The 288,358-nt window shown below is 37.9% G+C and overlaps 5 protein-coding genes and 2 long non-coding RNA genes across 41 annotated transcripts; 5 read left to right on the plus strand and 2 right to left on the minus strand.

Moving 5' to 3' along the window:
• Positions 1–6,363: 6,363 nt before the first annotated feature.
• Positions 6,364–43,220, minus strand: LOC308177339. 3 transcript variants are annotated; one of them, XR_013939019.1, is made up of 4 exons: positions 42,963–43,220; positions 39,784–39,859; positions 24,729–24,898; positions 6,364–6,572 (listed from the first exon to the last, which is right to left on the minus strand). It is a non-coding gene; the product is annotated as an uncharacterized lncRNA (long non-coding RNA). The 3 variants fall into 3 exon arrangements; XR_013939020.1 differs by lacking the exons at positions 6,364–6,572; positions 24,729–24,898 and adding an exon at positions 16,717–17,819; XR_013939021.1 differs by lacking the exon at positions 6,364–6,572 and having other exon boundaries at positions 20,738–24,898.
• On the plus strand, positions 19,889–206,165 carry LOC308177325 (connector enhancer of kinase suppressor of ras 2-like). Of its 3 annotated transcripts, none has more exons than XM_080554341.1 (27): positions 19,889–20,807; positions 79,198–79,361; positions 99,795–99,997; positions 101,432–101,519; positions 107,304–107,345; positions 111,434–111,553; positions 119,201–119,260; positions 123,000–123,068; positions 134,750–134,896; positions 140,295–140,428; positions 141,037–141,242; positions 145,662–145,747; positions 147,895–148,149; positions 157,884–157,918; positions 166,732–166,780; positions 169,737–169,785; positions 171,189–171,364; positions 172,810–172,883; positions 179,556–179,627; positions 190,133–190,203; positions 190,937–191,040; positions 192,104–192,611; positions 192,973–193,172; positions 193,572–201,199; positions 203,989–204,040; positions 205,447–205,548; positions 206,130–206,165. In XM_080554341.1, exons 1-24 carry the CDS (start codon positions 20,741–20,743, stop codon positions 193,785–193,787), a joined length of 3,195 nt encoding a protein of 1,064 aa, XP_080410467.1. In that variant the 5' UTR covers positions 19,889–20,740; the 3' UTR covers positions 193,788–201,199; positions 203,989–204,040; positions 205,447–205,548; positions 206,130–206,165. The 3 variants fall into 3 exon arrangements, with proteins under 3 accessions (XP_080410467.1, XP_080410466.1, XP_080410468.1); XM_080554340.1 differs by lacking the exon at positions 19,889–20,807 and adding an exon at positions 58,195–59,028; XM_080554342.1 differs by lacking the exon at positions 19,889–20,807 and adding an exon at positions 58,195–59,028 and having other exon boundaries at positions 190,940–191,040.
• On the plus strand, positions 43,244–57,540 carry LOC308177338. Its single transcript, XR_013939018.1, has 3 exons — positions 43,244–43,793; positions 44,561–44,689; positions 54,021–57,540. It is a non-coding gene; the product is annotated as an uncharacterized lncRNA (long non-coding RNA).
• Positions 206,166–211,083: 4,918 nt separating the features above from the next.
• APOOL (apolipoprotein O like) lies at positions 211,084–217,302 on the plus strand. The gene is made up of 3 exons (XM_080554418.1): positions 211,084–211,203; positions 212,166–212,322; positions 214,047–217,302. Exons 1-3 carry the CDS (start codon positions 211,174–211,176, stop codon positions 214,142–214,144), a joined length of 285 nt encoding a protein of 94 aa, XP_080410544.1. The 5' UTR covers positions 211,084–211,173; the 3' UTR covers positions 214,145–217,302.
• Positions 217,303–217,585: 283 nt separating this feature from the next.
• LOC308177334 (uncharacterized protein) lies at positions 217,586–232,485 on the plus strand. 2 transcript variants are annotated; one of them, XM_080554416.1, is made up of 9 exons: positions 217,586–217,715; positions 218,668–218,742; positions 221,757–221,865; positions 222,639–222,744; positions 223,906–224,079; positions 224,818–224,911; positions 227,554–227,642; positions 228,722–228,842; positions 231,239–232,485. In XM_080554416.1, the coding sequence occupies exons 1-9, from the start codon at positions 217,677–217,679 to the stop codon at positions 231,245–231,247; spliced, it is 816 nt and encodes a 271-aa protein (XP_080410542.1). In that variant the 5' UTR covers positions 217,586–217,676; the 3' UTR covers positions 231,248–232,485. The 2 variants fall into 2 exon arrangements, with proteins under 2 accessions (XP_080410542.1, XP_080410543.1); XM_080554417.1 differs by lacking the exon at positions 231,239–232,485 and adding an exon at positions 229,030–230,923.
• On the plus strand, positions 231,258–272,513 carry ZNF711 (zinc finger protein 711). Of its 30 annotated transcripts, XM_080554363.1 has the most exons (16): positions 237,063–237,225; positions 240,430–240,570; positions 241,486–241,590; positions 243,126–243,656; positions 249,513–249,671; positions 250,404–250,550; positions 251,155–251,292; positions 252,668–252,715; positions 253,285–253,428; positions 253,895–257,547; positions 258,206–258,261; positions 260,120–260,197; positions 261,376–261,448; positions 262,428–262,523; positions 270,475–270,726; positions 272,187–272,513. In XM_080554363.1, exons 3-10 carry the CDS (start codon positions 241,512–241,514, stop codon positions 255,070–255,072), a joined length of 2,424 nt encoding a protein of 807 aa, XP_080410489.1. In that variant the 5' UTR covers positions 237,063–237,225; positions 240,430–240,570; positions 241,486–241,511; the 3' UTR covers positions 255,073–257,547; positions 258,206–258,261; positions 260,120–260,197; positions 261,376–261,448; positions 262,428–262,523; positions 270,475–270,726; positions 272,187–272,513. The 30 variants fall into 30 exon arrangements, with proteins under 30 accessions (XP_080410495.1, XP_080410489.1, XP_080410488.1 ...); XM_080554362.1 differs by having other exon boundaries at positions 258,206–260,215; XM_080554347.1 differs by lacking the exons at positions 270,475–270,726; positions 272,187–272,513 and adding an exon at positions 260,298–260,416 and having other exon boundaries at positions 258,206–259,459; positions 260,120–260,215; positions 262,428–262,545.
• Positions 261,620–278,542, minus strand: POF1B (POF1B actin binding protein). The gene is made up of 15 exons (XM_080554415.1): positions 278,045–278,542; positions 273,628–273,666; positions 273,108–273,209; positions 272,138–272,353; positions 270,520–270,650; positions 269,899–269,926; positions 268,820–268,894; positions 267,726–267,818; positions 266,868–266,981; positions 266,545–266,697; positions 266,317–266,427; positions 265,511–265,639; positions 265,102–265,175; positions 264,620–264,734; positions 261,620–262,783 (listed from the first exon to the last, which is right to left on the minus strand). The coding sequence occupies exons 1-15, from the start codon at positions 278,474–278,476 to the stop codon at positions 262,778–262,780; spliced, it is 1,818 nt and encodes a 605-aa protein (XP_080410541.1). The 5' UTR covers positions 278,477–278,542; the 3' UTR covers positions 261,620–262,777.
• Between the last annotated feature and the right edge of the window lie 9,816 nt (positions 278,543–288,358).

The following is a 288,358-nucleotide window of genomic DNA, read 5'->3' on the forward strand; positions in this document are numbered from 1 at the left end:
CCGCTTTATATAGCAGAAGATGGACCAAGGCAGCTGATGAGCCTCCCAAGAATTCCCCCTGGTACTGCACATCTCCCCTGGGGTAGCTGATGCTGACCGCTCTGCACCTCCTGACCAAGAGCCACGGACACCCTAGCCGCCAGCTGCGGGTGAGGAGCCCACCAGTAGGACCATGAACGGGCTGAGGCACGACGGGGCAGGTCCCCTCAGGCCTGGGTGCTGCCTCTCATTTTCTTCTCACATTATCTGGGGTTTGGGAAAAAAATGGTTAAGACAGTCTCTCAAAAATCCTCTGAAAAAGATAGCGATATTTGGTAAAATGCAGCTTATTAAACTTTTTAAATTCTGAATAGGAGTATGTAATACTTCAAGGGCTCTTGTCTGACTAACAATGGGCTCACAGGTGCTCTTTCTACAGCTTATATCAAAAAGTCATAGAACCATTCTTAAAGGAGACATCGGCTGTGTACTTATGTTATCAAAGAATCTAATATGCAGACGTGGGACCACATAAAAGATTTATGGATCACAGTAACAGGAATTTGTCTTGGTATAAGAGGTAAGACTGAGCTTAAGCAGAAAAGTCTATATTCAGCAAGGAGAAGAGGAAAGGAAAAAAGGATAGTTGAAAAAATACTGTAATGCTAGTGGTAGGAGTGGGGTAGAGGAGGTGCGCTCCATAATACACAGGAATTACTTTAAAATATAGAGGAGTAAACTGAACATACAGGCTAAAAAAAAGGTAGGAGGCAGACAAGCAAGTCGAAGGGTTCCTGCTCTGAAAGTGCTGGGACAGGCTGGAAGCCAGAAGCTGTATCTTGGGGACTTTCGCTCAGATCGTCACGTCAGTGCTTTTAGCAGAAAGCCTTAAAACCACGCGGTGCCTGAGGTGGCTGTTTACGGCAGCTGAGTGACAAGCTCCCAGAGAACTTCACACCAGCTACTTCCTTCCCTGGTAACGCTTCTCAGTGAGACAAACCTTGAGGGAAAAGCTGTGACAGGATGAAATAAAACAAATATTCTTCTATTGCAACCAGATCCACATGCTTTCTCTTTCATTAATAACAGATTTAAATTAACAGAGGCTGGCAAATTGGTCCAGTGGTTTAAACAGTAGCCCGGGACATAAAAGGACTCCGCACACGAGGGAATTAGCATCAAAGAGAGACTCTCTGATGTAGCTACTTTGTATTAGCTCATTAAACTAATTAGCTCAGCTTACTATTAGTTACTTGGCTCAATACGGGTTGCTACTTCCACATGGTGGAGAAAGAATTCCTCAGAAGGACGGCACTGGGCTGAGTCTCCAGGCGCTGTGGCTGCGCATTCCCTGCCTTCAGGGCAGCCGCTGGGCGCTACTCTCACGCTGTTCCCATGAACAGATCAAAAGCCCATGTTGTATTCCACAGCCAGGAACCAAACTGTAAAATCACACCAGTCTTTCCACCCCCCATCCCATGCTCTTCCCCCTTTTCCCAGCAGCTCATGCCACGTTCAGATTCCTAGCAGATCGTGCAGGTCTCTGCAGGGATGCACAAGAAGCATCCCACGCGGAGGGGCCGATGTGTGGCCCCAGCAGCTACACCAGCTGCTCCACACCTGGACACGTGGCCACACGCTTTAGAACAAATGCTGCCACCATTTCTTGGCTTTCTGTTGAATCTGGAAAAGAACAGGAAAGCCAAGTGAAAAGGAACAGTAAAATGTGCCACCACTAATTCGGGTTGCAGTTTGGTATGATGATTCCTGATTGCAAATGAGTAATTTGCCTTTTACCTTGAAGTAAGGCATAAAATCTTGCAGTTACATAGCATGAGCCCAAAAAGGGACCTGATCCTGTCATTAAATTTGTCCTCTTGTCCCCCAAAAAAGTGTCAAACTTGTGCTTGGGAAACTGTATCCAAGAATCAACATTGAAAAGTGCAGTTATCCCAGTGCTTGACAGTCCTTCCCATTAGAAAAAAAAATTGCCAACATTCATCCTGAATTTTCGATTAAGTTAAGTTGAACCCACGGAGCAGATTTATTAAACTTCAGACTGGTCACGGTAAAACACTCATTCACGCCTTTCATTTTGTCAAAAAACTATTCGAACAGTTTTCTGAGCAGTCCTTCAACCAGTTTGGAGGCTTTGTTTCCCCAGCTTCACTGTAAGAACACTGACAATGCCAAAAGCCTGGCTAGAGCCAAGATATATGACATTCACTGCTTCATGTCTCCACAAGGCTCATTACTCTGTCAAAGAGGAGACTTAGATTGTTTTGACATGATTTATTTTGGAGAAATCCAAGTTGCCTGCTATTTATTTACTTGTTTCCATCAAAATGTGCGTGCTGTTCTTTTCGTATCAATGCAATCAGCTTTGCACAGGTGGGAGCTGCTCAGAAAAACAGGCCTTGGGGGTTGGTTGCCTGCTTTCTCATGGATTTCCTTCTTGATGAGCAGTCACTTGAAATGACAACAGCGGTAGCTGTCTGCTTTACAGATACGTTGTAAAGACACACTAAAAATAGGGGGGCATAGGGGTGGAATTAAAGAATTGCTAAATCAGGGGGTTCCTCGTGAAATAGTGATGGAGGAATGATTACAGTGTGTGAAACTGTAAAAATGTTAATGTGGAAAATTCCATACAGCACCTTGTCTGGCATCTACAAACACAGCCAGAAGTAGTGGTCCACCGAGATTTACAAATTTTCCATCGTCTTTGAACTTGGTTTTGCCACATTAATTAAAATTAACTGTTAATCCTCACCCAGTGCATAAACAAAGCTCCCATAAACTGAATCTGCAAATACGTCCCTTATGCTCATATGCAAAAAACAGCTGGTGCTTGAGGAAAAAAAAAACAAAACACAGAGGAGCCTGTCTGGGTATATACTTTACAGATTTGTTCCACTTTTTTACTTCTTGGGATATTTTTTATGAAGATCAAGAATGCGGTTTCTTTTTATTTTTATTACCTTTAAGTATTTTTCTTGCGATGAGCCATGCAAATTATCAACTTGTGGAACACATAAAAATGCTATGCACCAAAAGTGAAGAGGGAGAGAATTATTGAATACTGGCTTCCCACACATTAGTATTAATAGCATAGACGTTTTAATAGCACAGAATTTTAAATAAATAAATAAATAAAATATTTAAAAATAAAAATGAAAACCAAACCAGTAGGGGCAGGAGGAAGAAAAGACCTGGGGAGAGACCCTATTTTTTCTTCCTGCCTTTGATTCCTGTGCAATTGGCCTGTTTTTAAAAGCCTTTACAAACGAATCCCATATTCTTCTGGACTGTGTGGCACAGAATCCACCAGTCTACTTTTTTAGACTTCATTACTACAGACTTCCCAAAAAGACAGGTATTTGTTTTCCAAAGTAATAAAAAATTATACCCCACAACCAGTAAATCTTTTTGAAGCCATTCACTCTCCTTTCGATGCCTCCATTCTTTGCTTTCCAGGCCTGGACGCAGCTGTACGTTTCCAGTTTAAATGAACTCTTCAGAGTCTCCCTGCTTTTCAGAACATTACAGAAACTTGCTCCATTCCAGGTTAACCACACTACCACTCTCACAATTTTTCCTTCCAGTACGTAAAGTATCGTAATTCCAATCTACTGATGCATGGAACAAAATGAAATGGGTTCTTCTCCTATCTTGCTTACACACAAGTTTATTTGTGATATCAATAACAGCGAATGTCAATCTGTACAGGCCCCCTGGCAATCCATACGTTCCCCCTTTTTGGTAATGTAACACCTCACTGCCATCCCCTACACAACTGGGAAGCTGAATCATCTAAAAGCAAAGCAGAAGAAATACTTGTTGCCCATGATTTTTGAAAAAATGAACTGAGGAAATTTTGAAATGCATTCTTCAGAGCATTTATTAGGTTAAGCAGCAGTTTAGTTTTGTTTGATTTATATTTCTCCAGAGATTAAGAAGGTTTTCCTTAATTCAGTTTTTCTTAATTCAGGTCTCCCACACACGTGTTCCTCTCTTGCTTCTTTTCTAACTGTGGACCCACACTTTTGTGTGTCCAGAAAAGCTCACGGCTACCCCCGTTGTCACCAGCTCCTCACCTTTATTCTGTATCCCTGACCAACCTGAAAGGGCCTGCAAAGAGGTTTTCCCCCTAATAACAGGATAAGTACAAGTGTTGTTCTAAGTCCTTGAGAATAAAGGAGATAGCCATCGCCCACCAGTTTATTCAATTATTTCTTCTTGGTTTCGTTATCTTGTTTGAATTAGTGTGCTAACTCTTCGCCCCTGTCATAGCATGCCAAAGTAAGGGAAAGCAACAAAACCACAGAATATAGAGTAGATTTAATTCTAAAAGATAGAGTATCATAAAAGCAAAGATGAAGACAAGAGCCATCAAGTATGCAGATAATACAGCACTACAAAGCGTCTCATGCTCCTCAACAGCTCCACATTTATGTTGAGTAAGGGTGAGGGATTCGGAGGAAATCCTTTGAAGTAGAAATGGTGAACATTTCTACCATAGGCATGGAAAGCATGGAACTGTTAAACAATATAAACACTGCTCTTGCTAAACCCACAGCCTTCACATGACCTTCCTGGGTTTCCAAAAGGACAAGACCAGCTAAACATCCTAGTTCTGTCACCACAGAATCCAAGAAGCTAAAGAAATCACAGACACAGCTTCCATCCATGTTCAGTTGACCCAGCTATCAATTTGCATGTGGAAGTTCAAGAGAAGTCAAAGAGTTGCCATCTTTACTGCATAAACCTGCAATTCTTAGTGTACTTGAAGCAAAACCATCCTACACAGCGGGTATTCTGCACTAAGAAGGAGTGCTACTGTCTAAAAACTTTTAGGCTGCAAACTTAAAGTGTTTAAATTCGTCCTCACCTTTCATTCAGTATCTTTACAAACTCCGCCATATGCCATTTTCAAAGGGCTGGCTGTATGTCACACTGATATGCCTCTTGACATTTTTGGAAGTGGAAAATCAGCTGCGTTCCTGAACTGTTCCTCGGTTTACTGTCTTTTCTTCTTAATTTTTTTAATGTGAGAGTAGCAGGGGCTTGTGTTTTTTGTTTGTTTGTTTGTTTGTTTGTTTTCCTGGTCTACAGTAAAAGACAGTTTCACCCTTAACTATTTCATAAAAAATTATTTTCTTATGTATATTTCTAAAAGCACAGGCTGGTTCCTAAAGTTTGGTGAGACCAAGTATACCTGGTGAAATGTCCTCCTTGGGAGAGAACCTTTGTCTTTTGTAGATAAAATATCCTACTTTGTTTAATCCCATAGCATCGCATACGTTTTGCAAAAAGACTGTAAGATTAAATCTTATCACAAACTGCTATCACTCATTAGAAACTTATCTTCATAAGAAATATGTTTACAAAATAATCTTCCATTTCTGTCTTTGAGATAACAATGACATTGAAGTATTGATGGTCTGATGGCAAATAATTTTCCCCCTTCTACTAACCCTGTGATTTTACTTTATCTACATTAAAAGGAAAGCTTTGCAGGCACTTTCGCATGAATCACTATTTGTTTAAGCAATTTCTTTAAAAGAAGTCCCACTTGTGGTAGGACTACATTCTTGATTCCAATCTGTTTTACTTCATGCGTATAATCTTGTTTAATCTCAGTCCAGATAAAATGGAATGATGGAACACTAAAGGGAAGATTTTTAAGAGGAGGAGGCGGTTATACTTCTCCCAATCGCTGCAGCTATCTACTGGCAATAGAGTTTGTACTCTTGGGTTCCTAATAGATGCTTCTTCTTGAACAACCCTATCTAGAAAGTGCCCTTTTATCTCTCTTTAGTCAAGACAGGATGCCAAATCTTTTTTAGATACTGGCTTAGCCGCTGTCACCAATGCTTGTTATCATAAGGCAATGCTGCTCTGGTGATGCACTTGAAAGCAGCGTTTGGTGCAGAAATAGAGTTGTCTCCTTTTAAAAGAAAGATAAGAATACAGGAGCACAGGACAAATGTGTTGGATAATATCAAAAGCCTTTTTAGCCTAATATCCTGTCTCTGACAATGGCTGACCGTAGATGTTTTGGGTTAAAGAACATGAGTAAGTCACAGGTAGAGTGATCCACTCATTTGTAATTCAAGCAATCAGTGTTTTAGATAATAGAAATACTGTTTTTATCATATTTTTATTGCACCAAAGATGAGCCGTTGGAATTTGAATTTCCTGACAGTATCAACATATTGCTATTTGCCACATGCCTGCTGGCACAGCGGGAACTTCCAGCTATGAAACCTGGGATATTTATGAAACAGGTTTTCTGTTGCTACTTTAGGCTTGTAAAGTGCATCAGTTTCATGCTGTTGGGTCACTTACAGTTTTCTTAATTAATATTAATCATCAGTGTTCATCAGCATCAGTAACTAATTTTGATCCTTCTATTTCCAAAGAAAAAATGGTATTTTATATGCTATCATTTAAAAATAATAATATGCTATACACTCACACGGACATTTTGATCCATTTTGTCTCCAATGTCTTCTGTTGCAGTCAGAAGTTGCTTCATCCAGTACAACATTTCATCACTCATCTTCATTCCACCTTATTTTTATCATGTACTAAATAGAATCAAAGATCAAAACAGCATTGTTAGACTTTAAAAGTAAGTCCCTATTTAAAGGTTCATATTTCAATAATCTCATTCACATGCCCTTTTTATTATCAGATGTATTTTAGGAGTATAATTTATATTACTTGGAATGACTGTAGGTAAAAACAAGCAGCATTACATTAGTGGCTATATCAGTTTCAGCAAAGGTATGAGTTATTCTCTTTTATTCTGTAGGGAATAAAATCAGGGAAAATCTGCATTGCATTAGAGTCTTATTTACCATTGTTCTGAAAGCTGGCTTTTCCTAAATAGATGCAAAACTGCCAAAAAAAAAAAAATCTACACTAATACATAAAGATAATAATACCCGGTGAATGATGTGTAAACTGCTTGCTCTATAGTAGCATACAGGGACGCACACAGTCATGCCACTGTTAAAAATGCAACTGAGACTTGGGGCTTGGAACACGTTGCCCTTCCAGCATACGATCACATGCAACAATTTTGAGTCAGAGTAAGGTCTGCACCACCAACACATGATCTGCTCTTTAGTCAGCTTGTCTCTTGGGTTCCTCGAAGAATCCTGGTAGAAAACTCAAATGTGCATTTATAACCAACCATCCAACAACTTAGGTTACGTTTAAGCAGGTACGGTAAGAGTACATGTACGGGTAGCTGGACAACACTGATTCTTAAGAAAGTCTTAGCTTTCTCTAAGAGAGTCTTAGCTCATCTGGAATGACTCCAAGAATCATTTAAATTAAAAATTTGAACTGGAAAAGGTGCAGTCAGTGGCATCTGGAAGGACAGCCAGACATGCTTGTGTCTTTCTAATGGGATAGTTAAGGTGCCAGTGGCCCAGAGCAGCCTCGCCGGGGGCTCCATGCACCCTCTGTAAGCCCCCCGGAGCGCCTCAGTCCTGGTGTGACACCCTGCCCCATGGGAGCAGCCACCTCTGCTGTGCCCTGCAATTACATGAAGAGTAAAACAATATATATATATTTTTTTGCTGGTATAATATGAAAAAAAAAAAGCTGTTAGTAGTCTATTTCAATAAATACCCCAAAGGAAAACCAGCAGCAACCTGTCACGCTACGCAGTTGATGGATTTGCTTGGCTGACTTAAATCACAGTGATTATCTTGGATTCACAGCTAACAAGAAAGGTGCAGCGTGCTGCAACACATCAAGCTTAAGCTTCCATTAACTAATCAATTTCTAACTGTGGGAATTAGAAAAATGGAGAGTCAAGCAGTGGTCAACACGTCATTCTTGTACAATTTCAGAGGAAGCGTTGCTTCAAAGCTCAGGTTTCTAACAGCCTACTGGAAACGGGACTACAAAGGAGATGCCAAATGCCACTTTGCTTGCTAAGGGAAAACAGCTCCATGAAACAGGCCCGTGAACGGGCCATGAAGAACTAATGTGCTTTTGTAAGTATAAAGTATGGAAATAAATAAATTAATAATATTTTCCATCCGTCGGACGTTGTAGGTACAGCACAGAAAACTGCATGTCTCTGATGCCTTGCGGTAGGAGAGAGATCCTTTGTGTGTCTTAGAGAGGGGAGAGAAAGGTGGCTTTGTGCCATACCACAAACATATTTTTCCCTGAGCTACTTGATACATCTACAGACACGGTTCAGTGTTATGCAGGTATGTCATTGTAGTTTGCTAAAGCAGCAGCATAGCACCGTTCCCAGGTTAATTAGCTATGCCCTTCAGCAAGGATTAGAAAAGATTTGAAAGCATCCAAAGCCAGGGAGGATTCAAGAAAAGCAAATAGCCCAACTTCTGTGGCAGACTCTGTTGTCTAAGATTGTGTGTAAGCAGGATCTGTGTCAGCTGCATCGAGAGGACTTAATGCCAGCCATTTTATTTTAAGTAAACATTTTGCAAATTAACTTTTTGTATTTGTTGCGTCATTTGGGAAAGGAAAAAAAGGAGTATCTTACCAGCAGTGTTGTTATCTGAACCGCACAGAAACATTTAGACCTTTCAAACTAAATGTCAAGTTGTTCCTATTGAGTCAAATCCCTGCAAATTTAAGATAATTAGCATAACTACTTTCCAACCGAAACCAGGCCCTCACGCCTTGCTTAAGTGGTATTAATACATGAATGAATTCTGATTGACACAGCCCATTGTTTTTAGTCCCGTAGGAAGGAAAAGGGAGCTTATAAACCCAAAGGACTTTTTACTCCAGGCAACAAAATTCCTTATGGACATAAATATGTCAGAGAAATTCTGATGAATGTTTCTTTCATAGGAATTTGCTAGTTTAACCAAGAAAATTCAATACAGAGGATATTCTGATGAAAGCCAGCAAACATCCACAAGACTGCTGCAACAGACCCATCAAGGAGCAGACCCAAGTTCTAGAAAATGGAAATTGAATTCTGTGTTGTTTTGTGTACAAACTTCAGTCCTCTCGCTGTCGGATCTGTATATTGCAGAAATGGCCCTGTGAAACGTTCACCTTTGTGCTCTGCATAAAATATTTGCATTTTAGCCACTGGTCACTGAACGGAAAGCTCCCAGAGTTACTAACCCAGGCAGAGGATCAAGCTCAGGCTCTGGGTAAGCAGGTGTGCTGCCAGGAAAGCTTGCCCCGAGTTTGCATCAGCATCACTGTCTCAGTGCTACTCAGTAGCAAAGCATGAAATGTAAGATTAAAATCAAATATTTGAGAGCTATTAACTTGATACTGCTAAAATTGTTCAAAGGGGAATGCTTATAAGAAGCATGAAAAAAATGATTTGCCTGGGGAGCATTTCATTGTCAAAGACATACATTTGTGGTAAGTTAAAGAAAGAATTTGAAAATGCTGTCTCAACAAAGCAAGTCACAGCCTATGCCTGCAGTGCCACATCCTAAATTTAATCACCAATAAAAATCTGGATTTGGTATTAAAAAAAATAAAAATCTAGCATTTAACAATATGAATGGATGCTAAAAGAACCCTCCAATTCAGGAAAGATCCTATAAGACACTCCTTAAGGTTTAAAAAAAGTATGAAATTTATTCATAAAAATATGTATATAAAATTTATATGAGTTTATATAAAATTTATATAAATTTATATAAAATTTATTTACAAAATTAATTGCCATATGAAGTTGTGCTTTTCATAAGGTAACTCCAGCTACTAGCTCTCACATACTTTTTTATTTCTTTTTGTCACAGGATGACTTCATGTAGTGAGGTGATGGGCTGAAGTACCGCCAAGGAGCCTCTCCAGACAAACAGCCAGACTCACCCAACTTCTGGGTTTATAATGATCTGAAATTCAGTTATTAATGTGAAGAGCTCTTTGGGGAAATTTCAACTGTATTTTATTTGGAAATTTTGAGTTTAAACAAAGGTTTCATGTTAGAGGTCTAAACAATTGATTTAAACATTTGAATGAATGTGAAACAAGCCCAGACTAAATATCTCCTAAATATCTCCTAAATTTTTTCCTTGCAGAAAGCCAGATGTGCAAAGAAAATCTGAGCCTATGGAGTCAAAGGTATAGCAAGTGAGAAACCAGGAAGCTGTAAAATCATTAAAGCATCCTTTTTTCTTGAGACCAAAACTGGAAAGATAGCAAAAACACAAGTCACAATTCCTGGAAAGTTCTGATGCCAGTGGCATTTTAATAGCAAAAGAATTAACGTTTTGCTTCGATGTGTATTAAAATTATACAGTCCTACCTGAAAACTTCATCAAAGGTGTATTAGCAATTGGTTCACATGGCTCTTTGCAATAAATTAATATATTTCAAAATCAATCTCTTTTTATGTCACCTCTTCCTGTCTCAAAATGCTGTACGTTATTGTTTACGTGCGTACTAATATAATTTAGAATTTTAGGGAGAAAAGCTTTCCACAAAGTTCAGCCTAAACTGGTTTTTATCTTACCATTTTCTGTGAATAATTAGAAATATGAAAATGAACTGTGCTTTAAAAATACACTAAAATAGCTTTTCCCCCAAGGAAATTATGAATATCTGCATATATGGGCATAACATTTAATTAACATGAAAAATGTTAAGTTTCATGATGATGTAGTGTGAGAAGCAGCAATCCAACAAAATTAGTGAGCTACAAAAAGGTGTAAGAACTTTCTTAGGAAGATACATGATTATAGAAACGTAGACGTTTATTAGAAAGATCGGATGCAGAAGTGCTGAGAACGTGGCACTCCATCAGTAAAACATGCAGCCAGTACTAAGCAAAAGCAACGGTGTTGTGTTTTAGTTTAGAATGCAAAATGAATTTGTAAATAATAGACGTATTCATAGTTTCATAGATAGATGAATGAAATCCATATTATTTCTAACTCTTGCACATGAATTTAGGTCAGGTGCATGGCTACTCCCCTTCACCAAAGAGGTGAGAAAAAGTTACATGGGTAGCTTATAGGATGGAAAGTTACTAACCCGAGATTAGCCTTGGAGGAACGACTACAAAGAGTCAAATAATACTGGAATATATGGCTTAGATTTTTATTTAAACTTGAACTAGGTGCTGCCTGTGTGAGTGACCATGCCTTTAGCCAGCACCTGTTGCTCCTCTGTGCTTGCAAGCTGCAGCACCGTACCCATCCCAAATAGAAGAGGAAACTGGCACCGAGGTCAAAGTGAGGGAGGAGGGAGAAATGAGCTGAGGAATCGAGCAGGAGCAGCCCTCCTCTCAGCTAAACCCAGGGAGAAGTTTTCAGCTACATTTTGGGCATCCTAATTTAATTCCTTTCTAATGAAAAGCAAACCCAAGAAGGCATGAGGACTGGAATCTGAATCTGCTCTGAAAGTAGGGTGAAATCACTAAAATCTGAGCTCTTCCAGACAGAAGGCGCAGGGCCTTCTCTACGGGGACCGATAAATAGGGTCAAGTTCTTACCAGGATTCTTGTTTGTCTCACCTTTTCACAGCACTGGCTCACGGCGCTAACCACCTGCAGAGAGGTTTTAAAGCCAAAAATTGCTGCTGCTGCTACTGCACTGAACTAAAAAACAACAACAAGAAACCAACCCCAATGGCAGGAGATGTTTTCCTTCAGAGAAAACCTTTGTTCTGCAGCTGCTGGACTGAATGCTACTGGGAAATGAACACAAGCCTGAGGAATAAAAATAGCCAAAGTCAGTGACACGGGAAATTGCTGATGGACATGTAGCAGGACTCCAAGGGCAAGGCTAAGTCTCAGGCATATCTGTGTTAAAAGTGTCTTGGCTCCTTTTGTAGGATCAGGTATTTTGATACTTGCCGACATTAGGGTGCCTTTCTAATTATTCTCCTAGGCCAGGGACAAGCTCTGTTAAGAGCAGAGCTTAAAACGGAGGTTTCTGTCACTCTGAAGAGTCTGTGAAAGAGAAGACAAACTCCTTGTGCAGAGCTGAAAAGAGAGTAGCTCTTGCAAGGACGTGGAGGACACAGGTCCTAAGGAACACTCAGCAGTTGGCTATCATCGGAAGCCAGAGAGCATTTCAAGGATTGCTGTAACTACTGGAAACTCCTGAAACAAAGAAAGATGAAAAGACTGCTCCCAGATTTTAACGCCAGGGCTGTGGTTGCTCTTTGTTGGCCAAAGAACACGTCACCGAGACGGTCCCTCTCCGCCAGGGCACACAAGGACTGCTTCGGGCTGGCGAGCTGCCGAGACGCCCGGCAGAAGGGAGGAATCGCCCCAGGTCGGGAGGAGGAAGGGCGAGGAGGAGCTGCAGACAGCCGGGGTCTCCGACACTGCTGTTTGTACAAGCAGGGCTTCTGGAGGGCAGGCCCTTATTGTGGAGCTGAGCTCGTGCATTTGCGGCTACAGGAGAGTGGGAGAGAAATGAAAGCTGACTGAACCACAGCTACCAGCCTCTCAGGTCTCGATAATTAGTTTAAATCCACCTCCTCTTGATTGGAGCACGTATTGTCTCCATCTAAAGGGCTTAAGGTTGTCCAAGTGAATTTTTAAGAGAAAAGGAAAACATGATGTTGTTTGCTCCCCAAGCTCTTTAAAAACAAAGCTACCATTGCACGTAAGGCAGAGCAGGGCTGTGTGAAATGAAAAGAGCAAAGGAAGAGTCCTGACAAATGAATTACGAGGGGAAAAACAAGTTGCTAATGCGAAGGCTCCTGGTTAAGAGCAAGGAGCAGGCTGCTGGGATGTACTAGAAACCACAGCAGGAAATATCACCGTCATCTTCTTGGGCTCTTTCTGCATTAAAGAAATATAATTCGGGAAGACAGGTTGAAGAGCAGAGAGCTTTTCACTCTGCAGCCTTCTTTTGTGCCCGTGTTACTCGTGTTACTACAGAGAGGACCAAGAAATTGTAGCTCTGCATTTAAACCTGATGTTTTATCCACGTCATTCACAGACATGTGAAGACCAGGATAGGAAGCCTCACATGTTAAATTCTCTGAAGCACACATGGTGAAAGCTGAAGGGAGTGTTTGATGGTTGGCTAGTCTGGGAGGTAGCAGCAGCCTGCACAAAGTTGTTTTTTTTTTATTTTTTTTTCAGCTTCCAGATTATTATGTCTCTTTTTTCTGTTCACAGTATTAAGGCAACAAAAAATTGGCTCTAGTCACGTGCTGGGAATATCTCGGTAGTCGCTGCACAGCCAGTCCTCCAGGCAAATATTTAGTCTAACTAAACATCGTGAATGAAGAGGCTATTGGAGTATAAAGTAGGAGCATAATCTCTGAGGTTTTAACCAAGGCATTAGAAAGACCTAATAATAGCAGGGCTTTGCAGAGATGCTAAGATAAAGCAAAAGCCATCTTGAGAATGCCTTCAAGAAAAGCTTTGCCTGTCACCAGTCACTTGGCAACATGAAAGACAAGCCTGGATTGAGATTCACACAGGAAAATGAAGATGACCTAATAATAATTGTTATAATTTTATGAATCTGACATCCTGCTTGCCAGCACATCCTGAGTGACCCCATCAGATATCTCTGCGAGGCAAAAATGACTCTTTTAATATTTAAGCCCATGTTCAAATATTTCTTTAAGGCAAATTTTACCATAGAATGACAGAGAAGAAGATGATGCCGAAAAGCAAAAGAATAAAGTGTCTTTTCTCGGTGCAATACTTCCCCACGTCATTGCCTTGATTGTGCTCCAGTGCTCTCCTGTTCGCTTCAGCTGGAGCTTTTTTCTCCTCTACCACCGGAGCGAGTGGCCCTCGACGGCAAATAAGGCCCACGTGCAATGCTGCTGGACTGTTTTCTTCTAACCACAAAGGGTGCTGAAAATATACAGACCGTGTTCCCTGAAGGCATTAGGAAAATCTTAGGGCAATTTTATTTCAAAGCCTGCTTTCCAGCTTACAAATAATGAATAACAAGGGAATTCCGGTATCAATAGTTTGGAAGTTTTATTACTGTTGTCAACTTTCCTGTTATTACTGTTTTTTTCCAAAGCAATGTACGGTTTACCTAATGTAGTAAGAGGCAGATGTTTTATTGCTTATAAATGGTTCTGAGATTCTGAGATTGCAAAGGAAGTGTAATAAACACTTTTCTGTTTGTAGCAAAGAAATATTTTCCATCTATTTCCTAGAAGAAGGGGAAAGGTAAAAATTGTATACAAATGAATAAGGATATATTGATAGGAAATAAAAAAAAAAACTCTTAGTAATAAATATTCTAATATTCTGTTTTCTTAAAATAAGCTGAGGTTAAAGGCCACTCAATTTAAAAATTCATACATGTAAAGGCTTTAGACCACAAAATAAGAGTTATGTAGTCTGATCTAAATAATACCTATGTAGTAAAGGCTATTGACCATATGTAATAATTTTGGCATCATGCTGTCAATTTGCTTTGAGCTGGAACATTTCTGGAAAGAGATTGTCCAGTTTTGACTTCAGAAATTCTCATGTTGACCCTGTGCCTTTGGTGCTACAAGCCCTATGTTTTGGGCAACTTCGGAGAGTGAATCCATTCTGAGCTTAGAATGGCAGAAAACAGCAGCGGGAAGAACCCTGAGAGGTCCCTTTTCCTACAGCAAGGTACAGGGAGGCTGCCTCTGGAGATTAAGCGTTAGCTGACTCAGAAGAGGACTTCCATTGCCTGTCCCCTTTGCCAACGTAATGCTTCAGACACATGAGGCTGGCAACAAAGCTGGGGTCAATCAGTCAGGGGTCCTTCAGGAAGTTTACAAACACTTTATAATCTATATTTTCACTTGAAAATGCAAATTCCCTATTGCTACATCCCTTCCCTCCTTGCATGCCACTACACCACGCTCACTATTGCGCCTTGGGGGATAGCACAGCACCAGGTCCCTGACCTGCAGGTCCTGAGGGTCTGCCATGTAATTGAGGCATCATGATGTTGGCTTTAGTAAGAAACATCTGTACGGGATGGATCTTAACCAGCTCTGCTGCTGCCCTCTGCATCGTCTACCCCGTGTCTCCCTAATGCAGCCGGATCCCCTCTGAAGGGAGCAAGTTGCGTGTGAGACTCACATAGACTTTGGTGCAAGGTACTCCTGTTTTGGAATTTAGTTACACTATCCAGTCCATTCTGAATTTAGCAAAACTTTGTAGTTACTTCCTGAGGAATTCTGTGCAGAAGCATTACAAGAAAGGATCTTTCTGTACTTGTTCCCTCTTTATGAAACATGACAGCAAGCTGAAGAGATTAATTACGCAGGCTGAAAAGAGAAATTATGCAGATGAGGTGCCTGTATAACCAATGCTCTCTGTTTTCCAGCAGCGGAAAGATTTCCCAAATACCTGTATCCTCATGAAGTTTACTCTTCCACAGGAAGAAATGACTAGTTCCAGTGGTACACGTCTCGGTATAAAAGCCTCATCTTCCCCAGCTAGGTAGATGCAGATTTGACAAATGCACTTCTTCAAGGTACCTTCTTTTTGTGTCTGTGCTTTGAAGATTGTCGCAGTGATTCACAGGTTTGAGTGCCCACTTAGAGGAGCTGTTTAGAAGACTGTAAACATGTTGATATTATCAAGCAGACTAAAAATAAAGCAGACGATCCCGTTTCCTTTAATATGAAAATATTTCAGTATTCTCTGCTCAGAAAACCATTCGCAGTCCTAGTCAAAGCAGCAGCAACTGGTTCATCTTCTACAGGAAAAATGTATTCCTGCTGTAACTTCACAGTGTCTTCACCAAGATCAAGGTATTTACGTTAGCGAGGAACTATATTATTTCTGTTGATATTTTTTGGGTGTATGGTTTTAAATACCTTTGCCATTAACATACTCAGAGTATGTTCAAAACCCTGAATATGCCTGCAAAAAGTGTTTTATTGTTTTCCCCAGAAATGTATAATCTAGGAAATCCATCTTATATAAACCACTACTGATGTCAAGGCATCGTAACATACCTAAAGGGCAATTTCTGAAAAAAATAGATGATGATAAAAGTGATGGCCAGATAGGATGAAGTTTGCACTGCCTCCGTCCATACAATATACCTGTTTGTGGCTAAATAGAGGACTTCAGTCTCAAGAGATGTCAGAGCGGGAGCTTTCATGAACTCTAAAATATATTAAGAAAAAAAGCACTGCACAAAAATGTCAGAAATGTCAAGACCTATTTTAGCGAGTGATTATAAAATACTTTTCCTATAATGCTGAAAAAGTGAGAATTTCTTGCATTTTTGCAATGCTACTCCTGATTTCCAAGCCATTTTAAGGGTGTTTTAATACCAAGTTAATGTAAGGTATCATTTATTATCACTAACACACATTAATAAAAGAGTTATACCATCTAATGGAGCAGGAAAAATATAAATTTCTAATGAAGCTCCATGTAAAAGCTGGAATGCTAACACCATACCTCTGACTGAATGTCAGACTGGAGCAGGTTCCCATAAAAACAGTGAAAAATGCTACAGCAATGAACATTCGTAATCAACAGTAACTGCTTGAATCCCACTTCAGAAGGCAAAAAGATTCCTTGCTGTGGGAGTTCGCAGGAACTTTGTGTTGGTGACGTCTCTACAAGGGGAAGGGGAAGGGGAAGGGGAAGGGGAAGGGGAAGGGGAAGGGGAAGGGGAAGGGGAAGGGGAAGGGGAAGGGGAAGGGAAAGGGGAGGGGGAAGGGGAAGGGGAGGGGGAAGGGGAAGGGGAAGGGGAAGGGGAAGGGGAAGGGGAAGGGGAAGGAAGGGGAAGGGGAGGTCTGGGCCAGCAGAGGGCGCGGCGGAGCAGGCGGCCCAGGCCCCAAACGCCTCCGGGGCGGCTGCCGCGGGCGGGGAGGCGCCGTGCGGGGCCTGGCCCGGGCTCCGTGCTGCGGGGCCGGGGCCTGCCGCCCCCGAGGGGCTGCGGGGCGCTGTCCGCACGCACCCAGGGCCGTTTCCGTGCCCCCCCGTCTTCAAAACGGGAGAGCCTCCAGAGCTCGGGTGCGGAGATTTGTGAAAGAGGCATCAGGGAGAAGCCAGCCCAGAGCTGGGCAAAACGAACCGCTTGGCTGCGTTCTGCCTGGCTTTGTTTGGCTTCTGTAGAAACGTTCATTTCAGCAGAATGTAGCTGCGCGGTACCTGGACGGCACGCGGTGAGAAACGGTAACGACAGCCAGGAGTCCAACAGGCATTCCCACGGAGCTTTTTGCTATGTATGCCCATTGATAACGTAACTTGTAAACGTCCTAAGCTATAAAGCTGCACACCGCTTTTTTAGGGCATTCATGACTTACTTAACCTGAAACTGCAGGCTTACGTTTTCCGTAGTAGCTATCAAATGCTCTGCCAAGGTTTTTGTAAGCTTACTTGCTTATAAAGAGCTTGCTTCACAACATACAGGTTACTGCAACAAAATAAATAAATAAATACGAATAGGAGAAGAATAGTTACCGAGTGAAAAATGTAAGAAATAGAAATGATTGCCCCGTGCGTTCCGCCAACGACGCTGCTGTGTTTGAGCACAGTCATTAACTGGGAAGTCATCAGCGGCCCCGAAATACACAGGGACATGTAACTGCCTCCCCGGTGACCAGGAAGATGCAGAGGATGAGGGTTTAATTGGGGATCCCGGAGATGCCAGGCAATGCCCAAAAGCTCCAGAACGACTGGCGTTACTGTGGTGAAGGCGGAGCGACCTGAAAGCTTCCAGCCAGCCCGTTTGGTCTTAGGCCGTGGCTGTCGGAGCCGAGAGCAGTGCCGGTGACCCGAGATGACCAGATGACTTTATGTAGGCCTCCGACAACAACTGTGCGCCACGCAGGGAGAGGTCTGTCTCCTTCTCCGTTTCAAGTGCTGTACTTTGCTCCAGTGCCTATGCAGACTTCAGTCACGAAGTATTTCTCATTTACATGACCTAGATAGAAGCATAGTGAGAAAGATGTTCCTTGATCTTTTTTCTGTTGGCTTGCTGTACTCAGCCTGGAAGAAAAATGCAATCACGGGAGCGCATTGTTTCTCCTACGCTGCTATTAGGAAGCAACGCAGGAGCGCCTGGGGGAGACGTCCAGGCAGAAGCCTGGCAATAAATGGACAGAAAACCACATGGAATAACTTCAGGGACTGTACAGATCTTGCCAAGGCCTTCCCATGTTCCTGTGACATTCCCATAAGGCAGGGTGTCAGAAATAAATCTTTTTGGAATAAGAAAACAAAAAGCAGAGGAAGTACCCAGGTACAATCTTCCATGGACTGTCACGATGGACATATCCATGAAGTAAGTTGGAGGAGCCTTTTTCTGGGTTTAGAATGGTTACTGACAAGCTACAGCTCCGCGTACTGATCTGTGCAACAGATAATGAAGCCGAATGTATGAATAAATCATCTGCTTAGGAAGTTACTACTTTTCACAACTTTAAATATTTCAGTCCAGTAAGTAGTACAAAAAGTAGATGGTTGCCCAAAAGTTTGCAGAATCCCAAAATACAGAGAAACTGTGGCTAGTAATAAGAAAGAAAAACACAGGAGATGAACTAGCAACAGGGTGGTGAATAACACTGCAAGTAAATGAAAATGCACACCGTCTTTGTGGTGGGGGGCCTCGGGAACAGGACACGAAAAAGTTTTTTAAAGAAATCTCATTCTGAAAATGGAAGTAATGATTCTAAAATAATAGTTTTTGAGCTTCTTTTGTCATCCAAACACAATTAAAATGAATGGAAATATGCCCACTGACACTGATGAGCTTTGAATTCAGGCTCCATCCTCTTGCAAAACTATGTCAAAATATACAAAAAAAGTCTGCCCAGTCAAGCATGGGTGGGAAATGTGAGACAAAAGGACATTGACAGAGCGTCTGTCAAATTACAGAAATTAGGGAAACAGTCCAACCAATCATGAATGAAGATACTTTCCTGTAATTATGCCCAAATACCAAATTCATACACAACATAGTTTATCCCAAATTCTTCTATGCTTGTATTAAACTCAAAAGAATTCAAGGGAGATGATCATTTTGTAAAAATAATTTTAAGAAAGAATAGCCCTAAACCAAACAGCTTGCACAGCTTCCAATAGCTAACAAATATTTATTCTGCATATCTCAATTCCAGTCCACTATTACCTAAAAAGAGAAGTGTTGTGTGTTTGAAATCTTTGTCATTATTATGTCCATTGTAAACAGCTATTTAGACAGAACTAAAGCTACTGAAAGTGGTCTCCCAAAACTCATAGAGGAAGCTGACATGCTGTTCAGCTGGAAACAGCAAACAGCCTTCTTGAAGGAGAATTGATGTGAATCCTTTTGAATAGGAGATCTGTGCTCTGAGCACTCAAAAGACATCACAGAATACTAATCACACTACTTTCCAAAGCAAAAGAAAAATAAAAAAGGACAGAGCGCATCACTGAACTGAGAATGGTACATCTCTGGAGACGTTTCAGGGGGGAAAAGGATGCCTGTCTGCATCCTTGTCTATGTAGACTTAAGGAAGATCCCTGAAACAGCACAGCATAAATATTCCATTTGTATTTTATGTTCCCCCACGTGAGAAAGAGAGGAGAGATCTCAGCCTGGGTAAATTAACAGAGTCCTAGTGGAGTGAGGGAGACATGGTAACAATATCATTTTCTTATTCCAATATGCTGGTGGAACTTGAAACAGTACAGGAAGAAAAGGCACGGATGAAAGATTGCTGGAAAGAAAGGTGGAACTGCTTTGTTCTGCCTTTTTTTTTTTTTCTGGAGTCTGAGTTTTCCCCTGTAAGATAAAATAGGGGGGCTGCATGTCTCAGACAATGGGTTGAACAGAACGCACGCACCTCTCCAACCACATGATGCAGAACACATGCTGCGTGAGGTGCAAAGAATCACCAAAGGGTCCAGAAAGTGCTGCTTAGCACATCTCATTAAAATGCTTCACCTTCCTCTTTTGGAAGGGTAGTAAACTTCAGTATCAGGAATACTTAAAACATTTTTGTCCCTGACAAAAGGGAGAGATTGTCTAATAGTCCCAGTGCCTTGAATCAAAATACTTGCTACACTTGTCTGTGTTAGGGTGCTGTAGCAGGAAAAATTGACTCCAACCTTCTACGCTGCCATTTTTCACCACAAAATGAGAAGCTCTTAGGAGGAAATATACTGACTGTGAATGTGGCCAGGGGAAAAAAAAAAAAAAAAAAAAAAAAAGAGTTTCCTTCCAATAGTTTTATCTTGGGTGAGACTTCTGTGTTTGACATTCTGATTACATGATTATATAGGATAACACTCCAGCAACATTTTGCATTGTAAAGATGGAGATGCTCAGCATTTTGCCAGATGCCAAGCGATATTCTGATATTTCTATCTTCTTTTTAAATTGAATGACAGTCAGCATATTCACAATGAAGCCAAGACAATCTGCTATCAAGTTACAGTAGTGATATTTTCCCTGATGAAGATCCCAGAGCCTGTTGGAATAAAGCTCCTTAAAACTCAGTGCCTGGAATAGCTCCAGCTCGAATTGCTTTCTGTGTAATATAATTTTATATTTGTGCCAGTCTAATAAGTAGATCACTGGGTAGAGGCTTTTGTAAGTAAGTCTATACGTACTGCACCATTTCCTGGCTCCGTGTGCTCCAGTGTGTTGCAGGCTGTGTGCAGTGGGGGAGGTGCCAGAGCTGATCAAGCAGTGTAATTTTATACATTACTGAATCAGTGCAGGAGAAACCTGGAGGGACAAAGCATCATCTTGTCTTTGGACTGCACTGTAAAATCCTCCAGCTCTCTTACCCCAGCCATGCTCTGATACGTTTTTTGCTCTCCTTTTTCTGATTTTGGTGTGAATGATAAAGTGATCCGATGATGGCTCTCGTTATGGAACCTATTAGCAAGTGGACGCCCAAGCAAGTAGTGGATTGGATGAAAGGTACGATCCTTTATTACCATGTATTGTCTGTACTTTGGATCCTTGCAATTTACATGTCTGCTCCTGCGTTCTTTGTTTTGGGACGAGTTTATGCAGTTCTAATCACCCATATGCTGCTTTGCACAGTAGTTTTCAGAGGCACGGCTGAAGAGCGAGGCGGTTTAAGCCGTGCAGCATGTTGTCGGAATTTCTGCCCAGCCCCGAGCAGGGCTCTGATGCATTTGTTGGTAAACGCAGACATAAAGTGTTTGTGTCTCATGACTCCATCATGCCTTGCACAGCGTAGTGTTATTACGTTTGGCTGCTTTAAATTTGCCCTGATTAGGTCTGTTTTGCTCATATCAGGTGATCTGATGCAGTGGCTGTGCAGCACTCGTGTGTAGTTTAGGGTAACGCCAGGAGCGTGAAGTGCCGGTGGCTGGACAGAGGAATTCTGATCCTTCGGTGACAGGTCCCGGTTTGCTCGGGCTTCCCGGCGCCTCCTGCCCGTGCCGCCGCTCTGCCCAACGCCCCCACGGTCCCCGGCACCGCGACCAGTGCAGCCCGGCCGCGCGTGGGGCGTGCGAGGGGGAACGCGCAGGGCTGAGCACAGCCTCGCCGGGGAAACTCTCCCGGATAACTTGGCAGAACGACGATTTCCCGGCACATTTGCAGTTTCACAACACAGCCATAAGCTGTGACATGTTTTGCTTTATAACGCTCAGCTGTGCTACACACCGCTTGCTTCGGAGGGGAGGGCGAGGAATCGCTCACGATGCTAAGTGCTTTAAATTTCTCCTGAGTGGGGGGAAAATGTATTGACACGGTAGAAAGCACTGCTGTTAAATGCTGCTTCTGATGAGCTGTCTGTCTCGGAGACAAATGATTTCTGCTGTAAGGGATCTCCATTATATAAGGAAAATAGGTGCAAATTTGGCTTGTATGTTACTCACAGAAATGATTTCTGTAATGTGATTACTGAACTTATTGGAGGGATGAGCTGGATGCCCACTATAATGTCCTTAAGGCTTTCGGTGCGTTGTCATTAACGAGGGAACGGCTCACATTTCCTTTTGCTGGGGTACAGCTCCATCCTTCACTGGAATTGGGCTGCTGAGGTGCTCATCGGAAACATCGCAATTACGAGCAAACTATTCTTTTGCAAGCACGCAGTATTGGGAAGTGAATGCTATCTGAGGGACTGTATGTGGCTTGTACCTCAGGTGTTTGTCAGCTCGGGTTAATTGGGAGGTCTAAAGCAGGTCGTCAGGATGGATCCGAAAGCCATTAGATGTAGGATTGATTCCCATACTCCAGTGCCATTACTTGAAATTGATACCTAATGTATGGGCAGAGCAGAGTTTGCTGATCCACACCTTTATTTTCAGTATGTAAAAGATTTTAAAAGTAGACAGATTGTTATGGTATTTTAACTTATGAGTTAAATTATAATGTAAATTAAATGTCAAAGTGTGTGTAATACTTGTTGCTAAATTTAAAAATACTCCCTGCTACTTTTTTTTTTATCCTTTTTGGTGTAAACTAATTTCATCTTGGGTAACACTGGCCATAGCATGTGTAGTACCTACCAGAGGAAGCAAGAAGATCATTTAAACTAAAGGGTTTTAAATATATTGACTGGTCTGACAGTTATATTTCTCTACAAAGACTGCATCCTGCACCCATGAGGAAGTCAGGAGCAGACAGGATTGTCAGTTTTTTGCCTCTGGGCTTAAGCACAAATATAATGCAATGAACACAGTTAAGTAGTCACAGGATAGGTATTTTCCTTGGTAACATGAGTGCTACAAATCCACAGCCAGTAAAGTTGCACATCTACCCATTTTCAGCATGCCAGTATTAGAAGCCTCAGTTTTATCCCAATGGTTACTTTAAAACTCATTCTTCAATTGTAGGCAAAGAAAAGACCTAACAAACTCAAATGGAAGTGTGCCTAAATTAGTTTAAAACTATTTGGAAATCCCTAACTTCACAAAAATTGCCCAATTGTGGCCACTGTTTCCCTGTAATTTATGTATGTTCTGTAGGTCAGCTCCATTTGTATTCTGTGTGTCAGCTCCATTAGCTGTAGTCATTCCTCTAAATAGCTACGAATGCATCAGAGAGGTCGAAGTCCTGCCCAGGTAGTAATATCCAAGTGATAATATTGCTTTTGCATATGTCATCTATACTGAAAGGTACACTTCTTTAGCAGGATTAAAAGGTACAGTGAAGACATTTTAGGGAAATTGCCACATTATAAATGTGGCATATGATCTTTACTATAGAAAGCAACATGTTAATAAACAATGCATCTAATATTGCAACCATAATGTACCTTTTTATTCCTTAAAAATATGTAGGCAGTTAGCTTTATAGGTACAAGGTTGCAAATTATATCGTATTTCACTGAAAAATAAAATCTCTTTTTTTTTATTTGCATTTATCAGAATTATTTAAGCTATTATAACTTAGTTTTAAAAGCTGCTAGTACAGTACACAGCTTGAAATTAACTAGTAGTGAGTGCCAGCAGCATCTAGTAACTGGGGAGAAGATGGGAGAAAGACACAGCGATGATGCTAATAGCTTGAGACCTGGCTACCCACAGTGCATCCTGGTCACGGGGTGCTATTATCAGCCCAAGCTTCAACCAAGAGGAGACACCCTTCTGTTCTGTTCCTTAAGGAAATGTTACTTGCCAAAAAAAAGTAAAACTTACTAGGCTCTAAGAAACATTATTATGACAAGCTGGCATCTTGTATTTACCCGTGGTTCCTATCTCAAGAACGCATTCATCTGGAATTAAACTTGGGCACCGCATCTGATGTGCTGGACAACCTGAAAAGGCCATGCGAGTCTTCAGAAATTGATTCTTGAGGCTTATAGAGGATCTGGAAATTAAGGGTCGGGGTACCTTTGTACTAAAGAAATTGTCTTGAGAGTGTACAAAAATATTCTGTACAGATTAGTAAATACACAGCAGAAAGCACTGTGGTAAAAAGGAAGTTTTCAAAGGGGCCGATAACATGACTTGTGAAGTTACTTTTAACAAACATTTTCAGCCTATTCCTTTTTTTTCCCCAAAACTTTAAATTTCTGTAAATGGTTTTCACTTCAGAAAATGTGCCAGTATATCTCCTGGTTTATATCCATTTTTGTACATAACTCAAATGTTTTCCTGGGGATATGTACTATGGCCTCAAAAATTACTTTAAGAGAAAGAACTTTACGTTGCCTTGCTCAAGTTCCATTTTGGCACAGCTGGGAAAACAAGTATTACCTGTAAAGCTTGCAAGTGTATTAATAATCGCAGTATTTTTCAAGCTGGTTCTGTTTTTCCTCTGATTATCATGTGAGTGTGATTAAATGACAAAAAACACATCAATGTCTACATCCGTAATGCTTTGACCTGCAGACTTGGAATACTTGTTGGCCTGTGAACCCCTGCACTTGCTATGAAACCCAAAGACACTCTGCAGTTGCTAGCACATTAGCAGTGAGCACTCCTGAACCAGAGGCCGTCTGTTTTAACATGTATGTGTGCCCTATGGAAGGTAACCCTTCCGAATTTGGGGGGGATGGAGGGGGAGAGGGGAGCTATGCTACCTTGCTCCTGGCTCTCTCTTGCACCTACGGTTACTAAGTGCATGCCGGTTTGGGTTTTCATTGTGAGCAGAATCTACACGGCTTGCTCTGTACGTTTACAAATAACAGCATTTAAAGATTTTGTACTTCCTAAATGAAGCAGTTTACAAGTAGGTCATTTAATGCATGAACTCTTTTACAGTGAAGTGACACCTGTGTGCAAATAAACACTAACTTTCCAAAACAATCCAATGAAACGAAATACGATGCAATGAAATACAGCTGTGACTTTCAGAGAATAGAGTGTTATTAAACAGCTAAAAATTAAAATAGGAAGCCAGTTATTTCTCAAGTACCTGTAAGTATCAATTCCACATGGAGTCCTTTATTCAAAGTCTTGGGGACCGGCTGTGAGGTTTGCCTGCCCAAGCCTCCAAGCCTGCAGTGGAGGTTTCTCATAATGCTTCAGATGCTCATTTCACAACTGCAACCAGTTTTTTCTCCTTAAACCTAGAATTTCTCCACTCTCAACAGGAGATGCAGACATGTAAAAAATAAAAATTAATTCAGTTGGTAAACTGATTAACTGTGCTGCACTGATCCTGTGAGGAATAATTATATGTTTAGCTGAAGGGTTTTCCTTAGCATGTAATTCCCTGATTTCAAGCTGGCTCATAAAAGAGAAAGGAAGAGGGGGGGGAGCTGAAAGCAGGGAAGCTGATGACGTGAGAGGACTTGTTAGCATTCACATCACACAGGGCTCCGGCAAACCCCTTCGCAGTCTCCTTTTGCTTTTCATTAGATCACTACCTGTTCTGTAGCAGTATGTCATGAACAGGGAGTCTCCTCTATTTACAGAGTGTAATATATGAAATCTTAGATTGTACTGGAAGCACAGCTAAATATTATGATCTGCTGCAAAGGCAGCCTTACAGGAACTGAGCTGGATGATACTTAGCTGCCTTGATCCCCCTTCGTGACCTTCGAATCCCGTAATGCAAGAACTCCACTTCACAAGATACAATTTGAAACTTGAGCAGATAACCCAGGTCATACCTTATTTAGAAAAATGTAGGTTTGATAGCATCCTTTTGGTTCTTTCTATAGACAAATAGGATTGGAGGAGAACTGACAGAGAGCCACAAATAGAGATGTCCTCAGAATTAGCACTGAATTTTCAAGCACTGCTAAAGCAAAGGTTTCGTCGTTTCCCTCCTACTCTCACCAATTTCAAAACAGAAACAAACAATCCGCTGCTGTGGCTCCCCCGTGGATTTCTGTGTTCTCCTAGTACCACATCTCCCATTGTCACTAGGAAGTCATCGAATCAGAGCTGTCTGCAATTCTTCTCCAGTTCCTCTTGAAAGTTTCAAACTGTAATACTTTTAGTAATAAAATTTGGCAACAACTACTGTGATGAACGTTTTATGTTGCCAATGAAGAATTATGGTATCTTAAAAAATAAATAAACAGGCAGAGTTGGTGCTAATAAATACCTGACGGACGAGTCGAGCTCCAGGATTCTCAATAATTAGCCACAAAAGCTAACTTCTCCTGCAGTGATGAGGGAGTGGCACAGAAATGGAGAGAGAGAAAGAGAAGAGCGAGGCTGGAAGGCTGGATAGCTGGGACCCTGGGGAGTCGGGGTTTCTTTTCCAGCTGCCGCCCTCCTTCCAGCAGCAGCCACTGCACCACACGTTTTGGGCCCTCTCTAGGGCAGCACCAACAATGTGGGATTCCAGAGCTTTGCGGTGCCCGAAGTGGGGACCTACCTGCCTGCCGCCTGCAGCAGCTTGCTGCCAAAGGCACTGGCTATTTTCCCTCTGCTCCGTCTTAATCCGTGCTCATCAGTGACCTGTGCAGCTAAAATCTCAGCTCTCTGAGACCAGTTATATTTCTGAATGATCTTTGTATTAATCATCAGTGCTTTCTCTTTTTTAGCAGTTCCCTCACAGACTGTTAACTGTAGATGTGTCCTTACACACACATGTGGAGCTGTACGAACAGCAAGTACGAGAATGAACTCGGTCTCTCAGCTTTCTGTTGTGGGAACTGCCACAGAAATGTAATTCCGAGCGAGAGGAAATGCCCATTAGACCACACTGGTATCGTAGCACCTGGTTCAGCCTACTGTACCTTTAGTTTCTGCCATTGACCTGAGTCAATTACCTCACCCAAAACTGAAATAGAATAGGAGTAGCAAATGAGAAGGAACTTCAAAGAAGCTGGGATAAGGTGTGCAGTCGATAACACAGACCCAAAGGGATAATCAACAGCTACTGAGTCAGTGAGCACAGTGTAAAAACAACGCTTCTACCCACGTCGAAAAGACAGCTACGTGCTAAGGTATTTGATCTAAGACGGCCAGCAGAGCGCACCTCTACCTCTACCTATTTCATGGTCTGTACTTTCCGGAATATCCATGGAAGAAGAGTATCCTACCTGCAGACATAGGTAGGTGCCTGGGATGAGTCTGCATTTCAAATACTCTGAGAGGGCCTGTCAATGGGAAGATTGGGTTGGGGAGCAGTTGCACATTGCTTAGGAGAGAACATGAAAAAAATCATACTGCAACTGCCATCTGAAAGTTCAGGATCTCAGCTCGTTGTCTCTCGGAAAGGAAGTCTGGCCAGGTGAGATCATGAAGAACAAGGATGGTATGAGAATACACTGGTGTTATCTTTAGTATCCTTACTTTAATTTTTAAATTTCTCTTTCATTACCTAGATTTTCTTTAAATTCATTTTAATTCTCATTTTCTTCTAAAACTTTGCATACCACTAGGTATTTATAAAAGCCACTGGCAAAAAGACCTGGCAAGCATGGCATGGCTCCATCACCACGTACTGCCTACATGGAATCTGAAGAAAGATGCGGTCAGTACTGACAGAATCAGAATCACAGAATCGTCTAGGTTGGAAGAGACCTCCAAGATCACCCAGTCCAACCTCTGACCTAACACTAACAAGTCCTTCACTAAACCACATCACTAAGCTCAACATCTAAGTGTCTTTTAAAGACCTGCAGGGATGGTGACTCAACCACTTCCCTGGGCAGCCCATTCCAATGCCTAACAACCCTTTCGGTAAAGAAGTTTTTCCTAATATCCAACCTAAACCTCCCCTATACATTGCAACTAAGCAGTCAGTCCATCCATCTGGTTTTAACAGGTTTAATCTTTCTTACATTTCTATTTATAATGAAGGAAAAAAAATCATGAGGCACAATAAATATTACAACACTTTCAAATGCCAGGAAAGTAAAAAGTATGTTACAATTTGTCCTGAGGTGTTTTGAGCAATAGTTTTAACACCTAGAAGGGTTTAAAAGCCAAAAAAAAAAAAAAAAAGGAAAGAAGTTCTGCTGGTGAAGTAAGTGACATTGATGATACTAAATGAAGCACTGCACTACTAAACTGTTAAGTTTAGTAGTTTATGGTATGGAATATTGCTGAACAATGATGTACATTCATTGTCTCCATCCAGCTTAATTTTGTGGATATCTTCTAAATGCTGCTTCTGCATTTTACCTTTTTGAATAAATCTGAAATGTTCCAGTGATACCCTGATGCTATGTACTGATGACAGGAGTTGGAAAGATGGAGCATAGCGAGTTAGCATTGTAAGAGTCAGAGAGAGGAAAAAATTGTAAGGTTGTATTTGTGAAGAGCTCTAGTGATGATTCAAAATGAAATTATTCCTGATTAACTAATGCTCAAACGGCTCCCAACAAGTATCCTTGTTGACCTTCTATAGTGATGCACTCAGAAAAATTCAAGGCCAATGCAAATTTGGTTTTCCCTACTCAAATTCTTCAGCAGCTGTTTTCCAGTAAACATGAATTATAAAAAGGCTGTGGTGCATTTTAGTTATTGCGTGGGTGAGGTTTAAGATAAAAATGTAACAGATGCTAATTTTACAAAACACACTCAGCTCTATACCCTAGAAACATATCCACCATTTTCATTCTAAACATCATGCAAAGGCTACAGCAAATCTACAGATTTTAGGAGGCAGTAATTGTCTCTTCTGTAACCGTACTGAAACTACTACAACTACAGAAAGGATTAATTTGACACATCTGCTTTTTAGTTTATATGGAAAACTACCTGTTTGAGTTCAGACAGACAGTAGTGTCATCAGCCTGACAACTCAGACATAGCAATTATCACTTGAATGAAAAGCATGTTATAGCTCTCTCTCTTCACCAGCTTCCTCTGCTCTCTTTTATTCTCCCTCCCTCCCCCTGTTTATTCATATTATTCTCTAGCAGTATGTTTCTTGCCTCTTTCATAATCAGATGGAGAGTAAGCATCAGATCGTGAAGTACTTCATTCATTTCACACTGAAAAATACTGGCTCTGGGCTTATAGATCTTAGGGAGTAGAGGGCTGCAGTGATCTGGAAGTGAAAAATCCAGAGGAGAGTAACGAAGGGAGAACAAGGGGAGAAAAGAATGGAAGACACAACGTGGGGATGATAAAATCCTTTTCTCCCCTCTCCCCAGTATTCACCAACCTGTGTCTGGACCTGCATGGGAGTTTTTACAGTCCTGTAGGACAGAGTTCTGGCAGTTTACGAAAAAACACAAACCTCAGCTGCTGTGCTCTGCTGCCTGTCCTGAAATGCAAATACTTCTACTCTTCCAAAACAACAGAGACGTGTCCATACTAAGCATTAGCAGATAACAAAAAACAAATGACATCAGCAAGTTTTGATCTCAGGCTTGGCAAAGCAAAGATGGTTCTGTCTATTGCAAATGTGGGCAATTCCATCCAAGTATTCTTTTATAACAGTAGGTCTACCACTTTGACAGCCTCATATTGCTTACAGAAAGTTAAAAACTTCCAACTTGAGTAAGAAAAACCTGCCTAAAGAGCCCTAGTGCAACTGCTGGTAGCCTTAAGGTGGAGCTGGAAGAAATCCTATGTTAAAGTTTCATTAGCTGTACGTTAAAATCCGCGGCGAATGCTAAGGATCTTCTCACTTCTCTTTCAGACTGTGAACTTTTGCGTCCCTGGGAGGTGGTTCCACAACAATACCAACTTCCCAAATTCTCTGCAATGGGTAGAGACATCTCTTGTACGAAGCAGGGATGTGCTGCAGTGGGCACGTTCCTAACACCAGGAAGGACACACGTAGGCAGCTGTTATTGATCACTCAGCATGAACAACGAGCTCATATTGAAAATGTCCTAAATTATAGAACACTAAGGAGAGTTTTTAATTGCCCTTCGTCAAGAGATTTTAATTGTTCATTGCCAAGCCACACTGAGAATTTTCCTTAGTTGTGCAGAAAACAACTTCAAGATTTACAGAGGAAAAAGGCATTCAAAGCAGAGAAGAAACACTTTGAGCCCTGCGTTTGAACCATATAATTGGAAGAAGCTAGTAGATAGATGTATGAGAAATTCAAAACTAATAGAGAAATTTAGAATATTCACTAATTGAATTTCCTATAAAAAGAAATGGATCCACTTAGTGCAGTGGTTCAGAGATGATGCATTTCCAGAAAGAAATTTTGGAGAATGAAGAGAACTAGCGAATAATGCATCAAAAATACAGCCAAGAATTCACTGAAATAATAAAACAGAGAGATTATAACCATAAATAGAGAAAGAGGAAATTTTCATATAGGTAATAAAAAGACACTTAGGGGATTAGTTTAGATCATTTTAATTTTCTTATAAAAATGGAGGAAAACACTTCTTGAGACTTTCAAAAGTGGACTTAAAAACACTAGGAAATGTGCTGAGGAAACCATCATTCATTGAAAGAAAGATGGACTGGGATATCTTATTTGCTATTTCTTGTTTCTCTGATGATCCTCAGGAAAAAATTATCAATAGCTTTTGTGGTGACAGCAGAAGTAATGATTTGCATACCAGCAATGAGGAAATGTTTTAACCAGAAAAGAAATTGCTCAAATGATCATTAAAAAGAGTGGTCTAATTCAATCTCTGAATCATTCCAAAAAGCCATCAAGATTACTTAAAACATGGAAAAAAAGCTTTCCTAACCCCTATTATTGTCAGCTGCTCCCAGATTGTTCTCTCCACTGCTAAGTTCCACAAATTTTATGTATCTAAATGTAGTTCTGTAGTTCTTTCTTTAGTAAGGCTTCCTTTATGAGCTCCTTTAGTAGCAAAATATTTAACGGCTTTATTCTTAAAATATTTTGTACTGTTACATTTCTTTTATGAACAAGTTTTGCAATAAAAGTATGTTGATATATAAGGAAACTTGGCATTTCTTATAAATTAATTCCACATAACCCTTGGCATTTTTGAAGGCATTGGTTTTCAAAGGTATTTAAGTATCTCCTGTATGCCTTTGGCAGGTCTCCAGCTTCCATGTCATATGTCCAGGCAGAAATTCCATGTGAACCAAAACCGTTTGGTTCTTCTGTGTAATGTCAGTCTGTCCTGCTGATTGCAGGGCATATGAAATTATTCACTCCTGTGCCTTCTTTTTTTTTTTTTTCCCCCCATTTAATGCCATACTTAATTTGAATTGCTGGAATTCTCATAAAATTTTTTCTTTCAGATCTCATTAATATCCCATATTTGAGGTGAAACGACGGACAGTATTTCAAATTTTTGTTTGCAAACTGGTAAGCTGTCACATAAAAGGACAATGTCACCAGCAAAATTAAACCTCACAGAACGCCGTTAAGCTATGTAATGCCATCCTGGAAGAGTCTGCATTTGTTCTTATAATGAAGCCATGACAATGGTGAAAGAGCGGAGGCAAATAATCTGCATCTATGGTTAAGCTTAGTAGGCATTCATGCAAGCTTGAGTAACTTTATCTGTGCAAGCCACATCCTGGATTACTGTCTTAATGCTGTTGAGAATGTTTAATGAAAATGATTAAGAGCAGGCCACGATTATATACAAAATTCATAAATTACATAAAATACTGAAATATGCAGTATAACTTCACAGCAGTTCAAGAAACACCAGAATGAATCATGATGGTCTAATCAGACCATCACTAATAAATAGGGAACTGACGGATTTCTGTACTCCACAGCTGCTATCTCCAAAACAGGGTACTGAAGCTCCACATCTAAGCATTGCCTAAATGATAACTGAATCTGCATTTATTAGTTTTGTGCAGATAAAGAACAGAGAAAGTTTCTCAGAAAACAAAAAAAAAAAAACAAAACAAAACAGCAAACAAACAAAACCAATGAATATGCTAAAATATTGGCCAACTTCTTACTCTAAATATGTACATTTTGAAAAGGGAGCTGTGATTCATCGCAGAGTGGAAAATGAACAAGACTTCCAAACTACATCCAAAAAGTACAGAGGAGATTGAGGGTAAACTTATTTTGTGTTGTTTTGATCTGAAGGTCATTTCACCACTTTCTGTAGGCAAGATTATTCAATAAACTTGATTTACAAGTCTAGGTAGCCAGTTGAGCTCCGTGATAAATTCACGACGCCTCAAAATTACTGCAAGCTACCTATGTGTACTTAAGAAAAGCATGTGGTCTTCCTTAAAGTCGATCCCACAGTCTTTTTATCTGTAGAAATCTCAGGAAAGGGGCATTATCTGAGATTTTTACTGAAAAATTAGAAATTCTATTGTATTCACATACTACTGATGCACTGCCATCTGTGTTGCTTTCAGTCCAAATGACTGTCAATAGCACTTGACGACTAAAACAGCATAAGAAGAGAATGCTTTGTTATTAAGTTTTCTGTAGTAGATCATCCTCAAGCTAACTGACATTGAGTTCTGATATGAACTTGCATACAGTGAGACATGGCCCACAAAAAACAGGCTAGTAAATGAGAGACAACTATGCACAATGAAATCGGTTATTACAGCGTAGCGTTCTTTTTACAGTAACGTCGGTATATCTTGCACACTGGCTGCTCTGGGGAAGGTGATAAAACTGATCAAGCAATATAATTAAGAAATGCTCTCAAGGGACACTTTAGTTCACAGTACCATCATGCACTGGTGTATTCTCTTTTCTTATTTAAAAGGTATAGTGATCTGTCAAGAATTCTTCTGATGTATCCAACTAGCAACCAGTAAAGAAGCAATGCTTATTAAAGCCATACCTACTTCCAGTGTTCATTGTCTTCTATTTTGCTCCTGCGCAATTTCCGTTTCCAGCTCGTGTGTTTTAACTCATTGGTTTGACTCTAAAAATCAATAAATGCTAACAGACAAGGAGTATAATGACAAGAGCTGAAAAAAACCCCGTGTAGAAAACCATTTAAAGAAGGTGTAGTAGTCTAGTGCAGCTATGGGCAAGTGCACGTATGACTTTCGATAAAGCACACATCCCCAGTTGCACAATTACAGTGGTTACTGAAAGTCAAAAGTATTGCTTGTGTACAGATGCACTCGCACTGGTTTGCAGATATATCAGATTGGAAATGAATATTCTAGCCTAATAAAGATGATGTTTATGATTCAGAAAATGATCATTTTTCTCAATCCATATTAACCGAAGTCGTCACGGTAGCTTTTGCACATCTATGCTGATGAAAGTACATGCTCACGCGATCTAAACTGAGATTCCAGCAGCCTGAGGTAATAAAAAGCAGTCAAAATGCTTTTGAAAACGGTGTTAAAATGAGAACCTTTGACTACTTCTGTTGAAAACTAGAAGGTAGATTGCGGTGTCTATTCTTACTGTCTGTATTGTGTGGTTCACTTCTGTCCTAAACAGCAATCACAGGTTGGTCCACAGCTGGCATTTCACTTAAGGATAAGATTGTTCCTGTGCAGCTTTTATGACAGAACTTAATGCTTTTGAGAGGAGAGGCACTATGCAAATGTAGGATCATTATTAGCATCCTGCTGCTTGTTAGGTTCTTCTCTTTTTCAGATCGAGTAACCTAGGTCAAGGCAGTATTTACTATCGAAGAGTAATGGTAGCATTATACACAGTGCTGTTTGGGGACTACTAGAGCTTTTTTGGGCTCTGGTATATGCCGTATAGCAGTATTTCACCACAGAACTCTGCTTTTGCATAGTTCGAGACATTTTCAGATTGCTAAAAAATGCCCACAATGACAGGTGGAGTTGGTAGGGACTGAAAGAGATACGAGAAGTTCAAACTAAGTATGATGCAGATAAAGGTTCTGAGCTCGACGGGTAATAAGTATTTCAAGAGCAACAATTCTAAATAGTGACAGGGAGACATGGTGAAATGCAGGGAAATGGCAGGTATTACCGTTAGCCTCTGTAGCACACAAAAGTTATAACATTTTGTTTTGGGTGCTTGTACTTCAGAGCCACGATCATTGCTCCATAGTGCAGGGAAACTGCTTCGGGAAGTAAGACCTGGCCGGCAGCTGCTTCACTGGGGAAAGCACAGCTTCAGGACTGACATGGTTTTCTGCACACATCCAGCCCATTAATCAAGGGAAAAATCTGAAGCATATTGTTCATCATACTTGCTGTGTTTGGACTTGAAGTGATGAGAATTAAAATAATGATCTTGACTATTGTTATTAAGTAATATGAAATGGTTTCTCTGAAGGAAAAAATATGATTGGGTCTGTGAAGGTTCAGACAGCTGGTACAAGCATATGGGTTGGGAATCATTAGCTAATTGTTACAAAAATAAAACAAAAATGTCTTTTTAATGATAGAATTGAGGCTTTCAGGAAGACTAGCTGCATGTGCTTTCTTCTTGAATGAAAGCTCCGTATGATCCCTGTTATGCCTCGCAGCCCTCCAAAAGCATATGAACAACTCAACTACAGTGCTTGTCAAGTTAGAGGTTACTATTTTGAAACATATTCAAAATAGAAAATAACTTACATATCTATTGTCAAAACTAATTTTGAAAAAAGTGTTTTACGCTGCCCTGATTTTTGTGTGGTGAGCTGTCTTCTCTTCTAACTGTGGGCATGTTCTGGGTTTGTATTGCATGGCAATGTGAAGTCTTAGTACAAACGTACCTAGTGCGAATGTATTAATGTAAGACTTGGTACAAGTGTTCAGGTGTGTTATTAGAAGAAGTAAAGGGGTATGTGTCTTAAGGTAAGCTAGGGAAAGCACAACAGCTATATTCTGTACGGCCCAGCAAGAAGCCTGGTGAACTAGGGAAAAGGAAAATGAGGAGACAGTTCTGGCACAGCTCCTGAGTGTCTCTGCTACCTGGAGAGAGTCTCTCCTGTGGCCATTCTCTCCTGTCCTTGTGTGTTTAGAAAGCAACCCATTACGCTAAAGAGATGACCTCTTATTACAGATGTGTGCAGCATGAGCATAAGGAAACTTGATTCAGCAATATCTGCTGATTCTTCACCTAATGATACTGTGCTAAGTTACCTCTAAGTTGTAACGGAGAACCTTTTTCTTGCTGAAGCCCAAAGAACCCTTCCAGACATCTCTGACAGGGCACATACTAATCCATGCCTCAGCATTAAACGGGAATCATACAGAGAAACAAAATCACGTAGTCCGGTCATCATAAGCCAAGTACTTTGTGGACCACCGCCTCTGGGAAAATATATTATTTCTCTGTTCCTTTTTTAATGCCTTTTGATTTCATCTTTGATTCCGTTAAGCTAAAACATCTTCACAATTTATTCAACAAATATGACTTGCTGCAATCTTCTATATTCTAGTAATTTAAGAAAAAAAGCCTTGGGCTGCATAGCATTATTAACATTGAGAATGCCTGCTGTTTCTCAGGTATCTGTCAGCTCAGCATAAGGAAAAAGCTAATTATGTTAAGCAGGTCAGTCAGGAAGAAACCTGGAATTCTACATAGCAGTTACAAATCAGTGTCCATTGACTTCAGCTGAAATTTGCCACTGCGGAGATACATGGCCAAAAAAAGAATACACTGTTTAAAAAAAAAAAAATCTATTTAACAATGTAATCTCATCAGACTTGAAATTTAAGTATTGCATGCAAATCAAGGAGTTGATTTGCATAGGATGAGAAGGATGGTGAGGGGAAAAAAGATGTGAATAAGAGAAAATAAATGGAAAGTACATGGGTAGGTATCTATCCTCTTTCTTGATACAAGGTTTTTCTATTTAGAAGGTGGATAAGAATTAAAGAAAAATTTCCAGATACTGGACAAAAAATCTTCAGTAATTATGCTATGATATATTCTGTATTTTTATAAAATATTTATTAATTTTAAAAGGCTTAAATTACACTTGGGTTTGTCAAATCCCTTGGAATTCAAAAGCATTTAAATACTACAGTCAAATTACTTTAAAAGAAAATTCAGAAAATTCTGTAAAAGTATTAATTTCCTGCATCATGTGGTACCAACACAAATTTTAATGAAGTGAAATATTTTAGTATCCATTTATTGCCATTGTATTTATTTTGAAGGATTCAGCAGGTTAGGTGATTTTACTTTACAGCACTGCTTAGTTTAGAAATGACACAGGATGAATGCTTGAATGCAAAACAAATTTTCCCATTTGAAATAAAAAAACAGAAACCTTGTTTCAATGCACTGAAATGACCTGAGAGTAATAGAAACTTTTGTTTACATAGTTGAGTAGGCTACATGAAAAGTATTCCTAATAGGCTTATATTGTTACTATTTGCATTGCAGATTAGTCCAAAAGACAAAAGTCTGTTTACAGCAACTTCCTCCTGTATTAGTATTTGGGATCCACTTATCCCATTAGTAAATGGCTGCAAGACAGCAAGAGGTTTCTAGAAACTCCTATATGAACTGACTGATTTCTCTATGACCGTTTAGTAGTGAATTTGGTTTTGGACCATCCCTGAATACACACAAATAGAAATAGAGGCGCAACCTTCTGTTACAGTAGTCACTGTAGAAAAGAGCAAAGATACTCGCAAAACAAAGCAGAGCCTCAGATAAAATGTGTAGTAAAGGGAAAACTCCTCCAGTCTATGGCAAAGCACAGCATCAAATTAAATCAGCGGTTTGGATAATATTTTTAGATGCTAATAAGTATATTGCCGTGGACTATTTAGTAACGAGAGTACATATTTATGAAAAAGCACTTACAGGGGTATGATGCCTCACTGTCCTACCCCTGGAAATCACTGGTATATATTTACTGTAAACCATTGCATCAAGCTGCCAATGGATTTCTGCTGCATTGTTTATACAGACTGCTTACAAAAATCTTTGGTTTAGAAACAGAGGGAATCCTTTCTTGTTCAATGTAAAGGAAATTCCACTTCAGTTTCTGATGTCAGATAATTAAAACTGCTTTAATCAACAACATCAACATCACCTGTATTGAATGGACCTTTTAAATCAACGGGATCACCTGCAGCATGTTCTACCATTGAGCATATTACTGTGTCTATGAACAAGCACACTTAACAAATGGACAGTTTGCTGGAAGTGAAGTGCCCCAATGGCGAAGGCACTTTTTATCTTTTCAAAGACGACTTAATGTAGAATTTGTAAACTTACTGAGCCAAGAAAATATTGGCTCTGTGAACCTATAAAGCTCTTGTAGTGATCATTTGTCTGTTCCTGTGTACCTTCAGACACCTATAGGCTTAGCTTGGCTGTAATCCCATAACTAATTCGAGCAGAAATTCCTTGACTCCAGCAAACTCATTTAATAGTGGTTTTACAGTATTACTAATTTGTTTTCAGCTGCATTAGTTCATATTTTCAGTGCTTGAAGAGAAGAATCAGATCTTCAGAGCTAAACTTGCACGTTAAATGATGCATTAGACATACACTTTTTTATTTAAATATATTTTACCTGAACATTTCTATTAGGAAAAATAACCTTGTGTTTATTTTTGGGTGCAAGCAAAGTTTTCCAAATGCAACAACATTCTAAATACGCCTTACATTGCTCCAGTCCCAAAAGAGATGCAGAAACTGCAAAAAAGAAAAGCTAATTCAGTTAATAAAAATGATTAACTGTGCTGCATTGATCGTGGCTGGACTGATTATACATTTAGTTTCAGGTTTTCCCTAGCAGGCAGTCCCCGTATTCAAGCTGCCTTGAAAAAGGAGGGAGAATAGAGAGTGCAGCAGGGAAGCTGATGACGCCAATGGGCTTCTTAACATTCACATCACACAGGGCTCCGGCAAACCCCTTTCAATCTCCGTGCTTTTCATTAAATCACTACCTGCTTTGTAGCCGCTTCTCTCAAGCAGCGATTCTCTTCCATTTACATAACATAAACGCTAGCAATGTGCTAAGTATCTGTGGGATTGACATGCATATGGGCTCCTTTGATGTTATCCTTAAAAAAATTCATGGCAGGAAATTCAGAGAGGAGGAGGAGCAGGCTGAGGAAGACATCAAAAAAGACAGACAATTCTGGAACATTGTGTTTGGACAGCCAACTCTTTTGGAAAGATGTAGCTGGCTCTTTGCAATAGACTTTGTTACCCTGTGGAAAGCATTGGCCTAGAATGCTGATAATTTTCAAAAGGAGAAGATGCAAAGATCAAACAAACATCAAAACAAACAAAGAAAATCTCTCCTCAACCAGTACGTACACTAAGCCAATAATGTAGGCACCACAAAGGAGAACTACAGCAAAATGAAAAATCCTCTGCCACAGAGGACTATACGAAAGTTCTGACTGTCCTCATCTCCAGCAAAACACTTCAGTCTTCTCTGTTTATATACCCTTTTTCACCAGGAAATACGGATTTTTTTTAGGCAGAAAGTTATTCTAACAGCACAGCGCACAAACACACAGAAGTGGAGAATTATATCCTCACAACCAGTCCTATGCGCAAAAATATTTGGTTTAGTAATTTAATAGAGTAAAAAACCTTTGCTTACTTTCCTGCCAATTATGCACTGCATAGGCCTTTAAGAGGTAAAAATAAAAGTATACTCAGTGTAGGCCATTAACTGAGTAGGAAAAGTTTGTCATATCTATCTTGGTACTCTCTGCATTGTAGAGCATTTAATTAGTTTATGAATCTGGAGGAGGCACTCTTTGCATTTCAGTTCAAAACAGGCTACTCAGCGTAACTCTTTTTATTGAACAAGCATGTAAACTATTTTTTTCTTGAATTCAATCTCCTACAGAATTCAGCTGAAGCCGAATCAGCTCTTGTAATCACGAATTTCATACAGGCCTTCAGAAGTACAAAAGGCTGGAGTAAAGTCTGCTCAAAGTCACAATTTTTCCATTTTCTTGGACCATGGGAAGAATCTCATCCAGGGCAAGGTTTGCATGAGAACAGAACCTAATAAATACATGTGATTGCTCGGATAGGTAAATATATAAAATATAAATGGGACCTACACTTTGCAAAAGAGGATTGCTATTACAAGCATCATAAAAGTGATACCACAAAGCTATAGGGAACAACTAGAGAAGAAATCGATATATGCAGCAAGTGGGCTTTTAGGAATCAAGCTGCTAAAAGAAATGACAGAAGGGTCATGACGGGAAGCACAGAACAACTGCTATGCAAAATAACTTATCTGTATTGAGAATCACAAAACTGGATTTCAGCTATCAGAGATCAACACCCCTCAGAACTGTACAGTATCTGGGATCCCGGCACATGATTTCTCTGATGGTTCCTGCAGGCTCTGATGCAGACACCTGCGGTTGTCCCTTCTGACAGATGACAACTACATGGAAGGTCAGTTCAGAAAAGATGACAGAATGTACTTTTCTTTATAGGTTTGATAGATACATCTTTTCCTAAATCTTACAGGCTCCCGACTGACCACATCACTTGTCAATTCCAGAAGAAAAACTGACAGATTTAAAGGTAACCTTCTGTACAATTATAATCCAGCTGTACGCTTTTCTGTGAAACACTGGCTTAGAAAACAGTACTGTTTACTTCAGACACATCTGTGGCACCGTTGTGGTCAGTAGCTCTTACTGTGTATCTACATTGTCTTCACTGTGGTGCTAGTTCAAAGCCAGGCTCATTTAGGAACATTTACAACTCAAAACAGTACTCGGATACCACAGAGGAACTGTGTTACCAGAACCCACTGCATTACTAACGTGACTGTCACCAACTTTCCAGTGCCAAACCTAGTACCAAACCGGGAGCATCTGGTTATCACAGTATTTTCAGCAACTGTGGAATAAGCACGGTTCTTATTTAGTAACACACTTACTACTAAATTTGAATGGTGAGATCCTCAAAGAAGGCTAGGATCATTGAAGAGAACACTTTGCAGAAGGTGTTACAGCTGCAGTCATAATGTAAACTGGATCTTTATTTGTTTCCCGTTTTGATATTTGGTCAAGAACAGTACAAGAATTTGTGGAACTGAGGACTTTCATATATTGTGCAGAGGAATCTGTATCAAATTGACCCATTACTAACAAAAATCATCAAACTTTTTTTCTCCCTAGCAGTTAACTTTTAGCATTTTACAGACTCAATATTTCTTGTTCACATTTAATTCCACAAGTACAATTTGAACAATTTTCAGAATACAGACTATATCTTTTCGATCAAAAGTTACCTTTTCCATGAAGAGGACTTCAGTCTGAAGAAATATCTGTGATACAATGCTCTCTGGTGGCATTTGGCTCATCTGCCTGGAAAATTAAAATTGATTTTGCTTACAATTGCTTAAATTACCACAGTCATCACATTACTAGTTTGGCAGTTATGATAACTTTTACTGAATTCATTTTCATCTCAAAAAGAGTACTTTTTACTTTATTTCCTAACCTGGTTGCTTAGAAAGACTTTTGAATCGGGCTGCTGGCAAAAATGAAGTAATGCTTCAGCCACCAGTATTTATTTTTTGGTTAAATTTATCCTTTAGAAAAACAAACAAACAAACAAAGAAAAGGATGGTACAGCTCACTGCTTAAACACTGTAGGTCTAAATGTTAAGTATGAAAGCTGAAAGACCTCCTTTTCAGTTTTACTCACTTTAAATTTCAAACTTGTTTAGGTGGTTCTTGACCAGTTAATTTGTCTCATCCACTTGCCTTAGATTCCCTTATTTGTGTAAATAACTTCAAAATCATAAAAAGTAGTAAGAAATAGTCTTAAATAAAATAAAATGCTTGTACCTCCCTAAGTGTTGACTTGATGGTCAAAAGGACCATTGACCACAAAGGACCACATAATTATCTTTGCCACAAAAAGTGAGACTAAGTTAAGGGCACAGTAAAACTCTGAGCCAATGATATTTTTATAATTTGCCACTCTGATAAATGGATTAATGAAAATCGTTAAAAGAAATTAGTCCAAAAAAGTCATATTCAATTTAAAAATAATAAGATAATTAAGTCCTCTAACATAACATTCCTTTTCTGAATTCTTTTTTCTTTACAACGAGCTATTTATTCCTACAGTGTTCAAATGTTTTACTTTTTTGCCTTTAAACTAGGCCAATTCAATTACAGACATGCTAGCACAATATGAGTTGACCCAAAAGCAAATACGTTTGTATTTGTCCAAGTTGTCCACCATGGTCTTTAGCATGCAAGAGTAATAACTATTTTCAATTTTTAATTCCCTCTTTCCAGTACAATTCTTCCACTTCAGAGGTGGGATGCTATAGGTGTATATATGGGTGTATAGGTCTCTATCTTATTTGCCTAGCTTTATTTTCTACCTCGTATTACACATTCTTAAGTGCTTAAACTGTATTCCAGAAGTCTAGGAAAAAGAAAATCCATGTTAAGAGTCTGATAACGTTTCTGCACCAGGCTGAGGTAGATTACTGAATGGTACTGCCTACCAGCCATTAAACTTCCATAAATCTATCTATAGTATCTACCTAGTTTGTTGCAATTGTTAGCATTGCACAAAATGTAATTATAAAGGCCTGCTAATTTCATTGGTATTTACTTTTTTCTCAAAAACAGATTTTGATTTGCTCCTTTCAGGTAATTGAACAGGATACGTCTCTGTGCAAATAGCACTATTTTAAATATACAACCAAAATTACCTGGCTCTAAGAAGCTATATTTTAATGATTATGTTTGCAAAATAGGTCCCAAACTAACACTGAACTACACTCAGGAAACAAAAGCAATCTGCTGTTGAGGTATACATCCGATATCCTGAGCATATAGAAACATCTCCGCTGTAAGAGCAGAAGAGATCCTGACGGTTACAAACCAGTGCTCCCTGTAGCCTCCAGAAAGCTGCTCTGAAAAGATTCGGCCTTCCTTTTGCTCTCTAATAAACTGAGAAATCTGTGAGGGGATGGTTCAATAAAACTCTTCTTTTCACTGCCATCTCAAGGTCCTTGTACCAAAGCAACAGCCGTGATCAGCACTGATGATCTTAATGGTATAATTAGCTTACCTGGTGCATATATAAATGAGACTTCAGGAAACCAACTTCAGTTTCAGGTAAGTGCTGCATGTATCAATAAAAACAGTGCCACCTTGTACTACTTTCTTTCTAGTTTTTTTTACAAACTCTGTTTAACAGAAGATGTATTTTGTTCCCAGATAAAGTACATGTTCCGATGCAACCTGCTGCACTTGAAATTACAGATCAATTTCTGCACTTGAAAATGGAAGGAACGGAGATTTCAGCAAAACGGGGACACGAACAAGCTATACAAAGCTGTAGCGCGTTATCTTTGTTTCTTTTGTGCCATTTGCACTTATTTATACCATATAAAAATAACAGACGGTGGGCACGAAACCTGCGGAAGAGCACAGAAATCGCTGCAGCAGGCTTCTCCCTGCCAGTTGTCCCCAGTGCCCGGCTGTGACGGGTGCTGGGACCACAGCCCCAGGCCCTGCTGGAGCACCGGCACCACTGGGATGCCTGAGGCTCCCGTGAGATTACTTCTGTACCCAGGAAAATGTATATGTGAGTTCAGCAGAAATCGCCTGCTTATTTCACCTTGTATGCTTGTCCATAATCACATTCGTTTTTAATAATTATGTAATAAAATCATTGAAGTATGCATGAGTATTGAGTAACTGGGACTAAACTTTTCTATCCCTCCCCTGCTCCTCATGACTGAAGGTGGCAGGGCCTGGAAATTGTGTAAAACACATTCGACAGAAAAAACACACGGACATATGTGATATAAAACACACGTGGACGTTCAGTTAATTGCCCAGATCTCCAGGACAAACAAAAGCTCTTAGGTAAAACTTGGTCCTGATTTTCTTATGGACATCAGGTGCGTGACAGACCAGATGTTTTTGATGGATAAAAAATCTTATTCTTATTAAATAATTTACTATATATACATATAATAGTATTGCACACTAAATAATGCTAATGTTATATTTACAGCAACAAGATCATGTCAGGAAAAGACACTTTGAACTAATGAAACTCATATGAAACCGTATGGCCTGAGCACGATTTTCCTTAAGATTTCTGTTCTTATATAATCTGTTAATAGGCACAACCTCTACATATTTTGTTGTGCTAAAGTATACTGTATTGGATATGCAAAATACAATAGAGAGTATAGTTAAAACATAATATGGTTTAGAAATTGGATCGCTCAGTAAGCAATTCCTGCCTCTACAGTTAATTTCATTTTCCCCATTCGGAGAGAAGGGACTAATGAAGCAATTCCACAGCCAAACACACAGCAATATTTCTGTATTTCATCCAGTTTGGGATGGGAAAAACCAAGGCCGCAGCTTTAACATCTGGACCTCAGGCAGGGAGAGACAGAGGTGAAATTCGGAGCTCCCTCACCTCAGAGCTGTCCCCGAGGGCGTGACATGGCTGTCCCCAGCCACCAAAGCATCGCAGGGACCCAGCAAAGAGCATTACAGCTGCACTTCACCACCTCGAAGGGCACGTTGGAAGCCCAGCAGCGCTTCCCTCCATGAGGAGGCTGAAGGCGGGGCTTCCCCTCAGACCTTCCCCTCAGACCTTCCCCTGAGGTACCTCACCCCAGGGACCCCCGCCCGCTCCTCAGAAGATGGCTACTCAGCATTAGGGTCAAACTGGCTGCTAAAGGTAGGCCTAAGGGGACGCAGGTGGGGCAGTGGTAGGGCAGAGCAGGATGGGGGAACGTGGCCAGGCCTTGGGGGGACTGGTGCCGGGTGGGGAAGGTGAAGGGTGCAGCAACGGCGGAGTAGAGATGGAGGGCTGATGCTGTGGAAGGTAGGTATGTTTTTGGTGATGATGTGGACCCACTGGGCAATAAAGCTAGGAGAAAGGGTAGTGGGATGGTAAAGGAAAACAGGGATGTGAGCAAGAATGGGCCTGGAGGGCTTCGGGGTGAGTGGATAGGGGGCCTCCCATGCTTCTCCATAGCTTACCTGCGGCTTTCCTCCCCATGGTTTGAGGTTTAGGGGAAGAAATTCAGGCTTGTGTCTGAGGAAGAGGATGATAGATAGATACATTAACAGAAAGAATGGCCACGAAGTGTAAGGGCACAAACTGTGCGCAAAATGAAGGGGGAGAGCAGTGTAATGAGCAGCTGCGTGGAGAGGGTTTGGGCCTGGAGCGAGAGGATGAGCCACCGCTGTGAGCAATTTGTCCATCCGCGCCCAGGTACCTGGATCCTGTGCTAAACAGGTTGGTGATAGAGCTGCTTAGGGTGAAATCATTCCAGCAAGTGGCTGTGTGCTATGAATGCTCGCTGAAGGGAGTGGGTGGGAGTAGGACAAACAGGCAACGTGGTGAGACTAAACACGTACTTGTGCAACTATGTGTGAACTAGATACTGTTGTTGTTTTCCAAATATTGATGAGGAGCTACTAAAGACATCGCAGTCAGTCACATCTTTTTGTCTGTTTTGTTTCTTACATTGAGCAAAGAATAGACATTGAGTAAATACCAGCTGTTAAACAAAAAAGAAACCCACGCAAACTCCTAACCTCATGTGCACCTTAATTTCCCGCTATCTTCTTCTTCCAAGTAGCTTTATACTCCTAAAAGGCACGGCTCACTGAAATACTTGTGATTTCTCCATTGGATATTACTGACTTTAAAAATGCCTACATTCAGCCATGGTCTAGTCAGTATGTGTCTGTCTGCTCATATGTAAAGTACCAATAACTCCATAATTATCTAATGTCCTAAGAGAATGCAATGCAATAAAAATCCACATCACATTTTAAATTCAGCGTTTGTTGTAAATTTGTGTGTATATAATTTTCTAGAAAATGATGAGGTATATTCAAGTTAAAATTATATTATTTTTAGCTGTTGAGGAAAGCACTAGTCCATTATTTTCCCTTCCTTTTCTAGTTTCTTACAATCTATATACACTGCAGTTAGGCTTTTGTGATAAATAGCTCTGCAGAGAGTAAAAGCTTGCTCATTTTCTTTGATTTCATCAGCAATCACCTCACAGTTATTCAGGCTGCAGGTGCAGAAACGTGGAGCTGGTTCCCCTTGAGCTGCGTGGGTGTGAAAGCGGCGGAGCTGTACTTGCTGCAGTGCTGCGATACATGGCTTTCGTGACTTAGGTCAGTGCTCGCTGCGGGATCTCTGCCTTCGCAGCCCGCCACGTTCCTGATTCTTCTGTGCTCTCTGCAGCTTAATATGCGTGTGTTTGTGTAACTAATGAGTTTTTGCTTCATTTATGTTACCAGAACTCTCAATTACTTTGGGTAATTGAAAGGTGATTGGTTTTGGTGTTCTGGCAACTTGGTGTGATTTTGGAACAGATTTTACAGTCATGGAAAACTAACGACAGTTCTTGTAAATGTATGAACTATTGTAGGTTTGAGGAAATTGAGCTAGAACCTATGTCAGAAGCAGGTCAGCAGTTGTTTCAACCTGTATTTCAGTTTCATTGTTTAGCTCAGATTAATTTTAATCACATTCAGTCAATGTACATTATCAGTTTTGCTTCACAGATAGGTTCTTGCTTCCAAGACAGTATTTTTTTTTTCCTTAAAAAGAAATTAAATGTATGTTGAACATCAGAATTTAGGAAATAGTCATGTAGAAAAACAAGTGTTTTTAAAAACTGTTTTGGGTATTAATAGTCAGACATGAATCTCATTTTAACTGTAACAAGTAGTGTAAATGTTCCAGGACTGACTCATACTTTGTACGTGTGCCAAGAATGACGTGAGTAAATACATCCCAAAGCCAACTCATTTTCAGTAGACTATTGTTTACTGGCATTTGATATATTATGGCAGAATTTGTCACAACTCTTCAGATAAGGTTCAGTCAGAAGGCCAGTTATGTTTGTTATTTTTCATTTTTTTCATTAGCTTTTTTCAGACTGTCTCATTCAGGTTTGTTTACAAACTGGAACACTTGACATGAAATAAAATAGTGCCACAAAATTTCAGGAGAAAGTGCTTATTATAGGTATCCACTTAAAGTGTATAGGTTTTAATATTTTCCAGCCTCAGTGGTGGTGAGATTTTTGAAGCTCTGAATACCAAAAAAGGTTGAATGTAAGTCCTATTCATATTTAAGATCCAGAATATAATTCAGGAGCACTTGTACTACTGTTCTTACATGTATTTGGCTTCCAGGAGCTAATTCTGGGGTGGGATTTAAAACAAGGTCTGGGTAAGATGTCAGGCTACTGCACCACAGAGACTTTTGGAGAAAAATGAAGTTGTCTATTTTTTGTTCTGGTCATCACATGGAATTAAAATCAAAGCAACACACCTGAATGTTTCAATGTTAGTTAGACACAGTTTCTAAAGGACTTCAGTTACAGATTCAACATTCCTAGCATATTATAGGTAACAAAATGCTCCAGTAATTTTTTTTGAATTGTATGATATCACTAACAAGCATTTGATAACAAAGCAAAATCAAGTCCCTTATGATTCAGGATTGTAATTTTTTTTTCTGCATGTTTAATTTGAAAATAGGCAGTGTTTTTATTTTAAGCAATCATTAATAGTAAAAAAAAAATAAAGGCAACAAAATTCCAATGTGAAAAAAGAATGTTCGAGTATTATATAAAATTATTTAAAATTTCTGTTATTTTTTTCACAAGAGAACGAGATGGTAAATCCTACTGAGCCCTGAAAACCATGATGTCAGTTTCTGACTCCCACAGTTACTACAGCAGGTTTTCAGATCTCCGGGCACCAGACAAGGAGCTCTTCTTTGAATCTCAGTCGAGAGAGCTTTACAACAGAGATGTGCCTTGAAGCTGGAACATTTATTCATGGATCAATGGGTGGCATTGCTTGAGAGAAGCTAGCAGCCTTGCAGTCTTATTCCTGTCAGTATGTTTTGATGTTAGACTGGAGGAGATTTGTCTAACACTTGAAAAGAGTCTTGGGATGGGAAAAAAAAAAAAAGAGAGAGAAAGGAGATCAAACAAAGGCCTGATTATATATTGTTTAAATAGGAGCTTTCAGGGCATAAATAAGTCAATTTTTAAATATTAATCTTATACCAGTTACTTCTCTTTGTAAGTAAAAAGATGATACTTCCGTAATTAAACAAACACACAACGGTCAAACTGAGTTAAGGTGGAGAGGCCTGCTAGGCTAGCTATGATATGCATGTGGGTTACAAAAGGGGCTGGTTTACAAATGCCTTGGGTTTCAAAGGGACATTGGCCCCGTTTACAGGGCCTGTTAGACCTCCGAGTGTTCCTTTTTGGAGGGACAATGTTATCTGGATGTCATTTGTTGTTGTTGTATTGCTATGGAAAGAGGAATATGGAAATCGAGTGTGAGCACTTTTATAGGAAAGTAACCCACTTCAAGGGCTTGTACCATCAGAAATGGTTCCAGCATAAAATCATGCTCTTAGCTGAAATTGGTACATTAAAGCAAAAGCTGTGCCTTTATCAGAGCCCGTGTCAGCAGTCTTGCCAAGATTTATTTTGGGATATTTTTTTTTTAATTGGAGAGAGTGTATAATATTTAGCTGGTCAGATTTTGTTTGTAAATATTCACTGATATTTGGTCTAAATGAGTGTTAAATAGGATTAAATATTGCCCAGAATGTACTTCCAGATTTTGCTGTGGTAAAAATCTTCCAAATGTAACATAAGGCAGTACTCTTACTGAATCCCTAACCATGCTGCTCAAACAGCTCTTACAAAATCATTCTTAAATGGAGTACAAACTCTAAAACTAAGCCAGGCAAATTTAACATTTTAAAATGCTATAAAGGGTGTTGTTAACGCTATCTACTTCTGATTATTTTAGCTTTGAATGTACATTTTTTTTCTGAGAGCAGTGTTGGCATCTTCTTTTAGTTATTTAATTTGTTTATTTTTTTAGCATTCAGAAAGGAGTCAGTGTATTGCAAATAAATGAAAAGTCTGTACTGAAAACTGCAGCATAGTGAACACAAATGCGGAATAACTTCAGATAAACAGGCAGCCAGCAAAGTTAACTGACCCACAACAGCTAAATTGGTTCTGTTCTTCTACTGGGTGTTCTGTTTTTAAGCTCTCTCATTGTATTTCTAGGCTACAATGAGGACATCAGTGCAACAGTTTCCACAAATACATTAACTATGAATGTACAGAGGTAGGGAATTAAGACTGCAGCCTTGATTTCTTTAGTCCTGAAGTACGGTTCTCTACCACCTGGAGTAAAGGAAAGCTTCCTTATCCTACAGTGGTAGAACTTTTCTGTCTTCCCTATGGGTTGATCCCCTGGGAGCAGTTTCAGTTCTTATACTCAGAAAGCCATTGCATTGCTCCTTGGCCAATCTTCGTCTCAGCTCTGAGGGATGACAACCAGCACAGGGAGACCTAGGAGTAATGTTGTTCCAGTCTTACCTCTGTAAAAAAACAACTGTATGTAGTCTCTCATGTGGAATGAAAACCTGCTTCAAACAGCATGTTGGTACCACGTTTCTCTTTCTTATTTGCTTGGCATGCTATGCTTACATTTTGCAGTTGTATTTAACGGTACAAAAAGCAACTTATTCAGAGGTTCAATGAATGCTAAGACTCAAATTTAGGTTTGGAAGCTTGAAACTTATTAAGTACCAAATGCATACAGTGATTAGCATTCGGTTATTAACACTTTGTAAAACTTCCTACTTTTATAGAGTAAGCAGTTACGTCCAATTTATTCCTTCACAGTGAATAAGGGTCACCACCTTGGCTCAGAAATCAAATACATAGAGCTGAGCAAAACTCCTTCCCAAGTAGCAAACAAAACTGTATTCCTGCTGACTGATTCTTGTGTTATTTTGGAGGGTGGGAAGGAGGGGGAAAATCTGCAATGGTCGCAAGCGAAGGGTGATTTACCTGCGTGTAAATACAGGCTTCATGCTGCTTGATCCATAGAGCACCAGTCCCAGATGACAGACCAGTTTTAAAATATGAACTGATAGAAACTTCATCAAGTAGGACTCTGAATGACAGCTGCTGACCTATATATTTTCTAAAAGATCTCTAAAACTTGCTCCCAGTTAGTAGATGGTGGTAATGCCTTAATGGCTTTGTGATTCTAAGAGTTATTCATGCTCCAGTTTTTTCCTCTGTGTTCATGCCAGCAGTGGCACTAGTATTCTCTGAAGGGGGGGTGGGTTGAACAACAAAATGTGTATAAATGTAGGTTTGAAGCAGAGCTCTATTGCAAGACCTTAAACAGGAGAAACTATGTAATCTTTATAGAGTTTTCTGATTTCTCAATAGCTATAAACAAAGTCATCCTGAAATTTAAATTCATTTTTCATGGATTATGGTATTTTCTCTATAAATATATTGAAGTAACAAGGGAAAGGGTTGAGCTTTGAGTAGTTATGCAATTGTTCTATTTGGTATATTTATAGAGATAATTACAGAGACATTCTACATTAAATGCAACTTTTCTCTATTTTTTTTTCTTTTAGCTTCTTATTTGATAACATTTTCAAGCTATGTTAAATTCTGTGATCTGATTGAGGAGAAACTCGATTTTAAAGTATATTGTAAGACACTTCAAATACATGTTGGCTTGAATCTGAAAGGCTAGAAAGGGGAGTGAGAGATGCTCATTTGAATGCATTTTCTGAATGTGGATTTATCCAGAACACAAAATATGAATACAATTTTATTATATATTTTTTTACTGAAGTGTGCAGAACATGAAATAGAATGGATCTACCACTCCATGAATTAAAATAATTCCAGCCATTTCTGGCAAAACCATGGAAGACTACTGAGTTTTTTTGAATAAAGCAAAGTACCTGAGTAGTTGTTGAAGGCAAACTAAACAAGTAGTACTTCTGTTTAAATGCTGCAAGTACTATGGGCATAGTAAGACTTTCTTATATTTTAGTTGATAGCTTCACGTATTTTCAGCATTACATGAGTTCTTGAATAATATGTAATCAGTATAAGGCAAAATTAACTGAGCACCCATTGTATATTTTTGACCCCAAAGGAAAAAATATTCCTGAGCTACATCTATTTGCTCCATTTTTTTCTATATACCTACAGTGTACTTTTACCAACATGAACAAGTATTCATCCTGTGTATTACTCATTTCTCCTGCCTATTGATACAGTATTTAAATATTTTTTCAGAGTTTAGATTGTTTGTCAGGGCTGAATGGAGGACTGTGTATTTACTACTGCTGGAAATAACCGTAGATTTCTTTTTCTGATAATAGTTTTAATTCTAGCCATTTGTCAGTGTCTGCTCCCAATTTGGAAGTGTTGCTAGTTAAAAATGTATGTTTAAGATCTCCTGGCTACTTTCGTTTTAGAAGCTGGGGCAGAAACCTTCTTGCTCTATAAATATGAGACTTGTCTTGCAAGTAGACTCATTTACTATACCTCTTCATTTTTTTAAATAAAATTTCAGGATACAAGATTTATTTTGCACATTTTTATATTGGGGCTGATACAGTTGGAGAATTCTGGCCAGATATAATGAATGGATTTAAGAACAAATAGCTTTTTACAAGGCTAATGGGAAGTTATGAGTGAAAATAACAAAATAGTGTAGGGAACCCGGCCATCTTTTAAAAAGCAGAGAAACACAGGGGTCCTGTGTAATTGATTTTTCATGGCTGCATTAAATACCATTTTGGTGCTGACTTACTGCCTGATTGCATGGCCAGCAGACATCTGCAGACAATTTTGGCAAATTCTACTGACATTTATGTCCCATATCTGAGGAATTCTGCTGGACATTAGTTTTAATGCACGCGCCGTAAAGCATTATACTTTGGAGAATTATATGATTGTGTTTATGCAACATTTCCCTCCAAAATCGGGAGCGCTATGTATAATTTACCAAGTGCCCCATTAGGTATTATATTACTCTTTTCTGTGCTCGTTCAGACATGGAACTGAGCCTTGATTTGTTTTGAACACTGCAAACTCTCTTTCATGTTCCTGCTGAGCTAGTGACTATTTTTGTTTTTTTAAGAAAAAGCTGACATGAAGTTACCTTTGAGGATGTGGCTAGGAGCATTGCAGATGACGAACGCAGAGGGCTGGTTTTAGATCTCCTTGTTAACAGGAAAATGTATTCAGGAAGTGTCAATAATGAGCTTGCTAATAATGTAACGGGAAGCTGATGCGCAGGTTGATGTACCCACTTCTATTAAAAGTTTCAATGTAATTTTTGAAATCCTGTTTAATTATGAAAGATGAAATGCTAATGATAACATCTTCCTATCAGATCTGCTCAAGAAATCTTAGATGGAAGAGAAATGAAGGCTTGACCTTGCTCAGGTGCAGACTTCTGTCTCCATTACGTGATTCTGCCTGATCTCTTTTTTTGAGAGGATAAATTCAGGCAGCTCCCCTCTGAAGGTGTGAAAAGTGTGGTCATTGGTGATCATTGGAACTGCCCAGCTGTACCTGCTCAACTACGAGGATGCTTAGTTAGATTTAGACCAGGGTATGCAGGGATTTGGAGTATCAAGTGCTGAATGCTTATGTTATAGCAATTTTCATTTTTAAGTTGGTTTAAGCACAAAGCTAACTTAGGTGCCAAAAACGCTATTTTGTAAGGCAGTTTAAGAGTTATTTTTTTAAGGTATGCTTTATCAAAATTACCCGTTTCATTTCCAGTACAGTACTACATTGCATACGTGACTATAAGGATAGCACTGTTTAGTTTTAAGGCAATGGTGAATTAATTTTATTTTCAGTGCATACTACATTGAGCTCCTAAACAGGACACCTATGCTACATTTTCTCTGAGCAGAAGCACATAGCTCTTGTGATGTTTAAAAGAAGAAAAGTAGCATGTCTTAGTCTTATATGAGATATTCACTAGAATTTTCCCTTTCAAATGCTTTCAGGAATGTTTGAGAGTCCCAGCTAACAAATAGAGCATTCCAACAAATATTTTGGAAAAACTATGAAAATACCAGTTTAATTTTGGTTGATCAAAACATCAGAGTCAAGTATTTTTACAGCCGGGATGGATTTTGGTCATTTTAATGCAGGGAAGCAATACATAATTCTTTGTAATTGTTTTGTATCTCTTCAGTGGTTTTGACTAGCAACTTTTAGAAGTGTTTTTTCAATATATATTCCTTCATATATTTCTGCCACAGTATATGTTATAATGGAAAAAAATGTTCTGTAATGTTTGAGGTGTGAAGGGGGTAACTGTTCTTGACAACTGTGGTTTAGGCATCTGTATGTTACTGCGTATCCTCCATCGAGTAGTATCCTTAAGTAAAATCTAGTCTTAATAAATATAGATCGTGTTGCTGTTCCAAAACCTCCTAAACTTCAAGGTTTCCATTTAAAAACTGTTCCCTGCTGCTTTGTAGTTCAGTGACAGCAAAACATTAATTAACTTTAACTCATCACTGCTAAGTATGGGCTTGTAAGATCTGTTCTTTTGATATATATGATAACGCTTTGATGTTACTGAAACTTCAGTGTTTGCAGGGAAGATATGTTAAATAGCAACTTATCTTTCTAAGTTCCATTGAAAACATCAGTTTTCAGAGCAGAGTGACTGCTGGTTTAATTAGAAATGGAGACTTCATCGCACCCTGAGCTACGTGCCACTTGCATCAGAACGCCCCTTCGAGCTCAGCAAGCGATAGAGCATCCAGCTCTGTGCAGAGGCCTTTTGCTTCTGTGTGTTAGGTTTTGTTTGTCCTGTAAGAAGATGTAAAGAAGAGGTAAGAGTGTACCTTACAGTCACCTGCCGTGGGAGCCTGCAGGTTCATGCCCCAGTTAGTGGAAACAAAGAAGTACACTGTGGCTGAAATATTAAACACTCGGCTACTGCCCTTCTTGGGTATTTCTCACTATCCTTTTAGAGTGTATGACAGAAGTTTTGTTGTAACTTTGGTTTAAAGTTTTGGATGGAGCTTGTTTTGTGTATGTGTGGATGAAAAGGGAATTAAAGCTCTGCCTGGTGGTGCTTATGAAAAGACATCTCAAAATATCTCGCTAGTCTACCACAGTCTTCTAGCTGTATATGTTCTCTCTGGAGTGCCACAGCTTTTTAATGCATTTCATTATTTGGGAAGTCCCTCTGCAGATCTGGAGCCCAATGCTAACTTCACTGTAGTGTGTGCTGAGTATCCTTGTCCACGTACAGCTTCTGCTGAAGCCTTACACTTCTCACTTCGGAGGTTTAGGGAAGCTGAGGGCTGGGGGTTTAAATGTCGCTGTGACATTGGTGCAACCCGTCCCCCTGGGGTCACTTCGTAAAACCTTTTCCTACTGTTAGCCACTTGAGGAAAAAATTGAAAATCATTGCCTCAGAATAAACTGTTAATTATATGAAAAGCAAAGCAGTCCGATAAAGGGAACATGAACCCGAGGAGGAAGAATCACTGTGTGGAATGATAAGAGCAAGTACGGACGCAGAAATTCCTTCTTATAGGCCTTGTATCTAGATTTAGAGTTTCATAGCTGTGACAGGTCAGTTGGTTTCATATCTTCCACTGTTTTGTTTTTAGGGCTCGATCTAATGCTTGTTTTACTCACTGGCAAATCTTCTTTCTGATCTCAGTGGGGCCAAATTCAGGATATAAAGAGATAAAAGATATTATATTTGATCCCAAACAAAACTGCCTGCAAATATTTACTTTGTGTTTTTTTATTGCATTTTTATCTTGTTCGCAAATACGTACAATTTATTTCTAGCACCAAAGCTAATGAACGTAAGTGACTGAAAAAGAAGATAAAACAGTCAGGCTGTAGGAATATTGAGGCTGTAACTGGAGAGAATTCAGCTTGAGAGAATGAGTGTGGAACTTTTCCTGCTTTTTGTCTTTCATTTAGACAATTTTGATGCTTTTCATTGAAATTTGTTTTTGTATGTTCACTTGTACAACCTAGATAATTGTAGCACTGCTAGTTCTTCCAGCCTTTTCCTGCATCTTACTCGTGACATAATGGGGACTTTTACTGACAGTATTTCAGGTGGAGATAATGTTATTGATGCTTTAATTAGGCAGCTCACATAGTAAATGATTTTATCACATACTAAACATCAGTCAGCCATGTTTTCACACAATATTAATAGATATTATGTAGTTAAATGGAATAGTTAGTCCCATAATCCAAAACAATAAGTTCAGCTGTTGAACAAAAATAATCTCATTTAGTAACAAAGGTGTTGCCATGTTCCATTTTTCTCAAATTTACTACGTACTGTACTGCATTGATTTTACCATGTACGTAAGTGAATCTCTGCTCAAGAGTAAAGATCGTTATTTTACTGCTCAGTGAACACATAAAATAAGTTTTCTCTTATGATTAGATGAATTAAAATTTAGGTTACATGAATTAAATTCAGATTAATTGAATTCAGAAGGTCCCTGTCTCCCTGATTGCACTGGTAACAAGTGTATGTAGAGTTTGCTGTGAATGAAATCATTGAAATTCTGTGCTAAAAATGCCTCTCTGTCCTCCTTTTCTTTATTCAGGGTTCATTTTAAGCTAGATCTTGTCATTAAGCCTGCTTACAGCATGGCTCCACGCACACTGTTACAAGCTCAACAGATGGGGCACAGATCGTGCAAGGAGGGCAAGGACCCTTCTGCATGCTTCCCCTGATGGAGCAGGGGAGGAAGCTACATGCAGTCTCACGTTGGAGGAGATGTACCATGAAATGAAATGCTCTGAAAGATGATAACAGCCGTTAAAAATGAAAAAACAAACAAAAAACCCTTTTTCTTGTTTTGTTCTGTATTTGAGTTGTGGGACTATAAGCAGCTATGTGCAGCTCTGGCTCGTACAGATTCCCAGCTGTTGGGGCAAATGGGTAGCATAGCATAAAGCTATCAGAAAGTCAAGGTAACTGACTCAAATAATAAAATACCTATCAACTTTTGTAAATCCTAAGTTTCTTGTGTGGATAGATTGGTATGGTCTGTACTCCTCTCAGAAATGTTTGCCGTAGAGAAGAATTTGCTCTGATCCCATACCACTGTAATGTTTGCTTCTTTTTGCCAACGACGTGAATTGCCTTGCATAGTTCTGCTTGTCAGCTTGATTCTGCAGAATACCTGCAGCCTTAATTAGAGCACAGTCAACACATTCTAAAAACTCTGAATTCTGTAAAATCTTGTGCTTCATCAGCAAATGAAAATTCAAACCACAGTCTGTTTTTAAAAATCAAGCCACCGTCCTCACCTGGTGGAAAATTCTCTCTGGAAGTGTTGTGGACCTGCATCACTCTAAGTGATGACTGGATTTACAGTGATCCCTTCTTGATTAAAAAAAGAAAAAGAAAATTAATGGAAACAACAACAAAAACTGTTTTCCTCATTCTAGATTCGTGAAACAATTGTTTATCATTTCAGTGACAGGGAAATGTATTTAAGTGGGAGAAAAAATATTCCTAGGATCATAGAATAATCCAGATTGTATTGGAAAGCAATGATGAGAGTGTTAGTTTTATAATACTAGGCAAATCTTATACACACACATACCCCACGCACTTTAACGCTATGATGTTTTATAAAAAATCATTATTGTTATTTTTCCTTTTTCTACTCTTTCATTTTTTTTTCTCCAAAAGCAGATGACAGATGGAGTATACTGAGTTGAAGCTGGATTGTCCTGATTCTTTAGCTAACCTTATAAAACATGCTAACCTGGAATCGCATGTACATGGACACAAAAACCCCACAGTCTGTTTGTATGTGAACAGCATAAATACGTTGCTCAGAGTCCAAATAGCTATTCTGGCATTTGAAAATAATCTGAGCTGGTAGTGATGGATAGGGTGGAGTACCCTGGTCCCTCCGATGCTCCCCTTTTCAAGCCAGGGAGCTGCCTTTTGACATTCAGGGCTCCCGCGGGGTTTACCTGACTACCTGACCATGATGTGTGTTTTGCACAGTTCAGAGGCTACTACCCACGGCGAGACTTTATTTATGTAGAATGGCATTGCTGGAAGTGCAGATCACAATCAACAAAAAGATTGCATAGTAAGTCAGGGAAGAAAAAGTAAAGGTTCTTGATTGGGTGGAGTAGCATTCAGAAAAATAAAACCAGAACCCCGCAGAACCTCCACAGTGCTAGTGAGAGTACAGCAACTGCTGTGTGGCTCTTATACGCCTGGTAAAATCTCCATCTTTTTTTTTTTTTCCCACTCAATATCTTCTAAGGATTTTTTCCTGAGGCTTTCAATAGCTGTCTTCTTCTTCTTGCAAGTCTGCAGTGAGTAAAACTGATAACTCCACGTATTATTTAAAAATAGTAATGGTGGTAATGAAATTATAATTATGTGATCAATAAATTATGAAAAGTAGAGCTGATGGACTAAAAGCTAGAGTAAAGGTATTCCAAGATGACTGGTAAGGCTCGTGTGCTACATAAAATCTTGTACCCATTTACGAAGCACTGTGCGTAGTACCTTACTGTATTAAAGCAGAATTTTCCAGAAAGATACATTTGAAAATATTGAAAAACAAAATATCCATCATTTTTCTAGGGCACCTGTTCTTCTGTTTAGTGATGGCTTTTCTGTGTTCTTCTGGGGTTTTTGTTGGTTTGTTTTTTAAAGAACCTAACTTCCATCTTTTTGTCTGGCTTTAAATTTCAACCGGTTTTTCTCTGCAAAATTAAAGCCCTTCAGTTGCTGATATTTCCTTTCTTTGGACACACACCCATAAATTGTAGGTCTATCTCTTCAGTCTTGTTTTTGAGAAGTTAAATAAAGTGAGGAGATCATCTCATGATTGTCCTCTAACTTCTGTACCATCATTGCCTATTTTCTGCATCCTTTCGGATTTTTTTTTAATGTCCTATTGTTATAAGCATCAAATTTAGAGGCAGTACCACTTTACTAGTGGTAAATCTGGAGGTGGAATCACTTCCCTTTCCTGTCATTACACTCTTACGTATTTATCTAAGGCTCACATTATGTCTTTCCCCATAGGACTGTATCCTGGGGCTCGTATTAAGTTACCGGACCATCTCAAGTCTTGTTCAGAGTATCTGATTTGCCTGATGTGTGCCCCCATTCTGCAGCTATGCCCTACAGTCTTCATTCCCCAATGTGTAAAATGTAGTTGGCTGTTTAAAAAATGCACTTCTTTGAAGGGGTCAAACGTATTACATGATCTAGATTGTGCTGTAAATTGCCTGAACTTCATCATTATTTACAGTTGTACTGATCTTCCTGTAGTCTGTCCATCTTATTTGCAGAGTTCTTATATTTAGTGCCAGCTGAGATTTTTAATGAAGGTCAGAATGAAATTGTGATAATTGCACGTCAAAAATGAACCACCTGCCAATGGATGGGAATAATGAAGATATACAAAAACTTGGTTCAAAAGAAGCAATGAAAAAAAAAAATTGATGATATAATGATGCAAGAAAGGAATTAAATGTGGTTCAGGAATGGCTTGCAAGGTGACAATGAGGCTTTTTACTCTGTTGCAAAAGCAGACAAGGTGTAAATACAGGGTGTTGGAACTGGATAGGAGAGATAGAAGAAACTGCAGAGTTTGTTATGTAGTTAAGAAATCAAAAACCTAAGAAAGAAATAATAAGTGAACTTAGACATCCTTTGGCCTGCTTCTCTGTTAAAGATTAATTTCAATACCACTTCCGTACGTATTTCATGAATTTAAAATACACAGAAAAATATTCTTCAGGGATCAGAGTTTGGATTTTTTTTTGTTGTTGTTGTTTGTTTTGTTTCGTTGTTATTGTTGTTTTTTTTTTCCCAGTGATGTGCACTATTTCCATGCCTTTGTGTAATATAATTCATGTGAGACACTTCTTCCCCCCCATTAGCAGAGGCAGACTCTTGGTGACTGCAGCCTCAGCAGCGCTAGGTTTCAGGGGCTTACAGTCACTGGCTTCCTCTTTTGGTAATTGAATATATAGTGTGTAGGTTCAAAGCGTTTAACATAGGATCCAGTTTTATCTATGGCATTTTGTCAATCATTTTTCCGGATATCCTTTCATTTTAAAAAGAAAAAAAAAGAATCTTCCCTGACTCTTGCTAACAGATTGATTATATTCTCCTCATGACCAAATTAGAAAGCTTTCTGCTTTGTTGGTGAGATGCAATCACAGTTAGACAAGATCGTTTCCTAGAGGTGAAGTTTTGCATAATGTCTCAATAGCATTATTACTCTAACAGGAATCCCCTGGTTTTCCTTCGGAAGTTAATTAGAGGCTGTGCAGGGAATGAGTCAGACTGAATTGTGTGGCTGAGAGTGTGTGGTGATTACAGAACCGAAATCATACTAATGGCTTCTCTTAGTCTGCTGGTAAAAGCAATTACTGGGGGGTATTTTTACAAAAAATCTGAAGCTGTGTAATGTGATTTTAAGAAATACTTTGTCTAAAATAGCATTAAGAAAACAGCATACACAAAGAAAGGGTTGCCTTCCTGCTCTGCCATGTTCAGCTGCACATGTTTTGGAGACATTGACTTCAGGACCTGCACTTGGGCAAGGTTTAAAAAATCCTTTACATGGGGAGTGGTGAACGTGCCTTCTAATATTAGAGATCACAGAAACCAGTTCAAAAACAGAACTTGCAGTGTCAAAACAGAAGGACACACTTCTTAGAGATTCTGACGTGAAGTTGTGTCCTCCACTATTGAGGTAAGGTTCACTTTTTGATTCATGTATTTTGACTCCCATGAAAAAGAGCAAATTCAGGGATAAAGTGAGCCATGAATGAAAAGGATTTTTGTGGTTTCCTTTCTTTCCATCTAAGAAAAGCCAAGCAAAAGAAAGACTTCATAGACTACTGTGTGGCTTTGACTTGCAAAAGTTATCCATAGGAGATGGTGACGGAAAGCTGAATATAGAGGACTTTGTAGCTTTGCTTATGGCATGCAGTGTGTATTGCAGGAAGATGAAGATAATCTTCCTGTGAAGATACCGCTCACGCTACTAATACTTTGAATAATGGTGTGATGGCTTCAGGGTTCTCCGAGATGCTATCAGAGCATTTATTATTCCATTGATACCTGTGTATTTTACTTCCCCATTGTGTGGTGACTTTTCCAATTTGTCAGCTCCTTCCTTTTATATACACATTGCCAGCTGTGGTTCAACAACATGGTGCTTATGACAGCTCAGACACTATGTAGCTTTGAGCACTAAACTTGGGCTGTGCTACAGACAGACAATATTCCTTGTTTCCCAGAGAATGTAGCCCTTGTGCTTAATGACTGATTAAATCTGTATTAGAGGAGAACCAAGATTTAGCCTTCCTGTTTTAAAACAGGAATACCTGATGCAGCACCAGCTGTAACCACTGCCCCCTCGCAGAGGGCTCTGAGGGCGCTAATAAGCTTTAATTGCCCTGACCAGCTCACCTGGGGCTTCCACCACGCACCCACTGCCCAAGAGCCCCATGCGGGCCCAGCCTGGGGATTCAGTCCTGCTATGTGGAGGTGTGCTGGATTTGCTACTCTCCAGCCCGGCTCCGCAGATGGGCCTTGGACCTGGGATGGAGGTAGGCTGTCCTCTGGCTGGAGCTGCTCTGGATGACGTACGTTGGATGATGTATGTTGGATCTTGTCCCCAGTTCTGTCTCTGGCCCTGGTTCTGTTTCTGCCTGGCCTCCCAGCACCCGTTTCCTGACTCACCTCGTCTGTGGCTGCTGGAGCTCCACTGGGTCTGCACCCAGCCACGAGATCTGTGGTACACATCTGGGGGAGGAAGCAGCTCGAGTTCTGTAGCGCTTGTGCAGTTATGGTTTAAAGGCATGAAGAGTACCGAATGGTATTTCAGACGGGCTGTTCAAAGTCATCACAACATAGCAGAAGAGAAATGAATACAACTGACATCCATGTTTTCTTCCCAGTGCCGTGATTCATATAAACGTCAGTCAAAGAGGAAAAGGGCGCTTTAAGTGCTTTCTCCTTTTTAGAAAAGCGTTCTTTTTTTAAACCAGCACTTCAAGGTTTGTCACAGATTCATGTCAGTGGCAGACCGCTCCCTCTGAAGTTTAACTTTCCTAGTCCCTGTGCTGTGTGATGTTGCTGCTGTCTAATCTTTCCGTTTCCTTTAAGGAAGGAAGGATCTTAGTGTGGGGATCTCTTACACCTTTCAAAGTGCCACGCACTGCGGTGTGCCTTCGCTTCTGCTGTGGTTGTTCTTGCAGCAAGTGACGCGGTGTGGTTACGCAGCTGAGATCTTTGAAGGAGATGTGTGATATGGAGAACCTGTGTGTTACTGCTTTGGTCTGTCTGTCTCCTTGGTCTTTCTTGGTTCTGTCATTAGGACAGAGAATTTATAATAAGCTCAGAATAGATGGGGGAACTTCTTGACTTGGTTTCAGACTCTCCTTCTTTTCCTCTATCATTTCATGTTCAAACCTTGCAAGCACCTATCTTTTGCTTGGCCAAGAAGGTTCCCAGCTTCCCTCTTCCCCCATTTTCTACACTCTGACAGCACGCTTTCTGCTAGCCTCTAATTCAGAAATATCCCTGCACCACTAATGCAGAAATATCCCTGAACCGCTAATTCAGAAATTAAGTTGCGTAGCTTAATCCTGAAATTACTTTAGAGATACAAAAACACAAGCAGGTACAAAATAATTGGTGAGTATCTGTTACCCTGAATTAAGTGCTGTGGCAGGAGCTGACAGGTCACGGATGAGCTGTTATTAGATTTTCCTGCTGCCGTCATTTGATCTACTCATTTTTCATCTGCTAACAATAGAGTTGCATTTTGATAACAAGTTTAATTTATCTGCTAATGATTCATTTCACTGCTTGGATATCTACATCCATTTAGAAAGCTTTGGCCTGTGCACGGTGCAGAGAAAAAAAAAGAAAAAAAGAGCATGATTGAGTTTAAGTGCAGTATTCATCACAACTATTTTACAAGTAATTGCCTAATTTGAGCATTATAAGCTCCTCTGTTACACTGTATTTTACATAACATTTGTCTTTTGTCTGCTGAGTTGAAAATATAATGTAAAATAACTCCGTCACTAGAGGAGATCAGAGCTATTCTTTACAGGGAGCGTGTCTGGAGCACAGTCTGAAATGGAAGCGGACAATTTATATAATAAATTGCTAGGTGACAATAAGGAACTGTTGCAAGCTGTTATTACACTGAAATAATTCTAAAAAGCCTACCTGAAAACAAACCAAAACAAACCTAACAAAGCCACCACATAACTTCAAATGTGAGGCAACTGCTATGTAACCTTTTATTGAAATCAGCCTCAGTATGAGAGGGGTAGGAGATTGCAAATAAGATACAAACATTTAAAAGGTTGAAAAGGCAGACAACCCTTGTGCTGTTGCAGTGGTTGTGCTGATTGGGCAGGGAGGATATTTAAAATGAAGATCTGTTTGCTTCTTGGACATCTTCGAAGACCTCCGACTTGGTTTGCTGTTAGATGGTTGGTGCATGCCGCCTATGAATGATTTCGGAAGGTTTTAGAAAAAATGGAAGGATACAGGATGTGTTTAGTAAAGTGCCTCTTTCCCACAGCTGATGGGAGATTGCTATAAAGATGGTATTTTGGATGAAATCAATATGATGTGGCTGCCATAAAATCGGAGGAGCATTTATGAACATTTCCTTTTTGTCCAGCAGGATGTCTTTGCTGCATGATGGTCTCTGCAAGTAGTGCTTTGCAGGCTTCTCAACACTATAGTCCTTTGCTTTGCTCCTTCCAAAATTCCTCTGGATATTCTATCTTAATCTTACAGCTCTAAATATCTGCTATTAAATTAATTTGTGTAAAGGGAGGAAAAAAAAAAACGGGGCAAAAAAAAAAAGTTAAATAATCCAGTAGCCAAATCAACAAGTGTTTGTGGGGCGATTGCTTTTTAATGTGATAGACCTGCTGATTTTTACTAAATTTTTAAATCACTTTTCCATAGATTCTAATATTTGTTGTCTTGATAGAAGCGTTTTTCATCTAATTATTAACATAAACACTCGGTTACTTTCCCCAGTTCTTGTTCTTTACACGCTGGAGACTTAGAGATGTTTTTCCTTGCGTGACAGAGCTGCGTGCCTGAGCGAGTGGTTTTGCGCTTACACACCTGCTTCTGTCAATGCCTTTGTGGTATTTATAGTCTTAATTGTTTTGCACAAAGTTTCACAAAGCATTAAAGTTAACTTCAGCATGAGGCAACAGCAGATAATTTTGTGCATGTAACAAACATTGCAAGTTTGCTGGGGAAATGTGATAACTTTGTTACATTTAACAAATCTCTCAGATTGCCAGCGCTCAATTTTCATGTCACGTTATATTAATGCAGTGTAAAAAAGCCTGGTTAACCCAGAATTTCTGCTAGCAGCTTAGACTAGTAGTTGCATATATGCTAAATTCAGTGGCAGGGAATTGAATACTTCCTAAGGCGCTTGAAACTCGACAAAGCAAGGGATAATTCCCATGAAAGCTTGTAGGAGCAGATGCAGCCAGAAAAGAGCACTGTCCCTGTGGGCTACCTCACTTCTTCTATGTAACTCCACTTTATTATTTTCGTATGTGTAGGTCTGTCATAAAGGAAAACCTGTTGATCAGGAATGCTTGAGATTCTGTCATCGCCTCCTCAGTGCTACTATTTCACCTTTTTTTTCCTCTGAAAGAAGCTTCTTGGATGTAAAGCCAGCAGTTTCTAATCAACCTTGAATTGAATTAGAATTGCAGTGAGTTGAGCAGAAAATGAGAGCACCCCAAAATGCTCATGTAAACTTTGTGAAGTTTTCTTTCTGAAAAGTCCTCACTGAGCACGGCGTAAAGCACCTGGAAGCAGTCCGTGCCGTTTTTGAGTGGTGCTGTGATGCTGTTCTACCGATTTTGAATTTCAAGATCCTCTTTTTGACAAAGAGGATGGAATTTTGCAGTAGTTCAGAAAAATCAATTAGGTGGCGTGGTTCTGTGGCAGCCTGCTCTGTCCTGGGGTGAGCGAGACCCGTTTCTCTGCCAGGATTGTCTTGGGAAAGCAGCTACAGAATAAGCAAAAAAAATGGGGATGTGGACTTGGAGGCTTTGGGGTTTGAGAAAATCCAGTGTGGTATTCCAGGCTTCTAAAACAAAAAGAGAAAATATGAAATATTGAAGAAAACCAGCCTTTAGAGTGTACTGCAAGTTATTTATATTTGTGGTAAAATCTAAGAACCAGGGTCGTGCTTAGCAGCAATAAAGCTTGTCAGTAAGGAGACTTTGACAGATTTACAATAGAAAAGGAGAAATTACCGCATCTTTGACTAATTTTAGTATGAGTAAGTTGAAATGGTGAAAATAGATCTTCCACTGCACTGGAGATTTATATTTGCCTTCCTCGCAGCCCCACCGCATTGCTGTCTGGAAGTCTCTCGGCCACTGGCGTGCTCGGCTCCTTCCCTTCCGTCCTTTCTTTCCCATTACTGATGACTTCCCTCACAGTAGCAGTAATCTGTTAATAGTCCCAGACGGTGTGACCTTTTATATTACTGTATTTCATTCAATTTCCAGTGGTCTCGTTCACAGTCATACAGTTCTTTTCAGACAATATTTCAGTCTCTATTGACAAAGCCTTTTAAGTTTATTGTTAATCTGTTTCGTGAGCATGCTGACTGCCACGACTATGGAAATGAAAGGAGCAGTTTGGACGGAGTGTGAAAGAAGCCAGCTTAAAAAGGCAACAGAAAGGAAATGTGTGCAGGAAGAAGAGAAACTACGCCACGAGACTCGGGAGGTGCCGTGGTGGAGGAGCTACAAAGAGTTTGGAGGTGGATTCCCAGAGAGACTGGATGCTTTGCAAAAGAGGGAAGGAAGAGTGCTTAAGATCAAAAAAAGAACAGAGTAATTAAAGGATAATGAGAGTAAGAGTGAAAGAAAAAAGGTACTCGTGTGTGTGTGAGATAACTAGACTCTACAAAATGGAACTGGGAGATACAGGTAAATTTGAGAGCTACCATAAGTTCATGGAATGTATTGTTTTTATTTTATTAACTTGTTAATAAAGCTTCTGAAGGGGATGAATTTTGACCTAGCAAAGCATGCGGATTTCTTGGGGGAGACGACAAGAATGCCACAAACTTGCCGAGCTGAATTAAAGTTGTTTAGGAGGGAATACAGCGGACTGCAAAAAGAGATGGACTGCAAATTGTAATACGTCTGCACCATTACAGTGCTCTCAGCAGCCACTCAGCTGCACATTACTAGGAGCGGTGATAGAAATTGCAGGCTAGGAAATAGCAGGGAGCACTGACACTGCAGGATGGGAGTAAAATAAACAGGGGAAGGGGAGGCTAAAACCAGAGGTACTGAGATTAAGAAACGGGAGCACAGACAACTGAAACAAGGCAGAGTTGTTCAGGCAGCATTTGCAAAATGAACAAGAGCTGTGTGGGAAAAACAAGCAGAGTTAAAGAGCAAGCACCAGAATGTGTGAAGACATGATGCATAGTCGTTGGGTTTGTTGGCATCAAGAATGTGGTGAAGATGTGATAGACCAAGTGGATGTAACTTTCCGTGTCTCATTCACAATACTTGGCTGAATTTATTTTGCTTATGAACACTTGTGAACTGAAATGCATTAGAGGAAAATGTAGCTTGAGCAGCACTTGTAGCGAATATTGACACGTTTTCAGAAAACAAAGGGCAAAGTGTACGTTACAAGCTTTCCTTTGCTCCAAGACAGCAAAGATTTGGGTGGCTGACGAGGTCCTCTGCCTGCTCCCTTGCACTTCTGGTTAGAGAAAATTCTAATTTTTCCCAGCTAATCAAGCCCTTGCATGAAAACTGTGAAGGGGCATGGTGCCTATTTCTAGTTTTCCCACTGCTCTTCGGTGTGATCTCATGGAAATTGCTTTACATCTCCTTGGTTCGCTTTTCCAACCTGTGAAATGGGGAATTATAATGAGCTGTAAGCTTTGCTACCACGAAGTGCCACAGAAGGATAAGGCGTTATTATTTTAATAATACATATAATATGTGTAATAATAATACTGCAGATAACGGGTTTATACATCTGGGCTCTCGGCGGGTTGGTGTGCTGGGCAGGCAGAGCTCACCTTGGAGCACCTCCGGGAAGCATCCTGCAGCTCCGCACCAGGGGTTCAGGCTCCCCATCAGCTGAAGCTGATCTCACGCCGTGCTGTCACGGATAGCTGTGTTCTTGTCATTATCCTCACAATCTGCCGTCCTGTAACGGGGTGGAAAAAAAATATTTTCATTCCCAGCAGTGAGCTGTTGCAAGTCGGTGCCCAGCTCCACAGGTGTGGGCGCGGATGCAAGAGCTGGGGCCCAGAGCGCCTGTCGGAGGAAGGTGCCTGGCACGGGGGAAGTGCCTTCCACTCGAGGAGCTGAGTTGTCCTGCTCTCTCGAGGTGAATTTGAACTCTCCCAATGCTTTTCGACTGCTGGACAGGCTTCAAAGAAGAGAGTTGTTGTTTCTGCTGGCTTTAACAAGATTAACAAAAGAGCTGTACCTGAAGTTTGGTCAGAATTGTCTTGAAGAAGTTCTGAAGTATTGGGAATACTTTGATTATTATTAAACAATGGATAGAAACAGTTTTCTGAGAAGCTACGTTAGTTAGGTTGCTGGAAGTTCACATGGTGTATACACAGTCATTGTAAGCTTCAACATAAGAAATGGGATCGTTAATAAGGGGTGAGCTCTGAATTCTGGCCGTGAACAGCTTGGTTCATCATGCATTTTTTAAACTAAAATTCTAATATGTTCTCTAAAATAAACTGATGTGTTCTCAAACAGAATTGTACTTCAGTCTGAAAAAACTCCCCATAGCACGCTTAAATGTCTCCATGTAGGAGCAATTGGTGGTTTAGTGTAGCTTTGGAACATGTGCTTGGCCACAGGAGCCGATATTAAATCCCCCAAACTCGAGCAAATTCAGAGATTCACTTTTTTTTTTTCCCCTTTTTCCTTCATAAGCAATGGCTAAATTCAGCTCTTTGGGTTAAAAACGAATAGTGGGAGAACATGGCATATGGCCGTTTGCCTAAGAAACTCTGGCTTGTGTTTGCTGAAAGAAATCGCAATGTGTTGGCGTTCGCGGTAATTCAGCTGAACTGGGAGCCTGCCAGAACCGAAGCAAAATGCGTTCACAGTATACCCAAAATACAGCCGAGGTGCCAAGTCTGTAGTAGCAAGTGTAACAACCTGTTTCAGAACGAAACATGAAAATTTCCCAATATGCAAAATAAACTCATTACACACTGGGTTTGGTCTACTTATCACACCCTTTTATTTTAATAAATTATTTGAGTAGACCTTAAGTGACATAGTAATAGTCCTCAGATGATCACTTCAGCAGAATTGAGAAATGCATTAGGGATTTATAGCGGGAAAGGGGACAAATAAGGGCATTTTTTTCCTCTGATAGGCTACAACATTGGAGAGTTTGTTCAAATGTGTGGTTGCCACTTCCATGGATCTCCCAGGTGACTTTGAGGAGATGAAAATTCCTGATGCGATAAAGCTGATGTTAGAAGACTGTGTGTGTGTGCGCAGTTTTGTTGGCAATAACCCCTGGTGTTCGTAAAAAGGGTGTTTTCCTCGCTCTTGAAGGAGAGGTGGGTATAGTTCCTCACCTCTGTTGGGAAATCTAAATGAGCTTAATAATAAAATGGACAAGAACATTCATTTAAGTCCCATCAGTTATCACTCTGATCTATTCTATTCTTACCTTCTTTTTGTCTCCTGAATTTTTCTTAGTCAACTGAAAAGCTGTGAGTTTGGATTTCTAAAAGGTTACATAGCATTTTCTTGGTCAAATTAGCATTTACACACAACTTTAAAGGGTTTTATAATTAAGTTCTCAAAGTCTTATTAAAAAGATAAGGCAAAGGAAGACAACTTATGAATGATGAGAGAACTTGTTTAGTGCATTTCTCTTTTTCTGAAAGCCAAACCTATCGGTATTTGAAGGAATGTGACCTTCTGCCAGCAGGCATTGTTCAGGTCTGCCGCTGCCTGTCCTGGAGTGGAGAGCACCTCGAGTGGTGCATTGTAAGCATTGGAAGATGTAATTACGCTAACAAAATCCATCTTTACTGAGGAAATTAGGGCGCATACCAGAAGTATCATGGGAAAAGTGAATTCCCGCAGAGGGTTTTTCAAGCTGGAGGAGGATTTAAATGAGGTATAAATTTTCTGTGCGATGTCCTTCCACAGAGACGTGAATTTCAATCCGTGAAGTTGAATGGGACAATCTGCAAACCTTTGGCCATCGCGGGCTCAATCATGCAATGTTCAGCGCTCTCTGGCTCTGCTCCAGCAATGCACTTAAGTTTAATTTGAATCATGTGAATATTTCTGCACAAATCAATTGGAGGATTAGCAATACATACGGAAGTGAGGCAGGCACTTAAGATCTTAGTTGGATCAAGGCCAGGCTCGCAAAATAATCTCTGAAGTGCTTCCTATATTAAATAATGACTGGTAGCAAGAATAGGGCCCTCCGAGATCAGACCAGAATTTTTTTTAAAAAAATGTTCTTCAAATAGCCATGTGTGCCCAGTGATTCTGGGGGGAATCTTCTGGGAAAGTCAGTACTACAATTTCTACAGACCTCAAATATCTATCAAACATCAAACTACAGCTAAGTCCAGTTAATTAGATTGGTATTTTAAAAGGAAATGTGCTTAATTTGTCAAGCTACGTAGTCTAACTGCTGTTGCAATTATTAAATTAAACATAAGATGCATCTTAAGATTTCCTGTAATTGTCAAGGACTTAATTGATCTCTTAGGACAACATATCAAAATTAACTTCCTACCATCTTACGGTCTTGTTGACCTCTTCTTCAGTTTCCTCCTTGATGTATTTATATAAATTGACCACCAGCTCTATTGGAGATGGGTTGGGCTAAAACCAGCCGTGCCTGGTAGAAAAGGGCCCCTTTGTTGCACTCCGTATTGCTCACACATTTTGAAAAATTTGCTGTCATATCTTGTAGCAGCTTTGTCCATCTTAATCATCTTTCAAAAGCTTGCTCACAAGGGGTGGTCGATCAAGGAGCACTCTTTGGGGCTGTCCTGCTGCAAGTGGGGGCTGTTCCTGCCCCTTGCTCTACCCCTGCGCCGCTTGTGCCCCTCGAGCTCTTCTTGCCCTGTCCCCTGCCGAGGCTGGCTCTGGTTTGTGTATCTGTACGGTAAACTGGGTTGGAGCACGTTCACTCGCCAAACAATAACCTTTTCTGCTTGGACTTTTTCCGGGCTATTGTTAAGATGGAGCAGTTCCCCAGTTCAGCTCAACATGCAGCCACCGAGACATCTGGAGGTAGCAGCAAGTGGCGAGAGGCAAAGCGCAGAAAACACCGGCGTTACTGCTCAGTGGTCAAACTGGAGCTCTGTCAGGTGCTGTCGACAAAAATGAGGAAGGGGGAGGAAAAAAAAAAGGCTGAGATTTGCTTCACAGTTTGCATGCTTCACCTTTAGTTTGCTGAAACAAGCTGAGCTGATCCCCTCTGCTGCCAGAAAATGACGAAGGCCAGCGCAGGGGGAGAGGAGAGAGTTGTTTCCTCACTTGGCAGCAGCATCGGCTCAAACTGGCTTAAGTCCATTATGGGACTGCACGTTTAGTGGCATTTTTATACCTGAAAAAGATAAGAAATATATAATCTCTAGAAGTATAGTTGATACATCAGATACTTGAAAAGTAAAAGTTGCCGAGAGGCAGTGAATGAGGTGGTGGCTGAGGGGTAAGGCAGGCATACCGAGTACGAGCCTTGCAGAACAGAGGAACAGGGACTGAACGCAGCACGAACCTATCTTGGCTGACCAGGCGTGGCATTTCTGGTGGAATCAGGAACTTCTTTAGCAAGATTACCACAATACTTAGAGAAAAGTGAAAATAGTAGTTTTAGTATATGGGTTTGGTGTATTTTGGTTTAGAATGTCTTATTAGATTATGAACCACTGTTAATATAGTGTTAGCAGAAAGTTTAAAGAAAAGACTAGTCCTGCATAGGGAGGAATATTCCAAGAACGTATAGAATCAAATTGCATTAACTTCAGCATTTCTAGTAAAAACTATCATATAGCTAGTCCCTGTCCCATTTTTTTGGTTACTTATATTGGAAAGGGAGGCACTGCTTACAGTAGCATCCTTGTTATCTTCTCACTCAGCTAATTGTGATTTCTTTCTAAGCAGGAGCAGTCAGAATAGCAGTAAGCCTTTCTGACCCTCAGAAGTACAGGCACTCAGTGAAACATAACTGAGATGGCTTGTGCAGTCATAGAGATCCTGAAGCCCTCTAGAGGAAATACTTTTTTTTTTTTTGGTCCAGTGTCTGAAAATGACTAAAGTAAATCAAGGACATTTAATTTTTGTAAATCATTTTTAATGTGATTACAGGTAACTGGTTTGATTTTTAAGTTAGAATTTGCAAACTGATAGTAGTGAGCAAATAGCATCACTAGCTGTGCCTTAAAGGACATCATAAATTGAGTTTTCCTGGTTCCAATTATACATTTTTAGGGAAAAGAACCACTGTGAACAGCACTGTCAATTAATCTACATTACCAAGTTACTTATAAACTACATCTAAGAATGTAACTTTATCTTCCTAAAGGACAACCAGGGAAAAATCCTGATTCAGTCATATACAGCTGCTGTGTTTGAGATCAAAATGGCATTATCGTTTCATTTCTGAAAGGCTTTGAATTATTTCTTACAGAGACTGTGAAATAGGGGGATGTGATGGTAGAGATGTCTTATGTAGAAAGTTGATAACTTTAAAGCATTTAAAAGCAAGAATCGCATCTTGCATGTAGAACAAAATAATTGCATGCATTTTCGAACTGAAAATTACCGATAGTTTGTGTTTGTTTCAGTGAAATTATGTGCTTACTATTTAATTTCTAAAAGCTAAAAAATAATTATTTTAAGTAGTGGAAATGAAATAGCGCAATTTGAAATGGTTTCACACAACTGAATCTATTTCCATCTATTTTTTATGTACTTGTTTTGCTCTTTGGACTGAGCTAAGGTTCAAGTTACAAGAATAGTTTCTGCTGGTGTTTTTTTTTTTTTTTTTTTTAATCCATGATGATCCAAATATCTATGGCACCTGGAAAAGCATACAGTTCTAGCACAACTGTAACTAAAACTACTAATCAAATCCTCTTATCCCATAAAAATGCGTCTGCTTTTGGCTGAAACGAAGGCAGAAGTTGCCACCTTTCCCCGTGCAATCCACTTAACGCAGGTGTTCTGGGCTTCCACTTGCAGATGGGTAGGGAGCAAATTGTAACACGCTGTTTGCTAAATCCTCTTACTGATTAAGCAGCCTGAAATTCTGCTGTGGTCTGTAGAATCAGCAACCAAGTTGCGTTTGCTCTTTGCCTTCTTTTGACTGAGTATGCCATGGGCATCTTGTGGCACGAACCGCCCCGAGGAGCCCTGCTCAGCCAGCGCTGGGAGCCTGCAGAAGCTCTGCCCATTTTTAAGTGGCTCTACACCAGCTGGGGGCTGAAATCCCCCGCTGTAAGTGGTGTTATAACTCGTGTAAATGCTTATCAAGTTGAGTTTTTGTTTGTACTATTGCATAAGACGAGGCAAGAGACTGGCCCTCGGAGCCTAGATGGACCGAGCTGTAGCCAGCTGGCTGCGAGCAGCCACGTTGCCCTGAGAAATTGCTGGGTGGCAGCACCAGAAATATGGACGGCACAAGGAGCAGTCATGTCCTATGAACTGAAGTTATCGTTGTTTCAGACCATATTTCTAGATGGTCAGAAAAAATGATGTTTTAGAAAACACGTAATTTAGAGAAAAAACACTGTGTAAACATGAAAGCCGTGTCTTGTTCACTTTTCTCACCTTTTCAGGTCATCTCAGGCTTGCTTCCCTGCTTTTTTCTTGTCGTACCTATTTTATTTTCTACAGAAACCTATAATTCTTTAATTTATTTGCATACTCTCTTCCCAGTAACTGTTTCTGTGGTATCTTTGCATAGCTTGGTCCTGCGTGAGCTTCCCAGCCACTTGTCGGGGTTTGCTCCAAGACACCTCGAGGAGATCAAAGCACGTCTGTCTGTCAGCCTCCTGCCCGCAACTGGGAAAGCGTGGTGACAAGAGCAGGCCTCTTCCTAAGCGTGACTTAAGGAGCTGCCTAACCTCAATCAAGCCCCATTAATCCTCTAATGGCTTTCCCTGTTCGCTTCTCTGGCAGAGCTGGAAAATAGCGCGGTGAGCCAGAGGAGGCTGTTTGAGGATGTCCCTGGGAAATGACTGCTGGAGTACTACAGCAGCCTGCTCCCTGAGAAGCCACGAGGAATGTCCACAGAAATGTTATGTTACGTTGTGCTGCTTTTGCTTACATTAGAATTAATTTCTCCTGCTCTGTTAATGCAGTTCGTTGCTCTGGGTTGTTGGTTTAGTGTTCTTAGCGAGGTAAATGTTTGCCCTTTCACCGGCAGCTGGTTAGAGGTTTTATGGACAGCTCTTGCTACTTACATTACTATTACAGATCTTCTACTCCTTGCCTGATGTTTTAAGTCGGCAGCTGTAACTGTTCTCATGAAGAACACAAAAATAACTAGAAATGGCTTGGAATCTGTTTGAGTTCTCGTTTGTTTCTTTTTGGCAGCCACAGTCTGTAGAGCTGCAGCAGTAGTTAGCTCTAGATGGGAATTTTGCAGTACTTCCGCTCTGATGCTGCTTCGTCAGGTGCTGGTCCTGTCCCGAGTCCCTTTTTTTTTTTTGCATGCTGCCGTATAAAAAAATAAAAAAAAGTAAGCATCCAAAGCATTTGAAAAAGTAGTAGTTAGAATATCCCTGTGTGTGATCTCCTGTGGTTTTTAGCTGTTCTGTAATCACTTGCTTTTGCTTTTGCTTTTTCCTTTTGGTACTGAATTACCAATAACTTTATTCTTTCAGTGAGCAGATGAGAATTTTTTATATGTTGAGCTGTAATCATATTTTATTCATGGCCTTTTGGTGATATATTTCTTTCTAGATATGATAAAATTATTGCCAGTTTCATGTTCACAGAAGTATTTTATTTTGAACAAGCCATGGCCAGATCAAATAGCAAAACATTTAGAATTCAGAATTAAAATACAAAATCACTGATTTAAAATGTAGTAATATTTTTCATCATGTAGTTGAAGCCAGAGACTTAATCTGTCTTAATCTGGTCCTGCATGAAAAGTGGTAGTAAATAAAAATGCCCAGCCCTCATCCTGTTCAAAACCAACCGTAATACATTTGTCTGGCGCTGTCATATAACATAAATAAGTAGAATAAAAATAAGTAAATGCAGGGAAAAAGAAAATGTTTTCTTTAGTAGGATTTATAGTTTGATTTTTTTTTGTGTGTGTGTGTGTGATTTGTTCCCATTTGGCTAGCGTTGCTAGTGTTACACCATGTGTAACAACAACAACATTCCTAGTTTGGGAATTTCCTGACAATTAATTGACAGTTCCTGCCAATTACCTGACTCCTAGCTGAGCTAGTCACTGATTTGGAGCTAATTCCTCCAAAGTGCTTATGAGCCTGATTTAAGGTCACCCGGCTCTTCACTGCCACCAGGACGGCACAACCGAGAGGCCTCGTGCCTTGAGGTGGAGGATGAGAGGCGCGCATGAAAGCCCGGCTCACAAGCAGTTGGCCAACAGATGCTGCCAACAAAGCTGCTGAACATCCCTGAAAAAAAACCCCTCGAGTCCCAGCCTTCTCTTCACCTCCTGCAGCCATCTGAAAGCAGCTTCCCCGTGCTTTTGGCAACTATGGGAAGAGCTTTGGGAGGAATTACCAAGCCCGTGTTATGTTTCTAGGATTTGTACCTTGCAGGTGTTTGAACTACTGCTTGTGAATTAGGTCCTAGAGTCATAGCTGCTGGAGAGATTGTGCAGAGCAGAATCCTAATTTCATTGTGCTTTTTACTATAAATGCATACGCTGGGATTGCCTTTCTTTTGGCATCTAGAAGTTTTAGTGAAATGTGTCAGTGAAGTCAAACCAAGAATTAATATATTTTGGCACTGAGACATCTGTAGCACATCTGATTCTTCCGTGTCAGCTCTCTTATCATCACTTGTGTTGCAAGTGTTAGCATTTGCTGACAAAATGCGATTTGGGGCTTCTGGCTATCCTGTTACAAGTTTACTTTGCTTTGTTGGTAGAGTTTTGTAGCAGTGTATAGGCCTCAAATTTCCAGTTTGTTTTTCCATGCTTTGTCTGAAGTTGTTGTTCTGGAGCCTCCGTGACATTATGTCTGGATGTTTTTGAATATGATGTGAATTTAATGCACAGCCCTATTGCAGGCTTATCGGAGATGCTTTTAGGGCAGGATTCATCACACCCAACCTTAAATGTCTACCCTATCTATTTATGGCCTTCTCAGTTAAGAACTACATAAAAAGACTACATAGAATTAGTTTTTATAGTTTCAATATGTCTGGAATGGCGATCCTACATTTGCTGTCTCATTAAATAGGAATGACAGCAAAGTAAAGAATTGTCTAACGGGGCTTTCTTATGGCGCAGCTTCTGAAAAGCCGGGGTTTTGGCAGCGGTACCAGCTTTAGCAGCTGCCCTTTCACCCAGCGATGTTTGCCACCCCCTTTGTGGCAGCTCCCTAGCTGCTGAGGACGCGGGGTGAGGTTCCTGGGGAGCAGTCTGACCCAGCTCCCTGCGCAGCCCCCATGGAGCTGGGTGAGACGCGGGGAGCCGTGAGCGGCACCGCGCTCTCTGCAGCTGCGCTTCTGCCAGAGGTGGGCAGCAAACCCTGCCCCTTGAAAGCAAAGCCATGTGTTACGTGAGTCCGACGCTGGAAATAGATGCAACTACTTGTCTTGCATTTGGCCAACGCGTTTCTCTTTAATATAAATGTAATGAGACAGGTTCAGCATCCAAGTGTTCTGGGCTTCGACTGCGATATGGAGGCATGCAATCAAGCAAAGAGGAGGTTTGGATGCAAGGCTGCTCCAGCCTTGCTGGCTCTTCCCGGTCCTTCAGCCATGCTGCTTCAAAAATGACCAGAGGCTGCTGTTGTGTCTATGTCAAGGAGAAAAAGCAAAGGCAAACTTGTATTAGCACAGAGTTAGCAAAACTGCTTGGGTGTTTTATCACTTCTATGGGAAGTTCATCAGTGACAGCATTAGTGACATTTCTCGAGTTTAATGTTGCTGTGAAGGAGTGTGGTCTTGCTTTGAAAATGTGATACATTCATGCCTGTCACTTCGTGGGGAAGAAGTAGAATGTCTTCACTTGCTCTTTTCCCTCATAGGTAATGAAGGCAGAACTATATTAAGTCATTTACTTCATATATACAAATGTGAATTTAAGGGTGACAGCATAATGTTAAATCAAATTTTGTAAGTGGAGCAGTTTGTTCATTTGTTCTTAATATTGCCTGACACCTCTGCTTATAAAACCCTCTTTTCAGGTGTTCTGAACCCTTAAAATATTAGTATTCCAGCACTGCTGTTGTCTTGGTACTATAGTTATCTTGGGAAATTGCTGCCAAAAGGAGCAGGCAATTAGAGATGCTGAGATTACGGGAAAGCCTGTTGCTTTGGCCAGGCTTGAAAGAAGAAAAGTTATGGTAGTGATGTATTCCCTGGGATTTGCATATGGGATAGGATTTATGAGGATGCCTTGTGTTGCAGAGTGGTGCCATGTGTGCCCACAGTGACACTGGGGGACATGGGGGGACCAGTCAGTCCCTGGGAGACACACACCCCTTCCGAGTGCCCGTCCCGCTGTGGTTCCTGCTCGTGGCACTCAGGCAGCGGAAGGCTGCCTGGATTTGCAGCGAAAGCACCTGCCTGTGTGAACGGTGCAGTAATGGCACGGAGGAAACGTAACCTGGAAGCACCATTTCAGCATGTTATACGTGCACAGTCAAGCATCTAGAGGTCATATAATCCAGACCTGAGATTTTTTTTAAAGAATATTCATAATTTTCTTTTATGTCTATTCCTGCATTCATGTATTGTGATTTTTAATGCAGTTTTTCTATACAATTTTGTGATCTAAATACTATGTTATAGGTCAGGCTTGTAACAAGTAGGCTTATTAATAGTGTAAAAGGCATGAGACTCTGGTTTTTCGATAGGCTTTAAAGTTTAGGCCTGAAATGTTCCAGGGCTGGTGTTTCAGGGTATCTCAAAGATGTTCCCTTTGTCTCTTTTTGAATTGTGGGGTCATAAAGAACACTTTTCCAGGCACTCTAAACAATTTTTTCCTCCTGGTAGGGCTTAAGAACGAGCAGCTGGTATTTGGGAGTGAGCTTAGCGTCAACATGGTCCTGAGGATTATGCCTTTCCTTTTATTTGGACCGACTAATTCTTACAGAGATTGTAATGTCACGGACAGAAAATACCCACCTGATGGTCTGCATTGTCAGAAGTTACGTAAGGACTGGAAAAGATGCACTGTGCCTCAGCCCAGTGTAATAAATCCCAGGTATTTCTGATCAAGAACCCCCATGAATTGCTGGGTGTTAATAAAGTTACACTTAGCAAGGTGCCTGCGTTCTCCACCTACTTCTCTCTGTTAGCCAACCAGTCCATTTCTTCCAGATCTTTCTAGTTAGCTGCTAAAAGTTGCTTTATGTAGAAAATATCAATTGATTTCAAAAAAAACCAAACAAACCTTTTTGCCTTCTGTAACTGCTGCTGCTTGGGCTGAGCCGTTAGATGCTGTTGGGCCCTGGCTACAATTAAGCAGATCTGCATGTGCTCACTGCAGTTTGTGTGATGCCTTCCCCTGCTAATTAGCTAACTTTCAGCACAGAAACAAGTGTTCCCTTTCTTCCAAATAAAGAACAGCTAATTTTCTGGACTTGTGAGCTGTTTTGCCTTGGAAGAGAAGCCTTTAATGGCAGCAGGCGGGTGGTCTCGGTGCAGTCCTGTTTATCTGGAACGTCTCAAGTCACTCGCAAAAACAGGGAATTGAAAACATGTTTTTTTCCTTACGGCTTCCAACCTGCCCCAGCAGGATCCTCTCAAAGCATGTGCTCCTTCTGGTCCTCTGACTTTTCCTCCTTTCTTTGCAGTTTGTCCTTTGTGATCCGTGTCACCCAAGGAGGCTGAGTCCAGCCCGTGCTCTGCGGAAGGACTGGGTGACCCCGCTGGCGCACGGCTGGCTCCGCAGCCTGCTGGGGGTTGCTGTCCTGTTACAAAAGGGGCCGCCTTTGCAGACAAACCTGGTCACCGCTTGCATTTGCCTTGACTGAAGGACACAGAAGCTTTAATGGATTCCTTCCAGTATCTAGCACAACAGTACTTTAAAGATGAATCTGTCCCTGTTTCCCTTTTTGTTGATTTTTTTTTTTCACAAGCCACCATCCTGTACTGATGGATATGATTGTTTAGTTTTATTAGCCTAGTGAGATACCTTCGTAGGAATATTAATTTGCTCTTTCCAGGTCAAAGGCAGAGCAGAGTGCAATCCCTCTGAAGAAACTGAGATCGTTCCATTGATCCCAGGCTCTGTCCTTTAGAGCCTGATTCCACAAACAGCAGTGTCTGTACTTCACGTCTGCTGTCATATGTAAGCATTTGTGCAGATGTAGTTTCACTGTTCTGCTATGTGCTTTTCACTTGATTTCTTTTTTTTTTTTTTAATTGGGAAAAGTGTTAAATATTGTCAGACCTTTATTCAAAATATTTCTGCTTTCTTTGCCAAACTGGCTGTAACCGTACTTCATAACTTCATTGCATAAACTGGTCACGGAGCTGATCTCTTTCTCTTTCATGCTAGACCCTCAAAGCAGAATGAGCAACCTTGCGTTTTTGTAAGAGAGCGTATCGTTTTGTATACCCTCTTCTGTCAGAAGAATCAGCTCATGAGAGCAGTCATGTCTGTGACAGGCTGAACTGGCAGGGACCTCTCCTGTGTGCCCTGCCTGTAACCCCTCCGTTTCACAGCCAGCGTTTTGTTGTGCCAGCCAGCTGTCTGACATTCTCCCCTGGGAATAATGGTGTAGTATGAACAAAACCATCATTCGGTCAGGAAATTTTAGGATAGATGAGAAAAACAACATAATCTACAGTAAGTAGCAAAAATCCATTAGCATATATGAAAAGGAGAGGAGAATAAATGTAATTTACGGAGACACATGAAAAATTGAAATCCCACATTTTTAACTTAGAAATGACTTTTCTTTTGTGATGGCTCACGCTCGACTAGGTTATTTTTACCACACTTCTCCCCTGTGAGAGCTGCCCTGTCTCCATAATTTGACTTCCTACATAGAAGGCAACAATTTGTGCTTTTCCTCAGCTTAGTTTTGTACTGTTTTTTTCAGTGTCCCTCTCTAAGCCAGAGAGAAAAGGACAGACCTTTACATAACATGCGAACCATGTTTGTGCTTTTAATGTAAAACAACCCTGATGTTTGCTGACATCAATGGGAAGATTCATTTTAATCTCGCTGGGCCTTGATGCCCATAATATGCAGCATCTCTTTTGTAACGTTGGCTTGGAGTTAATACCTAAATCTGATTTGAGCTAGCTCTATGCAGAACTTTTTTTCTTTTAATACATGCTGCCTTGCATTGTTGTTTCAATGATTATTTTTTTTTTTTAATTGTGCAGATCAGGAAATAAATGTTTTAAAGCTCACCGGCTTTTCTTTTCCCCAGCCCTTTCTCCCTACCTTTTTTCCCCTCCTTTGTCTTGACATTTCCTTGATTTAGGCACTCTGCTTGCCTAATTTTCAAAATCACAGTTTGCAGTAAACATGTCAAAGTTTATCCTCTATTTCTTGGATCCAGAGGTCAAGTTTTCCTAGTCCATCTGGATGGAATAAGTTGTCTTTTAATTAAAAATGCAAAGAGACAATGTAACAAATTTCCATTCATGGAGGTTAAATTTCAGCCTTCAATTAAATCATGCACGTTTAAGCCATTTCCCTTGAATTATTGTACTGCACTGTGAAGGATATGTTGGGTATTTACATTTTTGGGGTACGGTTTGTAAGAACGTGCAGAACTGCAAGCCGCTGTGTTCCCTGCCTAACTCTGATGCGATGTAACTTGGGAATAGAGATTTAATTTTATTTACCTACATATAAAACAGGGTTAATGCCCCTTACCACTTTGTAGTTATGAATATTAACTAATGTAAGTCTTATTTGTAAACAGAAATTACATTGAGAAAATTGCATAAAGAGCACTAATGAGGCCTAAGTAGCTTGAGGAAGTAAATACTCCGTTTGGCTCTGGTGAGTCAAAGCGAGCTCATTTTATACTCTTTCTAATTGAATCTTTGCTATTTTTGTGCTAAAAATAATCACGACCATGATCAGAAAGGATGAAAGTACTGTTAGCCGAGTTCTTGCTTTGTAAGGCCTCACCCCGAGCGCAAAGCTCTGTATCGTGAGGCGAGGAGCGATGGGGCCCAACGCATGGCTCCAGGCAGGGCCGGGCACGGTGGGGCCGATGTCTCCTGGTGCAGGTGTTCCTGAGGTGCTGTCACGCTATGAGGCGGCCGTGTCCTTTAAGGTTGTATTTCTGGATTCTGCTGTCAGCTGCCATACTGCTTGCACCATTGAGTCAACGCCTTCGGAAGGTGCTCTGGGGAGCTATTACAGAGCAGTCTGCGTAACACAGTTTTCATATTTTGCTTCTGTCACACGTTGTCTCTGGCGTAAAGGCGCACTTCATACGTCTGGCTACATGCTTTTCATAGCATGTCACGTTCATCTGGTATTTTTTAAATCTTTCTGACTACTACAAATGCTTATTTGTAGCCAACGGCACTTTACAAATTAATTTGCTTCATTTCTATTCAAAACAGTCCAAAGGCTTGGGTGGCTGTTAGAAACAGGCTGCTGGTTTGGGTGCTAAGGTCAGCAACGGCGTAACGAGGAAACCTTTCCTTTTTCTGGACAAAAGACAGCTAGATAATGCACGTCTTATTCATGACCACTGGATAATGATCTCCTGGTTTCCAAAAGATTTCACTCCCCTAGAAAGTGGTTTGGTTATTCTAAGTCATCCTATAACTTTCTTTTTAGAAATTTATCACTGGATGCTAACTAATCCTAGCATTCGATAAGGCTCTGGTGTTGCATATTAGTAGCGTGTTTAGCTCATATTTTCTATTACAATGAAACAGGTTAATTGCATTTTATCTAATTAAATCACTTTATTAGCTAAGGAATATACCTGTAAATAACATAATGGATAGCAATGCATTTCTCAGATATTTTTGGTGAACTTTTTTCATCCTCATAATTCATTTGTCATTCTTGTACTAATTGAGACAAATGTATTTCTGGTTATCATTACCAATATGTATCATCTGGTTACTTAAAAGGACCTGTGTAAGGACCTTAAAATGTACCGTGTGAAGAGTACTACAAGAGGAATATCAACAAAAACATGCTTGCAATCATAAGCTAAATATATACTTAGGTCTTCACAACATCGTAAGAATGTTTTCTATAATGTCCTTCTGAGCATCTTTGTCCTTCCTCTTATCTCCCTAATACCTACCACGCAGGCTATAAATTAGTGTTAAAATGTTTAAGGATGTTGAAAATAACGTGAGTAGCACAAATTTGGGGGTTTAGAAGTCTGAGGTGTGCTACTATGTGAGTTGAATTATATTTTTCTCTTTTCCATAATAGATCCAAACAAGGAATTATACTTGTATTCTGCAGAAATTTCTGTGTTTGTAGATTAAAGAATTATTACTGTTTGTCTTCATTCACTGAATATGCATTGTTGGCGTTGTTTTTTTCAATAGGCCTTGATGATTGCCTCCAACAATACATAAAAAATTTTGAAAGGGAAAAGATCAATGGTGAACAGCTGCTACACATCACTCATCAAGAGCTTGAGGAACTGGGAGTCACTCGCATTGGCCACCAAGAACTGATACTGGAAGCTGTTGATCTGCTATGTGCATTGGTAAGTGATTTCTTGCATCACTCATCTTAATGACCTGGGTTTATAAATTTCCAAGCCAAAATCAAAGTAACGTATACTAAACTCTATTTCTATATCCTTGGACAGAGATAGTGGCTTTGCCAGATTAAAAGGCAGACCTTAGAGGCTTCTTTCAGCTATAAAGAAACTATACGTATCCATTTTATGATTATGTATGATTGTCTTTTATTGCTCTTCCTTTAACGTCCCAGGTCCTGTATTCAAATGCTATTGACTATTACTACTGGCATCCATATGGTTCTGTAATTATATGCCATATGCCCTTGTATTCCACTGACATTTGCCACTCTATCCTAAACCAAGTAGACTTGAATATTTTAACCATGCCAACATTCAAAAAGATTGTACTAAAGAGCCAGAAAGTAATTTTATTTAGACAGGAAGATTGTTCAAAATGAGCTTTAAGACAAGATAGGAATAGTAAAATTGGCTTTATCCAAAGTACAGACAGGTGTCGATTTAAAGGTTTGGTTTTTTTTTTAACAACCTGAAAGAATCCAGATTTTGAAGAAAACTGGATTTTTTTTTCTCATGTAACAAGTTATTATTTGTTAGCCTCTGAACAAAATATTTGATATCAGAAAGTTATCTTTTTTCCTCTTTATTTAACTTCTACCAGCTAATAAAATAGACTTAACTTAATTCTAAGGAGGAAAAAAAAAAAAAACAAAACCCACAAACTTGCCTTTGTTAAAGTGAACAGGATATTGAAAATATAATTAAAAGAGAAAAAAGTAAAATTAAGTAGGTAAATTATATGTGACAGTTCCAGTATTTTACCTCTTTATCAGGAGTCCTGCTTTTGCACAAAGTAGCTTATCTTGTGGAATTTTGATAAGATAAATTGTCTCCAGCAGGGAAACTGTCACTTAGCAATAAAATAGAGAACAATTGCCCCAACAGTGCACTTGATGTTATAGAATTAAAAACAGTATGAAGTACCTTTTATTGTATGTGTGCTTCTTGCAAGTACCTCTAATTACATTATATACTTAATGTAACTTGACATGAAATTCTACGAATTAAATAATTTGTATGTCATAATACATTAAAAAAAAAAACAAACACATGAAAATATCAAAACCAGAAAAATGCTTATGGCCCTGATGCAGACATACCCCTAAACCGGTGTGCACTGCATAGCCCAACATTTTTTTTGTTTGTTTTGGAAGCGTTTGGAATCAAACTTAGAACTTTTTCATCTAAATCATTGCTTTCCACATAAAAGGAACCTAAATACCCCACAGTGTGACATTATTTTATCTAAAGAACAATCCAGTGCTCTTGCCTGTCAGACATAGCAAACCCAAGAAATTTCCTCTGGAAAAAGAAAATTTCAGCCAAATGTACCCATTAGGAGGACCCTAGCTGATTTCTTACCTTTTTTTTCTTTTCTTTTTTTCTTTAAATAACAACAACAACAACAAAACCCACCCCATACCTCCTAAATGCTGGCCCCACTGTGGGTCAGCAGGGCAGCTCTTCTCTTACTGTGCCGCCTCATGACCTTGTTATTTTTTCTTTTAAAGCAGGGATGGGGATTTTCCAGCTCCTGGTATCATTTATTTAGCCTCCTGCCTTTAAGTCCTCATCCTTCCTGCCTTTTACTCTCTAAAACTCCTACTTTTTTTTTTCTATTTTTTTTTCTGCTTCTAAATTTTTATCTTCCTGCCTGTTGTGTGTCTTTCTGCTGAGTGAATCTAAGCTGCCTGTGGTTCTGCTCTTGGGGCTATTCTCTTGCCTCTGACATCTCTTCCTTGCTGCTATGCACAACACGTTCCTCAGTCCTTGCAGCTTCCTACTGAACAAGGATCACAAGTTTTACAGGATTAAGTAATATGTCTATTTTTATTCTATAATAACTTATAAGAATTTAAATCTTAAAAGCATGATGAAGTCTTTTAATTCTTTTAAATGATAGCAATAATTGAATGGCAGGGTATCTGATGTTATTACCACCTGAAATACACGTCTAAAATATTGTAGTAGTGTGCTCCATCTTGAAATGTTCGTGCGTTATTGTAGTAGAATTTGATTGCTGGTTTAGGTGATCAATGAGAATCATGGATTGGAGTTTGTCACTGTAATGGATATTTAATATGCTGGGTAGTCTTGGGGAAAAAAAAAGCAAAACTTATAAAAACTTAAAAAAACACAGGGAGCTGTGTCTTGCTAATGGAACAAGCACTATACAGGAACGAGCATAATTTCTGGAAATTTGGAGACGTTATTTGAATCAAAATGTCTTAAGGAGCCCTAATTTTCTGAGTTAATGGTAAGCAAACTTAAGGTAGCTTAAGTGCAGCCAGGGAAGAGCCCCAGCCAGTGAGATATTAGTGCATTCATGAACTGTGTGTCTGTTTTTATGTATGGACAGTATGTACCAAGTAAGTGTATTTGCAGATTTATATATGCACATCTTCAAAAACTTATTTTTTCAAAACTTATGAAACAATTGAAAGGAAATGTCAATTTAAGCCATCTGGTGTAAAACGCCATGCGCGGAGGGGCGGTTGCAGCAGGAGCAGTAAGCAGCTCGCTCTCTTCTCTCTGCCTCGGCCAGCACCACCCAGCAGGGCCGGCGCTGCCGGCCGCATGCTGGCCGAGCATCCGCAAGGCTGTGCACACTGCTTGCTCCCTGTCTCGCCCACAGATAGCTGCACTCCTGGCTACATCAATACTTGTCAGTACTGCTTTGTGCTCTGCGGATCATCCACTCGCTGGGCCATGTCAATGAGCATTGATTTTTATTTTTTTTCTCTACATGGAATTCTAAATTGATTTCTGTTTGGCAATTGGCAGCGTCCAAGTTACGTGACCTATTTCTTACGGGCAGTAATAGCAGGATGTTCCACTCCATCTTAGCTAGATGGGTTGCATAATGCTTCAAACAGAAGCTACACGTACTGTAGAAATCTCTCAGGTAAGCTTAGGCTCAGCGATGCATCAGAACCTCAGCTGCACGTTGGTCATGAGTTTAGCTGCAGAACAGCTACGTTGCTTCAGGAAGCCAAGAGAAATTTGACTGTCTTGTCTCAGGCTCTTGGAACACGCTGAAAGTGCGTGTTGCGAAGCCGTGTTCCCATATGCACTCCCTAAGGGTCTGGCTGTCAGCCCACTGGCTTTTGGAGAAAGGGGGGGAGTACTTGTTTGGTTGGGGTTCCACATTAAAGAGCAGGACCTCTGCTTCTGTCTGTGTGATGCAAACCATTACACAGCATATACACAACTAAACGCTCATCAGAGCAGGCTCGTCAATAATGAGGGATTCTAAGAGCAAAAGTAAAACAAAAAATAAAGGAGGCACCTCTGTTTTTCTTCCCTGTCCTAAACGCATATTAACTAGACTCAAATGCAAGCTATTGAAGGCAAATAAAATATTGTAAAAATATAAAGTAATATTATGTCTTGGTTAATTGATTCAAACCATATTATTATTTCTGAGTAAAATCAGAAGAGAGGTTAGTAATATATACTAAGTAATATATCAAGGATAGTAATTTTTCTTCTGAAAGCTGAATTCAGAGCTTTCTGTATTCAGACTTCTGAGAATCATGTATACAGAAAATTCTCTTTTGGAAGATGAGCTGCAGAATGAAAGAAGGCAACACAAGAAATGTAAACAGGGAAAAATACAAGTATTTGATACATCCAAATATAGCAGAAGTAACAATATGATGATATCAAAGTATACGTATTTACCTTAAAAATTAAATAATTAAAAATGTTAGAATCTGTTGTTTTTTTGGAAGGGTGACATCGAGGGGCAAAAGATGAGAGCGTCTTTCACTACAGGATGATTACTGGGGATTACTCAGGGTTGAATTTATGTATTAGGGAAGGAAAAGTCATAGGTAAGCCATATTTTCTTTCAATTATTTGACCATTCTAGAAAGATGATTTTGAGTACTGTTTTAATTATGAAGATAATTGGAAATGATGGATGTGGTGAAAAAAATCATCTTAAAGTCCTTTCACACTATTGTGGTCAGAAGCTGCTCTGCAATTATTTATTTGAAGTGCCCTAAATAACTTCTGTGAACTAAAACATGCACGCCATTTGGGATTGGGATTGTAATGGTGTTAACACTGAAATGCTAAATCAGGCTGTGTATTGGAGGACTAGCTGCACAAAGGCATTGGCTACCTGAAGTAGTAGTAGTAGGGCCTGGGGAAAATAATTATTTGAGAGACAGTAAAATATTTTGGAAAGAAGAAAAAGGAGTAATTTGGGGGGTCAACATGGGTTGTTGTTGAAATCTATGCATTTAAATTTAATTAGGACGGTTGGAGTCACCACGTTGTAAAAGGCCATACAAATTAAAATATAAACAGTCTGGTAGGAAGAAATACTTTGATAATGAATGGGAGCAAGATGAATGTGAAAAAGAAGAAAAGCATGCTCAAAGATAGATTGTATCTAAAGTAATTAAAAATGCTCTTAATTCATAGGCATTCAGCTAGTGAAATTACGTGCTGTGGTAATGTTTAAGGAGAAATAAAGATTAGAAAAATTCTCTCTGCAGTTCCTGCAAAGGCTAGCAGCCCAAGCATGACAGTTTTTCTTCTAGAAGGCAAAACACTCACCTGTGCATCAGCATGGCTCTAACAGCTGGCGTAGCTTTAATTTGCTCGTATATTTACTGCTCTTTTAAAACTACGTATGGGATGTAGCTACCAAATCAATATGATTTTTTCTAACAGATTATTAGGCTTATCTGTGACAAAATAACAGCAATACTAGTATTTTATGTTGGTCAGACTGAAAGCGGTTGGCAGGCGTTTATTGTGAGATACACCATGCTGAAGGTGACACAGCCGGCCTTTCATAGCTGTCTCTGCGTCTATCAATGAGGTTTCTTCTGAATTAAAATTACTCAAGTTTTGCTTAAAGTAATGCTACTTTTCAGTGGCCATGTGTACAGCGATCTCTCCTTATATCCTTTTCATCTTTTCTTCAGCTGATATATATATATATATATTTTTAGTTTGTCAATGCTATGAGTATACTGGGAAGCATTTTTTCTTCCTTTGTCTGATGTGTAATCAAATTTCATCTTTAAGTCATTGGATATGTCAGATGCTCATTCTCCCCTCTACCCGCCCCCCAATACTTCAAAGGTTAATACAATTATTCTAGAGTGAATTCTTCATTTTATATATTGATGCTTAAATAGATGGAAATAAGTCATCTTTCTTCTTCCAAGAGAGATGGAGATATCCTCTCTCCTCAGTATAATGAGGAAAATGGCACATACATTATTTCTGTCTATACACACACATACGCATCCAGAAAGCTTTATTAATTTCACTTGGAAGAGAAGTTCAACTTCTGGCAGCCCTGTGGTGTTTGCTATGCTGTGCCAAACTATTGAATTAATGCTATTGAACGAGTTAGCTAAGTATTCCGCATATTAGAAAGGATGTATCATCTTTTGCTTAGTCTAATTAGCTGCTTCATTCTTCTTTAGGCTTTCAAGTCAAGCAGTTTGGGTGATTTTAAGGATTGCATGTTGATTTGTAATTTTTTTTGTCATTTCAAAGTGTGTTGCCAATTCTTGCGTTTCTAAAAAATCTATTGTGATCAAGACGCTGACAAAAGATAATTAAGTTTCTACAGACAGTTCGCAGCAGGCTAAAAATATCTTTGTTCATAGGTATTTTACACATGCACACACGTGCATGCATAGTAGCTTTGTCTTACTGGCAAGAAGAAGGAAAATCAGGGTTTTGCTATCCTGGTGTGCTGGAAAAGGAAAAACCCTGAGTGCAATTGTGTTACTTGTGTTGACTACTCAGCACAAAAAAAAACCCTTTAATTTGAACATCACCCAGTGTTCCTGTACCAGAGGTAAATGCAGCTACACGAATTGATTTAAACAGAGGACAAGGGGGGAGAGCAGTCTTCCTTGTGACTACTCTGCGCTTCCAAGACTACACCTACACCAGTTGTTCCAGAACAGAAACTAGTTGTGCATGGTTTCCAAGACTATCGCTTGCACAGAAAGAATGTTTTGGAGTACTGTAACAGTGCCACCACCAATATCAAATTTTAGTAAGTAAAATTTTCAAGTCCAAACTGAATTAAAATGAAAGGCCCTTGTAATATTTGTGTCCTATGTCATTTCTTGCCTCATGATAAAATACTTTGCTAAATTTCTACAGTGCTTTTAACAATGTTAGCATGTATTTGATTAAAGCTTTCCACAAAAAGAAATCTTTTGAGAGATTTCCATCAATGCTGCCGCAAACATTAATCTGAGATAAAATAGTGCTTTAGACCTTTTTTTTCATTTCTGCATATTTATGGGGGACTTCTTGCTGGGAATGCATTTATGTATTTACACAAGGGCCTGAGGAAATTGTGCATTTAGTTTTTTGTAAATACAGACCGAGTACAGGAATACAAGCCAAGCGTGGGCAAGCTTGAAGGGATGAAGCTCTAATTCAAGTTGCAGTGAGGGAGTTTTTTGGGCTATCCTGTTTAGGTCTCTTGGGTTTTTGTTATGTCGTTTTTTTATGTTACAATACAAGTAGCAATCCTGTCATACGAAACTGGTCAGCTGTCATAGCCTCTGTTTTTTACAAGTTCCTGCTTTTATATAGAACTCCATAGATTACAGAACATAATTTCTTTAGTAAATGTGCTTTCCACAACAGCATTGTGTTATTACGTGGTATTTAACACTTAGCAAGTGTTTCTTTCATTTGTGTACATGGGGGCCTTGATTTGGCATTTTTAGAGCTTTATACACAACATGTACTGATTCATGTAAGTGTATATAGCAAAGGCAAGTAATGTTAAACTTTTCATAAAAGTGGCATAGTTAGCTGAATCTTGGCCAAGGGCACTTTGTGAGTACTCCAGCTCTGGAGAGCTGTGGAAATACCGTTGGTTCTGGACAGCGCAGAAACACCGACTGAATACGGAACTTTAAATCTAGTCAGACGTTTTGTTTTGAGATTGGCTGTGGACTGTATTTAAGGCTTGTTTCTTTTTGGTAGGTGCACTAAATTTTGGACTAATAAAAACTTTTCCGTAGTTGAATATAGTGCAGCTTTGACAGTGGGAGCCCATCATTCTTCTGCTCTTTATTGGCTGATGTAAAACATAATTATTGTTTGGTGATGTGTGTCCACGTTAATTTACTGAGCTCAGATGTCCATATGTGCACTGGCTTATAAAAACAAGACTGATGTCCCTGGCTTCAGATGGTCTTTATCCTTCTTATTTCATTTTATGTGTGAGAGGGAGAAAACTAGCAATAACCAAGGGTCGTTTCAGAACTGGTAGCTTCAGTTTCATGTTCCATTGGCTTGTGTGCTATGCATACCTATTTGACCCTTACAGATATATGCTCAATATTAAATAATGCTTACTACTGACATCATTGTTGCAATAAAAATGGCTGGAAATTGTTGGCCTGTTGCCACTGCAAGACTTCGAAAAGTTCATGCTCCCTTTAGTGAAGTATGAAAGTATGGATCTTGCTGAGTACGCTGTGATTTCATGAAAACGTCACTGAAACTCCCTCCTTATGCACAAAAGAGTTAAACTCTAATTAAGGGGATCAACTGCTGCAGACAGAGGCAAGGCAATCACAGAAACCTCATCTGCTTTGACAATTATGTGCACTTGGGTGTTTCCCACTCCCAAGCTTTGGTAAAGTCTTTCAATGCAATGTGCTAAGTTCACAGTTTCAGCAGGATAATGGATTTAAGTTATCAGAATGTGTTATGAAATAGCATACAATTGTTATGCAGCAATACCAAAAAAATATGCAAATTTCTGACAGAAAGCAAGAAAGCCCTCTATTCTAGAATTCATGATTTTAGAAAAACCATTCATTTCCTTCAACACAACCTATTTAAAAATAGCATTTCTGTGTTTGCAGTGAAGCTCAAAAGAGAAGAGATGCCATCACTGAGCACTCCAGAACCAAGAACTCTAATTAGAGTTTAACTCTTTTGTATGTAAGGATGGAGTATGTAATTGCAGTAACTTACGCTTGTGGTGTGCCAGCACTGAAAACCTTAGAGCTAGAATATGCAGGTGGTGAAAGTCAGTTCATTGACTGTATCCAGCTAATGGAATATCGATTCAGACCTAGGTAATTACATTAAATAGTTGGGAGCAAGTATATTGGATTAAGGGGGTACAGGGTGCTATTTTGGGAGCATAAAGTGAGGATAACACAGACTGTTGCAGGAAGAGATAAACTTTTCCCCATTAAATGAAAAGGATACTATTCCACTAACATAAAATTTAATTTAATTTTCTTTAAAATAGCATAAAAGCTTAGTGATGTGTTCAGAGTCTTAAATGTCAAATAAATTGTTGTCTCAGCATTGGTCCACGTGAAACACATGAATTGGTAATTCTTAGTCTTTTAATGAAAAATAACTGAGCTACTACTTATGTGATGCTTAAAATAATTTTTTAAAAACAGTATTATGAATATTTAAAATTATTTTTATTTTTTTCTAAGGCTGTAGCTTTCTTCATGGGGAAGGATTAGTTCTTATTTATTGCTTATGTATCTCAGTTGCAAAACTTTTTCCCTTGCAGAAAGCAATAGATTTTTTTTTCCTTAGGGTCCTGATTTGAAAGCCATACTGAATGATGCAATGCATGTTACATTGCACAGGTAGCAATATACCACAGAAATTTGCAGTGGGAAGAAAGTACAGGGAATACATGTAAGTCAAGAATGATTGTTTTCCATGATGGGGAAAAAAATGAAAAATTGCTTTTCTCACTCATGAGAAGCAATTTTTTTCACAAATACAGTTTCACAATATTTTTGGTACTAGCCTGTTACAATATGATTTGCAATAAGCTGCCTGAATTCCTGACTAATTTTCTGATCAGTTTTGCATAAATTCATATACATACATGTATATATACATATACATGAAGTTGTTGGGTGGAGTTGCTTGATTGGCCTTCAAATTTCTGACAAAAAAAAATAATTTTTATCATATCATTGACATTAGTTCAAAGGAATCTTGTTACTAATTTAATTTCTTGTATGATTCTCTTTGTCGTATGTAACATAATTTCCTCGATGGATAAAATTTTTGCATGGTACTACCAGTTTTGCAAAAAACTAAGATAAAATCTTTGAAAATACTAAGTGAAATGTTCAGTTCTGAGATTATATTTCCAAAAGACAAACCTATCATTTGTTCTTTGAACTTTGAACATTTCACTGCAGTTCAGAATTGTAAATTTGTGTGATGTACTGCATCTCTTATCCTCTGTAGTCTTGCACTTGTCTTATAATTGATTTTAAGAGATACTTAAAGAATTTTAAGAAACCCAATAACTTCCCATTATTGGGTGGTTGATTCTTCCACAAAACTATGGTTATTGCTAAATAAATACCTAAGGTTAATTGGTCACAAGATTTTAGTGAAAAAATAATAACGGTTTGTGGTTATTGAATAGCATGCTCCACATTTGTGCCTTCATTAGGTTTTGTTGAGCGGGATGGTGAGCACGTATAAGGGTCAGGGAGTGCTGGAAAGGCATGGTATAGTCCTGAAACATTCTGTCCGAGAAATAAAGCCAGTGGAGTTTCATGGATTTGCAACAGGAAATTTAAAGAAGGATTTGGGTGTAGTTTAAATATTCCTAAAAAAAAGATGTAACATATTGGCAGGAACACGCAGCATGGCACGTGCTGGGACACAACCGTTGCAAGCATGGTAACCACTAATGCAGGCAATACTTAGTTCTCATTTCTAAAATCCTTTGGTCTTGTTTATTTACCACTGTATCCCCAGTCATCTTACTGTTCATAGCACATATGGAAGAGGTCAAGCCGTCACAGAGCTCTGGCTTACATATGGTTTTTAATTGAAACCATATGCAGATCAGGCCTTACTTAATACTGAAGTAAAGTAATTGGAGTCAATTTATCTTGCGATGTGAAAACAAGCCACAAAATAGACTAACTTTCCTTCATCCTCTTTGGTCTTGATTTTGTGCATATCAGAAAAGAAGTGCTGCCACAGCTTTATTTTCTTGCTGGTGTATTTTCTGAGAGTCAACATCAAGATGTTAAATATGCACAAATATCAGCTTGACACGGGACAATGATGTATGGATGGTGCAGAACAGTCAGTTTTATGTCAGTGTGTTTATGAGAAAGTTTCATTATTTCGTACTGTTGTAATACTGTTTCGCTCAAAAAATGAGAATATATTAAATGCATTTTAAAATGGAGATTTTTTTTTAAATGCAAATTCACTTCCAGGGAGTTTAGATCCCAGTCTCTTGTGAAGTTAGAGCAGAGCAGAAAATGTGAATTAAAGTACAGCAGAAGAGCAGTGAAGAACTGCTCAGAGGCATGCTGCTGAAGTTCAAAGAAAAAGTAGTAAAAGCATCCTCTCTTTGAGATAAACTAAAGTACTATTTTAAGCATAGGTGAGGTTCAGTCTCTTCTGGTCCTGAAAGTGAAGGTTCATTGCCTGCAGAGGAATAACTCTAGTGATGGTTCAGAAGGAAATGTCCATGCTCCTCTTCTCAACTGAGATGAGAACCTTCTCTCAAGAAGCTTTCTTTTTCAAAGTTTTTGTGGAAGTGTACATTATAGATAAGTAGCAGTTTCAATGTTTTAGAAGATGATTCCAAGCAAGTGATATAATGCAACTGACACTCAATATATCTTTAGTCCTATCCTCGTGTTCCATTTGTAATGCCAAACCATTTCATTGTAACAAATATCCAAGATTTTTTTATCTAGAAAATGAAAAAGTTGGTTTTAACTACATCTTGCTTAACAAAATCTTCAAACACCATTCTTTCCAACTATTGTTCTATAGTCCCTGCTACATACCTCCAGTGAAGGTAATAGTTCTAAATATTTATTAAACAAATATATACATTTATGATAAATAGCAGGGCATAGATCTTTAATTATTGCTAAACAGAAAAAAAAATCAAGTTCTACCTAAATGTGTAATCTAAAGATACAAAATAAAATATAAGAAAAAAATGCATTTTAAAAAAAGGAAAATACTTTTCACACTGATTAGTCTGGTATACTTGTGTATTTTAATTGTATAATGTAGGATATTTTTAAATCTAATGTAACAAACTTCATTTTCTAATGCCTTTCTGTTTCAGATATTTGTACCATAGTAATATATTCTTACCCTCTCCCTGTAGATATGTATATGGATATAAACAGAAAAATTAAGATGTTCCAGTTTATTCAAGCTTATCCAAGTAGAGAGAGTATTTGGATATTACAGAATTAAAATCATGTTGTCTTCATTAGGATTAAGCAGAGCAAGAAGGCTTTATGCAGTTCAGAGATCTGCAGCAAGAGCTACAATGTAAAAGCTACTTTAAAATGTTTAGGCAAGAGATCAGATAAGAACACTGGTTAATTCTTGATCATCCTAACCAGTCCACAATAGAAACAAGTATACCGTGCAGTTTTAACCTGGTATATAGCGAGCCGAGTCTGGGCACAAACAGTGGCCCTTCTGAGATCCACGAAGAACATTTGCATACTGTGTCAATGCTCTTGTCTTGACCGACTCTTTTCCCTACTCACAGCAAGGCGGCCCGTTCTAGCTCTATGCTTTTCATGTCTTCGGAGGAGGTATCCGCAGCAATACACCCTCATCTGCTTTTCTCATGCTTGGTTCCTCCGAGCAGGTGTTCAGCCATTTGATTGTCTTAGCATTTAGATAAAACTTTATCAACTTTATTTAAATTCTGTGTTCTGAATGAATCTGCTTCAGGGGCTGGTCTTACGGTCTTTTTCCAGACAGATTGTTAAAGGAATGACTATCATGCGTTCTAATTCTGGAATCAGCAACGCATGGCGCTCCCAGTAAAACGACTTTTTAAAGGTACCTTAATTACGGTTGATTACATTATACATATCAATGACAATGGAGATACTAAAGCTTCCTCTGGAAGGTAAAAATATAATGCAAACATTGCATTTTTAAATAAGGTTAAAATATGCATATCAATGACAATGGAAATGCTAAAGCTTCCTCTGCAAGTTAAAAATATAATGCAAACATTGCATTTTTAAATAGGGTTAAAATATTTAATCTTAATTAACGTATCTATTACAAGATAATAGGAAGGTACACGAAGTGCTTAGAAGCACTGTGACAAGTTCCAAATTATAGGCTTAGGAGGCAAGAAAGAACTGTGACACAATTTGCTTCGGAAAGGTAGGATAATTATAATGGAAGGGAGCACAAGGGGGAGGAAAGCTTTGCACAGGAAAGAATTGAGGGGTTTCAGATAATATACTCTAATTTGTATTATGATGTTGCATATTTGCATAGTATTACCATAGTTAAATTAATAAATTCCATACTTTTATGAAATATCATTGTGTTCTGTGTACATAAACTAGGTTATAATACTGGAGTTTAACAGCCATAATAAACTGATAGTCAAATATTATTAAAGAAGGTGATAAGGGTTGTTTTTATTATATCGTTGTTAATTTACTGATTTAGAATGAGTTCTTTCAAAGAAAATGCTGAAACATGTTCAGGCAATATTCTTGAACTGCTGTCCCCAGCCATGAATGTGTATTTTTTGAACAGGGGAATTTATTTCTAGTTTGCAAAACAGCAGGTGCTAGGATTTTATGTATTTTCAAAAATACATGAAATTATGGAATATTTTAGTTTAAGTAGCACATACCCAGAGGTGACCTATATTTTTGCTTGCCATAACTCAGAGCAAAGCACACTCTATTTAGTAAGCTAGGTATCTTTTGTAATCCAGGAAAGCGATCCGAATGTAATTTCAGAATAGGTATCATTTTGTGTGCTAATACATTTAGGTGTGCAGTATGGCATCTCCTTGCTATAAAGTAACAGGAAAAGCTATTATAATAGTAATTCCACTAGACATTACTACAGACAGAGAAGTTAAACTGTGCAGAAGTGGAGGTTTGTGATAAGACATTCTGAGAATTAGGTCATGTTGGGTTCAATTGCCTATTATTCAGAAGTCTCATTCCTTTGCTCACCAAGTGTGTGATCATGATCATTACCCAATTAAAATACTACTGTGCAGCGACAAGTCTGACACTGTGTGAACTACATCTGACACAGATTTTCTAACAGGGTGTTTCTTTTATATATATATGTATATTTAACTTTTACTAACTTTCATATTATATATATATTTATTATAAGCATTGCCCCATTTTTGCCATTCAGGAAATGTGTTTTAGGTTCCAGTCTCTAGACCTGAATTTGTATCCTGGCTCACATGGTCACTAATGGATTTTGCCGGCTGGTTTTAGACAGAGGAGTTCTTAGGCCTCATGCTACAAGCTCCCAGGCAGGCAGCTCTGCTCAGCTCTGAGCCTTCAGACTTAAATGGTCACAGGCAATGCAACGCTTGGTTTTCCCCAGATCCCCAGGATCAGGTATACAACATATTTAGTACAGTGCGTCAAAAATGAAGTGGTGGACTCCAGTATGCCCTAAGAACTGGTGATGCCAAAGGAGTAGCTGTCAGCAGGCTGCAAGTCAAGTAGTATTTTTTTCTATCTGCATACAGCTCCAGCAGAATTTTAACACTACCAAGTTTAATATGCTAATTACAGGGTATAATTTATTCTTCCCTTCAGCTTAATTTACATCACCTCTGTTCACATAAAATACCAATCTAGATCTTTTAGCACTATCTGAAATTATAATAAATACTTAAAATAGGCCATATTCTGTGGAATCGAGGTTTTATACATACTTTTAATTTAGTGTTTGAATGCAATAGTAAAACTTGCTTATTTGTTCAGATAATTTTAAGAGAATGTCCTCTGTGATTTACATGAAAAATTTATTTTACCTCCTTTGATTTGCTATTTACATAAAGGAAATTAAGCTTGTAAATTTTTCTTACAGAGGAAAAATGACACGCGTGACTGAAATACAGTGGCCAACAGGCTTTGACCTCGTAATAGTTTGATAACTTCAGTTTTCGTTTGTATCATAAACATATGATTTAAAAAAATAATCTTAACATTGGGTCTACCTGATGACATCAAAGAACTTTTGACAAATACAAGTATTTTAGAATAAGCTCGTACTGTGTATTTAACCTTTAAGAATATACAAACAGAAAGGAAATGGAAAAACAAAACAAAACCACTACGCAAACCCACCTAGTTTTTCATTGTTTTCAACTGTCAGAACTTTATGCTAAAATTATAGCGTGTGGGTTTGGATTTATGCTTTTAAAGAGGCTGGTTTTGCCCGTTTTCCGCAGGTGCTAACTGCATACACGCCCTCGTGGGCGCTGCAGTTTCCATTGCGCGGATGCAGCACGTCGCGCTGCGGCCCGCAGGGAGCCGTGGGATCCCATCTGGCACGTCGCGCCTTCCCAAAGGACTCCAGAAGCCCAGAGCTGCCTTTGGGGACTTCAGTTCCTCATCGGCTCCGAGCCCCACGTGCTGCTACGTGCCCTGGGGAGGCAGGTGGGGCCAGGGCTCGTAGGGGCGGCCGCAGAGCCCCCGGGGAGCAGGGGGCTGGTGGGGGCCAGCAGGCAGCCGGGACGGGACCAGGGCATCCCCGCGGAGCTGCTTCAGAGGTTGCACGTCCACAGCAATTTTAAGTCGATTGTGTAATCTGAGAATGGGTCTGGTCGAAAACCTGTCTGTAGCAGGGAAGATGTGCCTGAAGGTTGAGCTTTTAAATTAAATTCCCCGTCCAGCTCACTGCGGGTCCGTGCTGGGACTCGAGGAGGGCACGGCAATGTCTCGCTGCGGCGGTTCGCAAATACATCACTTCAAAGCAACTGGGAAATGGAGCCCCGAGGAGGAGCAGAGCATGCCATGAGTCCAGATGTGTTGCTGCCAGGGCTGGCAATGTGCTGAGCGTGTTTTCCTGTGTTCGGGCAGGCTGAGACTGACAGGGGCAGAGGCAGAGCTACATGTGGGTGGATTAAGGGCCTGCTGCCCCCTGAAACTCAGACCTGGCACCTACGGCGATCACCGCCGGATTCTGCTGATGAATTGGGTGGCGACTGTGTCACAAAAAAAAACCATGAGCATAGCACAGTATTGAGGCTGTGGCATTTTAAATGCCTGAACATGGTGAGCTTCACAGAAGGTGCTTGATTTTCACTCAGGGTTGTTTCCTTTAACCTCTTCTGTCAGATCTCCTGCTCCGCGCTTTTATTTCTCTACACCTTCTAGTCCCGTGAAAAATGTAACATTCACAAAACATCACCTACAGAAAAAGCTTTATATGCATCCATGAGGTGATGTACACGTTTATCACACCCCCTACTTACTTCCATGAGTGACGACATCAGACAACCCTACTATAATTAAAAATAAATCTGCTTTTAAGTATGTCATAGTCATTACGTATGCAGTATAAACTAGCTAAAATTATATGCTGACAAATTTCAATGTGCATGCTTTTTTAATCTACGTCACTATAGCAAAAAAAACACATTTATTAACAGTATCTTTAAGTACATAATGCCTTTTTTTCAACACAGAAGAACTAAACTCTTATATTGTAGATATTTCTCACTCTGTTTTGATCTCCAGGTATGAGTGATTATGAGAAATTGCTTAACACTTTTTTCTTCCATTGTAGTAGTTATTTGTTATCTTAATGTTTGCTAAAAAAGATTGCGCCATTTTATCCTAGTAGCAAAAATCATCACAGACCATGTTATTAGCGTTACATACTAATTTCTCATGTTTATTCCATATGTGCAATAAGATCTGAAAACACCTGAAGTGTAGCTGAAGTTTTTTTTGTTTCGTTCTACTTTAACGCGTAAACAAATGAGTCACATTGTCAGATGGATGAAGAAAAATCAATTTTCCACTGTTAAAAATGGAACTTTCATACCAGAATGTGTGTACACAACAAGCAGTTTTCAGCTATAATTGTGCTATGGACACAGAGCGGGAGGGTTCCTTGTCACAGTGTACTTAGCCATTCATTCATTTAGGATCTAAAATGTAAAAAGGAAGAAATATGTGTTTGGATACAGATTTCCTATTTTTCCATATAGTTAAAAGGGCATATTGGACACTGAATATTCACCAACTTAGATCTTATTCCTTCTACTCTGCTTTAAAAGGAAATAAAAATAAAATCTCACTGGTAAAAACAACAGTTTATTTCGGGCTGTTCAAACAAACTGGTGTTCTCTCCTGTCTTCTGCTATGCTAAGGCTTCTGACAACAGCCACCTGTTTTTGTTTTTATTATTTTTATTCTGGACTTCAAAAAAACAATCAACTGCAAAACCCCTGGAGGCTATCTGTCCTGTCTCCTCCCTCTTCTCACCCTCCAGAAACCCCAGTCACTGGAAATGATGCTGGAGCAAGTGTCTGGGACTCAACAGGAGTGGGGGGATGGTGAGAAAACCTCATGAATGGTTCAAAAATCAGCGAATTTTCTTAGAGGGTGTAATAGCTAAAACTGAAAAATGTTTTACAGACAGCAAGCAGACTTCAGTCTCAGTTGTACAGCTAGCTGTCAAGCATCACTTTAAGCACAGTTTCATCTTGGCATCATTACTAATTATATTCTTCCATAATAAGCCCGTCTGGCTCTGATCTCACATTTGCATTTAATTTCTACTTCTTGAAATCCTTCTCTCCAACTCCGATCATTGAATTTGGCACCAGGAATTGCTGAGTTCTGATGTAAAATATACTACTGAGTCAGTCTGTCACTGAGCAAACCACATCATCTTCATGTAAGGTAATCATCATCTTATGTGAAGGTACTAACACTGCCATATACTATATTCAGTGGATGTAAAAAATCCTACTGTTTGTACAGTGCTTTTACTTGAAAAACATGAAGTAAACCTCTAGTAGATTTGCCAGTCACACCTCTGTGTTCCAGATTCGCTCTTATTTTAATCCTTTTTTAGAGGTTGTCCTTTCTGCAACGCATCTATCAGGCCTGCTTTGCCTGCTTTTGCCTGCTTTACTGCCATGGTCAAAACTCAAGTTTTTAGGGTAATTTGACAAAGTGCATGGCTGTGTAACTCTTCTAGTCAGACAGTGCTTGGGGTCACTTTAGTAGTCAGTATTTGCTATCTAAACCTGTATGTCCATTGCCACTAATCAAATAAATTGACCAAAAAAAAAAAAAAAAAAGACAACGTAACAACCTTAAGTGTCATGAAATGGAAATGGGGAACCAAGCAAACTTTGTTTTTTTTTTTCCGACTTGTTATTAGGAATAATCCTAGTTATGCTAATGGCACTCTCCTGAACCCTTTCAGATGTTGTGTATATGTTTTTCTGTTGCTCTTCTCTTTTGTTTGGTTGTTTTTTTTAAGCAGGATTTGCATCTAGGATTTACGTGCAAGAAGAAAATCACCTGCAAGAGAAAGAATTTTAGAACAAAATTTCTACATTGTCTTTCACAATAACAGTACATATTTAACACTGAGAGAAGAATATATAGTTGTGAAAACTGAGGTCTGATATGGTAGCCGTGATAATGATTTAGTTTGGCAGGTCTGAGACTATCCGTGAGCATCACGCAGATGAGATGCCTACGGGAATTAGAAGAGATCTGAATACTTGCAGTGTCATATATAGAGAACAGGGCTACCCACCTACTTATTCCTTATCATAAACTGCAACTTCTCCATCCTTGTTTTTAAGTACCTTCACCGAATCATAATGGATGCAGTTCAAAGTTGTGCGTGTAACCACCTGTTTGTTCTTGTCTCCTCTGAGACAATCTCTTTTATATCCCTTCACCTTGGTTAGTGGCTAGGGCAGGTTGAAAGGAGCCCTGGCTTCTTTTGATGGTTTCCTAACACAATGCCACAGTGGGTCTTGTAGGGCTTCACGGCATCAGGCATGCAGACAAACTTGTCACAAAGGAGGTTGGCAGCAGGGAGAGAAACGTGCAGGTGGCACAAGGTGAGCTGTGATGCAGCGAAGGAGGAGGACGTGCTTGGGGAAGGTACTTTCAAGGATTATTTTTAACCGTTCTTTTTCCAATTTTATAGTTGTTTATGGTTGTTTCATTTATTTGAACATCTTAGGTGTTCAGTCTTAAATTTAGTGCAATTTACTTTGTCTTCTACAGAGATGTTGAGTCATTGTCATTTCTGTAGTATTTTATCTTTTCCCCTTTATTGTACCTAAATCTCAGCTAAATCACTACTTTGCATCAGCAATCTTACTTTGCTGAAAAATTTCCTGTAATCTTCTGATTATCTTTATGGACATATTTTATCTACGCTTTGCTATATTTAAAATTTTATGTTGACATTAAATAAGGCTGTCATTGGTATGCTAATTAATAAACTTACGATAAAACAACCTTGTTTATTAGGTGGATTTCCTCAGACACATTTTGTATTTTCTGGTGACTTGAGGAAATCTATAAAATTCAGTCCAGGTGACTGCACTGGTAGTATCTAGCCCTCTTTCTTCAAGACTTAGCCTTTTACTCCGGTGAAAGCATACTGGCTTTTCAGAGATTCACTGGTCAAGCTTTTTCCTTTCCTACGTGCCCTTCCTTGAAAGCAAACTGACAGATTCCCTGAGCTTTTAAGCAGTAATTAATTACTGGGAGAGACATTTTGTGTTTGTTACCACAGGGATAATCAAGGTTGGACTGGGAAATAAAAACAGGAGGATCTGATTTATCATCCTTATAAAATGCTGTTGAGTATGCAAAATCAAACTTTTCCCGAGGGGAAACGGGACGCTGCTTAGTACAGTTTGCTAGCTGGTGAAGACGTTGCAATACACCCACTTACTCATCATCTTGGCATGAGGAGAAGTGACAGAAAAAGGGGAGGGAAATAGCAGAGGGAATTCCTTCAGTGTTTTAATAAAAGAAAGATTAGTTACAAATATCAAACAGATTGTATGCTAATACTAATATCAAATACAGTATTCTTTTTAACTATAGACTTTTCTAAAATAGAGTGCTTTACTTCAGTGAAGCTGTAGTTAACTGTACAATGTTTTGGAAAAAAGATGAAGAGAATTGTTCGTGTCTGTAACTAAGCCAATGTAATTTTCATTTGCTTCCCTGTTCAGTCTTAAATGTGATGCTTCCAAACCTCGTTGACTGACTGGGATGCTCTAGGCATGATACGTATATAATACTGAAATTAATTCTGTTATAATTAATTAATTAAATAATTTAAAAATATTTTTAAAAGTAAGCTCTTTGTAGTGAATTAACTTAGAAGTACCAAAGTGTTTCCATGCCTTGTAGCCTTCCTCAGAGTTGAGGTGGGGGGCTTCCTTCATTTTTCAGGGTGAACTTTGAGAGGGAGAACGGCTGGCAGAGAAGGCAGGGGCCTATGCACTGGCCAGAACCGGTCCAAACTCAGAAAACAACTTTACCTGCTATTTGTTTGTATTTTGTTTGACTTCCATACATTTTTCCCTTTTTGGTGTTGGAAATGTTTAATCTTCACACGTATATCCACGTTAGCATTCAGCAAGATAGCGTACTTGTTTGTTGTTCATTATCCTCAGTTTTGAGGAAGAAGTTGAGGCAGAAAAATTAATATGCAATATTGATGAACAGTCATCCTCTATAACATATGCATAGTTGAAAATAATAGTGGGCAATCAATTCATACTGTGAAAGCTGATTTTGTTTAAGTGCTCATTAAAATCTTTCCCATGCTACATCCTGTTGTGGCAGCAAGAGATCCTGTTTCAATTCAGCCTGAGACTTTCTATGTGAGTCTGAGTTAATTAGTTACTCTGTTTGAGCTGAAGTCCCTTCAGAAAGGGAAAACGTTAAAAGATGTGAAAAGTTGTAAATTAAAAGCAAACAAAAACCATCAGAATGAGAACAGTGGAAGAAAATCCATTAAGAACTATTAAGTATGAAGGCACTGTCATTGCCTGAAGACTCTGAACCACTCGCACGTTGACTACACGCCTGCTCTTTTCTCAGATTTGTCCCTAGGCATTCACTGGCGGCAGGAGTACCACATCTTTGGTCTGACGTGACCTGACCGTTCGCATGTTATGTTACATGTGGTGTGACAGCTGTTCACCAACAGCAGCAGAGTTCAGCAAGGAATTACCCCGTAAAAGCCTGTCTCTCGGACTCCCTGAGGTTTTTTACCTTATTAACGGCACAAGCAGTAGTGGAGCTCTGCTAAGGGGAAGTCGTTACAAGTTAGTAGGGGGACTAATACAAATCTGAGCGAGACCCTGTGTGGTGGGACCGAGAGGCTTGGGGTCTGTAGCACCATGGGTGGGCTTTAAACAAAGCGGCCTGTTCCTGGTCTGACACCAGGAATCCGCAGATCTGTGATCCTTTCAGCCACGTACTGAACATTTCACATCATGGTTCCGTTCACATAGTTTACAACACCCTGCTTCATTTGATTGTCTGCTTTCTTCTTTTCCCACAGAATTATGGTTTGGAGACTGAAAACCTGAGAACTCTCTCTCACAAGCTGAATGCCTCAGCCAAAAATCTTCAGAACTTCATAACGGGTAGAAGGAGGAGTGGCCATTATGATGGCAGGGCCTCCAGACGACTGCCAAATGATTTTCTTACCTCTGTAGTTGACCTGATTGGTGCTGCCAAGAACTTACTAGCCTGGCTGGACAGGTAATTTACTCTTCCTTGATCCTCTACCCATGAGAATAATTCCTCATTTTTATTTTTTAGTTTGTTCTTGTACCCTTTTATCCTAATATTAAAATATCAGTTCTGCTAATTCTAGCTGTAAATTTTGATGTGCAAATTTCAAAAATTTTGCAGGCAAAATGTAGTACCCTTTTCTCTTAGGAGGGTGCTAAATTATTCTCTAGTTATTTGTTCATACTCCTTTCAGTTTGATAGTATTTTCTGCAAAAATTGATATCCTACTGCCATAAATGGTAGCCCGCTATTGGTAATTTCAGAAAGGAGGATGAGGAAGAAAAGATTATAGAATTTGAACTGTCTTTTCATCAAAAAGACACAAAATAAGCCAGAGTTAAGTTAATCAATTAAGAATATTAAAAGTAAATTATCTTACTTGCTTCGTCGGGAAAGAAAAAGTTTCTTATTAGAGTTTTTAGCAAGAATTTGAGAATTTGAACTGATTACCATTAATGCTCCAGATAAATGTAGTTAAAATCTTGGCTGTAGGAAGACAAAAACCAAAACATAAAATGACATCATGGAATTTATGTTTTGTTTCAGTTTTCTAGAGTTATAGTAATGGAGAGATTTATCTGGAATCTGACTGCTCTTGAATGTATAAATGGCACGTTAGAAATCATAGTGAGAGTGAATCACCCTCCTTCACAGGATTTATATAATCCTGGTGACATCTTCCTAACCTGATGCCAGCAGTCATATTCTCTTGGGCTACGACCTTGTCAGTTCTTATAAATTCAAATGAGGTCAGATTCAGCTAGAATTTGGAAAGCCTGCAGAAAATCCTAGTGTGCAGGAAGCTGTTAGTGACTAAGTATGCATTACTTTGCTCTCTGAATTAAGGTGCTAACTGCTGCTGAAGAGTGAGTGATGTCATTCTAGAAATGTTGTCTTTTTAATGAACCATACACAAGAAATCTTGACTACTTACTTTTTTTTTTTTTTTTTTTTTTTTTTTTTTGTTTGGAAGCTCATATTTCACCATCCTTAAGAATGATAACTTCTGGTGTTCTGGCCAAAATCCACTTTACATCCTTCCTGCCAACATTGTTTCTTGTTTCAAAGGCATATTTTAAAAAAGTTGTGTGATTTGCTGCTGGAGATTGTCGTGGTTAGGTGATTCACAATTCTGTGGTGTAGACCTGATCTCAGTATTACATATATCTTCTAAATGCCCACAGAGACTCCAAAGAACAGTAGACTGTACTATTGAAAAATACATTCATTATTTCAAGACTTTTTTGGACTGAACCATAGAACAATTAACTGACCTGATTACATTTGCCTATATGAAAATGAATTTGCTAACCATTAGTCTGTTATACTATATACCATTGCTTATACTGTAAACATGATTTATCCTTAACACTATGTAAACCTATTCTTTCCTTCTCGCAGGTCTCCATTTGTCAGCGTGACAGAATACTCACTGCTGAAAAACAACATTGTTCAACTGTGCCTGGAATTAACAACCATTGTGCAACAGGTAGGAGTGGTTATCTTCCACTATTTCTGAGTTCCATTGCTTAAAAATCGACATAGTAAAAGCATTGCCAAGATTTTTCTTCACCAGAAAAAAATGTTTTAGCCTTATCTTTCCGTTCCTTGTATAGTCTCTTTTTGCAGGAGTGATGGGAAGATTTTAGACTTTAGAGTGTAGGAGGGGGAAGCAAGACGAAAGAAGGGCTCCATTGCCTCCCTCTGTTGTGTGCTGGCAAACTTTTCCATGTAGCCTCACCGTAGAGTAGTCATAGAACTCATTTAGTTACAAAGGCTTCCAGAGGTAGTAGCATTCTGCAGACTATTTTTTTTCGCAGTTTTGTTTTAGTTCCTACAAGAAAAAAAAACAAAAACATGTTTTGCATTTGTATTTTCTAACTAAGGCTGAGAAAAAGATAGCAGTCTGTCTTTTACAATATTATCCTTCATTTCTAATATTCAGCTTTCTTTCCTTTTAAGAATTTTTGTCCTTTATGCATTTTTGCAGTGGAAAACAAAGATCCTTCTTCTGTTTTCCTGGTTTACAAATTCCTATGTAGGCATTTAATTATTTATGTATCTTTATTAAGCTTTCTCTTACAAGGTGTTTATAACACTAGGCTATTTTTGATTTACAGACTAAGCAAAATGAACTTCTCTACAGTACAAAAAGTTTGGATTTTGATTTCACCCTTCAGCTGATATTGCACTTTGTTTGAGTTTGATTTTTCCCTATAGTCTTGGTGGAAATCATATAATTTTGAATTGCTGTCTTCATTTCTGCCATTCGTTTGATTGGTTTTGGCAGATGAAATTCAGTTTTCTGCTAGCAATAGTTTGGGGTTTGTTTTTTCCTTCAATTCTTCTACTCCACTGCAAAAGCTGTCCTTCTTTTGACAACTTAAAAACAATCTGTCTTCTACCGTAAACTCCAATACATTCCAAAATGAAAAATGTTTAGTTACTACTTCAGGTCAGTTACAAGTCAAGTCAAGTTTTGTCTTTTCATTATCTTATTTTCAGATCTTTATTGTTTAATAGCCATCTATTAACTTGTTTTTACAGTATATTAAACTTACCACCAAAAAGTGTAGATAAAGCAGTATCATTTTTAGGGAGACAGTTTTATTGCTACTAAATCTGAGGAAAATTTATCTTAATGTGTGAAAGCAAAGGTGTCTCACCTAAACCAAAACTGTGGTCTTAACTGTAGGATAAAATATGAATTCAAAGGCATAACTAATTGAAAGGCATAACTAATAGAAACCTAGATCTCAGATCCTTTCTAACACTCTTATCCTTTCTAATAGTCCTTTTTTTTTTTAATGAATGAGTTAAGTTTTAGATATCTAATCAGTGTGAAAGCAGCAGCAAAGGCCATGCATTTAGCACATTAAGTGAGTGAAGAATGTTTTCAACCTGAAGATATATTTTGTGCAAAATTAACATGCTTTGTGTGTATTATTTACAGCTGCCCCTCAAGGTGAACGTCCTTTTAAATAGGGGACATTACTGTGTGATCCCAGTTTAATACAGACAATCCTTATGTATTTTCTTGCTAGGATGTACTGTAGGTATCTTAGTGGCATAATCTTAGATGTAAAAAGGAAATAAATTTTCTAGCTGTTAGGTCATAATCTTTGAGTAAGTGTGAAATAAGATCTTCATTCAAAGTTTAAACAAAATACATGCATTGCAACATCGGGTATTATTATTTACATGCCATGTAAATGCTATGATGAGTCATCAGCCATTTGTTCGTCTGTAAATAGTGTCTTCTCATAGTGGCTATAAGAAAATGGATCTTTATTCTCTAGTTTTGCACCTGTCCAGTTTTCTTATCCCTCACAATCCCCCTTTCACTAAAATAAGGAGGAAAAAGAATAGCATTATGTAAAAAACTACATAAACTTTGAGGCATAGATTTTGAGGTCCAATGATCCATTAAAATGTGTTGATAATATTGTACATAAAAGCATGATGAGTATTTTAAAATTTCAGCTCTCCGTAGACTTAGTTTTGAAGTATAACTTCAGTGTTAAAGCAGAATAACTTATTTTTGTTCTGAAAATGAATCCATCAGATTAATTTAACAGAGTTTGGATTTGGTTTTGGTACAGAATTGTGGCTACGTTGGAAGAATGGTAAGTGGAGTAACTGGTGGAGTAACTGATTTTGTTATTAAAATGTAGCCAGTGGTTAATTTTTCCTTGCGTAGAAAGAGTTCACTTGTTCTAGTGGAAGCTGTTTTCAGATTATTTTTTCCTGATTATTTCAAAGATGTTTAAATCTGTGATAGATGCTTCAATAGAAGCAAACATTCTATAAACAAAAAAAAATTCTTACCAAAGAACATCAGCACAACTCGAGCTATTTTTTTTCAATAACAGCCAAACACTTTTTGTTTGTTTTCCACATCAGTCATGTTTAATCAACCTCTCTGAGATAAATTAAGAGATCATATCACAGATTTTTTCCCTGTTTTTAGTCAAATACTTTGTGTTTAGGATGATGCGTATGTTTTAAAAGCTATCTAGTTCACATTGCAATTGATGGAAAATTGGTTTTTAGAAGTTTCCTGTACCTGGTCTAACTTTGAAATTAGCTCTTCTTTGAGCAGGTGGTTGGACTAGATAACCTTCAGAGTCCCTTCCACCTGAGTTATTCTGTGATTCAGCAACTGCCCTTAAAAACATGAGTGTTATTTTCAGTTTGAACTTTACAGACTTGAGCTTTCAGCCCCTCAATCTTGTTATGCTTGTGCTTGCAGAAGAACATTCTGTTACCAAACATCTGTTCACCGTTTTCTAAATGTAGATTATGATAAAGTCTTTACCTTAATTAAACCAGGTAAAATGAGTTACTCTAGTGTCTTTACCAGGCTCTATTTACCTAATTTAAAAGCAGTCTCATTCTTTTTAATGTGTGGATTCCAGAAGTGTTCAATGTTATGTATGCAAGCAACATATTTTAAATATCATTTTGTCATGTCCACCATTCAAAGGCTGCAGTAGGTCTCTACTGAAGTGTGATATTGGGAAGTGGCATTCAATTGGCAAATACAAAGTTTTAAGTTCTTTTCAGACCTGCTCCATCATAGGGTTTCTTTTGTTTTTTGACTTAACTCATGCTGCTTTATTGTGTTAAGATAATGAACTAAATATTTTACATGTATAAGTACTTCTATGTGATAACTGTCCTCAAGACTTGTCATAAAATATTCTTTACAGTATCTGAAAATTTCAGCAGTACTTGCAATCACTTTCAGAATTGTAAACTAAAATTATGAATGTTGTATCCAAGTCCTATTAATCTTTTTTTTTTCTTTATCAGTATTCAGAAACATGCTCTTTTACCTTATCAGAGTTGTGAAGGTGTCCTGTACCTTTGAAAGATAGGATGTTCTGGATAGTGCATAAGCTGGCTTTTATGTAATACTGTTGCTGTGACTATTTTGCAGCTCCTTTATTTTACTGTTTCACGTAAAGAAATAGAATGCAGCTAATAGAGAAATATAATGCAGCTACTATTTTTTAAAAGTTTTAAACTCTAAATAAAATAAAATAAAAATAATATAATAAAAAAAACATTTTTTTAACCTCTTTTTGTTTATACAGGACAGAGAAAGAATATCACTAGAAGTATTATTTATTTTCTAAATATATATATATTTATATATATATATATAAAAATTCTATAAATGTTAGTCCTGGAAGTGTGTGTATATATATATATATATATAAAAATTTTATTTTTTTAAAATGAGATCCCCAGTGCATTGCTATGTATCAAGAAAAAAAAAATAGAAGAATATTGTCCTACATATCATAATATTTTAGTATAATATTGCAAGTGCTTTTAACCTCTCAGTTAAAATAGTCTGATGTATTAAAAAAAAAAAAAAAGTCAATATGCATATAATTTGGAAGGAATCCCAAAACCATTAACATTTTTAATGCTAATGTAATCTTGAATGTGCAACCTAAGTATAGCTAACATTAATTCTGCTCTACAAAACAGTAAAATTTCAGTTTTACTGTACAAGTCTTTGACCTGAACTAATTAAGCTTGTTCAGAATTAAGCTCATATTGTGTTTCTAGCACAGAAATTAAAGGAATAATTTAGATAGGACCATTAGCTCTGAAGTCAAGCTGTAAGCTGTCCTGTGATCATTTGTTTCTCTTGGTACTTGAAGGGTTAAAGGTATGCTGTTTGAAGTGTGTACAAGTTGTAGGGAAAACTGCCTTGGGCAATGCCAACCAAACTGACTAATTGAAATCTTTTTTTGTGCTGAAGAAAATAACAGTATGAATACAGAAGAAACATCAAAGGGATGCTTGACCATGAAATGGTAATATAAATTCTTCTGTGTTCCTTGGCACTCACAATCTGGTTTTAACTTTTATTCCGTGACAGTATTTTGAAAACAGTCTTCACTTAGAAATTAATTTCTCTACAGAAGTGCCAGTCCTCCAAAATGAACTTGATGCTTAGATTTGAGGCTGAGACAGTCGGTTGTGCTCCAGGCCTGCGCACGGGGCTGCGGGGCTCGCTCAGGCTGAAGCTGCCCTGCAGCAGCCTCGGGTGCACCGAGGGACATCTTCCTTGATGTGGTGCCCCACGGGAGCGGGCTAATGAGCTGGACGTGGCCTCAGCACTTAACTGCGTTTATTTTGTTACATAAAAGCACCCCATTGACACAGCAGGTAGGCATCACAGGCGGGCGCCCACCACGCAGGAGCCTGGTGGGCTGCGTGCCTCAGGCACGTGGCGGAAGGTTCTGGAGCTGGGGCCGCCAGGGCCACGGGCTTGGCTTCGGCTGCCCTCAGAGGTGACCAGGTTTGGGGGGAGTTCCAGGCGTTTCTATTTTCTTCTCACACTGCCTGGGCAACTGGTGTTTTCTTTATGCTCCTTTTAATTTTTTACTAAAACATCTCGAGGGCTGGAGTGGCTGTTCAGGGTGCTGACGGGCAGGAGAAAGGTGAATTAGAGCTGCCTCAGAGCACTTGGGCCCTCTTCTGTAGCAAAGGGTTGAATACTGTCTTGCCGTGACTCTGTCTTGCAATATAGGATCTTTCTGAAAAAATCATCAAACATTAAATAACAGTAGAGATGGTAGATCTCTTTTAGGAAAAAGCTTCAAAAAAGCAACTAATGTTCTAGCCACCTGAAATTCTGTTAAATAAAAACGTGAGTTAAGGGACTAATAAGTTGTGGATTGCTAGGATTTATTATCCTTAAAAAAACTTGCAAAGTGGACACACTACGTTTAATAACTTTAACATTGTATTTTTCAATATTTTCTCTTCCTTCCCATGCCTTATAGTAACACAGCCTACCTCGCTGTACTTCTGACATGACTGCATCCCACACAACCTGTACAACAGCTAGCAAGCGTTCTGCCTGGTGAGGCCAGGCAATGTCTCTCTCGCTCTGATTATCAGTGAATTTCCAGCATGCCAGATAAATTATATTCAGTAATTTTTTTCTTGCTGTCACAAATCTGTCCCCCTGGTTTACATGTATATTATTGTTGGTATTGAGCACAGGATTTTCCTTACTATAAATGGAAAAATAGATCCTGGAGCTTAGACAACCACAAGAGAAGTATGGTTACTTTTGTGAAATAATCCTTTGGGCATGACAACTAAAGAGCTCATTTGTCTTTACAGGTAAATCTGTAAGAGAGAGCTATCAGCATAAAGCATGCTTTTCTTTCCTAATAGATTTAAAATAAATTTAATTAATTGTTGTTTTAATTATTTTGTATTTTATTTTATTTTACCACAGGATTGTACAGTGTATGAAACAGAAAATAAAATTCTTCATGTGGTAAGTAATCTATGTATTCTACTATGGTATTCTCTAGTCCCAATATCCTACTGGATACTCCCTCTTAGCCCCCCTCCACACAGTTCCCTGTAGTAATGCTCTCTCTGTCATACCTGCAGTTAATTGCAAATAATTATTGTTCTCAGGTTGTTTTAGAAGTTTCATGGTTCTATGAGATGGTACATTCTTAAAAGTGTAGTACTCTTACTAGGATTGCTGATGTGGAATTCCATCAATGGATCCATCACCTATTGCATTACTAATTTCATTGGTTGTTAGACTAAGAACACTGTAAGAGCCTTCAGCACTCTAAAAATCTAATGAGTCAAGGGAAATGGAAGAATCTCATGCAAAGTTATTGATTGGATTGCCTTTAAGTGCAAATACTTTATATTTTCATGGTACCAGCACAGAAAGCTTATACTGACAGTGAGATAGAGTTAAAATGTATTGTTAAAGGGAAATCTCAGAGGATTTACAAGTTCAGATAAGCTTTTGACAAGCTCTAACCAAGTGCCTGACTTTTTTTTTTTTTTAAAGCCTTTTACACATACTCTGCTTCCAGCAGGGATTAAAATTTGCCATAAAACATTGATGTGCTGTTAAATTCTGAAAGCCTGCAGTGACTGTCAGGAGAAAAAGCTTACTATTGCAAGCCTGATTCTGAAAAGAGCTTCTAAAAGCACCTGAAATCTTCTGGGATTTGGAATGTATATATATATACAAACATCTTTTAACCCATGACTTGTAATTCTAACTGTATACAACTTCTAGAACTCCATTTTATCAGGAATGTTACTTTTGACTTTTCTACCTGTTCTGGATAGAAGCATGAAAAGGTAGAAAAGGAGAGAAAAGTTTCAGTTATAAGTCTTTTCTAGGCTTAGCAATGAAAGTGTGATGAGCCCTAAGGAGCCTGGATCCCAAGACAGTAGAACTCGCCACAGCCTGAGCAAAATCACCTGGAGCTACCCGATGCAGAGCATCCAGGCTCTGAAAATCAAATTCATTATCATAACTCTGAAGTGGAGTGAGAAGAATCACCATCTTTCTCACAGCATCTTAAAAAATAAAATAAAAATTAAGGATACCGAATTAGAGAATGAGCTTTGTAAATTGTTAATTCCCTTTATGGTCTTATTTTATTTCTTAAAAATAATCAATAACATTAAACAAAGGAAAATGCTCCAGAAAAATAATTGTGATACTCTAAAATAAAATTTTACATTTATGAGACAAAGGATCTGTAACTCTACATCACATGGAACTTTGTTTTAAATCTGAAAGATATTATGAAAGATAGAGTAGAGTAGTGAAGGCAGATGTATAAAACAAAGATTCAGGATTGACTTTCTTCATCGGTTACCAGAGAGCTTCAGTGAGGTGTAGATTTGTTTGGAGGAGCTCCAAACTAGGCATGTGTATGCTCAGATGATGTGATTGCACAAGTCATATGAGTAGACTGTATCTACTCTGCAACTGGGGTGTTACAGGAAAAGATAAATTATGAAGGAGTAGTTTTCAGGATCAATTAACAAACAACAGCACATGTCTGAGAGTCAGGTTTCTTTTGTCTGGATGTCTGCTCACCAAAATATGTTTTATAGGACTCTGTCAGTTCTGTATATATATATATACATATATATATACAGTACACCTATGATAATTAAAAATGCCAACCTGCTAGTTGCTCTTTCTCTCTGCAGTAAATGCAGATCATGAACTTAAATTCATTGTACAGACCTAGCAGTAGCTGCCATAGCAAAATATTTTTGTGACATAGAAGTTTCTGTGGTCTGTTAAAGACTTAGTGCTGTCTTAGAGATTCTGTTCTTGTCATGGCACGTTTCAGGAGTGTAATAAATAGTTTTAGACAGCCTGTAGAAATGTATGTAGAGTTCCACTGCATCAGGTACCGAACTTCGTGAAGCACCCATTTTTGTTTGAGATTTTCTTAAGTTCAGTGGTATTGCACAATCTAGAGAGCATGAACATGGTTTCACAGTGTTTTTGGAACTAGCACATAGGATTTCAGTGCTTTCTATTTTTTTATGCTAAAAATACTTTAGCATATGCTAATGTGTTTCCTCACATTGACAGTGTTAGATCAAATGTTAGTTCCCGTCCCTGTGCTGTTATTCATGAATTCTCCTCAGTTGTTCCCATCAATACTGTCTCAGCCTTTGCATTATTTGTAACTGATGTCAGGTCCGTCTTGTATCTGCTGTACTACTTTTACGGCAAACTGGTATTTTTAATTATTCCAATATATTATTGTTGAGTATTTTCCTGCTGCTAATCTCCTACATCAACTTTCAGTAACTTTCAACTTTAAATAACTTTCTGAATTGTAGTGAGATCTTAAAGATTCATAAGATCAAGTTTGTTTGAAAACTTTTTTATTTAGTTCCAAAGTTTATTTACTGAGAAAGTATTTGCAGGTGACAACTGCAAAAATTATAAATTATAAAAAATTATAAAGCATAAGAAAGTAGATTGTGTTGTCTGTGGATTTAGTCTGTATCTCATCTGTGTGTATGATCTTAAAAAGATGTCAAAGCCTAAGAGAGTGCCTTAGTTTGAAATCAAAATAGTATTTTGATATGATAGTAATTCAAAAGCTGGCTGAAAGTATGTACACACAGCCAGACCAGCCATCAGGCGGTATGTAGACTAGCAATAAAATACATTTTTGAGCCATCCAGTTTCCATATCTGTGGTGGGAGAAGACAAGACCTAAAGTTTTGTTTATGGTTTCTGGCCCAAAGCTGAAACTGCTAGAAGTGTTCCTGTTATTTTGGTGACCTTTAGCTGCAGTCATGCATACCTGAATGTGAGGCTTTGCATCTTGCATCTGGTACAAAATGCCATTGCCACATCCGGTACTGCAGAGCTGTACTTAACTTTCCAGATGAGTAACTATACAGTGAGTTGAAATATTATCTATAAATTCAGTCAGTTAATTTATTCATTGTGACAACTTTATTTGTTTAACTTATATGTATAGTGTCAAATGAGATATTAGAAATCCTCAAGGTTTTGCAAATGCCTGAAACAAAACTTCCCTTAAGGGATTTCACTACCATTTGCAATAATTAGTGAAAATGAGAGTATAGCCCCGAAGGAAAATAGATGCATACAGTGTAACTTTGACGGGAAGACCATTCTAGAATTCATCTAAATTAATGCTTTCAAATTAGGTTCAAATATTTTTAGGCATATTCTTTTTGAAGGAACACTTTAAGAAACACTTGCAAACATGGGAATAAATCTTTACACATGAAAATTCTCTGAGAGTCCAGATCAGTTTCTTTCTGATCCACAGACTTGCTGTTTGGCTTTGATGAATAGGTTTAATCTGTCACTATCGCTGTTACCATTGATGCACTATGGTTCCTACTTGGAAGGTGTTTGTGTGGATTTGCATTAAGGTTTTGAGATCTTTAGCTGGAAGGCATTGTAACATAAAATTATTACGTTGTTACATTGACCTAGAATATCAGTTAAAGGATGTGTTCGAAGATGCATAAGAATTTTATTTCAGGCACTGTTTCTGCTAGTGTTATTTTTAACAAAGGAAAGACCCAAGTTGTATAATGCAAAATTCACTGAGTTACCATTGTTCATGGAATTTCTCTGATTATTTGGTAACCAAAATAGGTTATTAAGTTGGTGTATAAGGCATTTATTTTGCCTGTTTCACTCTACTTCCGTTGTATTTGTACTGGTACATCATAATAACAGATGAGTTGAAGTTCATCAGGCTTTTTGTGTTTTTTTTTGTGTTTTTTTTTAAAGTGCATGTAGTCAGGGTGGGGAAGTTAATTCAGGTACTTAGATGTACTCAGTGAATAATAAAATATTTTGGTCAAAAGAGCTGTACATGCATGTATATTTTATTGACATGGATGTTTTCTGTTCACTTAAGCTCTCATTCTTGACTTTCCAGCTCCTTGACAACCTGTAGGTTTCACAATGCTAAGAAATAAATGATCTGTTTATTCTCAGGTAGTTCTCAGAAGAAGAACTTCTTTGCCAGTAGTTGCAGTTGAATATGAGTAATTATATTGACTTGTTTTTCTTCATAGTGTAAAACCTTGTCTGGAATTTGTGACCACATCATTTCACTCTCATCTGATTCTCTGGTGTCACAGTCAGCACATCTTGAGGTAGTTCATCTCACCAGCATTATGCCCAGTGAGGGTTTGGTAAGTAGCAAAGCAGTTTAACTGTTAGAATACAGAATACAAGCATCAGTTCTTGAAAATGATTTCTTTTTTTAATTTGTCAAGAAATCAAAATGTATTTTCTTGCAGTGTCCTACTATTTCTTTTTGTAAGCCGAATCTGATTTCTGAAAGTGGTTTCATTAGCATTAATGTAAATAAAAGGATTGTAATTTAAAAAAAAAAAAACTGTTTTACCTAGGGCTTCATGTGCAACTGGTAAACATATGAGCATATGATTAATTACCATTAGTTAATGTGCTTTGAAAATGAAGGTATGTTTCTTGGTCTTGCATTGAAAGAGTTATATGCCTCCCTTATGATTCAGTTCAAATAAAACTTTAATTAATATCATCCAAGAAACAAAACACATCCCTTACATTCATAAATTATTGTTCACTGAGCAGACTAGGTAGGTATCTTCTGACATCCTGGCTGCCTTGCAGTAGCAATTGATCATACCATTAAAATTTTCTCCTGAGTCGATGATGTAATAATTATTTGGCTACCCTTTGTTAGTACTAATGTACTGTTATATTTGAACAAGGGCTTTTTATGAGGTTCTAGGTGTCAATGGGCAAAGGTTTCCATCTCCTCTCCCTAGTCCCCCACTTCACAATCATTCTGACATCAGTAGGATGTAAGATTCATAGGGATAGTGCCTGGGAACCTAACATCCTGCTAATACTAGAACTTTGGAACAAGATGATCCTTAAGATCCCTTTCAACTCAAACCATTCAATAAAATCTAGAGTGTATGGTAGCACTTCAGGCACTTGGATGTTCTTGCACGGGCTCATCTGCAGAAAATTCTGGTACTGACAATTTAAAATTTGTTTTAGTGTCATTATATGCATTGTGATATGTTTCTTATTTGTAACCGAGAGTGATTTACAGATTTGTTCTAATTCCTGTTAGTTGAGAAGTTTTGTATTATTTCACCATGTTAATCTTTGCACTGACACTGAATAGTAATGAACATCATGTGCAAGTTCCATCAAAGTTACAAGAGCATAATTATTGATGTATGCGTATTAATTTGAGACTGCTGTATTTTAATAACAAGTAATTTTTGTATGACTAGATACATTACTTTAGTCTTTATAGTTAACAAAGAACACTACAGCATCATAAAATGCATTTAATTTTAATTCTGTGGCATCATAGACACTTAGCCCAGTACATAATCCTAAAGACAGACAAATTGCTTGCTGTGCTGCTGCATCCTAATTGCCAGATCTGCTCTACTTGTGGCTTCGTTTCCTCTCTTGGTCCAAGTTCTGGGTTAATGCAGGGATATCCAGGAAATGCCAGATCAGTGTCATTTACACCTTGTCCAGTATAAATATTGTAAAACTCTCAGTGCTTTTGACTTGCATTAAGACTACTGCAGCCTGCCCACTAGCAGTCTGGATCTCTGTGACTTTCCTTTCTATCCAGAAATGTGCAATATTAGGCAGGTGGCGTTCAGGAGTTCTCGGGTATGAATGGTATACTTTCTGAGCAGCTTATCATGCAACCTCAGAGTACGATTTAATCCTTTAAGGCATAGGTGGCGGAGGTAAGACTTGTTGGCTGCACTGTCGTGGCCAGTCATGCGGCCTGCAGTTTCCTCCAGACTGCCCTCTTTTCCAGCAGAACGTCAAGCAGACAGGGCCTGTGCTGTACCACTGCTGTAGGCTGGGCTCCATCACTAAGTGGAAGAGCTGTGGTGTACTTCTCCATCTGCAGCGTACCGATAAGTTTGTAGCCAACACAACTGCAGTAAGTGGGTACTGCTGACAGAGGACATGAGACAAATACTGCAATCAAAATTGCCCATTTAAATTTTTTTTTTAGATGAAGTGAAATCACCGTGAATGACTGAGTTTTCTATGCCTAATTGTGAAGGCACTATAACATGGTAGGTTGGAAAGTTCTTTATAATCAATTTCGCTGACATTATGTTCTGCTTAGAAAAAAAAAAATATGAAAAAAGGACTATAAATGGGAATAAAAGAAAAATCATGTGAATAGGAAAAGAAAACATTAATCAGAATCAAATATAGAACAGAGTAATGAATTACAAATGGCTTTCTCATGATTGTATAGCAGTTTTTTTCCACAGGATCTCTGCTCCATTCAAGAGAAAAATGAATGCTATTCACTGAATGGAAAGTATTCAGAGTTCCATTTTTATCCTTATCATTCAGTGTAGGGTTTGATGTCTTATTTACCACACTTCAGCTAAGCTCTGTGTTCCTTTGAGATACTAATTTCATCATGAGATTTTTTTTTATGGCCTTACTGGGTGCTTCACAGACACTAATTAATTTATCCTCTAAACACACTTGTGAAAATGATACTGCAATTCTAGTTGTATAGATAAGAATCTAATGTACAGAGAAATTTGGGCCAAAATCACCAAAAATCTATTTTTTGGGACTCAACTGGAAGTACATACCATGTGATTTTTCAGAATGCTTGTTACTTTTATAGACTCAATTTAAAACAGTCTCTCTCCTGATTTTAAGTATAGCTGAGGTTTTCAGAGCTATTGAGAACTCTAGCTACAGCTTCATACAGGGTTGGCACCTAGAAAATGAACTCAATTGTTTGCCTTTGGTGAAAAATCTATTGTAAATTATTTGCTCAGATTTATATAAGAATTCAGTTATCTGGAATAATATTCAGTTGCCTTAATTATGAGTCTTTCTCTATTTGCAGAACTTCATTTGCAAAATTGCTTTTATTATATATCTTCTAATTTCTTCAGCAAATGAGCCAGAAATCCTACAGATACTGCATAAACTTACACATAAACTGAATTAATTTCCAGGTCCAAGTCCATGCAGTTACTACACTGAGTCAGTACTCCTGCGGGGGTGTGTCTGTGTGTTTAATTGTTTATATAAATTCTGTATCCTTACATTTTCACAAAGAGATTATTTAATTTGAATGGGTACCTTGAGTTCTAGCATCTTTGAGCTTTCTATACATGCATTTATGAGCTTAATAGTCTTTCTTTCTTGGCCTCTAAAGTGTTGTCTTTTTCAGTCTGCTTTGTCAAAAAACAGTCTCATCTCGCGCATTCCTCAGAAGACACTCTCTGCTGATAGTTTCATGGCTGTTTGTTGGACAAAATAATTTCCATTGGGAAGCACACCTTAGAAACATACTACGTTTTATGTCTCTTTCTATTCCTTCCCAGCCAGTACCAGTCAAATGCCAAAACACTGTCCATATATTCGCTATTACATTTTAAAGTAACTCTCAACATTGTCAAACTCCGTCTCTCTTGAATTGTCTTACTAGACATGGTAATCCAATTTACCATTCTTTCTGCTTAGACAAAGACAGGTTTCCATTCATTTGCATGATAAAGTTCCTTTTGAAGTTACAATAACTTGCAGTAAATGTAACTGCAGTGTGATTTTAATTTCTAAACACTGCACACAACTCAGTACAAGATCAGCATGATCTCTCAGATCAGCATGATTTTTCAGAATATCATATCTGACTGGTATATCAGAATATATGGTATCTGATATGATATCTTATATGTAGAGAGAGAATATCTGCTATGATGCTATCATATCAGAATATCATAACCAGTTATGAAAGAGCAACTGTTTACTTCTATCCCCGAAAAGGCAAAAAAGCCACCTCCCACTGAAAGTCTCCCATCCAGAGGCTAGGATGTGTTTCAGGATTTACAAGTTCCCTCCTCTGAGTGTTTTTTTTTGTTTTTTTTTTTTTTTTTTCTGTGAAATACGCTGGCAAAATATCCATCTTACTTACCTGTAGCCTGCTGGTTTTGTTGTGTTTTTACTTCGACAGTTCATATGGCTGGCATATATGGAACAGTTCACATGCAGTTTGCATAAAGACCTACGAAGTTTAAGCAGCCAATAAAAATATTTTTGTTTCTATCGGATTCTATTACATAAAGTAATAAGATCAAAATAATGGATATTTAGGTCCTATAATAATGTATTAGCTAAGAGTTAATTGAAGATTAAGGCTTCTATAACAATATTAAAGGAAGAATATTAAGAATATTAAAAGAAATTAAAGAAGAATATGACTGTTCTGAATAAGCTGAATCAATACGCATGTTTTAAGTCACAGGTACAATAGAAAATAATGGTAAACAAAATAACTATTTCTAGCAGTTTCAGGAGTGTTTGCAGTTACTACAATCGGATCTACTCAGTTATTCATATCCGGGCTTGGGAAAAGCAGCCTTGATGCTTCATATCAACTGCAGGATTAAGTCAGTATTTGTCTGGAACTCACATTATCTGACTGAATATTTTTCAGAATGTATTTCCATTTCTTTAGGCTTATTAATCATTTAAAAATGCTTATATTAGTAGAAATGGAATGAAGCAGAGATGAACAAAAAGATGGACAATAGCCCATTCAGTTGAAAGCAAAGCCCAGCTCTAACCTAATTCAGGTTGTAAATACTTGTGTGCTTTTTTTTGGTTCACAGAATGAAAGCTGTCTACTTGACTAAATTTTGCAGTTTTGGACATTTATTTATAATGCAGAATGGATTATTTTATTTTTTAACTAGAAGTTTGATGAAAATGATCCCTTTAAAGCCTTTCATTTATATCCATAACATGACTTTGTATACATATATGAGCAACTCAAAAATTTGAAGGCTTCTGCTAAACTGTGCCAGAGTTGCTTACAATATGCCTGGGAGGTTCTAGTTGTGCTTTTCACAAATGATGATTTAAAAAATGAGTACCAAAAGTAGCATTGACATATACTGTCCTTCAGAAACAACATTTTTCTGACTGTGTCTTTTCTTACTGAAGGATAAATTATCCTCTAAAAACCTTCATACCACAGAAGGCAGTTGAGAGCTGGATTCAACTTACACACTGCATTGTCTGTTATGAAGGGTAGGCAAGTGCTGACAGGTGGCATATCAAGGACATGTCTTTTAGGGAAAAACGTTTACAGGGTGGAAAGAGGGATTTGAAGTGTTGTCTTTCAAGCAGGGCACATATCTGGCCTCTAGAACACCCAGCACAGACTAAAGAAAGCAGTTTTCAGAATTGGTATGTGTTTCTCAGGGGGTGCTTTTTAAGAATATTTTCAGTCTTATTTATGTAATTATACTCACAGCTTTCTCCTCTGTGGAAAAATATTTTTGGAGCTATTACTCTATATATGATGGGTATGTGTATATAAGTATTTATGTTATTGTTTGTTTAATATATAAATATTTGATAAATAGGCTGCATTCTGAACTATATAGAGGAATAACTGAGTATAACTTTTTTTATTTTTTAGATAAAATACAGTCTTTCAGAGTTCTCAGGTAATGTATCTCCTCCCGTAAAGGAGATACAGTGCTACCGTAGTGGTCAACGAAAAACAGCTGACATTTTTCTTTAAGGGGATCCAAGGATGAAAGTTTTATCTAGAACAATCTGAATCATTCACAAAAATACTTTATTGTAATGTATTTTGTTGTTAAACTTTAATAGCTGAGGTGAAAGAGCAGATAGCAAACTGTAGGATAATTCTTAGTTGATTAGTCAGTTTTTCTGTCTCTCAGATGGCATATGTTAAAGGACAGAATCAGTGGTGTTTTGTTTTGTTTTGTTTTGTTTTCCCCAAAAAATACATATAACTTAACAAGAGGCTAGGATCTTTATGAAGAAATATGTGATAAAACTTAGTGAGAAGTTACCACTGTGTTTTGTTTTCACCTTAAAAATCTATTAATCTATTGATCCATTAGGTGAGGAATTAATCTTGTCAACAAGTAAAGTGTTAAAATTGTGATGTTAAGTTTGATAATAAAAGTGTGGCTGGAAATGTGACTGAAATCTGCGATGTGTTAAAGTAACAGAGGTCTGTGATGGATGTGGTGATGTTGTTTAACATTCTGGCAAAAAGTTCATTGTGGAAATGCAACATACTAGGTGGATTTTGATCTCTGTGTAAGATTCTTAATGGAGACTCAGTATCCCATTTCTAATGAGGATGTTCAGGGTTTTTCATGATCTCTTGTGTATGTCTTCTAGTTGGCAAAGAGAGAATCAGACGTTTGTCAGTAACAGTTGAAGGTACTATAGAGACAGTAAAATAGCAAACTGATAAAATTAAGCCAACTGTAGAGAAGGAAATAGTGGAAGACTAACCACTAAACTTTCTTCCAACTAACTGTATTTTATGAAAATGATTTCAAAACTGCCAAGACTTAACTTGACCACCTCTGTTATGAACAAATGAAATAACTTATAAAGCAATCTCTTACAAGAACAAGTAGTCAGAGTGTGTAATATATGTAATGGAGTTTCCTAAGAAGCAAGGTTAAGCAATATGATCAGTTTTAGCTAGTCTTTATTTTTAAGATTTAAATAAGGTTTAAACTTGCTGAAATTAAATTAGTTTGCACAAAGGTAGAAGCCCCATTTTGTCATGATGAAAAGTAAAAGCAAATCCATTTAGAGCAGGTTTTTCGGGGCTTCATCCAGTTAATTTTGGTCATCTGCAATGTCAGAGATTCCACAACCTGTCCAGGCAACTAGTTCCAGTTTTTTATCACCATCATTATTTTTAAAAATAATAGTAATAAATAAATAAATAAATAAAAACCTGTCAAGTTCCAACTTGTGTCTGTTGCTTCTCATGTCCCCACTGTGTTCTCCTAAGAAGAGTTTCAGTCTGTCTTCTCTACACCCTTACAATTAAGGTAGTTGTATAAAACAATAGGATCTTACCTCTGTAGAATTTATTTATTTATTTATTTATTTTAGGTTAACAACTAGCCTGCAGATCTTCATTAATGCTCAGGAATCTTGAAGTTGGTTTCTGTGAACAAAATGTTCTTTCTTATTTGCTGGGGGCTCTAAACTTCCATTTTGACAATACAAAGTGATGCAGAATTATTGAAAGGATAATGAATCAGCAGTGCAATGTATCAATTAGATTAATTAGATTTCAAAATTTGATGGATAACCATAGTATATGGAGAGATGACCTTACTCCTGAAGAAGAATGTAGCAATTGAGTCTCACTGACATTCAAGGCTCTGTGTGTTTGTGTGTGTGTGTGTGTACCCACTTAGGTTGTCTCTCTGTATCTCATCAATCACCTCCTTCAAGCACAATTCATGCTGGACTAATTATAAAGCTCCTGTTAGCTCACCAAGATCATTTTTCTCTACAAATTGGCAATATGAGCACTGGCTTACGTACTTTCTAAGTTAGACCATGAACCAGTAACTCTCTGAAGATGGGGCATATAATTTTAAAGACTATTCTTGTTCATTGTTTCAGTTTTGTTGCTTCTTTTATGACATCAGTAATAAAAAGAGATTAAGTTAAATATTTCAAATACTGCATTGTAACAAGCTTTTATGCTGATGCTTGGTGTTGAATTCTTTCAAAAAATTTATACTGGAATTATAAATGCAATAAGTGAGAAAACTATTCTGTTTATCGTGGGTCTTGATACACGTTTGTTTAACTTTTAAAAATTTTGTTCAAGCATGGTTTATGCCAGTTTGTTGAAATAGTATTGTCCTTAAACTGGAATATGCATACTTATTTTATCATCATGCAAACATCATTCGTTCGTTTTCTGCAAGAATTAATTACCCTTCTTGGTCTTTTTTCAGGGGATGTATATCAAATCAACATATGACGGGCTGCATGTAATCACGGGAACAACTGAAAATGTAAGCTTCCTTATCCTAAAAGACTTCTATCATGCATGCAAATATCTTCTGTAGATCTGCAGTGTATTTTGTAATGTCAAAACTTGCTATGAAACAAGCTACTTTTTATCTTTTTTTTTTATATATATATCATTTTACCTTAAAAATTCAGAACCATTAAAAATAGATAGGGAAAAATATCTGTGATGAAGTGACCAACTAATGTTATAATAAAATGAAAATCTTTAACTTCTATCTTCCACTACACCCTTCTAATTATGTATGTTTTCTCTGTCACAAAAGTATTTTGGTTTATATTGAGTATTTTTTTCTTATGCAAGAGCATCATCATTAGTCTTAAATAAAATGTGTTGTATTTAATTTTGTTATCTCCTTCAGATAAACCTCTCGAAACATAAGACAATTCAAGTTCATATTAAAAATAAATAAATAAAGCTTTCAACAGATCAGTAATATAACAGAAAACAATCTGCTTTTTATGGTTATATTGACCAGACTAGTTAAAGCATTGCAGAGTTGGTGATAAGTGTGGTTGTCATTTGACCAACCTTTAATATGTACAGTGAGATTACTTTTTGCAGTGAGTATATTATCATACAATGATGAATACTTTTCTGCTGTTTTTTTTAAATGGACAGTATTGTTTTAAAAGCCTTTTCCTAATTAGTAAATGAATTTTCTTGAAAAGTAGAATGCTAGAAAAATTAAACTCGTGGAGACGATACCTGTCCTAAGATTGCCTCATAGGAAATGAATAGGTTCTGCGTGTCTAAGCAATTCTGTAAAACAGATCGTAAAATAATAAATTCTAAAGCATTTACAGTATCAGCAGTATTGGTGGCTGTAAAAAAGAAATGGGTAACACAGAAAAATAACTTAAAATATTATATTCAGGTTGTAGAATGATCTTTGATAAACCAGAAGGTTTTCAAGCTAGCAGTAATCACTGACAAGACTATCAGTAAGAAGGGAGAAATTGTGAAAAGGAGTAAATGAAAGAGAAGGGGGTGACTTGACAATGTTAGGGGAAAAAAGAAAAGTGAAGAATCTAAATGACTTTTGTCTGAGGACATACAAAAAGTTCTTTTATAAAAATAATTATTCCTGAATGAATTGTATTAGGAGGAGTTCACCATCACTAAATTTTTATAGTTTCCAGTACCTGTAGCAAAGATAGAAGATATCAAGAATGTATTAACCATCCTTTTCATTGTAGTCCCAGAAATTAGGCAATATCTGGATTGAAAGTACACAGAAATGCTTTGGCATGTAAATCAGTATGACTGATTGTTATTCTTGTCACATTGTTTAGTTTTTCTGTGAAGCAGCTTCTTGTTACTTAACTTGCAATTCATAATTACAAATTTGAAAAAAAATAATTTTACTTCAACTGCTGCAATGTAATTATTATGACAGACTTCAAAATAGGACCTATCCCTTCTGTTTTTCAAATAGTCCATGTTTTAGTCACATTGTTTTCATTCTTTTTAAGACAGTATAGCTGGATAAATTACAAGTTCAAATTTTATAAAGCTAATAATGAAACTGTGCAATGCTCACACCCAAGAAACATGAAATTTGCACTGTGCAGCTAGCCAAAAATGTACATACTTACTGGCATACATCAGTGGTATTCTGCACTGTATGGCTGAGCTTCATGTGTGATATTTTGTTCTGCTTGGTTTGTATGTATTGAGATAGTTTTGATCGTTTTTGTCACCCATTTTTAGGTACTACAGACCCAGGGAAAGCCTTATGTTTGGTGTGTAAAAATTTGTGAATCATAAGACAAGTCTAATGCAAGTTAAGCTTGACATTTGTATGCTTACATATATTAACACTACTGGCAGCATTTAGAAGTCTTAATATAACTACATGTACCTGTAAATATAAATATAAAAAACACTTTAATTGAGTCCCAAAACTTATGAACCAACCATCTTATGTTACAACCATAGATTGAATTACCCATGCAATAATTAATATACTTTTTTCACTGTAATTTTAATTTATTTTAGAAATATAATGCAATTTGTAGGGAAAATATATATTTATAACTGAAATTCATGTGAAAAGATATGAAGTTCACCAGCCACTAAAACTTGCATTTTTATTTTGACTGAACTGTACACATCAAAACTTTTTGATAAGACAACATTAAGAAGTTCCTTTTTTTTTTTTTTTTACTTTCTCTTTTCTAAAAGTGTAATCACATGTGCAGATAAAAAAGCTTCAAAGATGTTTAATTTCTGGCATTTCAGCAAATTGATTTTTCATTCCTTTTGAAGGTATAATTGACCTCAGAGCCAGTGTTTAATTTTGAAAGATAATAATTAGCTCAGCCTCATCAAAGTCAGGAAAGGAGCTAAAAAGAGAAAGAGCCAGGCCTGTGCTTTTTCAGCTAATATCAACTGAAGTTAAACCCATTACGAATAGTGGAGTTTACTTCAGTTTCCTGCTTACCCTTCATTCACTGTTTAAAGCAACCAACTTTGTATTCCCACTGCATTCTACAAATGGAAATAGAATATCTTTCTGGTTTATGTTTAGTCCTGTACATAGCTAAAATCCTGTCCTTATCTCAACCCATGTGCTTTTTCATCATATTTTCTCCCTGTTCTGCTGAGGAAGAGGAGTAAGCAACCACCTGTGTGATGCTTGCCTACCTATTGAGGTTAAACTGTAACAGTCTCTTTGGCATTTTGTTTAGGAGCAATTGCAACCATTTTTTGCCCAGTGGCTGTTTGGGCTTTTGTTGTATTGTTTCCTGTTGTCTTTACTCCTTCTATTTGTTTATAATATGCATCCACATAATGGATGGAAATGACAGGTGGGATTGGTAGTTGAAGACGTCTGTCCAGCAGAAGAGCTATTGACAGTTTCCTGGAATTTTTGATTGGTACTCAGTGAGGTCATGAATATAAGCTGCAAGTCACCTTTAGCTCCTGTAAATCTTGTATTCTGACACATTCGTTGACATGCAGTTGACTGTGTACAAGTGGCTTGCAAGGCAATGGGGTTTGATCCATTTCAATGTGATCAGAAGCAGCTATATTTAGAATAAGGAAGGTTTTTGACTCAGGGATCCCAAAATTATGGTGGTGGAATAGTATGTGTGCGTATGTATGTATATATTCTATACCAAATAGCCAGCCTGTCAAGGACTTTATCCTTTTCTAAATTACCACTTTGCGTTCACATGGTTAATCTAGTGCTGTCTTGGAAGTGCTGGAGCTGTAGTATATTTGCAGAGTATCTGCCATGAACTTCAGCAGTAAACCTGCTACGTAAAGGACTGCATACTTTTCTGTTATATGCATTTTTTTTCCAGACCTGACCCCGCACGAGTAGTAAGTTCGGTATTAGTTGGCTTAGCAGCTTTACTGCTAAATGATGTTAATTCACTCAGTGAATTCCCAGCAAGATTGTGACAGCTCATGGCCCAGTACTCCCCTCTGAGAGGTAAAGAAACTAAAATAGCTCAACCAGTCAAAAAGGTTGTTCATCACCACAGGAAGAAGGATTTGAACTCATCTTTGAATTGTCATTGGTTACCAGAATAATATTGTTCCGAATAAATGTGATTTTTTTTTGTAAATATAGTAAGTTATTGTTATTTGATAATAATGCTTCTTTGGGCAGAGCTTTCTTGCCTCTTTCCTCATTTGTAGTTTTCATTCCTGCTCTTCCATTGTGGTCCCCCTAAAATGTAAAGTTAATTGTTATCTCCTGTCCTTAGTCTCCTGCTGACCAGTGTAAGAAAATCCATGCTGGCGATGAGGTGATCCAGGTCAACCATCAGACTGTGGTAAGTACTTCGGAAGTTCTGGTCTGGAGGCTTTGACTGTTCCCACTGCTAAAAAGACAATAATTCTTACTGGGTAACTTTAGCAATCTAGATCACTCTTTATGCCTTTTAAAATATAATCATTGCTTACACTTAATTTGTGCCTTTTTATTTTTTTTTTAATTGTCATTAATTAGCCCAGAAGGATTAAGCCAAACATATTTTTCATAGCTGCTGTTCAACATTATACTCGTTATATAAGGAGATCCCAGAATATTTTATCGACAATTTACAGTGATTGTACTGGTTGTTGTTCTTAGATTTCCTGTTATGGATATGCCAGTAAGTTTAACTTTTTCTCTTAAACAGAAATATGCATTTCTTTAATCTGGGATTTGAATTCAAAATGCAGGAATTCTGCAACAGCCATATATTTCTTTTCATATTTATTTTTAAGCTGATGAACAATTTTATAAAGTTGGTGAAACTGTTAAACATAAGCATGTGTATGGGGAAGTGTATGCTCAGTCTAAGATACTGTGGTACCTGATCTGTGCACATTTAAGTGTGCCATTGTATTTGTCACAGCGTATGCAGTTATTGTTTATGCATACCAACCTACATTTCATTTTATATACAAAACCAGAAAAATAAAGAAACCTCTTTGGCATTTGTGGGAGTTGAAAATTATTAGAGAGCAAATATTTTCTTTTCAAAAGAAGTATAACTTCTTCACTTACAATTTTAATGCAACATGAAGCTCTTACTTACATTACAGAGGATCTGTGAGTTGTCACAGTACAAGCTGAAATATGCATTAGACTGGCTTTCTCCATCAGACATACTCTTCAAGTGACAAACCTGATTTAATCTTTACTCCCAGAGGTGAAACCCCACTCATTCAACTACTCAAGAATTGGCTTTCTGGGTTGCATCTTCCCATGTGTGTTATAACGAGCCCAAAGTGTTTGATGCTTGTAATCCCTCTCTATCTAAGGGCAGGCACACTGCCAACAGCTGAGTCAAGTGGCAGAGAATACCTTTTTCAAAAATCCAAACCTCACTGTTAATTATTCATTCTGAAGTCTATAACAAGCTATGAAAAGGGATAAATGGCAAGCAGTTTCTTTCAGAAACGTATTCTTCCTTTGCAAATGCTGAGCAAGCTTTATTCTGTCTTCCTTGTGACTGTGTAGAGTCAGCCAGTAATTTTTAGTGCTTGTGTTTCAGAGGTGTGTGTCCAACTGTGAACTACACTTTGCTTCTTCACCCAAGCTATCACAAGCTGTGACGAATGATATCATGTTTATAATTACTATTATTTCCATTAGTGGGCTAGAATAATTCAAAGGTTTCCGTTCATTAAATTTCCATATGATCAATGTCTTTATACTAGCAAGGCCAGCTCACAGAATGCGGTGCAACCCACTTGAAATGAACAGTCTGGGGGGCAGTTGGCAAACTGTACAAAACAAGTCTTGCATTTCTGTGGTGGTCTTGCAGGTTTTCCAGAGCTACAGACTATCTTGCTCACCTGGCATTGGAACATGTAGGCACAAAGCACTCCATGCTTTCACAAAATGTATACACAGGACAAAAATGCAAAAAATTATACAATATAAAAATGGAGAAATACACTTTCCTCTGAAATTTGTGTGTTTCAGAGGATTTGCATCACACAATGTTTATCTTTGTTATCCTAACAAAGGCATTTTCTTAAGATTGATGTTCTTTTATATCTTGATAATATAAATCCTGTTTTGAAAAGGTCTGTTCTGAAGATGATTAGATATAGTCATTTTGTTTTACCATCAGTGAAAATACTTTCCTGATTAAAGAAAGTGTAGGTTTTTTTCATTAGATGCTAATCCTGTAGCTGACTATTGGCATCATCTCATCTGATTTAGACTAAAATAGGCCAGTGTATTTTCTGGATAAATTGATGTTTGCTCATTTACTAAGATAATTTGATTTTTTCAAAACACTCAGTGACGTTCCCACAACCTGTTCTGTTAGCTAATTATTCTCATTTCGGGGGGGAGTCTTTTTGTTTGTAGTATGCATTTGTCTGGCATATACTTCCAGTCCTTTGATCTTGATCTATTTTTATCTATTACACTGGAGATCCAGTTTCTCATTTAGGTATTTTCAGGATGTAATCAAACTACCTCTTCACCTTTCCTTTGGTAACCTAAATAATTGGAGCACTGTCAGTTTTTCATCCTAATGCATGACCCTCCTTGACATCCTCTTTATATTCCCAACTGTGATACTTTGCATACTTAACATTGAGCTACAGGGCTGTACAGTGAAAACATATTCATTCATAGGTAAAGCAGTACTCCTGTGCTAATATAGTACAAATAAGACTGTGCTTTTTAAAAGGCTAATGTTCATTTTCATCCTACGTAGGCAAAAATGAATCTAAAAGGATACTGATTTTTTTCCTTAAGTAATAAAAACTAATTTCAATTTCAATTTGAAATTCATGAGGAGGTCCAATTTAAGAGAAGAATCATTACGCATTTCGTAACTGTGAGAGGAGTAAGCTCTTAAACAGGTTTAAGATGTGGAGTTGAAAATAGTTGTACTGTCCCTGCATTCCAGTGCAGTCAGCACAGATAACAGCACTTTTAATCTTGGAGGCATTTCTCTGGGGTTGTAAAGCTATAGCAGAGGATTAAGTATGCTGACAATGTCAGTCCATTGGATTGCTGGATGTGTGGAGTTAAGTATTTTGGTATTGATGGGGCTAGAATATTTTGGCTGTATGTCTTCAAAATAATTGTTATTACTTAAAATTCGTATGCTAATTTTATATAAAGCATAATCTGAATTAAGTAAGAAATGATCAGGTAACTAAAGGTAGCTATATTCATACTCTTACTGAAATCATTTATATTAACAAATATATTAACATTATTAACAAAAAAAAAGAACACATTTTAATTCTTCAGTGTAGTTGAAAGTTTTAAAAAAGGAGTTTTTCTAAAGTATCAAAGGGAAACAGCTTAAAACTTATATAATGCAACAGTTGAAGGAGTTAGAAATAAAAGATTTACTACCTGGAATCTGGTCAAGCCAAGGAGCCCTCTGTTATACAATTATGAACATCAAAGTAAAAATAATAGTACTTTAGGCAATAAATTAATTAAATCAGTTGATTCACCTCTAGCTGTTAAGATCATTTAATCATTATCCAATGTCCTTATTTGCTTTTCTGCTTATCCTTCTTGCTTATTAGATTTTAATAAAACAGCACAAGAAACTTGGTAAATAAGTCACACGTTCTTAAATACCATGACATTAACTCTTTTTTTTTTCCTACCAGTAACAACAGGCACTAGTTCTCGCCTGTCGGCAAGAAATTGAATGCCTTGTGGAGTTTTTCTTTCCTCTCCTATAAAATTAAACAGAAGCGCTGAATATAGCACTGTGCATTCATTAGCTTACAAAAATAATAATTACACCTCAGGTTCTGTGAATAGTATTTTCTGCTGCTTAGTTGAAATAAAAGGAAAGTAAATTTCATTTTGCCTTAACTTTAACTAAAGTTGTTTTACGGATGGGATGTGATTCTTTAGTCAAAGAATTGGGACTGTCATGCAGTGAAAATAGGGTAAAATTAAAGATAAGTTTGTCTGTGGCCAAGAAATATTTGTTTCTTTCGAATTTCCATAATTAGAATAGTATAGAATATAGGACAAAGAGAAGAAAACCAGTCATAACAAATATATAGGTACATCCATTCTCAGGATGGAAGCAAAGCTGATAAATTAAAGCCAAATCATCTGCATATGTTTACTGAAGGGACTGACACTTTCAATTGCAACTCCCTAAGCAAGGATTTTTAATGAGTTGTCTGCTTTAGGATAACATCGTATGCTGTGGAAGCGTAAGGAGACAAACTTACTAGTCAATACTATGCAAGGTTTTACAGGTGATTTAGAGGATTATAAAGGATAACTAAAGACTTTAGGAAAATGGAATGTTAGATGAAATACAGTATAAGTTTATGAAAATAAATTATGTTAATGTTCTACCTTTGATATTTTTTTCAGACAACAGAAATCTTACTGATCCAAACAAGTATTGATCTAGCTGTCTGAACAGATGTAGATATTAGATCTACTTTTGTATACAAAAGTGTTAGATGAACTAGGGAAAATGGTTCAGAAATCTGAAAACCTTTTTTTCTTTTTCTTTTTTTTTTTTTGAGGATTAGAATTTGAAGGTCATTTGATAGGACAGAGAGCAATAATAATGCTTTTAGTAACTCATGTTGAAAGCTAAATGTTACTCAGGAGCAGCTGGCAAGAATCCTGAAGTCAGAATGTAGTAATTAATCCCAAATCGACTCATCACCATGGAGGTGATGTGACTGAAAATGGCAAAGATGAACTTGGAATTAATCAGGAACATGTTTCCAGGAGAAATAGAGTTTTAATGCCATTGTCTTGACATTGGTAATATCTAGTCTGAAATACTGTGTGATGTTCAGGTCATTTGCAGTCATCAAAGGTGAATTTGCGTAAGAACATTTGCAAATGTAACGGGGTAAAAAAGAAAATGTATTGAATGATTTTTTATTTTTTTTAAAGATTTAAATTTTGGTTACCTAGCCAGCTAGGTCTATAGGCTATACAGACCAGGAAGGGAAAGAACTGTTTAAGGAAGAGAACAACACTGTGGAAGAGCAAGCATCCATATGAACATCTGTAAGAAAATCTGTGGTGAAATTTGAAAGAGGTCTGACTAGGATGGTGATTGAAGAACTGATGAAAACAATTAAGTTATAGTTGCCTACAACTGTGTAGAAGGGGTAACAAAAGGATGTAGTAGCCTAGAACAGCTCTTTCAGTTCAAACACATTTGCTTTGTTGTGTAAGGTGTTTGTTGTGTTATGTCTAAATAGCTGTTATTTTAAAATAATGGGGATGCATTTTCATACTTGATAGGTTTATTCTTTGGAATGGAGGATGCTCTGTAAATACATGAGCCACAGCCTAATGCCCTTTCATACTGCTCATTGTCTGTCAAACTGTGTAGTTTGAAATTAGCATGAACACTGTTTGGATTTATAAAAATGTCTAAATCCCTGTTGCTGGTAGGTTGTATTCTGAATCCCATTCATACAAATCTGAGTCTTCTAAAAGAGAAGGTACAACGTCAAGAGCCCTGCAACAATTAATAATTTCCAGCACTAATTTATTAGTGTTAAAATATTTATTGAATTAATATTCCAGATGTATGTGTGTTGAATTGGAAATCTGAGTTTTAATGGGTGCTCACTTTAGATGGAGGTAAATCTGTAACTGTAGTGACAGGTCATACGATCTGTGTTTCAGCACACTGAAACACAGAAATGCAAGTAGGAAAAGGAAAGATAAAAACTGAACAAGAGATGTCATGACAATTACAACTTCTTCCCCCCCAAAAAGTCATTTGGTTTGGAAAGAAATTTCCACATATCACTGAATCTCAGGATTCGGCCTTTCAAAAAGGCTTAGTAATATGTGTCTTCCAGTAGCACATCTTGCATCATCTTGGAATCTTGCTGTATTTCTCTGTTATTCAATGAAAATAACTATGTAAGATAATAGATAACTGTTGGTATTTCCATCATCAATTATTTTTAGTAACACTTAGGATATTAATGAGGAGAGTGAATCAGCTACAGGTGTTAATGATGAGCTTTCCAGTCAGTGACAGAAAGTCTTATGATCTTGCAGCACATTTTTGTTTAATAATAATTTCTGATTTCCATGTTAATGAAACTAATTCCCTTGATAAATTCCCTAGCCTGGGTAGTATTGTAAGGCAAAGTGAATTACAGACAGACTTAACATACAAAAGATGACTGTTTCTTTAACAAAAAGTTGAGTTTGCTCATCTCTCCCTCCTCCCCCCCCCCGTTTTTTGTTTTTGTTTTTTTTTAATGAAAATATGAAGAAAGGTCATACTGTTAAGAATCGAGTAAATATCCAGATGGGTTTGCTTATGTATTGAAAGAGCCTTGAGGGGAAACATCTGTCCTGGTTCATGTAAGGGTTAGGTCCTACTGGAGACAAAGCAAAATTACTTGTTTGCAGGTGGTGTGCAATGTCATATGTTCTAGTTATTTAGTAAATACCATTCTGTACAATTGATTTCCAGATCAAATGCCCAGCAATGCAGTTCTTAAACTCATTTTTAGTTTACGCTCTGTCTCTTTCCATCCTAAGTAAGATTAAAGCTGGGCAAATGATACAGTGAGTTTAATATGCATAACTCCCAGAAACACGTGGAGGTTTAGCCTGCCTTCCGTCTGGCAGGTGCACTATATATTTTTGTATTTCTTGGAAGTTTTTCTTTTTTTCAGAGTCCCACTAAATGTTACGGTTTGATAAAACAGTGAAGGAATTGAAGAATCACATTTATCCTTTATCCCCAGAATTTTCAGGAAAAACAAAGAAAGGAATATACATGTTCTGTCCACTAAGCACTCTAGTTCCACTCTGAGTTGTTTTCTAAATTTGCACCATGACAAATACACATAATGAGTTTTGAGGAAATCAGCACGGAGGTAAATAACTGTGGTGGTGGTTTTAACCACTGGAATCCTTTGATAAGCCTCATTGTGTTCAACAGTCCAGCTGTTTTTTCAGTTCCTTTTATAGATGAATATATCATGGACTTAATGCCTATGCACTCATCCACAAATGCAGTGTTTAGTCTTTTCTTCAGATTTTTTGTTGTTGTTGTGCATAATGTTAGGAATTTTTTATGTTAGTTTATTTTTCATACAGATCATCAGTCAATCATCATCAGCCAGATAGCCTTTATTTTAAAAAAGGAGAAAAGGTGCTTGTCCAGCATGAACATGGTTTGGATGTATAAAAATGCCCAAACCCCTACTGCTGGTGGGATGTGTTCTGAATCACATTCAGACAAATCTAGATCTTCTAAAGGAGAAGGAACAAGTCAATACTGGGAGACTCTAAAGAATATATTGAAGAACAAGAAGACAAACTAGTTTACTGCAGGTTAATGAGCAAGCATTGTTTTTCTGCATATACTACTTAAGCAGTCCCAACTACAAAATCATCAGTTTTAGGTATACAAAATTACTACAGCATTCTGGATATTTATATCAGTATAATTTTAGTCCCTATGGTGCTAAATTTCTTTACCATAAAATTTTTTAGCTATCGTTTTCAAAGTTACCATATATTGCACTTTCCACTAATTAACTTGGTTGTACTTTCTATGAGAAAATTAATCCTTTAAAATAGACTACAATAATACATTTTTCCCCCTGGAGCCCTTTTTTCCACACTGCTGATGTACAAAGCAATAAAAATTATCGATTGAACAATCCTAAATGTAAACCACCAAAAAAAATTAAACTTCTGCCTTCCTCTTACCTTATTCAGTGAGTTATATTCATCTATGTTTCTTCTATGTTTAACATCTAAATTAAAGAGAATTTTCTTTGGACTAACATTAAGTCAACTGTATTTTTAGCCAGCGAGTATCAATTTCCTGTGATTCTCATCTTTTCTCTTTACAAACTGTATATCACTGTGGTGGCAATTTTCATTGCTGGCATCTGACAGTATTTTGCACATTCTTTGGGTTATGAACTAGGAGTACAGCAGCCGTGTGACTTTCCACACTCTACTTTGTAGGTCTGATTTATAAAGAGAGCAAATATATGGAAATAGTGTGTTGTATTACAATATGCAAATATGTTTTCCAGAGAACATGCACCGTGACTAGACCTTTACCGTGCTGTGCAAAGAGAACATAACAATGCCCTGAACTTGTTGATTTGAGTGTAATGGCTATCCTAATTGCTCCAATTTCATTTATTCAGGAAAATAGAGCATCATGCTAGTCTTTTTTTCCTTCATTACTCTAATTTACATGTTAACTTTTATTACCGAGTGAAATGTCTTAACCCATATTGTAGAACCTGATTAACTGAATGGTAAAAAAACTTAAAGGAGCAAAAAACACTTTTGCTGAACACATCTCACCACAGCTAGAAGCTAGTAATTGCAATTATAAACTGTTTAAGAATAAATGTCAAAATCTGTCTGAAGGACTGATTTTCAACTAAGATTTTTAATCCACTGTAATGACTTCTATTTTCATAAAGATATTTTTAGTAATACAATTTATAATAACATGTCCAAATTCCTAAGAGCATTTTATCATAGCCTAGTAGTAATGATTGCAGACTGTTCTTTAATAGATCTTGCTATTTAATGGTTTTGTCATTAAGGTTCTCCTTGGAATAATTTATCATTAACTTAATTATTTATCATTCTTATCTAAAAGGAGCTCACGGAACTCCAAAGGTTTCAGCATTCTGAAAATTACAGCAATCTATAAAAATCAAAAATAGTCCGTCCAATTTTAAATTTAAAATTCCGTAAAATATATGTGTGTATTTATATATAAACATCCTGTCGTTATAAGCAAAGTGCAAACCAGAAGCGTTCGTATGGAATGGAAGTTGAGATATTTGTGTTTAGTTGTGGTCCGTTTGTGACCAGTGCATTTTTAGAAATTTTTCAGTAAACCAGCAACATTAAAAATAGAATAGAACTGTAAAAAGCTATAAAAATGCTTTTTAGCACTATGAGACATACAGTGCTTTCCAAGCCAAATGTTCACACTTGGGATCCTGGCTTCGGCCCACTGTCGAGACCAGGTATAAACTGTAAGTTTCTAGCTAAACTTCTCTCAGGCCCTTGTGAGAGGATTTGAACCTCCACCTTCATGTATAATCGATTATCTTCCTCTAAAAGGAAGTAGTTATAAATGGTACGTGATATAATATGCCGATACATGTAGACTGCACTGATTCTGAACACTTAAATCTTTTTTTTTTTTTAATATTTTATTTTTAATACTAATGGGAATACACATATTGGTCAGAAGAGCAATGATAAAACTGTTACCATGAACTTGCCAGTTAAGCATAGTCAAAGGGCATAGCAAATATAACGGCACCGAAGGCTCGCGTACACTTGTACAGCTCCAGCTCTTGGATTCCCTAAAGCTTTTTATTCGTAATAGCTCACTTCAGGGCTGCCACAATTCTGCCTCGGTAAGGTTGTCATTGCAGAAATGCTGTTCACGCACAGTGCTCTGATTCCTAAGAGCTGTGGTAGTTATAACTAACCATGAGTAACCTACAACAGGTCTTTACTATGGTCCTTTATTACCACAATAAAAATCTGCTGTGTTTGGAACAGAAAATGGTGGGAAGAGTTTAATACAGGCTACTTTTAGAGCTGCTGAGAGCTCAGCTTTTCTGTGAAAGAAAACGACTTTTGCAGGACGTATTCTGTGCAGGATTGGATCCATAACGCTTTGTTTAGCAGAACTGGGGGGAGAAGGTGACCATCAGTGTTTGGGTTAAAGTAACATCCCGCACCTATTCACTTTTCTTCAGTAGCAAATCTAGAAATCAAGTCTGAATTGGAGAAAATGTGAATAAAAAAAGGCTAGGAAAGTCCTCCAGAGTCCTCCCTATAAATATTTCTGCAGGCTCTGCTGTTTCACAGAGCTAAATGCGAACCAGTAACCTCATTGTCACTTACAAGAGGTCATTCTTTCTAGTAACTCCTTTCTATATAGGCTTGCTCTTGTAAAATGAGTTATTTCCTGGTAATAACAAGGTGAGACTAAGTGGAGGAGATAGCTGTACTATAGAAGAGAAACAGGGATGACTTTTCAGATATTTTTTCTGGGTTTTGTGTGTGTGCACCTGTGTGTTTATTGGCATGTCCCCTAGCCACGACCTGTGGCTTTGGGCCAAGCTCTCAGGTTATATGTGAGTAGCTATGAGACTACTTTAGTCATACCATTTTTCTCATGTCAGTGGAAGAGAGACAAATTTCAAAAATTGTGGTGTAAGTGTGATTATCTAGGCAAGGTCACAAGTATATTGACAAAAAATACAAAATTCAGAAGGGAATGTTAACAAATTCTTTAAGCATTGCAATGTTTAAGTAAGTCGGTACTAATTTGGATATTGCTTTGGGTACATTGTTTTGAGTCTAATATTAAAGAAACTTCAATAATACAGTTACTCAAGTTGAATGATAATTCATTGTGAAATGCTAAGTGATAGGAATTTCTTAATTTCTTCCTAGTGAACAAGCTAAAACATCAGTTGCAGATAGGAAGGGCAAAAAGACTGCTGAACTTATAGAGCCAAATTTATTCTCTTATTTAAACTAGTACAATTTTGCTGATTTTAGTGGTGTAATCAGGAAGAAAGATTGGTTAAATTTTAGAAAAATGTGAATTTGCATGAATTTTGCTTTCTGTTCTGAATGTATGTATCTGGCTGTTTTGATAGATATTTTTCCTATTGTATGTTCATGCACATGAGAAAAATGTGTTCAGGAGCACATAAATGTGTAAAACTAGCTTTAGTGTAAACATCATTACATACTCCTTTATATTATTCAGTTTTAAAACCTCTTCAATCATTCAGGATAATAGGATAGTGTGAACATTAATGAATAAAAAAATCCCATAAAATTTTAATTTTTGTTTTCATGTATAACCATTTCATGGCTAATTCATATTCAAATAATCAAGAAGATCTAGAAATGTCTCTAAATAGCTTTTAGTGAAAGACACGTATAAAATCCTTTCAGTGTTATGATGTTCTTTTTTTATGGCTATGGTTTATGGTAACTTGAAGTATTCAGCTCTATCCAGGGTCTGTTTGGATAAATCAAGTAAACAATATTTTATCCTCAGTGCAGATATTAAATATGTTATGTATGTTGATATAGCATAGTCTGTCTTTCTACTCAACAGTGAGGGCTTGAACTAAGGATCCAGACTGAAATTATTCCATGACTGCTAGTCTCCAGCTAACAGAGAATGCAAAGTTTTCTGTCTCCAAGGTCATGAAAAATATTCTTTCCATTTGTCTATAATGGTCACTTTGAAATGTTATGAGATTTATTATAATTTTTTTTCACTGATAGTTGTTAGGAATAAAATCAAATTTATCTCACAAGGTGCTCTGAGAGAAGTGGAACTACAAAATCCTTTAGGGAAGGAGAGATTATACGTTTGGTCTTTGTCCATTGGTTCATCATCGTGTCTTCCTGTAAAATACCTGCCTCCTCCTATTCCTTGTCCTGTCTCCCTGCCCTGTTTTCCATCAATGCTTTCACTACCTGGAAAAAAAAAAAAAAAAAAAGATAATAATAATAATAATGTGTCTGTTCAGGAGCAAAATGCACATGGAATGGCTATCCAGTGAACCAGGATGTATAAAATAGGAGTTTTGCTTGTCTTTCTCTGAGGGTATTAATTTGGGCCTTTGCAAAATCACATGCTGAAATCTGTGTGGCACTTGTTATGCCCTAACTATTTTTGAAACACCAGTTCTACTTGCAAACTTGATTTAAAATTTACGATGACCTCACAGATTATCTAAAGGGAGACAGTGTTCACTTATGCCTTATTTTGTTGAGAAACCTATCTTAAAAATAACAAAAATAACCCAGCTTCTGCAGCATCATTTCAGTCCAACAGAATTAATGAGAAACTCTTTACAAAAACTGCTTATGTTCAGAAAGAGCAGGCTGTAATACACCTTTCCAGCTAATAGAAGACTTCCTTCACATGTAAAGTTAAATGGGAAGCTTACAAAATTCAATTATGGAATTTTTTCTTAGGTTGGCTGGCAGCTGAAGAACCTAGTAAATGCATTGCGGGAAGACCCAAATGGAGTGATTTTAACCTTGAAAAAACGTCCTCAGAATACTCTGGTTTCTGCTCCTGCCCTTCTGAAAAACGTGAGGTGGAAGCCTCTTGCGCTTCAGGTAAGAAGGCTGTTGCAACTCTGGTGTCATGGCAAATTCTTTCCACTAATCAAAGGAAATCTCTAGAATTGTTCCTTCCAATGGAATGAACAGGAACCTCTTCTAAAAGCCCTATTTCCTTTGAAATACAGTGCTAAGTTTGTATGGCAATAATATGTGCCAATACAGTTGTTTTCCTCTGTTTTTCCCTGAAGTTGGGAACCACAGGAATTCACAGAAGAAAAGAACATCCATGAATAATATTGCTGGGAAAGTAAGCAGCCAAAGATTCAATGGTTTTCTTTGGCTAGCATAGGCAACGTTGCCTCTCTTTCTTTCCATTATTTCACAACCTATTACAACTACTTGTTTTCATCAAGAGTAGTAGTCCTTTTGAACTTCAGAAAAAGGCTGCTTCTATCCTACATTCCTCCTCAATTTGTTTTTGGTAGCAATGCTAATAAACCCTCTGATATTTCTGCATAAACATACCTTGAAAACCTGTTGACATTAAAAAAAGAAAAAAAAAGTGAACATCACAGCTGGTTCTTCCTACAACATCAACATATGTTGTAGAAACAACAGTAAAACAGACTGACCTTAAACATGCATAGTCACTAACTTAAAAGCTTGCCTTCAGTAATGACATTTTATCTTTAATACTCTATAATATTCTGTAATAAGTGTATGCACTTTCGTAACATGGAAGCTTTGTTGTTTTGCTTGGTTTGCAAGATATATGGATGTGTTTCTGAATACTTTCTAAATGAATGAAACAAACCAAACCCTACAACCCTAGCAGACAAATTTTCTTACTGCCTGCCACTTCCTGAATCTTTCATTCCTCAAAGTGCCTGCACATCCTACACAGCTGCTTCACTTAAGCCCTTTGTGCAATCTGTGCAGCTCAGGAGTGCTGACACTTTGTTTCACTGCCATCTTTCCTTTCTCTGTGCTGCCTCTTATGGGTGATCTACTTGTGAACTTCATATGAAGTCTCCAGAGATAGCAAAATGGAAATTGCATTTGCAACAGGGCTTCCGTAGAGATCCTCTCCTTTTATTACTACATTAAAGAATTTAAATTCACAAGAATCACAAATTCAGGAAGCTTTATCAGTATGAAACCAGTATCTGTTGTATACATGACTTGGTATTTTCCACAAAACTTGTCATCCTTTGTCATGGTAGACAGATAAATGAAAGTGCACCAAGCTATTTTGTGGAATTATCAACAATTTCTATTTTCGTGATGTGTCCTTTCCTGATGGCCCAGAACTCAAGAGCCTCTGAGGAACAAAGTGTGCTTTAAGTGTGATTCTCACTAGGATGTTTCTTCTATGCCAAAAAAACAGTAGTAAGGGATTTCAATAAACATATAAATCACCTCAGGAAATAAAAAGAACACTGCCAATATTATTTCTTAACATTAGATATTGTAATAAGTTGTAAACTAACTTCAGGGTTTTGGCATCTTGTGGTCTTCTTTAGTCTTCATGCCACAGAAGTGAGCTCAAGTGATAGGACCTAGAAAAAAAATCCAAATGCAGTTCTCGGTTTTATCAGTTTCTTACCTGGATCTGGTATTATTTATTATTGTCATTAATGGCTTGGAACTAGCATGATTAGATTTCAAGATGATACCAAAGCTTGTGTTTCCTGGACAGCTGACCTAACAGCTTGATGCTGCTGAAAAACAGTGATCTCACTTCCCTTGCCCTGTTCTTGGCTGCCAAATGTCCTTGCCTTTGTCTGACTTTGGCATTGTTTAGACTCTCCAGATCAGTTTAATTCATTGAATTGGTAGGGAGGCTTCTGGGTTTGTTTGTTTGTTTTTCTGGAGCTTTCTATCACTAATGGATTAAATTGGCAGTCAGAGCATCAGAGGCTGACAGACTCTCAAAAATAAGTGGAATACACTCCGCGTAGACAGAAAGTTTTTTACTTTAGACAAAAGTAACCAGCTGCATGAATGTAGGATATGGAATGACTGGCTAAGTAACAATCTGTCAAAAAAGTCTGAGTTAAAGTAGATCAAAAACTGAAAATAATTCAGCAAATGTCAGACTGTCACAAAAAAGGGTAACGTAACACACCATGAAATAGAACACTTGCAAAGCAATTTTTCCATCCTGATGTAAGATTGTTAAGGTTTAAACAGCAAACCTCTGACCAGTTTTTGACTACAAGCTTTCTTCTCTTACTGCCAGGTGTCTAATTTTTCTGTATTTTCCTTGTAACTTTACTGCTTAAGATGTAAGAAAAGAAATATAGATATATCGTATCAAGATGAAACAAACCTAAATCTTTTAGAAAAACAGAGAGAAATATTTGCTTTCCTTTTCTTCCCTCCCATGACATACTGTAGAAAGCAGGACCCTACAGGAATCAGGCTGTTAGCTACGTTACCTAGGAAGTGACAGTCCTTTTTCTGAAGTCACAGATGTTGCATAGTCATTGACGGGAGATGTATAAAGTTCTTCTTTAGAATAATTAGAAATAGAAGAATTTTAGAATATATTTATTTAGAAGAAATCATGCAAACACTTTTGTACATAGCTACATGAAGTGTTGTATGTGTACTATTTACAAATATGATGAATTCTTTCACAAAATGCTAAAATGTAACTTTTTTCTCATACAAAACCATTACATAGTTTGGGAAGGAATACAGGCAGTAGGATTTCAGAACTTGAAATTCAGAGGCCTGAAATATTTGTTAGCTCAGGCTGGTATTCAGCAGGAAGTTTTAAAAATAAGTTATGTTTTTTATTATTGCCTAAGGTTCTTGTAAGTGTTATTAATGATTTTTTCCACAATATTTATGTTAAAAAGCATACCAAGTAGTTAATTTATGAATTATTAGTGATACAGAATCTGTGAATGTAATTTTTGGTCTAATCGTAGTATTTCTGTGCTGTATATAGTTTGCCTTGATGGTTAAGTAACAGCAGACTATTAAAATAGGCTGAAGTTCTGTTACAGTTATCTTTCAGTGAGACATGTCAGTCATACCATTTTCTCATTTTGTCTCTAGCTGGCATTATGTGATAATAGAAATCTATTTTCATTTTTAAACTCAATCATGATTGTCTTCCCACTCAACACTTCTTTTATCTGCAATGGCGAATAGTACTCTTGTGTTTTGTTTTTTTAAAACTAAGCACACCAGCAACTTCATTCAATGAAAGTTCATTTATTGTATTTTTTATTTCTAGAAATATTTAATGAGAATATTTCTTCCTGTTACAAGTACTTGACCTGGAACATTAAACTTTTTATTATTTTGCTTGAACTATAGAATCTGCCGTTTGGTGACATGACTAGCAAAACTTGTCAACAGTGACAGTTTTCTAATAATTCTTACATAACAGAAAATGCATGTTATGCCCTGAAACTTTTTAAGTAACTTCAGAATAATTCTACTCAAGTAGCTCATTTCAGATTTAGAAATCTATATACATTTGGAGAGATGTTACTTTATACAATATAAATATTTATGAATTCTATAACATTATAAGAACAGATGCTTGTAGAGCAAAAGAAGGAAAATAACAAATCTGTTTAGATGAACTTGGAAATTAGGGTGCTGCCCATGTACTTTCATGTCTCAGTGGGAAACGTCTTGGGCAAGGAAACTCTTGAAACACTTCACACAAAGAAAATGTGGCAAATAAAGTTGTGTTTTGTTCTCTTAAATCTATTCTTTTAGAGGAAATGATGAACAGTGAATCCCTTTGCTTCTTAGTGCCACTCACGATTTTTCCGTCATATTCATATATGTTTCATTGTATTCTCTTGCTCTGAGGACAAAAAATATTTACACATTAAAAAAGGTGTATATTTCAAGTTTCAAAAGTTTATAATCCAGAAGACTTGAACACACTGTAAATGTACCAGTTCTTTTACAGCACAGCTGTAGCAATTTGCCAGTATGTGAGAAATACTCACGTGCTGTGAGTAATAATATTGACGTTTCTGTTTCTTAGTTGTAAGTAGAGGTATTTTTATTGTTGAACATTCAGCCTTTCTGAATAGCAGCTTGTCCAATAGGCAATTAGCTGTCTGTATCACTAGCATGAATGAATCTGTTCTGACAAAAATGCCACACTGTAGGAATTCATAGGGTGATACGCAGTTACAAAGCCCCATTTTCCCTTACCGCAGGCAATCCATGTAGAAGAGTGACGCCTGTGTATTTTCTGTGAATTCACCCATCAGGGGAATTCTGGGGATTGAGTTTATTCCTTCAAAGGAGAAAGCAGAGACTCAGTACCCCATCCTTAATCTTCATATCCCCTCAAAAGGTAAGGGATGTCCATGTTCAAGCCTATTGTTGCTGTATTAATGGGCTTTAGCAGCTTCCTGTATCTTGTCCTGCTGTTTTTTGCAGGATGCACTGGGGCCATATGTTTGTTGTTTTGAACAGCACTTTTAAATAGATACACTGTTTAGTTATCCCCAATATTTGCAAAACACCCTCAGGATCATAGCAATATATTTTGTTTCCAAAACAGTTTTATTTTTTTTCCATTTGGCAAACAATTGTTTATTTCTGATGAGGGTTGAATTTACCATTTATGTTTCAATTTTATTCTAGTATTGAAGCATTGCTTAATTATTTTCAAGTTTTTCAAGCTTGCTAGCCAAAATTAGGGGAAACAGATAGTATTCGGAATGTTAAAAGTAACTAAAAAGATAAAGAAGAGTGGAAAGGAAAGATCTAATTTTCTGGGAATTATTCACAAGAGACTTGGTATAGGTACTTTCTCTCTGAAATTGAGTTTCTGCTTGTCTGTTGGTGACGGTGATAATTTATGTTTTGACCCATGGGAAACTGGGTATCCAACTGCAGGTAAGTTGGGGATTTACTAGAGTATGTTCTGTTTAGTCTTTTTACTATTACTGCCACTAGAAAATTGTTGAAATCGCCATTGTATACTAAATGCAGTAGTTAATACTGTGTATAATGTAGTAGGCCTTAGTTTCCAGACCAGGTATGAGAAAGCCAGTCATGTATGATGCTTGTCATTGGCAGTGACTTTTTATCTATTTGTACTGATGAAAGAAACCCAAAACACTTGATTAGAGTAAGAGAGGCTTAACAGTAAAGCAGGGAAGACTATAATTTGGACCCCTATGCAGACCGATATTCTCAAGGAAAAATATCCTTTGCTGCTATTTAAAATCGCTTGTACTTGTTGAACCACATAAAAGTATTCTCAACGTTTATCTCTAGAAGACAGAAAGCCTTGCATTTCAAAAAAGATTACAATTGGTCTTCGTAGTCTTCATCCAAAAATGGCTAATCCAAAAAGAGGTCATGATTTGTAAAATGGTGCATGTTGATCTAAGTGTTGCTTGTAGCACAGAAAACGTTAATTTGTTCTTCATGTGCTTGGGTTTTGTTTGTTTTACAGCCTGTAATTCCAACCAGTCCAACAAGCAGTTCTACAACACCAACAAGTACAATGGGCATGTCCTCCAAAATGGAGAACTCAGCACTCCAAGATGTTTACATTCTTTCTCCTATGTCAGGACTTTATGGCCCCAGGTATTTACTTCCTAATGAATGTGAGGTTTTGAAAAAAAAAAAAAAAAAGAAAATTTACATTTTAATTTCACTAGACCAATAAAAGTGAACAAAATAAAAACAACCGAACCTATATATTTAGTAAAATTAAGAGTTAGAATTGCATTAAGCAATGTATCATTGTTTTGAGACATTTTTTACCTTTGATTTAGCTAGATACAGGTTGAGCAAAACCTGGTTTGGGTCCTAAACTAGAAAACCACTTAAAGAAATCTTTACTCATTTACTTTGACTTACTCTTTTGTGACCACTTGTAGCCTATTCTCAGGCATGCATTTTTGCAACGGAAATCCTTGCCATCTCATGTTACACCAATTACTTATGCTCCCTTTCAAATACTAGAAAACTCCTGAATAGCTATGTTTATCTTGCAGTTAAAATGAAATCTAATGATGATTTCATTAATTTATATTTGTTGAAATTGAAACACTTTTATGAAAGTTCTCATATATAGCAATTCAATTACATGACTTTTTTCATTTATAGTGCTTAGGTTAGATTATTGGTACACTTTTGTTTTTTCATAAAATGCTTAATTTTCCCATGATCTTCTGGCTTACAATTTTTAGGGATGAAATTGGAATAATGTCTTGTGATGACATCAGCAAATTTGGGAAATCTGGATTGAAAGGCTCTGAGTCTCCAAGTTATTTTCTGGAACATGAAAGTGGTAAATACTACACCTTAATTGAAGGTGAAGGCCATCCTTTGGGCTCTGAGTATGAGAGAAGCAGAGCTACAGGAGTGCGGAGAAGAGAAAAAACACCCACTCATGGTAGGCTTGGTTTAACATCTTTTGATTGACTGGATTTAGAAATTGTACTGTGAATGCTACAGTGCCCCCAAATATCTGTCATTTTTTGTTAGATCATGATCTGTTGGCTCTGAATATCAGACAAAAGTTTATGTGAAGGAATAATTAATATAAATACAATCTAATGTTCAGGATCAGGACTATAGAAGTTATAAATAAATTTATTGTGCAGTTTTTACTTAAAATTTGGAATTATATTTGAGTTCACAGTACTTGGATAGATAGCATCTTGATTTACCAGTTTTTATTCTGAAGCTCTTGGAGATTATTCTGGTTGCAACAGTCTAGGCTGTTATGCTTTAATGTAGGGCCTGAAAAGACATGGGGTATTAAAGTATCTATAAGATATAAGGTCTACCAAATTCAGCACTGTGTTAAACAGACATACCAGTGTATTCTCCATGTATTTGAGTGGTGTTATTTTTGAGGCAGTAAGTTATTTTTGTAAAGTTTACAGAATTTTAAGGTAAAAGATTTATTATAAAACTGTAATAACGTGTGATTTTGGTGGTGCAAATGGCATTTCTGTGCCTCAGAGAAAGGCATAACGGCTCCTTTTGGTCATAATGTTCTCTAAGACTAGGTTCCGTCTTTTGATCAATTTATATGTTGTCATCAGTAAGCACTTCATTCACCTACTCTGAAGCTAAGGGTTTTTTCCTTTCTCTTGTTTTGTTATATATATATATATATATTTGGTCCTTGATAGCTTGAAAAGGGAAAATATTTCACAAGCTCAGAGTAGTAAAGAAAAATGTGTCTGTGAAGAACACAGGTAATGAAAACATGCTGCAGTTCAACAGAGATAACACCAGAGGCAGTTAATAGTGGAAGATTCAGTAACAGCTGAAATGGAACAGCTGGGGAGGGGATTTTTAAGCACTCTGGACACTGATTCTGTTGGTCTGTCTTAAAACTGGTTTAGGCTGGTGCAGGATTTGATACCATGATGTTATGAAATGTGGGTTCCCTGCTCTTTCAATTGTTACCACTTAGAGACTCTGTGGCTTTTTCTTCCTGTTCTCAGACTGAGGTGTTCTTTCCACCATAAATGTTAGAAGAGAGTGCAACTGAGGGCCACAGGTGCAAGAACAGATTTTAAGTTAAGATGTACAAGTATGTTGTTCCACTGTCAATAAATCTGTTTGCTGAGGTTTTCTTATTACTTTCATATGTATTTTGAATGTATTACATACATACATCTATGGCACAGTTTACTTAATCTATCTGGGTTAAGCTCTAAACTGCATTACCTTTTGGCTAAGATCAACATACGACTGATACTTACATCATTTCACCTGCTGTTCTGGGAGTTGAGAGGGTAGATTCCAGTCTAAGAATGTGGCAGCTGCAGTGATTATTCACTGTAGAGTTCCCTAGCAAATGACATCCAGTTTCCTAAGTGTTGCAGTGTTCTTTTCATTCTAATAGTTTGAAAGCAGTCCTGGCTTGTGCGTGGCCAGGGTCATGTTTATATACATGATCATGTTTATATATATGGTTATACTTCTTCAGAATAGGGAAATTTTAACAGATTTTTGTTACAAGTAAAATATTTTTAGTAACTTGTACAGCCATATACTTGATGCTTGAAAGAGCTGTAACCAGGTTAACACCAAAGAGTAGGACTCCATCTTATGTACAGTAACATTGTCTTTATCTCCTTGATATGCAACATAGTTTTAGAATAAAATTAGAACAAAAGAGAAATATTAACAGTGATGGAAATTAGAGCCAGATGGATGTATTTGGCTTGCTTAAAACCATGCTGCATAATGATTTCAAATTTAAGACATTGGGCTCTGTAACTAATCCCAATAATATGCAAGTGTCTTGTGTTTATGATGGAGAGTTCTGTGTGATTTTCCCTAGGTGACATTGAAAATCTAGAAGGAATTTGATTTACAAATCTGAGAAATACACTTTAGTTGCTTTTAAAACAATAGTTAAACCAGATTTATTTATTTTTTTAACTACAGATTACATTGATCTGATAATTAACAGATTTCCAAATCCAAATTCTGTTCTACTATATTGTACATTTTTACTTTTTGACTTTAAAATGTACATTTGAATCATGAAAGTGACTGTATGTCTCTGGAAATACATGATTTCTGGTGGGTCTAAGAAACACGCATCTGATGCTGGAGCCGGATAGCCATGGGCTAAGTAGGAAAAATAAGAGTTCTGAAGTCTTTCATGGTTGAACAGATGCTATCATTATTGCTAGGACTCACACAAACTGCAGCTCAAAAATTCCTGCCAGGGATTTGCCAGAATTAAAGTGATTATTACAAACCAGTTTCTGTTGCAGCTGGTGGTAAGTGGAAGAATATTCAGGAAAATGAGACCCTCAGTACTGATAATATATGCAAAATCTATGGAGGCAAATAAGCCCATTTTTTCCTAACATTTGTCAAAATTAAGTCATTATTTATCATGGCTGCAGTGCATTTTGTTTTTTTCCAAGGCTTATCATCTCATATTAGTCTTGACTCCAACATGCTCTGGTATTTAGAATTCTTGTGGCAATGCATATCAAATCTCCTCTGTTTGTGTTACAGGCAAAAACATCATAAATCAGTATTTTTTCTTTCAATTTCTGCTATTATACACAATGATTTTCCAGTTCTCTGATTAATATTCAAGCTGCACTGTTAAAAACAGTCTATGTATAGGCTACAGGTATTTGGGAAAGAATTTGCAATTAAAAATAATATGTAAAATCACTTTTTTTCTTTGTTCAACTTCTGTTTCCCATCCAAAATTCCTATCTTTAATGTTGATCATGCTGCGGCATCTCAGATTTATGTGTAACAAATCTCATCAGGGTTTCAGACTTTCCTCCTCTTGAACAAAAATACTGCTAACCTTTTTTGTTGATCTCCATTTGTTATGTGCATTTCTAGTTTCATATTGTTTTGTTGTTGCTTTTTTTTAAAAATTTAAAATCTTTACTTGTCTCTTATTCTTTTTTGTATTACTGAGTCTTACTTTTGTTTGATTTGTTGTTTTTTAATTATTTTTTTGCTTGTCCATATTGTTCTTCTAAAACCAGTTTTTAGATTAAGAGTCGAGTAATAAATTTGTAGTTAAAGGTTGTATCGACTTTTAGGCACATAAGGAAACTACATATATATCCATACACTTAGTTATGTGCTAAATTTTGTGGCAGTAGTGAAAGTATAATATGGGAAAATCTCAGTACTCTAGGTATATGCTATCCCCTCAATTTTCAGAAAATCGTTTTATCCAAAAACATACTTGTCTTATATGACTGTTTGTTCTTAAGTCCTTCTGTTATTTTAGTAACTGAAAATGTTTTTTTGGGGAGATAGATGAATTAAAACTCGTATTAACTCAGGAATAACCCACAGAAAATACTTAGTCATTCTAAGCAACCTGAAGAAATTGACAGTGAGAAAGAAACAGTTGTTGACATTTAAATTCTATAATTATCTCAGAAACAAATCAGTGGCAAGCTACTTGAGGAATCAAGCAATTTATTATTATTATTATTTTAAAGAAGCACTATACATTTAGTCAGCTGGCTCATGGAAAAAGGAATCTTTGGCTTTATGGTTCAAAAAGACCTTAACCCGTAATTGAGAGGTTGTGTGTCTTTGTTTTGTGATACTAATGCACACAGACAAGGACAAAGTGCTTATGCTTTATAGTCGGTTTTGCAGTGTTCCAAGTTTAATGGCCTGCTCTCACTGTTCTGCTGATACAATAGTAGGGAATGAATAATGCACAAGAATATCTCACAACTGCAGTGCCATAGAATCACATTAATTAAAACCCTAATGACCGAATCTTTATTTTGTTGTTGTTGTTGTTGTTAGCAAACTGTACTCCATCTTTTGTTTTTAAGGCAATCGATAACCTTCCTTGAAACTGTAAGATCTCCTTGTTACTCACCATGTGCTTTTCCAGACCAGATAGGTTCTACTGGTTAGCTAATAGATATGTAATGTAGCTGTAGTAATCATCTTTCTAGTTTTACTAAAGCATATTAGTCACTTTAAAAAAAGATTATTTCTTTATTCCAAAACACCTATTTAATAAGCGAGCAAGTTTTGGTTTTTTTTTTGTTTTTTTTTTTTTTCAGAAAATAGTTAAAAACTCCTTTATATTTACAAAAAATTTCACTGAAGCCAGTGGTACTTTCCTTCAGGTTGGTATAATGAAGAGGAGAATCTGGCATATGTGATATTCAATTAATTCTGAATGCGGCTGCTTTCGTAATGTATAGGTGCTAATAAAGAGGATTGCTTTGAAGGGTTATGTCATGCCACTAATTTACGTGCATTACTTACTCTACAGTCTTTTATTTTTAATCTTCAAAAATTTTATTTGTTCTTCTTGAATTGTTTCCAGGTGATTTAAGACCTGTTTCTATGCCTACTGACTACAGTTGGATAGGGGAGTCAAAAGAACAAAACATGTACAAGAGGGGAAGCCGAGGTGAGTTTTTTTTTTTTTCCTCTGCTGTTCTCCAAGATTTCTCTTTCTTTGTCACTTAAGAACCATGAAAATGTCATCATAGGGACCAAATCAAGTTTTCTTGACTGTCACAAAAAATATAAAAGGGTCTTTTTAGTATCTGGGTTGTTTGTATTTCTGAAAATCAGAGTTTGTATCAGTAGCAGTGTTTCACTTTGATTCTAGTATGGAGACAGATAAACACCAAAGGGAAAAAAAAAAAGACTAAAAGATTTAGATATATGCTAATAGCAACAGTTCTTGATCCTTGCAGTTCTGTAAAGCAATAAATGATGTTATAAGTACAAGGTATCAATCAAACTTTTTTTTACATAGAATGATATTATTTCAGTCCTAAGCTTTTTGCAACTGTAAAATTAATTTCAGAAAGAGCTTGAAATATTAACACAGGATATTTTCTAATTAACGATACTTGGTTATCTTTGAATTTAACTGTCTTCTTCTAGAAAGGTTCAAAGAATTTCATTTTTAAAGCAGCTTTGATTTGAACACTTTTAATTATATTGTGGAATCCACCTTTGAAACTTCAAAATCCAAGATAACCATTTTGCTGATTAAAAGCTAATTTTTAGTTAAAACTTCTTCTGTAAATTTTGCTTAGATTAAAGAAGTTGCCTTTACAAATGGCATTGTTGTGGCTGACAGCTGAACATAAATCATGAACAATGCATTGAAAAAGTCCATTCAAATTTTAACACCATGGAAAAGGAAACACATATTTATGCAAGTTATCTGTAGGAGCAAGTAACCTGTAGGAGATGAAAAGCATAGGATATCTAGAAAGATTAAGAAGGTATGAGAATTAGTTTATTAAAAAAAATAATAATAATAAATTGAAGTAAATGTTAAACTATTAGAAGTACAGTCTCCATCTGATGTTACCAGGAGATTGATGCTTCATTCTGCTTTGTGGCTGAATAACTGGGATATATATGAGAACACAGCAGTGGAAACATTGCAAAAGGTTTGTGGAGTTTGTCCAGCACAGGAGACACTTGCTTTTAAATGCAAAACTTTAATTGGAAATGGCACATAAAATTCTGTAAAGATGCATTGACTCAGGAAATAGGTACATAAAGATTAGAATTGTGTATGCTTATAAATTAATAAAAAGGATATGCGACATGCATATGATGCGTCCTGGTAAACATTCCCAATAATCATGCTGTGTGTTTTAAAGATTGCAAAGCATGTAAAAGTACTGTCTTTTTATTAAAAAAGAGTTGAGGATGGCATACATAATTCTATTATAACTCCACTTGCTATATGTGTAAATATCTCTAACTGAATGGGACATTAAACACGCTGTAAATCGTTTTGTGTGTTTAAGTACTGTTGAAGATTTTAATGATAATGGTAAGTTAGATGTTACCTCTGTCTGTGAGTACCAGCCCACATGTACGTTCTAAATTTGGGTGATTAAATACCACATGCAATAAAGACCGGAAGTTTTGTTTGCCTTTTTTTTTTTTTAACCAAATTTAAATGTAAATGGCTCCCCTGTAAACTGTTCCATAATCCTGAATTCACAGTGTTGTTTAGCAACTGTATCACTGAGATGAGAGAATGATTTAAAATCTGAGGAAGTATGCACCAACTGGTCTGTTGGGCAGATTTAGATTTGAATTCCTAGACTCCAAGGTTCTGTTAACAAATTAAAAATAATTTTGTTTTCAAGGTTCATTTCAATGTCTCATTTCTATCTGTTTTTTTTTGGAAAAAAAAAAAAAAGTATTATACATTTGCATTTCCTATTATTGTGGTCTTTTATAGTGTTGGTGGACCACTATATGTTTAATAAGAATTGTTTTTCATGGCAGTCAGTACTTTATATATGTAAAACTGAAAAATCAGCTATGCTGTATTTCCCTTGTGTTCAAGCACACTTCAGATAACATCCAGTCAAAGCAAGCTGTCTGTTTCAAACATCATAGCACATAGTTATCATAAACTTACATAAGATTAAAGTAAACTTGTAATAAAAGAAAACGAGGTTTTCTTTTTAGCTGGTAGTAAGCACTAACATTTATGATTGTAGGAATGAAACACAGATTCTCTGTTTTGTCTTACTGATATTTCTTTTTTCTTTTTGTTCCATCCAACCACTGACTCTGAGAATTCCCTCCTGCGGTATCTGAGTGATGACAAGATATTGGTTATCCAAGAAGAACCTCTGACACAGAAAGACAGCAAAAGAGACACAGGTCATAGGTCAAGGAAAAAGGGCAAAAATGCAAGCAGTCCAAACTACCCCATTAGTTCATCTATGTTGACATCAACTGTTAACGTTAGGCTTGAACCTGGACAGCAAGATATCTTGAATTTCTCACTCCCAGAAAACAATACAGTTCCACTTTATCATGTAAGTACATAACAAAAAATGTTACTACATTTTTATTTATTATGTTATTACATGGAAAGAACATTAAAATCATTTCCTTTTAGGACTGATACAGGTACTAAGGCATATTTTGTACTGTACATTTTAATATCGTATTTTATGGTCCAAGAAATATTCTTAATGTCCCTTTAAAGATAGATTTCACATAAGAATAGTCTAGACAGATGAAAAAATGCAGGGCAAGCACCAGCTGGTATCAGATGCTTTAAGTAAAATAGTGTTGTTAATTAATCGCACCGAGTTTAGTCAAATTCAACCATATTTTTTTTCAAAGATTCCTAAGGATCTCTTGCTCTGATAATAATTATAGATTATTTTAAAATTTATTATATATCTAATTTATTCACTGTGTCTTCTAAAAATATATTTAAGCTTAATGGAGTTACTGTTTATTTATATTGCGGTACCATGGTCACAGTCCAGTAATGTGAATTTGTTCATTCTGATAATGCAGGAAATATTTTGGAGTGAAAACTGTGGAGAAAGTATAATTCAGTGGATTATCACTAACATAGAAGTAAAAAATCTCTAATAATTGTAACTGCCATAGGAACAGGCAGTTCGTGTAACTACCATGAAAAATCACTAGGTTCTCATGACTGTCAGCTGGTACAGAATTTCGCTGTATTGATTTGGATGCCCTGAAATAATGAATAGCCTTCCAGAGATCGATTTTCACTGTTCATGCTTTGATTGTGTATCTTGTCCTCTCAGAGGCCTTCTTAAGTTTTGCTCATTGTCCTACAGCTTAGGAGCAGACTGTTCCATTCTCATGATGTGGAGTAGTATCTTCAAAGTGTTTGGGGCTCAAACATTAGTATCTTCATAATTCCTCTCCGCAGTCAGTATGGAAGCTTTTCAAGGTGTATTTATTTTCTAATCATGCTGAGATTCCTGTTAGAAGTAAAATGTAAATGGCTCCCTTGTAAACAGTTCCATAACAGTTCCATAGAAGATGTAAGAGGAAAAAGCAGAACTTGTAGCGAGTTTCTTCATACTCTTGCATTTGGGGGTTCTACTGAGCGTTTCTCTCCCTGAGCAAAAGCTTCAGAGATGATTGTATTTGCATCAAGTGTTAGAGCTGAGTAAGGTCTGCCTAAGGGGATACATTCAGAACATAGCCTGCCATTCATCTCTGTTTCCTGCAATCTGCCAGCAGTTGGTAGTCTGAAGATCAGATACTTTCCTTCTATCTTCAGGAAAATTTAAATTTTTCTTTCCTATGCCACTAGGACTTAGTATTTTTGGAAAACGTGGAAGGTCTTTTTCCTCAGCCTCAGAGAATGTCAAGTACTTTATCAGTCAAGTTGTGTGACTGCTTAGTTGTGGGTGTTTCTTCCATCCGTAAACTCTTACACAGATTATCAGGATCACAAAGTCAAAGAAAAGGATTTCAAATCCAGAGTGAAAACTATTAGCTACCTTGCTAGGGCGAGTGAAAAAATCATTATGCAAGTCTGAAGAAAAAAATAAAATCATAACTGTGTAGATAAATCAACTGGTTTTCATGAGGTTTTGGAAGAGTGGTGATTGTTGACTCACCTAATTTCTGAAGAATGGGAAATGGGTCATAAAGGATAAAGTGCTAGTTGTGCCATTTAAATAATGATAGTTGTTGGTTAAGTTTCCAGATGCAGGGCTGTTGTCACCAGTATTCTACAGGCTGACATACGGTGGTGTTAATTCTTCTATCGGCAGAAGTGTTCCAAACAGCATTTGAGACAGGACTTTGCAGTCCTTCAAGAGAGAGTCAAAGGAATCAAAATATCTCAAGCACACAGTCAACTGCCTTATAAATATACAAGAGGAACTGAGTTGACAAGTATACGGGAGTTGCTGACACAGGTTTTCTGGGTTCTTGCCAGTATAGGATCATTTGTATTAACGACATCTTTCTACTTTGAATACTGAAAGAATTCTGAAAAGCAAAGCAAAAAAATGTGAAAAACAGCTAGTCAGAATGAAACTTTTAAATATCAAAGAGCATTTAATGTCATTTTGACATCAAAAAGAGAAAGAAAAATTATTTATATTCCTAGGTAGAAATTTTGGTTTTAAGTAGATCATCTCATTCCTTAGGATATATATTATATATATTTGTAAGCAAACAAATACAGCATGATGAAAGGAGAAACTGAGACATGGTGTCATTTAGCCATTGCTTTCACCTTTAAGCAATGAATTTCTTACATAAATACATATTTAAAAGAAAAAAGATTTAGATTTACCAGACACGGATATAAAAAGTTTTACAAAATTGATAATTGCATAGCTTCAGTACTAGATTAATGCTTTGGAAGGAATGTGGATTTGGAACCTAGAATTAAACAATTAGACTGATTTCATAAGTTGAAGTGAGGATGCAGAGTTACTATATAAAATGGATGTTTAGGTAGTGCAATATTGGCAGTTTGCCCAGCATATAAAATGATCCACAAAGCCATGATGCAGTAAAATATTTCGTATAAGAAACACTGCCCATTCAGTATATATTTATGATTAATTTAGTTGATAGGCAATTTTGTGATGCTTGTCACTGAATCTGACATAGAGTGAACTGCAATTAAAAATTCTGTTATAATTAATAGATTGTTTCTTAGAATATAGCTGTGCATGTATACTGATCCTTCTCTTCTGTAGCAACATTTTTAGCTTAAGCCTAAGTATTGAGACATATCTAAATATCACAAAAGTATATACATTATAGTATTGCTGACTATTGACTATGACTATTGCTGACTATTGACTATTGACTGACTGCTGACTATTGCTATACTATTGAAATAGACTATGGACTTAAAAGAACAGAGGTAAAGTATTTTGTATTTTTATAATAATAAAAATAATTTTATTTTGTTTTTGTTTTGTATTATCAGATCTCTTTCTGAAGAAAATTAATTTATCAAGTAGGACCCCTGCACAATACACCAAATATACTTGAGAAAATTTTCCTTCAGTGTTTTTCCCCATAAAAAAACAAAAGGCAAAACGTCTTGAATGGAAAACACTTTCCATCTGTAAAGTTCTGTTCAGGATTTTTAAAATCTCTAGCAAATTTTAGATTTTCTGCTGCTCAGTTTCATTTTGCACCACGTGAACCAGCTTTGGTCTATATTGGAGTTCTTATTCCAGATTCAATTTGAAAATCCACAAAATGTGCAACTTCATGGTTTTAACATCTCAAATTCAGCTTCTGAAGCTCAAATTCAGTCAAGTGGTTATTACATTAAATTCTCAGATAAGGTAACGGTTGCTCATCTGGTGTTACTTGATGATTGATCTTCTGGATTATTATCTACAAAGTAACTGTGTTACTGTGTTGGCTTTTTTTGTTGTTGTTTGGTTCTTTTTGTATTTTTTTTGTAGCATGTATTAAGAAATTGGATTATAAAATTGTTAGATCATCTAATTTTTCTGTGAATTAAAATTCAGTATGTAAAAGAGACTTAATTTTTAATACATATTAAGAAGTATTTGTGTCGTAAACCAAATAACAGCTGCTGTAGGGCACTCAGTGAGAATGCTACAGCAGTAGACCTGTTTGTTTTATTTTAAAGATAATTTGAAGCATTATATTAGTTTAGGGCTATTCATTGTTTCACAGCGATTGCTTAACTTGCTATTTATTTTCTTGCTGCTGATCACACAAGTTGGTAGTACATGCCTGTCAGCACTGAATGATGTAAACGCTATCTAACAGTTCTTGGAGCTGCAGAAGACAGCTCAACAAATGACACACAGTTTAGTGATACATGCTGAGAACTAAAATGTATGCAGGAACAATGTTTTTGTCTTTTTCTATAATGTATGCATGCTGGGGTGTGCCAGATGTTCCAGATGCTTTTTTTAGATGATGATCAATTTGAGTACTACTATGATAAGTATAATAATCGAGGGAATCTGGGAGAATCATATGTATTCAGCTCCATATAACTGAAGGAGGTGTTTTTTATTGCCAGTTTTGTAGGAAAAGTGCTTATATTTTATTTCTTGCATTCTGTTACTGCAGGAAGAAAAAAAAATGCTTAACTGTCAAGCAGAGTTTCTTCAGAGTTTTGTTTCCTTTCTGAATTACTGGATAACTTCTATCTTTTCTTTTTATTTATTTTATTCCCATCTGTAACATGGAAAGCATTCTTTCCGTACCTCCTAGGTATGTTGAGCAATCACTGTGAGAATGATTATGAGAAACCTAGTAGCTCAGAGTAGCTAAAATAAGTTTTTCTAGGTTCTGTAGCTTTGAACTGATTCTGTCTAGTTTTATTGATTGCAAGATAAGATTATTTTGCATTTGTACTGTACCTTAACTGGGTACATCAAAACTTGAGCTGACAAGTATCTGGCTGTGACCTTACAGTATGAATGTCCAAAAATATATTTCTTTGCAGTTCTCTTCAGACATAATTCTGTAAATGACACCGTACATTAATCTATAAACACAGCTCAGAAGAGAATATCCAGGAAAATAAGGGAAATAAATTCTGTCAGGTGGGCTGAAAAGTTTTGCCTTTAAGTTCCACTGCACTAAAGAAGTGAAATTGTCAACGGTCATTGAATCTGAATTTCTGGTACCCTTTGTATTCTATCTGTGCTCCAATGTGAAAACTGTGTGTAGAATTCTCTAAGACCAAATTTAGCTGATGTATATGCACAATGTAAACCAGCATTTGTTTCAGAGATACTTTTTACAGTTCCAGAAGTAGCTTAGAAAAATGGTTGAGCTTTCCCCTGAAATAGTATAGTACATCTGGATCCAAGCTCGGTATCTCCATCTGTCTCCATAGAGCAATGTGCAGTTGTGAAGCTCAGGTGAGGTACAGGCACCTCCACCGTTTGGTGTAGAGCTGCCTTGGGATCCAGCCATGCAGTATTTCGCAAGAGACGTCCTGAAATTTTGCTTTGAACACAACTGCAGTGGTTATAACTGATATATTTGCAGTGGCCTGTGATACCTGCTTCACCAGCTCTACCATAATACAGGCTGTGTGTTACTGCTTGCTTCCAAATGGTTATGCTTCCTTTTTTGTTTTGAACTCTTTAAACTGATAATTATATTATGATGCTTCACAGCAAAGCAAATACGACAGTATGTACAAACATACACCATCTTTCATAAATAATTTTACTGTATTGGCACATATTTAAATTGTTATTCAATTGTTGTTTCTTCAAATAAGCTAGTACTAAGTGTCAATAAAAGGTCGCAAATGAAGCATTCATTAACTTACTTTATTCTCATATTTAAACTGCAATTTGTAAAGCATTCTAGAGTCCTCTGACTCCAGAAAATCACAATAGAGCTAAACTTTACTGTATTATATTATTCTAGAAAATGAATTTAAAGCTTATTTTTATTAATTTTTTTGTAGCCTGAAGAAATATTTCTGATTTTGTTGATACACTCTAAAGATAAATTAAGAGCCATTTGGATTGATCTGATTCAGCATTTGTTAATAAATATTAGCAACAACTGATATTACTGCTACCAGAATTGCAATATTTATCAGCCAGAAGAATGCGCCAAATAGAAATATGCAACTCATCTTCCTTGTAGTACAGATATCATCTCCTGCTGTTACTGACCAAGGGATCAGTGTGCAGAAAGCCAGCTGTAGTACTCTGAAGACAGTCCTCGTAGTCTTCCTCGCTACATACTGACTTGGGTCTTGGCCCCCATCCTTTCCCTCTTTACCTTCTCAGCAGGCTTCCTAGGGAGAGAATGAGCAAGGGGGTTGGGAGGTCGAGAGAAAGCACTGTTGGCATTATAGCAAAGCAGGTCAGTCCTCTATGGGGCAGGGGCTTGGGTAGCCTCTACCTTGAGGAATGGGAAAGATGAGAAAAAGGAAGAGAAAGGAATTGTCTCTCTTCTTGACCTGTATAACTTCTTGAAGCTGCACTGCACCCTTCCCACCTAAGCCACTTTCCTTCTTCCACTTCCCTTACCTTTCCCATAGAATCCTGTGCAGCAAAATCACTGCTGAATTGTGGGCTTTATGTAAATCTTTTTTTTAGTTTCTCTCTCTCTCTTTTTTTTTTTTTTTTTTTTTATTACATGAGAAATTGTTAGTCACAGGGCAGCCTTCTTTTAGATGTTCTTTTAGAACACTTTTTAAATCTCATGCATGATCTGGAATATCTTCTCTTCCCCCTCCTTCCCCTCTCCCCCCAAATGGTTAAAAGAATGCTCTGCTATTACCTACTATTCACTGACTTAATATTGATAACGTAGAAAATAATTAAAAATTCTGAGTGGATATTTTCCTTCTATCCTTAGCTAAGTTTTTCACCTGTCACAGTTTTTTCAGCTTAAAAATTGAGTATGATTTGGAATTGTACACGCATGTAGCTTGCATAAGATTATTTCCTGTGTCTATTATCTCTCCCCTCAACGAGAGTGGAAGAAAAACCTCAAAGGCAGCTTTCATTTTTAGCAGAGCATAATAATTTTGCAAGCGTTACATCTTGAATGGCTTAGGCTTCAGCTCACTGAGCTAGAGAGATAAATAAAGCCCCTGGCAGCAAGGCTACTGTTTCACTTCTGATCAAGCATAGTGTAAAGAAATGCTTAGGATAATGAATATGTGAGTTAAGGAAGCAGCCGAAGAAATATTTTTTGTTGAGCATTAAATATCTAAGTACAGGAAAACAGTATTTATAATAAAGGTAAAAGAAAATCTATTTTGCATCTGAATATATGACATATCCAGATGGAATATATTTCATTTGATCATTGCAATTAGTGACTCTCATTATCAAACTATTCTAGTCTCATTACCAACTGTTCTAGTCTCCCACTTTTAACAAGTAAACAATGACTTTTAAACATCTTTACACTCTCTGCAATTCAGAGTTTTTTTGCTTTCTGTGATTTTATATGATTTACTTAGTTATCGATTATTTATAGAACCTTCAGGTAAATAAGAGTTTCTCCAGATGGGAGAGGATCATCAGATCTGCTTGGTAGAATGTATGAGCTTTATTCTCCTTCTGAATTCCGTGAGTAGAAATGGAAATAGATCCAGTGAAATTGCTGGAGCCACATAAATGTGAAGCTTACTTGAAAGAAGGCTGATAGGTGCCAGTGACCTGAATTTCACCGAATTTGTGCTTTATGGTCTGTGACAGCATAGCAAGACTTGTGCTTCATGAGCCTCCCACGTGTCTACTCGTCATGAACGTGGCATGTAGTAAGATGAAGTAAAGTTTTAGTTTGAGAACTAGGATAAGGCAATTTGTTCTCTACATATCAGGAGCATAACAATGTAAGAAGCAACTGCTCATAAAAATGACACACAAGGTTGCTGAAAGAAGCCTGCTAAATCCTTTAGTTAATTTGATTACATTATTCAATATTTTTGAAAATTAGTGGTCATTAATGCACTATTAAAATAGTGGTGTTGAAAGAAAAGACTATTAGAAAAATACATTTTATGAGCAGAAGCATATTTCACTAATTTCTTTTTCAGTCTAATGTATATGAGTTCACAACATCCAAACAAACGTTTGCAGTTGTACTAATGGAATCTGTTTGATCAAAAGGAATCTTGGAACACCGATCCAAGATGATCACCCATGGTATAGGTGTATTTTGTAGTGGTAGTGAAAGTTTGTAATATAAGTGATGAAAAGAAGTAGGCCAGCAGAGTGTGAACAGGGGGAAGTATCTTAGCTTTTTCCGGGAAGGAGAGTATGGGATGAGTCCCTTTTGGAGAGAAAGTGAATAAACCTTTGTTTGGAAACACTTTAATTGGGGAGCAGTGCTAGAAAAGCAAGACCTCTACCTGTTAAGAATTAGTACACTTAAACTGATGAAATTACTTTCCTAGTCACTAGAGGTAGTAACATGAGAAGGCAGAGGGACATGAGAAGAAAATCCTTGAGCCTTTTAGTATGAATAAACTTTACTTTGGTAACAATAGTATGGGTAGTACTGCTGTCAGAGTTCTTTTACTTGCTTGGCCACACAATATATTTTACTGTGCTGTCCATGGTATTTTCAGGGATGATCGGTTCGTTCATGTTTAATAGTGCGTTAAGAGCAGCAGAAATCTGACATTTATTGTGCCGGATTTTACTGAAGCTCTTCAAACAGTTATTTTGCTATAGATGTATGCTGTTATCTCTCAGGCTCTTTCAAGAAAATTTGATGAATATTTCAGGATGGTATATTTTCATTTTTGTATGTTCTTTATGCTTTAGATTTCAGGTATACTCTAAGAAGGGTTAAGTCATTTATAGCACTCAGGTTAAACAGGAAAGCCTGTTAGAGCTCAGTTACTGTATGGGGAGCTCCTATCATCACCTGAATTCCAAAAGGAATGTGGGAGAACTGCCTGCTTCTAAGCGTGAGGGCACCATTTCAATACTCTTCCTCAGCTGCCTTATTTGAATGGTCTTCCACGTTGTCTGTAATAAATACTTAACTCGGTAAGGAGATCCAACTGCTGTAACTGCTCCTACATCCTGTAGAAACCTGAGGTTTGGTCTGTTGTAAGGTCTATCATAAAATTATTTATTTATTTTTATAATTACAGAGAAAGCAGGAACATGAGGGGCATCATAGGTAACTGGGATACTAGCATGCCCTGGTGATTGACACATGGACTGTCGTACTTTAAGGTTTTCTGGCTGCTTCCAGTGGCAAACCATCTACTGTCCACAGTAGAAACGGCATGGTAAAAGATGATAAATGATTCTTTGCATGGATACACCAGGGGGATATGTGAAGGAAGGAGGTGGAAAAATTAATGCTTGTCCCCTGAACATTTTAAAACTTTACTAGAAATCCTTACGTGTTGGAATATACGTTTTATGGTCTATGTAGTTAAATACAGAACAGGCCGGCTTAAAAATAGAACCAGCAGACTTCCTGTCTTTCACGTGTGAAGTATGCAGTTATGTTTCGTGACTGCTTACTGAGGTCGTGTGTGATTAAATATCTTTACAGTGTACCTAAACTAGTGATGTTAAAACACAAGCACTAGAATTCCAAAAATAAATCTGTTTCCTATTTGGTTATTCAGAAAGGATTTAACGTCTAAGATATTTCAAGCGTCAGTTTCTGTATTTCATGATGAGAAACTGCTTTTTTACTGTGGGAAAATTTCTCCATCAAAAAGTTTGGTTTTAAATAATAAAAGCAGTCTGAAGATTTTATTTTTAATGCTGAATCACTCCTAAAAGACATGTTCATCTCCAAACCTTAGATGAATAACTTCAGTGTAGGAAAACAAATTGTGTAAATCTAGGTAAGTATGATATTGAAGAAGGTTTTGATGACAGGTTCCTCATTGTTCTCAAAATCCTCTACAGTTTTCTTGTGATATCTATATTGCAATATTCGTCCTTTACATCTAACACAATCTGGAGCTCTCTTTCACATTTTAACATTTTTGCAAACGTTGACATGCTAACCTTTTAGCTTCCTTTCTTATTTTGAAGAGCTTTGGTTACAGTGCTACAGCAGCTGAGATTATTTGCAAGTGTAGATGTAAGTTGCCTTATACATGATCTTCATTGTGAAATAACATTTAGCTTGAAATTAAAATTTTCCATTTCCTTTTCCTTAGAGTTACAGAATGACTACTGTGGTTTGCTTCTGTGTCTTTCACTGCAGTTGAAGTTACCACAACCTTGAGTGCAGCAAGGAAGTGTACTTTTTAGTCCTGCTTAATTTTATTTGTTTTTCTCTACAGAGAGCAGGGGACACAGTCAGTGGAGATACTGAAAGGTAATTACTTCTGTTAATTTTGTATTTAAATAGATATATAATCTATCTATGAATTACATGTAATTATTGTAGAAATTTAGTTGCAATATTTGAGGAATAAATTTTCAGGTCTTAGCAAGAAAAACATTAATACCATTTAGTAAATGACACAACTGTTTCACCTGCTAACTACATCAAATATGAAGATAGATTACAAAGGTTGAATTTCCTTCAAAACACATCAGATGTAAAGTTATTAAAAATTATGAGGGTAAAAAAATGATCCTACTACAAAGTAGCAGATGTCTCCCACCCCAGCTTTTTTTTTTTTAAAAAAAACTTATTTTTTCAGAATCAGTTTGAGGATGAAAATGCATGACTCACCTAATTTTTGAAATAACGTGCAGAATTTTCCAATGAACATGTAATTCAGTATGTACAAAAGTTACTGTTTATAATTGTCTCATATTTGATAACTGCTAAGAATGAGAACTTAAGTTTCTCTTACACTTGAATTTAATCAGCTAATTCTAATGAATACTATAGTAATTTTGTCTTCATTTCCTTTGCTGTTACCTGGTGAAGTATGTACCGAATATTTCAGTTGCATCCAATATATCATATTTAAAGAAAAAGTTTGAAGTAACAGATACTTGGGTATCATGGAATGCCATAATTAAGGTTTATTGCAGTGTGTTCATATGGATAATTATTCTTTTTTGATCTTTTCATCATATATGGCCTAAACTTGTTTACAAAGCTAAGCCATGCACTGAATACAAGAAAAAAAAATTCTTTACAACACTTTCATCAATTGAAAGGATTTACAATTGGCAGTTTTCTTCAATATTATAAATTTTACTACATTACAGTTAAAACCCTGAGGTACAACAAAAGTAGTTGTTCGTCACTAAACACAAGTGACCTGGTGCCTGATTTTTCAGGAGTGTCAGCATTTTTATGTCTGTGTATTAAACATTGTAGTTTGCATGTTTAAAACGGCATTCAACTCAACTGAGTAGTAGTATTACCTCAGATGAAGGTGATGTAAAGATAGAGTTAAAATGAGTTTATCTTGAGTAAAATTCTATTTTATCTTATAAGGACAGTCTTGTCTCTCTGTTGACACCATGTAGTAGTCCATTATCTCAACATCTAAGTATAGGTTCTTATTTTTGCAATAAATTAAGTATAGTCTGACTTGGTATTTAGACCCAATTCAGAGCCAAAGCAGCATCCATCTTGTAAAACAGGAATTATTGTATGAGAAGAAAAAATGTGTCTTATTTTTTTAATAGCAATTAGATTTCACCTTTTGCCCTTCTTACATTGGAAATTTCAGAAGTTAAGGGTTTCTGGAAATCTCACCTACTTACTGTTTGGACTTGGTCTTCTAGTCCAACTCTGTCATGCCAGATGATGATATCCTATTCTTCCCTCACATTTGTTTCTTGTTGCTTTTTGTTACTCCCTTTTACATCCTTCCTCATCCCAGTATGGCTGCTCAGATGCCTCCTACCTGACTTTCTGCAGCCCCCTTTTTTTTTCTTCTCCACTCCCACAGTTTCTTGCAGTCACAAGGAAGAGTTGCAAAGAAATTTTGCTCTTCCCAGAGCAAAGCATGCCTAATTACTCTGAGAGGATCGCACATGCTCAGTTTGGCAGGGGCATTACAATCCAGATGGAGCATCCTTGGTGGACAGGACATAAATCTGTACTGGACCTCTGCCATACTTTCCATGGACATATGGCTTAATGAAATTTTGGAAAACTTACATGGGCCTAGCAAATCATGTTCTTTTATAGAGTGACTCCCTTTTCTAATCTTTCTCCCACACATTTTATACTTTAGGTCCAAAACATGATCATTTTGTATCTTCTCAAAACTTTGAAAAATATTTTAAAAGAAGCAGAAAAATATCTTCTTGCTCCTAATCACCTTCTTTTAAGGGCTCAAATAATTTTAAATGAAAATATTTCAGCTTAAAATCAGCTGAGATAACAATACACACATAATAATGTTTTGGGATGCTGGAGACATACACTAGGTAGCTTCATGTATATGGATAAAATAACTGTACAGTCAATGAAAATAAGACTATTTATACAGTTTTCATGATATGATTGCATTATTTGTCTAAAAAGAAGTTGTCAAAAGCTGCAAGAAAGATGCTTTTTCCTTGTAGTAGAATATACATCATTCTGCAGGGAATATTTACCATAAACCTTAGCCAAAAACAAACACTAGCCAAACACCAAAAAACAGATGAGTGAGAAATATGAGACTACAGAATGTTTCTAGCTTATAAAATCTAGCTTATAAAACAATTCAGAGTAGTAGAATGTACAGCTGATGTAGTAGCTTTTCTTAGACTTGAGCAGAAAAAATGGAGATATTTGTACATTAAAACTCTCTTCAGAACATTTCTGGATGTTTTTGGCCCTGCCCTATGCATAGGGCTAGCTAAATTTCCACTGTCCACGCAGAGCATCGACACTCCTCTTTGTAAGATACTGGCCATTCATGCATTAAACTCTACCCCTTTCTGACCAATGTAGAAAATTTGAGCTGTACTTTTAAGCAATATTGTGTACAGAAAAGTAGGTCACCCCTGGAGAATTTGAGACTCACTTCTGAGCAGGTGTCATGATTTAGGAAATTACCCTCTGCAATTGCAGGTAGGATCACTAAATGTGTGAGTGCTCCTAGGTTTTAAGAAGACAAGCTGAATTAAATGGTTCCCAAAGAAGCAGCTAATTTGTTTTCCTTTCTACCAGAAGCAGTTCACCCCGTTTGTTATTGTTTCAGGGCTGAGAAAGTGGTAATAGGCATCTAACATGTAGCTGCTGCTGCAGCTGTTCTGTGCACAGACCTCTGACTGTGCTTAGTGTTCATCGTGTTCTTTGATCTTAATTTTACTTCAGGAAAAAAAAAATCTAGTAATAGGAAGCCTTGACATCTGTGAATTCTAGACGTGCGTCTGTAACGTAACCGTGACATCATTACAGGGACCTTGGGTTTTGAAGATCTTACTAACCTGCTAACCACAGAGGCCTGCCAGGAAAAGAAGGCAAAAAGAATGGTATCATTCATGCATTGCCCAACTGCTAGCTGAATAAATGGTTTTTAAAACTATTACTTTATGACTGCTTGCATGTAGAAGTACTACTCAGCTCCTTTTTCATAACAGGCTATGTCTTTGTAAATATTAATACCTCAAAATGTTTACCATCTCAGTGGCTGTGATATGCCATTTTCTAGTTCTCAGCTGCTGTGGATTAATGGAGGTGCTACTCAAACTCCATGTTTTGGATCCCCATATGCTTCTAGATATCCAGCTGACAGCAGGGACTATCTTCAAATGCTGGCTTCATTGTAGCCCCTAATGCTTAAGCAGCAGCTTCAAAATTCTCTCTTGAATCTTCTGTGCAAGGATCTTGAGATCCTACATTTAGGTAACTTTATGAAACAGGGACTATCTTACAGCAGACTTGCAACAAAAGCTCTGAAAGTAGTCTGTGCATCAAGTCGGACATTCCAGATAGGTCCCCACTCAGAATGATCAGAAAAGGTTATATCGCTGCAGTAGTGAAATGCACTACTTAATAGTTTATACCCTGTTAAGTTACTTCTGTCCCAGGAGTAAGCTCTGCTAAATGCTTGTCTTTTTTTTTTTTTTATTTTAATTTTAATTTAAACATACTGGGAATTTTCACAGATTACAAAATTATTAAACATTTGTATAATCAGAAGACAAATTTGGGTTGCTCTGTTTGGTCAAATATTAAATACAAATCAAAGAAGTGATTAGTATCTAAAATGATTTTCAAATAAATGGAAAATATTATTCGCAGCTTGTTATAATTAGAATCGTTTTATATTGCTTCTAGTTTATAATCTCTTACTGCCAGAGCTCCCTTAATCAGGGGCTTAAGAAAGTAAACAATATAGATTGTAACTATTCTAGATACCAAAGACGAGGTAAAAGGTAAGGAATATTTAAAATAATTATTCCTGTTTCTAGACTGTATTCATGGCCATCATTTGGGGATTTATTATCTGTATCCTATCACCTGTGGAGAAGCCAAAATGATAGCAATCTAGCAAGATACGTCAGTTTGCTCTGATAGAGTTATAACTTTCATTTAATGGTGGATTTAGTGACCCTGAAGGTAATACAAAGAGAATGGGGATATTATAATTAAGAGGACTGATAATGTGTGAGAGTGATTTTATCTGATCTTTTTGAGCATTGCTTATGTGATCAAGGGATACTTCATTTATATGCAGCTGATTTAATCAGTCTTTGCTTTCAGTAGATATTCTATGAATTTTACAAGCAAAAACACTATTCCTTGCTCGAGATTATGGGACACTTGAAGATGTGTTGTTATCTTTATATGGTAGAAAATGAAAACATGTTCCTGGAAGGGAAAATAGGAATGAGTGTCACAGTTGCGCTTTGTTTAGTAATGCTTAATAAATGAAGAAATAACAAGTCACTTCTGTTCACTAAAAGAAGAATGTTTTTTATTATTATTATTATTAGAAAATGCAGGATACTCATAATTTTGGTGATGCTTTTAAATGGCTATAACTGCTCTGATAGCAAATGCGCAGAGAGGCGTACATCTCTTCTGTTGACTTCATGTATTCAGTGTTTGATAGGTGACAATTCTGAGCATTTATTACAAATAATTCAACAGGTGTGCCTGTACTTTCAGATTCTTACAGCTTTTATCAAATACAGTGAACTGGACTATATAGTACTGCTATCCCTCATCCTTTTGCTTTTTTTATTGTAATTCATTATCTCTATTTTCTAACCATACAGCACTATTTCTCATTTGAAATACTGATTACAAATCTTATCAATAGATTGCACTTTGATTTGTATGTCCTTTAAGATGCAAGTCAAAAGTCACAACACTTACTCGAGTCCTCTAAATTTGGTGTTTTGGTTCCACCTATGTCAGTTATTTCAATCTTTTCTTGGCTCATTCTTAGCCTTTCTACTTTAGCTCTATGTTCAGCACCATTCTGATTGAATACTGGGTCAGTATGCCGGTAATACTGAGACTGGAGATAGACGGCATTTAACCTTGAGTTTTTATGTCATATTATGCAATGATTGATTTTGCAAATATCCTAAAATAATTTGTTTGATTTGTTGCTCTTGTATTAGATTGGTACAAGTTACTCATAAGTGATTGGTCCTCCTTTTTCTAGCTTCTGGAGTTTGTTTCAAAAACAGTATTATACGTGGACATGAAAACAAGCATTTACAAGATCAACTGACCTAATTGATTTGGAAAATATCAGTCTAGGCCATTATAGCCATAAAACTCCATATGCCTTTTCCCCCCTCTTCATTCTTTTCCCTTTCACTTCTGTAACAACTGCTTACATAAAAGGAAAGGTGAGGAATAACTCAACCAAGTATGATGCAGACAAATTGAACAGATGACATACTAGGGTTCCTTTATGTATAAATTAATTGGTTCTGTCACTACCATGTAGAGAATTTACTTGTCTGAAGAGAAGGAAAGGTCGGCATGTCTTCTATCATCTGTGGATCTGAATATCTGAGGAATAATTTAATTTTGGAAACAGTATTTGAGAGACACAAAACCTTTTAAAAAAATTTCTTCCAGACTGTTGAAAATGTACCCAAATGAAAAGTTATGCTCATTGTACATTAGACCACATATTCCTGACCTTTCATAAGATAACTTTTGAACAGTTTTCAGAATGCTGAGTGCAGGCTATTTCTATAACTATCAGATTTTTGCTGGTAAGAGTCTATGATTACTGTAAGGAGACGCATTGTTGGGTTTGCATGGAAGCAAATAAAACTTGACCAAGGACTTTTCAGATAAAAAAGCAGATGTATTATTCATATTGTATATTGGCTGAGAGAAAGAATGGAAGCATTGAAACTGACACTTTCCAGATGGGTCAAAGCTGTGATTAAAGAAACAGACCAGAAATCAGGGGGAAAATGCCCAGCAGAATTGAAGTGCATTTATGGCATTCTCATGGGTAGACAGAAATGGAGCATTAATGACAAAATCTGCCTTGCAGCGGTTTGGGCTTCTGTCCGTTCCTTTACCAAATGTTGTAAGTTGAACATTTTTGTTTTTCAGTTGTTTCTTTTAATCCGTGTAACCTACAGGCAGCTCAGAATTTCTAAGAATTACCTATTAACTTTTATAATTTTAATTCAGTGCCAATGTTATGCATCTTCTTATGCATCTATCAGTGTTATCCCATCTTTTCACTGCAGTCTAGAAATTTCCTTTGATTCAGGACCAATAGATGCTTTTAGCTGACAATGCAGTAGTTGTTTATACTGGTAAATTTAATTTCTCTTAATAATGGAAATCATTATATGAAAAAATACCATTTCCTGTCTTGCTGACTGAAGCCAGCCTATTGTTTACTGTCAATTGGCTGACAGATTTTGGGGAACATGTTAAAATGTCTGTAGTCCTTTTAATTCTTTTTAAAAAGATTTCTTTCAGTTTCTTTTCCATTCTTGCACTCTTTTTCTATTTATATGACGTATGGAAAAGCATTCACACTTTTAAGGCTTTCCCACCTCTGTTTTTTCTTACTTTTTAAAGCACAAGGGGAAAAGAAGAGAATAAGAAATTCTGTGATGGATCAGATAAAGTTGACTCAGACTCAGCACCATGTTTCCATCAGTGCCCAATACTTGTGGTTGTATATGGGTAGCTTCTGGTGATGCTTCCCTGCTTTGTTAGCCTTTAGAGAACTCCAGGAGAAAGCTAATAGATAATAATTTAATAATAATAATTAATAAATAATAAATAATTTAAATTAATTAATAAATTTAATTTTAATAATAAAATTAATAATAAATAATAAAAGTTAATAGATAATAATTTTGCACCTAACATCCATATGAATTTTTGGTATCCACGGCATCCTGTAGCAAAATGATATGGAACATTGCTGCAGGATGCCGTGGATACCAAAAATGTTAATTGTGTTCATGAATGAAGGTTCAAAACAAAAGAAGCTAACTGCTGATCTTCTATAACTTAGGGGCTTATATGGCCCCTTTATTGAAGGAGACATTGGCTATCTGTTCCCTCAGAAATCTCTTGAGTTCATAAACCTCCATAACATTCCCCTTAGTTGCCTTGGGAGACAGATGAGTTCCTTTTCAGCTTTCCTCTATCCTCATTGATATTGAGGAATCAGAACTGTATGCTATTTAAAATGTTGGTGCACCACTGCTGTATGTGTACTGACCTAACAGCCTTCATTATTGCATTGTATCAAAGGAATTTAGGAATACAACTGCTGCTAAATATCTAGAGAGAGATTTTTGTGCACATAGTATTTATATGAGAAACTTATGCAGAAGATGTCCCCTTTTCTTAACAAGAGAAAAACTCACAAACAGGGCTGCTGAACTGGGGCTGTCTCGGGCATTTCCCATTCTACCCTGACGTGGCGTGCACTACCATTGTGTCAGGATGCTAATCATTCATCCTCAGAAAACTGAAACTTTCCTGGACCTTCTCCAGGGATAAAGAACTCAAACTGCACTCTGCAGTTGCCTTTCTGAGAAGTAAGCAGCATACCAGTTTCTCTAACAAGCGCAATGTTTCTGTTAACAAGCACGACTAAACTGTAGCAGCAGTTGGGGCCTACATCATGCTTAGTTTGGGACAATTTACTTGGTTGTTCTCTTACTAAGAATCGGTTTCTATTCTTTACATCAAGATTGGTTCTGGGTGCTTGAAAAGTGATCACTAGACTTCCTTCCAGCAGCAAATGGAACTGTTGCATCCCATGTTTGCCAACCAAGAAGGCAATGTTAGGATATCAGTACTGCAAAAATATTACTGTTTTTCTGATTATCTAAATAATCTTTCTTTAGTTAACTGCTAAATTGCTGTGGTCTTCATGAATTTCCTGTTTTGAAGTGCTTCCAGAGCATCAAAGAGGAGGTGGCAGGGAAAGAACTGTATAGACCTCCTTTATGTGCAAACATCTGACAGTCACGTCAGATTTGGCCCAACAATTACATGCTCATTAATGTCTTAGTGCTTATAAATCTGCTTACGTATTGCTAAAGTTAAGATACCCAGAAAATAACTCAAAGGAAGATACATATTTATCAAACCGAGGATAATTCAAATTGCTTCTGTAATGACAAGGGGAAGGAACCAAATCTGCAGTATATGGAACATGTGTAGGTCTTCCTAAATGTCAGACTATCAGTTCAAATACCTTTCCATAAGCTGTTACATTTTAAAATATAAATAACTCCTAAGATGACAGTCCTACATATTTATTTGCATTTCTGTTTGTTTTTTTTTCCTGTTTAAAAATATTTATTCTTTCCTAGTTTATTATGAACTCTAGGTAGAAGTCCGTTATACCTGTGGTAGATGTTGTTGCTGCTGTATGATATGCACAGATGACAGCTAGCCTTGCAACTAAAAACCTGTGATTTATTTCTCCTAAGATTCACTGAATTCTTTTGGTTACTTTTGAATCTTGGCTGATGAAATTTGGTTACTTTTAGGCCAATAATCAAACTAGATATTCTCAGATGAATCTTCTATATCAGAATATTGAGAATGATTTTGTGCTTTTTTTAATAACATTAAAACCATTCATTGAAAACAATGTGTAAAACACCATGTTTTAGGTGCTACATTTTACATAACTTTGAAATGTGTTTATATCTAAAGGCATACATTTGGAAATGCATCTCGTGTTTGTGTGTTTATTATTAATCAGACGATTTTTTTCTGTAGTTATTTGACACCTTTCCCCTTCTCTGTCCCAGATATGCTAGTTCTGCCATTGACCGTCAAGGAAGCACATCCATGAGGAAGGTAATGATTTATAAAAATACTTAAAAAAAAAGTCAGTTAAATTGGCATACTTTAGAAGATACTAGAGATACTCAATTTTTTCTATATTATGAAAAATCTGAAAACAAAAACCTAGCAATAATTTCCATATTCAGAAAAGTATCTACTGCAACCACAGCAGGTCGGTGTGTATGCAGTACTTTTAGTTAAGTTTAGTTGGATCCTTATTATGTGTTCTAAGGTGTGTACTAGTTTGGGGAGGAGGGACATCTGGGGAGAATGTTGCCCGAAAGGAAGAGAAAATTTTAAAAACTCTTAAGATATTTAAATAGCACTCATACTATGTCAGAGATACATACAGGATCTAGATTTTCAATGATACAGGATTTTGATTTTCAAAGAGTTTTATAGTGCCAATTTTGAAGGTCTTTAACGCAAAATATATAGACATTTTTATCATTTCATATTTTGGCAATTACTTCAAAGAAAGGACAAGCAGTGGAAACTTCATTTATAGAAGGCCTGTTTCTTCATTCTGACTTAGTACTTGGTTTGCCTAAGTAGGCACTAAGTAACTTTTGAAAGCTACCAGATGTCGTTCTGCCTCCCAGGGATTTATGCAGTGATGCTAAAGACCAGTGACAGCAGCGGAAGGTGTATGACTATATTTTCTGAAGTCTGTGAAAACCTGTGGTTGTGTTTATTGATATATTGACTCTGCCTGCCAATCCCTACCTTGCCTGCTGCCTCCCCTGGCAAGCACTCGAACCTGTCGCTGTTCCTCAGGATCGTGGTACTGCACATAATATGCTACATGTAATCTGAGGAGATCAGCACTGTGTACCCTCTGATTTGTGTACTCTACTAGTGAGTGCTATGATTGCTGTGTTTTGAACATGTTTATGTTCTTCACTAAAAATTCCCGTCTCAAACTAGCAGAGGTATTTGCAAGCAGCCTTGCATTAATAGGCTTGGTTCCCTTCATCCTGACAGGTAACTGAACCTCTAGTCTCCAGGGCATTTCTTAAACAAAGCCTAACTTTTCACGTGGTGGTTCTGTGACACCTAAACAGCACTCCTACTGCTTCACTGTGATTATGTTGATGTCTCGTTAATTTAGCTTCATGTAGCACAGATTCAGTTCTATCACTTTTTTTTTTTTCTGTGGTGTGCTTCTGTTGGGGGTGAGGTGGGGGTGGGGACATGCATTTTGTTTAATACTCCGCTTTGTGTTGTGGTTTTAAGATGAGAACTTAAATGCTGACAACCACAGTATGTTCTCCTATCATCAATCTGTTTCCCATAGCAACTCCGACTTGTTTTAAGTTGCAAGTTCTGACTGTTTTCCTACAGTTTTTACCACAACGTTAATTATATGGCAGTTGCTTTATCTCTCAGAATACGAGGCTTGAATTCTCTAAGTTAGCAGTGCTAATTAAGCTTTTGTTCCCAAGATATAGCAAACCTCTCACTTTCTCTAGTTTTCTTGCTTTGAATGCGTTTTGTGTATGCATAAACAAAGCATAGTAGGATTATTTAACTTATGTTTTTGGAAGAGCTGATATTTTCAGCTCTCGTTGATTTGTTGTACTTGCATTTTCGTTCCTTTTAAAACTGCTATTCTGAATGATCCATACCGGTTTCTGGTGAGCGTCCTAATGCGTATATCCTCCAGCTGTTCATTTTCTTGCAGCTCTTTAATTAAATTACAGTTTTCGGATGTGATTAAATGTACAGAGTTCTATTTCATCACTGTATTTTTTAGCCTAAATTGTGGAAAAATGTGGTGATCTCTTATTCACAGACACCTGCTGTGTCGTAACGCATTGCTATGCAGAAAGAGGAGCACTGACCAGGTTCTTTCAGCCACGGTCACCACAGAACTCCTCTCGGCACGCTATGGCTAGTTCTACTGCTGCAGCTTATAGTACATCAGTAAAACATCAGTGGTGCTGTGCAACTTTTAACACTTTCTCATAGCTTTAGTTTTGTTCTTTGATTTTCTGACTTTTTTTTACTATGTTTCGTGTAGCAGAGGAACAAACATTAATCTTTGCCTTCTCTGATGCTCAAAACAAGGAGATAAATTTGCAGCTATCAACTCAATGGAGAATATGTACTGTCTTAGCGATACAATGCATGTACACTTACAGAGCTTGTCACCTGTCAGAATTACAGTATTTTTTGTGTGAAGCGTTCATACTGCGACTGACTGGGAGAACAACCTGAGATAAACAGAACACAGGATGGAGTTGAGACAGTTTGTCTATGGATGTGCAAGCTGGCGTTCCCTGAGCCAGCTCTCTCCGGAATAAATTACTGATCTCTGCAAGACAATAGAAAATGTCTGTGGTGTTTGATACTGTAAACTGGCAATTGTTACAGACAGGTTAAAAATAGGCCTGAGCATGTGCAAAACGCTCCTTCCTCCTCCACCTTTATTTTAAACTAAACTTTGCCTCAGCCTCTCAGGTAGCTTGGGTCCTCTTTTCAGATGTTGGCTTTTAATAGTGCTTAAAGTGCTTAGGTTGGAATCCTCCATTATCCTAAATACTAATGCAAAAAAAATCTTAATGTTAATTTTTATTTGAGTAATATTGTATTTATACTCTTACGTAATACATGGTTTCACAGTTGCTAATAAGGACTTCTGTGGTATGCATTTGCTTTTGGGGCATGGCGATTCATGAGTTTATATCTTCAGTTTTCAAATTACTGCATGCCCATTCTTAATGATTTGATTGCAAGAAGTGTAATTAATAAATGAAAAAAAATGAGATTTTAATTTGCATGTTTAGCACTGTGTTGTTTTCTTTATGATGTTTATAATAGTAAAAAGAGAAAAACAACAAAAGTAAGATCCTATGATAACTAACCCTAGGATAACCATGGAGATGGTGGTGAAAACTGTTTCTTGTTTCTACTACTACCTGCATTGTTTTTTCATAGTTCCTTTTTGTTTGTTTGTTTCTTACAGTCATTCCATTACGCTTCCCTCAGGGTAAAATCCAGAAAATGGTCAAAAGGTAACTTATTTGAGTTAACATTTTGAAAGCAGAGAATGAGAGTTCTTTACTGATAGTGGTGGTCAGGATCAAATGACAAAGTTCAACTTAATTCATCTATTTCTAAATTTGATAGTAAATACCAGAGTAGATTACCAAATAAATGTTTTAAAGTAGCACGGATATTATACTGCTAGACTCAGTGGTAAACTTTCCTCTGACTTAGGTAGCAGAAAGGTAGTGCCTACGTATTTTGCCATTTCCTTTTGCTTTGTTTCTTTTTCCTTTTGTGGCCTGTTTGAGACTGTTAAAACAATGAACCTAAGAAAAGTGGTTAGAGCATAATAAATTCATATGAATGTATATGGCTAGCGATCTTTTTTTTTTGTTATTATTATTCTATTATTCTTTCAGTCTCCTAGGAAAATTTCCTTTACTTTTACTATACGTTTTTAATATTTCTAAACCTGACCAGGACACAGCACAGTATGTTATTCTAAAAAGAGCAAAATGTTAAGAGGTTGGTTGAGGAATGTTGCAGAACAAAACATTATGTTTTGAGGTCATCTAAACTACTTCACTGTTTCAAACCTGTAGAACAAATATAATTATTGTAGCAATATAAACTTGATTTTTCATAGAAAAATGTCTGATATTTTAATGGCATTTCCTACAGGCTCTTTTTCAGGAAAAATGATACCATAATTAAGAGCACTGTTTTTATTAATGTTCACAGAGGACACTAAAGTGCTAAGCCTTTTGATTGGGATCTATTGAAATAACTGAAAAAAGAAAAGAAAAGAAAAACTACAACAGCAACAAAAAGACACTATCTTTTCCTGGTGCTGTGCCTTTGAACAGGATTCAAAGAGTTTAAAATGTTATTCTTCAATTAAATTCAGTATAGGAGAGATGTACACATGTGCATTTTAATGGAAATGGATTATTTTTCTTCTTTATTGACAATAAAAATTGACTTCTAAAACTCCCAGAATTTGACAGGCCTACTAGTGATAAAAGTAGCAACAGAAGATAGATGGAAGAAGTAGTGTTTACATCAATATACAGATTATGTTTATGTCATTCTCGGAGTTTCAAACTGAAGGCTAAATGAAATATGTTTTTACTTTGGAATGATGATACAAATCTTAATCAGATAAAAATGCAGCCTTAAAAGGAATGATCCCTCTAGAGACTAAATAAGCCTCTACATAAAAAAGGCCATTCTGTTTCTTATTCATCCAGAAAGCAAAACTGCAGAACATTGTGGAATTTGGAAACTGTTCATTCAATCTCCTCTCTGAAATTGGAGAGGATTTGGCCTGAAGGATTTTGAATTGATTTATCATTAAAAATTAGTAACGTGCTCATATTGAGAAGAATAGCATTCAGAGAGACGTCTTACACTATCGTCACGTCCTCAGGGAGCTCTCTAACGAGTGGGAGCAGAAGACGGATTTCCTGCAAAGACTTGGGGCATGGAGATTGTGAAGGCTGGCTGTGGAAGAAAAAAGATGCCAAAGGTTATTTCACACAGAAATGGAAGAAGTACTGGTTTATTCTCAAGGACTCTTCCTTGTACTGGTACACAAACCAGAATGTAAGTATATTCTGTGTTTGGAGAAAGACAAAATTAAACCTTAAGCTTTAGCATTCTTTTGAATAAAGTCTATTTTTAATATTTGATAAAATATTAGAGAACTGTTACTTTAATTACCAGGTCTCAGTCACTCAAGCTGGAAGTGCCTCACTTGGAAATATTTTTAAAGTCTCCAAAGTTGAAGTCTAAGCCTAATAAAATAACAGAAGTTCATGGTACTCTTAAAGTAATGAATATGTCAATAGTTAATATTTTTCCACAGACAGTGTTTGTTTGGAATAATAGAGTGTTCACATTCAGCTGTCCTTAGTTTCAGTTGTATGGGGGGAAGTGTAAAGTTTTGCCATTCATGTCAGTTAACCATTAAAGCAGGTATGAAAATTGGAATTAGCCAATCTTTCTCTGAAAGTTGTTATTATGTAGATGTTCCTCTTGCTTTTTGCTGAATTATTCTGGAGTCTGAAGTTTGCAACTTCTCATGAGTAACACACTGTGCTTGGTGACATGTTATTGAAAACCAGTGGACCTACACTTGTGCAATCTGGATATCTGTGGGAACGAAATAATTGAGGGAGGGCAGGGCAAAGATCATTAGAAGGGTATTCTCCTGTTTGCATTGAGCCTCACTGCCTACTCTAAGCTGTCTGTGTACAGCCTGCTTTGATTTCCTGGTGTTTAGTCTATATTTTCAATTTTCTTCAAGAGGACAATTAGAATAGCATTGTTATCCTCAGTTTTAGTATTTTCTCTGCAGCTCAAAACAGGATTGTTGCAGGCTGTGAATGACAAAGGCCTTCAGGGTTAGTGTTGTAAGTTTTGTTTGATACTGTTACATGCAAGGTGGTATTTATATGTCCCACTGATTTTCAGTCCATTTATGGCCAAGCTATAATTCATAGTACACTTACTAATACTTTTCCAAAGTCTGACTGGTGTTACTGTATCTCCTTGCTTTTTCTGGCAATTTAATTCAAAAGAAGTAAAAAGTGACAAGAAACATTTTCTAGTTATTACTTTTCCATTTGAACAGTGGTGAGCTCACTGTAGGAACCTCCTCAGCTATGGTCTGCACAATCATGGCTTTAAAAGGAGACATCCACTTGACTGTTTTAAAGTGTAGACTATATGATGAAAAAACTTGCAGTTTTCCTCTGTAGCTGTTAATGACCTGAATGCTATATTAGGTGCTGAAAAGTTTCGTGTAACCTTCTGCAAAGGGAATTAGGATAACTGCAACTCCTTTAAGGAACTTAAATCTTAGAAGTTTCTGACATTCTATGATCGAGTAAACTGAATGCTTAAGTAAAGCCATTATGTAGAAAATATGCTCAGTATTTTAATTGGTTGGATAGTTGTTCTTAGTATAAGACCTAAATGGCTACTGCTTATTTCTCTCTTGAACTGTATGTTCTTCTTCACCATCACTTCCTCTTCTCTTTTGATAGGATGAAAAAGCAGAAGGATTCATTAGCTTACCTGAGTTCAGGATCGATAGAGCAATTGAATGCAGAAAAAAACAGTGAGTAGTATGTCAATTATGTTTATAAATCAAATGATCATTCTTGGAAGTATATTGTACATATAGTACTGAAAACTTGCAGAGAAAACCATGAAATTTGTACATAACACATTATAAGACTGCTTAAGTTTTAGTTTTTCTCTTTACTTCAAAAGATGCTACTTAATGTAAATTCCATAAGCTGTCTTCCAAAGAATTGGATAACCCTTTGGTCAGTCTCTTTGGTCAGTTTTCCAGATAGACCAGTTCCAAATTCAGTTAAATAAGTAAAGCAAAAAAAAAAAAAAAAGCCAACAAATAAAACTTGCTCAGGTGCCTTGTTGTCTTCTAGATAAGAATCAAATGTGCAAGAAACAATTACCATAGGAAATATCTTAAATATCAACAAGGGGTGGTGAATATAATTTTCATTTTCTCATTTATGGGGGAAGTTTATATACCCAATATTGAGTTATTCTCAACTGCTGAAATATTTAGGTTCCAAAGCCAACACTGTGTTTTTAAGTCTGTTTCTTGTGCACATATTGCTGCTACTGCATTACGCTCCCAGTAACAAGCATATGTTAAGTTTTGCCACATATTTAATAACAGACACTCATTGGAAATTGTTTGCAGGCAGTGTTGGAATTGGAAGTCATAGCTGTCAAACAGTAGGTTTAACAATTCTAATGCTTGGAGACTAGCAATTCACCAGTATCTCCTGAATTATTTGCAGGTTTCATCTAGGTTTTTAAAACTTGCTGCCATCAGGAGCTATATAGAACAGCATATAAGATACTGTTACTAAAGCTTTCCTATTTGTAACTAAGCATCCTGAATTTTTGTCATGCTTTTCCAAGGACTAAACTTGGTTTTGCTCTGAGGAATACGTTCCACCACTATGAACATACATACAAGAAAATACTGAAGGTGTGAATTACAGTAGAGACTGCTGATTAGAAAATAAAACCTTTTCAATTGCTTGTTCTTGTCTGAAGGCGTTATTACTGTCTGCCTGAGAAGACAGTGCAATTTATACTTCCATTACTCCTTTCAACTGAGAGTATCACTGCAGAAATTAAACATGAACTGAGCACTATAAATTCCTCTGTGGAACAAGTAGATAGTAATAATGATATTGAACAAAAATACAGGAGAAAATAATATCCTTTTGTTAGAATATAAAACACTTAGCAAATTTCAGTGAATTAATGAAGATCAAACAGCAGGTCATTGTGCACAGCTAGAAATACCTTCCAGAGCTTTGCTCTAAGCATTAGAACACATTTTCTTGGAACACTTCTCACAGGACAATTTCTGCAGGGTATATGCAAAGAAAAACTCTGATTAACTAAAACTTTGCATACTACTGAAAGCTTCAGGCTTTGAATACTTTCAGAAAGAGGCAGGTCCAGGGGTAAAAGTATAATGAAGATGTTAATAGTATTCCCTTTACTCCCTGACCAGAATTTCCCTTTGATTTCTTCCTTCATGGACTATCATTTACGTATTTCCTGCATCATAAAAACTATGCTTTACATTTGCTGCTATTTTACCTGCTCCTCCAAAACTGCAGAGAAAGTAAATCCAGTGTTACGTTCATTTACATTTCAGTATATCAAGCATATGTGAATGGAGGGCCCTGCTTGTGTTACAGCTCTGCTCTACAGCCTCTATAGGTGTGCATATCGATTCTCTTCTACGTTGTCTTACCAAGGACAGGACTGAGCATGACTGATATTGCCTGATTCCACTGAAAGGCTAATGATCTTTGTGAGCCTAGCAACAACTTTCTATGGTCTGATTCTTCCGCATTCCGTTTACAAATAAGGTGGTGGTGACCCATGCTGAACAAACATAGTCTGGAAAAGCTCTAACTCACACTTCATTCTTCTCTCTGCTAGACTACAAGAAACATTTCAGCTAGGATTTTCTTGCCTCATTTTAAAGAGGACTAGTGAAAGACAGATTTTACAGGATCTGTTCTCTCTTCTTTCCACTTTAGGATATATTTGTCATTTAATAGTGGGTTTTCTGCAGGCATTGGAAGTCATTGCAAGCTTGAAATCTGAAAATATTAGTCTGATTGGGTTCTTACTTCTGTATGATTGAGTCCATTTTAACACCAGTGCAAAAGTTAGTAAAGCAGTTATCTTGACAGTTAATAAGGGTGGGGAAAGACGCCTAATGCTTTCTTTTTTTTTTTTTTCTAATTGGTAGGTCCGTATGTTTTTACGTAAATTAAAATTGTCTCAAAGAGCACTTAGTATCTTAGTGCATAAAAGTAGTCCAGCAAAATCACATTAGTTTTCTAATTTTCAGAGCCATCAATGTGAAATGTTCCAAACAGAAGACTTACCTTATTGAACAAAGGAATTTTAAGTCTTACTAGAATGACGTCTTTTATTTTTAGATTTTTAGACTTCTGTTTTCCAGTGTTCTGTCAGATGGGAAATGCTGTTTTATAGTGGGACTGTTACTGATGTTCATAGGATACGTTGACTGAAATAGTGTTAAAAAAGCTTTGACAAGAATTTATAGTCATTGAATGCATTATTCTGTACGGTTTGATGATTTGCTTCATTAATGCATTTAATGAAGGTACCCTGATTATTAAATGAATCATGGCATTATCTCAGACTGGTTTAACTCTCCAGGCTATATTTGGATGTAGAATGACCTTGTCCCTGCTAGAGGCAGTTACTTGCTTTCACACTGCAAAACTTTCCATTGCTTTTAGGAAACGCTTGAATCTTCTTCTGAATGAAGATTTAGGATGTTGTTCTCAGAGTAGCATTCCTAAAAATTGAAATACACTCCTGGTCCCACATTAGCGGCTTAGATGACAGCAAACTGGGGACACACTCAAGGGCAGGGCTGCCATTCAGGAGGATCTACGCAGTCCGGGTGTATGGGCTGACCAAGGGCCTTCTGAAGTTCATCAGGGACAATGCAAAGTTCTGCCCTTGTGAATGAGCCAAGCCCCTGCTTGGAGCTGACTGGCTGGGGAGCAGCTCTTCTGAAATGGGCCTGACAGACTTTGTAGACAGCAAACCAAACAGCATCCAGTTTGGAATGCTCCAAAACAAGTCAAAGGTAAAATTATGTGTATCATTCTTCCGCATTATTCATTTTTATTTACACATATAAAATTATTTCCCTGGAGACTTCTCTGCAGTTCTTAATGCTATTGTATCTAAAAGCTTCTCTATTAATAATCTTTGTGACACTTCTGGAAAGTGAAGATGGATTTATTCTTGCGTTTTGCAGCTCAGAAACAGAACTGCAAAATACTTAAAGGTATCCGCAGATCTGGGATACCCATTTAATAAAAATAAAGACCCGTTTTTCTTCAGAGTACATAAATAAATAACAGTACAATATATTATTGCACATATACTCACCATGTAAGTAAATTTCAATATATCAAGCAAAAAGACCTTAAGGAACATTTATATAGTGACTGATTATTAAGTCTGCTGCTGTGTCTTGGAGTACATGAGAACTCCTTTACATAAGCAGGAAGAACTGCAGCATGTAGCTGATTTATCCTTGAAACAATTCTTGTTCTGTCTCTATTTTATGACACATTCACAATTTCTGTAACAACTAAAACAGGAGTCCTACAGAAAGTAGACTTACCTGTTGTATAATCATGATATAGATTACAAGCAAGTTCATTCTGCACCTTAACTGAGGAAGAGTTCCTGTGAGAATGTAGCATTCAAATACATAATTACAGATTGTATCACAGTATATGAGCATATTAGAGCGCAAATTTAAGGTCTGTTTATCGGACATATTCTGACTATTAAAAGGTGAACTTTGAAACTCTATTACTGGCATCTTAATGCTTTTATGTACGTAAATTTCCTGTCTAGGAAAATAATCCTGTTTACAAGCAGAAACTCCATCATGTGATATTCTAACAGGATTAATCAAGAGGATTAGAATCTCTAGATCCACTACATAGTCCTCTCCAATTCAAGCCAATTCTTAAATCTCAGGGCTGGGAGATGGTTGGTCACATGGAAGACTAGAAGCTGGAGATGTTGCATAGAGTTTCCAACCAACTGAAAAGAGTACTGACATCAGGGAAAATAATATACCCATAAAAGAAGATACGATGCTTAGATCAAAATCTCTTGCATTAAAATCTTAAAATTCAGTACATATAATTAGCAAGTGTATGCCATCTAGTGGGCATCAAAAAAATTTCCTTCCTATTCAGGGATTTCCCCTGTATTCGCTATTTTCATTTGCCAAAATACAAACTGTCTGTTGTTTCAAAATTCTGTATTAGTATTTACAGTACATGCAAGAACATCCAGCCTTTTTTGCTTGCTTATTTCTTGCCAGCTGGTATTAACTAGTGAAGACTGTCTGTTTTGATGACCTTTTTACTTCAATAGAATATCATATTCTTATAATAAAGGTCTTAGGACATGCTTTTAATCAGAAGACGCAGCTAGTAAGATTAAGATCTGCAGTTGAAATTATCAATTTCCAGATGCTAAAACAATACTTAAATGTTTCTTACATCTTCTTTTTATGGATGTAAGATGTTTTATGATGATCCTCAGTGCAAAGGTAAACTTACCCTTTTAATATATGTCTAATTTCATGGAAGCTACAGAGAAACACAACTCTGCTATCTCATTATTCTGTAGAACTTTTGTTAGGAAAGTCTGTTACTGTATGCATTTGTATTACCAATACGTATAAGAAAGTAGGTGTGCCCAAGTGAAGCTTCTTCAGCCTTCATTTCTTGTTTCTGAAAACTGAAATATATCATAGTCATTAAAAAAAATAATAATCATTTGCATTTAAGCTATTAATAGTGGAAAAAATGCATTACATGTTTTTCTTAATGCCACACGTAATGATTCCTAATCTAATTCTTACATCTAGTAATTACTGTATAAATGTCAGTATTTTAACTTAAATTCTACAAATGATACTTGTTGGTTTTTAACAGTTGCCAACTAATAAAATAATACTCTTTATTGGTCTGAGTCTGTAGTTTCTTTGATACTCCTTTTAATTATATTCACACAAAAAAAATCATAAGAAATATGATTACTGTTGTTAGTAGTTTTCAAATAAATGCTCAGCTGAGGGGAGAGAGCTTAGGAATTACACAATATAAAAATGCTTTTCATTAATGCTTTTCTATGAACTGCAATCGCTCATGCTGTAACATGTGAGCTTGATTATCCCATGCATGTACTCCGTTCAGCAATGTAATGGTTTCTGTATATAGCCAGCCTAAAGTGAAAATCAGAATTTATCTCATGAAATCAGCTGTATGGAATTGAATTGCACTGACCAGAGGAGTGGTGAAGGAATTGACCTTTGAGAAAGGAGAAGGTATGTTAGCTGTGCAGAGAACAATGTCAGTCTAACAGCTACTTTCCGTCGTGCTGGTATTCAGTACCACAGGTCAGTGCTGTCAGTAGTGCAGCATACTACTAATACTGTGCTAGTTACACAAGTAAAAGAGTGCATAAATTAATTTAAACCTGTTGCAATATGCTTTTGGAACTACTTCAGTGATTTATAATTTAACTAGCACTTTTCAAAGAACTTCACTCTGTAAATTAACCTCTGCATAGAGTGGAAATCAGCAAATGGCAAAAAAAAAAAAAATCTGTCTTTTAAACCCAAAACTAGCTGTGACAATGGACTGTGCAATAAAAAATCGTGAAATACATATAATTGACCATAAATTATAATGCAACAATAAACATAAGGGTTTAGTCTAAATAATGTCAACTCTGTTGCTAGATGGCAGATGAAGAACTGTTAACTATTATTGACTCATGTTGATCAGAGAAAAAATACAGTAGAGATTAATAGATTAAGATGAAAAGTACCTGGAATACAGTTGATTTTAGAGTAACTTGACAAAGCAATTGCTGGAGTTAGAAGCTACTACTTAGATGAAGACTTTTTAAGGAACTTTTTTATTGTTATCAGCTTCCAAAGTAAACCTGCCACTAATATTCCCTAGAACTTTCAGTTAAGCATAGATTGCATGAAGACTGTAATTAGGAATTTTTAAAAATACATCTAAATTGGGAAATATTCATTTCAGAGGTCTTAGAGTCATATGACTCAGTAAAGAAAATTTGAAAATGCTGCATTTTTAATGCTGTCTCCAGTTGAATGCAATTACCAGCTGGTCATTTATCTTTATATTCCTTCTCTTCCTTCTTTATTAATGTAAAATAAAATTTTGGATAAATTCACATATATCTTCAGTAATAAATCTGAAGTTACAGTAAAGATATGAGAAAGTTAGAGCAAGTTGGCCATCCTTTATATTTCTTTGAGTAGAACACAAACCACAGTCCTACAAATATGTGCGAAGAGGTGGTGGGATCAAACTCTTAGTTCTTTAGAATAGTTTATGTTTGGGATACGACTAATATGTACTTAAATTTATTCATGAAGATTTTCAGATTGACGTAAAAAGTTTTTAATGTATAACATCAGCATCAGTAAACAGATCAGTAGGAATCCATTGGTAAGTTTATTCAGCAAGAGACTCAAACTGAGCATTCAAAATGCCCTTTAGACCTGTAACATGCTGAAGAATTATTAGAGCAGGTCTGTCTGTCAGTCTTTTGTGTCTGTAGACAAGCTGTTTGAAATAAAGATTGTTGTTTCATCTTTGTGTTTATTTTCTAGTGCCTTCAAAGCATGTCACCCCAAAATAAAGAGTTTCTACTTTGCAACAGACTGTCTTGAAGAAATGAATAGGTAAGTTACATGTTCTTTATCACGATACTCCAATAATATAAACTAATATTCAGTCTCACATAGAAATATGCTCCTAAGCATGATGTAATGCTGACAGTGATCTCAATACAGCCCACTCTAGTTCTCCACTGACTTTAGTACATACAGCATTACATTGCGTGGTTTATTTTGTTTGCTGGAATTTTTTTGTCATGTCACATGGCACAATTCCACAAAGGCATGTTAGGGAAGTCAGTTGTGCTGGTCACATCTATGTTCATTATTAATGTCATGGGCTAAGTGTTTCTGGTATATACAAACAATACAGGCATACCAAAGCTCATACTGAGAGTATACCCACATGACGGGATTAGATAGTTTTAAATTGGCTGTAATGGTAATCCACAGGAACATAACACCTAAAACCAATGAAAAGCAATTTGAAATATTTTTTAAACAGAAATGGGACTGAACTAATGAGGTGCATTTGTTTTTCATGACAGAATACTTTTAAATAAATACATAAATGTGATCCATTCTATCACTCTTCTATCAAGGCTAGCAAAGTTCTACTGGTGGTGTTGCTGTGCTTAGTTATATGTCCTTGGTTGTGCTGGGAGGGCATTCAGGGCCCTGAACAACCTGATCCAAAATTAAAGTTGGCCCTGCAGTGGGTAGGCTGTGGGAACAGATGACCTTCTGAGATCTCTTCCAACCTGAATTACTCTGTGCTTCTATTCTGTGATTCAGTGATGAAGACAGAGGTTAGATAAAGGTGGGAAGGTGCCTTAGAGGATCAAATGCAGAGTCAAATGTTCTACCTCCTCCTGTTACTTTAGGAATTTGTTTATTCAAAGCTGTGGTAAAAAGCAAGGACACATGGGACAATGTTGCCCTACTTTGAAGACTTAAATCTTTCATTGCATATACCACCAAAACTTTGAGATTTAGTTAATTCTTTCTGTTTGAAAACTTAGATTGAATCACCTTCAGGATACAGCTGGATTTTTTTCTTTGGAACAATAATGTTGAGAGGCTATTTTTAAACTGTATTGATGTATACGATTAGCTGTATTGAAACAGTTCACACCAGTTCATCATCCACTGACGATGATGATGATGAGGTTCAGTTCTCAGGAGTATCTCTCTGTATCACTGCTAGCTATATCACTTTTAGGATGAAAATTTGCAAAATATTTTTTTTTTACCAATGTTAACATTGTTTTATTGTTCAGTTATGTAATCTAGCTGAGATTTGTTTTGTACAAAACTGAAGTAAGGATCTTCAGCTATTTTTAAATATGCATGGTTTCTACATTAATTTTAGCTACTTTGATAGCTATGATTTGTTGAAATGCCATTGATCCTCTCTCTCTGTTATACCATAAAATGTTCTGACTCAAGGAAAACCAGGAAGTCTTGATGTACATTCAGTAAAACATCCATTGATTTTCTTACACTAGGGAGACAAGGAAACTGTCTTTATGACAGTTTACAGTTGTTGTGGAGCGTAACAGTTGAAAAGGTGCCAGGATCTGTTTTCATATACTGCCACATTAGTTTGGAATTTACTAGCGCAATTTTTCTGACTTTTTGCGTCTGTTTCCCATGAGAGAGGACAAAGAAGGGTAAAGTTCCCCTTGAACTCTTTTCTGCAGTATTTTTCCATCAGAAGTGCTTTTCCTGTGGAGTAATTGTAATTCACTCAGCAACCCAAATGATGGATTACAATGCTACCTCTGTGAAATCCCTCTGCATCCCCTGCAGCCTTCACATACTTCCTGGAATTCCTTGTCCCAGATATATCCTGTCTGAAATTTGAAATGAGCAAGCAAGATTCATCGATGAAAAATGCACCTAAAATACTAATTTCACAAATCACTAAATCGCTACCTTTCCACCAAATTGCTAACCATGTAATCTAAGGAAATATGGCAAATGCTCTCTCTCTGTTGTATCTTATACTTCTGCTGTCACCAAAAAATTTAACTGGATTTTCCACGGTTACACTGAAAAGTAAAGGCAATTTAATATGAAGTTGAGAAAGAGCATTTCTTCATTCATGGTGTGGAGAATGTTTACCCTTTCTTCAACAGTATTTACCACCACCTTTTGTTTTAACAGATGTTTTTATTTAATTTCTGACTTAAGATTCATTGTTTACTAGGTTGGTTTTTTTTACACTCCAGAATATTGTAATGTCTTTAACACTTTAATACACTGCTTTTGAAAGTGCTAGGCACCGATGGGTAGTAATTGATTTGCGTGTAGCAGATAGTGTTATTCTGTTGCTGCTGAATTTTGCCTGCTGTGTAGCATGTTGCAGACAGACTTTGCTTTGCAAAATTAATGCTCATGCTGTTTTCTCAGGTCGACATGAGCATAGCTGTGTTCTTAGAAATGAATTAATAATGAAATTGATGAACTCATATTTTGCTTGCCATGGTCATGTGGTATTCCAAGCTTGTTAAATGCCTTATTTAACAGAAGTGCTTCATCTATTACCAGACCATGTATTATTACCTGTTTATGGCTTTAATACTTCTAAGGAAATTAGCACTGAATTTAATATTCAGTCGTTTTACAATATCTACCTTATTTAAAAATTTCTTGTGATTGAAGTGTGCAGTTCATTTGCAATCTCATCATAGACTCCAAATGTTAAATAAAGAAAAAAAAAAGCTCCTGTTATAGGCTGAATAATTTTATCACGCTTCATTTGAATAACTGGGTTAACTTAATGATTTTAATAATTCCCATAAATCTTTGGCATTCATTCAAATATATAACCAATATCTCCTACCCACTGAAACCTAAAATGATGATAGATTGATTTTGTAGGGGTTGTTTCCAATATTTTCCAGGTAAAGATATGAAAGTTTGTAATATCATATTTCTCATAAAAAGAAACTGCTTGAAGGTTGGAGTATTTTGAATTCAATTGCTATTGAATATAAGCAAATTTCAGGGTTCATATCCTGTTTATTTTTACATTATGTATGTAACAAGCAAGTTAGCCAAGGCTTTCCTAAACCATCCTGTTTATTACTGAAGTACATTCATCTGTTTTACTTAAATTTGGGGCATGTTAGTCTCCTTGACAGATCTTTGCCAGCTCATATAGTAGGTTAGTATTACAGTTTTAAATTACTTTTAATCTTGCCTTATGAGTAAACTAAAACCTAAGAAAAGATCTTGGCAAGTAAAAAATCCAGACATATGCCCCTGTTAGACGCTGCCGTCCTTAAACAAGAGTTGCTGGGCAAGTGAGCAGAAGCCTAACCCGGTCAGATCTGCCTGTCCTAATTTAACAGTTCTTCAGGAAACTGCGCTGAGTATGTTATTAAAGATTATTTACTCTCCAGACTCTAACCGAATGAAAAGCAATAAGAAAGCAAGTCTGGGGAATGTGAAAGGTATTTTTCAAGCAGAAATCCCTGAATTTAAGCCTACAAATATATCATTATAAGTTAACAGGAACAGCGGCTGTTCCCCTTCTTTTTTAAGTTTCCTATAAACTTTTTTCAAACTCAGGAAAGATACAGTCACTCCTAAGGCCACTGCAATCCTCTAACCTATTGTGCTCACATAGAAGCACATAAGTTGCAGCACAAATAAAACATTTTTCTGATGAGAATTAGCTGCAGGCCCCAGGGGCTGGATGAAACCATGATGCATGTGGGAGTGAGCAGTTACAGCTACAGTGCTCAGCCTGGGGAAAATGCTGCACTAGGAAGTGCTGGGACAGAGCTGCAAGTCTTCAAAGTCTCCTTTTTTTTGGCTAGCCACGTAACTCCTCCTTTCAACCATCTACGGACTACTTTCCATAGATTGTTGAACTACCATTTTCCCCTAATACAGTTAGAGAACCATTGGCTTATAGCATTACATTGGAGGATTTTAAAGGTGTTTGCAATACACGATTGCAATTATCCAATACACAATCCAAATTAGCATTCATGTGTGAATTTATTCCTAATGCACAGGAGCTAGGATTTACATTGGCTTTCTGTACTAGCTTAAATTACAGAATTAACTTAATCAAATTCTGCTGGAAATAATACCACTGTGAATTGATATAGTTGTTCAGGGAGTCAAACAGTTCGTCTGCATTTAAAAGAGCAGATTTTTTGAGAACAGCACTGAACCTCTCAGTGGTGAATGAAGATCCATTCCAGTCACATTATAATCTTATATTGGACATACTAAGTTAACACTGCAAAAAATGTTTTTTCTAATAATAGAAATAGTGTTTATAAATACATAAATTGGGCCTTTAACTGTATTGTGTAGCCTGTTTCATCTGATTTCTCTAAGACTGTGTGGGAATAAAATTACACAATTTCAGAAGTAAATTGTCCTTAAAAAAAAAAACTCCACCCCCACCTCCAAACCCTCAGACTCCACCCATGCCTTTTCAGGCCATAAGAAACACAGCTCTCTTGCTCATAAAGGATCCTAGAATGGGTTGGCAGAGACCTTACGGATCATGTAGTGCCAACCCCCTTGCTGTGAGCAGGGATGCCTCCCACTAGACCAGATTGCTCAAAGCCCATCCCTGGCCTTGAAGAATCTTTCCTAAGGAGTGCCCTTCCACTGAGACTCTCCAAAGCTTTTCTGGGCCAGTCATTATTACTAGGATAAAAGCTTGTATAACTGAGTAAAATTGCATAACGTATTAGAAGTCAAGAAATCAGGGCTTGGATTTTTACAGATTTCCATTCCTTACCTGTACTATGGCAAAATTAGAAAGGTAGAATTGAACACAACGTGGCTGCGCATGCTGGAGCATATCCAATGTCATAGTAAAGGAAGTGGCAGATGCAGGCAGCTAATAGTATTTGCCTGTGCATGGATAGCCAGAAACTCTGGTGAATTAGCCAGAGCAATTTGGTAAATCAATAGGACAGGGCTGCATTATGTAGCTGCATTTCACTAATGAAGAAAATATCTTACTGTCTTCTTAATTAATTCCTTTGGGTATCAGTGGGGCAGTCCAACCCTGACTTAGCAATGACTACTCCTTTTGTTTTGCCGAGACAGCGTTAGAGCTGCTACAAATGTGTTTGGAAATGTATTTGCAATTTAGCTAAAGGAGTTCCAGTTGAGTGAGTTTCTGTGACAGTTTTGGTAGATTTCCTTAGGGTTTTATTTGAAATCATAGTCTGTCATAAAGTTATTGTGTGTATATTCTCTGTGTTACACAATTATATTTGTATAAGATGCTATTTCATTTATTACTGGAAGCATAATTTATTTTCTACAGGGGTTGTGAACTTTATTGTCTATCATCCACCAGGAAAAAAACAGCAACAAAACCACCAAAGTTCTTCCCTCCCGCAAACAAAACAAAACAAAAACCAAGCAAACCAAACAACACAGACTTCAGACTACAAAGGCCTAGTTGTGCATTCAGTTGACAGAGTGAAGATTACAAAAAATAAAAAAATAAAACAAATTCCCATTAGGTGCATGAATTAGGTGCACACGCAAAGAGGACATAAATTGCTATGGTTCACTTGTCAAGTCTTAGAGTGTCTAGGGCTTTTTTCATATTTTTTCCAGCCTGACAAATCTAAGAAGACAATGCATGAAACAAGATCAACAGAGTCATGTCAAATTATCAAATAAGAGAGAACTTACAGTTTATCCCTTCAATGATTTTACCTAGCAAATTCCAGCAACTGTGACAAATAAAATAGTAAAAATACAGGCTGCTGAGATTTGACATATTTGGAGAGATGAGCTCATTGAGAAGACTGTTCAGTGTTATATTTTGATGTGAGGCATCGGTTATGTGTTTGGGCTTCATTTTTGTTGAGAAAAATAAAGGAATCATTTTAGCCATACCTATTACAGGAACTTTTAGTCTGTTAAATGAGTGCATTACCCACACAGCCTTAGCAATAGTGAAAATAATGTACCCCATGAACCTAAAAGGGAAACATATTGATTTTTCAGATGTCAATTAAGAAAGGCTGGTCAGGAAGAAGCCAGCATATGAAATACAAAATTGATTTTAAAATATAATTCTATATTGAAAAGAATTTTGCAGTGAACTCTGGAATCCAATTATCTCAGTGATGTAAGAGGTTATAATACAAAGTTTATAACCTGAAATTAAATACAAATTGCACTAAATAAATTGTATGTATGAAATAGATGGTTCAAGGGAATCTATATTTTAATAAACTTAAAGATAACTTGATTAAGTCACATTTAACTTCCATTTCAGTTCTGTTTTTTCTTTTAGCCAAATAACCTGTAGTGTAGATGCAGTCTCAAAAACAAAGATATATTCCTACTCTGAAACATTTACAACAAACCTGGGATGACTTACAAGTATTAATTGATGAAAGAGGTGAGAAATCTAGGAAGTGGGTTTTAAATATATAACTGTGTATTTATTTATTGTGTGCATTAATGTCTTGGTGTTTCATTGGTTTCATTTTAAGGGAATATTTAATAAAAAGAAATAGTTAAAGTGAAGGGACTATTTCTTGAATTTAAATGTTTTCAGGATATATCCATTATTTACTTTTTCACCTGAATTAGTTTCTTGCCTTTGCAAAAAGTGTATACAACATTGCGGGTATTATTTGAACCACAGCAACTCACTACTTCCTGACCTGTTCTCCATAGAATTATGGAGCAGTTTTAACTATAACCCTAAAATTAACTGCCTTGTACACATTTCTTTAAAAAAAAAAAAAAAAGAGAGAGAGAGAGAGATTATCAAAGGCATCTTTTCACTTGTGTCATTTTTTTCTCAACTGTTAGACAGAAATAGCCAAGTGGTTGAAGAGGGGTTCAAAAAACAGATAATTACTCTCCTTTATTGTAAATACAGGCATTAACATTTTGTGCAACTGCGTCATACTGATAGCTCTTTCAGCTTTTTTTAGGAATCTACAAGATTCCTAACTGCATTTGTACAATGAGTGACTGCATGTTGTTGTTGTTTTTTAATATAGTATTCTGGGATGCCGATGCTGTATGAAAACGTTTCCCTGCTTGTTTGGCCCATTTTTTCCAGTGTTTTTTATTAAAGGATCAGTAAGAGAACGTGTTGCTGACTCCTGACAATTCAGGGCATTTCAAGCGTGACTCACTCTTCAGTATCAAGTTTTGATCATTGTCACAGCTACTTAGTTCAAGGCTGCCCTCAGTAAACATCCCTTTCCAGGCCGTAGGGTAGAATCAGACTCGCAGAACAGACCTTGGGCTGTAATCCCCTGGTACTAACCAGAATTATCTCAGTAAATTTAACTTAGCTTCCTACCATGCAGCTCTATTTTATCCTGAAGGAATGCCAACAGTGCCTATTTGTAATCAACAGAATTAATTAAGACAAAATCTGATTTATTTAGAATTTAAGCCATTGAGACAAAATACACAACTTAGCCATGTGTTTACATGACTTTTCCTGAGGCTTACAATTCCCTCCATTTGGTTTGCTAAGGTAAAAAATAAAAATAAATAAATAAATAAATATAAATAATAGGTGTTTCTTTGCTGTAGGTGCTTGACAGGTATAGCACATAGTCTTGCATTGCATGGCCTTCCATTACAACATTGTTATCTATCCCTTAAAGAGTCTACTTTTGCCACGCAGCTCCCTTTGCCTTTCTGAAACCTGACGTTAGCCTACAAGGCATTCAACACAAATTTCTGAACCGGGAGGCTGAGTTCCAAGCTTTCCAGAGAGAACTTTTTTGTAACTTTGCCAGTCTGTTTTCTTTAATAGAAAAGAAAGTAGTTTGCTCATCAGGCAAATTCATCAGGTTTACACAGCTTTCCTTTTGATTTGAGTTTGCATTTCCTCCTGTGATAACTGTCAGAAAAGGATCTGTAATCTCAGCACTTCTATAATTCCTGATTAACCTCAAAAACATTCACCCATGCTTTTCTTAAAAAATACAAAATCTAAGATTGAGATTCTTTTTCTTTTATCAGAAGAGATTTTATCATTATAAGCCAGTGAATGTCATCAGATATCCTTTTCATTGGCTTGACAAAGAGCTAACTCTAAATTGTGGTAAATGAGGTAAGAATGTACTTGTAACTATACTGGGGATCTTCTTGCTTTCTGAAGGGAAAAAGAAAAAGGAAAAAAAAAAAACAAGCAGTCTTGTAGAAGGCAGGTTACCTTCTGCTAATTCCAGATTTGGACATTGAGGCCATACGAGTAAAGCTGATACTCTGTCTAAGAAAAATCCGTGTTCTTTTGAAGGTTAATATCAACAATGAGCAACAACTAACAACGAGCAACAACATAAAATAGGCAAGAAATTTAAGACAACATAAATTTCAGTGCACTGACCACCAAAATGGCTGAGTTTGCTTTGAGTCTGAAGATGGTAGAGTCCTAGTTTATCACTGGTGCTGAAGCAGAACTGTAGTTTAAGTCACTGAGGTATTCTGCTTAATTGCCAAAGGCATATGGGAAAGTATGACTAAAACTATTTTCCTCCAATGCTAATGAGTTTAGAAATTCAGGAATAGCTGTTGAAAAATAGTAAATATCAATGCTTAATACTGAGCAAAGGTATGATGTCGTTTCAATTACTTCAATAAATAGCATGCCTTTAAAAAGGAGCAGATGTCAAGTGATCAGCATGCCCTTTCTTGAACAAAATTATGCTGGTGAGCACTGTAGAAAATTAGCTTTTCAGTAAACCCGTTAATCCATTTGAAATTTACTTCCTTCGTGATAAAGATGAGTTATTGGCATGTTGATGCAAGCAGTATCTCTCTTAGCAGTTCTAAGCCTGTGGTTGATATTTGTGAAAAATAATCACTTTTAATTTTTATGTCCAATTTGAGGACTTCTGTTTTAATGCTGAAAGGCAAATAATATTACAGTACAGTTCTTTGTATTTTCATAGTTTTGTGATTGAGTTAATCCTTATAACAATTCCCTGTAAGAAGTAAATGTTGTTATCCCCTTTGGATACTTCTGTAAGGCGTAAGATATGTAGAACGATTTGCTGAGGGCTGTACGATGAGTCAATGATATATCCAATATTACAGATGAAGACCGTTGCTCTGAGCAGTGGCACAGCATTGCTTAGACCACTAGATGAATCCATGCTGAACTGTGTTCTATTTTCAGTGGAGTTCACTCTTCCTTCATTTTCTGTCTCCTTGACGTGTATACTATCTTTCATATACTATGCTATTAGACAAATAATACATTCACAAATGCCCTTAGAAGCTTATTTTGTGCTAAGTACACTGAATAGCTTTCTTGTTTAAATCTGGGGAAAAAAAAAAAAAAAGAAAAAAAAAAGCCCTTAAGGCAGAGTACGTGTTGTTTACTAACAACTTTCCTGAGAAGTCTGTGAAAGGTGTTTTTGTCATGATACTGATTTAGTGTTGCATTGTTAGAAAGAAAACAGAGCTGCTTCCAGAAATCACTAACGTGAAGTATACTAGAAAATTAATGGCGTAATAAATAATTAGGTAATACTTAAGAATACATCCCTGCCATTACAGATGTCGATAAATAGACCTTTTTTATTTCATTATATTTCTTTGTAAACATCCAGTCATGTTAGGTAAAGAAAAACTTTAAAAGAACTTTCCTAAAAATAAGCTTTAATATTCTTCTAGTGGAAAAAACTTATTTTTGAACAAGTGAATTTATTTGGGGACAAAATAGAAACTAGAACATCCAATGTACAGTACAAATATTGAAGCACCTTCAGTTTACCAAGTCTTGTTTTAGAAACCTAAGATTCTGTATTGAAAAAAAAAAAAAACAAGTAAAAGAATTTTGATTTTGCATGACAAGCCTTAATGTTTATATCACCATTGTCATAAATCTAGATTAGCAAATAGCTAGTGGTATACCGTCATAGTTTGTTTCAGCTTTTTAAGCATGTAAACTTAATACAACTTATTTCCTAGCATAGGTTTTCATACAGTTACCATCATCATTCTAGTTGATTTTATAGTATTTTGGTAGCATTTTCAGGAGAGTTCTTGAAGTAGCTATCAGAATAAATGTAGTATATTCTTTTACACAATGTCTCAGGAAACCATTCCACACAAATAGGTTGCAGATGAAGATTAGAGAGGATTTTATTCTACTTCAGGTGGAGACAGAGTTGGACGTTCTCTGTATTACACAGAAGATTCTATGTACGTGCTCATGTTAAGCCATTGCCAAAGCTAGCATATTAGCATGTATGTTTCACATTTTCCTTATGACTTAATTCTTCAGTTTTCTAGGCAGCAGAATAAAATGTAATGAGTCTGATACTCCACTAGGCAAATTTGCTCCAGCAGATATGAACAGAAGTCCACATCTGCACTGTACATGAACTGTAACAACCTTCACTTGGAATTATTAACCACTGAATACATCTGAATCATGATTTTAACAGCCTGAACAGTGTTCAGTTTTTGGGCTAACAGTTACTTCTGACTTTTCTACAGAATAAGAAATCGGTATGGCTTCATGTTTACACTAGATGTTGCTTTTAAGTATCCCTCTTCCTCATTTTCTTTTGTTCTATTAGGTGGATGAATCGTCTGGGTCTTGCAGCAATTGGTTACACACCTGATGACAAGGACATTCATCCAGATGAAGGTAATGTTTCAGAGATGATAAGCAGGAGAAGAAAGCAGAGAGTACACCTGTTCACTATTTGGTTGAAGCTGGAGATGTCATAACTGACTTCTTTATTAGCATGTGTGCTGTGTCTTTTAAAACACAGATTGTCATAAGAACATCTATCCTTGAAGAACTAGATTTAGTAGTGCCACCAACAAATAAAATCCTGAATAGTAATTTTAAGAAATATTAAAAACAAATTATGTATAGAATTCCAAGTCCAGGCTGATGCATGACCTCCCAGAGCAGAGCCATCAGGTATGCTCGTCACTCTAGAGCAAGTGAAGACATCACGGTCACAGGTCAACAAGTGTTTTAGATCCATTCTTCATCTGCTGAGCTCAGGTGCCAGCCTTGCCTTTTTTGTCATGGCCAGGATTATTAGGCAATGGTGTATTAAATGTTTAGTCTCAGCTGTAGTTTGGCACCTAGAAGGATATCTCCTTCTGTGACCAGAAGCTGCTTTTTTATTGTACACTGGGAGTTAGGTATCTAATCTGCTTTCCGTAACACTATCCTAAAACATTCAAAGGTTCTTCATACCTGTGTATCTAAGTACAAGACGTTTTCACAAAGTCTGCTCTTTAATAACTGCCAAGCCACCTAAGTGACTGAAATGTTTACCCTTGCAAGTTAGTAATGTTTTGAAAACGTGGGAACCGCTTTCTTGTGGAAAAGCACATGACTGAAACCCAGAATGCTTTGTTAGCAGATTACTGGAGTGAAAGCGACCAGGATGATGTTGATGGCTCTTTAACCCTGAAGCAGGAAGGTTCTTCAGCACTGTGTGACTCCTATCACCGAACACCCTCAGTGAGTTATAAATGCTGCATTTGACAGTAGGTCACCAAACAATGTGTGCCTTGATTTGCATTTTGCTTGGTTTAGAAAATTTAGTTATAAAGGCAGAACAAAGACAGATCTCATTGTAAGAATTAAATTAGTGCTGTTCCTTGTGATCTAAGAACTGAATGTTTTCTGGTAGTGTCATAAGATGTTAAGAAGCTGATAAAAAAAATAAAATACTTCTACTATATTGTATAGGGAAAAGTTTCGATAAATGAGATAAAAATATTTTGTATACAAACAGGTTCTAGTATCAAATACCATTTCTAACATACAGAACATAGGCTGTGATATTTAATCTGTTTCTAAGCACAGATAGGACTGTTCTCTATTTTTCTTTCAGATTTTTCTTCAACGTGAATGACACGACCCTCACACAACCAGAACCAAAGAAAGAGTGACTGAGGCAACAGCATCACATGGGTGAAGTTCAGACTGATTTTCACCCATGTGATGCTGTTTTATCAACCAGGATACAGGTTAAGCCTCTCCCTTTCTGTTTTTTCACTTTTTTGCCTTTCTCTTTGTTTTTGAATTAAAATGATACACAGACCCAGCAGAATTAAAATGATTTGATGAGCTCAGCAGTCCCCCAAAATTCAAAAATCTTCCTGGGTGCTGAAGTTTTTTTCTTGTTTGGCTGATGTTTATCACAAAAAAAAAAAAAAAAAAGGAAACCCAATTATGGTTTCTTTTGGGGGCTTTCATGTCTTCACAGCACACTGCTGGACTGAGCGTAAACTGGACTTCTCTTCAGGAAACCTTTGTTTTCCAGCAGTTCCTTCCAGCAGTAGTTGCTCATGGGCAGAGAATGTGCAAAACAAGAATAGGGAGTGGTTAAAACATAGCACTTGCATAAAAGATTTCACTGTTAATTATATTGTTTACAAAGGTTCATATTATGACATATCAAAACACACATATAAGTCCATTTTATTAATATGTATTGTGTAATGTTCTACACTACAGTGATTTTCTTGGGTCTGTTTTAAACCTTGTCTTATAGTCAGATACTTTTGTTTCTTTTCAGGTGACTTCTACAAGTCCATTCCCTGAAACCAAACATGGACGACACTTTTCAAGTGAATCAACATATTCTCATTCCTCTGCCGAAGATTCTCGACAAGATGTAGCAGGAAGCACACACTCGTCAGGATGCAGACCTCCCTACCGAGAAAGACGCTCATGGCAGGATCTGATAGAGACTCCATTAACCAGTTCAGGGCTCCATTTTCTCCAAACTGTTCCTCCTGATCCGGAATACATGAGTGGCCGGCCTGGAATGTCACCAGACAGACGAAAACAAGCAACATTACCAGTACAAAGACGTCATAATTATGAACAGGATGGGCCTTTCCCCTTGGCGGAATGTCAGAGAGGACATAGCTCTCACAGCAGGCCACAGAAGCAACGTAGTCAAAGCCTTCCACGAAACAGAGATGTCAGGGGTAAGGGGCGTCTGAAGTCCATAGAAGGAACAGACGACAAGCTGGAAGAGAAAATTCCTATTAGAAGGCATAATAGTTTTTGCGTAGAAGGTAAGCTTTCGGAGATATTCTGATTCTCCTTACTGCATTGAAAACCAAAGCAATACTGCCATTATTCTCAGCAAGATTTTTGCTTAGCAAAGTTATATTTTGGCAAATTCTTCAGTTGCTACTCAGGACTTTGCATTTAAAATGCTCAGATGTAGTGCTTAAGAATATAGCTTTATGGCTGATCAAAATGTTATTGTTTCATCAAAACGAAAATGGGAAGACCGTGTTATAAGTTATTTTATGCAGTAATTTGCAGAATTATTTGCTGTTTTTATGCACTAATTTGCAGTATTGTTTGCTGTTTTTAGAAGCTTTGTCTGAGTTGCTGGATTTGTTCTTAGGTTTCTTTATTTTCTCTCAGAAAACTTAAAAGAAATTGGAGAAAATTCAGATGGTCTGCAAGAGCTGTACAAGTCTCTGGAACAAGCTAGTCTGTCAGCTTTTGGAGAGCAGCGCCCTTCCACCAAGCAGGAGTTCCGCAAGTCTTTTGTAAAGCGATGTAATGATCCAGTTATCAATGAGAAGCTTCACCACATCAGAGTACTCAAGAGCACTTTAAAAGTAAGGCTTTATCATTCATATTGTGTATGAGCAATATAAACTTGTAAAAGTATCATCTCTTAGTGTTCTCCCATGGATGAGGCTTTCTTTGTAGCTTTAGAACAAACGCTTCTTCAGAGCAAAGGTATTCTGGCCTCAAAACAAAACAAAGCCAAAATAAACCAACCAAACATTACTTGTTGCTCTTTCGAGGCCTGTTATAGAAAGTGCCAAGGAATGAGCTGTCGGACAGTTTAAGCTGTAGTAGTTCCTGAGTATAGGTAAAAAATTCAAGCGTAGTTTGAATAGTAGTTTGCCTAGCACTTTGCATTGAAATGAAAGAAGAAATAAAATGCCAAGATACAAAGAGTGGCATACGTTTCATTTTGACATGTACTGTGTCTTTCTGGAATTTGATAGGCAAAGGAAGGGGACCTCACAGTTATCAACAGCCTGCTGGATGATCCCAACTTAACATCAAAGAAGTTTAAAGATTGGAAACTAAAGAACTATGAGTTTTTCCTGGACATTTGTGAGTACAGTGCTGCTTTGAAATCACAAAATGGAGCCTCTGAACTTGCAACCTCAGCACCAATGCTGACACATACACATTCATTCATTGAAACTCACGTGTGACAGGACTTGTATCATGAATAACTGCTGGGTGCCGTGAAAAATCCAATAAGACAAACACTGTAATATTTATAAGTAATGTACTCAGCAGTACTGTAAATAAGTTGGATAAGAGAATAGTGCCACAGGATGCCTACTACATTGCATGATAAGACAATAATATTCTTTACAAATTTTTTGTTTGCTATTATCAACCGGTGTCCGTATCAAGCTCTGCATTAGAAAGAAGCAGTGCAGAAGTGTAACTGAAAACAAACACCAGTGTATTTAAAGTACTGTACTGAAACTAAGCTTCTAGTATGAGCTCCTACAATCATTTTATATATTTAGATATACATAAACACATATCTATGTATATAAAATGTAACACAGTAGTTGATATTTACTTTCTAAATGCCCTGAAGTTAACATTTTCACACATTTTTCTTGAGAAAAATGCAAAATAAAAACACAAATACATTGGATGCTCTTAGAGATGAACGATTATTTTTCTACATTTCCAGGTAGTGACCATCTTTGCAAATAAAAGGACAGAGTTATCAAAAAGTAAACTCAATCCCTATAGTGTGCCTTAAAATGTACACTGTACATCTAGCAAATAGATCCCAATCTGGCCCTATGGGCATACTGTACATGCCATTAGATACTGTGTTTGTGAAGTACTGTGCCTGCCTTTAAAATGAATGAAAATAAGCGAGCAGGTGTGGCACAGAAGTTAAGATATGAGTAGAACTATGTCGGTTGTTCACTAATGCTGCAACTTATGCTGATTTTAACATAATTTGAAATATTTCATGGTGGAAGAAAAACGTCTGCACTGAATATGGCACATACTGCAGGTTTTCATACTTTCTTCACTGTGAATTTAAGTGACGCATGTGAGTCACAAAATTCAAAAAAGTTCTGATGCTTCAAGGGTGAGAATTTAGTAAAAAAAATCCTGAACTAATCAATTAAGTTCTGTAATTGACTGGCATATAGAGCTAAGTAAATTATTCAAAATTATATCATGTCCGGCAATAATTTTTAACTGTTAGTAGTACATCAGCAAGTGAGTGAAGTTATTCAGTACATCACTAGAAAACCAATCTGTATTGATTGGATTTGAGAAGACACGCACATCACGTCATGTATTTCACTTCCTTGCCTGGATGAAAATGATTTCTAAGAATCAGGTTTTGGAGAAAATACTTGTATTCTTGAAAAAAAAAAAAAAAAAAAAGATTGCTCTGAATGTTACTGAACTTAATTTTCCAACACACATTCACAATTTTCTTTGACTGTTCTTGCTAGAATATTTCTAGAAAGCGCAACAAAGGAGTTGTGAGTTCAGTTAATATCATCTGACTTAAACACAGGTATTCACTGATAATTTTTCACAATATAAACCTAATTGTCTCTCATATGTCAAGAATTGAAAAATTCATACAATTCAATATAATATGGGCAAAAATATTATCTCAAAGTCCTAGTATCCAGGAAGAGATTTAAGTATTCACAAAGCCAAAAACAGACTCAGCTTGTGGAAAATTATTTTTTTGTTGTTGTTGATTAAAAATAGAGAAGGCTAATGAGAAAAAAAGACAAAGCTAAAATCACCCACACTGACTTCCTTCTACCTAGGCTCAACTTCACTCCTTCCTTCCTTCCTGACTCTTGCATCTCTTCCAATTCTGTGCAGCACGGGGATGTGGTCAGTCCGTAACACTCCATCTATGCCACTGCTTCCTCCTCACACTATATTCCCCTGCTCCAGCATGGTGTAACTCCCACAGGATACAGTCCTTAGTGAGCTTCCAGTGTGGGTCCTTCCCACAGGCTGCAGTTCTTCCAGAACTCCTCCAGCACGGGTCCTTTCTATGGGGTGCAGTCCTTCAGGAGCACACCGCTCCAGCACAGGTCCCTCACAGTCCCCAGTTCCTGCCAGACCTCCTGCTCTCAGGCTGCCCCCTCCTTCAGGGCATATCCACCTGCTGCTCCAGTGCGGTCCTCTGCGGGCTGCAGAGGGACAGCCTGCTTCACCATGGTCCTCTCCACGGGCTGCAGGGGAATCTCTGCTCTGGCACCTTGAGAATATCCCCATCCTCCTCCTCCTTTTGTATTGGTGTCTGCAGAGCTGTTTCTCTTATATTTTTCTCACTTCTCTCTCTCACAGCTGCTGCGCAGCAATTTCATTCTTTCTTAAGTACTAACGACAGAGGCAGCGCCAGCTTGGCTGGTGGGTTCATCTTTGATCAAGGGAGGGTCCATTTCTGAGCTGACTAGAAAGGGCTCTCTCTGTCTGACGTGAGGGCAGCCCCTGCTCTGTTCTCATAAAGGTCACCCGTGCAGCCTGTCTGCTGCCAAACTTTGTGATGTAGACCCAATACAGCAGCTGGAGAAACACAACTCAGATTTGGTTTTTATTCTCATTTCCACTGGCATTTATTGGAACCACAGTGGATGCAGTAGTAGCCTATAACAGTAAAAGGCATTAGAGTAAGGATGTATTATTACTTGACAGCTGTTTTGAGTTCTTTACATCACACAAGCAGTTGAGTCACAGCATGATTGTAACAAATACATCACAACGTTTGGATAGAACATACAACATGAAGGCATATTTTACCTGCTTTAGCAAATTGACTATGTAATTAAGAATCACTGAAGACAATGGCTCCTTAAATGCATGCATCAGAGTGGACCAGGATCACATTGTACCTGTTTTGCTTGAATATTAAGCATACACTTAATCTTCTAAGCACCTGAGATAATAAAAAACATACAGGAAATAGAGGACAATTTTCACCACAGGTTTCACCAAGATTGGAGTTGTGTATTCATGCAAAATGTAAAACTCAATTTAAATGTATCTACTATGTGAACATTGTAGTTACTGTACAACTGAATAGCAGAAGCATTAATAGAGGGAATTTGTCCAATTTTTTTTCCCTAGAAGATCTCTAAAAGATGTATTTCACTATTTGTAATGCTATCCTTCATACAGTGTGGGAGAAATATTATGCAGTGAAACAAGCAGAACGGTAAATTATAGAATCCATTTATAAACCAGTTCATACTGTATGTGCAAGCAGTGATAGATAGACACAGAATTAAATGGATTAAATTTTCTATATTCATAAAGAAATTTAAACTTGCCTTTCATTTCAAACCCAGAAGATGATCTGTGCTTTCATATTAAACAGATTTATATAATTTTAAAATAGTTTTCAAAAAGAATTTCAAATGCTACTGTATAGCAACTCAAGAGAAATGGCAATTCCCTGCTGAGCTTGTTCAGTAGTCCTTAGTAAACAATGAAACCAGCTATTTCTTTTCTAAAACGCTACTTATAGATACAGCTGAAAGTGGCAAACATCATTAGGAAGATGTTTTTCAAAAATAACACAAATAGTAAGGAAAACAGATGGAATCTCAATATTAATTTCTCAGTGTTCACTAAAGTAATAAAAAAAACATACTTCTGAAATAGGAGTAAATGACAAAAAATTGAGAGATCATACTGTTGGTCAGATTATTTTTTAAATCTTTCAGTGTCATGGGTTCATCTGTGTTGAAATTCTCATAGTCATGAATTAGTATTTTGCTCTTTGCTGAAGTAACTGAAATGCAAAGTGCAATATAGATATTGTATTTAAAATCCATGCACCAAATTCAAATAAGTCAAATTCTCCTCGTCCAAAAGGTACTCTAACACTGTACAATGCAGCTGAAATTATTAAGGTAGTTCACCAGGTATATAAAACTGAATTAATGCTCCCCCTAAACTACTGATCCCCCTCCTTTTTTAATACACTATTCTGTATTCACTGAATTCTTTGATTGTTAAAAAATATCTTAGTAGCTATCTCTGTATCACTTCCTCAGAAAGCTGAGGCTTTTTTCTTGTTTTCATAGATTTCAGGTGACAGCTTCCAGACACTTACTCTAATTGTTATGAACAAGAAGTAGTCAAAGGAGGAGGAGGAGGTTCTCATCAGTCTGTATGTACAAATCCTTTAATAAAAACAAAGCTGAGAGAATACTGGCTCCATGCTTGGGGGCAGCACAGGTAGGAGTACATTTCCCCTCACAGAAATCAGCCTGCATTAGACCTGGGGTCTTTACCCTCCCCAAAGCAAGCTGCTTTACTTCATTGGCAAAAACTACCCTACTGTTTCATCAGCTTCTGATACAGCTCTGCTTTCTCAAACACGTCATAAGCACTTTACATTTTAGCACCATAAGGAGAAACTAATCAATTGCTACTAAACTATATTGGAGAATGAGATTTGATACCTTTTCCAAGCAGGGAATTCTGAATATGATCAGTCAGTTAATGTTCAGACACAGTCTGCTATCTTTTAAGCTAGAAATCTGCTGCACCACTTGTTTTTTTCAAGGAAAAAAAATGAGTGTCACAGAGAATTGCTAGATGTATGTGGCAACTTAGCTTTATTTTTACTGTCATCAGCAATTACAACTTTCCAGGCCAAATTAATTATTCTTCAATTCAAAGTTTGGTGAAGACTATAGCAAAGGTACCTTCAAAAGGGTTACTTCACAGAGGCAATTGCTAAGCTTCACTAAAATTTGTAGAATTTTACTGTTGACCTTTACTGAGGCTTTACTTTGACTATTAATAGAACAGGCACCTCAGGCACTTTTTTTTTTTTTTTTTTTTTGAGAGAGAGCGCTGATATACTACTGGGACCTAGTCTTAATAAAAGTATAGATTTTTTTCAGGAAGATACTGCCCATCATTGTTTTCAAGAACCATATTCATCTTACTGCAGGCCAGACAAACAAAACATGTTTATTTTTATCACGCTTACAAGTGTTTAACGTGACAATTAGGGATTTTACTGTATGCATTAATGCCGCTGTATGAGCAGTATTTGAAAGAAAGCAATGCTGAAGAAATATGTCAACAAACTGCTGTTTGACCAGAAAGGTCAAACCTGCTGGCTTCTGTCCTCACATTTCTAGAATATTACTCATTCTCAGGCATTGGTGAGGGTATCAATACAGATCTTTTTACTAACTGTAAATGCATCTGTCTGAATGCTGCAGATTAAACAAGTATACCACATTATACATATTTGCTCTATTGCATTTTTTCACTAGCAACCACAAAGCAAATGTCTTAACAAATCTTGTTCACTGGCTAAACTAACAGTAAGACCTTACCAGTTAAGGTACCAGTTAAGACTTCTGTTTTATTGAGAAACAAGGATTTCAACTTAAAAATCTGAAATGGGAACAGGTTAGGATATAGGAGAAATGCACTAGTATTAATAAACTTTTTACATTTGACACATACTGTATTACAAAGAAAATATCCTTGCAAGACCATTAATTGCTGGGCCATAGGTGACTTCTGTCTAGTTTACTAAAGTAGCTAATAAAACTTGTATAGAGAGCCTTTTTTAGATAATGCTTACATGTATGAAAATGTATGACACCCTTGTACTATGGCTTGCACTTTACTTGCATTAAACTGTGAAGTAGGCTGTAGTAATGTCTTTGTATATTCAGGGGTTGAAATACCAAAGCAGTAGATGGTGTTCAACCTGTACTGTTAATTAAATCTGAACTTGCTGATAATGTGTATTTTGAAAACCCCGCTAACTTAAAGTCTTTAGCAAATAATGATATGGGGTCTCCATGGTCTTTGTTTCTTTGTAAATATAAACATTCTTACTGTTTCTGTAGCAATAGGAGGTTATAAACCAAACTTTCACTAGGACTGTTTTCAATAACAAAAAAAAAATCTATAGCGCCTTGTATAAAAATCATGGAGACTCCATGACCTGTGGGCATTTTTTGTTTACAAGCAGTATGTATATATGTATTAGAGGCAGAACTGTTATTTATCACAAAATTATGTTGTGGTTGATTCTTTCTAAAGTAAATATATGTTTTATGTCATTATGAAAAATAAGTATTTTTAGTAAGAGCCATCTTGAAAAGTTTGAAGTGTCAAAACTTCAAATACTAGTAATCTTCCATGTTTCAGCCTTGTTTTTCTAATCAACTGTGAGATGAACTGAGAGGTCACGGTGAACCATCTGTCTATGCCAGGGAAAATGTCTGAGTTATATCACAGTTTCCAACATTCTGCAACTTTTCTCCAATTACCATCTTGCTTAAGCGCTTTTATGAGCAGATGCTCTACCAGTACTGTGGTAAAGTCCCTCAGCTCACTGATGCTACAGAGAGAAAAGTAACTGCTCTAACTGGACTAATACAGGTAAACTAGGTTTCAACCCCTGGATAATACAGTATTTCTTCAGTTTCACAACAGTATTTTTAATTTTATACTCATCTATGTTGAGAGATGATCCAATAGTTTATATAGGCAGTGAATGTTAGGTTTCTTTTTTTCCTCTTTTCAGATGAGTTCTGTGTGAATTACTGTAACTGGCTGCGTTTTTTCTATCACAGAATTAACTTGTTAACTTTTTGTGTGTCTACAATGAAAATTTATGAATGGAAAACTTCACTGTGTGTTGCTCACTGGGCATATACCTCATGGTACATTGCACAGACGTGTAAGTTGTAAGTTGCACTGCAACATTAAAAAAGGAACATATTGCTCTTTTTTCAAAGATATTAACTTATTTAAGAGATATAGTCTGTACATTATTAAAAAGAACATTTATTCTTCCTAAATTCAAACAAAGCTTTTGTTTTGGGGAAAAAAAAGTTGTAAACTTGAGTTGTAAATTTGGACTTCAATAAACTGAATTATCTGCACTTAAATTTTCTGCTTGCGATGTTTTAGTGTGTGTGTTCTGTAATAAGTGTAATTAGAAAAAGAGTAATCAAAGTCAGGCCTCAGGCCTGGGTCCAGCGCGGGCAGCAGCTGATGCACTCCCTCACTTGGGCTCAGGTCTTCCAGCTGTTTGAACGACGAACCGTGGCTACTTCACCTGAACAGTCCTGAGAAAATCGTTTTATGTTTCCTTGGTTAAAGCAAATGCAGTTTCCACGGTTTTTTTTCTCTCATTTTTTAAATGGGGACACTTGGGATTTGTGCTTTGGGACTGCAGCAGTATCAGTGACCATACACCCTGACCCAGAACGTTCCCCGCAGCCAGAGGACGTAACGGTGGCAGAGACACAGCTCGGTTATCAGCTCGCCACAGGCCCGACGCCTGCGCTGCTCGGCTGTCTGGGCGCCCAAGGCGCTACGGGCCCGGCCACGACCCGGCACAGGAGCGCCGCTGAGGGAGCACCGCAGGCGGCAGCAGCCGCGCAGCCTCCATCGCCCCGGCTGCTCGGCACGTCGGCGGCTCGCTCCCGGGCCTCCGCCGCCTCAGGGGCCGCGGTGCCCCGCCCGGCGCGGGAGGAGCCGGGGGCCGCGTCCGAGAGCCCGGCCCGCCCGGCCCGCCCCGCGGCCGCCAGGGGCTGTCGCTAAGATGGCGACCAAGGTGAGTGCCGCCTGGCGGGGGGAGGGCGCCGCCGCGGCGGCTCCCCGGGTCCGGGTCTCCCCGCTTTCCGCCGGGAGGCACCCGCGGCCCGGGGAGAAACTTGAGGGCACCCCGGGGTCTCCTGCGGCCTTCGAGGGCTCCCGGCAGAGCGCTCCCCGCCGGCCCCGCGCCGCTTTCGCCAGCGGCGCCGTTCCCGGCCAGGAGGAGGCGGCCCCAGCCGCAGCCCCGGGACGCGCCGGAGGCTGCACGGGTCGGGCGCCGCTTGGCCGGGGAGGCGCAGGGGGAGGCCGCGGGGTGTGCTGCGGGCAGGCCGCCGTGCCGCTCGTGTGGCCCCATGCGGGCCTTGGCGCTGCCTGCGCGGCTTCTCCTCTCCGGGGGCGGGAGCAGGAGGCTGGGGCGCGGGGCAGCTGAGGTGAAGGGGCAGTGGGAGTCAGGAGGCCTCGGCATCGCGCTTCTCCGTTACGGAACGGGTGCCAGAAAGAGCTGGCTGCAGAGCTGGTGCGTTGTGCCCAGGGAATAAAAGGAGTATTTCTCTTCTGGCCGTTCTCCGTCTACCTATGGCTTTCTGAGATGCCTTCCGCTCCTTATTCAAGAGGTGAAATATCGTCAGGATGCTTGCTTGTTACTAAAATTGTAAGGGTAGTACATCACTGAAGCTTGCTGTTGCAAACTAACTTGGTCCCAAGTACCTAAACTGTTTTTAATTGTGGATAATAGAGTGTGTTTTAACAGGGCAAAATGTGCCTGTAGAGATCAAGGCTTTCTCTCAAATATGTACGCGGGTTTTCCAGTCTTCACAGTCCAGTTGAGGGATAGGGTGCTCACACGTGAATCTTCACACTTCTACAAAGTGTTTACAATGCATGTATGTCTGCAGGGAAAGACGTGATGCAAAGGAGGACAGCCGAGAGAATGGAAACGGAGCCTTTTACCTTAGGCTGTACCTGAAAAAGGAAACCATTTGGCTTCACCATATGGTTGGTGATCCTGAAGTAATATTGTTGAGTACATAGATTTGAATGATTCAGTACCTTAGGATAAGTGACATGAATTTGTGTGTTGTTAATTACTATGAAAAAAATAATAGATTTCCATTGTCGTTGTTTTCCCTCTCCATGGGTTACCCTCTGCCAGACAAAGATCAAAAACAAATCCAGAGTTTAAGTAAGTTGAGTTGAAGTGGAAGGACACTTTGTTGCACCTGTGTGAGTTTTTTGTAGTTGTCTTTAGAGACTTGCAAATAAATACGTATATGAACTAAAGCTTCTTATGATCTTCCTGTCTCGAGTAACTTCTGGGAAAAATAAAAAGGATCAGAGACAGTCTTCTGCTCCAAATCAAGACATCTAAGTGATAGCAAAAAACTATAAGCCCATGCCTATCATTCGTTTAATAACACCTTTCCAATGAAAATGTGGCATGAAGCAGCTGCTAAAATTTTAAACTTGTTTTAATCTGGCTAGTAGATTCTGGTTTTGTGACAGAGAAGGCATACGTAAGATAGACACATGCATCAGGCTTTTGCATATAGCCCACTTCTTTGATTTCCTCTGGAAAAGAAAGTGGAAGTTTGCTCCTACCTTCAGGAGAAGTTCCCTTGTTTGTGCACCAATTCTTGAAGCAGAATTGTGCATTTGTGGAATTTCAGTGAGAAACTACTTATGTCTGGGAGATCAGCATAAATGGAATATGTGGTTTTATTGGCCTTTCATTTGTATTCTGCATCTTTTGAGTTGAAGATAGGGAGTTCTTTATAGTGATGAAGCTTTTTAGCTTTTTTTAATATAAAATGTATTTTTGATCTTTGATAAGATTCTAACACTTTGAAGTAGACTGTTTGAAATGTACAGAGACTTAAAGCCAAAATTATCCAGATACATTTGACAGCTTTATTGCTATATTTTGATCGGTTTTACTCTAGTTCTACTACTAAAATGCATAGCTGTAACAATGTTCTGCTAGAGAGCATATTTTTCATCATAGCATATATTTCATCAGCAAATAATTGCTCTTCAGTCTTCTCATCAAAAACAGTGCCATGTCTGTTAGGTTGTGCACTTCAGTGCTTTGAACCAACTGATGGGCTTTTTATACCTGTGAAGAAACAACTTATTGGTATGTGTTGCAGCATGGTAGGAGGATCACAGGAAATCTTTTGACCATTACCATTCACTTTTTGTTTGTTTGTTTGTTTTTTCCTTTTTTTCCTATCTAGGACATGAAGGCATGTAACTGGTGATATCTGTAATTCTGATGATGTTTAGATCTATCTTCATGTTGAATTTATCTCCAGAAAGTGTCATCTGGGCTCATGGTTTTTATAACTTCTGGTGTTTAGATCTGTTGCCATGAGGGACTGAGTGATTTTCTTCTATTGTTTTCATAGGGCTTAGGTCAGAGCATTAATTCAGATAACAGAAGAACTATTATTAAAATGCAGAGCAGATGTTGAGTTAAACTCTTTCAATTTTGCTTTTTTAAAGGCAAATTCAAATATTTCCCAAGTTTATTAGTGGGAGTTTTTTTTGTTGTTTTGAATCTGTAATTGACAGAAATTCTGGAGTTGTTTTACTGATTGACTGTGCAATTCCAGCATGTTTACAGCCTGCAGACGTTTTTTTTTTCTTTCCTAGCCTTTGATAGGACTACATGATCCTGTAGTTTCTTAGTTCTCTATAATGTCTTGAAGATATCATAGGTAAATTATCTTATTTTAATAAAATATTTTTAAGAAATTCATAATAAATTAAAAATACCTTAGCTAACTTACGTCTTTTTAATATATGTAGTCATTCAACAAAGAAGAGGATAACTCACCGTAGTGAAGCCCAGTGAATATAGGTAAAGTTCTCCTCGTTTCTTTGTGACTTCCATGGAAAAGAGTGAAACCTTCTTGGAGTGGTTGTGCCAACAGAAGCGTTAGGTAGTAGAGCTAATTTTTAAACATTTATGCATTTGTCTTCAGGCACCCAAAAGTAAAGCAATTAGTGTCAGTCAGGAATTGGACTGCGTTCAGCATTCACATTTTGTCTTCCTGTGTTACACTTAGAAAGTCGCAGCAGAGTTTGTAGTGCTAAAACAACTTAATCAGGTTTAAGTGACCAACATAACTTTTTTGTGCTTTCTCACTTTTAAATTGTACTTTCCTTCTTGTATCTACTGAAAATTGGTATGCTGGCTTGGTAGCGCCTTGTACTGAAATAGCTTGTCTGAATTACAGTACATCTGAAATAGTTTAATAATATAAAAGCCAGGCCTTTCCTTGAGGACTGTTGTACCTCCATGGAGCATCTTCTGTAGGCTGTGCTGTTTCGCTCTCTGCAATATTATCTCAAGGACAGTTATTGTGTTAATTGGTTCATGCTGTGACTATTGCCATCCTCTTCCACCTATTTGCTGCATCCTGGGGGTTTCCAGAGCTAGGGTAGCTCCTGAGCACCCCCAGGGCCTCCTGGGGACGTTCTGGGGTTGCCGGGGGTGTGGTGAGATGGCAGCGGTGAGTGCTCCGCAGTCAGCGTATGGCAGCGTGCTTAGTGCACCTCCAATTGGAAAGTTAAGGCAGTGAGGTAAAAAAAAAAAAAAAGTTCATATGAAGCTGTATTTGAATTTAAGCTTTGTGTAACATAAGCTATTTTTTTCCAACTTTAATGTTCTAAGTAGACTTGAAGCTATCGTGACCAAGCTTAATGTCGGTAAATTGCATTGCAAGTGACATGATTTGAAAGGTTAAGCAGACAGTTCTTTATTCCAGTTATTGCATTGTATTTTTGCTTATTGTTGACATGCAGTTTTTCCAAACAGACAATAGTTGAACCGTTCTCTGACTTGGAAAGGAGATGACATATTGGCTGACATCATGGGGAATTCCTGTAAATAAAATTGAGGTGTTTTTTGCTGAAATAAAAAGGTCATTCATTGTCTTGGAGTACTTATACATTGACTAGATTAGAAATTAATTTATCATAATGAACGACGAAAGCATTAAAGTTGCGTTGATCGTAAAATCCTCCCCCGTATTTTAGATAGAACTGTTGTTCTGGGTGATTCCTGGCTTTTTCTTTACCATTGGTATTTCAGAAAGTGTTTGTAATATGGGGAGGTTTTTGAAAGTGTGCCATTTTAAAAAGATTTTGAAAGTGACTAATTTAATCCCATATTTGATCAAGCACAATACTATAGTAAAATTCAGATTGTATTGGAGTGAAGTTTTTATTTCTACATTGACTCCCTTTTTTCATCTGTCTCAGGTGGTAAAGCTGGCAGCTGTTTCTTCTGGTCTACCATTTGCATGTACTGTATACGCAGCAACAGAAAAGGAACCCAAAAGTCAGCTGGTGAAGCCAAATCAAGTAAGAGTTTGTCGTTCTTGAAAAGAATGCTAGACAAATCTACAAATATCTTTCCACTGATTTTTATTACCCAGTAAATAAAATACATACTTGAGTGTTACATGATACTATACATTACCTCCTAAATAATTGGCCTCTACAGCACAAATAAAACATGAAGAGAGTAAGTTAGTGAGGTTTTATCTCATTTTGATTATTACGTTATTTACAGACTGAAGCCAGATAAAGTAAAAGAGTATAATACTTGCTCGTAAGTCTTTTCCTCTTGTACAGTTTCTAGCAATAAATTACATGCATCTTACAACTCTTCTGGCTTATGCTTTTTATGAATAAAATATATTTTTATCATACTCAGTAATTCTACTTCTTGGAACCTGTACAATACTTCCTGTTTTTATTGCTGAAGAATTAACCTGTAGTCACACTTGGGTAATGCAAAAAGAGCATGCTTTAATATGCAGACATTGCTGTAATTGGAAGACTAAAGATTTGTGGTCTTGAAAAACACTATTCAGTGTAAATAAATACTAGTCAGTGTACGAAACAGCCTCCCTGCAGTCCAGTTATGCTTTTCTTTCCAGCTTCCAATTTACAGCTCACCACTTCTGAAATTGAAATACATTGAAGAACAGCCTGGTCACCTGCAGAAGCAATTCTCTTCAGTAAGACAGGCAACTGGCCGCTACATTGGATGGTGTAAGGTAAGAAGTACCTGCATCCAAGGTTTCCTATAATTTCTGACAGCACTGGACTAAAACCTTCAAACAACATCATACTTAACTGTGGTTTTTTTGTGTTTCTTTTTTTTTTTCTCAGTTTCTTGTATTAGGAAAGACCTGTAATTTAGGATGCAAAAATGAACCCTTCTCTCATTGTTCTCTACTGTTCTTTTAAGAGGAAACCTGTGCATTCTCCCTGTTTTCCGAATCAAAAGGCAGGGAGATCAAGTAGGTCCCTTTCAGTCAATACTCAAGTAGATCTAGACCAACCCACAGTGTCAAGTTCCGAAATACCTATTGCTTGACTCTGCAGCAAGAATTACATAGGTTACTTCTTGCCAGCATAACTCTGTTGCATTTGGGATTCTGAAATCCCAGGTAGAGTCTCCATGGAGAGAGATTGCTGCTTTCAAAGGACGGGTTAAAAGACCTGATTCAGGTACTTTAGGAAAGACAGACTGAGTGAATCCAGTATTACAGCTAAAGCAGGGTATTACTAACTGTTCGTCAAAAATATGTCACAACTCTATTACTGAATATTCTAGTCACAGAAGAAGATGTGATACCTGTCACCGTTCTCTTGATTGCTAGTCAATGGCAGCTTCTTACCCTGACTGCTGTTAATATATGAAATGTTATGCTTGTATTTTCCTATTACAAACAAAATAGACCTGAGCAGAAAAAGATAGAAACCAAAATGTGTATGTGTATTTTCTGTCAATTCCACTTCCATTGGTCTCTGAAAATTCTGTTAGTGACTACATAACTGAAACCAGTTAGTTATAAGTCTGCATCAAACTTTTCCATGCTCTTGTGAAGTGTCAGAGGTTGACTAGCAGGGACCTCTGGTGGCACAAATTCAGTGTTACTACAAATACTTTTTCAGTGATAAAACTCATGATTCTTTTTTATTAATCTCATAAAGAACATGTACTTACTTGATTTGTGTAGCAATCTGAGGACAAATATACTAATAATAGGATAAAGAAGAACTTGTAATTAGGTTTACTGATTTGAAAGGAGTAACACAAACTAGTTGAGTGCACTTCTTAAACCAAATGAGTATTGCATATTTTCAGTGAAACTGAGCACCATTTTCACAATCTAAAAGACGAAGTCAGAAAAACTTACCCAATAAAGCAGGGAAAGAGGAGATTGTATTTTATAATTGAATTTTCTTATGTTATACAGGTGGCGTCCAAATGTTTTGCTGCACTACAGTCTTGTTGGTTAAACACAAAGATGTTAATTTTGAAAATGCTCTCATTATATTAAAGAGAAATTGTTTAATTACATATGGATGGAAGTTTTTAAAAAATACAAGTTTGGTAGTCAAACAGAATAGTCTCAATATAACTACTCTAGAAGTTCACTAATCTGTTCTATTGGGTTTTTTGTTTGTTTTTTTTGAAAAGTTACATTATGTTTGTTTATCTCACTGTTTTGAGCCTTATGTACCTACTGGCTAGTTCTGTACTGAAAACGTCTACTTTTGCAAAGTATTGACGTTTATTTTATTTTACTTTTTTGTAGGATGCTTTTTTGTGTGTTAAAAATGGAATAATGGATTCAATTCAGTTTGGGAAAGGTAGGCCTGTCACATAGTTCTGAACTGAACATTTTCTGTTGATTCTTCTAGCAACTTAGAAAATTGGTCAAAACAGTAAAGTGTACTTAAAGAGGAAAAAAAGGGATGGAAGGAGACCGCGCTGGGATATTTTTGAGATTTTGAGAGGTGTAAAAAAAGGTTACTAGAGCCACTGCTAATTCATTATATCACTGTGGAGTTTCACTTCTGTCCTCAAGTGAGAGAATCAACCAACTAAGTAGTATTTCTTATTCCTTTGATTTTTCTTATTCCTTTGTTTTTTTCCATGTTTTTGAGATCTTGTGATATATTATTTTTGCAGATTTAGAATTTTGTGTGGACTGTCAAAACATTAGATTTTGTTGTGATTGTGATGAGAGAAGGTACAGAGAACATCTCCTGTTGCCTTGCTTTCTGCAGAATGTTTTTTGAAGTTTGAGGAAGGGAGTGACTCTTGAGTAGGTAGCACATAGGCTGTGCTAACTCTTATTTTAATTTGTAAACTTTTGAGTATAGAGTTAAATAATTGCGCAAGTCTGAAACTACAGATAAGAGTAATTTTCTGTAACAGTTATATACTGGGAAATTCAAAAATATTTATTGTCTTAATTAATCTGTATTAGCTCACAGTAAAATCCCAACTTAAAGCTGTTTTCCTTTTTGTTTCTTAAGGACTAGCATTTTATAAAACATAAAGTACCTAAGGAGGAAAATTGCTGAGTTTCCTGCTGTGCTTTGAGGACTGGGATTCTGGTCCTGGCTAACACAGACTTCAGATTGTGCATCTGGAAAATAAGGCATCTTCATTCATTAACACAACCTCCAGTGTTGGAATGTTTTCAGTTTTGGATATTTATAATTGTACTTCCACCTTTATTTCCTAAGTTGGAATTAAAAGATAAAGAGTAATGTTGGATTACTGTATTTATTTTTTTTTCCTAAGATGCTTATGTTTACCTGAAGAATCCACCACCAGAATTTCTTCCCAAAGTTGGCATAATTACAATATCAGGCCTAGCTGGTATAGTGCTGGCGAGAAAAGGTAGGATTGGGGTTTTGTTTTTGCTTATTTTCATCATTGATGTGTTGAATATTTAGCATGAACTAATTTTAATGGTCAAAAGATTTTTCTGAAATTGAGGAAAAACCTAACTAGTACTTAAATAAAATCCTTCCTGATAAATTCACAGGACATCATTAAATGTTTCTTTAAGATGCTGACTGAGACCCACTAGAGCAGGATTATATAGCTGGTTTTGATGGTGGAATTGACAGCAATTCACTTGATTTGAGTTTGTTCATTATTGGTTTTCAATATGTGTGTGTATGGGAAGGAATTTGGAGACAAATTAATAAGTAAGATTGTTGAGTATAGTGAAAACAAAGAGAATCTAAAGAGAAGTACGTACTACAGATTGTTGGCATTTGGCTACCAGGTATGAGAGAATATACATCAGGAGGCAAGACTTTAGCAACTTTGAAGTTAAAAGGGGAATTTCAGACTTAAAGCATCCTCTTTTTTCAAGATAAATATTAAAGGAATAATACTTATCCTGCTAGAAAATACTGCTCAGAAAATGTTCATCTATAATATCTGAGTGCACATGTGTTTTCTGAATATTTTGCAAAGCAAATGAGTTCATCAAGATTTTGGCAGATTACTAAAGGGATTCTTATTGTATCCCTATTGCTTTTCAGTGGACGGGCATTTAAAAAAAAAAAAAAAAGGATTTAAGAATCTGCTATCAGGGCTTCTCTTCTTGTCAGCAAACAGAAACTCCTGAGAATGGCCCAGCCATTCTCACGTTGGAATAAAGAGGCCCAAGTTTCCAGGTTCCTGCCTTCTCCAAATTCTACATACAGTCTGCGTCCTTGAGAGAACGTGCATGGAACTACTGAAGAACCACTGCAGCTCCTAACTGACACAGACATTCTTCTCATTTTTCGCGGTTTTGGAAAATCTGGTCTGGGATTGCTTCTCATTCAGGAAACCTACTTTGAGAGTACCAGTTCTTTCTTGCAAACCTGGCAGTTTACTGAACTGTAATCACTTTCTGCATTCCCTCCTTCTGCCATAGTGGGGATAAATTGGATACAAACAATAGTTAGGGGTTAAACAATTATGTTTAATTGATACTACCACTTAGCTTTATGTTACCTTAGTGTCTAATTATTTGAAATATTTGGTTTTACACAGGTTCTAGATTTAAGAAAATTGCTTATCCATTGGGACTTACTACTTTAGGAATTTCAGTTTGCTACCCAGCTCAGTCAGTACTAATTGCTAAGGTAAGTTTCCTCGTGTTTTAATATTGAATATTGAATTAACAGTGAATTTAGTCACAGCATTACAGTTTCACTTGATTTAAGTGTCAGTCTTTGGGCACCCTTATATTACTAAACTGCTAAGAGTTTTCATTTGTTTGTTTGTTTTTCTTATATACAAATCAATGAGGATTACAGTTTCTCAAGAGTCTTTGGGAGACTTCCTTGACTCATTGTTTTAAAACTTACATGTCAGGGTTGGAAGACTCAGAAATGAATAGGAATGCTACACTGTACATCATAACCTAGCTCGGGAAGCTAAGTCCTTGTTTCCTGTCTGCTTACATTATGCTTCAGCACATTTTTTTGTGGTTGCACTGTGAAATACTCTTTATCTACAGAACAATTCTAACATTTCCCTTTATTCAATGCAGTATTATAAATTACTTTTCTAAAATGTGAAAGACTGAAGGATTTGGACATTTTAAAGCAAAGAATTGTTTGCTTCCATGGGCCAGGTCATCTTTTGAAGTTTTTTTCCCTTTTGTATTACTGTCTTTGATCACGTCCAAAATAGTGAGACAAGTCTGGATTCCTTTAAAGCTGGTGTTCCAGTCTATTGTGCTAACATTTACAGAACACTGTTCCGTGACAGGGTTTTGATTTTATTTGGAGTAGATGTATATATCTTTATTTTGAATAGATATGTATATATATGAATGCTTCCTGTGGATTTCTAATAGCGATGTAAATGCTATTTAGGATTTGCTTGACGTAAGAGAAATAGGGACTAGATTTTGAAAAGCAGGTGGTTACAATATGTCTTAACTCAGTATGGTGTTGAGCATGTTCTCATCAAAATAAGATGTGTTGCATTTGAATGGTTAGAGCTGTTTTTAAATTGTGGGTTGTTTTTGTTTTTTTTTAAATAGGTAACAGGGAAAAAGGTGTTTTCTGCAAGCCATCAAATCTATGGGGCGGTACGATCACTGTGGGCAAAAAAGGAGGATGTCTCCAAGGTAGACTTTCTGAAGTAATGACCATAACTCATAAATGCAAAGGGAGAAAAAAGTAAATGAGAAGGTCAAGTACCATTCTGCTGATAAGTATAATCAGTAAGATTACTGATAGCGTTAAGGGAGGCGCAAAAACCCTTCTCATATTTTTGTAATTTCAGTGTTTAGTTGATGTAAGGTTTGTTACACCTTTCAGACCAATAGACACTCAGATCCTCTGTATGCTTCCACAAGCACAGATGCACAAGAGAAGAGTGAGTTTCTCTTAGAGCTCATTTTGAGCTTGGCAAAGTTAACCCATTCTGTTCCAAGGTTTGGTCCTAAGGAGACCACTGAATTTAAGATAGAGAAGATACATAGAATTAGCACAGATATGACTAATTTGCTTTTAAACATATCAGTGAAGGTAATTCCACAGTCCTTTCAGGAAGTCTCTTTAAATTACCCTGTGATTTAAATTGTGTTTGTCTTGGATTGAGCTTATTTTTTTTCTTGTCCTGTTCTTGTTGCAGCCATAGTGAATAAATGGTCATTATCCTCTTTATATTGATCTATTGCATATGGAAAATTTGACATTATCTTCTCCATAGAATAACCTATTACTTTATGTTACTAGGGAGATATTATTTGTCTTTCTATCTTCTGTTAACTAAGGGTAGTAAGTGTTCTGTAAGATCTAAATATTATAATATCTATAAATATTATATAATATCTAAAAAACAGTGACTTCATTGTGAAGTAATTTGAGGGTCTCAAGTATAAACAGTATCAGACTGAAGTATGCACTCATGAAATTGCTTACATGTGAATTTGAAGTTATGGTATCTGAACTGGGGGGAGGTTTTATGCAGGTTTCTTTATGTTTGTTTTTGTTTTACAGCTGTATCCACTGTACGCAACTGACTAATATTACCAGCTGTATGTCATTGTATGATCTCATATCTGAAAATAATTTAATAAAAGATAAGCTTTCAGATAACTTAATTTTGCAGTAATGTATTAAGCATTTTATTCATGTTTGGTTCACAGCTGCAGCAAGAGTCAAAATCAGTTACACAAGAAGATAAGAAAAAGAAAGAAATTTCTAATACAAAACCTGAATCTGCTATTGAGTCAAGATCATTTAATAGAACAGAATCTTCTCCAGTAGAGTCTTGGAGTACTAAAGATCCGGTGCCTTCATCAGGTGAGTTAAAAATTCAAACTGTAATCTCAGTTACAACATGCAAATCCGAGGCAGGTTCCAAATTCCTTGGATTTGTTTTGTAGTTACCCTTGCTTTAAAATGGAACAGGCTGTCATAGTGCATTATTCTTGAAAATATATTAAAGACAGAATCATTTAATAACTATATCACAGCCTCAGGGAGATAATTTTCTCACTGTGGAACCTGTCAGAGTTTGAAAATTATTATATATTTTTTGTTCTTCCTTAGTAATGTTTTCTTTCATTCCATACAGTGTGGACCATATTGCTAGCAATGAGATCATGTCATCAAGTACTTCTCTAAAATACCTACTTTACATTATCTTTCTATGCCAGAATTTAGGGATTATTGCTGGGTTTTTATTTGTGAAAACAACTAATTTGAATTAATGCTCATTTTTCTGTGTTCTTTATCTTCAGATGTTGGTAAAAGAGGAATATGTAAATGACAGATGAAGCACTGGATTTTATTTTGCTAGTTTTCTGCAGTGGTGCTTCCCATGCATCTTGAGTGCCTGGGATAATTGACTAGAACATGTCACAGCATATTTAATGTACAAGTATTTTGATAGGCCAGTTGCTAAGAGTAATAGTAGTAGAATTGCCTATTAGAGTAGAATTGAACTTACTTCAAAATATTGTCAGATTTTGTAAGGGTGGGTTGAAAATTTTACTTGACATGCTTGCTTCTTTCTGTTATGCTCTTTACAAGAATGCTTTTTTTCTGGAAAGCAAAGAGAATATATTTGGATTATTCTTTCCCTTTCTTTTCACCATTAATACAATCACATTTTTCTTTGCTTTGCCGCTTCATTTTTTCTCATTTAGTTTGTGGAATGTTTTGATCTAAAGCTGTTTTAGATCTCTTTCACAGTTGGAATTAGTTCACATCCCTAATACAGACGTTCCCTAAATTAATCTGGTTTGTCAGTGAGCTCTATTTTCATATGTCCAAACAAAGCAAAGTTTTTAGGGGAACATAGCACCGTTTGTTAAACCAACTGATCATGTAGCTGGAAAAGATGTGGAGCAGTGTTAAGTGGCACAGTCCTAGATAAACCTGGCATTATATACACAAAGATCCTCCATAATGACAGTATCAGTAAATGTGTCAGTGTTTGTGCCTTGACATTCAGGTTGAGTGTGAGGGCTACGCATTTTACTAATCTTAGTCTTTTTGAAGTCATAAAGTGAAACTATGTAAGTGTGTTTTTCTTCATTTGGAATCCTTACCCCCTGGCTGTGAGCAGCTGTGCAGCAGCTTCAGGGAAGATTCAGCTGTGCTGGGGGGTCGGCTGTGCTTCTGGGAGCAGTATGGGCAGAAAGAATCAAGACTTCTTCCACGTCTTAAGCTTTCCCTTCCTTTCTATCTGTAGGGCAAAGCATCACTAATTCTTCTCTCACCCTGTGGTGTTCAGGGATTCCATCTGCTGTTGTATGCTAATAATTACAACATTACAGAATCACAGAAAGGCTGAGGTTGGAAGGGGCCTCTGAAGATCATCTAGTCCAACCCCCCTGCCAGCCGTTACTTCATCAGTCTGTGACACTTACACAGTTTTAACCAGAATATGTGTGGTTTTGGTCATTCATAAGAGCTTAATAATTCAGTAATTCTCAAAATGTGTCAATAAGCTTTTTTTCTAGAGCTCAAAAAATTATTTAATATATTTTGTTAATATGTTTCTTTCATGTTTCCAACAGGAACAGGGAAGACGACAAAATTTAAACCTGACCCAAAACTTATGGACCATGGTCAGTCCAGCCCAGAAGATGTGGATATGTACAGTACAAGAAGCTAAGATGTCTGCTTATAAATCTTCGCAAAGTATTACAGATAAGGGGGAGGGAAGAAGGGAAGGAATGATCCTTGTGACTCATGCTCTGTGAGGTATAATTTAATCAGGTATTTTCTTATATCCCAGTTTGTATTATTTACTCACGTGATTCTGTTTAATGAATATTTAGTTTCTCACTTCCAATGAGCAGTGAGAATTCACTCGTATTCAGTGTTACTAGTGTGACACTGAGAAAATGAGATTTGTCAGTGTCTTCTCACAGTGAGGTTTCTCTGTGCCAAACTTGTTAATAAATGACATTTCACAAAGGAGATTTGAAAATGTAAACGTATTTCTATACTTGAGCTCAGATTTTCACTGATAGAAGAATGTGATGGATGGGGTTAGAGAGGCTTCTTTGTTTCTTTTTCACTTTCAGCTCTGGAAAGAAGTGCAACTTCTTATTGGTCTGAGTAGCCTTAAAAAATTAGTTGTTTTATCATATGATTAGCGTTATCTCTAATGGTTGTATAAACAAGTCACTTCTTTTCATTGCAAAGTCGTTTGTTGTTGTTTGCCTCTTTCACAAAGGTAAATGGAAACTGAGCTTCTTGTCTTGCATGCTTGTTTTGTGTTTAAATGTCACTTAAGTTGGGAAGCACACAATTGATCTCTAAAACATCATAGACTACGCATTAGTTTCTGCCTACTTCTAATATTTTGAAGAACTGTATGCAAATTGTTTAATCCATGAGAATGGTACTGCTTCAGTTTATATAGAGTGAATTAGCAATGTTTAGGAAATGGAAACCTGCTATAGTTTGCAGGTTTAAAGTAAGAAATGCATAAGTGGTTAAAAGTGCTGACAAATCTGTAAAAACGATGAAGTAGTAGGCAGTGAGAACAGAAAGTGAGAACACCGCTATGCAGACAGATGGTTTGGTTGGAAGTCTTAAACCCCAAAGAAGCACTGCTCAAATGAACATATTTTCAGCACTGGGGTATGAAGGGATAGTTGTTCCTGTTCTCAATAAGAATAGGTTTCACAACCTGATTTCTTCTTCTCAGGCTGCTACTGCAAAGGCAGGTGATTTAATACAGGCAAACAGTGTTCCTAGTGTTACTGTGGAACTAGCAAAAGTACTGAGGGGATATTGCATGATGGGATGTGCACAAAGCCCAAATGCTGAAGGAGCAAAAGCATAAATAAGGCTTTTGTGGTGGTTCAGAAACAGATAAGTATATCTGTTATTTTGGAATCCAAATTTGGGCCTATACAGAGTCCAACACAAAGTAAAGTCAGTAAATGTGGGGTTTAAAAAAGAAGATTTCAATTAGTTAAACTTGCTTGAGACACCTGGGTTAGAATGTCATGTGTTTTGTTTCTTTAGTCACTTCTTAAGGCCCAGGAAACTGTCAGAGTTCAGGCAGCAATCAGAGGATATTAAGTCAATCTTCACAGAACCGGACAAGATGCATACGGTGTTCCATCACAGAGAGAGCAGTAGAAAAATCAGATGGCTGGTTTCATATGCCATTTTCAGGGAAACATTTGAAAGACATAAGGCAGGAAATGAAAGTGATGAAGAGATGGTCATTTTCAAGTGCAAGACTGGATGGCAGATATTATCTATCTCCATCTCTGGCCTCTTGGTCAGATTCTGGATTAAAAAAAGGCAAAACCATCTGCTCTACACCTAGATTCTATTTAAATTCTAACTTACGTCCTTCAAGTGATGTGCTAACACAAGAAGTCAACAGGAAAGGTAAGAGATGATGCAGATTCGCATTGTTTACTGTGGTGACATTTTTCAGGACGCAGAGGGAACCCTTGCATAGGAATTAGTTTTCTGGGAGCAGGGGAAGAAGCTCCCTTAGATAGCTGTTAAGGAGCAGGCATAGGCAGAGTGCAAAAAGCTTCCCCGTTGATTTTTTTTTTTTTTTTTTTTTCCCCAGGTTCTCTGGGATTTCTCTGTTCCACATTCTCTTCTATGTGAGACAGTGATTTTGTTTGTTTGTTTTCTATCAAGAGTTTTTGTTCAATATCCCACAGTCAAAAGCCTGGGATTAAAATTAGTGGCTTGGGTTTCTGCACTCAAATACAGCCACAGAGGATCTGCAGCCAAAGAAAACAGGACAAAAAAGTGAAAAGCTTTGTATCCTGGCTGGATGTGTTGTCTCCTTTCAGAAACACCATTGGTGTTTCTGTATCCTGGAAAATAGATAGATTAGTAGTGGAATATGTTAGTAAAACCTGGAAAATAATAGATCATAATAGTTATTTACTCACATAAACTTCTGTTGGAGTTACTTGTCTATCTATGAGACACATGAGAAAAATTTCCAGAGGTGGCAAAAAAAAGATGCAGATTATTACAGGGAAATTTGGAATATATTTGCTAGAAGGAAAGCAGCCCAAATCAGATTACTAACTTGGTTTTGTATTGGAATGATGACTGTAAATATTCGTTACTCATTCTTCTGAGAAGTGTTTATTTGTCAACTGTGAAAAGATGTCAACCCTCTTCAGATCTGGAGTTCCACATTTTATATGGCTTGTTCCAGATAACTAGAAGGAATTGTAGCCACGCCTCTGTATTAATTATGGTAAAGGTGCTGCACAATGGCTTTAAAAATGCAAATTCAAATGTATGTTTTGCCATGCTTTTGGGTCCTAATTTCAAATACATGTTCCTCGCAGTCTGCTTGTGGTGTTCATATTCTGTATGAAACCTGTTAAACAATGAAAAATTAACATAGGTACACCTGAAAAGATGTATTGGAAAATATGGTTTTATTACTTTTTACTAAAAACACTTTTAATGATACATAGTAACTTAAACTTACAGCTTAACGTAAAAGTTTGGTAGTTTCTGTCACATTAGAATTAGACAGTACCACAATAGAAGTAAGAATATACATTCTATTTTTTATATGATGTAAATGATATATTTTTGAAAAGTCCGTCTTTTAAAGAACTGAGTCACATGATAATATTTTATAAATATTTTTAAATTAATGCATGCTCTTTTATTTCAGATTTATTTTATTAATTACATAGAGATTTGCAATTTGTTGATTCTTTTTTTTCTTTATTTACATAAAACCAATTGTGGTACTTTACTTTGTGATATCATTGTGAAGCACCTGAAAATAAAAGGTGATAAGATGCTTTTAAACATTAAGTTTAACTTCCATGTGTTTCCTCAATTGTAGAGCAAATATTCTGTTCCTTTTCTTTAAAGTACATTGTAAATGTTAATTGATAAACATGACTAAGTCACACCCGTGTCACCAATGCTCGGAAGAAAATAACTTCATCTGTGAAGTGCTGAAACATGCATTCCTGGGACAAATCGTCAAAGCAACGTGCAGGACATACTAATACACAGTATTCGGTTGTTTGTGCGTGTGTGTTAAATTTTGAGAAGTGCTTCCATCATCTTTTCTTGATAATTTCTTTTCAAGAATGCTGAAGCTCAGAACTGACAAAAAATGGCTTTTATCCATATTGGAGGAGTGGCACATATTGTTTAAGGAATGAGACAGATAGCAAATGTATTTACCTCCGTATGGCTCCATGATAATCTTCCAGGTAAAGCAATTTGCCAATCCAAGGGTTATAACTAATGTTACACGTGGTGTAAACTACAATGTAACGACCTAGACAAATTAAAAATGTGTGAACAAGTAATGCACCTGTTTTAAATGGCAGATTGTCGTTATGACTCTTGAATAACTTAGTAGATATTTTACAGATTAATTCATCGGTACACCTCTATCTTGTAGTGACGGAGTATTTCTGAATAACATTAAATTACATAAATGTATATTCTATATCTAAAAAGAAAGTGCATTACTACAAAGTCTATGCTTTTAAAAAGGAGCATTACTGTGCGCTAGATTGCATGTAGCTTTTATTTTAAATTGCAGGGATTCTAGGAAGAAAAGCTCAGATAGGTGCTGATAGGAAGCTACAGTCAAGCAGATAGAGTATAACCAAAACCGTTTGAGAAGTTAGCATATTATTTATATTGCCACAGTACTGATGACCTCTTTCTGTAGACCAGAGGAAATGTACAAACCAAACAAATGCTAAGGAGAAGGAAATCTAAAAGGTGGAAAATCCTGTTAGTGTACTCCTTTTTTTACATGGAGAAACTTCTTTACATTTTCAAGTCTAATAGCTACATCTAATTCATCTTACAAGAAAGAGTGTATCAGTACATACTAACAAGTTGTAGAAGGAGAAGAGAAAGGGAAATAAAAGTTGTAGCCATGACTTGAAAAGGGTGAAAGGGATGTGCATTTGGGCGTTCGGAGTTTGCTGAGGGGCAGAGTCAGAACCCCGTTATTCAAGATGCAATTCATTCTTTGACTTTTCAGTTATGGGCTGTAGGAGATTGCTTTTACTGATTAGAACAACTCACCTGTGTGAAAATTGCAAATTAAAAAATTCCTTCATCTTCTGTTTTAATCAAATTTGAAAGCCGAGGTGGAGGTGTTTGTTTATCCCACAACGTGAAGTACCTGTGTTTAATGCTTAGCAGTCAGCAGTTGTGAGCTGGAGCCAGGGGGAAAATTTCGTGTCAGCTGAAAGAGCAAAGCATGTGAACCAACAGGTACTTATGCTTTTGTGTTATGTCTAAAGAAAGATGACACGTTTTTTCTTACTGAGGTGTATGTTAATTTCTCTTTTCTTGTTTGAGAAAACAGTATGTTTCTGGTATCTGTTGTGAAACAGTCTTCTGGCAGGGCTGAGAATCGGTCTTACCCCTGCTATAAAACTGTTGGCCTTACAGTCAAAGCAGTATTGTTCTAGGAATTTACAATATGCCAGGCATTGATTTTTACAGATAATTATTTATCCTTTGAAAAATAAAGGTTAAAATGTACCTTTCTGTTACGTAACTGCATTTGGCATGTGTTCATAAGCAACTTTTTCCTGTTAAACAAAGAAATCTGTGTTGGGATCTTGATTTAGAGAGAAATGTCAAGAGCATCACCATAAAAACTGTAATTTGTACTAACTTAATTTCAAAACAGCTTATTTTTTGCAAACTTTGGTTGTATCTCCATTTATTCCTGTGTGTTCTTCACAAGGCGTTCACACAGAGGCCATTACAGATTGAGGATATTACTGTGCAGTGAGTTTTTTTCAGGGAACATTAGATGTGAAGGTAGACCAAAAATGTCCTTGTGTGTGTGTGTGTGTGTGTGTGTTTCAGCCTGCTGTGGAAACTGCAAGGGTAATACTCTATGAACTGAGTACAATGTGACCGAAGTAATCTTTTGCATGAACATAGCAATTTTTCAGAAGTAAAGGTACTAAACAGACAGTGTAATTTTGAAATTGAACTACTTTAAAAATACTTCCTTGTGTGATCTGGGGGAGAAATGCCCTTCCAAATCATCTTTAGTTAATTTCAGTCTCAGAAGGATGGAAAAACACTTTCCCTTTCTCTCCTTTGTAACTTGGTTTGTAAGCTGACTCAGGCTGAAGCTCAGGGCCCACAAAGTGACTGAGGTTATTTCCTCACCCAGGAAGTAATATTTGGAGTTTCTGTTCCTCCTGTGGCCGTTAACCACATTCTTCCAGGGTTTAAAGCTTCCTGCTCATCCCAGTATAATTAAGACTGCTGAAGCACTTGAAAAACAAAGCATTCATTGTGCGAAGTGCATCTTACCAAACCATAGCTTCATAGAAATCACATAGAAAATAAATAATAGAAATTATTTTAATAATGAAAGAGATTAAATGCTAAAGATCTGTTGTTTAGCACTTTTTTCAGATCTCCATTTCTCCCTCCTCTCTTCTCCTGCAGTTTTCCAGTTTCCAGAGACATTGGCATTGGTAGTACTTCAAAGGAGTCAACTTCGGTTAAGTAAGGCACTCAGTGGGCTGTTGCTGAAATCCACTGACACCAGTGGTGTCAACTAGGAATCTTTGTAGTGCACTAAGATTTCTAGCATGAGCTATTATCATCAGTGAATTGGGTGTCACTACTGTGTATTGTAAATGGGAACTCTTGCTAAGATTAGTTTCAGTAAAGCAGGTTTTAGGTCAATTGTTCTTGACTGAACCAAGACTAAAATAACAGAATGTGCATATAAGCATCACATATAAATCATTTTTGGCAGCTAAAAAAAAAACAAGACAATCTAAAAGAGTGCTTAACTAATTTTAGGTAACAGTTATATGCGATGTGCTTCTAATGCCCAGTATTTATATCACTGGGTTGTGTTTATGTATCTTGACATGCAGTTTATAATGTGCAAACTGTACGTGGGGCCGCAGAAAAATGCTAAACATAATACTATGTAGAGTAGCTGCCTGTGAATGTGCGTGCTTGTGCTCTCTGTCCCAGGAGAGCAGTCCTCGGGGCTCTGTCTCGTCACGGGGACCTACCTGTCTTCTATGGTTTCTTTTGGTAGTACTCAAATTCTTTAGATGTAACTGCCTAGTTGCTGTAAAAGAAGATACGCTGCAGAGATTAGCAGGAAGCTGTATCTGGCATAAGTTAATTAGTAATTTTTATAGAGAAGGATGCTGTAAAACAAGCTCAAAATCCGTGATCCTTGACTTGCTACAGTCAATAACAGTAGCAGAAAGTGCGTTCTGCTGTTAGCAAAATCTGGAAGAAACCATCTGTTGTTACCACACTTGGCTTCAGGATGTCCGTTCTTAACATCTTGCTTTTCATTCTGTTGCTGGCCGGTGGTTCGCTGAGTGAACAAACGTCAGAACGTAAGAAATGGTCGCATTTTTGCTTTATAGCTTGTTAGAAGAGTGATGTTTTTATCAAAGAGCTGGCCAACCTTTGGTAGTGCTTCTATGGTATCGTGATTCCAGTGGTATTGTTTCCGAGTAAATTCTCCTTACTGGTTAGGAAGAGATCATTTTTATTTAAGGGAAAACAATGAAAATGTTAAAACCTTTGTGTGATAACTGCTTAACCACATTTGCTGAAGTTTTTCGTAGTTTTTGAGTTCTGTACTGCCAAGCGTATAGCAATACTTTATAGAGACATAGAAGACAAAAATGCTTTCACCTACACCTGTTACCGTGTACTTCTGTACATTATGAAGGTCGCAACCATATGAATTACAACAGAAATATTAGCTTGTCTGGTAGTTTTGAACCATTTTAAGTCAACCTGTCAAATGGGATGTATTTTAAACAAATAAGGCAACTGGGTCCTTTCTCAGTAGGAAGAAGTATTCACTATATGGATTTTAAAAATTTGTACATTAATTTTATGGAAAGTATTTTTAGATTTTTTTTGAGATGAAAAGAGAGAAAATGATCATTAACGAAGCATGATAGCCAGAATGCATTGAAAAAAGGTTATTTTAAATAAGTTAAGTTTTATGGAAGTATCTCTGATTCTGTTGATGTATGTAGGATTGGTCAGGATTTTTTTAATTGGAAGATTTTCTAAATTATTTTTTTTTTACATTTTTAAAGTTATTATCAGTACTGTGAGGGGCTCAGTGGTGTATTCCTTAATGAAATAGAATATTATGGCCTTAATATCGAAGGGCACACTCTAAAAGCACATCTTCTCATTGTGAAAAGCTATGCAAAATAATATTCAGCCATATTGGTTGTGGTTTTTTTGGTTTTTTTTTTTAGAGTATCATAGTGGTGCTTGGCCTTGCAATGTACAGCCTTCCAGTTGTCATTCTCTCCCTCAACTTCTCCAGTGGTGTCTATCAATTGATCACTCGGTTGTACATTACAGGTTAAGTTTTCAGATACATCTCCCTAAATCCTAGACTTCACTGGCTTTGTACCAGAACCTCTGAGTCAGCTTGTACCTTCCTGGTCTGAGTGATGAGTACAGCATTTAGTCTGAGTCCTACATAGGAAAGAAACAGGTAGTGAAGACCACAGGGTGTGAGTTCCAAGTGCGGTAACTTCTAATGTCTGATTAAGGTTTGCTAATGAGGAAATTATTTTTAGACAGCCGTATGTTTCTGTAGTATTGTAAGCAGTCAACTTCTGGAACATAATTTACAGCCCACAATGTTACAGAGTAGAAGAGTTGGAGGAGAACCCATATTAATGCAAAACAAATCCTTTTGTGTAGGAAAATAAGGAATAATCACAATGCAGAACAAAAAGTTTTGCTTGGGATTATAATTAGAGGGTTTGAGTCTCAGATGGGTTTCATTATTTCTAGTCTTTGCCAACAGTCCAGAGATGATACATAGTGCAATTTACACATAGCCATACATAAATAATGCCATAGAAATTATAATAATGTCAGACATACATTTTAGTGGCTAATTGGAATGTTGAGTGCAAATTCAAAGTAACTTGAGCAGGTAAGCCTTCATTTCTCAAATCATTTCAAAAGTTTAAAGGGGCCAGTCATTGGAAAGTAAGATTTAGTACTCTTTACGGAGTACTTCATATGAAGCTTAAATTTCTGATGTAATTAGAAATACAGCCCACTAACAGTATGTTACTGTATAAATGCATTAAAATATTTCGTTTTCTTTTGATTTACAGCCAACTGCACTGCAGTTGAGGACTTTAAAGCCTGCCTGGGTAATACAGACAACTTCTGTCCTACGAATATCTCTTGTCAATGTAAAAATGAAAAACCTTTTTGCAGGTAGGGTGTGGTTTTCTCTTACATGTTTTTTATTTTTTTAACTATATGCCTTGTAAATGCAGCTTGTCAAATGCATTGTTAATGAAGAGCTGAATTTAGACCCTGCAGTGGTAATCCATGACAGTAGATGTAGTTCTTGGTTCACAGTCTGCATAAGATTATAAATCTGCTACAAAACATCATATCTGGGACATGAGTGTAACATTTCCTTTTTTAGAATTTTTTAGAACGATTTCATAGTTTAGATAAGTACTACAATCCTTGAATTCCACATGCTTGCTATTGTCTCAGATATTGTACTTTAGAACTGAAATAAGTCATGACAGTTTTTTCGAGGTTAATCAAAATTTCTTTAAAGTTTTAAAAAAAATCAGATATATAAACATCCTACTCTCCTTTATGTGTTTGCTTTTTTCCTTTTAAAAAAATCATCATATGAATAGAAGATCTTGTTCACATATTTGGCATAATTTTTTTTATACGTATAGTTTGACCCTTAGACTTGTTGCAGGAAATCAACAAGAAAATAACAGGGCAGAATTATGAAGCTTATCTGATTACCTGGTTGAATCAAAGAAATATAGTCATAATATTTGGTTGTTTATTTATATGCAGCCGACCTCCAGTTTTAGCCAATATATACCAGATCAGATAACTGAGTATTCTGTCTAAATGTTAGTGCAAATCCAACAAGTACAATGCTACATTCTTGAAACTATAAATACATATTTTAAATCATATCCAGGTCAATATATGCATCACGTATTAATTGTGGTAAGATATCTGTGTATCTGTTCAGGAGATACTGAAGATTTTACATGCTTACAGTTGGCAAAAAGATCTTTGACCGGAATCATGCTGTGACTGGAGTAATACACCCAGTTCTCAGCAAAGCTTATCATCTCGGTTTTACTGCAATGCTAACCTGGATTTGCAGTTCTTGGTTGACCCAGAGACTGGCAGAGTGCATTTGCATCAGATCTAGAATACGAAGGGTAGACATTTTCTCAGATACGAAACGTCTCTAGGTGAACAGAAAAAAATACTGAATCCTTTGACCCATGCTGTATTCAATAATTAATAATTAAATAGCAAAATATTTTCCTTTTTGTTACTTATTTTTAAATTAAAATAATGTTTCTAAAATGTTTTTGTTTGCAGATGTGATTACTACAGAGAGGGCTGGCAGGAGTATTGGTACATGGGCCCCAAATGCAACCAGCTTTGGAGCACATTGGATTTAATTTTAGTAACCATTCTTCCTGCAGTAGCACTGGTTTTCATAGTTATTGTAATATTTCAGTGTGTCCACTGCTGTAAAAGTAAAAAAGCGGGGTAAGTTACTCGGTATGCAGTTAAAAGGGTTTCTATAATCAAAATGGAAGTAAAGCAAAAGAAGTCTGGTATGCTCATTAATTTTTAACCTCTTGATATTTAAGTCAACAAACTTGCTATCTAGCATCCTCTACCAAAGTATTCTTATTCTTTGTGCAGTCTAAAACTAAAACAAAGCACCTTAACAGTTATTCAACTTTTTACCACTGTGTGCACAACCTCACTCAAAGTCATTGTTTCTCTTCTTTGAGACTAAACAGGCAAGCTTTAAAGATTAATATGTCCATTTACTACTTTAGCTCAAGACTGGCAAATCTTTCTTGTTGATTTATTTGCTAGTAAGGCCTGACTTTCTTTCCACACATTTAAAAATGAAAAGGGAATAAGACCATTAAATATTGGCAAGAGTCTTGCAGATTAAACACTATTCCACTCATTCTTTGGTCCTCAGTATTGGCGATTTGACCTGCTATTTGCTTTTATCACTTGTCTTTTTTTTTCTCTGGAATCTGACCCAAGAACATACTAAAAAAATACATTTTTTCCCTCCTTTCCTTGTGCCCTGTTAGCATATATCACTGGTACTTCCTCTGTCATTGAAGAATGTAATAATACATAGTCATTGTCACAGTAAGTCTAAACTTATGATAGGGTTTTTGAACAAATTTGCAGCACAAAAAGATTGTTTGACCTGCAAAACTTGCTAATGTTCTAAATGCACGTTTTCCCCTCTACCAGGAAACAGACAAATTCTCCATACCGTGAAGCACAGCATAACCCTGCATTTACTCATGAACTGTCTGGTAACCTGGGATATCAGCAGCCACCAAGGGTAAGAGATGTGTGGTGTATATCACGTGTTCCTCATTCTAGTGGAAGTTGGATATGATTTTATGGTTCAGCAGAGTGGTATATTAATAGCATAAAATTATCATCTGGTCAAACTGAAAGTTAATCTGAGTTTAAAATCTTCATTTTATTTGCCCGGTACTTGATTTCCAGGACGCATGGAATAAATTTAGTTTGCATAGGAGAAAACGAAGAACTAGGGATTATTTTAAAACCATACCAAATAAACATTTCCTAAGCTAGTTAGAATACCTGCATTATAAAGAGAGAGAATTGGAATATAAGCTCAAGCTACATGCTCCAGCCTCTTCCCTTGTGTCATCACTGTGCTCTACCAGCTGCCTAGCAAGCTAGTTTCAGCCTTATCAGCTCATGAACTCGGTCACTGCATGTGGTTTACTGGTACTAGTGCCAGTGCAATGAAAGGGCCAGGAGTGCATAGCCAGAGAGGAAGAATTTGGTATTCTCCAGACTTGAACCAGTTTAAACTGCTTGAAGAGCCACACCTGCAGTTTTATTGGACTGTTTACTCATTGTACTCCACCAGAGGAAAGATCATCTATTCGGTTTCAAGTTCTTCTGCTTGAATGAGAGTTATCAGTAAAGTTCCATAGCTATTTGTGACTATTAAAACCTGAGAATTAGATGTATTTCTTTCAAATACATTTCATTCTACTTCCAGTTGATTAAGAATTCACAGACTGGATTCGATTGCAATTATGTGACCCTTCTTTCCTTTTCAGGTTGTGAGTGATGCTTTCCAATGACATTTTTGAAGTCTAGGGGGGATCAGTTTAGACGATCAGAAAGTTGTGGCTGTAACAAATGTGTTGTTGATCTTTGTCCTTTCTCAGTTGCGTAATCTATGAATACATAGTATTCAGTAAATGGTATGTAACTGCTTAATTTATAAGCACAGCTGGCACAGATCTAGCCATATTTATTTAAAATTCACTGCCTACAGCTGTGTTAGGTTTGGGGCTAGAATATTTAACCATTTCCTGTGTGTATATTAGAAAGGAAAAACTCCCTAAATCAAATCTGAGATTAAATTACCTGCACCACCTTTGTAACAGAGTATTTCACTGGGACCTTTGCAACATTCCTGTGAGATAGAGTAGACAGAGTCATTTCCAAGATTACAGCGGTAATCTGTGACTGAGCTGGGATTTGGCCTTTGATCCATGAAGGGATGGATGCTGACTCAGGACTAGGCTAACACTGCCATGCAAGGTTTCTTCATTAGGCAAGGTGATCATCAGTTGAACTAGTGGTTAGCACAAAGAAAAAGTGGTAAATACATTCCAAGATCAGAACAGGAAATCTGAAATAAAAAGAAAGATGAATGGGAGTATGTTTTTGTGTGTCCATTTGCTTCCTCATTCTGCACTTTAAGTGATTATACATAGGATTGTTTACTGTCTGAGAATAAGACTTTATAGGCTGTATGAGAAAAGGTAATCTAGTATGATAGATTATTTTCGGTGAAATATATTTGTAAGGTATTAATGTCTTGGAAATGCTCTGGGGAAAAAAAAATAAGGCATGAGCCTATCTTCACCAGCAGATGGTGCTGTTTATTTTTTAAATAATTCTGGATTTCATATAACTAATGCTGTCACTTTCAAAGTGTAAATGGGATGAAATCCTGCACATTTTATTCAGGAAAGAAATACTATCGTAAAAAAAACCTGCTTTGAATAAGGGCTGCAGTACTTCCTACTTCCTTGTGCTCCGGACGGCAAGCTGTAGCCCAGAGGCACGTGGTATGTTTCTGCCTGCCTCATCTTCTTGCTAGATGTGGTGGTCAGGAAAAAGTGAACTGCTGACAAGGCAGGCAAGTGCACATACTGTCCTGTAGTCTGAGGAGCCTTCGCCAAAGCTGCCTGAGGGAGGCCCAAGAGTAAACTGAAATCTGTATCTGACAGCTTCAGCTCTTGCAGATGAACTACCCTGAATATTGCTCCCTCTCCTGAGGGTACCATGGTTTGAAAATTATCTCAGGTCATTGTATTTCTAAACAAAGATACCTTTAGCAAATGAATGTACTTTACTAGTTTTATGAACAGTATAGAATAGATACTTTGTTTCTTCATGCTTTCCTTCTTCATCTAGCAATATGTCTTGGAAGACAGAAGCCAGTTTAAATTAAACAGCAATATTGAATTGATTTTAACTATCAATCACTGTATTCAGTTTAATTTTGGACTCTGCGTTGCATAAACCTGAGGTAAATCCACTGCTATTTTTGGAATGGTGTCTTTTTTGATATCTTTAATCATAAGAGACCCAAAAGAACTTGCAGGCCTCAATAAGACCCTTAATACCTAGTTCACTTACTTGCACAGGGGCTTACCTGGCCATTTCTTGGTTATGTCTCAGAGGTACATTTTCCACATTACCAAAATACTTAAAGGTCTTTCTTCTACCGAGTCTTTTAGATAAATTGAATTTATACATATTAAAATGTGTCTATAACAAACAATGCATTTTGTAACTGATAAACAAATAGGTTTATACATCTTTTTCCACCAAAAACAATTGCTAACATACTGTACCTGGTGAGCTGTTTTTATTATTTATTGCCATTTTTCACTTTGTAACCACCTAATCCCTTACATACAGGATGCCTGGATTGGACAAATGCCAAAAGCTGTACTGAGAAGACAAGATTTTGATGATTTCCCAACCTCAAGTCAATCAGATAATTATAGGTATGCTGTTATTTTTCTGTCTTTTTTTGTTGTTGTTCATTTTCCGTTATACTTTGGTTTGAAGACTGTGAATTACTTCGTAGTTTTGCCAGTGGCACACAACTGACAAAGATCCAGTAAAGTGGCTAAGTGTTTGACTAGGTTATTCATGTTATTTTGTAGCTAGAGTCTGCGATGGAAAGAAGTTATTTTTTCTGATTTTTTTTTCTTTATTCTCTTCTACCTTGCATCATTCAAACAGTGTTGCTGCAAGATTTCTAGGACTATTTCATATATTACTACTAAGTGTGTACTGGCACACCTGAGTAAATTTATCAGCTTGCAAGTAAGACTTCAACTTACCTTCATTTTATGTAGTGTTTTTAAAGTATGCTGCCTAAAGTCTGTTTTCCTAATGTCACGCAGAAATGAAAAAGTCAGTGTGAATTTCTCTTCTTTCTGAAGCTAAATTCTAAAATACTGATTTATGGAAAGGCTTGTATGGTTTTCCTCTAACAATTACAAATGTATTCATTTTCATTATTTTTTTAGGAAACGGTTTCCTTAGCTTTGCTTCTTTGCTTTAATCCCCCACAATAACACCAGCCAACAACCCACAACTTTTGCAGTGAACTTGTTTAGCATGGAGCAACTAAACGAGAGCAGAACGTTCTCATAAGTAGCAGGGTCCTACTGTAGAAACAGACTGGAGCTTTCTGATATTTAGTCCATCAGGCCTATTTTTTTAAAGTTTATTTTTTAATATAAACATTGAAAATTTGGAAGGTCTACCTCTCACGATTAGCTGATTATATATTATGGCGCTGTTCAGTATAAGTGTTTTTTAAAAGCAAAACAGAGAATATGTTGCATTGTTTAACTCACTTTTATCAGTGTTTGTGAGGTGAATGGTCTGAGGGTAAAAGGAACTTAAAAGACAGAACAATTAGATGTTAGATGTCTTGTGATTGCCTTGATATGTCACGCATACAGTTACTAAGCAGTATTATTTTCATCTTCATGTTACACAAATACTTTATCTAATTGACCTTATATTATTACACCTGTTTTACAACCTCTTTTTTTTTTCTTTTGCATAGTCCTGTGTATTCTCAGCCCTCGAGGAGACCAGACTATGTTTCCAACCAGCGACCTCAACAATATGACAAATTTGGCTATTCAGGCAACAATACACCTTATGCAGAGAGGAGACAGTATCAGGTACGTACAGAAAGTATACTTACATATCATATAATCTTCTGTGTTGGTACTGAGAACAAATCATCATAACTAAAATTGTTAGTATTTGTGTCACCAAGTAAAGATGTGAGCTAATAAAAGGCCTAAAAATGCCTTTCGCTATACAAGTATTTTCCTCTGGGATACATGTCTGCTAATTCCATTCTAGACTGGCTAAATTTTACAACAGAATAGAACGGTTTCTTTAGAAGGCACCTTCAAAGATCACTGAGTCCAACTGCCTGACCGCCTGAGGGCTACCCAAAAGGTAGAACCCATTACTGAGGGCATTACCCAATTGCCTTTCGGATACTGCCTGGCACGGGGCATCAGCCAGCTCGCAAGGAAGCCTCTGCCAGTGTCTGACCGCCCTCATGGTAAAGAAATTTTTCCTAATGTCCAGTCTGAACCTCCTTTGGTGCAGCTTTGTGCTGTTACCTTGTCCTCTATAATAGGTTACCAAAGATTTAATAATTTTCTGAGTCATTTACATCTAGGTGTTACTACTCATAAAGAGGTTTTTCACCAAACCGAGGGATGGTTTCCCAAGACAGACCCTAGAGAACAGAGAGTAGTCAAGATATCCCTGCAGCTCTGACAGAGGAGCTATTGGAATTCTGTGTTATAACTCACTGTACAGTAAAGGAAATGTAAATGTCTGACATGAAAAATAAGTGCCTAAAAGCTGTGTGCCCATTTTACCAATGCTGTTCCTTTTTCATGCCACCAAGTCTTGTGATTTCATTGAAATAATGTGAAAGACCAAGCTGTTAGTTTCCAGCCATGCTGAAAACATGTAATGTAAACTCTGTAATGGCAATATATAAAGGTGCTAATTGTCCTGTAACAATTGTCTTGTTACTTTTACTGACAGTGTAAACATTTTAAAATTAAAAAGGTTTTCTGAACTCTGTACTAAATAAAGTTGTAACTAAATTTCCACTGATGTGTGAAAAATACTAGTGAATAATTCTATTAGTACTTTCCTCTTACAAAGCACCTTTCCTTTGAGACTCCAAAGTTCCTGATCCCATCCTCCCACCACCACTAAATAATTCAAACTTATTGAAGCTTCATGAAAAGTTGCTATTACGTGTTTAATGTACAAGCAGTATGATGTACAGAGAAATGAAGTTCTTTATTCTGGAACTTATGAACTCATTTATATAACTAAGTGTTCTAGTGGGCTTTTTTTCCCTAAAAATTGAATGATTGGTAGACGGATTCATTTATTGTAAGTCATTTCCATGCCTAAAAAAATCCACCTTATCAAAATTGCTAAAAGCATTAGTCAGCTACCAACCTCTTTCTGGCATGGATCTTGATAAAACAGTAGTTTGTGATTAGAATTGATTTAGGTAAATAAACCTTTGAGGTTATTTCTGTACAGGAGGTGTACATATATATTGAACTAAGTTATCAATAAAAAAAATACATATTTTTCTTCCTAATGGAGTTTAAAAAAGACAGTTGGTAAAGGAAAAGCTTATCATAAAAAGAAAAATGTAAACATTTTACAAAAAGAAAACTCAGCAGTTCTGAAAGGCATCTGTTACAACTGCAGAAGAGGGCCTTTAGCGTCAGTGGAAAATGAATTAAAAAGGAGTTGTCACGTCCTTTGACTGTCCTTAATTAAGGTGAGAATATTACCTGCGTATTGTACATGTAAATCAGTAGCCAGTCGTGCATTATATCAGAGACTGTAACCTTGTTTACCCCTCTTGGAATACCCATCTGTGGTGTACTTTTTTTTTCCTATGAAAGTCATGTAATATCTACAGAATTTTTCTACCCCAAAAAATATTGTTGTAAGTGTTCCAAGAAGTGTGTGTGTATGTGTATTTTAGAGTCCTATATTCCTAATTGTTTGCAGTTAATTCAATGGAAAAATGAGGAAGGAAAGAAAATGCAGGACTTTCTTGCTAGAAGAGTAGTGTGAGGCTATGGATTATTTGCAAAGGGTCGGTAGAGGATCAGAAGAAATCAAAGCGGCCATGTCTGGCCACATTTTGTCTTCCACAGTACTCCCGTGACTTCTTTGGCCCTCATAAATGTTGGAGAAACCTTCTTTAGTTTAAAAACAAAATCAAACCACAATAGCAACAAAATGTATTGCTGCTGCTTTTCTGCCTGCTGAAATGTTTTTAAATATTTCAAAAACCTCTTTCAGTATGTGTACACGAAGTGTTTGTGTACACAAATATATTATTTGCATAAAAGTAATCTTCCAAAGCTATTGGTGAGTACACATTTGTAAAAACTGCGTATGTTCAGGTACTAGTAAAAGAAATGTAGGTTGATTAGATACAAAATTTTTAATATCAAGCATAACAGGAAGTGAATGTCATGCTAACAGTTTAATTTTAATCTCTTTCCAGAGATACTAATACCAGTGCTCCCTGCTTCTGAAGTGTCTCAGCGTGGTGTGTGATCAATGAATGGACAATCCAAATGCTGAGAGATCAGTAAGACCTTGTGTGCTCTGTTACACAGAGAAAGTAATAGCTGTTAGAAAGCACTAGAAGTTATTGCAAAAAAAAAAAAATGTATAGAAGACCATTACAAAACAAAACATATTTCTGAAATTACCATCCCATTTGTTTGCTTTATATTTGATGACAGTTTAGCTTTCTGAATACCTGATTTTACAGTTTACACAGCTGTTTCTACATATTGCTTAAATTGTTGCACATCTGTCTGGACCCATGTTCTTATGTGATTAATTGTGTCCTGTGCCTAAACGACAAGAAGTACCTGTCACCTTTCTTCAGAAGAAATTCATGGGAAAAAAGGAAGACTCAAAAATTCAATATGAGAAATGACAAATACGTATGCTAATCATCATTCTTCCTTTATTGCTTCCCAGGAGAGTTTAAATCCATCTCAAAAGGAAAGTGGGGGGAGCTGCATCTTTTCTTACTTTTCAAGACGGTTTGTCAAAGATAGCTTCTTCTGGGCACAGGTTTTGCTTCTTGGTGTCTGTTTGGCTTATCCATTTATTTGTGATGTTTGCCCCACTCTTTCATGATCTCTGTCTGTATGCTGGTGAACAATGGTTTCTAGTCTAATGCTTTTACTAGGACCATGAATTTCTCTGACTAAAATTAGGAAGATTCTCCAGGGCACTGTAGCACACAGAGCCTGCTGTTCCCTGACAGTATTTCTTTGTTTTTCCCCAAAGGAGCCAATATGTAAGGAAGAAAAACAACAAATTACATACAAGTTCGAACCGTGTATTAAAGTCTGTATTCTTGTGTCCTCCAATAACCCAAGGAATTAGGTAGAAGGGAGGGCTCAGTTCTCAGGCACAGCCACCTAGGCCCACTGACACTGGCAGCATTGTGCAAGCGCAACCAAGGCACTTTGCTTCCCAGTGTCTCAAGATGCATCAAATTGACTAACTATTGACTGACGCAGCAAACAGCCTGTGAACCCATTCCGTTCTCCCTTGTTTCTTCATAATTTTGTCTTCCTTAGTCATCTTGTCGATCCAAACAGCTCAAATGTTTTGCCTTTAAAAATGCAGTTTGTCTTTGTAACTTGCTTTGTGAATAATGAAAATAAATGAAGCTATGGAAAATTGACTACCTTACCACTAACTAACAAATAAAAGATACTGAAGTCCTGGATATTTTTCCCATTTTCCAAAAAGTCTCGATCATATTATAATTAATGATTCTTAATGTTAGTTGATATGTGAAACTGTAAGACAAAAACAGAATCTTAAGGTGTTCAGAAACGTGCAAATACTGGCATTTCATATTTATAAAGAGAATTCCCTCCCTGCAAGCAGCTTCGTGGCTTAACTGCACCCTGGCACTTTCCATGCTCTCCACAACTCCCAGCAAGTGCCCAGACTGTATTGGCTTTCCTATGCAAGTATAGTTGTGGAGTCTGAATAGGTTTCTGGCTTCTCTATCATTTTGCTTTTTGTTCCTTGCAAGAATTTAGTGAGTAGGTACAGCTTCCTACTGGGGAAAAAAAAAGGAGGGGTGTCTCCAAAGCTGACAGTTTTTCTTGGCTCTGTAAGGTAGCTGCCATCTTGGCTGGTATTCTTTAAATCTCCAGTCACAACTGCTTTTTTTTATTATTTTACTTCTTTTAAGTTTCTGTTTCTTCTCCAGTGTAACAGCTATCTGAAGTGGGTAAGTTTCACCAATGTTACTTTTGCTACTGCAAGAAACTGGTAGGCATTTAAGTCTGGACCTAAAATGTATTGAGGGCAGATTTGCCAGCTGCTAAATCATGTAATTATAGGGTCATTTTTCATGGTGAGCTGAAAATGCACGCACCAAAATTCATTGAAAAGAAACCAGAGATTTTCTGAATGTGAACTGCTTGTAAACCTGCATTACGGTGTTCTCTGGGGTTGCACACAGCCTTGAACAATGCATTTACACATCAGCATTAACAATTTTGTTGCTGATTAAAGCACAGAAAAAAAAAATATTCATACTAGTAACATCTGTACAGCCACTTTGAAGCAGCATCTTGTCTCACCAAAGGGTGAAACATGGAAGAATGCCATTGCTTTTACTGGTCTCACCCACTTCTTTCGGTAGGCATGTTCAGTGAAAGTATCCTACCGTCACCCAGTTCCTCTTCAGTTTCTATCAGAAATAAGTGAAAATAGTTCTCTGTTATCTTCTGAATCATAACAGAAATTGTGGTGCTAACACATCTGTTTAGATCTTAGGCTATCAGTTTATTATAGCCCCAGAAATCAGGTCTCAATGTGTCTGAATTTTTTGCATGAATGAATTCTTTTCATCACTTCTTAGCCTCCAGTAGTGCCGTAATTTAAAGAACTCATTGTTATTGACCTCTAGCTCCATTCACCAAGCTGTGACTGTAGAATTTAATGTAAGAGTGTCTCGTTTGACATCCCACCCCTCCTTTGAAAAGGAGTAGGGTAAAGAGATTAGGCAGTCCTGTCACATGTACTTGGTGCTGGCAAGAGAGATCTGGAAGGTAGGCACTTGTGCTACTTGAGAATGAAGTTTCACAGAAAACGAAGCTTTCCTGCTCAGACTTCTCTGCTCATTACTCTCAGGCAGATCAAGAGTTGCAGGACATCAGCCAAGGGGACAGGCACTTCTCCTGATACACTTAACCACTTGTGATCAGATCATCAATCTTAACGTCAGGCGGTGGTATGTGAAAGAAAAGTGTGAAGAAACTGCTTGAAATACTCTGGTGTCACTAATAGTAACAATGACAATTTTAAGGAATACCTTTTTGGTTATGTCATCTGTAAAGCATTATGCTTTGGATGTTTGTCTCTTACCTGGAGAGCAGAGAAGCTCTGCAATTCCTTAAAACCTGTGTGTTTGAGCTGAAGGGCAAGGAGCAATTCTGGTCTTTCTGCTAGTTGTCATGGTTATGACGTGCTACTTCCCTGTCAGGTATAAATATTTTAAATGGATGTATGATGTGGTGAGTTGGCCTTTGCGCATTCTTTCTGATTCAGTGCAGTGACTTTTGTTATTTGGATACCTGCAGTCCTGGTACCTCGGGTTGGGTTGGGTTTGGTGTGGTGGTGTTGGTTTTGTTGTGGTTTGTTTCATTCTGTACTTCTGACCACAGCTTTGGATTGCTTTTCTTTGTAATTGCTACCTTGCTCTGCACATTCACATGTTGGGTCTGATGTTGTGTGCTATGTCACACTGTTGGCAGTAGCCTTGTTGTTGATACTTTATGCTCATTCTACTTTTGAGATTTCCCTTGATATTATTCCAGAAGAGAGAATACAGCACAGATGGGATTTTGTTGAAGAAAGATAATTATCTCTCTTTTTCTGCTCTTCTGATTGAATCACCTTGTAAGATTCACTCACTTCCACAAGAATTCAGTCTTGCAAATACCCATTCATTTTTCCCCTCGTTCCTAATTGTGTTGATCAGTTTGAAATAATTTTCTCATCAGAATGTCTACCTTTTACTAGAGCATCTATAAGATCTACAATAATTCTTAATTACTGTGTTTGGTGTGTGGAATGTTATGGCCAGCAGCTTTACTCCATTACTCTGCTGCTTGTGTCTTAAAAGAAAGAAAATGTGGGGGGGAGGAAGCGGGGTGTGTGAAACACAGGAGAAGTCTTCAAGCTGAATACTTAAGTGAAAGTCCATGAATAAGAATTCTGTGAGATTTCCAGAAGAAAAAAAAAAAATAATATAACTCTATGTAACTGCAAAGGATAGTTAATATAGTGCAAAATGAAATTTACTTGCATGATTGAGGTGTCTAAACGTGGGTGAGTTGTACCATTTTTGATGCTCAGCAGCACTGAATCTGGTGTCATGCTGCTGTTATAGAAGATGCGGGACCTTCTGAAGGTTCCTTCGTTGTATCTGCCGTATCCATTTCAGACATCCTGTTAGACATTTAGGTAACTGAATCCCACTGTCCGTGAACAAAATTAATTTGAAATGTAACTGTAAAGGCAAAACTTTATAAAACGAAGGTTCATTTCTGTGAGTTATCTATATTTCAGCCAGGTGAAGAGAAAAGTTGTTTTTGTATCCCTAACGGTGTTTGAAATTCGATCATGCAGTACACAGAACAATTCAACAAAGTTTATGCACCAATTTATAACAAGTCAGTTTCTGAACGAGAGTTGTGTGTGTGCTGGAATATTCCTAGCTTTGCGCAGGTTTAGAAGAATTAACGTGTACAACCCATTGGTTATAGCAGAGAGTAGACCTGATAAGCTTCTCCAGAAGTCCAAGGTTTTATATGTTTACACCTGTAAGTGTAAATTAGCCATTTTTAGGTGGTGAATAATTTTACTACTGTTGTTACTGAGATACATTCATGCTAGTGTGATCCCATGGGTATTCTGAGAATGTTTAGTTTTGCTTCATCTGCTTGCAAAGTGAGTGAATTAAGTCAAAAAAACTAAGAATAGCTACACGAGAGTTGACACCGCATCATTCACGTTGGTGCAGATCTCCACAATGTGGTCGTGGGGAGAAAACGTTTCCCAGTGGTTCTGAGTCAGTGCAGCACGTACTTTGTAGTTACAGGGTGTAAGGTTTGGAGAGACGGGATTACATTACGTTGTATCGAAAATCCGATTTCTTAACTTTTTATTCTTTTTTGAATACTTGATTAAGAGATGAAGTATGAGGGTTTAGCATATACATTATGTGTGTAGGTAATGACTATATCAATCATTAGTAGATTTCATCAATTTAATTGTTAATAGAGAGCTGTAAACGGTAAATACTTAGGACCTGCACTTCGGTAGGGATCAATATTAATGCCCTAGAACAATATTTTTTCTTCTTTGCTGGACCTACCGCTTGAGTACTGCCTGGGCCTACCAACTGAGCACTACAGGCGTAGCGGTGGAGGTGATGGTATTGACGCAGACACACCCAAAGCAATGAGAAAAGCTGCCACCAGTTTCTTTCAATGTAATGTCAGGGTTTTCTTTTGTTAAGAGTATTTTTGGTGGCAGTGGTACTGGCCAGAAGGATTTTAAATACTGTACAAAACAAAAACGTGCCTTTAACGTCTTAGTACTGTGCGACAATGAAGTAAAGGCCCTGAGGGCTGCCTTGGGCTACCTTTGTTTGCTGTGGCTGAGGGCAGCGAGGCCGCAGCAGTGCGCTGGGGCATCCCCGTGCCCTTGTGGGGCGTTGTGCAGCCGTGCTGCCGTCTGTGCCCTCGGACACAACTGGGAGCAGGGGCAGGAGCACGGCTGGGCCTCGCGGGGAGCCCGCTGCTTGGCATTTTGGAAGCGCCTTATTTTGGCCGGGCCTTCCCAAGCGCGCCCTGAGCCAGGGCCCTGCCGGAGCACCCGGGCAGGGAGCCCCGGGCCACCCCGCCAGCCGCGGTACGGCGGTGCCCACGCCCGCCCGGTTGTCCCCGCGGAACGAGGCCGGGGCGGGGGGGGTATTTCCCCGCCGCCCCCGTCCCGCAGCAGGGGCCGGTCCCCCCCCCCCCCTCGCCGAGGCGCGGGGCCGGCGCGGGCCGCTCGGGACGGGTGCGTGCAGGCCGTGGGGGGCCGCCGAGGGCCGCGGGGGCCGCCCCGCGCCCCCCCTCCCCGCCCCGCCCGCGGGGCCGTTGCCCCCCTCCCCGCTCCCCCCGCCGCGCACAGGCGCGCTCGGCGGCGCGGGCAGCGTGAGGGCAGCGGCCTCGGCGCGGCGGGTGCGCCTGCTCGGCGCGCGGGGCCCGCAGCGGCGCGCAGTGACGTGCGGCGGCCGCGGCGAGGCCGGCGGCGAGCGGGCGGGCGGGCGGGCGGCGGGGGGAGGGGAGCAGGCCGCGCGCGCTCGCGCCCCGCCGCCGCCCGGCCCGGCCCGGCCCGGCCCGGCCCGGAGGCCCCCAGCGCCGGTCCCGCGGCGAGGCGACGCCCGCACAGGTGAGCGGGGCCGGGGGACGACGGAAGCGGGGAGGCCCCGCCGCAGGCCGCGCCCGGGGCCCGGCAGCGGCGGCGCCGCAGCCGGGCCCGGCCGCCGCCGCCGCCGCCCCTCAGCGGGCCGCCCGGCCTCGGCTGGTGCCGCGCAGGGCGGGCGGGGGCGGGCGGCGCCGGCGGGCCCCGCGGCCGAGGGGCCTCCGCGGGCGGCCAGAAAATGGCGGAAAACAAAATGTCGGCCGGGGAGGGAGGCGGGGAGGGAAGGAGGGCCGCGGCTGCCCGGGCCGGCGGGACGGGGCCTCCCCCGCCTCTCGGAGCCGCCGGGCGAGGGAGGGAGGAGCGGCGGCGGCGGGGCGGGGGCCCGCAGCGCTCCGGCGGGGCCCTGCGGCGGGCGGCCCCGCGGCCCCTTTGTCCCCGCGCCGCGCCCCACCCCGCGGCCGCCTCTCCCCGCCCTCCGCCGCGGCCGCCCCGCAGCGCGCAGCCCCGGCACGGCCCCGCGGGTGGCCGCCCCGCAGCGCGCAGCCCCGCGGCCGCTCCCGGTCTTTGTCCCTCGGCGGGGCTCCGAGCCCCGGCCCCGCGGGGGCTGCCCGCCGAACGCCGCCGCGGACCGGGGACGGCGCGGGGCTGCCGTTCCCTCCGCCTTGTGTTGGGAACCGGGCCCTCTCTGCGGTTCCTGCCGGAGCGGGGCGCGTCGCGTGGCGTCCCCATGGGTCGCTGGGCTAAAAAATTGGGGAAAACCGCAACCCATGGCTGAAATGTCTTCAAGGGAGGACAGTTCTCTGCTGTTCTTGTTGAACTCGAGTTGTAGGAGATAAAACAGCTGCTCCGAGTTCCTGCACTGCGTACGAGTTTGTAACGTTACATTGGAACGCTTCTGTATCTGAGCGTGGTCCTTTCAGTTTAGTCAAAATGTCATATACAGCCTAAAAATGCCTGCATCTCCGGGCTAAGTATGCTGTTGTGGTTTACTTTATTGTATGTAAATAAGACCTACGTATTGCTTAGAAGAATTTCACTGTTTCATATGAGTACCCAAGGGCTGACCACACAAATCTACTTCACAGGACAATGTCTCACCTGAGCATTCGGGCAGTAATTGTTTATTGAAACTGTGGAGGTACTTCTCATTTGCGGGACCCCTCTGTTCAGGACATACCAAGATGTATTAAATACATACTTTGTATGTGGATTTATTAAGTTACAACTGGTGTTTTGTAGAAATGTCTTGCACACTATAAAATTTCAGATTTATTTCAAATATGACAGCAGTGCCTGGAAGCCATCATATTGATGGGAGCATCATTGTGCCTCTGGGTACAGGGAAGCCACCCTTTTTTCCCTGGGAAGTGTAGAATTGCTGAGGCCTTCCTTTTTTTCCACACCTTAAAATACTTCCCTGTCAGTTTGGGGGTGCTTGCTGAAAGCTTTCTCAAAGAAAACTAAAATGTTAATGCATATTTTATGTTGTTATGGGAAGAGTAAACTCACAGTAAATCAATGTATATACACAGAGCAATGTTTCTAATGGCCTGGGCCTTTACCACTTTTTCAGTTGAGTGTTAGGAGTTAAGTGTGGTCGTCCCAAACTGCCAAGCATTATCTTTGATTTATAAAATACTGTTTACATGGTGTTCCTGCCTCTAGACAGAGAGGTCGTATATTCTCTTTTTCATTGTACAATTTATTGCCTGGTCTCAACTGAGTCCAGTCTGAAGAAGAGCTTGGTAGAAAGAACTGAAATATTTCCGCAGGTTGAAATCAACCTTCTCCCTAAGCTAGTTAGAAAGGTAACTGTAGCCTTCAAAAAAGCAAACCAATATCAAATCCATACACATTTTAACAATTTAGGCTCAAGACACTGCTCTAGGAGTCTCAGATTAGGTTTTCATTCTTTTTATTTTGGAATCTGATGGTAATATACTCCATTTTGTCGCAAGAAAGCGTGCTATAATTAATGAAAATGTTAGCAAAATATTCTAATGTGAAATTATGTTATTGGCTAATGCTAATAAAGCATTTTCACGGCGTTTTCCTTTAAATGCATAGATGAGAGGGGTCAAGAGCAATAACTTGAGGTCTTAATAGTTCGGTGGAAGAGGATTATGAGAGTGTACAGACTTGTGGCTTTCCAGCGTATTTCTCAATGTCCCTTTTCAAAAGCTTTGTTTGGAACACATCTGTAATTGTGTGGGTGTATAACAGTGTACCACAGAAGAAAGCACAGTTAATCACTGCTACCTTTTTTTGCTGCTAATAAGAATGAAATTTGCATGTATATGTAGTGTGTGAGATTAAATCATCTGCACTGCTGAACTTTATGAGGAAAAATAACCAATTGCAGCGGAATTGCAGACCTTCTCTGTCGTTAATTGTTCCAGCATGAGCAACAAAGGGGTTGGTTGCCTGCTGTCGTTGCGTTCTTCTTAAGATCCCAAATTAGATATAAAAAAACAAAACTCTGATTTAATAGTTGATGCTATTTTGTCCTTTGCCTGCACTGAGGGTTTATAAGAGTGCACTTAATAGTGGCTGGATACCGCTTGCATCGACCAGAGCACACCTTCAGCATGTTTGTTGCTAGTGCGTCGTCATTCTTCTCTCTTGTTAGGGAAAATAGGAGACACTCGCAGTACGTGCCCAAAAGGTGCCGTCTTTGGGAATTTTCATAGTCTTGTTAGTTACTGAGAAAATAGTCTTCTTGGCGATGGTTCCCTTTCCTAGCAGAAATTTTAATTGTAATTAAAACAGTAGTCTTACTTTGTACTGCATTTTCTACATAGCACAGTATATAGTATACTTATATTTGAGTATCTAATTATATCATCTGAAAATAAATTAAATAGCTTGTTAAAAAGGAAGAAAACCCTAGCGCATTCTTCCTGTAGTCTGAGACTGATATAATTTAAGATAGTTTTTCATGGTAGCTTATGTTTAGAAAAGGATTATATAAGGATAAAGGCTGTGATCGGAAATTGTAGAGCACTGCATTAATTCTGAAATTGCAGAGTTAAATTAACCATTGGTTAGCTGGTGTTAGAGTGTTGCGTTAAGGTTCTGAAGTTGCTTTATTATTACACTGGTGAACGAATTTGATCTTGAAGCTAAAATTTTAAAACAATGTGAAATCTCAGTGACATTTACAGGGAGAAAGTGTTGCAAGGGTGATGGTGACAAGAGGTGATGCAAGTTCTGTTTCTTTTGTATCCTCAGTTTAGTTGGAACCTCCTCGGGGTGGAACAGTGACTTGTGCCTGAAACTGCCATCGGTGCAGACTGCTTGCTGCTTCCTTCACTTGAGGATTTCAAGTTCCTTCCTTGACAATGAAGATGCAGTAAGCATGGATTGTTTGCAGTAAGCATGGATTGTTTTCCACACTTTTTTTTTCTCCAAGCTTTCTCTATCAAAAGCTTTAAAGGGTCAGTTTCCTATTAGAGGGATACTGCAGATAGCTGTGTAAGACAGGGTTTGTCCTGGCAGCAGAAGTGAGGTGGCACAGAAGGGACAGCGTTGGAAGATCAGACTTCCAGAATAACCCAACAGTTTTGAAATAAAACGTCAACCAGCATGGATAGTAGGCCGCTAGCACTGGGGTGGTGAGTGGAGGCGTCAGCACAGCCGTCCGTTAAGCACTGCCAGTTTTCTGGAAGTTTCAGGCAGTGGGGACGTTGAAATAAGTTGGTCTTCCTTACGCTTAGCTGCTGCCTGCTACCGTGGGTAACTGAGCTGTGCGTGCAAATCTGAGTGCCAGTGAAATTTTCTGCTAGGTCTTTTTGTCAGACTTTTTTTAATGATACAGAGGAGTTCATACAGAGCTCCTGAAAATCGCCTTCAGCACTTCAGAAATCCAGGGCACCGTGCAGTTCTTCAGAACTTATCTATGATTAAACAACAATGAAATTTACACATTGAACATTTGTTTTGAAATAGCTGATAGATACAAAGTTGTGCATGAATCTGAAAAATTGTTACAGTTCTGTGCTTTCCTCAATGCAGTGTACTCTATGCATCTAGGATTGCCAGCCATAATAGATAATGAGTTGAAAGGGTATGCACAGGTTATATATGGCAATATTTGCAGGAGAGTAGGTCAAAAAATATAAAACCATGAGAAGAAAGCAAAGTGAATTGTACGAAGTACTGCATGTTTTTTTCTTGAACTTGTGGATAAATGTTTTTCTGTGGCTGTCAGTGTGACACGTGAGTCCAGTAAAGCTGGTCAACGAAATAGTGCTGTGTTTAACACAAATTTGGATTTTGTTTTTGCAGGTATTTGTGAATGAATTTAGCTGAATATGGATCCAGGTGGTGGAAGTCTTGGGCTGCAAGCGCAAGAATCCAAAATGCCTCACACTATGATTATGCAGGACTTTGGTAAACATTTTATCTATTAAACGTTAATGAATAAAATCAAGACTGCTTTTAGGGTTTTGCTTTATGTTTGTAAACTATTTCAAGATGTTAAGTTGACAAATAAAACAGCGGTATTTGCATGGCTTTTTGGAGAAATTTCAAATGATGAGATATATATATATAAGTGATGTATACTAAGGCTTTGTATACTTTGGTTGCTGATAGACTTCGGTTGCTGATCTTGAAATGGTCACCTATTCCACAAAATTGAAGTAACTTCAAAAAAAAAAAAAAAGTCATCTGTGGCCCAAAGCACTCAAGCTGAGACAGGAGATGTTACAGGGAGTTCAGTGGCTTTGTGGTGTGTGTGCCTCTGCTTGAGGTAACACTGACTGGCCGCTACATCTCCTGTGTGCCAGTACAGGTATTTACGTCTGAGCTTTTGTGCAGTTGCCTTGATCTCTGTCTCCAGTTTAGGAGATGTAAATAAGGTGGGAAATAATGTCTTTGTGTGGCAACAGATAACTTGATACGTAGGAAACAATTTACAAATTTAACTAAAGCTTCACGTTCTATGTGTACTTAGAAGTCTTCACTCAAGAACATCAGTCCAGGGGCTGCACTGTTGTAACAAAACTTATCTGGAAATTATTTTTTTTAATTAGCTGTTTCTTATGATGACAATGGTAAATAACCAGAATAATTTTGAAGGTTTAGAGAAAGGACAGCAAGAAGTCTCCACTCTCTTCGTTTGTGGGTCTCCTTTTCTTGCACTGTGGCAGGAGAAGACCTCAAACACTGAGCTTGTCTTTGCTCTGACACGAATTATTGTCTTTTAGAGCATGCTGAAATAATTGCTTTTGCTGTACAATGTTGAATAATTTTAGTATTTTTTTTCATTGTGATAAGAACCATGTTCTTGGATGTTTTATCCATTAAGATTAAATCTGCTGTCACTCTGTGGTCCCTTTTTATGTATAGAAAAGTACGTTGCAAGTAGGACTGACCAGTCAAGTCTGTTAATGAAAAACTGGTTTCTGCTTCTAGCTATTCCTTGCAACGTGGCACAGTGTTGTAAATTGTACTATAAATATGGCATACAACAGAGTATTTTTATCAAGGCCCATCCAGTGTAAAGGATCAGAGTCCTTTTGTTGTAACAGCAGTTAATGGATTGTTACCACACTTCCAGTAACAACAAAACGTTTATGAGTGCTTAAATTGCTACCGTAATCAAATATTTTCTTACTGGAATAAAAAAAAAAAAAAGGAAATTGCAAACTGATCAACAGTTTTTAACATATCAGCATTGTAAAGCCTGAATTTGGCAAACTCTTCAAGATGTCTTAAAGAAGAGTCGGGTTTTGTTTTTCTTAAAGAATACAGACTACTTTGAATAGTCTTTTTCTGGTGAAATGTCAAATGCGGGTTGCTGACAAGTAGCAGCAGTTTTGCACATCTGTGTTTACCTTATCTATACAATTATTCCGTTCCTCAGATAAACTCTGCTAATGCAATAATCCTAACATTTCTCCTCATTGATAATTGTTTTGTAGTGGCTGGAATGGCCGGCACTGCTCATATTGATGGAGACCATATCGTTGTGTCAGTCCCCGAAGCTGTCCTGGTGTCTGATGTTGTTACTGATGATGGAATAACCCTGGATCATGGCTTAGCAGCTGAAGTTGTCCAAGGACCTGACATCATCACTGAAACTGATGTTGTAACAGAAGGTGTAATTGTTCCCGATTCTGTTTTGGAAACTGATGTTGCTATCGAAGAAGCTTTAGATACCAGCGATCATGTTTTGACTTCTGATCTAATAACAGAAACTGTTAGAGTTCCTGATCAGGTGTTTGTGGCTGATCTTGTTACGGGTCCTGATGGACACTTGGAGCACGTGGTGCAAGACTCTGTGTCAGGAGCCAACTCGCCTACAATGGTTTCGGAGGAAGTCCTTGTAACGAACTCAGATTCTGAGGCAGTCATTCAGGCAGCTGGTACTGTTCCTGGCTCCACGGTGACTATAAAAACGGAAGATGATGATGATGGCAAGAGCACATCTGAAGACTACTTAATGATATCTTGTAAGTTAAACAAAGGTAGATAATGAATAGGAGGTTATCTAAAGTAGAAGTGGTCTAGCGGGGAGAAATTACTATAACTGGACTCTTGATCCACTCTGTACTGGAACTCCCAAAACATATTTAATTTCATAGTTAATTCTTGTCTGGATTTGGGTTTGTGTAATGAAAAATCCATTATCACTGATACAGCAAGAAAAATAATGACTTTCATGCTGTTGAGTATGTATGCTGCTTCTGAAACCAGATATTCCTGAAAATTAAGAAAAACAACATTTCCAAGTTAAATATTCCATATACTTCGAGTATGCAACTTTTTTTAAAATACAGAGTCATATTACTATATTATGGAGGTTCACGTAAAAATTACATATTGGGTTTAATCGGTAGAATACAGCAAAGGAAAAGGCCTTTTAAAGATACCATACTCATTTTTTTTCTCTTATTTGTCAACAAAGTATTTTTGTTAGCTGAATTGAAAATTATAGTAGTCATGTTGTCTTACGTTACGCTGTTGTGGACTGACCTTGACGTTAGGGGGTTGTGTGCATTAACTGATCAGCTTTCCAAAAACGCAAAGTGGCTGCCTGGTTCAGTTTCCACATAGCATTCAGACCCTGTACAAAGTTGGTGAGAAAGCAGTATGGTCGTACGCTATTTGTTGAGCAAGAGCTACCGCAAGCATTAGCAAAATTATACCTTAGGTATATTATGTTTCTTGAGTGGTTAAACTATACTCCTAAGATAACGGTTTTTGTTGTTGTGCACACAAATTTGATGAAATGTATGATCGTTTATTTTAAATTTTTGACTTCTCCAAGTTAGCTACTGAAATGTGAGTAGGTCAAAACAGATTTTATTTAGTCAGAACCAATATGTCTTAAAAAAAAACAAAAGTGCCAAGTGTGTTGAAGTGTCAGTCTCTTCACAGTAAGCACCATTTATTAAAAAATTCAAGGTGTGACTGATCAGTGATTATAATGATTTCAGTATTTCGTACATGGAATATAGCGCTCTTCATAGCAGTTCCACACAACATATTTTTAGTATTTATTTTCCATTCAGTACAGGGTGGACAGCAATGATTTTTTTAATCATTCTATCATTACAATATTGTCATGTATCAGCCATGGAAGTTACAAAGTTCTTTGGAAAAAGAAGCAAAAAAAACTCAGTCTAAACCAAATTAGACATACAACAGAAAAACCCGTGTGTTTGTAAATAAAGGAACGCCACTTTTACAGTCAGTTGTTTCACTGAAAACATTCCTCCTTTCTGACAGAGTACTTACGATGAGTTGTATTCTGTAACTGCGGTATATCCAACTGCACCTTTGTAATTGTAAGTAAAGTCATCTTTGGAATTCCTTCTTAGATCGATGTGTGATTTGATGATTATGATCACTGTGCTTAGACCAGAGCGTGGTAGCCTTCAGTAACGGTTACCTGTGGGCTCAGCTGCGCTCGGTCCATACCTAATGTTGGCAGGTGTTCTCAAGCCTGGTGATGACTTCTGCAACGTTTCAAAGGCAGTTTGAGACCCAGTTTTAAGCAAATCACATCTGTGTGTACTTATAACCATGATACATGTTTGAGTAAACACAGTTGGAAGCTACATTATTGGTCTGGAATTCTGTTCTAAAGTAACCGTTTTTAGGTATACATGAAGGCAGTCTCTTGCCTCTGTTAAGTTTTGAGGCTGTGTTGTGCTGGGTGGGCCAGCTTAACCCAACAAAGCGTGTGGACTGAAAAATCTTGGTTTTGATGCACACATAAGACGTGCCACAGGCTATGCATAATCCTCTTTTTTAAATCTCTGGAATACCCGTTGAAAAGGTACTTGTAAAAAGCAAATTAATACAAAATAAACACATATGGTATGCTCATGTACCCACCCGTCTCCTACTGAGATGTGAAAATTATAAACAGTGTATCCCATATAGCCCGAGAGGGGTTAGCACGCTTGTAGCTTAAAGCATACCCTTTTTTGTTTTTCAGGTTTGCGATATTCAGACCCACAGGGGATTGCCAGCTCCCGATCCGTGTGTTGGCCCTGCATGCACTATGTTGGTGACCTCATACCCACCAAAGAACAACACTGGAGCTGGCCTTTAGGGGTAAGGTACTGTTCCGCCACCGCCGCCTTTGTAGTGTATGACAATACAGTGTTACGTAGTTTGCTGAACATTTTAGTTTTAATACTCCTATATTGTAGCCTATGGGATATAGAGTAAGTATATCAGACATTAGAAAAATAAGAGAAATTGTAAAACCATGGGACTTATCTTGCCCTCGTGTTATCCCTGTGGGCTCCTATGGTGGGTGTGATATCACCAGCATAGTGCATGCTGAGGCATCACATGAATTGGGAGCTGGCAATCCACGGTGAATCTGGACATCACACACCTGAAAACAGCTAAGGTAAGTTTAACATCAGAAGTGTGCTGAGTTTTCCTTTAAACCTTGTCGTTCAGGAGGATTCAGCATATATTTATAAAGGTTCTCTGTTGTGTTTTTTCAGTTAATTTTAAATGACGAGATAATAATATGTAGTGCTTCTGGTGGATGAGTCAGATGTGGAAGACACTTTCTTATTCTTCCCTTGACATAAAGTAAGCATTCCTGCTCCTGGGCACTATCACTGGGAAAAGGCATGAGATAATTTAACGTTGTTGAGTTAGCAGTGTGTGATTGAAATCATATTACTTAGACAATAGAATGTTTTCATGATCTTTTTTTTGAAAAAAATAAAGTCCTAATATTTTGGAACTTTTCAAAGATTACATGTCCTGCTGTGCTGTTTTATTGCTTATCTAAATGTGTTTTAAAAAATAAATTGAAACTATCAAATTTACTTTGTATAAGGTGGCAATTTAAGCATTAGCAATTGCTGAGCCAATGGCTTTTGTTGCTGATATATTTCAAACAAATGGCAACATCTTACAGTAGGTGGTCTATATCAGTAACATTTTCTCAGTCTACTTAATATTTTTCAAATTTTGTTATATTTCACTTTGGTTTCCTAAAAGAAGTGATTTCAGAGGCCCTTGATACACAGGCTTCCTGATCTGGTTCCATAACTTTATCTTGAATTGTAGAGACTGAAGATCTTTGAAAACACACGCGATGGTTGATGGTGTGGGAGTAACCACTAATTTTAAAAATACTGCTGTGAGTTTGCAGTAGCTTTACTGGGTTTTTACTGTTTCGTTGTTGTTGTTTTGTTTTTAAAAGGCATTACAAATTTGAGGGCTTTACTTGAAATGGTAAAATACAGCATTTGAGCGTACATACTATATTCATGTATTTTACTTTAAATTTTAGGCTGAAAATATTTATTTTTGTTTAAAAACTGAAAAATTCCTCTTTTTTTCTCTATGTAATCTTTATTGAATTGGTATTGATGTCCTGGTAAGGCAACTAATCTAAAATTCTGTGTTTATTCTTATACTATTTAACCAGATACACAGTGATGTCCAGTCACTGTCATACAACATTAGTTAAATTGTTGGGAAATTTGTCTGTGAAGGAAATGTTATCACATATAAGTGATTGCTCCACTGTTCAGTAGGAAGTTGCTGTACTACTTCCAGTACTGAAATACTTATTTTCTGTGTTAAATTGATAATACGTTTATAAAATTTTGCAGTTTAGAAAAAGTTGATGTTGCTTGAGTTACAGATTTGAAAATAACTCTGGTACCACCTGCCAATTCTGCAGTTAGAGTAACAGCATACAGTTAGTGATTTCTTCCACCCAGCCTTTCACTTTTCTTTCTGTGTTTTGGCAGCATATCTAGTCATACAGCTACACACACATATATATAATCGCTCCTGCCATGTGTTATTAGTTATCTTTGATGCTTTAAAGACTCGTGTATGCAGTGGGACCATCCATTGTGCTAAAATTAAACGTGTGTATCATATTGAAGAATTTGGATAAGTTGTGGCTTGCTTGCTTGTGGTGTTGGTACTCTTATATTGCTCTGCAAGGTAATTTGAAAGTAATGTACTGCGTGTCAGATTTGAACAGATCAAGGTATTGATGTTGCTGGCATTAATTTTAATAGAGATATGGTTTTTAATTAAAACCATTCTAAAAACTTTTTTCTAGAGGAAGTTTTTATCTATTTCCCCTGATCCGAGTTTGATTCTTTTTGGCTATTCAGTTAAACTGTTGCTCACAAAGAGAAACAGATCAACCATAGGACTTTTTTGCATTCCCTTCAATTTTTTTCGAAACGTGTGATTTAATTTTTGGAGGTTCTAAAATTAAATATTACTTACTTCATATCTAGTTCTGTTCTCAGTAACTTCTGTTCTCTTCTGATGCAGTCCAAGATTTCTGAAATAAGGTTCCTCAGTGTGTAGGTGAAAAATGGTGGATATCTGCTGGGATAGGTGTATCTCTGGAATCCTGTCTGTGTGTGGGAAGAGCTTAGTTTGGGATTGCTGTGGTGGATTCCAGCCCTGCTGCAGGAAAGGCATCTGCTCTTTTTCTAGCAGGTTCTGAACGGCCTCACGTGAATGCCTGGAGTTTTAAGAAAAGCTTAAACTTGTACCTCGGTGTGCCAGGCTGTAGTCTGAGGTAGTTAAAAGCAGCTCTTCAAGAGCAGTCATTGCTGCACGGGGAGCAGGAAACTTAGAGGGGGATTGGGAACCACCGCAGCCGTCCCAAGGTAAGCCACCCCTCCCTCAGTAACCTCAGCGGCCCCGTTGAGCAGGCTCAGGCCTTACTCATGAAACACTGCTGTCACTTAAATATTAATACAAGTGATTGGTTTTTAACCTTGTGTGCACATACTTTGGTGTTACATATGCAATAAATTGCAGTCCATGAACTGTATTCAGTTCAGGTTTTATTTACATTCTGTGGGATTCTTCCGTTTAGAGAGTGCATTCCCTGTGTGTTACTGAGGCTTGGCTTGGCCATCTGCAGAGAAGCCACTGTTAGCCACTGAGAGGAGCGTTGTCAGTACCTGCGTCAGAAAGGTGCTTGGTTCAGCGGCCTCTGTGTTAGCAATTCGGGATATATATCTGTATAAACAGATACCTGTGTGCGTACGTTTTTTACCAAAATAGTTTTCCTTGTAAACTTCTAATGGTTTGAATGTATTTTTGTTGAAAAAATGAGTATTTTGAAAATGTAGACCAAATAAATGCATCAGAGTAAGACGGATACATAAGGAACAAGAAGCCTATTTCAGATTGTATTATTTGGATTTACTTTCACCTCGTCTTTTAATTGGCTATATATTACACAGTAGTCTTTGTAAATTTTTATGTTTTCAGGTGCTAACATGAATAAAATCGTTAGGGTGAAGTTTAGGGTGAAGTTAGGGTGAAATTTCGTTTAGGGTGAAGAGGTAGTCAAATTTTTGATGCACACTTCTATCACTGGAAATGTAGGCAGGAGTCATCACTCGTGATAAGAGTATCTACTACTAAGTGTTGGTCACCAGTATTTTAGGGTAGGGAAGAAGCTTCTTGGAGCTCTTAGACTGTAACAGGCAATTCTGGGCTTGTTTTTAACATTTTTGGATATGTATGTTTAATTTTACTATCTCATACATTTTTGCTTTCTAAGTGTGATAGTTTCAGAAAAAACACTGTGACAACAAACTCTGTAGTGTTCTTAACTCTGTAATTCATTAAATGTTTACAGAGTTGCAACAAAAAAATGAGTACTGAAATTTTGGAATCTCTTTCACGTACCTTAAGATGAACTATTTTGTGAAGTCCATATATGGCAACAAAACTTTATTATGCATGGAGATAGTAGTGGAGAAAATGATGCTACTGATTACTGTGACTTTTAAAAAATGTATTTGAGCCTCATTGTTATTCTCTTATCTTTACAGTGGATGATGTTGGAGAAAAATTGGATCATATAGGAAGCGCTCCCTTGAAAATCAGTACCGAGGTGGCAAATGATGAAGTTGCTAAAGATGATGGGTTTGGTTCAGAAGTCATCAAAGTGTACATATTTAAAGCTGAAGCTGAAGATGATGTCGAAATAGGTACCTTTTGAATTCTGTATTTTTCCAGTAGTAAAAAAGTGTTTTGTGGTCTTCCTGTTTGTTAATTTCATGTAATACACTGATCACAATGGTCTACAGAGTGTTGACATTTGTGGAGATTGCTCATATACTATTAATGCTGCAGGTGTTATTTTCAGGTTCAGGTCAACAAAGTAACTACATATTTTGCTGTCCCATTTTGAATGGATAGTATCTGTTGAAGGCCAGTGTTTTTTTCTGTAAGGTTCCCGCAATTTTAGTATTTGGTCCTTCATTTCTTTAAAGTATAAGAAAGGTTGTGAAGACTGTGTGCTTCTGAAGGCTATGGGGAAAGGATCTAGCATACAGAAGCAGCATGTTAACATCCCCTACCTGTTGTAACATCTGTTTCATCTGCCATTTCCTACATGGTTGTCAGGGCCTGGTCTTAAAGTATGGTTCCTTCCTCTGGGGATAGGTTGCCAATCTTGAGGAACAGACTGCTAATGCAGCAGCAGGAAGAACCAAAATTTCTTATGGCTGAAAGCTAATTTACAGCAGGGACATTCTTGTGTGGCACTCTCACTGCTTCCGATTACCATTCTTAACGACAGACATGGACGCAAAAACATTTAATTGGAGTTTTATAAAATAGTTTTATTGTAAATAAAAAAAAAAACCTTCAATCTGAAATTAATCTTGAAAGTGGTTTTGTTTCCATTCACTTAATGTGTTTAACTTTTTTTGTTAAAGGTGGAACAGAAATTGTCACAGAGAGTGATTTTCACAATGGACATTCAGTAGCTGGAGTAATTGAACAAGGCGGTGTTGGTAGAATGCAGCGAGAAAAAATGGTTTACATGGCTGTTAAGGACTCTTCTCAGGAAGATGAAGATATTAGTAAGCATAATAAGAAACATTTTTGTTTCTCATGCTGTTTTGTACAACAATATAAGCATCATTCTCAAGGACTTTTTTAATTTTTCTGAAGGATTCTTCAGCCTGAAGTAGTAGAAAACTAAGCTCATCTTCCCTAAAAATAAAGAGCAGGCTATAATTATTTTAAAGTGATGTGGATAAAATGCACTTTGTGCATACTGTATGCAATCATTTCATTATTTATATTAAATTTAACATGTCCATGGATGAAGTTAATGAGGTTAGTCAAATTTCTCATTTTTCTGTTTTCCTATTGTGCATTACCTTGTTTAATCAGCTTTCTGGCAAAGTGGCAAATAAATGTCATCAGTTACAAGTTTATAATTTTCTAATTTTGAATTTATATTGGTATTTATTTTGTATTTATTTTTATTGATACGTGTTTTCTCTCTTTAAGGAATGTCTGAATAAACAATGATCCCCTAAGAGAAGGGGTGGTTCTAAATGCCAAAGGAAGAAAAAGTAATTTATAATGGGTATCAATCAGAGTGAGAGCAAATTAAATGAAAGACAATCAAGGATGAGCAGAGTGAAATTTAAGATATATTATTCTCCTTTAATCCAGGCTGTGCTGAAATAGCAGATGAAGTTTATATGGAAGTTATTGTAGGTGAGGAAGAAGCTACATCACTTCCAGACACACAGCTTGAAGACTCTGGTGTGAATAAAACTTTTGTCCCTGTTGCTTGGGCTGCTGCTTACGGTAGGAGTCAGTATACTTATTTTCTGAAAATCCCTTGCATTATTTTTTTCCCCAATCTAGCTTCCAGAATCTCTGTGCAATTGTCATAATCTTTCACCTTTCCTTAGGGGTTTGGAAACAGCTCCTTCTGATCTATTAGCAGTGTCAGTTAGTGGAGTTGATATAATGCTGTGAAAAATTATTTTCCACATAATTTGCAACCTTTTACGCATAAGGTCCTTGGCTTTTTGCAGTTCAGATACAAAGAAAATGATCCCATTTTTACAGTGGTGGTTTTTTTTAATTATTTTTTATTTTATTTTCTCAATGCTGGCTTGTCAAACAGTTGTCAGATTACTTAAGTAGTTGGTTGTCTTGAATATAACGAATGGGTTGCTATACGTTGAGTCTTACGAAGTAGAAAGGAAAGCCGTTTGGAGGATTTTGGTACTCTTGTTCTAATTACCATCTCAGATGTACAGAATTTGTGGGTTTTTGCTGGCTGAAATCAGCTGTTGAAGATCTTAAAAAGCAAGAATAGGTTTAAGTATTTTACATTAGCTAGGAGGGAGGGAGAATAACTTCAAAAGTAGTAGGAAGAGATGTGTGAAGCTGTTCCTGATGACTTCATTTTATACAGCATGTTTTAAACCTGTTATTCCTTTAAATTATGAAAGAAAAAATAAAATTTGTTTTCTGCAACAATGTTTTAAATTGTAGAAGTATCTTATCAGGACATGACATTCTGAACATTCTCTGATTTCATACTTATTTTTTCCAGGATTTTGGCATATTAAACGTATATTAAGATGGTATCAGATCAGGATCACTAGTTGGGCTGATGAAGTGGTTTTGAACCACAAAGCCTTGTCACTTAGTAGTAAACACTTTCAATCCAAAATGAGGAACATACTCTTAAAGTGTTACTTCTCCATCTGGTAGAACTTCGTAGTGTCTCATATAGATGAGTGCTGAATGGCTGATAAGGCAGAAGTCTTACTATCTGCCTAGTTCTACTCTGGAAAGATAAAGTACTTTCATCTCAAAAACAAATTGTGGATTTTGGGTATCCTCATTTCTGGATTGGTATCCAAGGTTATTTATAAGGTTGAAAGTTTTCAGAACGAGCTTATTAACAGTGAGAAGCAGAAAAGACAGCATGGTAAGCATGCAAACACAATTTCCGTGGATATTGACTACTGACAAAGATGTGATTTTTATTTCTTGGTGCGCATAATTATGAAATATTGAACTGATGTGAACTGCACATCTCAGTTTGGACAGATAGAGCTGTTACTTTTTAGTTAAGTTGGTTTTCTCTCATTCTCAGATTTTCAAAGCCGTCATCTTTAAAAAGAACTTTAATTTGTAATGACTAAAATACCATTTTCTGCAGGAGATGAAAGACGACTACCCAGAAGATATGAAGATGGTCAAGCGGCAGGTAAGAACGTGCAAATGTGCTGTGTAGAACTCTGAAACTTAGGCTTTTAAAAATATGTATGTTTGTGTCATAGTTCTCCTGATCAGTGAGTGCAAAAATTGTCCGTGAAGTATATGTTGAAGGAGTAGTCCTTCTCTAGTATTTAGAAACGAAAACAATTTTAGATGTGTTGTTGGCCTTCAGAGTGGGTGGGGAAGATGGGAGGATCTGCAACTTGGGTTTTATATACAGTTTTGTAGTCAGAACAGAGAATGCGGTTGGTGAGAAGTAAGTTCAAGTTAGATAAAAGGAAACAACCAGCATAACTTGTAAGAATTAATGTCTTGAGAAGTATGAGGTATCAAGGAATATATCTGAGAATGAATCAATGTTTAAAGAAATATGTTCTTTTGCCAACAACAAAGGTAGTGCTTTATACTGGCACTCTATTTTTTGTATATGTTCATTGTAGAGGAATGGGTGATATTTGTTTTTAAAAGTAGTAGATATGTTGCTGTGCAATTCCAGTCATCAGTCCCAAAGAAAAAAGTTGTTTAAGGTTTTTTATGGTGTTTAATTTTTGTTTCTAGGGAATAACTTGGATACACGATTAGAAAACAAAAACGGTAATGCAACACAATACCTGCAGATTTGTGATAGCATTAGCACTAATAGAGTGCTAAAACAAAAAAACAAGAAAAGGAGGAGAGGAGAGGCCAGGCAATGGCAAACAGGTAAACACTGTATGGTTATGTGTATTCTCATGGAGTGGTACTTACTCCGTTACTATTCCTTTTTATTTTTATTTTTCCCCAAACTGGTGCAGAATTAAAAAATATAAAAGGTGATTTGCAGATTTCCTGTGTCCTTCCCCCCTCCAATTCTGTGCACAGAAAATGTGGAATTTCTGCTATTGAAGTCAGTATGCTTTGGGCTGATGTAATTCAGTTGAACTTTGCAAGCTATTAAAAAGTAATCGTGGATATACTCACTGTACATCTGATACCACTTACCTATTTGAGCAGTTTCTAAAACAAAATATATAAACAGTAGGTGCTGTGGATTGGTTGTTTTTAAACTACTGAACTCTGTCTGCTGCAAGCGTAAGTGCATGAATCTGAACAGCAGTTGGCTGATTTTAAACTTCTTAATCCATGAATTTGTTTCCTTCATAACTTGTTTTTGTTTGTTTAAAAACAGCTGTTATAATAGGTCCTGATGGACAGCCCTTAACAGTTTACCCTTGTCATATATGTGGGAAAAAATTTAAATCCAGAGGATTCTTGAAAAGGCATATGAAGAATCATCCAGATCATATGATTAAGAAGAAATACCAGTGTACAGACTGTGACTTTACAACTAACAAAAAAGTAAGTTTCCACAATCATCTGGAAAGCCATAAACTTATAAATAAAGTTGATAAAACCCATGAGTTTACAGAATATACGAGAAGATACAGAGAAGCAAGCCCATTGAGTTCTAATAAGCTAATACTGAGGGACAAGGAGCCTAAACTGCACAAGTGCAAATATTGTGACTATGAATCTGCAGAGCAGGGACTACTCAATAGACATCTACTTGCAGTTCACAGTAAGAACTTCCCTCATGTTTGTGTGGAGTGTGGGAAAGGATTCCGTCATCCATCAGAGCTGAAAAAGCACATGAGGACCCACACTGGGGAAAAGCCATACCAGTGTCAGCACTGTGTCTTCAGATGTGCTGATCAGTCCAATCTGAAAACTCACATCAAAACCAAACACGGGACTGATTTGCCATTTAAGTGTGAGCACTGTCCCCAGGCTTTTACAGATGAAAAAGAACTGCAGCAGCACACAGAATTATTTCAAGGGCATAAGACTCATCAGTGTCCACATTGTGACCATAAGAGCACCAATTCAAGTGACCTGAAGCGACACATTATTTCAGTTCATACAAAGGATTTTCCCCACAAATGTGAGGTATGTGAAAAAGGCTTCCATCGTCCATCTGAGCTCAAAAAGCATAGTGAAACCCATAAAGGTAAAAAGATACATCAGTGTAGACACTGTGACTTTAAAACATCAGATCCTTTTGTACTGAGTGGGCATATCCTCTCAGTTCACACCAAGGACCTGCCTTTTAAATGCAAAAGATGTAAAAGAGGATTTAGGCTGCAAAATGAACTTAAGAAGCACATGAAGACCCACAGTGGAAGAAAAGTTTATCAGTGCCAGTATTGTGAATATAGCACTACGGATGCATCAGGCTTTAAACGGCATGTAATATCAATACACACAAAAGACTATCCACATAGGTGTGAGTATTGCAAAAAGGGGTTCCGTAGACCATCAGAAAAAAATCAGCATATAATGAGGCACCACAAAGAGGCCATAATGTAATATATGATGTCAAGAAGGAAGCAATTTAGAAACTGTGATATGCTAATTGGGGAAAAAAAAAATCTCATGAACTGTTTCTCCTGGTTTCAAAGCTTGATATTAAATCATAACTTTACATTCTTTGTATTAAAAGTCTTAAAAGTATTAGGGTTGACAGGGGATCTCATAGCCCTATGATTGTTGCTTATCAGAACCTGAAGAGCACTGTGGAATGCAGAAAGATGGATGAATGTCTTAAATTTGCAGAAAGATGGATGAATGTCTTCAAATTAATAGTATTACACATTGTTAAGCTATAGAAGACAAAAAGATGATTGTGTTATCCATTTTGTCAGTAAGAGCATTTGTCTCCAATATGAAAACAGTTCAGATATATGGTGGGGTTATTTACAAATTGTTTGCTGAGGCAACTGAGTCTAGCTTCTTGTGCAGTTTTGAAAGAAGAGTATTAGTCAGTCACTTGATCATAACGTTTTTAAATTGTGCCTGGAAATTATATTCTAGAAATGGTGAGATTTAGGAGTTGTCCCTCTTTTTTTTTTCCTAAAAAAAAAAAAAAAAGACACATTTCATTGGGAAACTTTTTCGTTTCCTTTATTAGTTAGGTCCAACACGTAATTTGTTAAAGGTTTTCAAAGCTGCTAACCTATTTTATTGCAGGATATGATGTTTAAAATATAGCATTATGTTATGATCTCAGAGGTGGTGTTCTGGTGCTAGGGTTAAAGATGTGTATGTATATAATTTCCCTTTTTTATCTGAAACTACAGTTGAATGTTGTTCAGTATGGCACATAACAAAATTAACTTTGACTTTTTTTTTTAAGGATAAAATGGATGCAGCTGATAGTGTTGTGACTCAACACTAATTTTTTCTCAATACCTTCAGATCTCAAAATAATAAAGAGAAAATTGAAAAAATTATAGTTTACTTTTTTTTTAATTAAAATTCAGAGTACTTAGAAGTTGTGTAGGGCAGTGTTCTTAACAGGTATGACTATTACTGTCCTACCTCCTAATATGAAATTTTCAGTATAAACATAAAATTGCACCTTTTAATCAATTCTTAAAAAAAAATCTATACTGTGCTATAAACATGCATTTTCAATCTGTAAGAAAGTATATATGCAGTATTTAACCAGAGAAATATGCTGCCACTAGAGTTTGGAGGTGGATCTTCAGTTTACAGTGTATACATTTAAAATATGCATCCCTTTAAACAATGCTTTGTGTTAGCATGCTGCAAATCAAATGGCGCTTAATATAACAAGCTGGTCTAGGGCTATTTAATGAAAAACCTGTTCATAAATGTTACGCATATAATGTGTATTTTTTACTCTTTTTAGTTGCTTCATGTTTGCACACAGCTGTTCACATGATAAATTGTAACTTCATGCTATATTGTGGCTTTGTGTTTCAGATAATGTTCATATTTTGTTTTTGCACCAGATGAGAATCAGTTCCTTGAGAAAATTTTTTTTTTTATATTTCTAAACTTCAGAAAGTTAAATTTGGGAAATCTCTTAGAAAAATATGTGTTTTATGTGGCTGTAAAAAATGATGTACACGCTGTAAAATAAGATTGTCACTGTTATGTGGGATTATTATTTCTAAATGTGTTACTCATCGTAACGGGCATACAATAAAACGCATCTCTTGCACTCCAAATTTTTTGGAGTTTACTTTTCATTCATGGTGATTTAGGAAAGTCTCATTCTGTGGAAATTTGCCTAACATTTTAATTACATTATTATTCCCTAATTTAAAATGCAGTAACATCTCAAGTTAAGGGCTTACTTGAGGTATGTTTATCAGACTACTGAGGGGGGAATATTGGGGTTTTAACTGACCCTTTAAAGTTACAGGTGTAATGTAATTTAAGTTTATTTCTAAAATAATTATCAAATGTGATACTGACATGCCTTTGAAATTCTTTCTTTCAAGTGAAGAGAACGTTAGATTTCTTGTATTTTGGGAAAAGACAGGTAGGTATTGCCTTAACTGTGTAATAAGAACAGTCAGCAAAATGCTAAAAATAGTGTCTTAATTTTCTTCATTTTAGAATACTTGAAGTATGACATCAGTAATTTAAAACTTTAAGAAAAGAGTGCAGTGTTAAATGAACTCTTACTCAAGGATTTCCAACGGGCTTTTAACCAGTGAAGTCTTAGGTTTGTAATAACAAGTAGAAATTATGCAGACATTGTGAATTTATTAATCTGGTTTGTTTATAATACTTTCTTTTGTATGTCCAGCATTCAGAGGAGGAGGAGGAGGCAGTAGCGTTCAAAAAGTCTTAGAAATTGACCTTGTGTTTTGTTGATAATTTTAATGTTTTATTCCTGAAAATTATATTGAATGCGTAGACGGAAGGAGATTCTTCATAGCAGACTGAAGATGATCGTTCTGACTCTGTGACCAAGCACAGATCCGTGCTGGCTCATTTTTCCAGCTTAAGGATGGAGAGAATAACCAGGTACTTAAGTATTTCTAACATCATCTTTAGCAAACCTTGTAAAAGCGCTCAGTCCTCATTGCTTAAGGACCCATCACAGTTCATGTGGTACAGAACAGCCCATGGGGGCTACATACAAAAGAAATTAAGCTTCTGGAAAGCCAGCATTTTAGATGGTGATAGAAATGTAGACATAATGCCTGTGAGCATTACATTCAAATCATATTTTGATAGCTCTTACTATTCGTGCTTGGTATTCAGTAGTGAACTGTATTAACATTCATTTGCAGCGTATGTTTGAGGATAACAGTAGTGTTTCTTCCAACATACCTTCCTGGAACATGAAAATCTGTGAGGAATATGTTTTTCAAGATGGAAGGGAGGAAATAGTGGTTGGAAAAGCTACAGCTTTAGTTGGTTATTATCAGCTAAAGTACAAATATGGGGAAGTAAGGAGGACTTGAAGAAAGGTGCAGGCTAGTACCATCTCCTGTGTATGAGCCCTGCTCTTTGTGACAGCTAGATGGAGAAGCTGAGTTAAGTTTAACATGATGGTTATAGGCAGCCTTTTCCAATATGAAGTCTCAAGACAAGTCGCCACTTTCATTTGGTTGGCCTATTGCTTTAGAATTTTGAATGTTTTTTCTTTATATTAATTGTTTGTTTCTTCTCTTGGCAGTGGAACAGTGAAATGGACAGTGAAACCTAACTGGGAAGAAACATTGTGGGGACAAGGTCTGTTGAAGAGAGAAAAATAACTCACACAGCATTAAGGTTAATGTATTGCTATCCATATGTTGTTGGACTTTAAACAGTGTCAAAAAATAATTGTCAGACTTTTTGCTTGAGCAGTGGTTTTAGAATTCAGTAGCTAATGTCACTAGGAGAGTGTATGCTTCTGCTTGGCCCTTTGCTGGTTCTGTCCAGTGCTGGTTAGGTAGATGTTGATGACTGAGCCTGGACTTGGGTATTTTTCTGTAGTTTGAAATCCCCATCAATGCTTCTGCTTCTTCTAGAACTGTTGTCTTCGTAGCTGCAGATGTTGAAGCTTCTTGTAATTGTCTTTCCAAGTTAGATGGGGAATAGGCAAAGAAGGGGTGTTGGAGTTGTTAGGAGGGCTTTGGTAGTTTAAAAAAAGAAAAAGTTGTGGTGGATGGAAAGAAGAAGGAATCACCAAAACCAAGCGTATGCAGTGTGTTGCTGATGTGATGTTGGGGCTGTGGAGGAAGAGATGTAGAAGCTGGGTTTAGGGAAAATAAAGGAATGCAGAAGCTGGATAAGGAGAAACCTGAGAGGAAGTGGTAGTATATACAGTGCTCCTATTTCGTGCATGTTGTTTGAGTAATGTAGGGTATTTTTATATATTATTTGTGTAGGTATTCTCCCAACAGAAGGTAGGACTCAGGTAGAGCCTCCCCTACTGCCCACTTCCTTACACCCATGTTTCCTCATTATTAAATAATACTTCCCCAGTATTATTTCTGTATTAGAACTAGTGGTTGATTGGTCTCCTCAGCATAAGCTTTTACCTAAAATGTAAGAAGAAAAATCCACCTGAATCCTCAGCAGCTTGAGGCAGTTCCTAAATTCTTCTTGGTGTGCTTTCCCAGTAAATATTTAAGAGAACTTGTGATGGCTGTGTTACTTTTACCGTGGAGGTGTCATGATTTTAAAAATGCATTGTGTCAAATCACAGTAAAATTCTTCTATCTCAGTACCTCTGCAGATCCCTGCTCTGCGTAGTCTGTAACTCTGCCCTGACTGGCTCCCTCCCCTGAGCTGGCAGCAAACCGCCTTCCGTTTACCCAGACCGATACAACCTTAGGATGGGACGCAGTGCAGACAGGCCCTGCCTATTCATTTTCAAAGCAGATGAGTTCCTAAGTGGTGGCAGGAAGTGAGTGAAGGAGAGACACTGCCACCTGTAAGCTTTGTAAGTCTTGTGACTAAATGTTTCATTCAACGGTAGAGTTGGTGGTATCATACTCTATTACTTCTCCTGAAAACCCTGAATGAAGTCTCCCATCGCTGCTGTCAGGTTGCACGGTCCCTGCTCTTTTAGAGGTAGTCTTCAGCAGACATGATCATCTTCGTGCATACATCCTTTCCTTATTGAAGTTCACCTATGTCTTGCCTTTTGCCATGTTTTCGGTAAGGGCTGTGAGCTGTTTGGAAAAGAGGAAAGGTTTGTGCTTTTCAAATTGTTGCAAATCTCCTGTGCAGGGATACTAACAAATAGGAGGAAGTACCTTTCCAAGCATTTGTGGTAGGATGCCACCCAAAAGACGATGAGTAGGAAAGGTGACCTGTGCTGTAAAGCTGTTTGCCGCCTGGGAGCACAACACCGAGGTAGTTCAGCTGTTCTCGACTGTGTATGGATTTCTCCTGTGCTTGCTTCCTGCGGTGATGTGCGTGATGTACAAACACGTCATGTTCGCTTGAGCAAGCAGCAGGTTTCAGTACATGTGGAAGGGTTGCTCTGAGTGTCAGAGTTGTTTACTGCATTTCTTTGAACGACAGACAAAGAACTAAAAGGCGGAAACAGTTGAAATTAATTCATGTCTGATTCATCATCTGTATTGTTTTTCTTCAGGTTTCAAATAACCACAATTAAAGGTAATGAAATTGAGAGAGCGAGAATATGGAAGAACACCAGCAGCGTAGTCTCAAGGTAAAGGTCAAGGTAAAGGTATGTTACCTTGATGTAGTATTCAAAGCCTATGTTGACTTTTCAGGCAGAATGCTAGAGGTGTCATTAACTTTTAAACCAGGCCTGTGTTTGGCTTTTGTTTCACAGCTGAGGCAGAAGAAACCATTCTGCATTACATAGTTGGGTGGAAAAAACAGTAACAGAAACCAGAAGACAGCTTTTTTTCTCCTACCTTTCAATGTAAGAACAAGAAATTGTATGCTGTCACATCACTTCAGGCAGTGAGGGTTAATGCTGTTGATAATTTAACAGGGCAGTACGTTCGTTGCTGTAAATACATGAAGTAAATGCTGTCTCTGATTTTTCTAATTTGCTTCTGCAAAAATGTAGAAATATCAGTGGATATACCTGAAATTGAGGTGAAAAATTTTCTGAAGTATACTGTTTGTAGTTTGAGCGTTAACTAGAATGTACAGAGACGAGTAAGTGAGAAAAGTGCATTGCTGTAAACTCCAGAAGAAATGTTAGGTCAGTCAGTTTCTGTTCAATGGAAGAGAGGCAGCGGATTAGACTTCAGCAAATATCTTGTATTTTTATAATAATAAATAAAAATCTTGCTTTTTATGTAAGTCTGGTTTTAAAACAAAACCAGCTCCAAATGGCCACTATGCTTTATCTTCTAGTCTAGCTCAGCTTTTCGACACGTATCTATTGCTTCATGTTTTCTGGGAGTTGTTACAGAGATCAGTGCTGTAGCACGTGCAGTATAGAGAGGTTTTAAAATAGTCTCATAAGCCTTAGGGCAGCTGATCCTTGCTACACAATACAATATTGACATCTGACTTTCCTGGTTAGTGAACTAGGCTTTTTTTTAAAATAGGCTGTTAGCCACTAGCGTAGGGAACAATTAGGGTGTTTTCAGATTTGTCTTAATGCCAGTTGTATATGGGAGACAGTTCATTTGCTAATCGTGGCATTTGTCATCAAATTGCAATGCCCACCCAGCTCTGACTGTATTCAGAGCCTGTACTTTTTCCTGTCTTTTAAGGGCGTTTATTACTTTGCTTATGCTATTAGACAGTCTGAAGTCATACAGAGCTAAAGAAATGGTTTAATATTATTTGCTAGAAAGATTAGTAAATACACTGAAAAGAGTGTAAAGTATGTCCATTAATAACTGATGGTTCTGCTGTTCACAGCTTCTTTCTTTGGAACTGTTTGTATAATGCTTCCAGCCAGTCAAGCCCAGCTGCAATCATGGCAAAGACCACAGTAAGTAAGAAAGTTGATTTGTCTCTTTTTGTTTGTTTAACTGCACCCATCACTATGATAGCATTAAAAAAAAGTTTTTTTCTTTTGGTGGTTTGGGTCACCAAAGGTGGTAAGTTGTTAGATAGTGTCAGTAAAATTATTCATTGGAATAGAATACAATACTCTCTGTCATCAGATAGTTAAACACACGTTTATTTCATAATTACACACAGCCTACAGGGTTCTCTCACCATTTAACATTGTGTATGATCTATATTGTTTGTAAACAGAAATATGCAAGTCTGCAGAAATAGAGCAAAGCAAGAACCCTGTGAGAGAGAGCTAGCGCCTTCTGATGGCATGAAGTTTTACCTATGATGCTTCTCTTAGTACTTTCCCGCTCACCAAATGCACTGTGTTGCTTAGACAACTACTTAATTATTTATAGCAAATCAGTTGAGAGAATTTCCATGGTCCTGCCTGGAGCAAAAAAATGTAAATAGTAAGTTAGTCTGATAGTAAAATTTATGAGCTATTTTCATACTAGGTTCTTCAATATAAAAATATACCATGTTCTTGATATCTTCAAAATAAATAGTTATGACTGGTTTGGGGGCTTGTAAAGGTTCAGCTGAAATATGTTAACTCTGATGTCAGTAATGTTATAAAATCAGCATCGTCCCATATTAAGCGTCTGCCAATTTAATAGGTATGTTTAAATTGTTGTATATCTGGAGCAAGTTCAGTAATTTTCCTTTGTGTCTTAGTTTCCCACAGGCAGATGTAAGGTAAGTAAAGGTCCCCATGACGGCAGTTTCTGGGTTTTGCTTCATCCGGAACAGGCAGCAGTATGAAGTGATGATGGCTGAATCTGTCTGTATTGAAACCAGCCATTCAGTATGTGACTTAAATTTGTGTAAGTGGGTAGGAGAGAAGAACATGGATAATGCTACGAAGAGGAAACAGAAAAGGTTTCAGAGTTCTTCCTTTTGTTTCTTAGATTGCTGCAAGTGTGACTGAAGAATAGATGCAGATGCTAGTCCTGTCAAGAACAAGTCCACGACAGCACGGCATACCCTCCTCTTCTGAGAGAAAAGTAAGTGCAATTATATAAAATAGGAACATTTGCACACACAAGTTAGCGGCAGCTTATGGACACAGGTTCACGACAGTGCAGACAAGACAGTGTCTTCCATCATCTTCATGCTTCCATGTTCTTCATTTGTTCCCTGGCCTTTCTCTCACTATCAGACCGACCCTTTTACTGATGCAAAAATAGCAGAAAGTAAAGCAACTTTAGGTGGTTGTTGTGAACTCCTTTGAGCAGCTGTGATGGCCAAGGCATTTCTTTCATTCCTGAAAGAAACAAGCAAGCAGCTTGTTAGATAATACGCATACTTACAAAGCTGACCTGGTATATAAAGCATGCATCATTTAATTATATATTTATTTTCTCTAATGGTCTGACTTTTTAAGTATCTGAAATGGCAGTGGGCCATCCCCCTTTAACAAACGCTGTGCATATCAGTGCTTACAGCATCTAGTACTGGAAAGATGAAAGCTGTATCACTACGTGTAAACAGTTCTGTTCAGCAACTGACAGCTGTCAGAGCTGCTATGATTCACTGTCCTCAGTAAGCACAAAAACACAGACAATGATTTGTTGTTTTTGTTTTTCTTTGTATTTATGAAAACAGCCAAGAGCAGGAAATTATCAGATACCTAAATAGTAGATATTACAGAATTTCCACCTTAAAAGTTTTCAGTAATATAACTTCAAAGTTACTAAAAAGATTCAAGTACCTTCATTTGAGTATCCTAAGGGATATCATTATTACTATATATTATTATTATATATTAATTATGACTTGAAAGGCAGTACCATGTACATGCTACATTCCGTATAAAACTACACTATTCAATACCTATCAGTCAGCATCACTATTAAGTAATGAATGCAGATACAAAGATGTGGCTGACAGAACATAAACACAGAAAAAAATATTGGTGAATCTCCAAGGAAATTGGCACTTCTTAAACTGTATTTATCAAGTCTATCTTACGACAAAGCAATTCTGTTTCAGGTGAAACTGCCACTAGTGATAAAGACCTTGGGAAACTTAAAATACAAACAGTTTTCATTTATTTAATGATACTGATCTCTTCAAATGCAGCATACGCTCATTGTTTCCATTTTTATAATGGAAACTATGACAAACAAGTAAGCTAGGAAGGGATTTTAGCTTTTTCTTTATTACTGTTATTTATTACTTTAATTCCTTCACATTTCATTAGGATGAATTTTGGAGGTCAGTAATAAAATTCTGCTGTTTGTCAATGACCTTTTATTTTTTAATCCTACTCCAGTTAGCATCTCAGGTATCCTTTTAGAACATGCCAGATATCTTACCCTTGGTCTACTCAAGCTGCTCGCATAATTGCCTTTTCTTGGTTGTGTCCTCCACAAAGCTGCTCTTATATTTCTTTAAATATGCTCCTCTCCTATACTCTATCCGCATACAACTTCATCAGACTCCACTGTTCAGAACACATGCTGATCTTTCTCAAGACTTTACTTTTTTTCAGATTTGACACTATCCTTTGTGCTGTAATCTAAATAGCTTCTGCAGTCCTACTTTCTCCTTTAACATTAAACCACTCCTTAAAAAGTCACCGCTCTTTTGCATTTCCTGGATGAGTCACTGCTCTGTCTCTATGTAAGTTTCAGGAATATGGTGCTTAATATGTTTTAATAATAGTGCAGAGTAATTAATACTCGTGATTCAGAAGAACACTGCACACCCAAAACACACTATGTGCACTTCACCTGAGAGCAGAACACTGAGGAAGTGCCCAGCTCCCCAGTACAGGCAATGACGCCCAGAAGACTGCCTTATGCGTGAGGGCAAAAGCTGTTGTTAGAGCAACACCACTTCTTTTGTTAAAGGTAATTACGTGCCAGAGAAAAGAAGGACAGGTTGTTTTATTTAAACGCCACCTAGCAATTACTGCCTTCTCGAAATAGCCAGCACAGTTCCTTGACTTCAGTCAGTTGCTTTGCTTTCTGCAGCCTGGTTAAATTAACCCTACTGCTTTCTCTCAGAAGTCAGTTTTGGCTAATATTTTCTTTGAAGTTAAATTAAATACTTAGGAATTTCAGGGACTATATAGGCAATCTCAAGGTGAACTTACATGTTTCCATATCTCTCCAGTCCTCTCGATTACAATAGTTTGTGATTTATTGACGGGTGATGTAACCTTGTAGTCATCAGACAAAAGACCCAGAATAGGATACTGGTTCCTGTACCTGTATTAAAAAGAGTTGCAAACCTGTTAACTATAAAACTGAAATCTGCGTATCTGTATCCAAGTCACTAACTGATCTTATCACATAATCCTTTCAATTAACAACCCCCAAATATTTTTACTAGTAATTAAAATGCTAATATTGTAATTTTAATGCCACTTTAACATGTTCATTTGCTATTACAATGTTTAGTATTGAATCCTCTGTAGGTTTTACTAGCTGAAGTTTTTTTTGCCTTTAAGTTGAACAGACATTTGACATTAAGACATTTGCAGGAGGTAAGGACTTGGTTTATAGAAGCTACACAATGGAAAATCAAAAGGATGTATTTTTAAGAAAGGTGAATAAGGGTGAATAAGTACATTACTTCTTAGTGATGACAGCTGTTACACCAGGGGACTGATTGTTTGATAATCTCTCATGCTTGAGTCTGAAGAGGTCCTGAGAAAACCAACAGTGAATGTTCAAGTGAAATAAATAATGTTTCCCCAGGTATTAGTTCACTAAATCCACAAAAAAAATCTTGCAGAAATTCCTATCAAATATATAATATATATATCATATAATTATAACATTATAGTTATTTAATTTATATAGTATAATATATATTATAAATATATAATAATAATCCTAACCCCAATGCCTGATCCAGAAGGGTACAAGTGCCTTCTAGTTAAGTTGCTAGTTAAGTTAACTAGTTAAGTTGCTACGTTCATAGTAAGTGGAGGCTTAAGCATAAAATATTCTCAGACAAAAAATAAGCTATCCTGTTGTACCTCTTGCTGTTGTTTAATGCAGGCATCTTTCTCCTCCAGCATCGATGTCAATTCATGCAGCTTTATTTGCAAGTCACTGTTGTTCCCTTCTCGTCTTGATATATCTTGCTGGAATTGGCATAACTGAGACTATAAAACACAGGTTAAGAAACAATTAGGTGCTAGGTGCTCCTTGCAGGTGACCTTTCAGTATGCATCTAGAACTCTGTATGTATTTTGTTCATTAAAATCATCAACAGTAAGACCTGAATTAGTATAATTTACAAAATGCTGTGGCCATACAGACACATGGGAAACCCAATCATTTTCAAATATAAACCTTGAACTTCACAATAAATTCAGAAAGCGATGATTGGGCTGAATTCTTCCAGTACCCGTTTAACAGGTTTGTAAGTGGAACTGGTTCCAGGGCAGTAAAATACTACTATGATGCTTCAAATGAGAGATTTCCTATGTGCGGTTTTGATTGGGATTTATCTTTATTTTCTGTTGGGTATCTTTTGGCAGTTTCTTACTTCATTGGAGCAAAACGTCCCACTAGGAGTTAATAAGATTAGCAGTATTTCTTAATTTCTACATCTAAAGAATTTTTATTTTTTTAATGACACTTTAATTGGTTTTAGAGCTATCACTAGTGCTGCATAAACTAACTGCAGAGCCAAAAGCTAACAAAAAAGCATATGGTAGATTTTTTTTCTGTTTCCTAATCAAAAAATAATTTTAAAAAATATATATTTAAAAAAAACTGATTACCTTCAGTCATACAAGGTGAGGAATACAAATATGGCAAAAGTTAATCTACGTACCCTAAGACTGCGGATCTCACGATCTTTATCCTCTCTCAAGTTATTGATCATCTCTACATAACGGCTGGAGAGTTCATCTGTGGTGGTCTGCAGTGTTGGATTAGAGCAGATCTACAAAAAAAAGAAGATAAAATTATCTTTGTAAACTACTATCTTATAATTTTATTTTCTTCATTATCTGTGAATAACAGCTATTGAATACAGAACAAGTGAAGGTCTTATTCCTACCTGTAGTCTGAGGCTCTGGATCTCCTGCTCCAAGGCACGCTTGCAGTATTCCAGTTCTTTCAACTGACAATCCTTCTCTCCCTCGCTGAGCCGTAGAGAAAGGAGCTGTTCTTCCAGAGAGCGACACTTTGCAGTACTCTCTCTGAGTCCTTGCTGGAAAGCACAGAAGTGGAATGAATGCATGGTGTTCCTTGGGGTAGTAACAGGCTCACACACACACAAACGTACACCAGGCAGTAACCACTGAGAATACTCAAAAAGCCATCACACTGGCTAGTTTTTGGCTGACTGTCGAAATACTGAAACTACGGTCTTAGCTTTACCTGCTGCTGACGATTATTCTCTCGCAGAGACGTCAACATAGTTTCGTATTCTTTCACTTGAGATTCTTTAAAAGCCAAATCCTTCTTAAGTAAGACATTGTCAGTTTCTAACTTCTGTAAGACAAAAGTGTGAACTGTCGATAGTTGCAATTTTTCAGCAAACAGTCCTATGTATATTCAAAGTGCAATATACCAAGTGATATTTTAGAACTGAAAATTACCCAATTTTCTTTTAACTACATACAGCTCAGATTTGCTCATTATTGCAGTTATCTGTGGCTTCATGCTGTGTGGTAAGCACTGTTATCTTGGACACTGCTCTTTCAGTCTGTCCCAGAAAGACTTATTTGTAGTTATTAAACAGAAACCAACAGAAAAATCCAAACCAAAGACCACTTCACTGCACAGACTCCAGCAGGGAGTACGCCTTAGGTAGGAATTGAACCGGAACCGAGGCCTCCTGCTTCCTGGCAGAATGCTGTTTAAGTAAGCACTTGGCGTATGTGCCCTGTCCGTGTTATAAGAAAAAACACAGTTCCAATATATCTCCACCACTGAAGACATACGTAGATTGTGTATGCCAATTCAGAGCGCTAAGTCCACTCAAAAGGGCCTTTTCTGCCTTTGAAAGTATTTGGTTATTTAGGCTTCAACAAACTGAACTTTTGAAAACCACTTCAAGGAAGAAATCCAGCCTCGTGTGCTGTTCAAGTCTTGCAAGGCCATTAATAAACCATCCATTTCTATTAAAGCACCTAAAATCTGGACTTCCCAATTTAAGCTTCATCATAATGGACTTCTTACTGACAGGTAGCAACAAATGGATGAGGCCCAGGAAACGGAAAATTAACAACTTACCCCCAGGTCATCCTGTAAGTGGCAAAGCTCTTCACGTAAATTTTTGAAAGTGGAAAGCACAAGTCTCAAAGATTTATCTGATGTTACTCTCATCTAGGAAAGGGAAAAAAAAGCAAAAAATATATTTTCTTTACCAGGAGGTGTTCTGCAGCCCTCAGATAGGATCACCTTACCCCTACCCCAGGGAGACCAGATCAGTGCAGGCTGCTGTGGATCCTGTTCTGACAAACCTACAGGTCAAGTCCACCATTCTGGAGCCAACCCTGGGGTTCACACGCTAGCCAGTGCTATTCACAATAGCACTGTTTTTAATGTTTTATCAAAGGAAGAGGTCTTCCAAGCACTTCATAAAGAAGTCAGTGGTTTTTTTAAAAAGCACGTTACGGAGACTGCTAGAATGTTAGGAAGCAACAGAATGCATAACCATTATCAGAAGCTGACATTCTTGTTGGATTGCCTTGCAGCCAAACCTGCATGGCTGTTGATTGAAAAAGCAGGTAGAGATGGTTAAGTAGCTAAAGAATATGACAAGAAAAAACACAAAAGCCATTTATAAATGGAGCCAAACCAGAATGGCTTACGTTTTGTTACTGGATGTTTTAAGCATGCCACAGAGATACTGCTACGGTACAGCTGTTTAACCAGACCATTTGTAAAAGGTGAGACCTCAGTTATAAGCAGTGTATGCAATAAACAGTAATGGATACTCAATTCAACATCCAGTAAAACGCCTACTATGCACTTTTAGCTTTTAAAATAAAGCATTAATATACAACACAAACAAATAAAAAGATGAAAAATCAGCTTTCTCCTACAATTACTTGTCAAAAGCCAAAGTGGTTTCCAGTGAAACTGGAAGAAAGCTGCAGTAAAGCTCAGTTTAAAATGCACAAGTAATCTGTGGAGTGAACTGCCACAACACATCACCTGAAGCCACCTGTATGATTCCATACCCTTCACATAGAATAAATGGAGTAAGCAGAATATAGAGCAATTTGTGTTTTGTACCAATTCCCAGGTATGTGTTGAGCCAGCTTCTACTGTTTCGAGTTACCATAGGCTTCCATACATCCCCCTCCATGCTATGTACATACCTGGAGGAGATACCGAATCTGCTGCTTTGTTGCCTCAGACAGTCCTTTGGGAATTAAATCTTCTATATCTTCAGTCTAAGCAAAGGGAGGAAGGAGGAGACATCTTGATTAAGAATTTTGCCTGCTTGATCATAATGTGGTTTCTTCATTAATTACATAGCTCTACTATGAAAAACGTGTTTAGTGCAAGGCAAATAAGAAGGAAAATAGATCAAAGCGTATCCAGAAATTTTCGAAAGCCTTATATGTGTGGCATATAGAAACTGAGATGAAATGATAAATGAAGCATATATTCAAATATGCATTAAGCTTAACATTTCTTTTAAACGCAGCATTCAAAACAATTCCCTCCTCTCAAGAAATAGCAATTAACACTAAAACAGAACTCCCAGCAGTTAACGATTATGAGCAAACCTCATTTTTCTAAATAATGAATAGACTGTCAATAAACAAATGACCAACACATTACAGGAGATACTGCCAGTGATTAAGCAGCATTGCTTCATGCAATTTAATCCTAGACAAATATTTCTACCATATAAATAATGACTTCAGAAATAACAAAGGTCCCAGTGATTGCATCATGGCTGGATTCCCAAAAGAGAGCTGCCTGTAAATCCAAAAAAGTCTGTTCTGTCAACTTTACTTCCCCTTACTTCTCTGAGAGGCGGTGTTCTTCCCTTCTCGCAGTGCCTGGCAGTGTATGTTGCTGAACAAACGCTTTGTTGGCAGGAGTGAAAGATCCTACGCACAAAGCGCACAGTGAAAACGGTGTGTGTGTGTAAGTTTGGGTTACAATGAAACCACCACTGGCATAACAGGAAAGACTTTAAAAATTTGACTCTCATGCTGGAATGCAAATTGTTCAACTTCCCTTCTTTCAGTATTACCACATTTGCAAATACATAGCTAGCAGTAGGTTTCAGGCTCTGAACGTTACTAACAAGCAGAAGTTGTTAGCTAACAGACCAGTATCCGTCAGTTAAACTGGCTTGGCTTAATTTGTTCCAAGATCCACACCATTCTTATTAAGACTAACTTTTAGGGAACAGCTTTGTAAGAGCACGCATGATGCTTACCTGACTCGTAAATTCAATGTCATGGTTCCTGTAAAACAGACGAAATGCAAGGGACTGATTAACAGAAAACCTGACAACTCCAAGTTCATGGCCACACTGACAATTACAAAAGGATTATCTTTAAATTATGGAACGTGGAAAGTTCATCCTCAGACTAAGAGTCGTTACCTTCCTTTTAAGCTGATAGGCAACGTGTTGTTCAATGGGATTCCAGGGACAAGTGCCTGAGGAGACCAGAATACTGACAGCAGTACAGTCAGCACAGGCAGTTTCTTTGGGCAGTTATCCCAATTATGGCTGGTTAACCCAATTACATTCTTAATTGGCTTGGGTAATATCTTGGGTAATACCCAGAACTACGCTGCAGTGTATCGACACACCTGAAGTGTTTACGTAGCAGTGGCAGGGGTTCTGTGACAGACCGCTTAAACTTATTTCAGTGAACTCTGAAAGCAGGAAGTGAGAGCGAGAGGGGAACAATGAAGTAACGGTGATTGTGCAGGAAGGGTAAGAACATTATAAAGACTCAAAAAACAACTTGCAAACAGTATTGTGCTCTTAACTGTGCACTTCTAGGATTTCTGGAACACCAAACTGACGTAGCAGACATAAGGCCAATACCTTCCTCCTATCTTTTCCACATGCTGCAGTAAACAACTGTACAGGTCATTGGTCTTGCGGTTCAGTTCGGCAAGGAGCTCGCCAAAGTAGCGGCAGTCCAGCTGGTCATTATTCTCCTGAGAGCAATTCACCTAACAGAAGATAAACAACAAGATCGTAATTGAGTTCCCTTCTTCAGGATGAAAGCTGAACATGAAAATGCTGCAAGTATGATGGATTTGTTTTCATTTGCCCTTACTAATTTGCAGTTTGTTTACACTGTTCTTTTCCTGGGTAGTGAGTCTTCTGTGTCTTCTGTTTTTCAGAAAATAATACAGAAATAAATGACTTCCCTTACAGCAACAAGCAGTAGGCAAGGCAGTATCTGTTACAGTAATATCATCATCATTCTAACATGGAAAGTGTAGATAATCAGGAAATCTTTCTTTAATATTGTTTAATGTTTCCATAGCTGTAGTGGGTAAAACACACATGGACAGCACCCAGACAATCCCAGCTAGGTGCAGGATTCCCCACTGCAAAACTGATAATTGCATTCCCACATTCTCACTGCTTTTGCATACATACATGTGCCGGAGTATTTCTGATGGATGAGTTGAGAAGCTCTGACATAAGCCACCTCCTTTTTTTAAAGACCAACAAAACCTAAAGGCACCTCCCAGCAAAGACCAAATGTTGCCGTATGTGAATAACAAAAGTAAGAACAGCCACCCAAGCTGAGTTTACCTAAGGTGTTTTTTTTGTTGTTGTTGTTTGGTTGGTTGGTTTGGTTTGTTTTTATGAGAGTCTGGCTATGGAAGATTCCACATAGGTCCAGTACTGAAGACACCCAGCACGTTATCACCACCTATGTATGGAACAGATGCACAGGAAGGGACTGCTACATTCCCACCCCCAACCAAAACAGTAGTACACATGTATAGTTGTCCTCTGGCAGCTTGTAGAAACTCCAGAACATGCAAACTATTCTAAAGGAAGCTAGTTTTGCGCTTCCAGTGAAACTATGTCAAGTAATTCTACATCAGGTTGAAATCTATTTCAAACCCTTACTGATCAGTTGAGAAGGAACGCAGTGCTGAATTGGCGTATGCCCACTTTATAAAGCAGTGTAAGCTTTTACCCAAACTGGAAGTATGAGTCTTGTATTACACAGCCTTTGCTGTACAAAGAGTGACAGATGAAACCTGACTGAATCAATGGGTAGCACTCCCAGATACAGAAAAACAAAAAGAACAAAAAACCCCCACAATGCCGCAGCCAGACTTGACGGATTAAAATTACAGTAGAACGATGATCAGTCAGTACGCTTAAGCACAGGTCTACACCAACAAGAAATACAACTGGATCGGATACAATAAGATACTTTTTTTCTAACAGCATGTGACAAAGTCTCGGACAGTTCTAAACCATGCAGTCAAAGCATTCAAAGTTACCAGCAACAGATGCACTTTGCTGTTTATAGTTACAGTGGGTGTATGGTGAGTGAATAACATACTATGATTTTGCACAAGGCTTGACTTTTGAGACCAGGAATCAGTAATTTTGTGTCTGTAAAGTTTTATACTCCACGTAGAAAAACGTGCTGTGAATAGTAAAACATTAAACAAAGGATTCTTACCGGTTCACACGTCTGTACTGTTACCCTCCTCACTGTATTTCCTCTGCAGTCATCCGTCACAGAAACCGGAATTATTTCACAAGGGCTGCTGGTCTGTGTCTGTTGGCACTGGTGAGTGACTTGGGACTGCTCGGACGGCTGGCAGGGCTGGATAACGTGGCACTGGTTGGATTGCTGGGGAATCTGACACTGGTGGGAAAACTGATACTGCTTCTCCTAAGACAAAAATGCATTTTTTAAGCTTCTGAACACATCTTAGTGAGATGGAAGCATCATATGAATACATAAATGAAAGAAATATGTTTTTGCATGGAAAGACTGATGGCAGTTTCAAATATCTTTTACTAATTTCAATAAAATTGTTTTCCTAATTGAATACAAGTTTGTCTCATACTGTCACACTTCAACACTGTAATTCACCAACTCCTCAAATTTTAGCAGCTGCAGATGAACACACAGAAGACATACTTTTCCTAATTGAGTTGTTTCATTATATTGCTCCACTTAACATATTCACTGAGGCAATAGGGACCTCCATTACTTAATTTAAAACATCTATATCCTGTTCTCTCAAGTATTTTAGAGATTAAAGAGCTCCAATTGAGCTACTTACTGAGATTTTGTTACTTAAATTTAAAAAAAAAATACAGGAAATGGCTGAAGACATTTTCCTCTATAAATGCTTTCAGCAGTTCCAGGTTAAGTGTGTGCCATGTATCAGGGACACGCACATCTTGGTTTTATAATCCAAGAAAACTGCTGTTGACAAAACCACCCACCAGAACAACAAACTAGAAACTAGTTTATGTTCCAGCCTTTGAGAATGTGTACTCTACCTCGACAAGACAGTTCTCTGGTGGGCGTAAGTTCACAAAAACAAACAAACAAACAACAACAAAAAAAAAACAAAACCACGAACATTACTGTCTCAATTTCCTTTTGCAGTAGGTAATATAAACAACCAACTTACTTGGTGGGGATTTAACAGCTCGTATTTTCTTATTGTCTTTTCATAGATGACATTATTTCCAGGGCAGAAATTCCCCCCTCTAAGAAATGGGGATAATGGCTCCTGTAACACATTTTAATAAAAAGCATTCACAAGTGTTGTCACATAGTGAATTCAGAGTTAGCATAATTTGGACTAAAAAATGAGGAGGAATATTTGTAACGTGAAGATGCACGCACTTCGAGAGAGTTTTCTGAGTTACCCACATTTGATCGTGCATTCATTTCATCTTGAACCCAGAATTATTTATTTTGCAATACCCATACAACATGCTTATAGATTCTCATCTTGCATCTCTTTTTCCCTTCACCCCCCGTGGTGTAATGCCAAGCGTACCATTTTCTCACAACTACAGAATCCTGCCAGGCAGGAGAAAACAAGCAGGCTGTGTAACAAAGGTGGACGTTATGCCGTGTCAGCTAGAGCTCATCAGGCTATGAAACTTGTTCGCCTTAGTTGTTCACCCAAGCAGTTTACCTACCTGCTCAGGATTCTCTATAATAATCCTTCGAACGGTGCCCTGCAAGGGAGAAAAGAAGTAAAGATTCAGTGATTACTGTACTTTAAAACCTTTTATGCTCGGAATTCTGGCTTACATACATTTCCAAATTAGTCTGAGTACCATAATCAGCTATAAATGTATTGAGAGCCATTGGCTGAAATCACTGAGAAGTGTTAAAGCCACGGCCTTTCCACCCAAAAGGAAATAACCCATGCACAGCACAGCAGCACGCAGTCTGGACTCTCAGTAAGAAGAGTCTGTTTTTCCTCGGTCACCTATTTATAAGTCAGAGGAGGTGAGTCCTTACTGTCTGTAAGTGCCAGCGGACCAGGACACAAAGCTAGCACCGGACACGACCTTCACAGATCGCGTGTCCCACAAAACACTGTCTTATCTGCAGCCTTTCATATTAAGGTCAGCTGGTGTAAAGTGATTTACATCTAAAACACTTCTTGTTTCACCAGGAAGAGAAAATTTGTATTTTGCTTAAAAGCCAAAATAAGAGGGACATGGGAACTGCCGACAAACCAAACCAGGTAACTACCCAATGTACTGAACTGCAGTAATTATTTCAAAAAGCGGTACAAAACTCCATAATTGACATGGAACATTTACTCATTCTTGAAGGAAAAACGAAATATACTTTTTTGAATTGCAAAAATCCACAAATTACAGCAGTTTTGCTCTTGTTCAAATGCAGATTATTTTGCTCCTCCCCTCGCCCCCCACTGTCTACAAGCAAGTTAAGCAACCATAGGCAGTTTTCCATTTTGTGGACCAACAACAGCTGTTACAGTGCACACACGTTGCTTGAAGCCTCCATGCCCAGCTCTTTATCCAAGTAAGCACAATTCCCACTGAATCTCACGTAAGGATTAGGCAATTTGTTAGTTTACAACATACTACTTACTCCTCCTTACAGCGCAAGCTTTAAATTTTCCTAACAAATCATTTACCCCTTTAACCCGTGGGCTTGGAAAGTTTATATTGCTGTAGTTAAGCCTCAGAGACATTCTTAACTGGGTAAGAGCAACTCCGAAGTAGGTCAAATTTCCAGCTGTGAAGTGTTGCACAAGTTTAGGAAGCCTGAAGCAGTTTTCCGAATCTCCCAAGAGTGAATCATAACAGCGCCACGGAGGAGAAATCAAAGTAGAGAAGAAACTGCTTTAGCATCAACCACGGTAATTAAGAAATCTCAAAATGATAACTGCTGCAGAAAACTTCGAAAGCTGCTTGCTCGTCCTCCCACACCCCATGGGTCCTTCAGGGCTCAGCTGGGAGGGAACCCCCGCAGCCGGCAGGGCTCCGTACCAGGACCTAGCTCTGAGAGGAGCCAGCCTGCGAGTCGGGAATGTACAGCCTGGTTCCTACGTCACTGACACCTACACAGTGCGAGCTGAGAAGTGAAATACCGAAAGAAGGAACGCACGCTGCTATTCCCTGCACACCAGCTAGCCAGAACGCTCCCTTGGAGTGCAGCGAGGCAGCCCAGGGTTTCGGTGTGCCCGGCAGGACCAAGCCCCCGTCCAGTACAAGTGACAGGGGACAGATCTCTTCTTTTTCAGCACTGACTGCTATTGTGTGGCACGTTAAAGCCAGGTGAGCATCGTCCACAAAATTAAGAGGCACATTTTCAACGCACAGAGAAGCTGTGTGAACACACCTGATCTCAGTGACGCTGCCACAGGCCTTTGGAGCACGCAGCTCACGCTACGCCTCGGGAAGGACAATTACAAGCCATCCAGCCACAGGATCAGAAGCCACGCAGGCTCCACTTGGCGAGCGGGGGGCACCTCCCAGCCAGGTGGGTCTGACCCCGAACTCACAGCCGAGGTGAGCCCTCGGCACTCACAGCACGGGGCCCGGCCACGAGCAGCTCTTACAGGGCTTCCCCTGAGCGGACACCTCACGCAGGCTTTCAGGATTTTACCCCACACTGAAAACAGACATCTCGTGCATACCATTTCCTGCCTTAATTTTTAATGGCTGAGGTAAGAGTGTTCACATGTGTAAATCACACTGAGAGAGTTTATTCTAAGCAATATTCGCCATTTGGTTCTGGCAGGTGAGGTGCCTTCAGTCCCTCCATATGAAACCTGCCGTGGCTGGGAGTAGCATTTGGCTTCTGCACCAAGAATAAAACAAAGTTAAATCAAAAAAAGGAAAGAAAACTGAATCCTGAACAATTTGCAACCGCAAGAAGTACAATCACACACAGGTGATCTTGGAGGTCTCTTCCAACCTAGATGATTCTGTCACTCTGTGATACTATACACACACGCCACTATCACATTTTCCCTCCCTCTAGTTTATTAAAAATGTACATGAACACAACAGAAGACACCAACCATACGACTTAATATCAGCGTACTAATAGTGATGAAGGCATTCATTATCATTAATCTATAGAAGCTCTGCAGAGGTAAATATTGCTCAAAGAAAGCCATTTGCCTTATCAACAGTAATAAGCTTAAATCACAGCTCCAGGCTGCCACTAACTGAGAATTCATGTTCAGGTAAAACATCTCTGTGAGTCAGAGATCATTGCAGTACCTCATTTACGCAGCCATATGGCAATTTCTCACGAAGAGCACTGCCCTTCTCCTGGCAGCTCCCTGGAAAACTTCATGGGTCCCCAGACTGCCTGTCGGGCCACCCCTCCCAGCACTCCTCTGACCGCTCCCATTCAGCGCCAAGCAGGCAACTCCTGTCAACTCCCCGCTGACTTGCCTATCTGTTACCCTCTTCTTCCTGAAAAACCTCCTAATAACATTTATTAACCACCTTTGCCCTCCACCACTAAAATTGCAACCCACACAAAACCCAACTTAAACTACGCCCTCTTTTGTCTTTAAAGTCTAATCCAGCAAAACACTTTGACACAAGAAATTATTTTTTCCATCAGCACAACTTAATGGACTCAGTGACTAAAACAGATGCTGAAAATCAAACATACTTCGCAGAGCTGGGACAGAATTTGGGTCTATAACCAAACTGTTCATGCGCTCATCTGGGGATAGAGGGGAAGTCTGGGCCTCCAGTGTTTATCCTCTTGAACATCAACGTAACTGAAGACAATTCAGCCTACCTTTGAGCCCAGCCGAGCAGATCACAGATCTGTGAGGGGAGCCCCGTGTTTACACTCCTGCCCCACATCTTGCAAAGGAGGGATTAACAACCTGGGTACAGCAGGTATCTGCGGCTGCCACAGCCACATCACACAGCCGTGCCAGGGAAGCGCCTCGCGTTACAGAACCAACAGAAGCCACCCTATCCTCCAGAGCAAGGCAGCCTTTAAACTAGGCAAAGCGGCTTTGGAAGAGGATCAGGTTTCCTATTTGCCTTAATCCCTGTTCTTTTTCATAGTCAAATATTTTTACACCACAGGAAAGAAAATTAAATAAGAGCTGAAGAACTTGAAACAAATATACATTCCTATGTTGAATATATTATGTCAGTCCTGCTTCTATTGATATTAATGACAGTCTGATGTGTGAGACAAAAATGGTATAAGAACAAATTCTGATCTCCTTTTCTGTTCTTACGTAGTCAAAGCTGTTCTCAACTTACTGATCTCTACTTTTTTTTTTACGATACTACTCATATCTATTAAACTATTAAATTCCATCAACAGCTCCAAGCTGTACATTCCCTGAACGCAGACACCGCAGCAGACCTGCTGAACTGCTTTGTGAAGACCTTCACACCAACGCTGAGCGGGGACTGCGGCCTCTCTACCTGCCCAGCTTCATGGGCGTTCGCAGTTCTCCCGAACCCGCTGTCGCTAACGAGGAAGCGCACCGTGAGGTAACACGGGAGCAACAAGTGTGCAGGAAAATGTGCCTGCGGGGGTCACGCCGATGGACGGGGGCAAACCTGGAGCTACAGCAGCAGGAGCACGCGGCTCCCCATCGGCTTCGAGTCTGACAGTGCCATTGGCAAAATGGGCAAAAACGTTTCAGTAGACTAAGACGTTTAGAAGTTTTTAAAAAAAAGTAAACTGGGGTTGCCAAAAGGGACCAAATGCAGGACTGCTGGATTTACTCAAAATCAAACGAAAAGGGGACTTCAACGGGGAATTTATTTACGAGTTGCGGGGTGAGGACCAGCCCCGGGAAGGCAGCCGGGTGCCCGGAGCTGCACCTGCGGCCTGGCGCCTCTCCCTCTCGTCTCCTGGGCCTCGGCCCGGGCCGGCGGCTACGGATCGGCCGTGCCCTGCCCTCTCCCCGGGGCCGGCCGTGTCCCGGCGCCCTCGGGGCGCTGCCGTGAGGGGAGCGGCCGCGGCCGGGGGCGATCGCGACGCGCGGGGCCCGCGGGGGGCTGCGGCTGCGGCTCCGGCCCCGGCCCTGCCCGGCCCCGCCGCCTCCCCGCCCCGCCGGGCCGGGCCGGGCCGTACCTGTGGCGGCGTCTCGCAGGCGGGGGGCAGCGGCTGGCAGCCGTGCGGGCACTCCAGCGGCGAGGCGGCGCGGGACGAGCAGGAGGCGCTGGCCCGGCGGCAGCCGGGGCCGTAGGTCCGCACGCGGTCGAGCGCGGGGCCGCCGTCGTGGCGCTGGAACGGCGCCGGCTCGAAGCAGGGCAGCGGCCGCGGCGGCTCGGGGCAGGCCGGCGGCTCCCGGCACGGCGGCGGCTCCGGGCAGGGCGGCGGCGGCGGCTCCCGGCACGGCGGGGGCCGGGGCAGCGGCTCCGGGCAGGGCGCGGGGCGGCGGGGGGCGGGCAGCGTGCTGTAGTGCTGCTGCCGCCGGTAGTAGTGGTGCTGCTGCTGCTGCTGCTGCGGCTGCAGGTGCGGGGGCAGCCCGAGGGGCTGCAGCTGCTGCTGGGCCCCCAACATCGCGGCCGCCCCCCGCGGCAGCTGGGCCGCGCCGACGGAGCAGCGGGGCGGCGACTGCGGCGGGGAGCCGGGGCAGGGCGGCGATTAGTACCCGCCGGGGAGCCGCGCCTAGGGCAGGACACACCTTCGGGTGGCCGGGCCCGCCGCCGCCTCCCCGCCCGGCAGCGCGGCCACGCGGCCGGGGGCGGCCCGGCCCGGCCCGGTCCCGCTGGGCCCCGGGGGCTGGGGCCGGGGTCCCGCCGGGCAGGCAGCGGGCACCCTCCTGAAACCGCCCGGGTGGGAAAACGGGGTGGGTGTGAAGGGAGACGCTGTTCGTTTCGGTACAGGTGGACGAGCGGTTGGGTGCTCTGCAAGGCACCGCAGCGGCCAGGCAGCCCTGGGTACCCGGGCCAGGCCGGGGCTGGGCACCTGTCCCAAGCGAGCTGAGGTCAGTTACCCAACGCTGCGGGTTTTGGTACGGGGTCCTTCAGCGCACTGCCTGTAGCAGGCAAGCCCTAACCGAGAACACAACTCTGTTCTGCGTGTTAGTGTAGTAATAACATAATTATAGAATATTGTGTAACAAATATAATCCTTAATAATAAACCTCAGATTCTTAATTTTGCCAGTTTGTTTCCTCCACATGCTTACTATGCTTTCAGGTCACACAGTACAGTCACACAACAACAAATAGTTTCTGTAGTATCGCGTAATGCCAAAAGACCTTGAGAATGGAGCAATACTGGCTGCATTATTCTCTATGACGTTACGTTGCCCATTCACTGAAAGCTTCCTCTCAAATTAAAAAGTGCTCACATGAAATCTGCTCAGCAGGCGGTTGGGAAGCTAAGAGGTTTAGGAGGAGGAGGATACAACAGTTCTGTATTTTAAGGTACTGTGACATCTGGAGATATTCATCAAAAATAAAAAGTTCCACTTTACCCTCAGGCATTAAACCCCAACAGACACCTGGTTTATCTATGGGTGTATAAAACAACAACAAAACACATTTGGAGTACGTTCTAGCCCACTGGTTTCAAAGGCACTGTATGCAAAGACAAATGATGTACCTGGACATAAGAGAAATAAATATATTTTCTCTTAAAACCTCATTCCTGGTTCACCAGCTGAGAAAAGCTATTGATGGCTTCTGACAAAAACAATTAAAAAAATCCCTTGGAAAGCAACAACCTACGATTACAACAGCCCAAACTCTATTTTCAAACAAACCATTAGAAATTGCTTTATGCTTCAGTAGGAAACCACAGAAACTACAGCAATACTCCTCAGGGAAAAACAAGCGCTGTAATGCTACACGTAGAAAAGACTATTAGTTAGCCAGCTCACAAAACCTTACCAGTCTGCAGGATACTGCCCTGTTTAATAAAGAGTGCCTTGGAAATTTCTTACAAGGGTCAGCAGAAAGAAAGGCCTAAGTCATCCTATTGTAATGGAAATACGAAATAACTTCCGGGAAAGTCTGTGGATGTGGTAAGGCTTATTGGAGTCATAAATAATCACAGTAAGTAATGTACGCACAGGGATCTGTACCAGTTAATGAAAACCGCCTCAAACAAAGCGCTTGAATTTTAATGTGACCTACGTTCTCTATACGTCTAAAACCGAAAGTGATATTTCCTTCTGTGTCTTACAGTGCTACCTGTTAAAGGAGTTTATGCTGTGATAACCGGCTGGGAGGAATAAACCTGTGTTCTGATACAAAATAGGAGAGAAAAATACTTGCTTGGGAAGACCACTACAAAATACACATTGTATCCTGGTGTCTACACTTAAATGATTGAAATTATTTGTCATGTTGAGGAACAGATACCTACACCATACCAGGCTGGGAAACTTCTGAAGGGGTTGAGGAAGAAAGGGTTAAGAAGCCAGCAAAATGGCAGGGAGCTGCACAGCCATAACTTGATGAGGCAGAGATAAAAATCTGCTTTCAGCTGTAAGGAAAGCATTAGAGGTTGAAGGGGAAGTCAGAACCAGCTGTTAAGTAGAGGCTTCGGTTTTCTGATCCTCCCTTTGAAGGAAGTGCAATAATGCACTTGAGGTTTGGTGGAAGGTGCCTGTCTGCAGACACCGATGCAGTGCAGCCACTTTGTTCCTCTTAACCTCTTTACCCTGGCCTACCTGGATCGGACTGTGCTGACAGTGGGAACGAACCTGGCAGAGAAGGGCATGTGGGCAGCAAGATGTCTCTCCCTGTTTCAAATGGCCAGCACTGCCTGGCTACAGCCTCTTTTCTCAGCAACCAACAAAAGATTAACACACTGAATTCCCTCTAAAGGTGCTTTCAGACAAGACAGCGGGTGTAGTGCTCCAGCAGTTTACCGGTGACATGGTGACTGTCCAGAACGTGCTGCTTAGAGCACAAGTAGATCACTGTCTTTTTAAAAGACCAGCTTCGTTACATCAGAAATCATGTTTTATGGCAAAAATTACTTGGTCATGGTGACAGCCTATTTTATGCAGGTCGGGCTTGTATAAGCAGATGGCACTTTCTGACTTGAGAATCCTTTTAACTTTTTCCTCAGAGCTTTTGCTTCTCAAGTGCCTTTTTGCTCTTAATTCTTTGTGGAAATATATATATATATATATATTACATAACATTTGTCATCAAACAGAATACAGAGTAGTCTGGGGGAAGGGGAAAAATATACATGCTCCTAAACAATGACATTCTATCTACTCTTTTGCAGACACAGGTGACCCTGACACCTGGGAAAACAAAAAACGTGATCTGTGACTGCAAAGCTGGTACAGTGTGAAATAAAATAGCACTTACCTGTTTTAGAATATCTTTTATCCTCTAATTCATCTTTCCTTCATTAAACAACTACAGATGCTGGGCGTACAGACACCTCTGGAACATCAGGATCTCAGATCTCCTTCTTGAACCACCTGAAAACAAATACAAGTCTATAACACACAAATGCACACTGGCGTAGAGAGGATTATAGTGGAACTACCAGGAGTTGAGTGGGGAAGGGGAAAAAACGGCCGAGTATTGAGCAAAGGTCTGACTGGAGAAAACCTAGCCAGGGTAGCAGAGGGAGCATTGGCTCTGTTGCACCTGGCAGCCCCATCTGCCACATTTCCGCGGCAATTTCAGGATAGACAATATTGAGAGAAAGTATGACAGGTTGTTCTTTGTACTGCCTCATCCTCTGCACTTCTGGTTCATGCCTCCACGATCAACACATGCTCTTTATTTCCCAAGAGAAAAATGAAGAACCTCTTAGGAGATACCTTGAGACTGTTTTAGGACAGCACTAGTTAGCTATTCGTATTTTAATTAAAAATACAAGAGCAACCATATCAGTTCTGATTGAGAGGTCATCTAGATCTCAATCAGCAGCAGATGCTGAAAAATGTAATTATATTCCAAAAGGGTCTGAAGAGGACAAGTCACTGTAACGCTTCCCTCTTTACATTCAGCAATTGTTTTCAAATTTGGGTATTTCATAAGCACAATGTTTTCTCATTAGCTCCTCCAATCTCACACATAAAGGACTTGTTTGATACCCCCCCTTGAACTCTGGCCAACTTCTGGTGCCCACCAAGTCCTCTGCAAAGAACATTCAGAGGATCTACTTGGCTGCATGAAAAACCTCCTTCTGAATCTGACTCCTAGTCCAACAGCCCCTAGCTCTTCTGTACAACATTTCTCCCTTAAGTCCTCTCTCTTCCAGGCTACAAAGTAAAAGAAAAGAAAAAAACAACACACACACACAAAAGAAAAAAAAAAACAGCCTTATTCAATCTTTTTCATATAGATGTTATTCCATATCTTGGGTGATTAGCACCCTTTTCATGACCCTTTTCCAGTTCTACTAGATCATTCCACAGTATTTCAGAAGTGGAAATATCATGGATTTTAATAATGGTGCAGTGATGTTTACTAGTTTATTCTCTGTTTCTTTCCTAATAGCTTCTAATGTTTCATTTGCTTTTTTTTTTTTACTGCTGCTGAACTCATGTTTTCTTGGAGTTATCTGTCATAACCATAAAGTCTCATACTAGAGCAGCAACAGGCAGTTCAGAGCCCATCATCTTGTATGTTCCATGTAAGCATCCCTGGATATTCATCCACAATGACTTTGTGTCTACTGTATTTTATTTTATTTAGAAATGTTGTGTTTTAACAAGATATCTTGCAATGCGGAGGTAGCAAGATTGGATCTGAAATGGTTCTAACAGGATTTCAGAATTGCACTTCTTGTCATACATGATAGTGTTTCAGTAGTAAGAAAGTTCAGCAAGAAGAGAAGTTTAAACAGAGTTTAGACTTTGTTTTAAAGACTCTACTGCAGCCACTAACTAATGAGGAGGCTAGGAAGTGAACTGTTGCAACACTGAGAGAAAACCCTCTCATCCCATTAATATGCTTCTTGTAAAAAAAATACGTGATATCAATTGTAGCTTGAAGTTTATACACTTCAAAAAGAAACGGAAATCATTGGAATATACAAAAATAAAAAATAAACTGAACCTAATGATTAGTAGCTAGGATGATTTATAATCCAAAATTATCATAAACATGTAAATATACTTTCCATTTCTACTGTACCAGCAGAAGTGAAAAATAATCTTTGTTTCATAGTATAACAGTACACAGAGAAGAAAAAAGTATAACTAAATAAATTATTTTGTTTTACAACTACACTGTTTTTGTGATGATGTTAGTATCTTCAATAACTCAAAAGCTCAAGAGATTGTATTTCAATCTGCGGAGTGAAATAATGCAATACTGAACTTACCCTTAAGCAGAAGTCACTCTTTTGTTCCAACCATTTTCCCATTTAAATTGTTGAGGTTATTTAATAGTCAATTTGCTTTGTTTCAGATAATGAATACTATGCGTGAGATTGGTGATCAAACCAAAAAAACATGTTGAGCCACTTTTCTCCTATCCACTAAAGCCCTTATTCAGCATGATAAATAGTGAATGCCTCATTTTAATGAAACACTATCAGTCATCATTTACCAAATATGACTGCAAAAGCAGTTTAGGAATACAACATTGCATGCTAAATACAGAATTGTATCCATCTCTAAGGTTTAGGACACAACAGGTAGCAAAAGATGACACTAAACTTTCCTCATGATACTGCAAGAGTCCTCTGGACACCCATCAGCGACACCTACACTATGCTACCACTTTTAATTTATAGCTCAGCGATGCTCTTAAGAAAACTGATAATGGCAAAGGGCCTGCAGTCATGTGGAACATAGTAAGGTAACAGCTGATCTGTGGAGCAAAGTGCCATGCCAAGGAGAGATATTAAGTTCATTATGACCAAAGAGCAGGAAATGGTTTCAATTCCAAAACAATAATTTGCATTTCCCTCTCCTGTGCAGACTGCCTAAGGAACAATCCTCACTACTGAAGGAGATAAAGGAGCTGGGATTGTGACATACTTTAAAATAAGTGCTAGTACCCTGGGCTCTAGGGAGAACAAGACAGGGATCTGGCTGTTTATCTTTGCTTTTATTTGTACATCACTAAAAATGTACATAGAAGCAGCTGGTCTGTCTTAAAATATATATATATATATATATTTGGAATTTGTCTAAGATTAAAATCTGTTTACAACTACTAAAAGTGAGGGAGAAAGTTTTTATTATTTGTTGTATTTTTAAGGAGACCGTTTCCCACCCAGTAACCTATCACAAGGAAAAAAGGGTTTAAGGTGTGCTTAATTTCAGATGCATTATTATGTTCATGCTGTTCAACTGCTACAAAATTTCTATGGCCAAGTATGAAGGATGACAGGAATTTAAAATATCAAGTGTAATTGATAGAAAGTTGCCCAGTCAACGTATGCCACAGCTAAGCCCAGGTTAGAACACAATATCTGAAGAGTTCAGGCAGCCTGCTCACAGGAACTGGAAGAGGGACAATTTAACCTGCTTGCATGCTACCACATCCACACTGTTCTAGTATCCAAACAAGCTAACTGAAATACATGTGATTTATATCCATGTTGTGACCTATATATCCTCTGTTTTACACCATATTGTTTGGCTACATATATTTAAACAATTATGAGTTATACGCATTTGTCTTTCTATCATGGAATTTCATTTTACTTTTAGTTTCTCTCCCTTGGAGTGACCTATAAACTTTGCTATATTCCTATAACATACCTGAAATTTCAACTTTTATTTTTTTTTAAATAAAACATTCTGCAAAATTCATTAAACAAAATTATTCAATTCAAGCCCTTCAATTAGGACTTTCTCTACTGAGAAAGCTAAAATTTTCAGTTGGTTTCTTACTGGTCAGGCAAAAAAAACCAAAACACGAAACCAACTTGATGGCATTTTTTTTTCCATAGATCTGATGTGGCTTCTCTCTGATTTCAGAAACAGAGCTCATGACAATCCTCCCACATCTGTTTCATCAGCTGATTAAAATGCAGATCTCCTACAAGGTAACACATTTTTGGATGATGGGCGTTACTCTAACCAACTCATTATTAAGGGAATACGTTTATGCAAGATCAGCAAGTTGGCAGCATAAACAACATGAAACAGTTCTTTTAAATAGGACTGGATATTTTGTTTATGACAGCTCTGATTTAATGGAAGGCTCTGTGACTTTTATAGCCCATTTAAGCATAAATGTTTTTGTTACATTCAAAACCTTTTTGCCATAGAGATTCTTTATCTAGCACAAGAAAGATTTTCAGATAAGAGCCTTATGTAAAGTGATGAATGTTTGGTTTTCTGATTGTGGTGTGGTGTGTATTGGAATACAATACACAACACAATACAATCTCTCCCCTCCTCCTCCCCAAACAAAACAAAACAAAAAAATTATAAAAATCTTGTTCTAACTTTATTCTTCCAAAAAATGAGTCTCTTTTGCTGGTAGGGACTGAGCATGCTGTTACACTTAATTTTGTAACTACTTTTTATTTATATTTAAAGTTGGAATAAAGTCAAAATCATAGCATTTTAGCCAAATGTGTATTTTAATTTCACAATTTGAAAGATTGTATTTCAAAGCCACAACTGCTGGGGTTTCTTGAGGAAGGCATTTTTCTTTTGACCCTGTTCCACTAACTGTCTGTTTTGTGGCTTATTTTCCTCGTGCCAGCTGGAAGCATAGCAGCTGGCCAATCTGTTTTGCCCCTCTACTTTGACCAGAACACGAGAATTAATTGTGTTAAAGTAGAGCTAAGCCTATGCCATGCTGCTAGTAAAAACGTTCACTTTCCGTCCCAAGAAAGTAATCTTTACCCTGAGTTAGAAATGGGCTTTAGGAAGCACAAATATTAATCCAGCAACTTTTTTTTTTACCTCAGTATCTCACCCTCATTTATGTAGATTGTGAGTCTGTGAAAATGAAAGTTGAAAGAGGAATGATTAATGACTGGTGCAGGAGAAAAATGAACAGAGCATTCCTGATGGAAGAAGCAGGGGCTCTGTCATCCTGTTCTATCAGCAGGCAGACTTGTTTTCATTTCTAATTCTCTGAGGGGAGTACTAGCTTTAGAATTTGAAACATCATACTGAACTGCCAAACTTCTTTGGCTCTAGCAACATTTCAGGAATCATGTAGGCACACAGCAGGGTAACGTAAAACTCACCAGTTTGGTAGGTATTGTAACTCTGGCCCAGAAAGCATTTTCCAGTGTTAATCTCTCGATGTGATTACTCTTTTCTCAACTTGTGTAACTTTCCTCCTGGAGCAGAGATTCAAAAATGTCATCCAGAATAATATTTTAATTCTACAGCTGCAATCTTCCCCATGTGCATTCTCCTAGACAGCCACATTCATTCGTGTTGTAAATGGTCTGAAAAACACTAACATGATGTGGAGGATTACTCTTTTCCTATGAATAATGTGATACTTTGCACCTTTCTCCAAGGGAGGTCTTTACACACGTATTCCATATCAAGTTACAGAGTAAGAACAAAGTTCATCGAGCAGTGAGAGATTAAAGGACCTCGGCTTTCACTAACTGCCTTCTAGTTCCTTGTTTAAAGAAGCTTAACAAATTAGTAGCTTCCTATCATCCCTGGGTAATGGTTACTCTATGCAAGTAGCACTCTAAAGAGGTACCCTTTTGTGGGAGCACTGGTGATTTACATAGATGTGTGGGTTTACATGTGCACAATACCAAAAATCCATGCTGTTATTTAAATCTACATTAGCTGCTGCTTTTATGGCTATATCAGATTCTACACTTCCTTCCCAAATATTTTTCCGTATTACAGAGATGCATTTAAATATTACCAGATTCTGTTTTCTATATTAACTTATTCACATGTAGGTAATACTCCAGCTTTCCTGCTCTGTTTTCTGCTGTCTGGTTCTCATGTAATTGTTCTTTTAGAACTATTTTTATTTGTGCACTATTATATTCGTCTTTACTTGCATAACTTATAAGGAACACACATACCAAAAAGCCAGCATACCTATACACACATTGAAGCAAGTCTATGCGTGATATGTAATATTGCTGCATTAGTTAAGTTCTAAAGGATCTTCTTTAACACTTGGTTCCTTTTATCCTGTAACAATGGTGTAACATAAACCCTTCATACAAATTTATCAGATATTAACACCTTTGGATTGTATTGCATGAAACAGTAGCTCCTTTCTGCCTGAAATGCATTTTCAGTATTTAGATTGAGATTTAAAAGTTTTGTCATTCTGCCTGCTACATAGACAACTTATTAACCACGCGTTATGCTACTTGTGTTGTGTAAAGGCAGGATGTTAGCCCCTTGTGCTTCCAATGCTGATGTTCTGAACAGGCCTGAAGGAAGGGCCTGGGTAGGCCGGGGTGTGCAAGTGACCACGACCCTAAGGCAGCTGAAGTCAGTGGCAATATTTTTATTTGTATTTGGTCACTTTAGTCAGTGACCTACGTGAGTTGCTGTGAATACCTTGGAATATTTGTTAACACAGTCATTTCCCTACTTCATACTGCTCTTAGACCAGTGAACAAGCTAGAATCTCCAGAAAAACAGGTACAGGCCTTAAGCCAGATTTAAAGAGGCTTAAAAAATTAAGAAAAATCTGTTTTAGATTACCCTGTTTTCATAAAATCTTAAAGGCAACATGAGATATTTTTAATACCTGTAACGAGAGATGTCCTTACTTGAAAGACTATTGAGGGCAATGAACTTGACAAAGTTTGACTTCCTTTGCAGGGGACACATCGGTCTTCCGTGCTAATATATAGCATCTGAAAAACAAGATTTATTATTTTAAGATAAGAATATTGGGAAAGTTTTCTCAACTAAAAACAGAAGGACAAATAAATAAGATGTGGCAAGGGTCAGGCACTAGTTCTTTGTGTGCATGGTCTAGGCTATACCTGGCTTCATTGGTTTATCAGCTATTTTTATCAGCTATTAAAGCTACTGATAAAATTCCCATTTTACTTATATCAGAAAAGATTTTCGCCCATTCCTAGCATCCCAACTGCATCTCTCTGTCTGTAAGGAAGATTATCCAGACAGTAGAATGAAAGCATTTCAGAGTGAAGAACACATAGCTAAAGTAAACTCAGTGTGGTAGAAAGAGAGATGTGCTTTGCAAACAGTAAAAGTGAAGAGAAGGAACTGTGTGCTGCTCCACAAACTACTAATTCTGTGGTCAGTGCAATTTACGCTATCACCTCCAGAGCTCTTAATTTAATAATTGCCTTATTATTTTAATTGCAAGTCAGCTGATAAGTCAAGTGATCTGTCAGAAAGACACAGAAGAACCTTCTTCTACCTGTAGTCACATGTAAGAGGTAATCATCATGAACCTTTCATAAATAATCCATCAGTCATCCATATATCCACCTATCACACTTTTTGAGAGACACAGCTGATCTGTGAGCACCCAGTTTGCAGTTTTATGAATTGGGAAGAGTACTGGAA

Source organism: Anser brachyrhynchus, assembly GCF_964034855.1.
Source record: "Anser brachyrhynchus genome assembly, chromosome: 13".
Lineage (NCBI taxonomy): Eukaryota > Metazoa > Chordata > Aves > Anseriformes > Anatidae > Anser > Anser brachyrhynchus.

Coding starts and splice junctions, on each gene's coding strand:
- LOC308177325 (XM_080554340.1), top strand. CDS start 58,959: ATGTGGAGGTGTGCTGGATTTGCTACTCTCCAGCCCGGCTCCGCAGAT. Junction 123,069..134,749: donor AGGTCAACCATCAGACTGTG/GTAAGTACTTCG, acceptor ATTTTTTCTTAG/GTTGGCTGGCAGCTGAAGAA. Junction 171,365..172,809: donor ACTGGTACACAAACCAGAAT/GTAAGTATATTC, acceptor CTCTTTTGATAG/GATGAAAAAGCAGAAGGATT.
- APOOL (XM_080554418.1), top strand. CDS start 211,174: ATGCAAAGGGAGAAAAAAGTAAATGAGAAG. Junction 211,204..212,165: donor AGAAAAAAGTAAATGAGAAG/GTCAAGTACCAT, acceptor TTTGGTTCACAG/CTGCAGCAAGAGTCAAAATC. Junction 212,323..214,046: donor AGATCCGGTGCCTTCATCAG/GTGAGTTAAAAA, acceptor TGTTTCCAACAG/GAACAGGGAAGACGACAAAA.
- LOC308177334 (XM_080554416.1), top strand. CDS start 217,677: ATGTATTTACCTCCGTATGGCTCCATGATAATCTTCCAG. Junction 221,866..222,638: donor CACTCGGTTGTACATTACAG/GTTAAGTTTTCA, acceptor TTTGATTTACAG/CCAACTGCACTGCAGTTGAG. Junction 224,912..227,553: donor GATATCAGCAGCCACCAAGG/GTAAGAGATGTG, acceptor CCTTACATACAG/GATGCCTGGATTGGACAAAT.
- ZNF711 (XM_080554369.1), top strand. CDS start 241,512: ATGGATCCAGGTGGTGGAAGTCTTGGGCTGCAAGCGCAAGAATCCAAA. Junction 243,657..249,512: donor AGACTACTTAATGATATCTT/GTAAGTTAAACA, acceptor TTATCTTTACAG/TGGATGATGTTGGAGAAAAA. Junction 253,429..253,894: donor GGCCAGGCAATGGCAAACAG/GTAAACACTGTA, acceptor GTTTAAAAACAG/CTGTTATAATAGGTCCTGAT.
- POF1B (XM_080554415.1), bottom strand. CDS start 278,476: ATGTTGGGGGCCCAGCAGCAGCTGCAGCCCCTCGGGCTGCCCCCGCAC. Junction 270,651..272,137: donor CAGTACAGACGTGTGAACCG/GTAAGAATCCTT, acceptor ATCTTCTGTTAG/GTGAATTGCTCTCAGGAGAA. Junction 266,698..266,867: donor AGAATAATCGTCAGCAGCAG/GTAAAGCTAAGA, acceptor TGTGCTTTCCAG/CAAGGACTCAGAGAGAGTAC.